This window comes from Argopecten irradians, chromosome 7 (assembly GCF_041381155.1).
Source record: "Argopecten irradians isolate NY chromosome 7, Ai_NY, whole genome shotgun sequence".
Lineage (NCBI taxonomy): Eukaryota > Metazoa > Mollusca > Bivalvia > Pectinida > Pectinidae > Argopecten > Argopecten irradians.
The window spans coordinates 44718079-44959772 of record NC_091140.1 but is presented as its reverse complement, the minus strand read 5'-3'; the positions used below and the strand labels follow the sequence as shown (position 1 = coordinate 44959772).

The window sequence follows — 241694 nt, the reverse complement described above, 5'->3', positions numbered from 1 at the left end:
TATATTATCTATATCCTTGGTACTTACATGAGCCCATCTCATCTATCACACTATATCTCCCCTATATTATCTATTCCTTGGTACTTACTGAAGTTTCTCCATTGGCCTGCCCATCTCATCTATCACACTATATCTCCTCCTATATTATCTATTTCCTTGGTACTTACATGAAGTTTCTCCATTGGCCTGCCCATCTCATCTATCACACTATATCTCCTCCTATATTATCTATTTCCTTGGTACTTACATGAAGTTTCTCCATTGGCCTGCCCATCTCATCTATCACACTATATATCTCCTCCTATATTATCTATTTCCTTGGTACTTACATGAAGTTTCTCCATTGGCCTGCCCATCTCATCTATCACACTATATCTCCCCTATATTATCTATTTCCTTGGTACTTACATGAAGTTTCTCCATTGGCCTGCCCATCTCATCTATCACACTATATCTCCTCCTATATTATCTATTTCCTTGGTACTTACATGAAGTTTCTCCATTGGCCTGCCCATCTCATCTATCACACTATATCTCCTGCCCTCTATATTATCTATATCCTTGGTACTTACATGAAGTTTCTCCATTGGCCTGCCCATCTCATCTATCACACTATATCTCCTCCTATATTATCTATATCCTTGGTACTTACATGAAGTTTCACCATTGGCCTGCCCATCTCATCTATCACACTATATCTCCTCCTATATTATCTATATCCTTGGTACTTACATGAAGTTTCTCCATTGGCCTGCCCATCTCATCTATCACACTATATCTCCTCCTATATTATCTATATCCTTGGTACTTACATGAAGTTTCTCCATTGGCCTGCCCATCTCATCTATCACACTATATCTCCTCCTATATTATCTATTTCCTTGGTACTTACATGAAGTTTCTCCATTGGCCTGCCCATCTCATCTATCACACTATATCTCCTCCTATATTATCCATTTCCTTGGTACTTACATGAAGTTTCTCCATTGGCCTGCCCATCTCATCTATCACACTATATCTCCTCCTATATTATCTATTTCCTTGGTACTTACATGAAGTTTCTCCATTGGCCTGCCCATCTCATCTATCACACTATATCTCCTCCTATATTATCTATTTCCTTGGTACTTACATGAAGTTTCTCCATTGGCCTGCCCATCTCATCTATCTCTATCACACTACCCCCTACTATATCTCCTCCTCCATATTATCTATTTCCCTTGGTACTTACATGAAGTTTCTCCATTGGCCTGCCCATCTCATCTATCACACTATATCTCCTCTATATTATCTATTTCCTTGGTACTTACATGAAGTTTCTCCATTGGCCTGCCCATCTCATCTATCACACTATATCTCCTCCTATATTATCTATTTCCTTGGTACTTACATGAAGTTTCTCCATTGGCCTGCCCATCTCATCTATCACACTATATCTCCCCCTATATTATCTATTTCCTTGGTACTTACACTTACATGATGTTTCTCCATTGGCCTGCCCATCTCATCTATCACACTATATCTCCTCCTATATTATCTATTTCCTTGGTACTTACATGAAGTTTCTCCATTGGCCTGCCCATCTCATCTATCACACTATATCTCCTCCTATATTATCTATTTCCTTGGTACTTACATGAAGTTTCTCCATTGGCCTGCCCATCTCATCTATCACACTATATCTCCTCCTATATTATCTATTTCCTTGGTACTTACATGAAGTTTCTCCATTGGCCTGCCCATCTCATCTATCACACTATATCTCCTCCTATATTATCTATTTCCTTGGTACTTACATGAAGTTTCTCCATTGGCCTGCCCATCTCATCTATCACACTATATCTCCTCCTATATTATCTATTTCCTTGGTACTTACATGAAGTTTCTCCATTGGCCTGCCCATCTCATCTATCACACTATATCTCCTCCTATATTATCTATTTCCTTGGTACTTACATGAAGTTTCTCCATTGGCCTGCCCATCTCATCTATCACACTATATCTCCTCCTATATTATCTATATTCCTTGGTACTTACATGAAGTTTCTCCATTGGCCTGCCCATCTCATCTATCACACTATATCTCCCCCTATATTATCTATTTCCTTGGTACTTACATGAAGTTTCTCCATTGGCCTGCCCATCTCATCTATCACACTATATCTCCTCCTATTATATTATCTATATCCTTGGTACTTACATGATGTTTCTCCATTGGCCTGCCCATCTCATCTATCACACTATATCTCCTCCTATATTATCTATTTCCTTGGTACTTACATGAAGTTTCTCCATTGGCCTGCCCATCTCATCTATCACACTATATCTCCTCCTATATTATCTATTTCCTTGGTACTTACATGAAGTTTCTCCATTGGCCTGCCCATCTCATCTATCACACTATATCTCCCCCTATATTATCTATATCCTTGGTACTTACATGAAGTTTCTCCATTGGCCTGCCCATCTCATCTATCACACTTATCTCCCCCTATATTATCTATTCCTTGGTACTTACATGAAGTTTCTCCATTGGCCTGCCCATCTCATCTATCACACTATATCTCCTCCTATATTATCTATATCCTTGGTACTTACATGAAGTTTCTCCATTGGCCTGCCCATCTCATCTATCACACACTATATCTCCTCCTATATTATCTATTTCCTTGGTACTTACATGAAGTTTCTCCATTGGCCTGCCCATCTCATCTATCACACTATATCTCCCCTATATTATCTATATCCTTGGTACTTACATGAAGTTTCTCCATTGGCCTGCCCATCTCATCTATCACACTATATCTCCTCCTATATTATCTATTTCCTTGGTACTTACATGAAGTTTCTCCATTGGCCTGCCCATCTCATCTATCACACTATATCTCCTCCTATATTATTTCTATATCCTTGGTACTTACATGAAGTTTCTCCCATTGGCCTGCCCATCTCATCTATCACACTATATCTCCCCCTATATTATCTATTTCCTTGGTACTTACATGAAGTTTCTCCATTGGCCTGCCCATCTCATCTATCACACTATATCTCCTCCTATATTATCCATTTCCTTGGTACTTACATGAAGTTTCTCCATTGGCCTGCCCATCTCATCTATCACACTATATCTCCCCTATATTATCTATTTCCTTGGTACTTACATGAAGTTTCTCCATTGGCCTGCCCATCTCATCTATCACACTATATCTCCCCCTATATTATCTATATCCTTGGTACTTACATGAAGTTTCTCCATTGGCCTGCCCATCTCATCTATCACACTATATCTCCCCCTATATTATCTATATCCTTGGTACTTACATGAAGTTTCTCCATTGGCCTGCCCATCTCATCTATCACACTATATCTCCCCTATATTATCTATTTCCTTGGTACTTACATGAAGTTTCTCCATTGGCCTGCCCATCTCATCTATCACACTATATCTCCTCCTATATTATCTATATCCTTGGTACTTACATGAAGTTTCTCCATTGGCCTGCCCATCTCATCTATCACACTATATCTCCCCTATATTATCTATATCCTTGGTACTTACATGAAGTTTCTCCATTGGCCTGCCCATCTCATCTATCACACTATATCTCCCCCTATATTATCTATTTCCTTGGTACTTACATGAAGTTTCTCCATTGGCCTGCCCATCTCATCTATCACACTATATCTCCCCCTATATTATCTATATCCTTGGTACTTACATGAAGTTTCTCCATTGGCCTGCCCATCTCATCTATCACACTATATCTCCTCCTATATTATCTATATCCTTGGTACTTACATGAAGTTTCTCCATTGGCCTGCCCATCTCATCTATCACACTATATCTCCCCTATATTATCTATATCCTTGGTACTTACACTTACATGAAGTTTCTCCATTGGCCTGCCCATCTCATCTAACACACTATATCTCCTCCTATATTATCTATTTCCTTGGTACTTACATGAAGTTTCTCCATTGGCCTGCCCATCTCATCTATCACACTATATCTCCTCCTATATTATCTATTTCCTTGGTACTTACATGAAGTTTCTCCATTGGCCTGCCCATCTCATCTATCACACTATATCTCCTCCTATATTATCTATTTCCTTGGTACTTACATGAAGTTTCTCCATTGGCCTGCCCAGTAGGTGAGTAGTATACTGGTACAAATTATCTGTGTAGGTCTGTTTGGCTTCTCTTCTGTCGTTTTCCAGACAAGGGATCTTTAAAGCGGACAAAACAGCTACAAGTAAAAATACATTAATCATGATTTCAAAATATTAATGAAAAAAATCCATTAATTACAATAAAAAAGCCAGTCTATTCCAACAAAAAAACCTTAGAATGATGGACAAATATAAGGTTTCAAACTTGCTATACAGAGATGTTATGCATATACGGTAAACCTCCGGTTAGTTCAAACAAAATTGAATAAATATCGATTGATCAGTTCGAACTATCCGAAACTATTGTCTGAAAAGATAATTCAGTGTTCGAACTTCGTATATCTTCATTCACTTGTCATAAATGCTATGTCAGCTGATCATTGCCAAATAGCCTAACCACAATGAATTTATAGCAGATTGTCTGTAAAGCTCTGGCATCTAAATAGACTACAGATTTCATAAAAAGATGCTTAAATAGATATGTATTTAACTTAGCATAAACAATAGAAATTTAACTCATACCCGTAAATTAACAAGGTTATAATTATCATAAACAGGTAGCATACTCCAATTATCGGTATGTGACATGTGCTTTAAAACATATTCACTCCTGAAGGAAGCTTTGGGCTCTTCAAAAGACTAGACAAGTCCATTATGAAATATCAGGGGTGAACTAGATAAATAAACATAATGTCTTTGACATGTCTGTGTCATAATGTTATAGTCAATACTTACAAAACATGTGATGGAAATTTTCTGAAAAAAAAGAAGACAATTAGTAATAATTTTACAAATATAGCAACTTATCGACCATTCACATCAGCAAATTCCTAAAAACAAAATTTTGAAATACTATTTAGTAATTATTCATTCAAATAATTATGATTTGCTTTAAAGGGAATAATTCAGGTCCATGATAATGATTTTTTTTTCTATTTCCTGAGAAAATAACCATAACTAAGCACATAATTCCATATTATCTCTCCTAGCCTGTTGTGGTTTACCTCCCCTGTACAGCAAGGAGTTATCTCCTTGTCTTAGTGATCCCCCCCCCTTGTTTGTAATGTACTTACCCATCATAACAACTTCCCTAGGAGTCTTGGGGTGCTCTGATGCAATTCTAGCGATTTGTTCAAATATTACCGCTACAAGTGTGACGTAAGACTTGTCCAGGTGGGCATGGCGGTTCTCAGTTCCACGGAAAATACTCTCAGCCTGGTTAGCAAAGTCCTGAACACAAGATTCAAACATCACATTATAGATACCAAATATACGAGACATTATTAACTCAACAAATCAGCTTTTCCTTGATTTGGTATTTATCATATCTTGAAAGCATAATTTATGTTTTTGATCTTAAAATGATGAAAAGTTATACTTTCATACCTCAAATGTATGTACAAAACTGATGATGCCACATTTGGTTTTCTTAGCCACGCGGCACTCCTGTATGGCTCGTATCTGGTTTTGCTGGAGGGTAAATATACAGGTATAAATAGATGAAATATGCCACCTGATAATAATAATTTAGAAGTAAAATCAATGGAAAAATGAATACAAGCACAAAACATTAGGCTGGTGAACAGTATATATTTAATGGAATTTATTATCTCATTCAATTCAATTCAAGCTCACAATCTGTAATACATATACAACTCTACAAACACCTATACATGTACTTCCATTATAGAAATTCTTGGATCAAACAAATTATTTTTTAATGAACAGAAAATTTAGCATTTGATTATTAAAAAAAATGTGCAATAAATAAACTCACAATAAATCTATCAAAGTTGCGTTTGATCTTGACAAGACAGCTGGCAAATGTAACACTGAGGAAAGAGCCTGTATTCTGGGCTTTGTTTACATGCTGGCTCATCCGTACCAACATGTACATGGAATTACTGAAGGAAAGAAAATATAAATCCTAGTATGCAAGGTTAAAACGTTATTGTTTTGTTCTTCTTTTTGAATAAAAATGTTAATTCTCCGTTTTTTGCCTTTCTAAAAGGTTTTAAAACATAAATTAATATTTATGATTAAATTAAATTGCACTGTAAGATGTTTAAAATGTGTTTTCAAAATGCAGCTGTGGCTGCCATCTTGGATTTCAAATTGACCTGAACAATAAGAAAACTTGGTCAGGACCATGTCAGGATCATATCAGGCAAGAATTAGCTTAATCCCAACTGTGGAATTTTTATTCTTAATCAAAATTAATTTGTTTAGCATCCTAGATGGTAACTAATTTAGAAATATTAATTAATACTTACAATCCATCAATTCTATCGGAGTATGAAAAGAAGTCATCAAGGTTGTTTTCCAAACATGGAAAAAGGTCTCTCATCATCCCTCTCACTTCTTCATTGATGTGACGCCTACAAGAGTTAGAGACATGTAAAGCTTCATTTACTCAAATTATCAATAGCATAATAAAATAACGTATCTATGATATACATGTACACAAATAATGAAAACAGTAAACCAACTTATATTCTTAGTGATTTATTTTCATAATTTAAATTTTGTGACGAATGGTCCTACTCAGTACAGATAATGGAGGGATGTTTTCATGGCAATCAATTTCTGTGATTACCTACTTATCTTTCATGATAATATGTAAAATTCCTCACACATGAACATATGTAGGTTTACCATATTTAATTCCAAGGGGTTATCAACCCATTCAACCCTAAGACTCATATGAGCATTTCTGATTCAAAGACTGGCACAGTTCATTATAAATTTCCAGGGGTGTGTGAGTGTATATAGGCACAAATATGGTACAGCACAAAAGACAATAAAAACTTTTTTGTACCATAGAATCTGATATTCTAAACAAAATGGACCTAAACTTTAGGCCATAATTTATATATTTTTAAGTAAAGTTACAAAAGTACATAACAAACCCTTTAAAAGGATTATCTGACACTAAACATGTCTGTTTTACACTTTAAGTTATCCTAATATATGTGCAATAATGCAAAGGTATACAATTTGCTGCATAGGAGAAGAATCAGGAGAGAATTATGAAAGGTTGATCGCATCAAAAAGTGAATAAAATAGTCATAAAACTATTAGAAAAATAAATCATTGAACTGATAATTAAAAAAATTACTGAATAGAAAGAAACTGTTTAACTTTTAAAGACATTTTTACTTCAATGTAGCACAACAAATTAAAATTTTCAAACATTGAAATCTATTGGATGTCATAGAAGATTTCACAAATTCAAACTGATGTTCATACATAAAAAACAGGTAAAAGATACAATTATCTTGGTAATGTTGTACTTGCACAGGTAATTGACCTGAAGTTAGAACACAAACATTTCAAAAATCACTGACAATATTTAACAATTATTCACGACGTTTTACTGTATTTATGGCAGTCATCAAAACAAAAAATAACATAACATTGGTACCCATGCAAACCCAACTATAAGATATAGATATGTATCAAATACTATTACCAGTCGATATACATACATGTGTTTTAATCTAATCCCTCAATATCTACACTCTAAGACTTTACCAGTAGATATATCATTATAGTATGTGCTTCTAATCCCTCAAATCCTACATTGCTGGTTTCTATACACGAGACAGTGTGATAGTTTCTTACTGGTCAGAACAAGTATATAACAAAACCAATATCATGATACAAAGAACTAAATATGCATGTAAACCTCATTGACAATAAATAAAATTTAATAAATTCTTGCATTCTGTATGTTGGACTCTTACAACCATATATTGGCTGATATTATAGCAATATCCACCTTTGTGTTAGTGATCAACAGCGACTAGTTGCTAGGTTTTAGATAATGGTCTTTTCTCTATAAGGAATTTCATTTTCCCTTAGTCATAAAACTTGGTGTTTCCCTTTATACATTTATATATATATATATAAATAATTTAATTTGTTGATGTGAGATAAATCAGAAAAAGTGGAACATAACTTAATTAACTGCAAATGATTTCTTCTTCTCTTCCTCAAATTAAAGCAGCACATTTTAAAAGTAACTGCATGCTTAACATGATTCTATAACTTGACCTTTGTGGAGATTTAGGGACACAAGAAAAAACATGGAAGTATGGCTTTGTTACAATCAACACTATTGTTACTGTAAGTATAATACTTATAAAATGTGTATAATACATGTAAGACTACAAAACCAGAACACGATTACAGTCAAATAAACACAGTAAAACAGCACATCAAATCTCACAAAACAATAACTAAAAATATTCACTCAACCATGACCACAAACTAAAAATGGACATTTTTACTTTTATACAAATAAATTAAGCATTAATTCATTAAATAATAAATCTTTGAAAAATATATAAGGATACGCGTTCATATATGTGTGGTATGTATATTTCACATCTAGCAAGGGGAGATGATTACATAAACTTCAGGGTTGGAACAGATTTACACAAGTAATTTCCGAAAAAAGACGTGCTTGATAATTTTAAAAATGTTTGATAAGGGGAGATAATTACTCAAGTATAGATCAATAACAACAATTTAAGGTAAGGGAAAGAATTATAATTATATAAAGGGAACTATATCAGTTACTAAACTTTTAAAAGGAGGGGAGTGCAGGAAATTATAAATGAGCATATCAAATTAATCTGGACAAGGTGATAAAACTAAACTAAAGTCATATACATGTACATAAGCATGGGACGACTTTGAGGGAATATAATTATCTACCCAAAATCTGAACAAATTTTGGTGGTAATGTGTATTGCAGGTATGGGGTGCGTTTCTTAATTAAGTTCAAGATTGTGTGGGCTGTACAGGTTTTATAGCCAATGTCGGTGTGGTGATCATGAGACATGTCAGATTTTGTCCATAACATAAATTAAATTTAGTTAAATAAGGTTAAAGACAGACTCAGTAGGTGGAGTGTCAGGGAATAAAAGGCTGCAAAATAATTCCATGTAAAAAAATAATCACATATGAATATTACACCTTCATTCAACCACTGACTATAAATATATATATATATACATTAGTGCAATGAACATGCACAATAATACAGTTATACATTTCAACCCTATAGCATTCATAACTTTAAATAACAGGACATGATATCGACAACAGAAAAAGGATCAGGTGGTACGAGGTATTGTGAGGATAGCAGGCAGAGACACAGTAACATAATTTGTAGAGTTGAATAGTGTGACAGATAATATTTACAGTAGATTTGAAGTGAAAGATTCAGAAATGTTTGCAGAGTAATAACTTTTCAGTGAAGATTGATATTAATATTAGAAAATAATGGTTAAACACATAAAAAGTATCTGTTCAATCTAATCTATAAAGAAATCTAGTAAAAAGCTAGAAAGCATGTTATCTTCAAAATATCACAGGTCTTTTTGTCCCCTATAAACATTAATGGACTTTCCCGACTTGTACTTTTTTATGAACAATTAGGGAAAGTTCATTACTATTGAAGGGGAGGAAAGGTGATAGAATTGAAAAGAGTTACCTTTTTTCCCCTTTAAACTTAAATGAACTTTCCTGACTTGTAAATCAATATGAACAATTAGGGAAAGTTCATTACTGTTAAAGGGGAAGAAAGGTGACAGAATTGAAAAGAAACATTTTTTTTAAATTTGTTTTACGGCCCATATGACTGCCTTTTTCTACAATATGTCTGACTCTACAGAGTGCTTTATTCTATAAGTGGCTCTGCCTGAAGGGTTTTGGCATATGAGTGTTTAAGATGCAGCGGCGATACCTGGTTGCAGTGCTTGCCAAAGCCTATCGTCTCACACAAAGAACACACTTACATTTGACTCGACACACGTCTTTGATAAAGACCCTCCCCTAAATTTTCCATATAGTAATTCCTAAAAGAAGTGAAAGCCATTCATATATGTTAAAAGAAAAAGATCATAGTAAAAACTGTATCTATTCAATATTAAGTATGTCATTTACATCAATGTGACAGTTAGACCAAATTTAGTCATTATATCAAACATGTAACAGACACAGATGTGGGAGCTAGATCAGATCCTAACTCGGTTTGCCTTCTTTTCCATCTAGAAGAAATCTTCCGAAAACTTGACTTTTAACTCAACCGCTTCTGGAAGCTCTTCTGTCTATGAGCTGAAAGATCTTATAGAAAGATTTCTCATAGAGAAGTGCAAATTGAGTTGGACTCTGATGAAGTCAATACACAAAGATCAATTTCGTAAAACATGTCAAAGACCCAGATATGGGCATTCAAACATGACAAACAGATCTAGATCTATGAGATTACATACTTTGTGACCAGCATGAAAGGTAAGATTTTCTTTAAATAGTATGCCTGAATAGTCCATATGAATTATTGTAAAATAAATTTATTATTTTTTGAACAACACAAAAATTCTCATCCATCATTATCTAACATTTGTTTGATACAGATGAGATTATTTTATTTATTAGTAAACAATGAAAGACTTTTTTTTAACCTTATCTTTAAATTGAAAGTTAGCATCTGAATGAACCAGATCTATGCATGCAGAAGTATAGTGTATCTCAAACAGTATGTCATGCGCTGATCATTTCATGGCATTGATTGTTTCAATTTTGTGTTTGAAGAAATATTCTGTGAAAGTTGAGAGCCTAAAAAACGAAGTATATATCACTTAAGTAAATACAATATGCAATACTACACATATCAGCTAGCTACAAAGTGAGATACAAGTAAAAATGTTTGTATTCATATTTATAAATGATTTCAATTCAAATTTTAAAAGACAGTGAGCATAGCAGCTAACTAAATCAGTGTAAAAAAATAAAACTACAAACATTCACTTGAAGAATTTTCTTTGCATTTACATGTTTCATGAAATTTTGCATTTTTAATTCATCAAGATTTAATAAAAGTTTGAAATGGGACTAATTCATGAACCACTTGAAACCCTATACATTAAATATTTGTGCAGTACTAGAATCTCCAGTGGTAATGGAACAAATTCTTTGCAATTTTATCCGCTGAAATGACATTAGCACATCATCTTTAAGAGTTTTTCCATCACCAATTGAAACAATAGTCCCACATAAACATTATCAGGTATCACATGGTACATGGATTTGTCCCATTAAAGAAACTATTCTATAATTTCCTCTATTTATTGATTAAAATAAACCTATGGTAACAAACACAAAAAAAATTATGTCTATAAATAAATATGATGTTATATTTTGTAACATTTAACATATCATAATTATATTTTGAGATTACTTCTTCTCAGTTCATAAACGAATTGAACAATGAAATATCAGCCATACACACCCAAAGACGGATATGCTCAGAAAAAATTACTGAACATTTTTTCTTTGTAAGCTAAAATATATTTTTGATATCCTTCCTTTAAACTTTAATTATACATCAGAAATTCATATTTAAAAGACTCTAAGAGTTTATTGACGACATGGAATAACATAATTAATTTTTTTTCTAGTTTATGGCAAAAAATGGATAATAATTGAAAATTAAATGTAATTTCAGATTATATGTCAGAATATATAATAGAGTTAATATCAGAATCAGTCGTATATGCCAGAATATATTGTAGAGTTAATATTGGTTATCATGAGAAAGTTTCTATACATATAGTGTGTGATTTTACCACAGTAGTTGTCCTATTTACTTACTCCACAGACTGTACAGGTTTACGAGGCTGCCAGATGTCGCCACCTTCACCATCTTCTTCCTGTATAAAAACAATACAATGTACAGCATTTCAACATATGCACAACCACAATATTATTTTAATCAAATTTTCTTCTTAACAAAATAAACATGATAAATTTTGTTTGGTTAATATTTATTGTGTTAGAAAAAAATATTCATCTCGTTAATTTTGTAAAACACAATTTGTGGCTGAAAACTCTGTAAAAAATCGATTGAATGTGTTCAAAAGATTTTTCTGTGAGCCATGTTGTTTTTGATAAAGACATATAAATGTGCACAACTACAGATAATTTGAAAGCGATATCTGAGTTCACGTATTGAGTGAAATCATTCTGAGAAATAAAATGAGATCGTGATGAATGATACAAAAGATTGAATGTATTTCCAGGACTCCAAAAATTGATCACTTTTTTTCTATATTAAGTAATTTTTTCGTCCAACATAACTTTTATGGAACTTAACCAGCCAGGTCTAGTGTTAAGTAAACATAGATTTTTGTTTTACTGAAAGTGTATGTATAATAATTCAACAATTTTTCAGTATTTTGCAGGTCAAATTTTCGCGATTGTAACCGCAAAATCGTGAAAATATCATCTGCAAAAATGACTGGAAATATGGATAAATGCTGCACTGACAAACACCTGAATAGAGATTTAGATTTTAAAGTGACACCTACCTCCTTTTCTCCCTTCTGAGAATCAGCCACAAGGTGAAAAAATCGGACACAGAAGTCTTGTTCAGCCAAGCAGAAAGGTTCAAGTTCACTGAACACTTTGTCAAGTACCTAACAGATTAAATAACTAAAGATTAAATAAAGATAAGATAAACTGATAACTTCATAATTATAGCTGTACACATGTTTTAAACACATTTACATCTATAATATGATAATTATAAATAACCATAGTTAATTATCAATAAAGTAAATATTAACCGTCTCTGTTTCAAATTTTCCGCTGCATAGCCTTCATCAAGGAAATGAACCATGGGCTACGGATCAAGTCACCATCTTGCTACCAATTTATTTTTGTCCTACTGTGGATGAAGTCATAGTATTAAGACATCATAGATAGTGAGTGTTTTTAAAAACAAAATGGTAGCAGGATGGTGACTTATTCAGTAGACTGCGGTTCATTTCCTTATATTTACATTCGGAGTGTTTCGTCACTATATGAATCGACCAACTGAAGAAAACAAACATTTGTAATGAAAACTATATTTCTTGTTTATCGTTTGTCATTTGCATTTGGTCGACAGCCGGAAGCTTTGAAAAATAGACATTGTGGAACAACTTTGTCATCCAGCTGTTAGATTAATCTCGTTTCTCGTCGTATATGGGTGTCACAATTTTAAATATCATTTAATAACCTTTCAATAATTTTTTTTGTCATAGATTATTCTATTGTTAATATATGGATTGAATGTATTTTTGTAATTTTCATAGTGGCTATGAATACCAGAAGCTATCTACATATCTTCCGAGGAGCGCTAACTTGCTCCACGGAATATGTAGATAGCTTCTGCTTTTCATAGCCGCTATGAAAATTGGAAAAATACATTCAATCCCTATGACGAAGGCTATGCAGCGGAAAATTTGGAGCAGAGACGGTTGATATTATAATTATTTTTCTTTGGAACACTTATGAAAAGTTACATTTTGAATTTATTTATCCATTTTTTTTTTTTTTTTTAAATTTTATTAACTCTTCATTCATTGCTAATTTTACCTGATCAAACAAATGCCTCATGGCAAGATCAGAGTCAGAGCCATGTGTTGACAAGGAGGCAGAATCCACGCTCTGCATGGAGCCAGAACGTCCACGGGCATCATGGATTTTCCCCTGGAGACTTGTAGAGGATCCAGACAACTTGGATGCACTCTGTCCACCCAATCCAACTCCTAACATCAAAAGAATCAAATAACGGTACATTGTGGTTGGTTGTATAGCTTTTAAGTTGGGCATCACTTTCGACATAATCTTGAAAGAAAGACTTTAAAGGTCTGGATCGGCCAGAGTTTTCTTCTGAAATACCTCCTCCAGTTTTACTATGACATAGTCCAAGGGTGGATATCATGACAGTGATAGTGACCCCTGGAGTATGGAGGATGTACCAAGGCTAATATCTTGAATGACAGTTGAGATATATCATGAGGACATGACATCCTCACATTTGATTACCAGAAAACTGTTGTAATTTCAATAATTTACTAGAAAAAATTCACCACCATCACAGGAATATTGTTATGTGTCCAAATCAATAGCATTATAGATAAATTACCAATCTTTCCCAGGGTGCATTGCGGTCCCTACAATTTCGCCTCAGTAAACAGCCAAGCGAAATTTCAAGATTCTTGAAAAAAGTATAACGGACACATACTTAATTCTTTAATACATATTGTAAGTTTCCTTTCGTATCACTTTCATTTTAACAGTTCTGACATAATAGAAATTGATCATTCAATATCAAACCAAACAATAATGGATTATTTTGTGAATACACTAGATGAATTTGTAAGTAAATAGTCACAATTTCCATACAACATCCGCCATTTCAAAAATAATCACTGTGACGTCATATATATAAAGGGGGCGCAATGTATTAAACAATCGTCATGATGTAATATTCTGTGACACAAGGTCAACAGACAGCCAGTTTGTGAGCTGTTAACAGAGGTGAATGTGGGAGCCACAATGAACCCTGGTAGAGATTGACAAATCACATCACATGTAATGATGATGATTTTTTGATGATGACCACTGGTGTGTTATCTTACAGGTACAGTACAAAATTTCTGTGGCATTATTTATCATTGAACTTAAGCTGTAGAGTAAGAAAAGAATTCCTTCTACAAAGGTATGAAGATAATTACCAAGCTTGTTTTTGTCTGTCTTTGCTCCTGTGCCCAGTCTCTGTTTAGCACACTCTATAAAGTCCTGTGTTTCCTTTGTATATAGTCGACTAAGACTTGTGGTGTACACCTTAAACATTAAAACATCTTTATTCAAATATTCAGAAAATTCAAATTCTGGAAAATAAATGATTCAAAACATTCTGAAAATCTGAGAAATATTATGAAAGCTTGACATGACTACTACTACTGCATGAAGTCTTGGAATATCCGGTGCTTTCAACATCTAAAACAAACATTTTATGATTATAAATATTTGAAAATTGTCAGTATAACTCTAACCTGTGATAGTTCCTTAAAACTCTTAGGATCGGCATTTTTCAGCCATAACATGAGGTCCGCATACGGTGTAACATCCCGGTGACTGGAATGATGTTGTGGTAACTTGAAGTCAACATTCAGTCTACTGAGGGTCTCACCCATCTCATTACCCTACAAGATAAACCTGGCAATATTAGGACTGTGTATCTCATTACCCTACAAATTAAACCTGGCAATATTAGGACTGTGTATCTCATTACCCTACAAATTAAACCTGGCAATATTAGGACTGTGTATCTCATTACCCTACAAATTAAACCTGGCAATATTAGGACTGTGTATCTCATTACCCTACAAAACAAGGCAATATTAGGACTGTGAATCTCATTACCCTATAACACTACAAATTAAACCTGGCAATATTAGGACTGTGTATCTCATTACCCTACAAATTAAACCTGGCAATATTAGGACTGTGTATCTCATTACCCTACAAATTAAACCTGGCAATATTAGGACTGTGTATCTCATTACCCTACAAAACCAGGCAATATTAGGACTGTGTATCTCATTACCCTACAAATTAAACCTGGCAATATTAGGACTGTGTATCTCATTACCCTACAAATTAAACCTGGCAATATTAGGACTGTGTATCTCATTACCCACAATTATTATGTGATCCATTACCCTAAATTAAACCAGGCAATATTAGGGACTGTGTATCTCATTACCCTACAAATTAAACCAGGCAATATTAGGACAATCTCATTACCCTACAAATTAAACCAGGCATATTAGGATGTGATCTCAATATTAGGACTGTGAATCTCATTACCCTACAAATTAAACCTGGCAATATTAGGACTGTGTATCTCATTACCCTACAAATTAAACCTGGCAATATTAGGACTGTGTATCTCATTACCCTACAAATTAAACCTGGCAATATTAGGACTGTGTATCTCATTACCCTACAAATTAAACCTGGCAATATTAGGACTGTGTATCTCATTACCCTACAAATTAAACCTGGCAATATTAGGACTGTGTATCTCATTACCCTACAAATTAAACCTGGCAATATTAGGACTGTGTATCTCATTACCCTACAAATTAAACCTGGCAATATTAGGACTGTGTATCTCATTACCCTACAAATTAAACCTGGCAATATTAGGACTGTGAATCTCATTACCCTACAAAACAAGGCAATATTACGATTGTGAATCTCATTACCCTACAAAACAAGGCAATATTACGATTGTGTATCTCATTACCCTACAAAACCAGGCATAATTACGTTTGTGTATCTCATTACCCTACAAATTAAACCTGGCAATATTAGGACTGTGAATCTCATTACCCTACAAATTAAACCTGGCAATATTAGGACTGTGAATCTCATTACCCTACAAATTAAACCTGGCAATATTACGACTGTGTATCTCATTACCCTACAAATTAAACCAGGCAATATTAGGACTGTGAATCTCATTACCCAACAAAACCAGGCAATATTACGTTTGTGTATCTCATTACCCTACAAATTAAACCTGGCAATATTAGGACTGTGAATCTCATTACCCTACAAAACCAGGCAATATTACGTTTGTGTATCTCATTACCCTACAAAACAAGGCAATATTACGATTGTGTATCTCATTACCCTACAAAACCAGGCATAATTACGTTTGTGTATCTCATTACCCTACAAATTAAACCTGGCAATATTAGGACTGTGAATCTCATTACCCTACAAATTAAACCTGGCAATATTAGGACTGTGAATCTCATTACCCTACAAAACCAGGCAATATTACGTTTGTGTATCTCATTACCCTACAAAACCAGGCAATATTACGATTGTGTATCTCATTACCCTACAAATTAAACCTGGCAATATTAGGACTGTGTATCTCATTACCCTACAAATTAAACCTGGCAATATTAGGACTGTGAATCTCATTACCCTACAAATTAAACCTGGCAATATTAGGACTGTGAATCTCATTACCCTACAAAACCAGGCAATATTACGTTTGTGTATCTCATTACCCTACAACAAAACCAGGCAATATTACGATTGTGTATCTCATTACCCTACAAAACCAGGCATAATTACGTTTGTGTATCTCATTACCCTACAAATTAAACCTGGCAATATTAGGACTGTGAATCTCATTACCCAACAAAACCAGGCAATATTACGTTTGTGTATCTCATTACCCTACAAAAACCAGGCATAATTACGTTTGTGTATCTCATTACCCTACAAATTAAACCTGGCAATATTAGGACTGTGAATCTCATTACCCTACAAAACAAGGCAATATTACGATTGTGAATCTCATTACCCTACAAAACAAGGCAATATTACGATTGTGTATCTCATTACCCTACAAAACCAGGCATAATTACGTTTGTGTATCTCATTACCCTACGAATTAAACCTGGCAATATTAGGACTGTGAATCTCATTACCTTACAAATTAAACCTGGCAATATTAGGACTGTGAATCTCATTACCCTACAAAACCAGGCAATATTACGTTTGTGTATCTCATTACCCTACAAAACCAGGCAATATTACGATTGTGTATCTCATTACCCTACAAATTAAACCTGGCAATATTAGGACTGTGAATCTCATTACCCTACAAAACCAGGCAATATTACGTTTGTGTATCTCATTACCCTACAAAACCAGGCAATATTACGATTGTGTATCTCATTACCCTACAAATTAAACCTGGCAATATTAGGACTGTGAATCTCATTACCCTACAAATTAAACCTGGCAATATTAGGACTGTGAATCTCATTACCCTACAAATTAATACCTACAAAACCAGGCAATATTACGTTTGTGTATCTCATTACCCTACAAATTAAACCTGGCAATATTACGATTGTGTATCTCATTACCCTACAAAACCAGGCAATATTACGATTGTGTATCTCATTATCCTACAAAACCAGGCAATATTACGATTGTGTATCTCATTATCCTACAAAACCAGGCAATATTACGATTGTGTATCTCATTACCCTACAAAACCAGGCAATATTACGATTGTGTATCTCATTATCCTACAAAACCAGGCAATATTACGATTGTGTATCTCATTATCCTACAAAACCAGGCAATATTACGATTGTGTATCTCATTATCCTACAAAACCAGGCAATATTACGATTGTGTATCTCATTACCCTACAAAACCAGGCAATATTACGATTGTGTATCTCATTATCCTACAAACAAAGCAATATTACATAGAATTATCCAAAGAATTATGGTCTTTGAGCAGAAAACAAACTGTGTTGTAAAACAAGACAGTTAAACCTCTCTATAAGATTACATGAGGTTCAAACAAAACTGGTCTATATGAGCTAACATTGGCCAGTTGGAGTCAAAAACAAAGTGGTCTTATTATGCAGATGATCCCTACACAGAGGTGATCACGAAGGCAGGTTCACTGGATAGCCTTACCTGATGAATAAACAAGTTATTCAGGTGATGTGCTAAACGTTTGGCAAAACTTGCTGAGAATTTACTGTAGCGCTTCTGTTGTTCTTCAACAGCTGACATCTTCTGTAAGGCTAGAAACAAAGGTATTAATTTTATAACCAGTTGCATAAAGCATACAAAAAATTGACACTCTTACTGTTCGTCAAGGGCATCCTAAAAACCGTTGTAACAGGGAATTTTGTTACGATAATTATACTTAGTTACAGGTATTAGCCATAAGTCTACCTGGATGTATCTGTACAGCCATACAGTTCTGGAGAGCATTGGCTGCGGCTGTACATTCGTAGATCCCCCCAGGAGTGGACAAGTCACCGTCACTCAGCGCCTTCAAGTGTCGTGTGTCCAGGTCAAGTTGACTCTATAATCAAAAATTAATTCTCTGGAATATTGAATATTTTAAACATCACTTTTTTTCTTCCAAGCATTTCTTTTCGAAACCACTTTTACATCACAATTTGATTCTGTATTTTTGTCTCGTATTGTTCTTCCATGCTTGTCCATACAGGGGACATATCACTGCCATTGATTTCTGTGATTTCTAATCATCCACTAAATACATGAAATTTAAACGAAATGTGAAAAACTGTGTTTGATTACAGTGTATGATATTGTTAATTAACTTTTTTTTTACATTAAAAGTGCAGCCACAACAGTTTATCTCCGCGAATTCATATCTTCCATAATTCTTGCACACTTACTTCAAGGGTATTTCAATTTAATTTTAAATCCGCGTAACTTAGTAACAAAATTTATTAGCCATGAAAGAAAGTAGGTTAACTTTATAGTATGTACTACTAACCACTAGACTGTCCAATTCCTCCAGCAGATGTTGGTGGTTTTTATTTCTTGTGTTGATCAGGGTGTCTTTATCTCTCATCATCTCCATCTGGTCTTTAACATTCTTTTCAGAAAAAATTACATGTACGTTACTATGGTTACAAGTTAGAAAACTAAAACTACAAACGAAATAAGGACCCTCAACATCCATAGTTGTTGCATTTTAATTCTAGCGAGAAAATGATAAATATGGTTCCACTGATCTGTGGCTGACACCTGGAGATTGTGATGATCTCTAATGAATATCATCTGACATCAGTCCAGAAACAGCTATACACCAAAGGAGTGGTGAATCTCTTGCTCTATTTTAATACAATAGAATGCTTTAATCATTAATTCACAAAACGGTAGAATTCATGTTTATTTCATGTGAAGAAATTCAGATTTTTAATTTTGTTTACGCACATAAAAATGTCACATTTTGCCTGTGCATATATAATATTATCCTTGCCTTCATTATACAAGATGACATACACATTTTATCAAAATCTTGTGACCAGTAGCATAGTCTTTGTTTTGACTATTCTGTATTTGCATATTACAAAGTAATCTGTCCTTGCGAGTAAGTATTGATTGTAACGTCATATGTTTGTGAGCGTCATGTCATACATTTCTGAGAAAACGACATGAATTTTGCTCATAAATATGATGATGTCACAATGGATACCTAACTGTAAGGGAGGCAACTCTGTTATATGCTAAGATTGAATAGATAACAATCCTTTGCAACACTCGGATACTCCATATTCCACATAAACTACTGACCCCCTGTTGTTCGAGCTAAAAGGGTTTTACTGTAGTTTAGACCTACTTACCTGTAGTATTTTATCATAAGAATCAAGGCGTTCCTCAATTTTCTCTGCCTGATTGATTCCATCATCTAACAAACGCATTAGATTCAGGACTTGGTCCTCAGATCCCATGATAGAATGAATATTAGCCTGAAAAAGAAAACATAGCACAAAGTTATTCAAATTCAACAATCAGACCAGGTTTTATTTATTTAGTTCCTTGAACAAATATTTTGATCTGAAAAATAATTTTAGAGTCAGTAAACTATGAAAGATTTGATGACCATTACACTTACTGCAAACTTACTACTTTGGAAGAAGTACCAGGTATTGAAAAAGAAATCCACAAAATTTGAGATACAGATTAATTATCAAAGTCTACATTGGTCTTAAACAGAATGGTACAGTTGTATATTTGCATCTAATACTATATACATAGTAAATGCCACAATCTGGTTTTTTTTAAATAAAGACCGTTGAAATGAGATTTTACTGTAACGGTTACAGTATATGTCTTAGGTTATTTGAGATACGTCCAAACACTTTTTTATAAACCACTTTACTCATTTTCTAACCAGTACAGTCTCTCTACATACCCCATCTAGAACTGACAACTACTTGGAAAGTTGTTCTCTACATACCCCATCTAGCTATAGGACTGACAACTGCTTGGAAAGTTGTTCTCTACATACCCCATCTAGGACTGACAACTGCTTGGAAAGTTGTTCTCTACATACCCCATCTAGGACTGACAACTGCTTGGAAAGTTGTTCTCTACATACCCCATCTAGGACTGACAACTGCTTGGAAAGCTGTTCTCTACATATCCCATCTAGGACTGAAAACTGCTTGGAAAGCTGTTCTCTACATACCCCATCTAGCACTGACAACTGCTTGGAAAGCTGTTCCCTACATACCCCATCTAGGACTGAAAACTGCTTGGAAAGCTGTTCTCTACATACCCCATCTAGCACTAACAACTGCTTGGAAAGTTGTTCTCTACACATACCCCATCTAGGACTGACAACTGCTTGGAAAGTTGTTCTCTACATACCCCATCTAGGACTGACAACTGCTTGGAAAGTTGTTCTCTACATACCCCATCTAGGACTGACAACTGCTTGGAAAGTTGTTCTCTACATACCCCATCTAGGACTGACAACTGCTTGGAAAGTTGTTCTCTACATACCCCATCTAGGACTGACAAATGCTTGGAAAGTTGTTCTCTACATACCCCATCTAGGACTGAAAACTGCTTGGAAAGCTGTTCTCTACATACCCCATCTAGGACTGACAACTGCTTGAAAGTTGTTCTCTACATACCCCATCTAGGACTGAAAACTGCTTGGAAAGCTGTTCTCTACATACCCCATCTAGCACTAACAACTGCTTGGAAAGCTGTTCTCTACATACCCCATCTAGGACTGACAACTGCTTGGAAAGTTGTTCTCTACATACCCCATTTAGGACTGACAATTGCTTGGAAAGCTGTTCTCTACATACCCCATCTAGGACTGACAATTGCTTGGAAAGCTGTTCAGCAAAGGATTCAGCATTACTGATAGCTGCCTGAGACTCAGACATCAGAAGAGCGAGGTCTGATTCCTCCTTCCCTGTCAGAGCCTGGTAGTCTTCTTCTAGTGCTGCCATATCGTCCCCGGTCTGGGGCGTGTGGCCCCCACCCTGGGGCTTACTCACCTCTGTAACACATAGCTTAGCAATAAGATTTCAACAACGTTAACAGTACGTAATGACTAAGAACAAGAAGATGGATAACCTGTGCTTAAATTATCTGATGTTAACATGGCAAAAGTGTAAATAAAATTCCTACCTTCCAATAACTGCTTAGGGACATTGATAAAGTCAGGCTTTTGTATTAGACATCTTTGGCTCAGCTGAAAAAAGATAGAAATATGATGGGTAAATAAATCTTGCACAATAAAACATGGTTTGACACCAATTCTCTGCACATCGGGACCAAAGAAATTATTGTTATAGGCATAGTTTAAATATTAGAAATAAACTATAAGAACCTTGACAGGAAATGAAAAATACAATTTACTAACCATGAATTTGTTGCCAGAGCTTTCGTTATAACTGTGGTTATTGTACTATTTTGGGTTACATGTAAAGATATACCAAGCCAAAAATAGGATCCTTTACAATGACATATTTTGCAGAAAGGAGTTAGCTTCATTTATCGATCCAGGTAAGCATGACTTAATTATGCAATATGTTTATGAGAGCAAGCTTGATCATAAATGTATGAGGTCTAGTACAAAAGATGCATTCTTAAATGTAATATTCATTAAGAATACATGAAATAATATTATCAAACTCTGCAGACTTAAACTCATAGGAAGAACTATTAACAGTCAATTAATGAAAATTTGAAGAAACTTATGAAAAGTTGTAACATTAGGAAAACGTATTTTTGTGAACAATTTATAACAAAGGCCGCCCTGACTTTAAGCCTCTGTGATAGAAATATATTCATTGTCTGTCATTAAATGATTTTACACTGTGAATGTTTGAGTGATAGCTCAAATCCAGCCAAGTGAATTCTTGGTATGGAAATGTATTTTATAGTCAAGTGCTTTCATAAAGCTCGAACCATGAAAACAATTGTGGTTTTGATTTTGTTGACAAAATTGTTTCAAAATGTTTGTAAACACATGTATTAAAGATGCTCCACCACTGACAAATGGTATTTTTTCACTATAAAAAACAGGAGCAGACGATTTAGTATTTTTCTCTAGTTAAAAAAGTTACTTACTTTACATCATTACCACCATTGAAAAGTTTGAGCTTATAATTTTACTTCAAGTTAAAAATATGAAAAATAATTAATTGCATCCCGAAAAAATTCTGTGACACTATATCCTATATGGAATGAAGTACTGATTGCGCATGTACCAAAGGCGAAATAAATTATTTTATATTATTTTTTGTGTTAATTAGGCATATATATACACGATTAAACACCAATTATTGTTCAAATGATTAACATCATTTATGCTCTGTCGGCGGTGGAGCATCTTTAAAGAATTAATGTTAACAGTTTATGATCATGGACAAACATTCTATTTAAAACCAGTGTAGATATCAAAATGACCATTACGTGTACTCACCTTCCACAGACAAGAAATAAAGGCTTCCTTGTCAGCCACACTACTAGCCACCCATTTGTAGATTTTCTCAAAATGGAGGTCAAATTCAGCGGTTTCCTGTGAAATATAAGGAAGCCACTTACGACAACAGTCTGCATGGCTGCACTAGCACTACCGAGTTGCCCTAAGTCAACTCTCTCCAATTAAACCACAATAATCTGACAAAACAAGTTTTATTGCATATTATATATATATATATAGAAAGTAACTCAAGTACTTAATGAAACACTTACAGTCTGTTTCAGATTTTTACTTCCTATTATGCTATGGCTCATTTCAACTTCCAAATAACCTTGAAAATGTAATTCCTATATTATAAACACTAGTGTCCTATTTGAACTAAGTACATTCTATACACTAAACTATTTTTGTTTTAACTCATACTTCCTATATATGTTACTGACCTTATTTGAACTTTTGCCATCAACGACCTTGAGTTCCCGTAGCAACCAGGTCATTTTTTTCTTGTAGGATTCGCCTTTGTCAGCTTTCTTCACCTGACACACTCTAGCCTGGACAGGACTTTCATGGTCATTATTCACTGTTGTAAAAAAAAAATCATCATCAATTTATAAAAAATGACCCAACGGTCTTAGAGGTCATCTGCCAACCTTGGCAACAGTCGTACAGGAAATTAAATATATATGGCACAAAAATAATAACCTTGGTTGGGACTATTTATATCTGAATCATTTCAAGCAAGTTGCAGCTAAATTACACAGGCAGAACTTAAGAACAAGTTCAAAAGGTGTTTTCAAGATGGTGGCTGTTGCATGCGACATCTTGGTTTTTGGATCAACCCGAAACATCATATAACAACACTTAGTCAGAATCATTCCAGGAAAGTTTCTTTCAGCTAATATAAATTACACCAGTTGAACTTGAGAAGTTCAAAATGTGTTTTCAAAATGGTCGGCTTTGACAGCCATTTTGAATTAATGGTTGATTACTTACATGCAGCACACAGAAAACTTGTTTTCTTCTTTCGTCCAACTTTGGTAACATGGACAAAGCCGATGAGACGTTCATCATGAGGCAAAAACACATCCCGATGGAGTGTGTGTTTAATGGCTGTCATCTTTGTTTATCTGTTTAGTGTTAAAATAAATGAAAGATTGCACATATCAAAAATATAATAAAAAGTTAATTAATGGAGAGAAAAAAAAAGAATAAACCCTGTTCATACTTTGTATACCCCATTACCAGCTGATGGTTTTAAAAAACTTTTGATACAAACATCGATGATGCCTAATGATTGAATATCCATTTAAAGCATAAAAATTACTCATCCTAGCTACCCAGTTCTCTAGGTGTTACTGATGTTATATCCAACCCAGGAATGTTCATAGCAAAATTAAAGGCAATTCATGAGAAAAACAATCACAGGCCTGCAGATCAGAGACTTCCTTTGAAAATTACAGAAATAGTGACACCCAAATTTAAAGCTTAAGCCACACAGTCAACAGTGTACCGTTATTCAATTCATTTGATGTACATCAAAGGACCAAACTATCTGTCTCATCGGTTATGGTACACAGAAACTTCAGTTTTATTATGGAACATTCCAGGGGTGGATATAATGACAGTCGGCCCTGGCATATTAAACTTAAACTTTGTTTATTTTACATTGATTGCAATATAAGTTAAATTACTTTCTATGCCTTGGATAAAAGTTGTGAGGAGTCTTAGAATGGGAGGAAACCAGAGTGCCCAATGAAACCCAAGAGATCGGGTAGGTGACCCCTGACCTTTCACCTCTGTGTCAGTAATCAAACCCCGGTCAACTAGATGACAGGTAAGGTGCTTTACCACTACGTATACACCACCCCTGTCATTATACCCACACCTAAACTGATCTCATATCAAAAATGAAGGCACTGAGCGTACCACAGCTTGTACATAAAATGAGGCATTGTAGTCTGGTTCTTTGATGTTCATCAAAAGAAATTGTTTGATCAAATTACTTTACACTAAGCTTTCAAATTGGGTGTTGACTTGTTCAAAAAGTCTCTATAGACCTGTGATTGATCATCAGGTTTCTTTTTCTCCTGAAACACCTTCAGTTATAAAACTTTTAATATTACTTATGTGTATATAATTAGTCTAGGGCTGGATATAATGAGAGTGACAACCAGTAAACTTCTTACAGTTGCGCGCTAGCTGTGTAGATTTTCCTAAAGTATTCTCCCATATTATTTCACAAATAAATTAAAAATAAAACAAGAGGCCCAAAGGGCCTTAACGGTCATCTGACTACCTTGGCAATAGTAAAATTAATTATATATGGTGTCACTTTGTCAGGACCATGTCAGGATCATTTTCAATTTCTTTCTACAAATTTTAATTCAAACAAGAGGCCAAAGGGCCTTAACATACAGGAAATTAATTAGATATAGTGTCATGGTAGCCATCTTAGATTTGGGATCAACCAGAGATGTAACACTTTGTCGGGACCATGTCAAGATAATTTTATGCAAGTTTCAGCCAAATCGCACCGGTAGAACTTGAGAAGAAGTTCAAAATGTGTTTTCAAGATGGTGGCTGTGGTGGCCATCTTGGATTTCGTATCGACCCGAAAAATAACAACACTTTGTCGGGACCATGTCAGGATCATTTCATGCAAGTTTCAGCCAAATTGCACCAGTAGAACTTGAGAAGAAGTTCAAAATGTGTTTTCAAGATGGCGGCTGTGGCGGCCATCGTGGATTTCGGATCGACCCGAAAAATAACAACACTTTGTCGGGACCATGTCAGGATCATTTCATGCAAGTTTCAGCCGAATTGCACCAGTATAACTTGAGAAGAAGTTCGAAATGTGTTTTCAAGATGGCGGCCATCTTGGATTTCAGATCGACCTGAAAAATAACAACACTTTGTCGGGACCATGTCAGGATCATTTCATGCAAGTTTCAGCCAAATCGCACCGGTAGAACTTGTCCAAAATGTGAAATGTTAACGCACAGCGGATGGCGCAAGGTGGAAGGCGCACGGCGGATGACGACGGACGAAACATGACGACTGTAGGTCATCCTGACCCTTTGGGTCAGATGAACTAAAAAGCAAATATACATAACCAATTAAATATTGGCTACACATGATGATACATGCGCAGATATACATAACGCATATACCATAAAGGTAGATATTGAATTTAACAAAATTTGATCCCGCTACATACAATTATTAGTAATTATTAACATATTCTAACAATAAATATATGCCATTTAACACAGGTGCCAGCTTCTAGTTTTGGAAAAAAATACACTTATGCCCCTACTCCCCATAGTAGGGGTAGGCTATAATATATTTTTCAAACCAGAAGCATGACCCCTGTGCATTTAGAGACTAATTTTTTTTTCCATCTATCGAAAGAAATCCTAAAATAATGAATTTGTTGACCACAACCACTTATCCAATAATATTAGATGCTCAATATTGAGAAACTTCTGATTGGCAATATCGAGTATAGAGGACAAATGTAAGCAAAAGTGACATATCTGGTCACAAAACCAGTGTGCACATTGGAAATTAAATGAAGAATCTTGCAAATCTGCAAATTGATATATTTTTGTCATCAAAGATAATTTCTGGTGATTTTTTAAATTGCATCCATTCCTCTAACGAAAAAGATATATAATTCAAAGTTTTTCATTTAAAATATGCCACACAATTTTTTGTTGGAGTAGAGGAAAATGTGACCAGACCTCACCTATTTGTTCACATTTGTCCACCATACGTGTATTCAGACTTGGCTTTATTTAGCGGTGCTACCGGACCTAACCTTGGTACGAAACATCCTACTTTGGGTCTTTGGGTACGTACATGCCTACAACAGCCCAACCTGTGCAACCCCCTCCCTCTGCGACCACTTTATATTGCAACGGGCATTTGCAATTGGAATGTGTAAAACGCTAGAATTTCTGAGAAAATAAACACAACTTCACATGTTTTTTTTTTGGAAAATGTGTTAGGCCTTGTCATTTAAAGTAGATCCGCACGCTTCCGCAGTAGGGATGATTCGGTCTCCATTCAGAGACAGCTGAGAGATGCAAAAACCAGTCGCAACAGTCAGACAGTTATTGTGACACTTGCCACACTGGCGTTTTGATGTTCATTGATCTTTACAGGCCATTTAACTAGAAACATACCTCTATGATCCGTATGTCAAATTGAGTTCGGCATCAAGACATTTTGCACTTAATTAAGGAGTAAAATTTAGAGCTATCTAATTCCATTGGATAGTCCTGTCACCGGAAGTTTACAACGCCTCGATTTGATAAAGAAGTGGCAGGTTCTCTTAACTTCCGGTACACGAAAAAAATCAAATGCATTAAAGATACGTAGGTGTTTAATTCCTCACTGTGCAGAACTAAGCTAGTATTGAATCAAAGGGACATGTACATTATACTTATGTTTCATGGGTCAGAACGATCGTTTGAACTGGATTTTTTTTTTGACAACCCGCTGAAATTCATCAAAATGTGCAATTTTGAAAATTTGAATTTAGACGTCCCTAAAATCTACCTAGGGCATTTTTGAAAATTGTATTAAGAAGATTATGTACTTTGCAAACAGATGCATACCTTTTGACAACCCCCCCCCCCCCTACAGCAATGATGTTGACAAAATATTCATTTGAAAAAAATGGTATAGACTATGACTTTAAAATAATGAGAAAATTGGTCCTATCCGTCATCATCATATAATGTTGAAGTAGTCCGGAATGCTTCCATTTGACCTCCTTTTTTATGCAACAACTCATTTTGTCGTCACCGAATACATGTAGGTGAGGAGTGGGCTGAAGATTACATTATTAGGATAACTATAGACCAATAAAATAATAGTGGCTAAAGGACGGTTCCTTGATAGTCTCCAGACTTGGACCGCCAATTACTACGTGTGTTTTCACAATATTTACTTCAGGTAATGAGCCAACTTTTTAGAAAATATTTTTGGTATACTCAAAATGGAAGTGGGTGAACCACCATTGTTAATAATTGACATGGCCGAAAATAACACCCAGAATTTCGATATTTTCTGTCTTTAAAATGTAGCCAAAATTTTATTTGTCACATTTTGCCTACATATTTGTGATCATATGTAATTATTTATATGACATAAAACATTATTTTGATACCATTTTGGATCAAAAATGGAACCCTGTCATACACCTCTACTGGGCAACATTAATTTGGCCATAGCACAGGCCCCTGGGACCTTTTGAATTTTTTAAACGTATTTCAAGGGTTTGCATTTATGTTGCTACATGTAACATTTAATTTCAGTAAAATTTGTTCGTGGGCAAATTTCCATTGTTCGTGAAAGAGGTCCTTTGTACTTTCCACATTTATATAAAAACCTAAATAGTAGACTTAGAACACCTACCTGGCAACTTAAATTTTGTAAACATATTCTTTATTTGGAAACAGCAACACCCAAATTCATGATAGTATACGGGGAACATGGTAGATTCCCATTAACTATCAGTATTAAAGTTCGCATGATTGGCTATTGGGCAAAGATGCTAGAATCATCACATAGCAAACTTATAATTACTAATGATTATAATACACAGTGGCTAAAATGTATTAAAAGTATTTTTGAAGAATGAAATCTTATTCTTATTTTCTAGAGTAGGGAATTCACTAGTTCACATTGGTTGAAAAAAAGTAATTTTCCATCCCCTCAAAAGTGATTTTATATAAAGTTGGAAAAATGATGTTTTTTCAACTCTCCGAAAGGTAGAATCTTCCAATTAGAGAATTTATAAGCACGATTTGATTTTTGAAAACTATTTGATTGTTCTTCCTCCACGTATATTAAGGCCTAATGCAAATTTAGAACAATGTCATGTAATGTAAAACTACCGATTGAACGTGGCAGATGAAATAATATACCAAGAGAACAACGATTTTGTAGTATGTGTAACTTAAACGAAATTTGAGATATTTCCATTATTTAATTAACTGTACTGATGATCTATTAGTATGCAATAGAAAAAAATTATATCTAGATACTATTATGAAAGACCAAATAATTTTAAATTTTAAACTTTTTTTTCCAATTATGTAGTCAACAACGAACTTATTATTATTTCACTTACAAATTTTTTAATTATTATACAAGACAGACTTAACTCAGTTCATTAATATAACCAGTATATCCTATGTATATTATAGAAGATGTGTAATGTGTATACTGCATTATTTCATTATTGAAACTGTTTATATATTCTCTTCACAACTTTTTGTTTCGGTTTACGGGAATAAAATCACTGTCATTGTTTGTAGACGGTCGCGCGATCGAAATATAGACTTTAATTCAGTACATTACGGATGGAAAGAGCAGGTAAGTTGTTAATTTTCTATACTTTAGAAATCACAAACGATTACAATAATGTCATTAAATGAAATATAACTATGATTCTTCATAAATGATAGTTATGCTTTTTAAAAAGAAACTTTTCATAATTATTTTATAACATGCCAAAAATCAGTTGGAATACTTGGTCGTTAAACCATGAGGGAAGAAGAAAGCTTTGTCGAATGTCTGAGAGACAACTATCTTTATTAGTATGTGAAAAAAAAATATACCAGAGCTATTATTTTTGACCGTTATCTAATACTGAAATAAAGCATATTGCGTGCGCGCGACCGTCTACTGACAACTGAGGAAAGGCCAGCTCCTTTTAACGACTGCAGTTATTTTTAAATGTACTTATTTAAATGACCTTTTTGAAATAAAATATATACATCTAATTAAAATTTCTCTTTATTTATAAAAAATGTTATTCGTTGCTTTTTGTATTTGAAATACAGTTTTTCTTAATACACAAAAGTAAAAGTTATTTCAACAAATTTTTGCCAACATTGTTGCTTAGCACAACAGATTCCTATTGCATTTTCTGTGCAATGAGAAATCCGAGTGTTGACTCGTATACACAAAATTAGGGGACATATTTTTAGTCAGTTCCGCCATCGGCGATGGTAAACATAGACCAAAAAAGCTCCTCAGATGCTCTCTAGCAAACGGTGCTAAATCTTGCCTTCTCGGACTTTGATGTATACATTTTCAGAAAGCTATTATAGAGGCACTTTTGTAGAGTTACAGGTCCCTCTGAGAAGTCAAAAATTCACGCATTAAACTTTGTTAATCATGTGTATAAATTGTAGAAATATGAGTTCATATCATAGAAGAAAATGGAAGAAAAAAACACGATGTCCGTGTGCTCGTTTCCACGATATATATTTGAGAAAATACCAATAAATGTTAAATAGCACTTTAATACTACTCTATGGTGGCATATTTCTGCCATCAAGTTATTTTAGGTCGAGTTATGTAACGTAACTTTGCCGAGATAATTATGTCGTCCTGTCGAGTTATATCATAACTTGTTGAGATAACGGAAAGTCGACTTACATCCTGGAAAATTGATTTACCTTATTACGACGAGATCCACGATAGTCAGTCGCGATAGTGTAACTCGACTTTCCAATGTGAATATGTGGATTTGTCGTGTTTAAACTCATCTTACCGGCATACATATCTCAACAGGTCATGTTTTATCTAACTCGACTGGTCGACATACATGTAATTATCACAACAAGTCATGTTATAACTCGACTTGCCGACATAACTATCTAGTCAAAGTTGAGTTACCATAAGTCGACCTAAACTAACTTGATGGCAGAAATATGCCACCATACTATGGATATCATACTTTTGAAAATCTACATATCAATGGGAAAAATTCAAGGCTGCTCTTTCTAAACCACACAGCAAGATGAGGGTTCCGTGTACATCAAGGATTTATAAAGTGACTGCAAATTCTTGGTGTACATTTATTTTGGGAGCATTTAATCTTCAAACAGCAGAAGTATATTTTTGACAAAATTTGCAGATCACAACTTGCTATGTAGATCTTGATAAATTGTATTTGAAATCTCAAAAACTTTTTTGTCTAAATCGACGCGAGACTATTATGACTTCAACGAGATCGAAAGTTAAGGATGTACTCCTCTGAGAAGTCAAAATTTTCTTGTATTAAACTTTTTTTCTCATGTGAATTTTTGGAAAGAGGAGTTCATACCATGAAAGAAAATGGAAGAAAAAACATATGTCCGTGTGCTCGTTTTTGAGTTATTGTCACTCAAAGATACCAAAATGACAAAATAGTGGATTTTATTGGAATTTCGCCGTTTTGACCACATACACTAGAATTTAAAGCCATAATTTCCTAATGAGGTGTTTGATATGTATGGATGTTTGTAGAATTTATTTTCCAGTAGTCTTCATTAAAAATATATCAGTTATGATAAATAAGAGTCATATTTTTTCTCAAAATAACAACATATGCTACCCCTACCCCTTAATTTTGAGCTCCAAAATGCACCATTTTCAGCCATTTTTGTCAAATTTAATACTTTATAGAAAAAGTTCTGGTATTAAACTTTTGTCAATAGTTTGCATATCAATAGGGAAAGGGTTGTTCTTTCTAAATCAGGCAGAAAAATGGGGTGTCCGTGTGCTTACTTTTTTGCCCCATTTAAATATATGTTATTTTTCAATATTTTTGACTAAAAAATAAAAGTGCTCAAATTACAAAATGTACCATTAAATGTAAAAATAAAGTGACAAAAGTGTATCATTTCACACATTAATGTTCAATATTTTAATTAACATGAACCCAGTGAAGATTAACAGCAAAAATTAACTCGATACAGCTGAAAATGCTGACGCGGTGATGATTTAAGTAAAAACAATTTAAGTAAAAAATGGGAAAACGATGGCTCTTTTCAAAGCCAAAAAAGACACAATTTCAAAATGGCCGCCAAATGGGCCATTTCTAAAAATCGCTGTGTAAAAAAATCTACTAAAAATAGAAATGTAATTTTTTGACAAAATTTGCTACAGACCACATGCTACAGATATTGATAAATCGTATTTGAAAATCTCATAACGTTTTTGATCTATGTCGAAACGAGACTTTAACGGGACTGAAACCACAGAAGAATACATCCTTAACTCATTCAGTTACAGCCCCCACACCCGTTTCGCACCACAAACGAAATCCCATTAAAATTCGTAAATTTAGAAATAATAATGGTATATTTCAGGTTGCTCCCGAAAAATGCAGTAATTTGCAGATCACAACTTGCTCTGTAGATCTTGATAAATCGCATTTAAAATCTCAAAAACTTTTTTTTCTAAATCGAAGTTACAGTACACCCGTTTCTTTTCGTTTCTTCTAAGACTTCACATATTAAAATTGTATTAACCATTGATTGGTGTCGTAAATACAACAGTAATAAATCCATATACTTCTTAACACATACATCTATTTTTTGCTATGATATATTGTGTAAGTATAATTAATACTGTTCTTCAATGAGACATTATATGAAAGAGATTACTCCCAATTTCGCTTTACGACAAATAGCTTCGACCCATTTCCGGTTACAAGTGACAAGTCACCGTGTAGCGGTTTTGGGAGAAGGTTGTTTACTTTGCATCGATAACCTTAACAACGTTCCACAGACAAAAGTACGATTCAATATGCAGGTCGGTGAAGTGAGAGTAGCAGAAGATGCTGATTTTAAAAGACTTAAGACTTTATGTGATGAAAAAGATGGCTGGAAACAAGAGTACAGCAAAAATAACACGTGTGTATGGACCAAGAATAATGACGTATCCGACTTCAAGATTATCAAGGTAACCTTGATTGTTGATTCTATAACGATAAATTGATAACGTATTTGTGTTTCATAGGAAATATAACTTCAGGACACATAGACCATATAAATATATTCGTTTTATACAAGGAAAAAGGAAGGTTATTCATAACCGGAACAATTGTAATGTATGACCATGGGCATGATACTGATAGTACCACAGGGACATGAGACTAAAGAAGACAGGTACATATAACTGTTTGTCTTATGGTGGATATATGTAGACTATTTGACTTACCGAAGTGCCTACAATAAGGAGGCTTAACCAATTCTAGACCCATTTACGTATGAATTGATAACGTCTATTGACACTTTGAGGTTTTATATACTGTCTCAAGTGTCTGTGAGCTGTTGTAAAAGAATTAATTTTCAGGTCCCTGTGGGAAGACCTGGGAAACCAACCTTGCACATTCCTGGCGATCATGAGTGAACCGAACTTTACTCCATGTGAAAGTTCTCCAAGTTTAATTATTCCCATAGTTTATATAGGAGTGAAGCTCTGCTGTTCACCGACTCAAGTCTCCAAAAAATCACAGAAATATAATTTGGACCAGTACTGGTACAGTCTGTTTAACATGAAATGTTTGTTGTGTAGAATTTTTTTGTCTTTTTTTTTTGTGTGGTTGTTGTTGAATCAAGAATATAAAAAAAAAACTAATTTTGTTTTATACCTTATTGAAGTGCTTTCTTGTAGACCAACCATGCATATTTCTATTTAAGAAATATTTTGAAAGCTTTAAAAACCATGAAAGAATTAGAATACCCACAAACCAAGGATTTGCAAGTCTCTTTGTCTCTGTACACACTACTAAACACCATACGAGATACCTATGAACCCAATTGTATATATCAAAGGAAAATCAGTTGTCGCCCAATGTCATGGTCAGTACACACATGCAAACACAAAAGTGCTCATGACATATTCGTCCAAAACCCTGAGTGCAGACATCGCAAAAATTGAAAAAAATGGCAGGACATTCGGACTGGCAAGGACTGTGAGTAAGCCAGACCGAAACAAGATTTTGCCGGGAGGTACTCAATAATTGCGGGACATTCGGTCCGGATTTTAAAATAGGTGCTCTGCATCAAATTTTTCTGGACATGTCCGTCGGTCCAACCAATTTCTCCATGTCTGTGAGCGAGTCTCGCCTATAAATCCTTGCCACGAACATTTCATGTTATGCAGTAATTCAAAAGCATACTTCTTCTGTATAAGTACATGTATGAGCGAAAAAATGCATGGCCACATCAGGTTTCGCAACCAGGACTATCATTTATTTTGCCTGATAAATACAATTTTACAATTTCACATTCAGCAATTTGTTGGAGATATTTGTCATCATCCTCCTTGGAACTTTTTTTACAATGATTCATACAGCTAGTGTGCTGCTTGATTGCCAATTAAGCCTTGATAGCCTATATTATTTTGATTTTGGCCATTTCCCAAATCAATAAATAACTTGGTTTTGATATTGAATAAGACCCATTTTCAGGCATTCACACTAGTACAAGATCCATTTTCATGCAGTTACTCTTGGAAATCTGTAAACATGTATGCCTGGAATACTTGTAAAGGAGGTTAAAGGATTTGGACTTCAACTTTAAGGGTTAACACGTGCACACCTTTACGCATAACATAACTTCAGTCACGGGTATGAGTAAAGAAAAAAAAGGACTTGAAAAAGGAGGTATAACTAGAGGCAGAGGAACTAGGTGTTACATAACGTTCAGGGTATCACCAAGCCTGTTATTCGTTGTCTGGCTCGCCAGGGTGGTGTGAATGTTTCTCTGCATGGGCTAATGTATAAAGAGACTTTTGGTGTCCTTGATGTTTTCCTTGAGAATGTCATCAGGGATTTCATCACTTATACTGACCATGTCAAGAGGATCAAAGCTGATCTATAGAGCTATCACAGTTATGGATGTTGTGTGCACTCTGAAGAGGCATTAGGAACCGTCATACATACTTGGTACAGAATGGTACCAATTACAATGAACCTGGTCTGTGCAATTAAAACAGCCTCAGGTCATAAAATACAATATATTTCTTCTGATCGGGACTTGAGGCTCCTTAAATTCATGATTTTTAATTGTATTTATATGTATAAATTGTACAGTTGTAAAATCTTTTTCAAATTTCATATGTAGTAATATGAAGTAAAAGTTTGAAAAGCAGAGAAAAGATCCCTCTTTCCATTATCAGACGTAGATCATAATTTTTCCCAAATCTTGGTTTTGTCGCACACTTTCCCAAATTAAAAGCCACGGGCCCCATTCCCAAAGGAGTGAGAAAAAGCTCTGCCTGTAGTCGTCACACATAGTAGCAGGAATTTCTGACTCATGTTCTGTAATTACAGCATGCACACAATACCTACGCTCAAGAATAGATAACTCTTGTCATATACATGTAGAAAAACAGAATGTGACAGCTGTATAGATGCACAGATATATACTGCATTGAGATTTCACAGAAGAAAAAAAATCAGACTGTCTTACAAAGACAGTTGTGCATTTCATATCTTGATGGATGAATATGTTTTTATACTATTGGGCAATTAATCTGGGAATACAAACATCTCAAATCAAGCATATAGCTGCATTAGGATTTCATCACTTACTAATGAATGTTAACTCAGAGAAATATGTTATTCTATTTAGAAAAAATACAAGTGTTAATTGTTTATGACTAGCTAATATGTGTAATGTACGTAGGTTTACTGACACAATTACATTGTAATTATACGTCATGCATGTTATATTAGAAATATATTGTGTCATCATTACTCTGTTAAATGTATGTGTATACATTCTAGATCAATATTAAGAGTAAATGATTGAGGAAACTTTAAATAAATAATAGTCTGAAATTTCACAAAAGAACTAGGAAGTCGTTAAAACTGCTGTAGGGTTTTATATAGCTGAATTATAATCATTTTGACAACAGATTGTATAATAATGCATTCCTCTCTGTGTTTGTGGCAAAACATATACACTGTACAGCGTATTGATAATGATCAGATATCTATACTTGTCATATTATAGATCATATAAAACACGGTAATTTTTTATATACCGTTTATGAAGTAGAAAGGCCATACATGTACATCTAATAATTATATTGAAAAATATGTATCATGTTTAAAGAACAGATGATATTGCCTAAATCGAAAAACAAATGTTACATACTAACTGTTATAATGATGCTCATAGCTTTGAAACTTAATTCCAAAGTCACTCCCTTTAGTAATGACTAGTAAAATGGTGTGGTATTTAATTTTAATGTCAATGTATTTATGAAAGATTAATATACCAATTTGTACAGCTTGGTCGAGACATATGTGACCTTTAATTTAAGGCCAGGCAATAACAAAGTTTGTTTTTCGGTGTCATGTTTCAAAAAAAAATGCAATTGTAGCAGCAGATAAGGTTATAAACTATAACTGATAGCATTACTAGCTAATTATAGACTAAGTGTGTTAGGGCTAGCAGTACCGTAATATTTCTGAGCTCCTTATAATTAACTATTGAATGATGTGTAAGATCAAAGTCAAGTTTTTTTTATAGGAAATACCGTAGGAAATGTTCCTTTGTGAGCCAAATTCTGCCAGGTCAATTGACTTTTGCAAAGTTTCCAGTTTCATATGCAATTTCTATGATATTTTACATGTATATGTTCTTATGAGCAAAAACACTAGAATATGATGCCTGCTTTCTACACATGGATGTTTTGATTTTCATGTTTCTTTAATTGTTTTACCCTTAAAAGATGTAGTTTATAGGTGCATTGTGGGTCTATGAGGAAATCCTTCAAATGCGGTGCTATATGTATAGAGTTAAGGTGGTATATGTATAGAGTTTATGTATAGAGTTAATGTGGTATATGTATAGAGTTTATGTATAGAGTTAATGTGGTATATGTATAGAGTTAAGGTGGTATATGTATAGAGTTAGGGTGGTATATGTATAGATTTAATGTGGTATATGTATACAGTTAAGGTGGTATGTGTATAGAGTTAATTTGGTGGTATATGTATAGAGTTAATGTGGTATATGTATAGAGTTAATGTGGTATATGTATAGAGTATAGTTATTGTATAGAGAGTTAAGGTGGGTATATGTAAGAGTTAAGTTAAGGTATATGTGTATAGAGTTAAGGTGGTATATGTATGTATAGTATAGAGTTAAGGTGGTATATGTATAGAGTTAAGGTGAGTATGTATAGTATAGAGTTAAGGTGGTGTATAGTGGTATATGTATAGAGTTAAGTGGTATATGTATAGAGTTAAGTGGTATGTGTATAGAGTTAAGGTGGTATATGTATAGAGTTAGGTGGTATATGTATAGAGTTAAGGTGGTATATGTATAGAGTTAAGGTGGTATATGTATAGAGTTAAGGTGGTATATGTATAGAGTGGTGGTATAGAGTTAAGGTGGTATATGTATAGAGTTAAGGTGGTATATGTATAGAGTTAAGGTGGTATATGTATAGAGTTAAGGTGGTATATGTATAGAAGGTGTAATGTGGTAATATGTATAGAGTTAAGTTGGTAATGTGGTATATGTATAGAGTTAATGTGGTATATGTATAGAGTTAAGGTGGTATATGTATAGAGTTAATGTGGTATATGTATAGAGTTAAGGTGGTATATGTATAGAGTTAATGTGGTATATGTATAGAGTTAAGGTGGTATATGTATAGAGTTAAGGTGGTATATGTATAGAGTTAATGTGGTATATGTATAGAGTTAAGGTGGTATATGTATAGAGTTAATTTGGTATATGTATAGAGTTAATTTGGTATATGTATAGAGTTAAGGTGGTATATGTATAGAGTTAAGGTGGTATATGTATAGAGTTAATTTGGTATATGTATAGAGTTAAGGTGGTATATGTATAGAGTTAAGGTGGTATATGTATAGAGTTAAGGTGGTATATGTATAGAGTTAGGGTGGTATATGTATAGAGTTAAGGTGGTATATGTATAGAGTTAAGGTGGTATATGTATAGAGTTAAGGTGGTATATGTATAGAGTTAAGGTGGTATATGTATAGAGTTAAGGTGGTATATGTATATGTATATAGAGTTAAGGGTGGTATATGTGTATATGTAGTTAAGGGGTATATGTATAGAGTTAAGGTGGTATATGTATAGAGTTAAGGTGGTATATGTATAGAGTTAATGTGGTATATGTATAGAGTTAAGGTGGTATATGTATAGAGTTAAGGTGGTATATGTATAGAGTTAATGTGGTATATGTATAGAGTTAAGGTGGTATATGTATAGAGTTAAGGTGGTATATGTATAGAGTTAAGGTGGTATATGTATAGAGTTAAGTGGTATATGTAAAGTTAAGGTGGTATATGTATAGAGTTAAGGTGGTATATGTATAGAGTTAAGGTGGTATATGTATAGAGTTAAGGTGGTATAGTAAGGTAGAGTTTAAGGTGGTATATGTATAGAGTTAAGGTGGTATATGTATAGAGTTAAGGTGGTATATGTATAGAGTTAAGGTGGTATATGTATAGAGTTAAGGTGGTATATGTATAGAGTTAAGGTGGTATATGTATAGAGTTAAGGTGGTATATGTATAGAGTTAATGTGGTATATGTATAGAGTTAAGGTGGTATATGTATAGAGTTATATATGTATAGAGGTGGTATATGTATAGGTTATGGTATATGTATAGAGTTAAGGTGGTATATGTTGTATAGAGTTAAGGTGGTATATGTATAGAGTTAAGGTGGTATATGTATAGAGTTAAGGTGGTATATGTATAGAGTTAAGGTATATGTAAGTTTAAGGTGGTATATGTATAGAGTTAAGGTGGTATATGTATAGAGTTAAGGTGGTATATGTATAGAGTTAGGTGGTATATGTATAGAGTTAAGGTGGTATATGTATAGAGTTAAGGTGGTATATGTATAGAGTTAAGGTGGTATATATGTATAGAGAGTTAAGGTGGTATATGTATAGAGTTAAGGTGGTATATGTATAGAGTTAAGGTGGTATATGTATAGAGTTAAGGTGGTATATGTATAGAGTTAAGTTAGAGTTAATGGTATATGTTATAGAGTTAATTGTATATGTATAGAGTTAAGGTGGTATATGTATAGAGTTAAGGTGGTATATGTATAGAGTTAAGGTGGTATATGTATAGAGTTAAGGTGGTATATGTATAGAGTTAAGGTGGTATATGTATAGAGTTAAGGTGGTATATAGATGTATAGAGTTATAGGTGGTATATGTATAGAGTTAAGGTGGTATATGTATAGAGTTAAAGGTGGTATATGTATAGAGTTAAGGTGGTATATATGTATAGAGTTAAGGTGGTATATGTATAGAGTTAAGGTGGTATATGTGTATAGAGTTAAGGTGGTATATGTATAGAGTTAAGGGTTGGTATATGTATAGAGTTAAGGTGGTATATGTTATAGAGTTGGGTAGGTTAGGTGTATATGTATAGTGTTAAGGTGGTATATGTATAGAGTTAAGGTGGTATATGTATAGAGTTATTGTATAGAGTTAATGGGTATATGTATAGAGTTAAGGTGGTATATGTATAGAGTTAAGGTGGTATATGTTATAGTGGTATAGATTTGTATAGTTAAGGTGGTATATGTATAGAGTTAAGGTGGTATATGTATAGAGTTAATTGGTATATGTATAGAGTTAAGGTGGTGTATAGAGTATGGTATATGTATAGAGTTAAGGTGGTATATTGTATAGAGTTAAGGTGGTATTTGTATAGAGTTAAGGTGGAGTTATAGATTATTTGGTATAGAGTTAAGGTGGTATATGTATAGGTGGTAAGGTATATGTATAGAGTTAAGGTGGTATATGTATAGAGTTAAGGTGGTAATGTATAGAGTAATATATATAGAGTTAATGTGGTATATGTATAGAGGGGTATATTTGGTATATGTATAGAGTTAATGTGGTATATGTATAGAGTTATATAAGGTGGTATATGTATAGAGTTAAGGTGGTATATGTATAGAGTTAAGGTGGTATATGTATAGAGTTAAGGTGGTATATGTATAGAGTTAAGTGTATATGTATAGAGTTAAGGTGGTATATGTATAGAGTTAAGGTGGTATATGTATAGAGTTAAGGTTGGTATATGTATAGAGTTAAGGTGGTATATGTATAGAGTTAAGGTGGTATATGTATAGAGTTAAGGTGGTATATGTATAGAGTTAAGGTGGTATATGTATAGTTATAGGTATTGTATAGAGTTAAGGTGGTATATGTATATTGAGTTAAGGTGGTATATGTATAGAGTTAAGGTGGTATATGTATAGAGTTAAGGTGGTATATGTGTATAGTTAAGGTGGTATATGTATAGAGTTAAGGTGTATATTGTATAGAGTTAATTGTGGTATATGTATAGAGTTAAGGTGGTATATGTATAGAGTTTAAGGGTGGTATATGTATAGAGTTAAGGTGGTATATTGTATAGAGTTAAGGTGGTATATGTATAGAGTTAAGGTGGTATATATGTATAGAGTTAAGGTGGTATATGTATAGAGTTAAGGTGGTATATGTATAGAGTTAAGGTTGGTATATGTATAGAGTTAAGGTGGTATATGTATAGAGTTAAGGTGGTATATGTATAGAGTTAAGGTGGTATATGTATAGAGTTAAGGTGGTATATGTATAGAGTTAAGGTGGTATATGTATAGAGTTAAGGTGGTATATGTATAGAGTTAATTTGGTATATGTATAGAGTTAAGGTGGTATATGTATAGAGTTAAGGTGGTATATGTATAGAGTTAATGTGGTATATGTATAGAGTTAAGGTGGTATATGTATAGAGTTAAGGTGGTATATGTATAGAGTTAAGGTGGTATATGTATAGAGTTAAGGTGGTATATGTATAGAGTTAAGGTGGTTGGTATATGTATAGAGTTAAGGTGGTATATGTATAGAGTTAAGGTGGTATATGTATAGAGTTAAGGTGGTATATGTATAGAGTTAAGGTGGTATATGTATATTGGTATATAGAGTTAAGGTGGTATATAGTAAGTGGTATAGAGTTAATTAGTGGTATATGTATAGAGTTAATGTGGTATATGTATAGAGTTAAGGTTAGGTATATGTATAGAGAGTATATAGAGTTAGGTGGTATATGTATAGAGGTTAAGGTGGTATATGTATAGAGTTAATTGGTATATGTATAGAGTTAAGGTGGTATATGTATAGAGTTAAGGTTGGTATATGTATAGAGTTAGGGTGGTATTTGTATAGAGTTAAGGTGGTATATGTATAGAGTTAATTTGGTATATGTATAAGAGTTAAGGTGGTATATATGTATATAGAGTTAAGGTGGTATATGTATAGAGTTAAGGTGGTATATTGGTATAGAGTTAAGGTGTATATGTATAGAGTTAAGGTGGTATATGTATAGAGTTAAGGTGGTATATGTATAGAGTTAAGTGGTATATGTATAGAGTTAAGGTGGTATATGTATAGAGTTAAGGTGGTATATGTATATGTTAATTTGAGTATAAGGTGGTATATGTATAGAGTTAAGGTGGTATATGTGTATAGAGTTAAGGTGGTATATGTATAGAGTTAAGGTGGTATATGTATAGAGTTAATGGTGGTATATGTATAGAGTTAAGGTGGTATATGTTTAGAGTTAATTTTGGGGTATATGTGTATAGAGTTAAGGTGGTATATGTATAGAGTTAAGGTGGTATATGTATAGAGTTAAGGTGGTATATGTATAGAGTTAAGTGGTATATGTATAGTTAGAGTTAGAGGTGGTATATGTATAGAGTTAAGGTGGTTATGGTATAGTATAGAGTTAAGGTGTATATGTATAGAGTTAAAGGTGGTATATGTATAGAGTTAAGGTGGTATATGTATAGAGTTAAGGTGGTATATGTATAGAGTTAAGGTGGTATATGTATAGAGTTAATGTGGTATATGTATAGAGTTAAGGTGGTATATGTATAGAGTTAAGGTGGTATATGTATAGAGTTAATGGTTGGTATATGTATAGAGTTAAAGGTGGTATATGTATAGAGTTAAGGGGTATATGTATAGGAGTTATGGGTATATGTATAGAGTTAAGGTGGTATATGTATAGAGTTAAGGTGGTATATGTGTATAGAGTTAAGGTGGTATATGTATAGAGTTAATTATGGTGGTATATGTATAGAGTTAAGGTGATATATGTATAGAGTTAGGTGGTATGGTGTATAGAGTTAAGGTGGTATATGTATAGAGTTAAGGTGGTATATGTGGGTATAGAGTTAAGGTTGGTATATGTATAGAGTTGAGGTGGTATATGTATAGAGTTTAAGGTGGATATATGTATAGAGTTAATTTGGTATAGAGTTAAGGTGTATATGTATAGAGTTAAGGTGGTATATGTATAGAGTTAAGTTGTATATGTATAGAGTTAAGGTGGTATATATGTATAGATTTAATGTGGTATATGTATAGAGTTAAGGTGGTATATGTATAGAGTTAATTTGGTATATGTATAAGAGTTAAGAGGTGTATATGTATAGAGTTAGGTGGTATATGTATAGAGTTATTTTGGTATATGTATAGAGGTTAATGTAAGAGTTAGGTATATGTATAGAGTTAGGTGGTATATGTATAGAGTTAAGGAGGTATATGTGTATAGAGTTAAGGTGGTATATGTATAGAGTTAAGGTGGTATATGTATAGAGTTAAGGAGGTATATGTATAGAGTTAAGGTGGTATATGTATAGAGTTAAGGAGGTTATATGTATAGAGTTAAGGTGGTATATGTATATAGAGTTAAGGTGGTATTATGTTAGTTAGGAGTGAGGTATATGTATAGAGTTAAGGTGGTATATGTATAGAGTTAAGGTGGTATATGTATAGAGTATAAGGTTGTTAAAGAGAGTTAAGGTGGTATATGTATAGAGTTAAGGTGGTATATGTATAGAGTTAAGTGGTATATGTATAGAGTTAAGGTGGTATATGTATGTATAGAGTTAAGGTGGTATATGTATAGAGTTAAGGTGGTATGTGTGTATAGAGTTTAAGGAGGTATATGTATAGAGTTGAGGTGGTATATGTATAGAGTTAAGGTGTATAGGTATAGAGTTAAGGTGGTATATGTATAGAGTTAAGGTGGTATATGTATAGAGTTAAGGAGGGGTGTATGTATAGATTAAGGTGGTATATGTATAGAGTTAAGGTGGTATATGTATAGAGTTAAGGTGGTATATGTATAGAGTTAAGGTGGTATATGTATAGAGTTAAGGTGGTATATGTATAGAGTTAAGGTGGTATATGTATAGAGTTAAGGTGGTATATGTATAGAGTTAAGGTGGTATATGTATAGAGTTAAATAAGTGGTATATGTATAGAGTTAATGTGGTATATGTATAGAGTTAAGGTGGTATATGTATAGAGTTAAGGTGGTATATGGTATAGAGTTAAGGTGGTATATGTATAGAGTTAAGGTGGTATATGTATAGAGTTAAGGAGGTATTTGTATAGAGTTAAGGTGGTATTTGTATAGAGTTAATTGGTGACGTATTCAATTTCGACGCATAACAACATTCCTTTGATCATGACGCAATGAAAATGCTGGAAAGTAACAGGTTTTTCATATTTTTTTAAAATATGTATGGAAGAAAAAGAATAAAACATGGTTTCAAGCCTGGGGTTGACCAGCTAAAAATCTTCCTCTTGGGTTGAGATATCCCTCTCCACTTGACAGACCAATGTAAGATTCTATTATTCATTCATGGTTTTCTCAGGATATTCCAATTTTATGATCCTTTAAATATTATAAAAACAACTCCTTACATCTACCGTATTAACCATAATTAGTGTTTCTGCCCTGTAAGTGCCCTTCCCGCTTCTGGGAACTATTACAAGAACTTTCACATGTTGATCACGACTCACTGTGCGCAGTTATAATGCTTCTCAAAAGAAATATATTTTTTCAAGTGCCTTAAGCTGTTATGACACAAGAAATTAAAAAACAAAGTATTAGTACTTTGATATGCATTTTATTGCCATCATAGCCATGAATAACCGTATATATATAGGGATTGGATTTCGTTTTTATGTTAACCATGCTTGTATGGAGCAATTCCTCTAAGAATATATTCTATGGGGCGCGTTAGCGCCCCATATTGAATATATTCTTAGAGGAATTGCTCCATACAAGCATGGTTAACATAAAAACGAAATCCAATCCCTATATTTACACTCACACGACTTTTTATTTATATTTTATGCAATAAAATCGTCATTTGAAAGTGACGTAATTATTCAATAAAAGTCGGTCAAAAGTGGGAGGAGCTTACTCAATTGAACAGCGAATGATGACGCTTCACGTAAGGTAGAATTATTCATCCGCGAAGACAAAAAAGTTCAATATTTTAGTGTAAAATAAACATGACAAACAAAGTAAATTTCAGAGATAATTTTATTTAATCAGATCAGAACTTTAAATATATATTCAATTTTGCTAAAAGTTAATATATAGCGTAATAACATAAAGAATTTGTACACGGCCACATGTGTGAACTCGGTGACCGTTATTGTGCAGCGAGGCGAAGCTGACGCACGCTTACACACTTGAGTTTGCCGAAGTTGGCAAAACACCGATTTTCAAGTAGCTCAATGTGTTTGAGATGTCGTCTGACTTGACGATATTACATCCTTGGGAGCCATGTGATTATATAATCTACGCTTAGATCCATATCGCCATCGATAGATGAAACAAATTCACTTGTGTTCGATGGATATGTACAATGTATTTGTGGTGACGCGTAACTGTCAACACGTGGATTATTAGCGGTGCATGTTTTATAATACACATGATTAAATTCTCAAAGAACAAAGACAAGAGGATATGTTTATAACTGACCTCTATCAGAGGGTCTCACGCCCGTCCATCCCAAAGACTCGATCGTAGGACGAACATAGGCACAGAGGTAATGTTTACATTTGACAACCATCATTTTTAACAAAAATGAAAGCACGTCGCCCCGGTCGGGATATTTTTCCGTTTCTTTATACAATTGTTAATTTAAAAATTGTTTGAATCATATATAAATATAAAACATGTATATATCGTTTACATTTTTCCAAAATTCTATGAAAAACAACAATATACACGTAATGTTGCGTCAAAATGTAAACAAAGCCATGTGTTTCTTTTAAAAAAGTAGTCCTTTTACGTTGCACAGAACATTTTCATACGCAAGTTCAAAGTTCAATGTTACCATGCAGTTATGGTAAACAAAATCAGGTAGTATATAGCGTATAGTGACCAAGCCTAGCAAGTGTAAATATATATATATATATATGTGTGTGAGTGTATGTTTGGAATGCTTATTCATTCACATATGTTTTGATATTTTTAGGTTCGGACATTATTCACAGATGTGAAAGCAGAAGTGTTGTACGATGTTTTACACGACCCTTACTACAGAAAAAAATGGGATATGTCAATGATGGAAGGCTATGAGATCTGTGCACTTAATCCAAACAATGATATAGGATACTATGCAAGTAAGTGATCAGACAATATTATAGTATATTACATTACATTACATTATATTACAGTATTCGACCCAATAAGCAACCTATCCCTATAGTATACAGCACCTCTCCCTCTCTTCGAGAATTCAACTTCACTTAATGTATCTTTAGGTGTTAAATTTTGCAGATGTAAAATTTCGCAATTTGCTGCTTTGAACTTCTTCGCGGGGGCTTGTACTTTCTTAAATTATATTTATAGCTTTTGAAATCATCATTCACATGACAAGTATATGTAAAACCATGATTTTGATAAATTTCACAAGACATTAGTTTTTGCGAATTTGGATGAACCCAAAAAATTTGCGAAATTAAAACACCCATGAATATTAGTAACTATACAGTATACCTCAAAATAAATCCAGATTGAAGTTACGAAAACTGTAGGTTTCTTAATTGATTAATTTTACAAATTGATCTATGGCTTACTATGTGCAATTGTTTTATATATAAAGGTGAGTCCAAGTTTGGTTCTAGTAATTTATAAGGGCAACCTTAGTTGTTTCAATTTTTTAAGCACCCTGAGTGCTTATTGGGACCAATACAGTATTTATATTGTACAAAATCTAAAATGGTTCAGACTAAGGAATGCTCCTTTAAATGAATAAATACCATGTCCATATTTGTAACTAAATAATTTGATATGATATTGTAAGCCTATATATAAGGATATTATGTAAATTTTAGTTTGAAGGTCGATGGTTCAAGCTGTAAGTAGATCATTGTGTTTGGTTTGAAACAAATAACAATCTGCCAGTAGCTTTTTAATTAAATTCTTCAACATAATTTAATATGCCTTAACCTCCCGGCGTTGAGACCCAAACCTCCTCCCGTATTTTAAAGCCTTTTATTGGTTCTCCGGCAGGAGCAGTCTAAATTCCCGATTTCTAATAAACCCCTTTCCGTTTTATTTCCGTTGCCAGCATTTGTGTACATGCTGAGGTTAATTTAGCCCACGAAGAAGTAACCTACACCCTGATCCCCATACAGACCAAAACACCAAGTGGCCCCCAAATTAAGCAGCCTTGGGGCTATTTCCACCTTGGCTTGTGGTTGTCACTTTACACTCACGTCTGTGTATTACGTAAACTGAAGTCCAGCAGGCTGCCGATCGCGATCGGCTGCCTAGAAAGAAATCAATCAGCTGGCCTTTCAATAAATTTTATGACTAAAGCTAGTGAGCATTACAACAAAACAAATACTGCTTACAACTGTGAATGATTTACTCACGTTTTTAAATGTTAAATAGGCTTATCTGTAATTTGATGGATGTCACAAACTTTGCAATCGTAATGGCCGCCATTTTGGGTAATTGTAATAGATGATCCGGATTTGATAGAATTTCCGGATTTCCTAATAACCACGTTTTTTAAAAATGGAAAAAGTATTTTTTTTTTTAGAATTTCTGTGTGAATTTATTTTTAGAAAAAAATATATTAATTATAAAAAATTATCAGTAGTAACTGAATTTAAATAAATAAAATTAAAAAGAATTTTTACTTGTTTTTCTCTCTCAGATTAAATTACATTTTGAATACTACTGTAACATTCGTTTTTTTTTTATTTAGTGCTTGTAAATGTAAGAACTTTATCTAAGTTAATTATCCGTTATTGTGAAAGATTATTAAAAAGCCCAGTCTAATATTTCGAACAATAAAACTGCTCCAGAACTGGGTGTATATAGGGATGCGACTACTTTTGCAAAACCACACATTCCTTTATTTCAGTAAAATTCAATATGAATGCAGAATTTCATCATAAATAAAGCAGATATTTAATTTATTCATAAATGTCATACCTCCCTCTTTTGAGACCAAAATCCCTCAAAATTGTTATCAATCTCCCTCACCACCCCTAGAAAAATATGGCATGTATGCAACATAATTTAATATAGTTAAAATTAGACTTGTAATTACATATTCTACATTATGCTTAAATACAATATCTAATTGTGCCCCGTTTGGGGTCACCTCAGCATGATCCCTATGGTTTGTCAATCAGCGTGTTGCCTACGGAATCTCCTGTGTGGTTGATTCATTGGGAATTGTAAATGGCTAAGAGTATGTCCTGAGATGTTCCGATTCTAGGCCAGAGGTCACATTGAGGTGACCTTGAACTTGGCACTGTTAGAGCTTGTATTGGAGCATATTGTAGAGTATTGTTGCGGAGCGGAATTGAAAATCTGATTTTAATTAGATTGCAGCATAATTTGGTGTTGCTCTTTTCATAACCATGTATATGGGTGCACTAATATGTGTGCACTTCCAACTGTTATTATCTAGAGCCGGTGTGATAAATGATTGCAATATTTGATTTTAAGTTAAAGTTGACAAAAACAATGTGCTAATCTTTATTCAGTTGTGATTTGATTATGTTAATCTTGCTTTGGTTCTGATGTGGGTATTGAGGTTAAAATTTTGATCCTGATCAAATGCTGTCTCCCCTAACACCTGAAGTTGATTTCTTCACTGATTAAAGTTTGGTTTGGTTTGATTGTTTAACGTTCTACTAACAGTCAGGGTCATGTAAAGATGTGCCAGGTTAGGTGTTGGAGGAAAACCAGAGTACTCAGGGAAAAAACCATCGACCACCAGTCATGATCAGTACCTGGGAACCGCCCGATATGGGATTCAAACTCACGACCCAAGGGTGGAAAGTTTGTGGTAATTTATCAGAATATGTTAATTTGTAACCACTTGGCTGTGACCGCAGCCCCCTACCTGGACTCACAATTGTTGATATGGATAAAGACATTGATGTTAGCGGAGATTAGCAGGATTTCATCACTTTTAAAAGGTCTAATGTACTAAAGTGTATTTGGTTAAGCTTCCACTTATAAAGGCTTCAAATTGAAAAGTTTTTGTAATGAATGACCCAATATATATATACATGTACCTGTACTACATGCTGCTATTGAAACGTGGGAGATTTTCAAACGGATATTGAGACTAATTTATGTTTCACAGTTGCTTCAATTCCAAAAATGGTTATATGTTTAATCCATTGTGTTGCTAGCCAATAATTAAACTACACAAAACTGATTTTACCAAATGATTTTTGTGCCATCTATAATGCAAAGGTAGGTAAAGGCATTACTATATATGGACATCATCTCCCGCAAGGTTCATTGCGGTCCCTCATTCACCTCTAGCTGTCAGCAGCTCATGGACTGGTCAACTGTTGACCTTATATCACAGAAGATTATGTCATGGTGATTGTTTATCTTGTAGATTATGTCATAATTGGATGATTTTCGAAACAGCGGACATTGTATACAAATCGTGACTATTTACTTTCAAGTTGTTTATAAGTAAATGATACAAATCAAAACACAAGATATATATGGAAGAATTTATTAATGCCTCTGAAACACATTTTCTGAAGCATTTCTTGTGGGTCGTTTTTAGAGGTGAAATGAGGGAACCACATAGGAGAGATTGATATCGATGTAACGGCATCACCTCTCACATATACTTGTTAGCTTTTTCTGCTATAACTTATATTTAACCCCATTGGATGGCTAAACAAATTTCATGTTCATCTTTCTTAGAGAAAGTGCTTGCTAAAAATCATTTGTTTTCAAGGTTCAAAGGTCAGAGATCAAGGCCATGGTCACTAAGATTAAAACTTTGTTTTGGTATGATAAATGTTGCTCTACAGACTGAGCGAAAGGGAAATAAATTCCCCTTAGCTTGATGTTAGAAAGTGAACATATTACTATGTACACTATATTATACAACTGAAACTGGCTATATATACACAAAACCTACATAGATACATATTGCGTATGAAAACAATGTGCTTGGGATAATGTTCAAAGTTCAATGGCTAAAAGTGAAGTTCAGTGTTACTCAAAATAGAAGTTTTATCTTGGTGCAATATATCTGAGTTCCCTTTAGTTGATCACATTCAAATTAAACTTACTGAACACCTTTTATAGGTAAAATGCATGCTTGGATTGTTTTCTAGAATGGAAGGTAATATATTAAGGTCACTATTACTTATACCGGTATGTAGAGATGTGTTTGGCATACTTTGGACAGTAACTGAAAATAATTGTTTTTTGTGATGTAGTATGCAGACGACACATCCACTTCCATATGACCACAGTCCAGGCCGAGTGGTACTTTAACTCATCCACCCCTGAAGACACATTTAGACTCTTCTAAATCAAAGACTAGACCAGTCCATTATGAATTTTTAGGGGTGAATAAGTTAAAGGTGTTCTGACATAATGCCACTAGAAAATAATTTACTGATCCAGTTAATTAAGTTTCTTTTCCAGACTCCATGCCTGGCCAAATTATGCGAGCGTTTAATTAGTTGCCGAAATGTAGATGAATCAATACTACAACTGTTGCGGTGTAAATTGTATATTTATTTCCCAGTCTTGTGTACAATCCATTAATCCTCCAATCAGTAAGCACACAAGTGATACATAGGTCTTTGATCTCATTTACCCCTGTATTTTCATAATGGACTGATCTCAGCAATGAAATCAGAAGAGTTCAAATGTGTCTGATAGTGGTGAATAAGGTTTATATACATGGACCAGAAACACTTTTCGATAAATTCCTTAATATGTATGAAGGTTGACAGAATCTGCAAATGTAATTGGATCACATGATTTGCATATTGATGGGTATACATTTGTAGCAAGGGTGGGGGGTTTTAGCGAATGGGTGAAGCCTACCGTTGTATATTGTGGGAAGGTAATATCGCGCTTGTGATTTTTGTTTATATCGGACTCAATCCACCACATTTCCTCAATGGTTCTCCCTCTGCAAGTGTTCTTTGAAGGATACCGGCGGGAACCAATGGAAAGTATAAAGAGAAGATGAACTAACTGTCCAAACGTTTTATTATTTAACACATTAAAGCTAAAAAGATACCAAAAGTCTAAAATGTATAAAAATTATAACCTGGAATCTAATCGGAATGGACAAAGTATTTGATTTCCTATCTATAAACAATTTCAGTAAATATAAATTAGCCCAAAATTAAAACTCTGGACTATTGGAATAGAATCATAAATCAAGGTCTCAATACAAAAGATTCTCAATTTTACTAAACCCCAAGATATCTGTTAACAATAAAATTCCCTAAAAAATAGAACTAAAAGGAACAAAGGGAGATAACCTCAACAAAAGTTAGCAACAAAGGGAGACAATTCCCATAACAAATAAAATACGGTATAGGTTAAACACTCGATAACGGTTTCATTTAACAAATAGCCCTGACTTATAGAATATGTGATAACCAAAATATGAATAATCAACAATTAGCCCTTCTTATTAACAATAACATAAATAATTCAAAAATAACTTTATATAACAATTTGTATAATAAGAATACTATTATTATATTTCCAAGAAAAAAATAATAATAAGAAATACCCCAGTTACTAAGATCCAATGAAATCTGATAATATATATATGATATTTATAGACCAATTGACTTAATCAATTGGTCTCCTGTGTGCGTAATAACCACCCCCATACAACGTTACTAATTACCGACCTAATGTCCCAACTATTGACCTTTAACCCCGAGTAACAGGACAGACTGACATCCTGACCTACACTACGCTGCCAGAGCACAGGTTTAATTTAGATATGGAATTTAATAACTTTGCACAACATTTACAGTGAAGTTAACTAGTGGAAGTTTCTGAGGGTTTAACCATTCTTTATCCCTAGCGCCTAGGGCCGACCTAAACCTACCTTGTCTCAACCCTAGCACGCACGATACCCACGTTCAGAGCCGAGGCGCTGTCAACGCACCCTCATCCCCCACCATTCCCGCGTACGACAAAATTATATATACGGCTTGCCCACTGTTCGAGACCCCAAATAGAATCAATGTGCTTCTCTTATAGTGTCTAGCTATCGTTATAATTATTTGTCCACTATTATACACATCACTAGTAAAATAGACGGTTAAAAACCTGTCTTTCTCCTAAGTAATGTAAACCCGAAATGTCTAATTCCCTATCCGTACTAGTTTCATTATAACTGACAAGTAGTAAATTACGCTATATATCCGGTCCGACATACGCAATATCACTTCAACATCCAGCTATACTGTTTTATATAGACTAGTTTACAAGTTGTTACACATTACCAACGGACGATTCCCGTATTATTTTATTCAATTTCATATGTAATATTCTATTTGAATTTGGAGGTAATAAAGGATGCATGGTGCACCATAGTTGCCTCCATTCCGGAGACTGCTGGCACTTACCAGTGAATGGGCTGGCTCAAAAACAGTCCTTGCAACCAATCGGCTGTAATCGCGTGCTTCGCACGAGTATTTTATACCATGCCGCGCGTGAGTAAAAACTGATGGCCCACATTGCATGTCGCTACTCACGATCGACCAATAACAGCGCTCGGCACATCGCTCCGAAGGTTTGTAGTTTTCCATCATGGCCGCCTGTAAGCGCCGGTTTCGAACAACTGAAATGTACCTTGGCTCTCTACAGCTCCCTAAGACCGTAATTACTCGTAAATTAGTAACGCTTTAAATAGGTAAGCTTTATATATATTAACTGTTTTTTTTTTTTTTTTTTTTTTTTTTTTTTTTTTTTTTTTTTTTTTTTTTTTTTTTTTTTTTTTTTTTTTTTTTTGTTTACTCTTATTTCACCCAGAGGAGATTTCTAATAGCTAGCAAATACATCATAGCCATTTCCCGCCAAAGCCTGCTCCGTTACATACCTCCCCCCAGTCCATGCTTTTTAAAACCTTAACGAATTGACTAGCTAACATCTATATATCCCAATATTACTCTGAAAGTTGTAGTTGTCAGCGTGAGTAGCTTCAAGATGTCTGCCTGTCTGATATATTTAACCATATAAAAAAAAAATTATTATTACTTATTTCATCTTAAAATAATCGATAATAGTTGATAAACCTGATAATAATAATACAAAAAAAAAAAAAAAAATATAAAAATAATCCTCTCTCACACCGTATCATACCTGGGGGCCAATCACTCTCACTCTTACCCCATTCACTCACACATACAAATACCTCTCAAAGTCGAATCGCGGGGCTTCGTATGGGGTACGGACCACAGTGCCCCGCACCCGACGATAGCCCCGGACTCGCCCCCCTACGTCCTCAGATCCAACAACCACATCCCGGGAGTTCAGGGCGGAGGGGTCTCTCCGGGGAAAGAAGACGGTCTGCCTCATGGCATGCCGGAGCCGGGCCGCCTCCTCCCTCCCCGGGGAGACTCCTCCTACTTGAACCCCCCTGTCCTTCTTCCGACTCTGCCCCGTTCCCTCCCTCTTTGGCGGATTCTGGCCGCAGCGTCCTCTGGGGTCCCTCCGCTGGGGTCGGCTTCACTGGTCGGCATGGCGGCAGCGGTGGGCGTGCCATCCTCGGGCTGATATACCTGTTATTGGCCACCTCCCTCCGGTGGATGAAGCTATCTAGTACCTGGACGGCATGGTCCCGCTGTATGTGGGCCCTGCACCTGGTGCGGCGACTAAACTGCCGCCTGCACCAGGTGCATTCCTGAAGTATCGACAGGCGCTGGTGTATGCGAGTCCAGTGCTCCATAAGGCCTCTGTTGTCCGCCTGGAACAGTCCCAATGGGGCACAGGCTGCTACGGACACGGCATTCCTTCCTCCTTCCACGGTTCTCTCCCATCCAACTCCTCTTCCCTCATGAATTCATTTACTTCATCTTCCTCGTACGTAATCTCCATCCTGCAACCCAAGCATAACGCCCATGATCCGCAATAGCCAAGGCTGTACAGCTCTATTATGTTTAATCCATATATATATATATATATTTTTTTTACACGGGACTGCCTCGCCCCTATCAATGTTTATTTACAATCTTATCATCCCTCCTATACTCTGTGTATATACCATCCTATATAACATGTATTTATATGCGACACTATCTATGGGAGAGGTTTAAATGCAACACCGCTCAGTTCATGGTAACCTTGTCTATGCCCAATATATATGTGAAGTTCTCCAAGTTTAATTATTCCCATAGTTTATATAGGAGTGAAGCTCTGCTGTTCACCGACTCAAGTCTCCAAAAAATCACAGAAATATAATTTGGACCAGTACTGGTACAGTCTGTTTAACATGAAATGTTTGTTGTGTAGAATTTTTTTGTCTTTTTTTTTTGTGTGGTTGTTGTTGAATCAAGAATATAAAAAAAAAACTAATTTTGTTTTATACCTTATTGAAGTGCTTTCTTGTAGACCAACCATGCATATTTCTATTTAAGAAATATTTTGAAAGCTTTAAAAACCATGAAAGAATTAGAATACCCACAAACCAAGGATTTGCAAGTCTCTTTGTCTCTGTACACTACTAAACACCATACGAGATACCTATGAACCCAATTGTATATATCAAAGGAAAATCAGTTGTCGCCCAATGTCATGGTCAGTACACACATGCAAACACAAAAGTGCTCATGACATATTCGTCCAAAACCCTGAGTGCAGACATCGCAAAAATTGAAAAAAATGGCAGGACATTCGGACTGGCAAGGACTGTGAGTAAGCCAGACCGAACAAGATTTTGCCGGGAGGTACTCAATAATTGCGGGACATTCGGTCCGGATTTTAAAATAGGTGCTCTGCATCAAATTTTTCTGGACATGTCCGTCGGTCCAACCAATTTCTCCATGTCTGTGAGCGAGTCTCGCCTATAAATCCTTGCCACGAACATTTCATGTTATGCAGTAATTCAAAAGCATACTTCTTCTGTATAAGTACATGTATGAGCGAAAAAATGCATGGCCACATCAGGTTTCGCAACCAGGACTATCATTTATTTTGCCTGATAAATACAATTTTACAATTTCACATTCAGCAATTTGTTGGAGATATTTGTCATCATCCTCCTTGGGACTTTTTTTACAATGATTCATACAGCTAGTGTGCTGCTTGATTGCCAATTAAGCCTTGATAGCTTATATTATTTTGATTTTGGCCATTTCCCAAATCAATAAATAACTTGGTTTTGATATTGAATAAGACCCATTTTCAGGCATTCACACTAGTACAAGATCCATTTTCATGCAGTTACTCTTGGAAATCTGTAAACATGTATGCCTGGAATACTTGTAAAGGAGGTTAAAGGATTTGGACTTCAACTTTAAGGGTTAACACGTGCACACCTTTACGCATAACATAACTTCAGTCACGGGTATGAGTAAAGAAAAAAAAGGACTTGAAAAAGGAGGTATAACTAGAGGCAGAGGAACTAGGTGTTACATAACGTTCAGGGTATCACCAAGCCTGTTATTCGTTGTCTGGCTCGCCAGGGTGGTGTGAATGTTTCTCTGCATGGGCTAATGTATAAAGAGACTTTTGGTGTCCTTGATGTTTTCCTTGAGAATGTCATCAGGGATTTCATCACTTATACTGACCATGTCAAGAGGATCAAAGCTGATCTATAGAGCTATCACAGTTATGGATGTTGTGTGCACTCTGAAGAGGCATTAGGAACCGTCATACATACTTGGTACAGAATGGTACCAATTACAATGAACCTGGTCTGTGCAATCAAAACAGCCTCAGGTCATAAAATACAATATATTTCTTCTGATCGGGACTTGAGGCTCCTTAAATTCATGATTTTTAATTGTATTTATATGTATAAATTGTACAGTTGTAAAATCTTTTTCAAATTTCATATGTAGTAATATGAAGTAAAAGTTTGAAAAGCAGAGAAAAGATCCCTCTTTCCATTATCAGACGTAGATCATAATTTTTCCCAAATCTTGGTTTTGTCGCACACTTTCCCAAATTAAAAGCCACGGGCCCCATTCCCAAAGGAGTGAGAAAAAGCTCTGCCTGTAGTCGTCACACATAGTAGCAGGAATTTCTGACTCATGTTCTGTAATTACAGCATGCACACAATACCTACGCTCAAGAATAGATAACTCTTGTCATATACATGTAGAAAAACAGAATGTGACAGCTGTATAGATGCACAGATATATACTGCATTGAGATTTCACAGAAGAAAAAAAATCAGACTGTCTTACAAAGACAGTTGTGCATTTCATATCTTGATGGATGAATATGTTTTTATACTATTGGGCAATTAATCTGGGAATACAAACATCTCAAATCAAGCATATAGCTGCATTAGGATTTCATCACTTACTAATGAATGTTAACTCAGAGAAATATGTTATTCTATTTAGAAAAAATACAAGTGTTAATTGTTTATGACTAGCTAATATGTGTAATGTACGTAGGTTTACTGACACAATTACATTGTAATTATACGTCATGCATGTTATATTAGAAATATATTGTGTCATCATTACTCTGTTAAATGTATGTGTATACATTCTAGATCAATATTAAGAGTAAATGATTGAGGAAACTTTAAATAAATAATAGTCTGAAATTTCACAAAAGAACTAGGAAGTCGTTAAAACTGCTGTAGGGTTTTATATAGCTGAATTATAATCATTTTGACAACAGATTGTATAATAATGCATTCCTCTCTGCGTTTGTGGCAAAACATATACAGCGTATTGATAATGATCAGATATCTATACTTGTCATATTATAGATCATATAAAACACGGTAATTTTTTATATACCGTTTATGAAGTAGAAAGGCCATACATGTACATCTAATAATTATATTGAAAAATATGTATCATGTTTAAAGAACAGATGATATTGCCTAAATCGAAAAACAAATGTTACATACTAACTGTTATAATGATGCTCGTAGCTTTGAAACTTAATTCCAAAGTCATTCCCTTTAGTAATGACTAGTAAAATGGTGTGGTATTTAATTTTAATGTCAATGTATTTATGAAAGATTAATATACCAATTTGTACAGCTTTGTCGAGACATATGTGACCTTTAATTTAAGGCCAGGCAATAACAAAGTTTGTTTTTCGGTGTCATGTTTTCAAATAAAAATGCAATTGTAGCAGAAGCATAAGGTTATAAACTATAATGATTAGCATTACTAGCTAATTATAGACTAACGTGTGTTAGGGGCTACAGAGTACCGTAATATTTCTGAGCTCCTTATAATTAACTATTGAATGATGTGTAAGATCAATGTCAAGTTTTTTTTATAGGAAATACCGTAGGAAATGTTCCTTTGTGAGCCAAATTCTGCCAGGTCAATTGACTTTTGCAAAGTTTCCAGTTTCTCATATGCAATTTACTATGATAATTTTACATGTATATGTTCTTATGAGCAAAAAACACTAGTAATATGATGCCTGCTTTCTACACATGGCTGTTTTGATTTTCATGTTTACTTTAATTGTTTTACCTTAAAAGATGTAGTTTATAGGTGCATTGTGGGTCTATGAGGAAATCCTTCAAATGTCGGTGCTATATGTATAGACGTTAAGGTGGTATATGTATAGAGTTTATGTATGAGTTAATGTGGTATATGTATAACTGAGTTGAATGTGTGTATATGTATAGAGTTAAGTTGTGGTATTTGTATAGAGTTAAGGTGGTATATGTATTGAGTTAGGTGGTATATGTATAGAGTTAAGGTGGTATATGTGTATATGCAGTTAATGTGGTATTATGTTGGTATAGTTAAGAGTTGGTATATGTGTATAGAGTTAAGGTGGTATATGTATATGTGTATAGAGTTAAGGTGGTATATGTAAGGGTGTATAGAGTTAAGGTGGTATATGTATAGAGTTAAGGTGGTATATGTATAGAGTTAAGGTGGTTATATGTATAGATTAAGGTGGTATATGTTTAGAGTTAAGGTGGTATTTGTGTATAGAGTTAAGGTGGTATATGTATAGAGTTAAGGTGGTATATGTATAGAGTTAAGGTGGTATATGTATAGAGTTAAGGTGGTATATGTATAGAGTTAAGGTGGTATATGTATAGAGTTAAGGTGGTATATGTATAGAGTTAAGGTGGTATATGTATAGAGTTAAGGTGGTATATGTATAGAGTTAAGGTGGTATATGTATAGAGTTAAGGTGGTATATGTATAGAGTTAAGGTGGTATATGTATAGAGTTAAGGTGGTATATGTATAGAGTTAAGGTGGTATATGTATAGAGTTAGGGTGGTATATGTATAGAGTTAAGGTGGTATATGTATAGAGTTAAGGTGGTATATAGAGTTAAGGTGGTATATGTATAGAGTTAAGGTGGTATATGTATAGAGTTAAGGTGGTATATGTATAGAGTTAAGGTGGTATATGTATAGAGTTAAGGTGGTATATGTATAGAGTTAATTTGGTATATGTATAGAGTTAAGGTGGTATATGTATAGAGTTAAGGTGGTATATGTATAGAGTTAAGGTGGTATATGTATAGAGTTAAGGTGGTATATAGTATAGAGTTAAGGAGTGGTATATGTATAGAGTTAAGGTGGTATTGTATAGAGTTAAGGTGGTATATGTATAGAGTTAAGGTGAGTATATATGTATAGAGTTAGGGTATGTGTTATAGAGTTAAGGTGGTATATGTATAGAGTTAAGGTGGTATATGTATATAGAGTTTAAGGTGGTATATGTATAGAGTTAAGGTGGTATATGTATAGAGTTAAGGTGGTATTATGTATAGAGTTAAGGTGGTATATGTATAGAGTTAATGTGGTATATGTATAGAGTTAAGGTGGTATATGTATAGAGTTAAGGTGGTATATGTATAGAGTTAAGGTGGTGTATAGTTGTATAGAGTTAAGGTGGGTATATGTATAGAGTTAAGGTGGGTTTTTGTTGTATATGGTATGTGTATAGAGTTAAGGTGGTATAGGTATAGAGTTAGGTGGGTATATGTATTAGAGTTAAGGTGGTATATGTATAGAGTTAAGGTGGGAAATGTATAGAGTTAAGGTGGTATATGTATAGAGTTAAGGTCGGTATATGTATAGAGTTATATGTATAGAGGTAGAGTTATATAAGGTGGTATATGTATAGTGTTATAGGTGGTATAGAGTATAGAGTTAATGTGGTATATGTATAGAATTAAGGTTGCGTATATGTATAGAGTTAAAGGTGGTATGGTATATGTGTATAGAGTTAATGTGGTATATGTATAGAGTTAAGGTGGTATATGTATATGTAAGAGGTGGTTAATATAGGTCATAAGAGTATAAGGTTGGGTATATGTATAGAGTTAATGTGGTATATGTATAGAGGTAAGGGTGGTATATGTATAGAGTTAAGGTGGAATGTGTATAGAGTTAAGGTGGTATATGTATAGAGTTAAGGTGGTATATGTATAGAGTTAAGGTGGTATATGTATAGAGTTAAGGTGGTATATGTATAGAGTTAAGGTGGTATATGTATAGAGTTAAGGTGGGTTGAGGTGGTATATGTATAAGGTGGTATATGTTAGAGTTAAGGTGGTATATGTAGAGTTAGGTGGAGTAGAGTTAGGTGGTTAAGGTGGTATATGTATAGAGTTAAGGTGGTATATGTATATAGTTAAGGTGGTATATGTATTGTTATATAGTAAGGTGGTATATGTATATATGGTATTATGTATAGAGTTAAGGTGGTATATGTATAGAGTTAAGGTGGTATATGTATAGGTATATGTTAAGGTGGTATATGTATAGAGAGTGGTATATGGTAGAGTATAAGGTGGTATATGTATAGAGTTAAGGTGGTATATGTATAGAGTTAAGGTGGTATATGTATAGAGTTAAGGTGGTATATGTATAGAGTTAAGGTGGTATATATGTATAGAGTTAATTGTGGTATATGTATATAGAGTTAAGGTGGTATATGTATAGAGTTAAGGTATGTAGAGTTAGGTGGTATATGTATAGAGTTAAGGTATATGTATAGGTATATGTGTATAGAGTTATAGTAGTATAGAGTTAAGGTGGTATATGTATAGAGAGTGGTATATGTATAGAGTTAAGGTGGTATATGTATAGAGTTAATATGTATAGAGTTATTTTGGTATGGTATATGTAGGTGGTATAATGTTAAGGTGGTATATGTATAGAGTTAAGGTGGGTATATGTATAGAGTTAAGGTGGTATATGTATAGAGTTAGGTGTATATAGAGTTAAGGTGGTATATGTATAGAGTTAAGGTGGTATATGTATAGAGTTAAGGTGGTATATGTATAGAGTTAAGGTGGTATATGTATAGAGTTAAGGTGGTATATGTATAGAGTTAAGGTGGTATATGTAGAGTTAATGGTATAGAGTTATAAAGGTGGTATATGTATAGAGTTTAGGTGAGTTAGGTATAGAGTTAGGTGGTATATAGAGTGTGGTATATGTATAGAGTTAAAGAGTTAAGGTGGTATATGTATAGAGTTAAGGTGGTATATGTATAGAGTTAAGGTGGTATATGTATAGAGTTAAGGTGGTATATGTATAGAGTTAAGGTGGTATATGTATAGAGTTAAGGTGGTATATGTATAGAGTTAAGGTGGTATATGTGTATAGAGTTAAGGTGGTATATGTATAGAGTTAAGGTGGTATATGTATAGAGTTAAGGTGGTATATGTATAGAGTTAAGGTGGTATATGTATAGAGTTAAGGTGGTATATGTATAGAGTTAAGGTGGTATATGTATAGAGTTAAGGTGGTATATGTATAGAGTTAAGGTGGTATATGTATAGAGTTAAGGTGGTATATGTATAGAGTTAAGGTGGTATATGTATAGAGTTAAGGTGGTATATGTATAGAGTTAAGGTGGTATATGTATAGAGTTAAGGTGGTATATGTATAGAGTTAAGGTGGTATATGTATAGAGTTAAGGTGGTATATGTGTATAGAGTTAAGGTGGTATATGTATAGAGTTAAGGTGGTATATGTATAGAGTTAAGGTGGTATATGTATAGAGTTAAGGTGTATATGTATAGAGTTAAGGTGGTATAGTAGAGTTGTGTATATGTATAAGTTAAGGTATATGTATATATGTTATGTGGTTATTATTAAGTTAAGTGGTATAGTATAGAGTGGTATAATATTAGAGTATAGAGTTAAGGTGGTATATGTATAGAGTTATAGAGTTAAGGGTGGTATATGTATAGAGTTAAGGTGGTATATGTATAGAGTTAAGGTGATGTAATATTGGTATATGTATAGAGTTAAGGTGGGTATAAGGTGGTATATGTATAGAGTAATATGTATATGTATAGTATAGGTGGTATTGTATAGAGTTAATTATATGTATAGAGTTAAGGTGGTATATGTAGTTAAGTATATGTATAGAGTTAAGGTGGTATATGTATAGAGTTAAGGAGGTATATGTGTATAGAGTTAAGGTGGTATATGTATAGAGTTAAGGTGGTATATGTATAGAGTTAAGGTGGTATATGTATAGAGTTAAGGTGGTATATGTATAGAGTTAAGGTGGTATATGTATAGAGTTAAGGTGGTATATGTATAGAGTTAAGGTGGTATATGTAGTTAGAGTTAAGGTGGTATATGTTGTAAGGTGAGTATATGTATAGAGTTAAGGTGGTATATGTATAGAGTTAAGGTGGTATATGTATAGAGTTAAAAGGTGGTATATGTATAGAGTTATAGAGTTAAGGTGGTATATGTATAAGAGGTGGTATATGTATAGAGTTAAGGTGTATATGTATAGAGTTGTGGTATATGTATAGAAGGTGGTATATGTATAGATGTATATGTATAGAGTTAAGGTGGTATATGTTATAGAGTTTAAGGTGGTATATGTATAGAGTTAAGGTGGTATATGTATAGAGTTAGGTATATGTATAGAGTTAAGGTGGTATATGTATAGAGTTAAGGTGGTATATGTATAGAGTTAAGGTGGTATATGTATAGAGTTAAGGTGGTATATGTATAGAGTTAAGGTGGTATATGTATAGAGTTAAGGTGGTATATGTATAGAGTTAAGGTGGTATATGTATAGAGTTAAGGTGGTATATATGTATAGAGTTAAGGTGGTATATGTATAGAGTTAAGGTGGTATATGTATAGAGTTAAGGTGGTATATGTATAGAGTTAAGGTGGTATATGTATAGAGTTAAGGTGGTATATTATAGAGATATGCTGGTATATGTTATCAGAGTTTAAGGTGAGGTATAATGTATAGAGTTAGGGTGATAAATGTATAGTAGAGTTTAATTATGGTATATGTATAGAGTAAGGTGGTAATATGTATAGGGTTACTGGTTATGGAGGTATATGTATAGACGTTTAGGTGGAATTATCGTATAGAGTAGGATGGTATATGTATAGAGTTAATTATGGTCATATGTATAGTGTTAAGGTGGTTTTATGTCATTGAAGTTAAGGAGGTATGGATCGTATCGAGTTAAGGAGCATGGTATTATGTATAAAGTTTAAGGTGGTATAGGTGTTGTAGAAAATTAAGGTGGTTTTATTGTATAGAGTTGAAGTGGTATATATATGTATAGAGTTAGGGAGGTATGTATGTTATAGAGATAAGGAGGGTAGATGTATAGAGTGAAGGTTGTATATGTATAGAGTCTAAGGTTGGTTACATGTATCAGAGTTTAGTGGTATATGTATATGAGTTAAGGTGGTTTATGTATAGAGTTAAGGTGACTATATGTATAGAGTTAGGGTCAGGGTTATGGTACATGTATAGAGTTTTATAGGTGGTATTTGTATTATAGTTAGGGTGGTATATGTATAGAGTTATAAGGAGGTAGATATGTTTTAGGAGTTTATGTGGTATATGTATTAGAGTTTAAGGTGGTATATGTTTAGAGTTAACGGTGTATATGTATAGAGTTAAGGGTGGTATATGTTTAGAGTTAGGGTTGGCTATATGTATATTGAGGTTAAGGTGGTATATGTATAGAGTTATGGAGGTATACTGTATAGAAGTTAGGTTGGTATATTGTTATAGAGTTAAAGGTTTATATGTATAGAGTAGGTTGGTTATGTATAGTAGTTAAGAGGTCGGTATATGTCATAGACGTTAAGGTTGGTATTTATGCTTAAGAGTGAAAGAGTGGTATAATGTATAGAGTTAATTTGTATATGTATAGAGTTTAAGGTGGTATATGTATAGAGTTAAGGTGGTAATGTATAGAGTAAGCGTAGTATATGTATAGAGTTAAGGTGGTATTATTGTTATAGAGTTAATGTAGGTATGTGTTAGTAGAGTTAGGGTGGTATATGTATTGGGTTAATGGTGGTATGTGTATGAGAAATTAAGGTGGTTACTATGTATAGAGTTAATTTGGTATATGTTATAGAGTTAAGGTGGGTATGTGTATAGAGTTAAGGTGGTATGTGTGTATAGATTAAAGGTGGTATATGTATAGGTGAGGATGGCTTATATGTAATAGAGTTAAGGTGGTCTTATATGTGCTTTTATGAATTAAGGTGGTATATGGTATAGAGTTAAGGTTGGTATATGTATGTGAGTTAGGTCTAAGGGTAATATGTATAGAGTTAAGGTGGTATATGTATATGAGTTAATGTGGTATATGTATAGAGGTTAAGGTGGTATATTGTATAGAGTTAAGGTAGGGTATATGTATAGAGTTAGGGTGGTTATCTGTATAAGAGTTATGTGGTATTATGTATAAGTTAGGGTGGTATTTGTAATAGATTTAATGTGGTCTATGTATTGAGTAAAAGGTTGGTATGGGTTATTAGAGTTATAGGTGTATGTGGATAGAGTTAAGGTTGTTATATCGTATAGAGTTAAGGTGGTATATGTATAGAGTTAAGGTGGTATATGTATAGAGTTAAGGTGGTATATGTATAGAGTTAAGGTGGTATATGTATAGAGTTAAGGTGGTATATGTATAGAGTTAAGGTGGTATATGTATAGAGTTAAGGTGGTATATATGTATATATGAGTTAATGGATGGTATATGTATAGAGTTAAGTTGGTATATGGTATAGAGTTAAGGGTGGTATATGTATAGAGTTAAGTTGGTATATGTATAGAGTTAAGGGTGGTATATGTGTATAGAGTTAAGGTGGTATATGTATAGAGTTAAGGTGGTATATGTATAGAGTTAAGGTGGTATATGTATAGAGTTAAGGTGGTATATGTATAGAGTTAAGGTGGTATATGTATAGAGTTAATGTGGTATATGTATAGAGTTAAGGTGGTATATGTATAGAGTTAAGGTGGTATATGTATAGAGTTAATGTGGTATATGTATAGAGTTAAGGTGGTATATGTATAGAGTTAAGGTGGTATATGTATAGAGTTAAGGTGGTATATGTGTATAGAGTTAAGGTGGTATATGTATAGAGTTAAGGTGGTATATGTATAGAGTTAAGGTGGTATATGTATAGAGTTAAGGTGGTATATGTATAGAGTTAAGGTGGTATATGTATAGAGTTAAGGTGGTATATGTATAGAGTTAAGGTGGTATATGTATAGAGTTAAGGAGGTATATGTATAGAGTTAAGGTGGTATATGTATAGAGTTAAGGTGGTATATGTATAGAGTTAAGTGTATATGTGTATATTAATTAGGTGGTGTATGGGTGTATAGAATTAAGGAGGGTATATGATATAGAGTTAATGGTGAGGTATATGTATAGAGTTAAGGTGGTATATGTAAAGAGTTAATAAGGTGGTATATGTATAGAGTTAAGGTAGGTATATGTATAGAGTTATAAGGTGGTATATGTATAGAGTTAATTTGGTATATGTATAGAGTTAATATTGGTATATGTATAAGTGTTTCTAGTAATGTATGGTGTAAAGTTGGTATGTGTATAGGTAAGGTAGGTCATTATAGGTGGTGTATATGTATATAGAGTTAAGGTGGTATATGTATAGAGTTAAGGTGGTATATGTATAGAGTTAAGGTGGTATATGTATAGAGTTAATGTGGTATATGTAAAAAAATAGAGTTAAGGTGGTATGTGTATAGAGTTAAGGTGGTATATGTATAGAGTTAAGGAAGTATGGTATATGTATAATATGAGTTAAGGTGGTACATGTGTATAGAGTTAAGGTGGTATAGGTATAGAGACGTTAAGGTGGTATATGTATAGAGTTAAGGTGGTATATGTATAGAGTTAAGGTGGTATATGTATAGAGTTAAGGTGGTATAAGTATAGAGTTTTAAGGTGGTTTATATAGAGTTATCTGTGGTATAGTATAGAGTTGGTATATGTCTATTGTATAGAGTTTAAGGTGGTATATGTATAGAGTTAAGGTGGTATATGTATAGAGTTAAGGTGGTATATGTATAGAGTTAAGGTGGTATATATGTATAGAGTTTAAGGTGGTATATGTCTAGAGTTAAGGTTGAGGATTTGTAATAGAGGTTAATTGTGGTATATGTATTAGAGTTATGGTGGTATAATGTATAGAGTTAAGGTGTGGTATATGTATAGAGTTAAGGTAGTCTATATGTATACAATTCTAATGGTGGCGGTATATGTATAGAGTTAAGGTGGTATATCTATAGAGTTAATGTGGTAATATGTATAGCAGTTAAATTGGTATATGTTATACGAGTTAAGGTGGTATATGTATAGAGGTAATGGTGGTAATGTTATTAGAAGTTAAGGTGGTATATGTATGAGTTATAGTGGTATATGTATAGAGTTAAGGTGGTATATGTATAGAGTTAAGGTGGTACTATGTTATATAGAGTTAAGTGGGTATTATGTATAAGAGTTAAAATTTGGTATATGTATAGAGTTAATGTGGGTATATGTATAGTGTTATAGGTGGTAACTATGTATAGAGTTAAGGTGGTATATGTATAGAGTTAAGGTGGTATATGTATAGAGTTAAGGTGGTATATGTATAGAGTTAAGGTGGTATATGTATAGAGTTAATTGGTATATGTATCGAGGTAAGGTGGTATATGATGTACATAGAGTTAAGGTGGTATATGTGTATAGAGTTAAATAAAGGTTTGGTATATGTATAGAGTGTTTGGTATACTGGTATACGAGTTAATTGTGGTATATGTTATAGAGTTAAGGTGGTATATGTATAGAGTTAATTTGGTATATGTATAGAGTTAAGGTGGTATTTGCTCTTGATGACTTGTGACGACCATCCTTATAAGGAAAACAGTAGTTGCAGATAATGTATTCTCCCATAAATCAAGAGGATATTCCGTGGTTGCTAGGGAAAAGATAACTCTATCTTACAAAGGGGATACGTTGTAAGACAGCTCGCACGCGCTAGAGAATAACCTGATGTCATCAATTGATACATTGCGGCATAGCCGCAGTGTGCATTGTTGATGACGTCATCAATTTCGACGCATAACAACATTCCTTTGATCATGACGCAATGAAAATGCTGGAAAGTAACAGGTTTTTCATATTTTTTTAAAATATGTATGGAAGAAAAAGAATAAAACATGGTTCAAGCCTCAGGTTGACCAGCTAAAATCTTGGGTTGAGATATCCCTCTCCACTTGACAGACCAATGTAAGATTCTATTATTCATTGGTTTTCTCAAGATATTCCAATTTTATGATCCTTTAAATATTATAAAAACAACTCCTTACATCTACCGTATTAACCATAATTAGTGTTTCTGCCCTGTAAGTGCCCTTCCCGCTTCTGGGAACTATTACAAGAACTTTCACATGTTGATCACGACTCACTGTGCGCAGTTATAATGCTTCTCAAAAGAAATATATTTTAACAAGTGCCTTAAGCTGTTATGACACAAGAAATTAAAAAACAAAGTATTAGTACTTTGATATGCATTTTATTGCCATCATAGCCATGAATAACCGTATATATATATATATATATATGTGTGTGTGTGTATGTTTGGAATGCTTATTCATTCACATATGTTTTGATATTTTTAGGTTCGGACATTATTCACAGATGTGAAAGCAGAAGTGTTGTACGATGTTTTACACGACCCTTACTACAGAAAAAAATGGGATATGTCAATGATGGAAGGCTATGAGATCTGTGCACTTAATCCAAACAATGATATAGGATACTATGCAAGTAAGTGATCAGACGATATTATAGTATATTACATTACATTACATTATATTACAGTATTCGACCCAATAAGCAACCTATCCCTATAGTATACAGCACCTCTCCCTCTCTTCGAGAATTCAACTTCACTTAATGTATCTTTAGGTGTTAAATTTTGCGGATGTACAATTTCGCAATTTGCTGCTTTGAACTTCATTGCGGGGGCATGTACTTAAATTATATTTATAGCTTTTGAAATCATCATTCACATGACAAGTATATGTAAAACCATGATTTTGATATATTTCACAAGACATTAGTTTTTGCGAATTTGGATGAACCCAAAAAATTTGCGAAATTAAAACACCCATGAATATTAGTAACTATACAGTATACCTCAAAATAAATCCAGATTGAAGTTACGAAAACTGTCTTAGGTTTCTTAATTAATTTATTTTACAAATTGATCTATGGCTTACTATGTGCAATTGTTTTATATATAAAGGTGAGTCCAAGTTTGGTTCTAGTAATTTTTAAGGGCAACCTTAGTTGTTTCAATTTTTTAAGCACCCTGAGTGCTTATTGGGACCAATACAGTATTTATATTGTGCATGTTTCATTTCAAAATCTAAAATGGTTCAGACTAAGGAATGCTCCTTTAAATGAATAAATACCATGTCCATATTTGTAACTAAATAATTTGATATGATATTGTAAGCCTATATATAAGGATATTATGTAAATTTTAGTTTGAAGGTCGATGGTTCAAGCTGTAAGTAGATCATTGTGTTTGGTTTGAAACAAATAACAATCTGCCAGTAGCTTTTTAATTAAATTCTTCAACATAATTTAATATAGTTAAAATTAGACTTGTAATTACATATTCTACATTATGCTTAAATACAATATCTAATTGTGCCCCGTTTGGGGTCACCTCAGCATGATCCCTATGGTTTGTCAATCAGCGTGTTGCCTACGGAATCTCCTGTGTGGTTGATTCATTGGGAATTGTAAATGGCTAAGAGTATGTCCTGAGATGTTCCGATTCTAGGCCAGAGGTCACATTGAGGTGACCTTGAACTTGGCACTGTTAGAGCTTGTATTGGAGTATATTGTAGAGTATTGTTGCGGAGCGGAATTGAAAGTCTGATTTTAATTAGATTGCAGCATAATTTGGTGTTGCTCTTTTCATAACCATGTATATGGGTGCACTAATATGTGTGCACTTCCAACTGTTATTGTCTAGAGCCGGTGTGATAAATGATTGCAATATATTGATTTTAAGTTAAAGTTGACAAAAACAATGTGCTAATCTTTATTCAGTTGTGATTTGATTATGTTTAATCTTGCTTTGGTTCTGATGTGGGTATTGAGGTTAAAATTTTGATCCTGATCAAATGCTGTCTCCCCTAACACCTGACGTTGATTTCTTCACTGATTAAAGTTTGGTTTGGTTTGATTGTTTAACGTTCTACTAACAGTCAGGGTCATGTAAAAATGTGCCAGGTTAGGTGTTGGAGGAAAACCAGAGTACTCAGGGAAAAAACCATCGACCACCAGTCATGATCAGTACCTGGGAACCGCCCGATATGGGATTCAAACTCACGACCCAAGGGTGGAAAGTTTGTGGTAATTTATCAGAATATGTTAATTTGTAACCACTTGGCTGTGACCGCAGCCCCCTACCTGGACTCACAATTGTTGATATGGATATAGACATTGATGTTAGCTGAGATTAGCAGGATTTCATCACTTTTAAAAGGTCTAATGTACTAAAGTGTATTTAGGTTAAGCTTTCACTTATAAAGGCTTCAAATTGAAAAGTTTTTGTAATGAATGACCCAATAAATATATATACATGTACCTGTACTACATGCTGCTATAGAAACGTGGGAGATTTTCAAAGGGATATTGAGACTAATTTATGTTTCACAGTTGCTTCAATTCCAAAAATGGTTATATGTTTAATCCATTGTGTTGCTAGCCAATAATTAAACTACACAAAACTGATTTTACCAAATGATTTTTGTGCCATCTATAATGCAAAGGTAGGTAAAGGCATTACTATATATGGACATCACTATCTCCCGCAAGGTTCATTGCGGTCCCTCATTCACCTCTAGCTGTCAGCAGCTCATGGACTGGTAAACTGTTGGACCTTATATCACAGAAGATTATGTCATGGTGATTGTTTATCTTGTAGATTATGTCATAATTGGATGATTTTCGAAACAGCGGACATTGTATACAAATCGTGACTATTTACTTTCAAGTTGTTTTATAAGTAAATGAACAAATCAAAACACAAGATATATATGGAAGAATTTATTAATGCCTCTGAAACACATTTTCTGAAGCATTTCTTGTGGGTCGTTTTTAGAGGTGAAATGAGGGAACCACATAGGAGAGATTGATATCGATGTAACGGCATCACCTCTCACATATACTTGTTAGCTTTTTCTGCTATAACTTATATTTAACCCCATTAGATGGCTAAACAAATTTCATGTTCATCTTTCTTAGAGAAAGTGCTTGCTAAAAATCATTTGTTTTCAAGGTTCAAAGGTCAGAGATCAAGGTCACGGTCACTAAGATTAAAACTTTGTTTTGGTATTATAAATCTGTTGCTCTACAGACTGAGCGAAAGGGAAATAAATTCCCCTTGGCTTGATGTTAGAAAGTGAACATATTACTATGTACACTATATTATACAACTGAAACTGGCTATATAACACAAAACCTACATAGATACATATTGCGTATGAAAACAATGTGCTTGGAATAATGTTCAAAGTTCAATGGCTAAAAGTGAAGTTCAGTGTTACTCAAAATAGAAGTTTTTATCTTGGTGCAATATATCTGAGTTCCCTTTAGTTGATCACATTCAAATTAAACTTACTGAACACCTTTTATAGGTAAAATGCATGCTTGGATTGTTTTCTAGAATGGAAGGTAATATATTAAGGTCACTATTACTTATACCGGTATGTAGAGATGTGTTTGGCATACTTTGGACAGTAACTGAAAATAATTGTTTTTTGTGATGTAGTATGCAGACGACACATCCACTTCCATATGACCACAGTCCAGGCCGAGTGGTACTTTAACTCATCCACCCCTGAAGACACATTTAGACTCTTCTAAATCAAAGACTAGACCAGTCCATTATGAATTTTTAGGGGTGAATAAGTTAAAGGTGTTCTGACATAATGCCACTAGAAAATAATTTACTGATCCAGTTAATTAAGTTTCTTTTCCAGACTCCATGCCTGGCCAAATTATGCGAGCGTTTAATTAGTTGCTGAAATGTAGATGAATCAATACTACAACTGTTGTGGTGTAAATTGTATTTTATTTCCCAGTCTTGTGTACAATCCATTAATCCTCCAATCAGTAAGCACACAAGTGATACATAGGTCTTTGATCTCATTTACCCCTGTATTTTCATAATGGACTGATCTAAGCAATGAAATCAGAAGAGTTCAAATGTGTCTGATAGGGGGGAATAAGTTTATATACATGACTAGAACACTTTCGATCCCTAACATGTATAGAGGTGACAGAATCTCAAATGTATTAGATAACATGATTGCATATTGATGGGTATACATGCACTCTATACATTGTATGTGTGGTTTGTGTTACCAAGTTACTAGCTGTGTTACTACATTCATAGGTATACATATACTTTTATGATTCTTAAAACCACATCTTCAACTGAAGTCCCATACTTTGAATTTAATTGTATACCGTTATGCATAACACAAAGTAGAAGGTACGTTAAGACTCGAATATGGCCCCAAAATTAATTCTCCAGTAAAGAACAACATATTTTGCCATATAACAGTTGAATACATTTGCTAACACATTACATCCCAACAATATCCCGCATGTGCCAATTATGTTCACAATGACGTCATCAACATGCAGTTTCCCGCCATTTTTTCACAAAAATTCTTGCCTTGCAAAATCATACTTTTTGAGTGGTTTTCTCTTAAAATGAATGTGGCCACCTTCGTGGAGCAGAAAGAGATTTTCACACGTTGTGCATCGTGTATTTACGCATATCCATGCAAAATATAAAATTGCTCCAAGGTGGCTGCCAAATCCATTTCAAGCCTTTTCTAACCTAAAGATGATGAATTTCTAGCAAAATTTGGCGAGTAGAGGAAAATCATCAATTTGATGACGTCATAGGTGGAGCACATCGTGTACATGGTTATAAAAAGTTATGTTTTGATGAAGAACGGCAAGTATGAGAGTATTTATTGATGTGAAATTGATGTGATCAGAGTTAATATTTTTCGGCCTGAAAAATTAAGGCCAAATACTGGTCCTATCATATCTATTCCCTTTTGTAGAAATATGAATGTAAAAAGTACAAGATCCTGTCTGTCATGGAAATGAGTTTTGGAGTCTAAATGAGCACACGCAATTAATTTTCATCTACTGAATGGACACACACAATTAAATTACCACTTGTACATCCTTTAACTAAATTTGACACAATTTCTGCAATTGTCATCATTGTTAAAAAGATGTAAAATTCAAATGTGAAAAAGTATGAACACCAACAAAGAGGTTAGTCAGCTTTCCCATTGATATGGTAATTAAGCACTGTGGCCACTAATTACGATGAATATGGTATATAACTTATTAAGCTAATTCATTGTTGGACATCCACATGATCTGTGAAGCCATCTGGCCCCAGGATCATGATGGGTTTTATAGACTTAAGTTTTAGCTAAGCCAATCGGATATGACATAATGTTTTGTATCGTCATATGTGATTGGCTAAGCCTCAATTTAAGATTATTTTAGACTTAGTCTGTTCCATGATCCTGGGGCCTGGTGTCAAATATAGTATCCTGGGGCCTGGTGTCAATAGTTTCCTTGTAAACAAATTTTTAAGACCAGGAAGTCTAGATAACATATATTGCACCAATAATATGCTTGGATATATATTAAGGCCTTTGATTTTAAATGAATTACACCATGACAACTTCATTCAATATCATGGTGGTCAAAATGGGTAAAATCTTTTAACAACTTCTAATATCAGTAACTTACAAGCAAGAGACCTGATATGGGATCTGTAGCATTCAATAACTTTTCATTTCAGAATATTTTACTGTGGGATGTTAAAGACAATCGGCATTGGGCAATTCTGTAATTTAAGTCTACCACATTTGTTTAAATGAATGGCCTTGACATTCAATAAAGCTACCTTCGTCAAATATGGAAAAATATTAAATTGACTTCCTGGGGTAAAATAACATCCTAACATTATAAGATGGCTTAGTACCAAATATCTTGTAAACAATGATAAGTCTATCAACAAATTCTTCTGATGAAGTATAGGTGGGGAAGGGGGGTCTTATTTTCAGACATCACCCTTTATTCTGGAAATTTGTCAAAAAGGTGATCGGTTGGGCTTATTTGTGGGAGGGGTCTTAATTGTGGTGAAATATGGTAACGCTTATAATTACAAACAGTATACAAAATGTTGTTCAGTGCTAAAGATTCATTTAGTTTTCAATAAAGTATTGGTTAGCTAATTTAATTTGCGGACCTCTAAGAGTCTTAATTACTCAAGGTATCAATTAGGCTACATCTAATTGCATTTTCTCACCAGATGGTCTAAATTTAAACATTCCATTCTGTTAGGAGGCCGTTAGAGTAGGCTTCACATGATGTATTATTAATACCAGTTTTAGTCATACTTCTCCTGTTCTGACTAACGTACATATCCATTTGCTACGACTGGTATTGGAAAATATATAGATTATTTGGTAACTGTACATGGATGGATTTGATATGCAAGCTTTAGGGCTTTTACTATCGACCACCTGAAATGGTAAAAATAATTGACTTTTTTTGTTCAAATAGCTTTTTCAATCATGATGTAATGACCCCATGGCTAGAACTGGAAGGTTGTGAGGAGATTAAAAATGTTTTTTGAAAAGCAGGAAATTTCAACAATATTTGACACCAAGTTCAGAATATTTGGAAGGCAACATTTGACAAGACAGGCCTTATGTTTGTTAACCTCCTGTACTTCAGGCTTATATGATCTTATGCCAGAGTTGTTTAAAAATTCAATTACTGTAAATAGGGAAATAAAAGCACCTGCTCATGTAAAGTTACCCGTTAGTAATCAAATAGACAGGAATGGATTAATTAAATTAACTAGTACCAAATTGTACAGGGTATACGGTAGTGGATCAATATGACAAATAATATGTTCCACAATAAATATTCCATCTTTGCATATTACAGAGTTAATAAGCTCCCTTTCGGGTAGGTATTGATTATTATGTCATTATTTTGTGAGCGCAATTTACGTCGCTTTCTCCGAAAAGTATGACGTTATGCCCGCAAACAAATGACGTCGCAATTAATACCTACGCACAAGGTCAGATAACTCTGTAATATGCAAATACAGAATACCTCCTTGTGCATTAATTAAATTATTTTCAATTGGCTGATCTGATTTAACACATCTAATATATGCCTTCTCCACCAATTACAAGCATTGATTTTACAAACATGATATTAGTACAGAAATAGTATTTGTTGGCAATATTAACTAAATAGGTTGTTTGTGGTTTATCAAAGACATACCACGGTATTCATGTATTGTTTTTTTTTTCAGTGAAATGTCCTTCTCCTCTGAAAAACCGAGATTTTGTAACTCAGCGTTCCTGGTTGGACCTGGGTTCAGAGTTCATTATCCTCAATCATTCCGTAAATCATGCAGTAAGTATGCCCTCCAAAAAGCCATTCTCTCGATGTCTTATGCCCAGGAATAAAACACAGCCACTGTATTGTAGTTGGGCTACTGACCCTTTCTTTGTATTTATAGGTAGCTAGGGATGTGTTCTACTACTGGTGGCTTGTCCATAGTATTAAATAGGTCTCAGTGTCACTCGATGATGGAAATCAGTAGCATTGATAGAGGTGTCCATTTATCACACCAGAGACACAGGTTCAATACCTGGTCAGAGCACTTGTATCGACCAGAATGTGTATTTTTCTCTGTTCCTTTTTACATATAAGAAAAGATAAACATCAAACCTGTCTATTAAAGATGCTCCACCGCCGACAGAGCATAAATGATATTCATCATTTGAACAATAATAGGTGTTTAATCGTGTATATATATGTCTAACTAACACAAAAAATAATATAAAATAGCTTTTTTTTGCTTTTGGTGCATGCGCAATCAGTCCTTCATTCCATATAGGATATAGTGCCAAGGAATTTTTTCGGGATGCAATTAATTATTTTTCATATTTTTAACTTAAAGTAAAATTAGAAGCTCAAACTTTTCAATGGTGGTAATGGTGTAAAGTAAGTAACTTTTGTAACTGAAGAAAAATACTAAATAGTCTGCTCCTGTTTTTGATAGTGAAAAAATACCATTTGTCAGCGGTGGAGCATCTTTAAGAACGCCCAAGAGATAAAGAAAAAAATGGTCTTTACAACCAAGTAGTCTTTATACACAGATCCTATTGTGTTGAAATTTACCATTTTGGGTCCAAAGAAAGTGGTCTTATAAAGCAGGCAGGTTTGACCATTATATGATACAATTTTCAAAAATGTTTGATTTTGTTTCAGAGTGTTCCTACAAGGAAAGGATTTATCAGAGGAGTGTCCTACATGACAGGTTTTCTGATCCGGAAACAGGACACCTACACCTGTCAATTTAACTATGTGTCACATTCTGACCCAAAAGGTTAGTATCCCTGACTGACCGACTGACCAATACTTTGTTTGTGATGGTGACCATATTTATCTAGGTTATGTATCTACTCACTTATTACTCTGTGTTTATCATAATTGTACCCTTTATAAGTGACATAGACCTCGGATCCTATCCGGTCATATCTTGTATCATTTAATAGATAAACTACTGGAAAACATGTAGCAACAGTATCAAAGTATTTAATATCTATCCATTATGTTTAGTTAACTCTTTCTGTACCATTGTTATGACTATAGTTGACAGAATTTTACACTCACTATTCCCTGTTGTTGACTATCGGTATATTTTGGAATGTATTATTAACAAAATGGAAATTTGCAGCAAATCCCAGAATGCAACTTATTAACTTGGAAAAAAAATTGATGAAAGTTTTAGTATAATTTATAAAAAATATTTCTTGGTATATCCACTAACCTTACACCCAATAATTTCACATTTTATTTGACATTTTCATGAAAATTTGCGAAGCAAGACTAATTATTATTTCTGTGACGGAATACGGTAGAAATACAAAGTATGGAAAGAGCAATTAAATAAGCTTACTGCTATTCTGTATCATTATTTTTTCTGTATAACAGGAAAACTACCAGTGTGGGCGGTAAATAAAGCTACCCAGATCTTGGCTCCAAAGGTATGTATACATGTACATTTGCACTTCACTTTCTTGTTAGTAATATTCTTCATTACCCCATATTACAGATCATATGTTGCCATTTTCAATCCTTTTATGCTGTTTATATGCCAATCTATCTCCTTGTACTACAATATTATATCACTTCTTTTGCTTTGATATTATCCTATTACATGTTTGCTTACTGCAAAGGAATGTACACATGTACTATCCATTGCGGCTTCAATATTTGCTTTAAAATCTGCATTTGACAAAATTATCTGGAACTTCATCAACTTGCTATTTGCGTCAGTCAGTTGATATATGTGACGGCGACTGACAAAATGGGCCCAGATGAGGAAAAATCACATTTTAAATGAGGCAACATGTTCATTCTTTAATGACAAAATAAGCGACGTCAAATCATCACGTCATGATCATTGACGTCATGTCACAAGCATTCCAATGATGTTATATAATTACATACACATGTGTATATGACTATGCTTTCGACTGGAATTTAATACTTTGTAATTAATTAACAAAGTTTAGCTTTAGCTCGATCAGTGTTACATGTACATTATGTAACTACATCAATTGATCTGTGACACGTACATGTAACAATCTAGTTCTACGATTTGAAGGAGTGACACACTGCGTGCTATGTGTAACAAAAATATCCTTGTGTACTCTAGTTTCGTGGTTTGAAACTTTCCAATGTTTTTCGTGTGTAGATATATTTATAGTTCGCCAATTATACCATATCAAATAAGTTGTCCATGATACATTAATTCAAAACATGCAAATAATGAGGGGGTAACTTATTTTACAAACTTAAATAATGATTGGAACATAGAAAATACTGCTTGTTTCTACATAAATTTGTATTTTGAATTCATATTTGTACATGTATGATAAACTAGTATCACGTCTTATATTGTAAAGGTTTGGTTTATTTTTGTTTTACGTCCTATAAAAAAACCAGGTTAATTGAATGATGTGGCAGGTTTAGGTGGTTGAAAAACCGAGTTTCCGCAGAAAAAACATTGACCTACGGCCAGTACCTTGCAACTTCCCTACATGAGATTCGCGACACAGAGATAGAGGGCTAGTGGCAGAACGCTATAGTATATATATATCCACTCTGCCACCGACGCGATCTCAAAGTTACGATTAAAGGAATGATTTAAGAAAACTTTACTGTCAAACTTGTAGACTGAACTTTAAATGATAATTAAGAATCACTAACATTAGATCTAGATAGCTCTGTTCACTCATTTTTCGCCGCTTTAGTCCATTTAGCCTGTTAGGTCACCCTAGGTGAAAGCCAGCCTAAAGCCAAAAATTAATGTACAATTTACAGTTATTATTAATAAATGGCATTAACTAATTTGCAAATTATTAGCAATGACCAGATTGTAAATCATGAAATGTTTACAAAATATCAATCCATCATGCTGTTATATACGAAATTATCAAAGTCATATAAACATTTTGGTACTAAAAAAGAGAATAATTATAAAATCGCTTTAACCATGTTACGTCACATTACGTCAGTCTTATTTTGTTACACTATACATCCGCACTGTGTCGATCATAATCACACTGTGGGGCTCAAAAGTATATATAAAAAATAGATATCTAAACCTAGCCTTCATTTGCTATTTAGTGATCTAACAAGATTTGGTTAATATATCTGGCTCAGTCAAGTTACAACGAATTTGAACGGCGTTAATATCACTTCATAATAATTTCGCGGAAATAAATAATTGTTACTTCACCCGCCCGCCGCCTGCATAGGTAGCTTTTAATAACATCCGACCGACTTTTATAAGAGCCACCGACCGTAAAATGAAACCTTTCAATTCAGAAACTGTCTGGTGACCTCATACATGTTCATAATTTATAATATACATGTTCGTACTCTTTCAGTTGAGGTTGGGACATACAGATTTCAAATAATAGTCCTTACATTTTCAAGAATGTTAAAAATTATAACATTTTGTACTCTTTGATTTTTTATGGTGTCGGCGTTCGTTCGTCCGTTGCGAGGTACGTCGGCAGTTCCATCATTTCCTTTTAAATACGCCACGTATAGTCATGCGAGAGTTCCTGCATGGATTGTAATCCAAACTTTGGCCACAAACATCCTTGGGGGATAGGGAACGAAGGGTCAACTTGTATAATGAGTTAAGTTTGGCTCTGACCCCTCCGGCGGCTAAGGGAGGGTGGGGCCTTCAATTTAGGGGGAAATAGAGGTATAATCCTATAGCTAACTCGCACGCTAGCTTGTCGGCTAGAGTTCTGGCATTGGATGTGCTAACCAAAATCCTTAGGCCACAAACATCCCTGTGGGGGAAGGAGGTAAGCGCGCGCCACCAGGTAGAACTTGTAAACGCTAGAAGTATTGTTCTGGACCCGCTACCCGGGGGGCAGGAGGGTCGATGGCCCAATAGGGGAATCAATAGAGGTAAATCCTAATGAAAGTCGCTTACTTGTCCTACGAGTATCTGGCATGGATTTGTAACCAAATTTGGCCACAAACCATCCTAAGGGGTATGGGGGGGGGGGGGGGGGGGATTAAAGAACTTGTAGTATAAGTTAGGCTTCTGGTACCCCATGGGGGGCTAATGAGGGGCCGGGCCGCAATAGGGGAACAATAGATGGTAAATCCTATAATAATCCAAGCTACTTGTCGCGTAAGATTGTTCTATCACTGCATGGTATGTAATCGCTTAATTTGGCGCACAAACATCCTATGGGAAGGGGAGACAGAACTTGTATATAAAGTTAGGCTCTGACGCGCCCAAGCCGGGGGCAGGGAAGGGCCAGCGGGCCCAATACGGGGAAATAGAGTGAGGTTATAACAGGGTCCATATAAACCGCTACTTGTCGCTAGCTAACGAGTTCTTGCATGGAGAAGTGTGACCGTGCATAAATTCTGGCCACTAAACAATCTGATTGGGAGAAGGGGAAAATGAACCATTGTATATAGTTTTCTTGGCTCTGACCCCCTCTCGGGGGCAGGAGTGGGCTATGGGGCCTCAATTAGCGGGAAATTAGTGGTTACAATCCTGTAAAATCAAGCTACTTGTCCTTAGAGTTCTGCATGGTTTGTAACCAAAATTATGGCCACCAAATCATCCATGGCTGGGTAGGGGAACAGAACTTGTATACAGATTTGGGTTATGACCGCCCCGCGGGGCATGGAGGGAGGGGGCCAATGAGGGGATAATGTAGAGGTAAATTCCTTATACAATCGGCTTGACTTGTTCCTAGTGGTTCATGCATGGATTGTGTCCAAGATTTGGACCAAGCAAACCATCCTGGGGGTAGGTGTAACAGGAACTTTGTATAAAGTTAAGGCTCTGACCCTCGCGCAGGGCATGAGGAGGCGGGCCCAAATAGTAGGGGTAAAAGTCAGAGGTAAAGTCCTATAAAATCGCTAACTTGTCCTAGTGAGTTCTCTGGCATGGATTGGTGACCAAATTTGGCCTACAAACATTCCTTGGGAGGAAGGGGAACAGCAACATTCTATAAAATGTTCGGCTCTGACCTAGAAGTAATACACTGGCGGGCAGGTTAGGGGTGAGAGCGCCAATGAGGGGTAAAATAAGAGGTAAATCCTATAAATCGCTACTTGTCCTAGAGTTCTGCATGGATTGTGACCAAAATTGCAGGCCACAAACATCCTTTGGGGATATGGGAACAGAACTTCTATATAAATAGTTGGCTCTGACCCCCCGGGGGTAGGATGGGTAGGGCCCAGTAGGTGAATTAGAGGTGAATATTCGAATTCCTTCAGAAAAGAAACAATGAACCTGTATTTAGAACATTACTTGGCATTACAAACCAGGTGAACGATACAGGCCCTCTGGGCCTCTTGTTTTCTAGATGTGTATTTGTGAAGTTAAAACATCTTTACAATGTTAATGTCAGTAAATTGATGCCTAGATAAATATGTAATGTTTAGTTTGACCGCCTTTACATTTCTCCATTTATTTGCTTCGTAACAAATTGATGAAAATGTACAAAGATTAATCTAGGCTATCGAAGATTGAGTCATTTGGAAAATGTTTGTTGATATCTAGTTTGTAGTGTTTGGTTACATAATGATAAATGTGTTCTCATGGGTTACTTTTCAACAGGGTAAATTTTCAACGGGTCTGTGTGAAAAGTGTGCTAATAGTTCAGTTTTCAATGGGATTTTGGGGTCATTTTTTCAACATTGAAAATGACCCACGGATCAGTTTTCATGCGGGGGTCAGTTTCGCAACGTTTTTACATCACGGCTAGAAGAGGCACTGACTTATCTAATGCCAATCGGCTCGATTATCATATGATGGACGGGCGATAACCGGCATGCCTAGTTCAGCCTAGCGGGACATCGTTCAAAAAAAATAGAAAAAAAATCAAAAAAAAAAAAAAAAAAAAAAGGATAGTATATCGCCTTTCAGAAGTATGCTTACGGACAACTGAAGGATAGTTGTACCAGCAGGCCCAGTCAGTCGAAATGTCGGAATTACGATGTGATTGAGCAGATCAAAAAAAAAATTAAGCTAAAAAATTTATAGCCGGGAAATTGTGTCCCGGGGAGTACATCTTAACGAACGTACATTTTAGGTAAGCACAGGGTGTCTGCTTCTGGTTTGATAAAAATAAAAAAAACTAGTAACCTACGATACCCCTTCTATATGAACCCAGGGTCGTTTTCGTTTATTCGGAACAAGCGGTTTCACCGTTGGTTAAAGTCATTATTTCGAGTATAAAACACTGACGGACCTGCAGTTTTTTAGCTCACACCTGGTCCGAAGGACCGAGGTGAGCTTTTGGGATACCGCAGCGTCCGTACGTCCGGGCCATAGTTCGTTCGTCAACAATTCGACTTCTTCTCCATAACCGCTGGTCGGATTTCAACACAAAATTTGACTGGTAGCATCCTTATGGGATACTAACTATAAATTTAGTACAAATGATGGGGCTGACCCCCCAGGGGCCTGAAGGGCAGGGCCAAAAGGGGTCAATTTGGCTATTTCCATATAAACGACTTCTTCTCTGAAACCAAGCATGGGATAGCACCCATAATGCAATGGTAGCATCCTTATAGGGTGGGGATTCCAAATTGTGCTAATGATTGGGCTGACCCCCCCCGGGGCCTGAGGGGCGGGGTAAAAAATGGTCAAATTTCCATATAAACGACTTCTTCTCTGCAACTAAGCATGGAAGAGCACTCATAATGCAAATGGTAGCATCCTTATAGGATTGGGATTTGAAATTGTACAAATGATAGGGCTGACCCCCCCCGGGCCTTAGACGGCAATAGATGCGGGGTCAAAAAGGTCAATTAGGTTTAATATTTTCATATAAATTACTTTGTCTCTGAACCAATGTATTGGATAGCATATTTGTATGGTATGGTATCAATAGCATCATTGTATGGTTGTGATTCAAAATTAAACTTTGGGAGTCAATTTTGCTTATTTTTCTAGTTGTCAAAGTCTTGTGATAATTACTAAAAAAAACCAGGTGAGCGATACAGGCCCTCTTAGCCTCTTGTTTATACTGCAGGCCTGTGAGGGCTTTGTCAAGGGTCGTCTGTAATATAAAATCACCAGGTCCGTCTTTAATCAATAATTGAACAACTAGGTCCAACCAGTCAAACCATATAATCGAAAACAGCCAAGTTGAGACACTCCGATACTTCAATTGTGGAACGGAAGTGGAACTCTTCAAGCGAGCAGTTGCAAAAAGCAATCTGATTGGCCAATTAATTTAATTAACCAATCAGATTAACTGCTTGTTTGAAAGATCAACTTCCGTTCCATAGTTGATGCATCATCCCCTATTTGGATACTTGGTGCCCTGTTTTATATAAAAAAAACTGTAACTTCGCGATAAAAACCTGGCATACATTGCAAAAAGAGGATTCTTAATTAAGGGACGTTGATTAAACGAGCGGACACTCAATATTTTCGTCAAATTTGGTTTAATTTCAAAGTGAATTGGAGCGTACCCTCAACTTCCGGTTCATGGAGTATCTTACCTTGTTCATATAATAGGAGTAGGATATTTTATTTTTCCAAAACCAGATGCAGACGCCTGTGATTTTAGCCTAACTAGAAAAGGTTGTGACCAAAGCATAAGGACTGAACTATACGGACGTCCTCTATAAATACCGTAATGCAGTCACATGATTCGCTTCTAAATGTTAACCGGGTGATGTATTCCTTGTTATCATCGTTGCATAGTTCTACAAGAAAACTTATTCTCGAACAAAATTAATGATTATCCACAGGTGTTCTATATATAGATATATATACAGTGGAACCTCCCGCAACCGATCATGGTCAGTGCATATAATTTCGGCCGGTTTAGAGAGGGTTCAGTTTGGAGAAGTGAACCGTATACTGATAATTACGATCTGGATTTAATCGATCGGAAGTCGTTTTTTACACTTGTGTACCGCATGTATGGCTAGGGTTCGTTAAAACCGACCGATATTGATTGTTAATGTGAATGTTATCACAAAAGAGAGAATCATACGTTTAAAAAGAATGGGTTACAACAATCTTGACTTTGTTACCGCTTATAAACGTAGTTTAGTTAGTTAGTTGCGTGAATGTTCTTGGGGATGTTCTCGTCTGCACTAACCTTCATACGGCCTATCACTTCCGGTTACGTCAAGAATCAAATTATATGGTCTAGGCCTAATTACACGATGATCAGTCGATGTCGGTCATTATATCACATAGTCATTTTCTAAAACAATACATGGCTTCGGCTTCTTCATACAGATCATTTACGTTATCCGACAACTACACATGTAAATAAAAAAATCCGTGTGATTTGAATACGAAAACTTTCTCTTTATTACTAGCTCTGCTTGTTTTCATACAGTAAACAAATAGCGTGCACGTGGTAGACCTTTGTTAAATATCTAAACAATGGACATGATTTAATAATTACACCACCATCTCGGGTATAATTATCGTGTACCTATAGCCTTCACATCTGTATACATGCCCCAGGACATGGCATTCGACAACTATGGTACAGGTACGTGTGTATTTCACGGTCAGTTGATCCGACCTCAATGCAATCTATCGGTGTCGCTCGGGTAAGGCCGGTTTTCAGAAGTTTATTTTAGCTACATTTGACTATTCCGATCTCAAAATCGGCCCGGTATTCGGAATTGGGAGGGATCGGTTTTGGGAAGTTTTATATACTATTAATAAAGAGGAATTCATTCCATACATGACTTCCATGTTCGGTTTCTAGAGGAGATCGGTTTTGAGAAGGTTCGGTTTTGGGAAGTTACACTGTATATATTTATCTCTCCTCTCTCTCTACTAGAATTGCATATGTATACATGTAAAGAGAAAAAAAATAAATTTATAGAGCCAAACGCCTGTTGTTCATCTACAGAATTCAATTATCGGCTGATGAAATCTGCATCCTTGTCCTCTAAGATTTCTGAAGAAATATTTCTTTAACACATTTTGTTGCCCTTTATTTTGTCTTTAAAACAACATCCTGTTTGTTTGCATTTTAAGTTTCCGCACTCTTGATATTTTTCGCTACATGCATATTAGTATGTATATCTAATTTGTATGCAGTATAATTTCTTGACTTTATACGGCTTTGATTTTCGATACAGCTCTGTATTTTTAACTTGTATAAATTTTGGCTCTGACCCCCCTGGGGCAGGAGGGGCGGGGCCCAATAGGGGAAATAGAGGTAAATTCTATAAATCGCTACTTGTCCTAGAGTTTTGCAGGATTGTAACCAAATTTGGCCAAAACATCCTTTGGGGGAGGGGCGATACAGGAACTTGTATAAATTTTGGCTCTGACCCTCTGGGGGCATATGAGGGGCGGGGCCGGGGCCCAGTAGGGGAAATAGAGGTAAATCCTTTTTAAATCGCTACTTATTTCTAGAGTTCTGCATGGATTAGTAACCAAATTTGGCCACAAACATCCTTTTTGGAAGGGGAAAAGAGAACTTGTATAAATTTTTGGCTTCTGACCCCCTTGGGGTAGGAGGGGTGGAGCCCAATTAGGGGATTTAGAGGTTAATTATTAATCATTCCTTCAGAAAAGAAACAATGAACCTGTATTCAGAACTTACTTGGCATTACAAACCAGGTGAGCGATACAGGCCCTCTGGGCCTCTTGTTATTTCAATGAAATATTTTAACGACATATTGCAATAATTATTATTAACTTTGCTAAAAAATAAAGCCTTCAAAATTTCTATAATTATCTGTGGAGAAACAATATTGCTAGATAAGATAATAAGCGTGAAACTGTATTAAATTTATTTATAAATATATTTGTATGGATCCCATGACATGTGGCATATTGGACTTTTGGTTGTATAATTGCATTAACCACTGTTTGAGATCAATCAGGATTTTTTCACTCTTATCTTTGATTGATTTCCATGAATCTAAATTGTCATCTCTACAAACGAAGAGAAAAACAATCCCAATATTTTTTCTAATGTGCTGAATATTTATTTTTTGCTAGACTGTACCTACATGTATATACTGATTACCCGACACTGACAAGTTTACCCTTATTGATAATGTACATGAATGTACAGAAGTTAAATTTATACATGAAATGCAGGCTTAATGAACCACAGTTTATTGAAAATTTCCGCAAACACACGTGGTGACGTCGGTAAAAAATGGGCGAAATTTTATAACGTCATTCATTTCTGACGTCATTATCGCCTCATCTGGGCCCATTTTGTCAGTTGCCGTCACATATGTCTAGGCTATAGTGGTCAATTAGTCAATGTGTCTGAAATTCTACCAGTACTTACCCCTAGTCTTCAGAGGTCGATTGGTCAAGATGTCTGACATTCTACCACTACTTACATCTACACTACAGTGGTCAATTGGTCAAGGTTTCTGGTTTTCTACCACTAACCATCTGTTTCTGAATAGTGGTGACTGAATGTTTAAGATTTCCCAATATTTCATCACTATAATTATAGCATTTCACCTCTGATCATTACTCCCAGCTTGGAGGTTTTAGGTAAAGAGCAGTTATGCTTTACTTTGGGATTTCCCCTAGATATACTATCCAATCACTGACCTGCTATTTTTGACTATGGGATTTCCCCTAGATAAACTATCCAATCACTGACCTGCTATTTATGACTATGGGATTTCCCCTAGATATACTATCCAATCACTGACCTGCTATTTTTGACTATTGAATTTACTCTAGATATACTATCCAATCACTGACCTGCTATTTATGACTATGGGATTTACTCTAGATATACTATCCAATCACTGACCTGCTATTTATGACAATGGGATTTCCCCTAAATATACTTTCCAATCACTAACCTGCTGTTTATGACTATGAGATTTCCCTGGTTAAACTATCCAATTACTGACCTGCTATTATTGACAATGGGATTTCCCCTAGATATACTATCCAATCACTGACCTGCTATTTATGACAATGGGATTTCCCCTAGATATACTATCCAATCACTGACCTGCTATTTATGACAATGGGATTTCCCCTAGATATACTTTCCAATCACTGACCTGCTATTTATGACAATGGGATTTACTCTAGATATACTATCCAATCACTGACTTGCTGTTTATGACTATGAGATTTCCCCTAGATATACTATCCAATCACTGACTTGCTGTTTATGACAATGGGATTTCCCCTAGATAAAACTATCCAATCACTGACTTGCTGTTTATGACAATGGGATTTCCCCTAGATATACTATCCAATCACTGACTTGCTGTTTATGACTATGGGATTTCCCCTAGATATACTATCCAATCACTGACCTGCTATTTATGACTATGGGATTTCCCCTAGATATACTATCCAATCACTGACCTGCTATTTATGACTATGGGATTTCCCCTAGATAAACTATCCAATCACTGACCTGCTATTTATGACTATGGGATTTCCCCTAGATATACTATCCAATCACTGACCTGCTATTTATGACAATCACTGACCTGCTATTTATGACTATGGGATTTCCCCTAGATATACTATCCAATCACTGACCTGCTATTTATGACAATGGGATTTCCCCTAGATATACTATCCAATCACTGACCTGCTATTTATGACAATGGGATTTCCCCTAGATATACTTTCCAATCACTGACCTGCTATTTATGACAATGGGATTTACTCTAGATATACTATCCAATCACTGACTTGCTGTTTATGACTATGAGATTTCCCCTAGATATACTATCCAATCACTGACTTGCTGTTTATGACAATGGGATTTCCCCTAGATAAACTATCCAATCACTGACTTGCTGTTTATGACAATGGGATTTCCCCTAGATATACTATCCAATCACTGACTTGCTGTTTATGACTATGAGATTTCCCCTAGATATACTATCCAATCACTGACTTGCTGTTTATGACAATGGGATTTCCCCTAGATATACTATCCAATCACTGACTTGCTGTTTATGACAATGGGATTTCCCCTAGATATACTATCCAATCACTGACCTGCTGTTTATGACTATGAGATTTCCTCTGGATAAACTATCCAATCACTGACCTGCTATTTATGACTATGGGATTACCCCTATATAATCTATCCAATCACTGACCTGCTATTTATGACAATGGGATTTCCCCTAGATATACTATCCAATCACTGACCTGCTATTTATGACAATGGGATTTCCCCTAGATATACTATCCAATCACTGACCTGCTATTTATGACTATGGGATTTCCCCTAGATAAACTATCCAATCACTGACCTGCTATTTATGACTATGGGATTTCCCCTAGATAAACTATCCAATCACTGACCTGCTATTAATGACTAACGTAAAGGTCTTCAATTGTTAGACTTAAATAAGTATAATTATTGACAATGCCAGACATTGTTGTCATGATTTTGATTTGTCCAGTGGTATTTCAAATGCATATATATGGTATAGATTTTTAACAATCTTACATCATGTCTGTGGAAAAGAGAAAGTAGAATAAAAGACATTATTAAAAAGATACAAATAAATAGCATATTATGAATATGAACTACTTAACAAAACACTGCATACTTGCCAACCCTTGGTAATTTGGAGGGAGGTTCTCGATTTTGAACCCCTATTTTAGGCCATTTTAACAAGTCCAAATTCCTAAATAATCAAAATGTAAAAAATCTTACTAAACCATAAGAAAGAATAGGTCTAAATGTGCAAAAATCAATCTTCAATTCTTCATAAGGGGTTACTTAGTAGACTTTTTTAAGGTTAAAAGTTTAGACACACACAATTACCCCCATGGGAATTTCAGAAAATTGGCAGGTATGTAACTGGTTAACTATTGTTTTAGTCTTATTATTATTGACTAAAATATCTCATTTATGTTTGACAAATGATACTTTGGCCTAAACAGACATCATTACATAGTTATCAGAATTATGCATACAAAATGATCATTTTACATGTGAGCGACTAAAATATCACAATCACAATACTGTATAATTATGTAAACACATTGATCATTTATCCAGAACAGGTTACATTATACAAGTACTATTAATGAGTCGTGATATTATAATCCAGGAATATTATCAGACTTCAGTGATCTATTACTGGTATCTACGTACACACGAGTGAGATCAATATAGACGACGTCAGTCTCCCTAGGTGTTTATACCACTGCTGTGTAACTATAGCCACACGGGAGATTTCTCTGAGAGTTGACACACCTGTTTCACAAACAGAATTATGTAAATCATTAATGCTCAGGCTGGAGACATGTCAGATCTAGATTCAAAAGATTGAGATGCATTAGATAAGTTGCCTACTGGCTACAGAATCTGCTACAACTTGTTTAATATGTCTGGGCTTGAATTTGAGGTCTGTTACCAGAAAGGTAGCTGCCAGACTAAATCTGTACTGCAAATTGGTTTGGTTTAATTAGTCGTTCTATTGATGACATCCTTGGTAATTTAAGGATGTACCAGGTTTGTGGGTGGAGGAAAGCTAGAGTACCTGGAGAAAAACCACCGACCAGCTGTCAGTACTTGGCAACTGCCTCACATGGAAGTTGGAGGGCTTGTCATAATATGCCAGGAACATTTCAAACACCCGTCCACCGCTGCCCCTGTATAGTATAAGCTGACACACTGACCACCTTTGTATAACAACCTAACAAGACAACTTTCAAATGGCCCATTTCTGGGTAAGCTCTGGCCAAACCTAGTGGTACTAGTCTACCTTGAAAAATCTGTTTATGATGTGGTAGCTGATTTGGCTGATTGTCCTGACATTTTACCGCCACTGTGTTGTGATTTAGATAAGGACTGCGGTGACAGAATGGTTCAGGTGTTTCGAGATAATGTATTACCACAAGCCGTCCACCTTTGGGTTTCATTTTGAATCCCATGTGGGGCGGTTCCCTCTTTTACCTACTTACCCTGCCAAATGCTAATTTGACCCTAGCTGTTAATTGGTTGTTAAGCATAAAATCCAACTTTGGACAGTTGCGCCTCCAAAACTTATCATACCATGTAACTATCAGGGATAGAAATTAATTTTTTAAGCCACTATCCATTTTCGGCAAGTTGGTAAAATTTCAACTTGGCAATCAGAAATTAGCTTGCGGTTTTGAAAGTAAAATTTTTAGTGTTACTATAGTGTAGTGTATTTATTTTCAGAATGTGACAATTTGTGTAAATGAAAACTAGTAACATACGATTAAAGTATCACTTGCTTTGGATTGATAGGCTTACTATAACGTATAAGTAGACTAGGTAAATAATGTGAAATAAGTCACTGTCTCAAGGCCCATATGGTACAATGTTTGGACGTCTGGTTCTCTGGCTATATTATTGAGAATAACAACTGATACACCTGCTTGCTAAAAATTGTATGTAAAATATTTTTCAACTCACCATTTCAAAAATCAACTTGCAATTGGCCAGTTGGGGAGTGTTGATTTCGAATTCTGACTAATTAACTTATGGGATATAGAACAAAAGATCAACCTTAACCAAAAAAAAATTTATTTTATTTGTTTTAACAGGTAATCAGTAGGATTTACAAAGCATGCAAAAAACTATGAAGCATGGAAGAAGAGCATGAATAATTCCTCGAATGAAGCCCTGGCTGTATCCCGAGCAAATGACCTTACCTCGACTTGACATGACCCAGATTAAGCCTGCTTCCGAATTCACCTCCATAGAGTCCATAGATGAAAGTAATATAAAAGAGGATGAGATCAACGAAGATGATGTATGAGAACTACGGGATGTTAGATGTATCTGTTGATAGTAGTTGTACATAGTTAAATCTCACATTCACTAGAGGTTGTCATGGAGTTATAAGGTTATTTGTTATAACATATGGTTGTCATGGTAACTATTTCATCATAGAAATGTAGAGTTGCCATGGTAACTTGTTTTTGACATGGTAACAGTAAGATGTCTTTACTGTACAATTCTGTGTTGGTACTGTTATTATTTTTCAGTAATTACAAAAAGTTGTCACGATATGCAACTATGGAATCAAAGTAACAAGGTTAGTAAGATAAGGTTACCATGGAAACAGATTGTTATAATACTGTCATGAAAATAAAAGGTTCAGTCATGTTGCTATGGTAACTTACGCAAGGTTGTTGTAGTAATTTAATGATATCATAGCAACATGGCATTGCCTTGGATATACATGGTTTCCATGGTAACTAATTGTTGTTATGGAAACATGGTAGCTCAAACTCATTGTAGATTCATATGGTTGTTGGGATTTGTTGTCATTGAGATTGGTAGCAAGGGTGATCATTTATATAGTTTGTGACTTACAAACATACCTTGTTCATTTTATCATGTTTATTAGTATATTTTAAATACTTCAACATGGACTGTTGTTTGAACATTTTACTTTGTGAACATTTAACTTTCTTTAAACTAACTTGGAGATTCTATTCATTGAAAGAATATCAAATCTAGAATAGTCATTCCTGTGTCCTAATTTGAAAGTTCTCTTACTTTTGACAATCTTAAGCAATACATTAGAGCAGAAATAAGGCATTCTTTGTAGCAATGATGTGATACCTTTGTAAATACAAGTTCTTTAGTCCAAAAAAGAATGCTGAAAATTTGTTCTTGAAAAATTTAATTCACTTAAACTTAGAAAATCACATTTGGGCATTAAAAACATATATATGATAGCTTGTCTCGGATATCTAATTATATAAGTTTAAATTAAATATTATAAGAGAGCTTGATATAATTTATATCTATTAATTCCTTAATTTTCAAGTTAGACAATTATTCAATTTATTCATTTCTATTTATTGTATTCACAATATTAGTGAAAAGTTTTTAGTCTTGAATAGACTCCCATGCCCTTGTACTTTTTTTCCTTAGAATTAAATCATAGTATACAAGTTTTCAAGCTTTCTGACCACCACCAAAGACTTTCACTTACTGGTCACTGTGGTCAAGTGGCTATTCATGCTATTGTGTTGCTAAGATATACATTATATAATATGAACAGTTTAATTTGAATTGCCTACTGACAGTACTTAAAGATAATTGTTTCAATCTGTCAAGACAATCACAAATGCAGCAGAAAAAAAAAATCTTTATTTTATTTAGAAAAAAAGTGTTTTTGATAATGAAAAACACCATCAATTTCGTTATTATGATGAATCATATTAATTTTTTTTTTCAAATTAATTATGAATCATTATATTTTGCAAGTCAATTTTGCACTGAGGAAGTTAGAAGAATGAACATCCAGTATCAAAAAAAGCAGAAAAAACATAAAATTAAATTCCAAATGTATTTGCATGCATCAAGTATTAAGAAATATAAAAAATAATACAGTATTAATAGTCAAAAATTCTAATTATTGTTCATAAGCCAATGGAATTTTTTAGACAGTTTACCAATAATTTTCTTCAGTTGATAAACAATAACAATTTACTCAATGACTTCAAAAATATTTGAAAGTAAATATACTGAATTAAGATTCAAATATTATTGTAAGTTTTTGAAAAAATTTGTTTAATAGTATTATTGTTTTTTTTTTTTAATTCTGTGTTTTTGTAAGACAAACTTTTTACAGGGAGTGACAAGACAATTTTGCAGAGGCCAAAGATGAATGTATCTGTGTGAGGAATTGGTATGTGTAATATAACCTTTTTGTGTATATGGTTGTAACAAATACAAGTAACAGTTAAACTGTATTTTTGTATATAAATAAGTAATTCTGTCGACATTTCCATGAAAAATATTAAAACTACCTAACTTGTGAAGATGACATTTTCTTTTATCATACTGTAAATTTTCCATTCATCTTTTATTCTCTGATTTTGGATTTTACAGTTCTTTGTTCAAATTCTCTCTTATTAGCATTGGTTTCTCAAAAAGTTTCAATTTGATAACTTATTATTAATATGTGCTTCCATTTTGTATTTGGTATATATGGAGGTGAGCTGAGGATTGTTTTGTAACATCTACTACACCTTATACCATTATATGTAGATAAACTGTTTTGAAGGAAGGACTACATCTTACTTTTGTCTCTGAATATTGTATATTGTGTTTGTATTTATATGAAGATATAATATATTTAATCCTAATTTTAATTCCATATTAAATATTATTTGTTTAATTACACTTTTTAAGCGATACAGGTAGGAAGGAAAGTGAGGTAGCCTCGTATGTAATTATTTTTTTATATTTTTTTGGGGGGAGGGGGGAGGGGTAAATGTCAGTATAAGGAAGGGGATATAATGTTATTTCTGTTAGTTAGGGAAGGGGAAATAACTTGGTCAATGCCAGTATAAGGAAGGGGAGGTAATCTGATCTTTATCAGTTAAATAAAGGGAAATAACTTTGTCAGTGTCAGTAAAAGGGAGAGGAGATCATCTTATTTCTATCATTTAGGGAAGTGGAGATAATTCTGTTTATATCAGTATAAAGTTAAAGAAGGGGGAATAACTATGTCAATATAAGAAAGGGAGGTAATCTTATTAACCAGTTAAAGAAGGACACAAGCTAATTGTAAGTAGAAAATACCAAATACTTTGAAGTTTGCAAGTTTCTCCACACCAGATATTAAACACCTCATCTGTTAATTTAAATTCTTATTAATAAGCTCAAATTGGGATGAATGGATTGCCCAAACACTCAACTGAACTACTTAATACCTGTTATACCAAAGTGTCTCATTTTTCTAATTTTAGTGATAAAAAATCATTGGTCTTTTCTTGTAATTGAATTGCATCATGTTCTTGAATTTTCTGCTGATTAAAAATTTATTGTTTATACTTTTAAGTATAAATTGTATTATTATTTGAATATACAGTGGAACTCGGTTAATATGAACTGGAAAGGACTGAGATAAAACTTCGAGTTATCCGAGTGTTTGAATTAAGCGAGTTCTCATGTCTACTGACGATCTCTTTACTTGGTATAAATAGACTAGTTCCATGTCGTAAAATGATGTGAACAAGACAGACGTCAAAAAAGCCGATGTTAGTTGCAAAATTATAACAAGAAAACCTAGACACATATTTTGAAATGCCGTTCTACGGCAGAAAAAGAAATCAGCATTTTCGGTGATTTCGTTATCGAAAATATCTCATTTTGAATTATAAGAAATATTTATGTATGATTTTTGTCATTCAGACCGAAAATTTAGTTCGTATTATCCAAGTTCTTTGAGTTTTCCGAATTCGAAGTATCCAAGTTATTTATGATATATATGAATTATATTAAAATATTATTGTATTTCTTTCGTAACAATGATTTGACATCATTTTTATTAGGTGTACAAGAAAATACTTTTTGATCAGATAAAGTCTATGATGAGAAATCCATTTATATTCTGTATTTCTATATTATACAAATGTTTATGTTGAAATCTTTATAAATAGTATAAATATTTGTTTCCATTATCTAATTTGAAAGTTTTCTGCTGTTGTGACAAAGTATTGACTTTATACATCATGTGTTTAGAACAGCAAAAACAACATGTTACTGGTATTTTTGCACATGCTATTGAGGTAATAATTAAGTCATTCACCCCTGAAAACTCATAATGAACTATTCCAGTCTTTGAGTCGGAAGACTTCAAATGTGTCTTCAGGGGTGTAGGAGTTAATGCATGTTGACAAGAGCAAATAACTCTAATTCATATAATGAAGTACAGAAAATTCATATATATTTACATAGTTGTTGAAATCCACTTTTTCCTTTATCTATTTGCAAATATTTTATACAAACATGGTACATCTATTTGTTGAAATCCACTTTTTCCACTATCAATTTGAAAGTATTTTATACAAAAATGGTACATTTATTTGTTGAAATCAACTATTCCCTCTATATCTATTTTAGAATATTTTTAACAATGATGCATCTGTTATTTTTTTCCTGCAATATATATCATATTTGTTTTGAGATTAAAATGGTCTACTTGTTCCATACTCAGTTACCAAGGATATGTTTCTGGGTTTCAGAGGAATTATTTTTCATGTGTTAATTATAATATATGGTATATCACTTGTAGTCAAGTCTTGGAAAAATAATTCCACTTTGTCATTAAAAAACTCAATTTACATCTATATAATTATAGTCACTGGTATAGAATTTTTATTTTAAATTTAATTAATTGATATCTTTGATCTTGTTTATTTAAAAAGATCAGATTTGATTTAAATAATACTAAGCTTGTTTGTCTTTTGTGAGCTTGTTGATACCTTAATGTCCTTCAAATAAATATTTTTTCAAAGACCAATTATTTAATTAAAATCAATTATTATACTGAATACTTCCAATTCAGTCTACAAAACTGTAAAATTCTTAAAAAATATTCATATTTTTTCTGTTTTCATTAACAATGTTTGTAGGTTTTTGCTCACTAGTACATTCCATGGTCCTGTTACTTTTATTCTCCTGTTAAATATTCATAAATTTATCATAGTTAATTGTTATACCTATATATAAATCCAACACGTCTATCTAAGTATAAGTAGTTTGTATATCATGCACAATAATTATTTATTCTTAGCACTTGTCTCTGATGCACACTGTTTACTGTAACCCCACGATAATCCGGACCTAATTAAAAGATCGACAGCTCACTTTGCCTATTTTATCTGTATGCTAAGATGTTTGCTCCGACATTGGAATAAGGTACAAGTGGATTTGCAAGCATGTGACATGGCTACATATTTTATGGTAATCGGTCATTTGTTCAGAAAATGTATAATCTAGACTGCCACTTATGACAGGGAACATTTGATTTATTGAAGTAGATGGAATTTCATTGGTAATACGGAAAATTGGCAATGTAGGTAGTTTGAGCTGGGGATGCAGTATCCGGTTTATCTTTGGCTCATTGTACAGTAATTTTCCACAGGAATGAAATTAAACCTCTAAAAACAAGCCTAATATATATGGCTCTTCTTGGTGCAACATCAGTGAATTGGAAATAATGTGAACTCTAGATGTTTGTCTTTCTGCTTCTTAACTTATTCACACGTGGAGATATATTTAGACTGTTCTAAATCAAAGACTAGATGATCAGTCCATTATGAAATTTCAGGGGTGAATGAGTTAATATACATGTACATTCTAATTGTCGAAGTTAAACTTTGTCATTGAGACGGCTTGATGATTTTTTGGGACCAAAAGATAAACACATTCTGACATAATGGATTGATTTTACAAACAATATACAATCTGTTAAACATGTGTTTTTATATAAAAAATTATATACTTACTAGTCCATTGAAAGTTTAATGTTAATTTTTAACAGAATATTTTGGAATATGTCAAAAGAATCCATTTGTTACTAGATAATAATTGTATGATGCATTAATACATAGATAACGAAGTGTACTGGCAATTATTTGTTTACAATTGTTCGTTGTATAATTATAAACATTTATCTAGTAGTGGATATCAGTCTTCATAATTACATTTATCTTTATACACATAAGGCAGTTTACATTAGAAACATAAATGGCTTTAATTATAGTTTTCAATATATAAAATATATTTTCAATCATGGTACATAGTTGTATACCGATACTAAAATGTTTACGTTATGATAGTCCTGGAGATATATATACATTGTGCAATATATGGTTGATATTTTATCGATTCTTAGATAAAGTACTTTATACTCAAACTGAGATTGTACAATAGTATAACTTCACCATAAATTTTGAAATCATAAAAGAGGTTCATGTTGGTTTGAATTTTAAGCTTGCCAGGAAAGAACATTTTACGTGATGTTAAATTACTATATGTTCATGATACTGATATACATTGATTTAGTTGATGTTTAATTTGTATACTGTAATGAAAATATTACAGTCATCTGAGTGGTATTCCCAATTGATACTTACATTTAGTTCATTCATGTGCCATGGGGACATTTCCAACCGATGGTATATGTATATACAGGTATATGTATTGATATGTACCATATTGGTTGCAATTCATGTCCCTGTATTATGTATTTAGACTACCGTATTCGACCCAATAAGCGCCCAGGGCATTTAAAATATTGAAAAAGTGAAAAGGTGTTTAATAAGACAAAATTATTGCAAACCTAAAGTTTTGTGTAGTCTTGGTCTTTATTTATACCTGGGCAATAGAAATTGAGGCCTCAAAAACGAGGAGGGGCGCTTATAGGGACATGGGCGCTTATTGGGTCGAATACAGTAAGTCTATATTGGTAAAAAAAGGAACAGTTGTACAGTTATGTTATGTCAATGTAAAGTTTTTATCTTATTTCCTCTACTTACATCTTGCAGAGTCCTAGATATCAGTTGTATTGAATACCCGAGTTAAAAATATAATTCTTAATTAAGTATTCATTGAAGTATTGGGGTATTAGACAATTAGTCTTTTTGTTGAAGTAACAAAATACTGTTAACGTGGATATTTTCATGTGAGTTTAATTTCGTGATTTTCATGCATAAAACTTTAACTGTGTTGTTATGTTTATGATAGATACACAACGTAGATGTACGAAATCGTACAGGATGGGGCTGGAGGAATTTTGGCGATCAAGCAACCTTTGCATAATTAGCGAAAATTTTCCCGCCATGTACATTTCCACGTTTACAGTAACTGATTTCAAAACATCAATATGTAGTTCCATCTCTCATAGTGGTATTTTGTCTTGAAAACATTTAGTTCAAGATAATGTTTTAAGAAAATAATGTTAAGATTATTTCAGCATTAATTAAAAAAAAATACATAAAAATTCTTAGTTAAACAGTTTGTTAGTTTTAAGTACTAATGGTAGGTGTCAATAGTAAACTAACACATTCAGGGCATGGTTCAGGTTGTAGATATGTACACTGTATGATTCAAGTTTCATTTAAAACTTCCCAAATAAATCAGTGACATTTTCATATTACCTGTCGTTTTTCTTTTTTGTTTGTGTATTATGTGTGAAAATCTCAAATACCAACAATATTTTGCAGCTACTAATTTAAAATGTTGCGATTTCCATTTCAATACAAGCTAGTAATGATTAACTTTCACAGATTTAAAAATTGAATGGAATTCATATCTGTGCAAGGGATGTTGATATAAATTTGTAGAAATTAACTTTTGTGAATTTACTTGGATTGCAAAATTTGCAAAATTAAATCGCACGCAAAAGAAAGTTGGTGTACAGCATTGCATGTAACAGGAAGGTCACGTTTGATTTGAAGTCAATAACGACAAGAAGTTGAAATATGTTCCAAATGGCTGCAATTTCTGCTTTTATTTTTGTTTCATCACGGCACAACATAAATATTCATGATAAAATTTACATATATTACGTCAACATTATCACATCCTCGGTATAATGCGCACCAGATCCAACACCCCAAACCCGACTTCATTGAAGCAGATTTGGGCCAACACGCATCCACTTGTATCGTTTTAGTTATTTAACAATACTCATACATTCAGGATTCTTAACGATTCACATGCACACACATTACCACATTCTAATATAACTGGAAAAGAGACTCAAAGTTGGGTGTACAGCTTATTAATTGTAGAACTAATTCTTTAGAAGAATAGAAGATCCCCTGGAGACACATTTAGACTCTTCTAAATCAAAAGACTAGACCAGTCCATTGTGAAATCTCAGGGGTGAATAGGTTATTACACCTAATGAAAATAATTAAGTGTCAATAACATACTGCATTGGGAAATGTTAAAAATTGATTGTTCATAAGAATACAAGACTACTTGATAATGATATACATCTTAAAAATGTAATTTTAGTGGAATTTTGATAATCTTCTGATTACCTTCCCTATAAACATAAATAAACTAGAGCGTCTCATGTTAGAAATGTTGCAACCATAGAACCGTAAAAACGGGTGCTATTACATAAAATCATCATTGAATGGTCTACTTAGTAAAATAAAAGTATCTTCCATTTCCTCTTTCACACATACAAAATTAAAAATCAACTAAGACATTTATATGATATTTTGACGCGAAACACAACCATAACTTACATGTACAGTAACACCTGTCAGTAAGTATAAAAGTGATACACAGTGTCTAACGATAGATGTGGCAGTGTTTCAAACAGACCTATAGTTTCATCCAAAGCCTAACTCGATTGACCATCTTCTATCTCTAGAATACAACATCCAATCACTTCATTTGTAGCTCTTTTGCTTCTGGAAGATCTTCCATCTTTGAGATGGAAGATCTTCTTACAAGACTTGTCTTATTAAAGTGAATAGTCGGGCAAAGAAAACCAGTCTAAATGCGTTCATTGGCCTTCCAAAAGTTCTCACTTATTAATACGACGGTCAAGTTATGCTTAGTTTCCCAGTTCTGACCATTAAAGTAAAGAAAAGTTGAAAGCATTGAAAACGAGGCTGCAAGGAAATGTAACCACGGACATAGTAAGCCGGGAGGACGTTTTAGAATTCCCATACTTTAAATTAATTTCTTCGTACGCAGACAGATTTTGGCGAGAGATTTTATTTTTCTATTTCATAAGAAATTATACTGGATAAATTCACACCATTTTTACCGACTTTAGCCATCCTTGCCCGACTGTTCACTTTAAAAGAGTGTAAATCGAGTTGGCCTCAAGACATCCACAATTAGAGCAGTGAAAGAAAATGGAATTCTTCATATTGAATTTAAATTAAAATGGAAATGTATCGGGAGAGGATTACATGTAACGGCCAGATTGGGATTTGAACCTGGGACCTCTGAACACTAGCCGGATGCGCTACTGAGTAAGCTACTTGGTCACCAATGATTGACCCAGTCCAATCCCACTAAACAAATATGGTTTGCCTGAATAAAACCCATTTTTAACATGTTGAGTATTTTAGCATGGAGAATTAACTCGTATATACATGTATATGTATTGTTCACCGTTTAGACTACTGTAAACCGATTCCAGAGAAAATGATGAAAGGTTTATAATTACATGTATCTGGTATACATCAACCTTAACTTCAATCATCCATACGTAAGTGCTAAACTTTCCATTCAGCTGTGGAAGTTTAAACCTACCAGAATGGTTATTGTGGAATATTGAGGACAGAATATGAAATCGTGATATTAAATTCAGATCTGATCAATAGTGACATAAGACTTATGAAACAGACAACAACTTGACCAACAACAAAAACTATGGAGGTTTAAGGAATGTTATAAAGCTTTAAGATAAACATCCACATGGTATGAGAAATGTGATATGGACAAGCCTAATTATTTAAGTGATATCTGTTTCATATTATTCTGGTATGTAGTACAATATGTACTCCCCTGATATCTATACCTAGTATTTCATTTCATAAAAGGGCGGCAGTGGTCAAGTGGTTAAGATGCCATGACATATATACCACAAATTCTCTTGCTAGTTTCAATGCCATGTGAGCAGTTGCCAGGTACTGATCATTGGTTGGTGGTTTTTCTCCAAGTACTCCGTCTTTCCTCCAACAAAAAACCTGGCACGTCCTTAAGTGACCTCAACTGTTAATAGGACATTATTAACTTAGATTATTAATAAAAATCCATCATTTCATAAATTTTGAAGATTTTCTTGTCTTGTGTTCCTATATTGCATTTGATTCTAAATGATATACATAATGTATACAAATGTGGCAGTTTAAAAGGTGTGAATGTGTTCATCTGTAGAGGTAATTATCTACCAATATCAATAATTAATACGGAGCTATTCATCAAATCTGATGTGATAGGGATTAACCAATAGAAATCTGACATCTGACATGGTAATTGACCAATGAAAACCTGACATGGTGATTGACCAATGAAAATCTGACATGGTGATTGACCAATGAAAACCTGACATGGTGATTGACCAATGAAAATCTGACATGGTGATTGACCAATGAAAATCTGATATCATGCTTGATGACTAATAAAATCATTTTAGTAATTGACCAATGAATTCTAACTAGGTCATAGCCATCTTATTAAATGAAATTAATCAAACTGTCACATTTGTATTGGTCAAGCAGCAACTCAATTCAAACATTTAAAATCTTTTTCAATACAATTTTGAGGGAAATCATTGTAATTGTAAGAAAAAAGATTTTTTTCCAGCTTCACAAATAACTCAAATAAGTTGTCATTCAGTCACACATTCCCAACGTCAAATAAATTGCAACTTGATCATCTAAAATTCAACTTATATACATGTTCTAACAACCAAAAATCTACAAGTAAACTTTAAATATATCACAGAAAGAAAACTTAATAGCTGTACCATTACGATACATAATCTTTCATTAAGTACAAAAATAAACAAATTCAGAAATAATGATCAAATTCATAGTAACATCCATCTTCAAAAGAAAGAAGAAAAACAAACTTCACTCTCGCTCTTTTCATAATATAAAACAATATCAAGTAATTTAGCCACCAACCCATTTCAAAAATTCTCTTTAATTCATAATTATTTAAAAAAAAATCTGGTAACAAACTTGAACTTTTTTCCTCTTAAGATATAGAGTTTTCTACATGAGTGAGCAGCCATCAATTTTTATAAGAAAATCGTAAAATTTTAGAAAATATTTTACATTTTCACACAAGCTACCGATGTGAAAGTAACGGTAGATAACTCACAAGCGTAGATAACTCATGAAGGTAGATAACTCTGTATGTTAAAAGGACTCCACAAAACATACAGTATTCAGTCAAAAAATTTCAGTTTAACATGGTTTTGTATGAACAGAATATTACAAAAACATAATTTTACCGGTTTAAACATGGTTTTGATTGAAAAAGTTGATCAGCACTGCACATTTCAAAATTACACGTAGTCTCTGAAGCACTATCACCTTTTGTAAGATATGCATGTACAATAGTTCTATAGAGAAATAAAATTTAAAGCTTAGGTTACACAAAATCATACCGGTAGAGAATCGAAGGGTTGTCAGGTAAAATAATGAAAACAAAATTAGGGCTTCATCTGATGCCTATGTTCCTGAATTTGTACATTTTACATAGCGTTACAAACAGTTATACAGTCATACAAACAGTTTGAGAATCCTTCAGCATATTCTACACGGAAGGGAAAAAAGTGGATGTTTTTATATATTATAATTAATTATATATATTTACATACATACTTTCTAATTACTTCCTCACTGGGAATATTCTATAACTATATTAGTATCCTAATATTATGCTGCACTTTTAGATAATATGTCAGTAACCTTTATTTTTAAAACCAGATGAACTAATTGAATATAATACACATGTAATTCAATTTTGCAAAACTACTAGCTATCAAAGATATAATATATATCTATTATATAATAATTAATATTTCTATAACTGAATTTACATCCACATATACATTTATATCTGTCTATATTTCTTTATAAGAAGTAAAATCAACTAATTAGAGCATGCAAACCCGTAACTGATTACACATATTTATATATAAATAATAGGTATACAATACAGGTATTCATTTCCTATGTCATCTTAGTGACAAATATTGTCATCTCTTTATGTACAACTTGCGCATATATGTGAAATCAAATTTACTTGAATTTCATGCTCTCTAAAATCAAAATTAATATCAATTGAAATTTACTGTAATCCCTTCAAAACTTGTTCAGGCAACAAAAATCACTTGACTTCAGCCAAGAACTAAACATTCAGTATAAACATAAATCATACTCATTAGCTCTTTGTAAAAGAATATACAATTATAGACTTTTGATAAGGTTGATAAAATGTTTTATTAACCAGAGAAAAAATTATTAACTGTTGAGAAAATTAGAGGAGAGTATTTTTGATCTGGTAAATTAAACCTTTAATAACTTTAATAAAAGGCTACATTTGCATATTTTGGCAGTAACAAAATGAAACTAAATAATGGTTATAAATTCGTAATTAAAGCACTTTATACTCATCTCCTAACACACACTATAATGGTCACTTGTCATCCATGCTTTCCATTTCTTTGCATTCGAATGCTGGTAAAACTGATACTGTAAGGACATTGACAATTTTGTGATTAAACTATATCCGAAAAAATAAACTAATCTACTCCTAAGTAATTATTCCCCAGTCTTTATTAATTCAAAAGAAAACTAATACAGATGACAGTAATATCTTAGATTCATAACTTATAGAAGTTAGTGTTCCACAAAATTTACTCCTGTATATGTTTCACGACAAAAACCGCAAAAATAACAACCTTACAGATTTGAAGTGTGACATAGTATATGCTATTTTAACTTGCTAATTCTAAAGTGACACTTTAAATGGCTAAAATGTTGGTCCTAATTTTACGATAAACAAGCATAAATTTATATTTTTTTTCTTTATAAATTGGGATAGTTTTTTTAATCTTGATATCATTTACCTTTTGGAAAAAAAAGATTATAAGAAAAATTAGTTTGCACACACTCAGTTAAAATGTTGCACGTAACAGTATCACTTTGATTTGTGGACAGTGGACACTGACTTCAGAACAAAATTTTGGCTTCAGGAGAAGTACAAAAGATATTCAAAGAAGCTGAAAGACATCACATTTATGAATTCTTTTCATTCAATTTTTAGGTACCAGTTCAATTTGATTATGATGAAATGACTGATGCAATCATATAAGTTTTAGATGGATTTTATAATAAAAAGACTGACAATGGAAATTGCAATTATTGATGAACCTATTGCATCATAAAAAAATTAGTTTAAATTCTTTCAGGTAAATTCTTTCATTCAACATGCATCTCTCACACTTTTTGACAACATAAAAACCACCAACACTTCAACTAGTCTTAAAAGCTATATTAACTTTATTTCAGTCTTCTCTTCAGAGAAAAATACCTTAAGCTTGATTGGGCAAGTAAAATGTAAACTGTCCTTGGTCTGTACATGGTTTTGATAAACCAGATCTCTTCACACCAATGGCCTGAGGAACCACAGGAACTTGGCACAAATTTCCAACCAACATTCAACATATACATGGTATGTATTATAAATGAAATACATGCCATGTCCCTGTGCAAGAAACCTATGAGAGTGATTCCTGGGATCCAAACCCCATACTAAAGGCAGTTAATCATGATCTAGCACAGGAACAAGTGAGCTGTGTCTTATTCTAACTTAAGTTTCCAATCACCATGCTAATAATGTACAGAAGATGTACCATGGACATTAAATTCTGATTCCCCAGGATATCATCAAAAGGAGCAGTTTCAGGAATTAAGCCTATATGCCTATTGGCTAATAGACTTAAACAACAACTTGTCAAAGATTGGTTGAAGTAAATATCCTTAGCACTTATAAGCCACTGTTTTCTGATCTGAACAAAGCAACAATTAAGTTTGAGGAAACAAGCTCTATCACAGGTCCATGAAGATCCTATCACCATTGTCTCAGTTGAGATGTGTATGTGAAGACATATAATTTCCGGTGAAGTTGCGAAAATGTATTTTCTAAATCAAAAGAAGTCTTCAGATCTGTTTCATTTCAGCTGATGTGTAGCATGTGTCCATTTCAACATTAGACGCCTATTTGACATTGTCATAAATCCTCTACTCAAATACATACAACAAACTTCTACAATACAACCCGTCTCTTGGCTCATATGGAGTTTTGTTTTGAGTAAACAACATTCATATCTAACATTAAATTTATTATCTCACAGATGATTGGCTAACAAAGGTTGTTATCTAACTGGTGATTGGCTAATGTGAATACATGTCACTGAGGAGCACTATGCTGATAGAGATCAGGGCGTGGATTTAGTTGAACAATATTGACTCAGGGTCCTGGTTCTGTAGTTGTGCCACATGGCGAAGAACATCTTTTTTCGTGATAATTCCTAAGAGGCGACTGTAAAATAAAATGATTCAAAAATCACAATTCAATAAAAAGATTTCTCATACATAAATATGACATATTATTATTTTCCTTCCAGTAAGTGAGAAGGTTGCACACAGCCATTCCTACAAAAAGATTTAGCTGATCTTTTTCTTTTTTTTCTTATATTATATGAAAAATAACATACAAGAGTATTCATGCTTTTACCGATTCTACATAGAGAAAATTATGTCTGTTTAATAGCTGACAGTATATACTGCAGAAATCTTAGTCAACAAGTATTCATCACTGCATGGGGATGAGAGTAATTTCAGTTTTATCAATTTATCATCATCATTATGTCCTCTCGTTTGCTTAAGTCTGAAGTTTGAGGTATGTTTCTTTAAAAAAAAGATCTGAAGTAACTGGTCAAAACCAACACAACCATAAGTATTAACCCCTTCTATTTTGAAATGAACTGTTCAAGCAGCCTAACATCAGAAGAGTTCAACTGTATCTAGTAATAGATGGGTGTGGCTATTTTTCAACTGTCATCTTTTTATACAGACATAAAAATCTCCAATCAAATTTGTCATATCAACATATGCAATACAATACAACTTTTCCTAATCATTTTAAGGCCACATGCATCAATCAAGGGAAGCTAACTCCAACATTTCCGCTGATTTATCTCCTTGTAAGCAGGTTGATAGACCTAGTTATTTCCCTTTAACTCTTTGATAGTAGTTATTTCCCTTCTTTCATAGTTGTTTTCCTTCTTTTCATTTGTGATTTAACATCAAGATTTTGAAATTTTGCAAGGCGTTCCATTAAGACATTAATAATTATAAATAAAACTAGATTTGATCGCGATCAAAACACGGGATTTCCACCTATGTAATGATATAAGTAATGTTAGCGAACACACGATTGTTTGAACGAACGGACGATCTCACTCAATATTAATCAGAAAGCGTTTCTTACGAAAGTAGTCTGGTTCAACCGAAAAACAGATTTAAGGGAATCCCCCTTTGGGCACAAGATTTCATAGAGAGGTGAATATATAGGAGCCTGCTGATTGGATATATTCAGGGTACACCAGTTAATGGTTTATGTGTGGGTCGGACAATACATGTAGATGTAAAATTTGTAACGACTTTTGATAACTTCATTTAACCTGAATAGTAGCAAACGTTAACACGGTCCTCTAGGGAATTTATTTGGTTCTGTGATCTCAAAACGGCCGGGTGGATTCTCAAAATAACACCGGTTGTGTTTGAACATCCGGTGTCACAGGTGACGGCTCTGCCACACACATAAAAGGTTTTTAAACCTGTCAGTTATTGTGTTTGTGCATTACTTTTATTGTTTGTTTGTTCAAATGTACGTCCTATTAACAGCTAGGGTCACGTAAGGACGGCCTCCCATGTATGCGGTGTAGTTACACATGTACGTGTATTTACGCAAACACGTGTACATTGTTCATATATACGTGTATATGTAGTGTGATAGAACGGGTTTCTATCATTGTTGCATTTATTTCTACAGTATGTATATTTGTTATTGCACTCTTCTAAGTCTTCACTTCAGTGATCTGTTTATGTATATTTGACCCAAATTCAGGGGAACACCGTGAGAACAGGTCTTATCTAGGGTGTGTTTGCTGTTTAGCAGTCACATTCATCAACCTAGTTGTCCTCATGATCACCCCGATGATGACCGCTGGCCGGAGTACACGTGTGGTACACTTGGGAGGTGTTTATCAGTCAGTTGAGTCTTGTCTGTTTTAAGCGGAAGTTATATTTAGTGTGTAGGTGGGTTGTTGTAGCAGCGGTTTCACCTAAATATGGTGCTCTGTCCGGACATCCGGACATTGACCAATCAGTGGTCACTTTGGGGTACTGGGTTGATGAGTTGTTATAAAAGGGGCTGCTTCTAAGGAAGCTTTGGTCTTGACTTAGGGAATAGGTAGGGAGCAGAGCTAGTTGGCTCCGTAGGGTGTTAGGCTTTGTTTAGGGAACGTGGTAATCACACAGGACTGAGCTAATTAGGCCTAAAGTTTGGCTATAGTTAATCTTGGATACATTGTAACTGCTTCGGCACTTATATCTCTTATTGTTATCTGTCTTAACGGGCACTATTGTGAATCTTCTATGTAATACTTAATCTACTTGTCTTTTATATAATAAATAGTTATTTGTACCTGTATTTACCTAGTTGACTTATTGGATTAGTGTCAGTGCTTCCGCTACATCCTAGAGATCGAACCTGTTGAGATACAGGCCTGTAACCTGTGGAGGAAACCGGATCCGTTGTATACTAAAAATACTATACGATCACGATTTGGGACTTATACATATAACGGGAGATACAGTCGGATCGCCCCTCCTGGTCTCTTGTGGAAAACCCTCCCTATTACAGTAGCACTTAAAACATCCCGAAAAGTATTGAAAACTAGATGTAAAAATACATTCGAAACGGCCCTTGTGTACCGAAGATTGAGCCCAGGACAGAATTTTAACCCAGCCGCTGATTGGCTGGCTAATTATGAATTTCAAAATTAAAAATGTTTTCTGACAGGTAATTATTCCTTGATAACCGTGATATAAATTCGGAAATTCCGATTGAGATTTAGGTTCAAAATATCAATTTTGATAATGAATAGGTAAACGCATTAGAATTTCAGGTTTTTTTAAAGTGCAAAAATTCTCCATTTCTTATAAAGATCTTGGACCAATGCGGAATAACACGTACGATTAGAGTTTTAGTATTAGATACCGATTATCTCCCTTTTGGCCACATGCCACATCATGTAATCACAACTCAAAATCGCTGAAAGTTCTATACCTCCGCCATTTTGAATCATATGACATTGAAATTGGTCATTTTATGTGTCTGAAAGCATGATCTTTCACATCCAATTCAAAACATTTCACCTTTGAATTTTCATGAATTACCCTAAAATTTACGTTAAAAAATGAACGAAACGCCATATTCGGAGGTCTATATTTCCGCCATTTTCAAATTCATGTCTTTGAAATTAAAAACCTGTACAGACAATAGGCTAAAGCTTATATTTACAAAAATTCAACACTCTACATGAGATGATAAAGGCCCTATGAGCTCACAAATAACGGAAAAAAATAAGAAAATGAAACAAATTGCCATATTTGGAGAGCTATATTTCCGCCATTTTTCTATATAACCCCTTAAAAATAAATAACTTTTGAAGACAAAAGTTCATACAACACAAGTATGAAAAATCAACACTGTACATACAGGTTTAAAGGCGCTGAAACGTCTCGTGCAAGGACAAATAAAAACTAAAATTTCGATTTTCGATGTCCTATATCTCCGCCATTTTGAATCTTATGACCTTGAACTTGGTCATTTTATGTGTCTGAAAGCATGATCTTTCACATCCAATTCAAAACATTTCACCTTTGAATTTTCATGAATTACCCTAAAATTTACGTTAAAAAATGAACGAAACGCCATATTCGGAGGTCTATATTTCCGCCATTTTCAAATTCATGTCTTTGAAATTAAAAACCTGTACAGACAATAGGCTAAAGCTAACATTTACAAAAAATCAACACCCTATATGAGACGATAAAGGCCCTACGAGCTCACAAATAACGGACAAAAATAAGAAAATGAAACAAATTGCCATATTTGGAGAGCTATATATTCGCCATTTTTCTATATAACCCCTTAAAAATAAATAACTTTTGAAGACAAAAGTTCATACAACACAGGTATGAAAAATCAACACTGTACATACAGGTTTAAAGGCGCTGAAACGTCTCGTGCAAGGACAAATAAAAACTAAAATTTCGATTTTCGATGTCCTATATCTCCGCCATTTTGAATCATATGACCTTGAACTTGGTCATTTTATGTGTCTGAAAGCATGATCTTTCACATCCGATTCAAAACATTTCACCTTTGAATTTTCATGAATTACCCTAAAATTTACGTTAAAAAATGAACGAAACGCCATATTCGGAGGTCTATATTTCCGCCATTTTCAAATTCATGTCTTTGAAATTAAAAACCTGTACAGACAATAGGCTAAAGCTTACATTTACAAAAAATCAACACTCTAAATGAGATGATAAAGGCCCTACGAGCTCACAAATAACGGACAAAAATAAGAAAAAGAAACAAATTGCCATATTTGGAGAGCTATATTTCCGCCATTTTTCTATATAACCCCTTAAAAATAAATAACTTGTGAAGACAAAAGTTAATACAACATAGGTATGAAAAATCAACACTGTACATACAGGTATTAAGGCGCTGAAACGTCTCGGGCAGGGGCAAATATAAACTAAAATTTCGATTTTTGATGTCCTATATCTCCGCCATTTTGGATCATATGACCTTGAATTTGGTCATTTTATGTGCCTGAGAACATGCCCTTTCATATGCGCCCTTCGAAACATTTCTATGGTAAAGTTCATTTTTGACCTTTGTTTTGACCTCATTTGACCCCCTAGTGAACTCGTGACCCTGACATAATTTCTGATAACATGTAATGAGAAAAAAACGTGACTTATCGTGATCTACATGGAGAATGAAACGTACATGTTGTGTAGCGTACGGTTATGAAATTATGAGCGTTTAAAGTTCGTTCGAAAAAAGCAGTTTTTTACGTCTGTGACCTTGACCTTGAACGTTATCCTCCAAAATCGAGAGTACGTTTTAAGAACTCATGTACGTACATAACGTCTCCAAATTTCAGCGCTCTACACCTCTTATTTATTACGAAGAAGTCGTTTAAAGATTTAAAGCTTTTTGAACCCTGTGACCTTGAATGAATGTCAAGGTCAATAAAACAGCATAAGTTCTGTAGACATTCGTCCATGCTATGTCTATACAAAAAATCAAGCATGTATGTTAAGTATTAAAGGCGCTGAAACCTTAAAAAATTTTGGCGGGAAAACGCCAAAATAGCCTTTTTTCAAAGGCCTATATCTCCGGCATTTTGGATCACATGACCTTAAAACTTGTCATTATATATTTCTGAGGGCATGCCCTTTCATATCCAACTTTCAAAACTTTTCTGTGGTGAAATTTCGTTTTTGACCTTTGTTTGACCCCGTAGCGAACTCTTGACCTTGACATAATCTCTGATAACATGGCATGGGAAAAGCACGCGCAATGTCAAGATCTATCTGAATAACAAAACGTGAACGATGTACACCGTACGGTAATGAAGTTATGAGCGCTTAAACTTCGTTCCAAAAAATTGTTTTTTACGTCTATGACCTTGACCTTGAACATTTTTGTAAAAAATCGAACGTACATTTCAAGATCTTATGTACATTCATAACGTGTCCAAAGTTGAGCGTCGTACCTTATTTCGTTCCTGAGATATCCTGCGAACAAGATTTGTGGAAATAAGAAAAAAAAAGAAAAATAAAGAATAATAATAATAAGAAGAAAAAACAGAACAATAACAATAGGGATTTCCATCCTCAATGGAAATCCCTAATAAACTGATCATTTATTTCTTATTACTATATATCTTCATTAAATTTTGAATCTGTATTATTTCAGACAGGAAATGTCTGCAAGGTAGAAAAAAAATCTGCATATAAAATGGAGACAGGGCAATGGAATGCAACAGACAAGAGAAACACAAAATGCCCAAAATTTCCTGCTTACAAGAGAAGATAATTCTACAAAAAAATCCTATCATTGATTACTACGAATGATTAGAATCACACAATGAAAAAAATATAGAAGAGATTTCATTGGTGAAAGAATTAGTCAGGAAAACAACATCACACTGTTAAAATTTCATCTCTGAAAGAAATTTGAAATATCTGATTAATCATAAGAAATTATTATTGCAATTAAAATGATTGATCTGTTAACAAGGTTGTTTCTTTTTCCAATGAAATGAAATTAATCAATGATTTCTTTATCATTAATAGACAAAGTTTTAATACATTCAACTTTACAAATTATTTTGAAATGGCCAAAATGGCATTAGCCAGTGGTTTAAAGGATTCTGGCATTCTAAGCTAACCCCCAAAATCTCTATAGACTATTAACGATTGACTTTAGGTTGATTTTTTCCCTCCAGATTTTTCATCCCTTTTACCCAGATTTTTCATCCCTTTACCCATACTTGACAATTTCTTTACCTGGGTAAATAACACAAATATTTATTGAGGCTGAATGACTATCTAACAAAACAAGTCTAGCTACAATGTAAAGTTTTCACCTTTCCCTAATTTTAACAACATTACTAGCTACACTTTGAACTGATCTAGCAAAACATTAACCTGTATTTTTTTTAATAAATCTAGCCAAACCATACACTAAGGTCAGAAACAAATTTGTATTCTTGCTTTTTACAAAATGAACGGCTAGACAAACCATATGCCTAGGTCAGAAATGTACACTCTAAAATTCAAAATTGTTCTGGGAAGGATTTTCCTTTTAACAATATGTTGCTGTCTTTTATTTATTGCTTGCAGCTTATTGTTTCTGAAGACTGTTTTTTAAGGCATTTTTGAATGTGAAGATACAATGTGGACGAGACTGCATGCATCGCTGACAATGAGAAATGATGAGATAGCATTGAAAAGAGTGTATAAAGGGAGATCATTCTAGCATAAAATAATGATTTAATGCGTACAATGAAAGGTAGCATATAGCCTTAATGTTAAGTCATTAAAAAAAATTCAATGATAATTTTAGATTCAAATCAAAAGTGATTTAAAATGTTATTTTTTTGGTCATTATTAATTTCAAACAAGCACACAATTTTAAATGCACACAATACATAATGAGAAGCAGTAATATGTTACCCGGGCAACTCATGCGTGGGTTCATCTGTATTCCTGTTGTTTCTCTTAACTTTTCTCAACTGTCTGATGAATAATATTAAACATACAACATACAGAATTGTTCATACCGCGACATACATAATCCTACAACGGGCCGGCCAGCAAATCAGGCGTGAAAATAGACATACAATACATACAATATCTACTTTCAATTATTTTTGCTTCTTGACAGTTTCATTTCTACATCTGCTGCAAGAGAAGACTTTATTTTGTTACCAAAATTATATCTCTGTGTTAATGTTGGACTTGAATGAGACCACATAGGTGATAATGGAAGAAGCTGTCTTGACCCCTGATTGTTATGTTTAAGATCAAAACAACAGATCAAAAATTTCCAGTGTTATTCAGGTATGCTTTAATTCATCACTATATCTAAATGATTCAAGATTTTTTCCTATTGAGCATTTTATCAAGTTATTTGGCATTTGATCTATTTCTCTTTTCTCAAACAAACCTGAGCTAAGACACAAGTTCATCTAAGGTCAATAAAGAGAGGTTTATTGACGGAAGGTTTGATGAAGGTCAGTAAAGACAGGTTTCTCTTTAAAGACGTTTTCTGTATGATACATACCCGTTATGTGTGACCAAAGTCTGTCGCAGACCGAGCTTGCGGAACATCTCTACAACCGTTTCCATTGGTGTCTGGTCGGTGATGGTAACCGGTGCCTGTTAGTGAAGATCAGAGGAAATACTTCTCAAACAAATATTAACCTTACGCCATTATACCATAACTATACTAACTGTAAACCAATTTTTTTTTCGCATGTAAATTTCATGATTCATCATTTATATTGATAAAACTAGAACTATTGCCAGAGTGGACAACTAATACCTCCGCTGCACAAATTTAGTAATAACTCCATTAACAGGGGACATTGCAGACCCTTATATAGTTTACTTAACTCCCTTTTATGTCAGGGTTCTGTGTACCATTTTATTAAACTCTGTCAAGTAGTTTAGGAGGAGTTTGTCAGACAAATTTGTGTCTACATAGAAATGACTACACTGTAATTCTATTTCAAGTTAAAAGAAGAAATATCTGGTAAATTAATTTGATTTTATATGACAGAAATATACATTAAAATATTCTCTTACCATGTCAAGAATTTTCCTCAGTTTGAGTGGGGCAGGATCATTTGGATTATTGGGTACATGACTAGTGAAATATACAATGGAGCTGGATACAATGCCTTCCTGGTTCTTCCTGGAATTCTCTGTAATCATACCAAGGGAGATAATCAAACAAATGAAGGGAGATAATTTAAAACAACAAGATAATTCCATCTCGTAATATAATATATCAAGATAATTACATCCTGGAATTTTCTATTATAAGATAGGTAACTTAATGCAAGAAAATTATGATCTTTTGTTAAATAAGATTTATTTGATTTTTAAAGATGCTCCACCGCCGACAGAGCATAAATGATACTCATTTGAACAATAATTGGTATTTATTTGTGTATATGTATGTTTAATTGACATAAAAAATAATATCAAATAATTTATTTTTGCATTTGGTGCATGCGCAATCAGTACTTCATTCCATATAGGATATAGTGCCACGGATTTTTTTCGGGATGCAATTAATTTTTTTTTTTTTATATTTTTACCTTGAAAGGGACAATTCACTCAGGCTAATTTTTTTACACAAGCAAGAAGCAAAATATGGCATAAATGTATTGTTCTACATTTCTTATGAAACATATAACATAAAATATTGACAAATTCCACGTTATTGTTTAGTATTTTAATTGATATTGTTGTAATTACAAATCGTTGATCAATACGATTAAGCAGGTACAATATGTACGCTGTACCCATACCCGAGCCAAAGTCACGCATGTTAAACAAATAAACTACATAACCACTGAGAAGGTGATAAAATGATTTTTAGGCAAGACAATTCACCTAATAAGGTAAACACACTACTCTCAGAGCGATTTGAGCAGTTCTAGACAAAAGTTGCATTACTCTACGAGCAAGGAACAGGGTTCGGCATACAAGAAGTTCAACCACAATGTGTAATGGCGGACAGCGAGCGAGTTTGAACATCTACACACATGTCACAACCATGGGCTTTTCAGGCATATTACAGTAAAACTGACTGATCTAATTTCCATTAGAACTGGATTTTTCACGATATATGTACAAATTTTAATTTTCTCTTAGACTGAATTGTCCCTTTGAAGTAAAATTAGAAGCTCAAACTTGTCAATGGTGGTGATGGTGAAAAGTATTTAACTTTTGTAACTGAAGATAAATACTGAATCGTCTGCTCCTGTTTTTGACTGTGAAAAAATACCATCTGTCAGCGGTGGAGCATCTTTAATAATTTCCACAATGGGATCACAGATAACAAAGATCACAAACCTATAGCCAGATTGACATCCCTGCGGAGGACAAACCCAACAAGATACTGAGATTCTCGAGACACCACCACAGGGAATCCATTGTGGTCAGAAGATTTCAGTGTAGATTCTGTTAAAAGATTTAACAAATATATTAGAAATGTTATTTTCATACTAAGTTGTACATTTCAGAATTTCATTTTTAAATTTTACAATTATAATAATAAAGACTGTCACTGAACTGCATAATATATAGTCATAACACATCTATGTATGTGTACAATCTGAATAAAATGCTGACTTACATTATTCACCCCTGAAATTCCATAATGGGCTGGTCTAGTCTTTGATTTAGAAGAGCCTAATGTGTCTTCAGGGGTAAATGAGTTTAATTGGGTTTTTTTACACACCAGGATGATTATTTTGCTATTCATTTTGCAAAATTCTAAATAATGACGGAATGCAAGATATTTCCAAATTGTTACCTAAAAGTATTTAATATGCTTGTAAAAATCCCAGCAGAGTATATACTGTCATCAAACTTTTGATATACTGTTAATATACTTATTTTAGTGGTAGATTTATTTTAGCGCTGTTTATATACAACACAAAATTTTGTTAAAGGGTATTTCCAGTATGAACAACTGAATTTCACTAATTTATATCCGCACTAATAAATCATAATTTACAGTTTTTCTAAATTGCGCTAAAATCTAACTGCCCTATTATAAGTACATTTACAGTATATCAACAGGGTTATACAAACCTAGCTCTTCTAGTGTCATTGAATCTTGTGTAATAACACAGAGAGGAGGGTCGTTCCGCCTACAACACAAAACAAGGTCTACAATAACACGATAACATTACTGGGTCAAAGAGAAGTAAACCACAGGTAATAAAGATACACATACTGTATAATAAGAATATCGTTATCATATTATAATTGTAAAATAGTTTATATTAATATTAATTGCTGTCCTAAGTGTCCTTCAAATCATTATTTAAAACTTGAATTTTTCTCCAAAATTTTCTTTTATATAACAAGGTATTTTTAAAATTTAGAAAAAAATCTTTTAAAATTTCTTATTTACAATCTCACCATGGAGTATGAAATGAAAGTACCATATTTGACCCAATAAGTACTCTCCCCCCTTTTTGAAGCCTCATTATTTCACTTACAATGACTTAAATACAAGTAGAAAGTATGAAAACCTTGCATGTTTGTCTATTTGATTTCGTTTTTGGCAATGATTAATGGCTTCCTACGAGTAATAATTTTGTGAAAGATTAGTCTAAGTAATGTCCTATTAAGCACCCCTTTACTTTTTAATTTAACCACTCTGGGCACTTATTGGGTTGGATATGGTAAGTAAAAATATATAAGTACATTTGTATTTCATATTCATTGTAATAGTTATTCCACTGAAATAAATAACAGATTATTTACTGATATACAAATTGGCTGCAGACTGACATGCTTGTGGAAACAAAACATTGACAAGTAAACAGGTTGCTGTTATGTTGAACTGAATAAATCAAAAACAAAAAATGTTAAAGCAACATTCAACAGTCGACAGTGATTGAGCAAAAGCACCAATAAATTTGTCTCAGTCTACAAACAAGTATATCCTAGCTTCTACTACTGTTGTTCCTTTTTTTCGAGATAATTACACTCGAGAGAAAAAAAGTTTGCTAGTTTTTTTTCACTCGTGTAAAAATCAATAAATCTCCAATGGCATTAATTTACTAAACAGGCTTTCTATTGAATCTCATATATGTTCCTTCATGTGCAGGGGTTACTAACGGAAATCAGCCATATTAATTTTTTCATATAAATTTTGTGTCTTCAATAAATTTGTGGATATATTTCGCAGTCATTGCTGGCTCTTACTAAAACTGGTAATTCTCCATTCATACATTTGTTTTCATGAAGAATTTGACTCTATGTTCAAGGTAGTGCGTTGAATTATTCAAAAATTTGTATCTCACAAAAATAACATGGTTTTACAGTATCTCTGTAGTTTATGCACTCCTGGATTATGTCATAGCAAAACTGAAGGCTCTGTGTGTGACAGTTTGTTGATATATTGAGGATAATTTGGTCCATTGATGGACATCAATAGGAATTGATCAACTGTATTGGTCTGTGTTTTCCCTCCTGAACTGCATTCAGATTTACTTATACGATATCACTTATAAAATGCTTCATGTTTCAAAAAGTGTGCTTTCAAATAAATGATGATTTCATTTCTTGTAAAATGAAAATTTTTCAAACATAACCCTGACCCCCAACAGATGAACAGTAAACTGGTACTAGGTTTTTATGGCCTCAAATTTAGTTTGAATGATGCTTGAATTGCAGTTAAATATATGGTAAAACCGTTTGGCATGCAAGTTAAACTTAGATAATTAATAAACAAATTTTATATAAAAAAAAAAGAAAATCAGTATGTATCGCTTGCATTTTGACCTTGATAATAACCTTGACCAGAGACAGATGATATGTCAAAGTATCTATAAAGGTTACAGTTTTGAAAATATAACAGAAACTGCATGCTGCTTACTCAGTATGTTTGATAATTTTCATATTTTAATATCAAGACTTATCATGCTAATGGAACATGCTTTGGGCACTACATAAATCTATGTAATTTCCACTCATGACTCAATAATCTCTTGTCTTATTTTCTTTAATTCCTATATTCTGATTATATGTTTCAAGACCTAATTGATACGCAATTAATAAAAACACTAACTAGAACACTTTAAGAAATCTGAATTCAGAAATTACAAAGATGTTTTAGTAAAATCTTAACGAAAAAGAAATGTCTGTAAAATAAATGCACCCTTCCCCTATGAGACAAATGAGGGTTCATCAACAGTATTAATATGAAAACTGAATTCTTTAAATTAGTATTAAGTACTTCTTGCGGGATGGTATTTTGTTAGATGTTAGTGGGAACTGGTAGCCTTATGTATACCTTGCATGATTTACTTTCTGTATGATATGTTTAACTCATTCAGCCCTGAAGATACATTTAGACTCTTCTAAATCAAAGACTAGACCAGTCCATCATGAAATTTCAGGGGTGATTGAGTTAATATTAATTTAAAATCATATAATGTACCTAAATTCAAATTTTAAAACCGACATTTGTACTACAATGCATTCTTAGTAGCAAAATTTTATAAGTGAATCTAGAACAAAACAGTACTGTAATGTAAAATGGTAAAAGCTGAATAGGTAAAACTTTAATACTGTACATCCCTCCCTTTTATAATTTCTAGGCTTTTTCAGTAGTATATCCGTGTCAATGTTTTGAAAGGCAATTAAAGCAAGCAATAGAAAGTAATATCATTACATAATATGATAGTCAATCCTGCCTTAGTGACCACCTCTGTATAGAGACCATCTGCATAATGGTCAATTTTAACATATTTTGACCCGTGTATAAAGACCACTTAGCTATAAAGACAATATTTCTTGGTCCTTTAGGCAGTCGCTAATGAAAGGTTTGACTGTAATAATATATATAATTAAATATTCCATTTATCTTTTTAATGTATCTTTTATATTTTACAAAATTAATTTGAATTAATAATATAATTTTTTCTTTTTTTTTGTATGTATCTGTTATATTTGCAGACTTAAATCCGTAAAAAACAAAACTGCATGGTATACAAAGCTGCACAGGCATGTATAAATAAATGGATGTGGCAGAGTAGGCGTGGCAGGCTGCCGATACCTGCTAGTAGCTTGTAGTGGATCACTGACAAGTCGAGTTTCCGAGTCACTCCGTTGAGATCTGGTATACCGGGGACGCTGGTCCCTTTACATGTAAACATGTATCAATTTATTAGGATAATGTCACAGGAGTGGGTATGTATATAGAGCATTTCAATGAATGTAATGATAACAAATTATGTCTTGGCTGAAATTGAAACTTGGACAATGTGAAGAAAATATGAATCGAAAATTAAGAAAAAAATCAGTTCTTTGCTTTTTTTATCCTATGAACAGCCAAACTCATCAGGAATCAATATCGTTACATACTGATAAAGCAACAGCTATTTTAGGTCATAAAATATTAATTAATAAGTTATTAGCTGATTATTTAGAGATCAATAGCTAGCTTGCTAAAATGGATCAACAACTAAACATGTACATTATGTATATCAAAACTATTTATAGCAAGGTATTAATAGATTAAGAGCTATTTATAAACACAGTTATTTATAATTCACTTGCTAGTTATTGATAGAATATGGTTATCTATTTATAGTTCAAAAGCTAGATGATCCTAGAATTTTGATAGATTATATGTGTTCTGTATTTATACATTGATACTTTAAAATCAGGTCACAACAATAGCATTTTTGACGACTAAAGCAACACAAAAACTGATGTATTTCTCTACTTCTACTGATGTTGTAATAGCTTAACTGAAAATTGGACTAAATCAAGTAAAATAGAAACTGATAATTAAAACACAGAAGCAATACTAAATTCATGTATCTATACTGTAATTACATTCTGAACTGAATTCCAAATCAGACTCACTGACTTAATATAATCGTCTTCAAGAGAAAGATTTGTAACTTTAGGTTGATATAACAATGGTGGACATTGTAATTTATACAACTGGCAGATGGAATGAATCGAACAAACACAACCATATATATTTTTTATAAATATTTTGATATTTTACTGTTAAAAACACCCTATCAAAAACTGAAATTGAGTGAGGTTTTTACAACACCTGAACAATTATTGATTATAACGTTTTGTGATTTAAGAAAAACAACATAGATAAACTGAAATTTAGTGGAATTTTTACAACAGCTATTGTTTGTAACATTTTCCAATTTGTGAAAAATAGAACTCAAACTAGACAAACAATGTGGCAAACAACATTTCCATTCATGGGAACAAAATCAGCCAACAAGTCAATGTGCATCACGGAAAATAAAAACACTAACGATAATTTTATAGAGTAGCGCATCACATTATTGATATAGTGAAACTTACACTCCTATCCCATATCGCCAGTATCTTTATTGAAAAAGAAATAAGAGGTTCATGAAAACATTTGTCAGAAAAATGAGACTACATTACCGGTATAGAAAACTTGTACCAAGTGACATTCCTTCTTTCATTCACAAGCTTAACATTGTCAATTGATGTAAGATTGTGAAGATTTTTATGGAAATAAAACAATGTTGATGTTTTATTTTTTTATTTAATTTATGTCTTATTTAATTTTATTGCAAATATTTATCAAATAAAAAAAACACTTTATATATACTAACATTGTTTTGTATAGACATAAAAAATGAAATATTTGTACTTTTAAAATAGGCTATTATTCTAATTAAAACACCTTTGTATAGTTTCCATATAATATCATGGTAGCTAGCAAATGTGGAATATGCTTTAGTTTTTTTTTATTACAGAATGTTATCATTTATCTACTTAAGGGGATTTTATCACAGAATGTTATCATTCTTTTATTGAGGGGTGATAACTATAAATTTGTTTTGATCTAAAGTGTAATCTGCTCTACTGAGCAGGTTTTAGCTGTAACAACATTGGTTTTGTGATATTTTGTGAGAAATAACATAATTGAGAAAAAGTAATGAACATCATATGCCTTATGTTTAGACAATTAAGAACCAATTGTTTTATGTCAAAGTTGAAATTTTAAGTTGATGTTTTATTGTATACGGGGAGTCTTTCTCCACTGTCTAAACTACCGCAGTAAGTATATTTACAAAATTGTGCATTGTATACATGTTTTGTATATATAAGCCTAAAGGCTTTTGGTTCATAAAAATTGATTGATTGATTGATAGATAAAAAATAACAAGATAGCCAGATGAAGGTCACAGTAATCTTAGGTTTTAGTGCATGTTTAAGTGATTGTTAAATGCATTATAAATATTATAAATACAATGTCAAATCATATCTCAACAGAAGTTGGAATCTCAATAACTGTGCCAGGCAAAAACAAGTCATTAATATCATAATAAAACAACTGCAATCAGTAAAACCTCAAACTGGACACAATGTTAACTCCAAACAATAATGAACCATGAACAACCTACCCAGAGTCTCCCAGGGATGTCTGGGCTCTAGAGAGACAATACAATCTGATATAAGGTTTATATCAACTTCATAGCCTGTATCTATCGGATGAAGGAGGCAATATCATTTAAATAGACTGATACACTAAGTAAATTGATTTATTTAAGAAGTGATGTCATTATTAATATTGGGAAATATTTATTACAAAATATGTAAATTGAAAATAAAATATGATAAAGAGTTATTGTAACAAGAATGATGAAACAATCTTTTATCATCAAGGGAGTTGTCTCCCCTTATCTATACATCAACCTATTTAACACATATGTATTATGTTTGATTTGTGTGTGTGTACCACCTGTAGGAGAGGACTAAGATAGGGCATGCCTATCATCTAGTCCTTCTGATATTTACTTAATATTCTGGTCAATAAAAAATTTAGAAATTCAATACAACAGAATTTCAAAAATTGTCAAACCGTAAACTTATTAATAGAAAGTAAATTTAACATGAATTGCTTCCAAATTGATCTAACAAATCTTCATCCTAAAATGTTTTAAGTATTTCAGATTTTTTCCTATGCATTCTTAATAGCTTTAATAGCTCCAGTCAATGAGAGATGGAAATGGAAATTATTAAACAGATCTGCTACAACCAGAACTCTTTCGATTTTTTTGGAGAGTTATCTCCCCTTGTAAACAATTAGTTATTTTTTGATCATGTAATTTTAGTTTAGTTGAAAAACTTTTTTCTCTCCTTTAACAAATTTGGGACATTACTCATAAAAGTTAGCAACATACTTGTACGAATAACATCATAAATTTGAGAGGAAATTATGTCATTTTTCACAAATTCACGAAATAACTATTAACACATGTATCTTCTAACAAGAACATATAACAAAAGGATTGGAATCTACAGATAAATGTGTAAGAGACCAACATGTGCTAGATACCAAGATACTGAATAACAGAGTGACGTAGAAAAAGAGGGCACATACCGAGGTCTCATTACGTCTGCGGCGATCGTCGTGTGGGTGAACTCCTCTTTGCTATCTAGGTACGGGTAACCATTTAGATGTATATGGGCATCGTAACTGTATGTAGCTAAGGAAAAGCAGCTCAGACAAAATACATGGATAGAAGTAAGAAACTCAGGTATATATATATAAATACATATGAATTATAACATTCATCATGAATCAATAACAGAAAGTATGGGTGTCTGTACTTTACTTCCAATCAATGGTCATTATGATGCTGCTCAAGAGAAAAACAATTGATTTAAAGTAGGTTGCTTAACAGCCACACAAGCACAATCTGAAGGTGTGGAGCTATAAAACATGTACAAGGGAATGTTTTGGTGCTGGTATCCCTCCTCATGTAAATCACCATGTTAACAGTAAGTAAAAATTACAAAATTAAACCAGTAACAAAAGATTGAAGACCTGTAAGGCATTTTCACTGTCCTTTTCCTTATAGCCATATTCACTATGTAGATGTATTAAACCCAACTCTAATCTCATGTAAGGGAAAAAACAAATTATTTAGAGATGAATTTGTTAAATAATTAACTTTAAGGATACATTCCTTCCCTGCCTAAGGAGTCTCCTACCCACTTGCTGGTGAGGACGGCGGCCATCAGTGGTACAATATACTGTAGGCCTCCAGTCAGCTCAAACATAATCACCACTAGCGATACTGAAACACACAAAACAGGTCAGTCGATCTTGTATCACCAGAAAAATCTTAAAATTAATGTAACTTATTTCACATAAAAATAGTACCATAATTAGCACAATTCTAATTTTGTGCTATGTTTATTAACTAAGCTAACAGTACGTACCAGTCATTCTTGTAACGCCACCAAGAACAGCTGCTGCCCCGACCATGGCATACAGCCCCGGGGTTATCGTACAGAAAAATTGTCAGACACACACATGTTATGGAAAAATGGATTGGAGTGATACCGTCTGAAAAAGAAAACATCATCATTACAGATACTTTAATTATTATAATATATTCCCTCTGTAGACATGGAATTTTGCATTTTGGAAATGTAAACATTACACAATGGAGTCATTATCACTATACATGTTATTAGCTTAAATTTTCACCTCACATAAATTTAAACATAATATGACTGATTTAATTATCATAACCTGTTAGTTATTCAAAAAGATACTTTTCATAGAAGTCAATAAGCTTAAGCAAACCTGCATTGTAAGATATTTGAAATATTCCTACAACTGATGTAAATATTTTGACCATTAATCTAACAATTAGCAACTCATTCACCCCTGATGACACATTTAGACTCTTCTAAATCAAAGACTAGACCAGTCCATTATGAAATTTCAGGGGTGAAGAGTTAAGAAGATAAGTCCAAGATAAATAGGTAAACATAGGGTAGATAACTCACACAACCAGCTGCTCCACTCCGATTCCAACAATTCGGCCTACGATAGCTCCGACTGCCATACTTGGAATGAACAAACCAGCCGGTATCTACAGTTAACAAAATATAATTTTGAACTATTTTCATAACGAGTATCATTGGTGCAGAATTGTTGTTCTCTTTAACAGGGTTCAAATTTTGGAAGATGTAATGAAAACTGTGGTCTACACTAAAATTTAGACTATTAAATCCTATCTTGTTTCTGTACTCATTGGAATATTTAATCATGCAACTTGCTATCTCTGCCCCATAATAGAGAGCGCAGGGAACTCTTGTGATAGAGGTGTCTCGGTAACGTTATTCTATGTAAATCATCCAATATATGAAGAGTTGGAAAGCTTTCTCGTAAACCGGAAACCGGATGTCAAAACAAGATTCAGCATTGCGCAAGACACTATCCAAAGTCACACTCTCGCGTGATTACAGACAAGTTGTACTTGGAAAACTTCAAAATGATAACATTAGTGAAAGATATTTAAACCTCCCAATTCATTCTTGTCTGAATCTAACAAATAAATTGTTATTAAATTGTAATATTTTGTCGCCGCAGTCATGTATTTATCCTGTGTTCAATATTATTTTTCTTTTTATAAACTCAATGCCAATAATTCAGCAAAGCTATGATTCTAATAATTAATAATTATATAAATGGTTTCTTGCAGTACAGTTAGTCAGCGCACACAATAAGCAATAAAACAAAACACAAGACTGATGGGTCAGGGGAGATTACTCTTTCGCTGTTGGAAATCCCATTTTTACCTGGCATATTTCTATTTAGTAACACAGTTAAAAAAACAACAAACGAAAGAATGGATTAGCTGCTGAGCTCTCAGATAGGCTTTGCCTAAAATTATATTATGTTATTAAACTTGTTATTCAGAAAAAGACAACAGGAATAGTAACTCCTGATCTTAATGAACTCATGGTAAAACTAATTTTGTTATGAAATTGCACAAATGTGTTCAAAGTTTGTTTTGTTTTACACTACCACAGCCCCTTTCATTAATATTCTAGCACTTTACTGACCTTGATCCCGAATGTAAATCACTTTACTGACCTTGATCCCGAATGTAAATCACTCTACTGACCTTGATCCCAAATGTAAATCACTCTACTGACCTTGATCCCGAATGTAAATCACTCTACTGACCTTGATCCCGAATGTAAATCACTCAATTGACCTTGATCCCGAATGTAAATCACTTTACTGACCTTGATCCCGAATGTAAATCACTTTACTGACCTTGATCCCGAATGTAAATCACTCTACTGACCTTGATCCCGAATGTAAATCACTCTACTGACCTTGATCCCGAATGTAAATCACTCTACTGACCTTGATCCCGAATGTAAATCACTCTACTGACCTTGATCCCGAATGTAAATCACTCTACTGACCTTGATCCCGAATGTAAATCACTCTACTGACCTTGATCCCGAATGTAAATCACTTTACTGACCTTGATACCAAAAGTAAAGATGGTGATGATTCCCTTGAATATAAGTGCTATTGATAACATCCATAAAGCCTTGTAAACTCCGTCTCCAGCCTCCGTACTCGACGAGTAAAATGTCGGGGAAGCAGCATTCAGTGACGAGTAATTTCTTCTGTAATCACTGTTAAAAAAGTGTTAAGTTCAGATTGAAATTTATAACTTGAATGTAGAATGAATAATAAAATAAAAAGATTTTTCCAAAGTTCCAATCTAGCTGTTGAATCTAAAATGAACTGTGGAGTAAATTTTAAGAGAACACAACACTAATATACAAAACAATATTTTTTATCGCTACCTTTTTTTCAGTTTACAGTTTAGTATTTGTTTATCCTTTGAAATGTGTCCTATATAGCTCTTTCCCTTACTTACCATAACTCTGTGTTGTCCTCCGGACCACACCGGCTGAACAACTGCCGGATCAGCTCACTAGTGTTTTTTCTAAAGAAACAAATATGGGAATGTAAAAATTGCAATGAAGCTGAGGAATTTATCAATTTTTAAAAAACTTTACATTCTTAAGTTTTCATAACTTAATAAATACTTTATATGAGTAATTAGAATACCTCAAAATGACAAATATATACATCATGGTGGCGAGGTTAGGAGCAACTTTACATACAAAGTATAGAGGGAATTATATAAGAATATCACAACAGAGTAACAAGATACTGAATTTAATATAATTGTAACATTAGTAGGGGAACTATCAATAGAGAGGTAGGGGAGATAACTATACTAACAATAGGGGAGATAATATAACAATTACAGAGATAACAGGGAGTTTAATTGTAATATCGGCAAGGGAGATACATAACCAGGAGAAATAATTGTGTAATACAATTAAGGGAGATAACCAATATATTCAAGGAATAGATAATTATTTTGTTGAGGTTATGAGGGTATATTGATAATGGAGCATGAGTAAATTATGTAACCCCAGCGAATACACTGATAATGATAATACTAGAAAGCATGATTGTTAAGTCCATGTCAGTGCAAACTGTAACAAGAGGCCCAGAGGGCCTGTATCGCTCACCTGGTTTGAAATGCCAAGTAATGTTTTGAATACAGGTTCATTGTTTCTTTTCTGAAGGAATTTTAATATCAACCTCTAAATCCCCTATTGGGCCCCACCCCTCCTGCCCCCAGAAGGTCAGAGCCAAAATTTATACAAGTTCTGTTCCCCTTCCCCCAAGGATGTTTATGGCCAAATGTGGTCACAATCCAAGCAAAACTCTAGGACAAGTAGCGATTTATAGGATTTACCTCCATTTCCTCTATTGGGCCCCACCCGTTCTGCCCCCAAGGGGCCAGAGCCAAAATTTATACAAACTCAGTTCTTATTCTCCCAAGGATATTTCTGGCCAAATTTGGTTACATTCCATACAGAACTCTATGACTAGTAGCTATTTAGAGGATTTACCTCTATTTCCCCTATTGGGCCCCACCCCTCCACCCCCCGAGGGGGCCAGAGCCAAAATTTATACAAGTTCTGTTCCCCTTCCCCCAAGGATGTTTGTGGACAAATTTGGTTACAATCCATTCAGAACTCTAGGACAAGTAGCAATTTAAAGGATTTATCTCTATTTCCCCTATTGGGCCCCGCCCTCTTGCCCCTGGGGGATCAGAGCCAAAATGTATACAAGTTCTGTTCCCTTTCCCCAAGGATGTTTGTGGCTAATTTTGTTACAATCCATGCAGAACTCTAGGACAAGTAGCGATTTATAGGATTTACCTCTATTTCCCCTATTGGGCCCCACCCCTCCTGCCCCCGGGGGGGTCAGAGCCAAAATTTATACAAGTTCTGTTCAGCCTCCCCCAAGGATGCTTGTGGCCAAATTTGGTTACAATCCATGCAGAACTCTATGACTAGTAGCGATTTAAAGGAAATGTTGACGGACGGACGGACGGACGGACGGACGACGGACGCCGCGCCATGACATAAGCTCACCGGCCCTTTGGGCCAGGTGAGCTAAATATAGGTAGATAAGATCACTTTAATCTAAGTAGGGGAGATAACTGTAAAATCAGCTTGAGGAAAGGGGAGATAACTGTAATAAGAGTAGGATATAACTTTACTTACCTAGTATACTCATTTGGATAACTGAGTAAAGCTGTGATAAAAGCAACCCCAAGAACCTGCAGAAAAAAAGTTAGATTGAAGAAGACACAAAGGTTTTCTTTCCTGAGATTGAAGTACAAATATAACATATATGTTTCAAATGCATTAATGTGATTCTGCTATTATACAGCATAGGCAGGCACAACATTATCTGAGTTTAAGAATGTAGTTTCATGGTAAGGGAAACAAGTCATGATATTTTTATGCGGACACATGAATTATAACAGTCCCTCAAGCTTTTCAAGCATTTGAATGACCATGATTTAATTTAATAGTGTTACACTTTTCGGAACATTTTTCAGTATTGTTGATATAACACTTACCTCAACAATGGGATATTTTCCTAATATTGATGACTTTCTAAATTTACACCATTTTATATTCAACTTAATGAAAAAGCTCCCAAATACACCCTGAAAGAGAAAGCAAATAGCTATGCTTCAAATATGACACAGTGAGTGAGGCATATGAGCTTTATTTATCACTGAATTTGCCCTTATCATCAATGTCAACTAGCTATATAACATACTCCTTCTGTCTCCGGGAAAACGAAACTCATTCCCTGTATAATATTAGGTTACCCATCCCTATGCTGTCCCAGAACAACTCATGATCTGTTTAGCACAGACTTACTTAATCCTACTGCCCCCAGAAAGATAAAGGGAAACAACTCTTGTCGTTAACCACACAGAGATACCTACCCCTACTGAAAACAACTCTTGTCCTTAACCACACAGAGTTACCTACCCCTACTGCCCCCAGGAAGATAAAGGGAAACAACTCTTGTCCTTAACCACACAGAGTTACCTACCCCTACTGCCCCCAGGAAGATAAAGGGAAACAACTCTTGTCCTTAACCACACAGAGATACCTACCCCTACTGCCCCCAGAAAGATAAAGGAAAACAACTCTTGTCCTTAACCACACAGAGTTACCTACCCCTACTGCCCCCAGGAAGATGAAGGGAAACAACTCTTGTCCTTAAGCACACAGAGATACCTACCCCTACTGCCCCAGAAAGATAAAGGAAACAACTCTTGTCCTTAACACACAGAGTTACCTACCCTATGCCCTAGGAAGATGAAGGGAAACAACTCTTGTCCTTAACACACAGAGATACCTACCCCTACTGCCCCCAGAAAGATAAAGGGAAACAACTCTTGTCCTTAACCACACAGAGTTACCTACCCCTACTGCCCCCAGGAAGATAAAGGGAAACAACTCTTGTCCTTAACCACACAGAGTTACCTACCCCTACTGCCCCGAGGAAGATGAAGGGAAAACAACTCTTGTCCTTAAGCACACAGAGTTACCTACCCCTACTGCCCCCAGGAAGATAAAGGGAAACAACTCTTGTCCTTAACCACACAGAGTTACCTACCCCTACTGCCCCCAGGAAGATAAAGGGAAACAACTCTTGTCCTTAACCACACAGAGGTACCTACCCCTACTGCCCCCAGGAAGATAAGGGAAACAACTCTTGTCCTTAACCACACAGAGAGTTACCTACCCCTACTGCCCCGGAAGATGAAGGGAAACAACTCTTGTCCTTAACCACACAGAGTTACCTACCCCTACTGCCCCCCAGGAAGATAAAGGGAAACAACTCTTGTCCTTAACCACACAGAGTTACCTAACCACATAGAGGTACCTACCCCTACTGCCCCCAGGAAGATAAAGGGAAACAACTCTTGTCCTTAACCACACAGAGTTACCTACCCCTACTGCCCCCAGGAAGATAAAGGGAAACAACTCTTGTCCTTAACCACACAGAGTTACCTACCCCTACTGCCCCTAGGAAGATGAAGGGAAACAACTCTTGTCCTTAAGCACACAGAGTTACCTACCCCTACTGCCCCCCAGGAAGATAAAGGGAAACAACTCTTGTCCTTAACCACACAGAGGTACCTACCCCTACTGCCCCCCAGGAAGATAAAGGAAAACAACTCTTGTCCTTAACCACACAGAGGTACCTATCCCTACTGCCCCCCAGGAAGATAAAGGAAAACAACTCTTGTCCTTAAGCACACAGAGATACCTACCCCTACTGCCCCCAGAAAGATAAAGGAAAACAACTCTTGTCCTTAACCACACAGAGTTACCTACCCCCAACTTACCTACCCCTACTGCCCCCAGGAAGATAAAGGAAAACAACTCTTGTCCTTAACCACACAGAGTTACCTACCCCAACTGCCCCTAGGAAGATGAAGGGTATCAGCTCCTGCAGATACCATGGTTCATTATACTCCACATAAAACATGACCAGGTGGTCATTTCCGAACGGATTGATGGAACGAAGAACAAACGCTGCAGCTAGAGCACAGAAAAACGAACGCCACAAGGTTTTCAGGGGAAAGTAGTAGCTCACCTGACAAAAGAACAGTTTCATATGGAAGAATTAATCATTCAAAGGATTAAAAAAGCAGCAGCATATATTCTGCAGAGTGAGTTAAAAACATCACTGAAGAGATAATCCGTGCTGATGTAGTTAAAAATACTGTTATCAGGCCTAGACTAACATCCTTCTAGCCTCACATTTAACATCAACATTTTAACATCAATGTGGAATTTAGAAATATTGAGACTGCAAAAATTTTTAATTATCATAATTATGTAATAATGTAAATGGATAACTTATTTCTCACCTCCTCCAAACTAAAAAGAACTCCACCTATAGGCGCACCAAAAGCGACACTCACTCCAGCTGCTGATGCTGCCGACAGTATCTAAACAACAAACGTATAACAGTTAACAAGAATAGCTCTTTCAAAGGAAGATAAGGGATAGATAATGGATAGGATTTTATATATGTAGGTTAATAATTTGTGTTTAACCCTTTTTTGCCAATATACTGCATAGCCAGTTGTTTTTGCTATTTCACGAGTTATCGACATCCAAGCTTTTACCCCTGAAATGATTCACCAGGTATATATTCCCTTGAAGCCAAATTGAAAAATATTGATTCATAAAAATATTGAGTTTTCCTAGTTTTTGACCCACAAATATAACCAGTGGTAAAGTCTTTGCGATATGTTTTTTTTCTGATAAATGGCCAAAACGAGTTTTAAAGTAAATGTGTTCCAACTTTTAAATAAAAATCTCACCTCTCTTTTTTTCGCCTCGTTGCTGCCATATTTTGGAAACAAGTAGGAGAATATGTTGCCACAACAGCAAGCCACATGGACAAAAGGTCCCTCCTTTCCGAGACTCAGACCCGCTGATACACCTAACATCATACCAATGGACTTGGTGAGTAATGTCCACTTGCCAAGATACCCACGGATGATGAAACCACTCAAGATGGTTTTAATCTGATTCAGATAAAATTGTAGATTATTATTAGTACAACAGTTGATCTGAATTTATCTATTTAATATAATTATCAATGTTTTGCAGAAAGGAAATCTCCATTATAATGATTCATAAATTTTTGGACATCCTGAACATCATTTATGACCAAATACATTAATGTCAAGAATATAAAGAACAATACTTCATTGAACATTTTCAGCCAAAATTTGTCTAAACTGTCTAAACAATTGGTTATTTTTACATCAATATTTCTGAGGTGACAAACTTTTAACTCACTTCGGGGATACCGGATCCACAGGCGTAGGGCGCAAACATGCGAACAAACATCGCGGCAAGAAAGGCAAACAGAAGGGCCCACAGGATATAGACAATATACGCCACAATGTAATACCCCCCACTGTTTACATCCTTCCCTGCTCCCAATAACTGAGACCAGGAATACCACTGAAAAAGAGAAACAGAATATCATACTAGTTAGCTGCAATAATGTAGCTCAAAAGACTTTTAGACAGAAAATGGTGTCGTCTTTAGAGCTACAATTGGTGCCTATTACTGCTAATGGAGCAATGTAATGATTATGCAAATCATTATTACAACATTTGTATACATTTTATCATGCTTGTTTGATATCGCTGACCTACTAGGCTATAAAACTAAACCGTATAAAACATTAATTTCACCGCAATACGTTATTTCTTTACATATACATATCAAGGTCTTTTCGAAAGACAAGCCTACGAATTGTGAACTTGGCATCTTGTGAGCGGTATGACAGATATTTAGAATAGTTGTTATGTTTGTTCTAGGCAAAACTAATATATAAATGCATGTATACATATAAAATAATTGGAAACCTACAGAAAAGTATAGAAAAGTGTGCCCGAGTGATTTTCGGAGGCAGTGCTCCACTAGCACACATAGGGACCATTTCGTACCCGGCCGAAAGGTATAGTAGGCCGGGTACGTATATTCGTTCTACATACTAGTAAGCTCCTAATATCATACCTCTGAAGAGAAAACAAGATACCTAGCGGACCTGTATCTGTATAAGCCTGTATCCTTCAACTGCTTTGTTATGCAAAGAAATGTTCTAAATACAGGTTTAGCATTTTCACAAAGATTTACTTCTAATTTCCCTGTTTGGGCCCTTAGTCCCCCTTGCCCCAGGATGGTCAGAGCCCCATTCCCCTTCCCCCAAGGATATTTCTGGCCAAATTTGATTACAATCCATGGATTACTCCATGACTAGTAGTGATTTTAAGGCCTAACCACTGTTCACCATTAAACTAGAAATAGTAAAATTTGTATCTGTGTTGAGAAGTTAAATCATGGTCCAGGTACTGTAAAACTAATTATAAATCTCGTGATAAGAACATAGACTATTATTTACAGACTATAGCAAAAGATTGCCTTATTCAATTCCTACACTGTAAGAGATGTCATTACATGTATTTTCATTTTGCCTATTCTATTACTATACCATAAGGAAATTTATTACATATACATATTTTTTTCATGTTATAAGCAAATATCTCCTGAAGGACTCGTTTTATTTACATATTCAGTACCTGTGAACAGCCACTGTTATTAAAGAAGGAGTTATTTGCAGACCAGCAACACTGTTCCTTAGGGAGCCAGAAGGCATCGCGACACACACCCTCTTTTAAGTCAGACATCCAAGTGGCCCCGATGTCAATCACGCCAGCACAAGCACCTGCCAGACAAATAGATCACAGTCGTTACTGCCAGCAATGGCGTCCACAACAGTAAACTCGTAATTGGTAGCTTAGCGGACATCAATGTGGTGAATATAATTATAGAACTTTCCATTTATTTATATTAGCAAGTCAAGAGATATTGCTCTTATTGAACTGCATGCATTATATTAATGTAGTTCAACTTAGTACAGACATAATATAATCGAAATATATAACATATATTATAACAATCAAATTGTCATCTAATCTAATCTGGTTTTACAACATTCTGTGACCCTCAGATAGAATATCAAAATCTTTTGGCTTCAGATCCACATATGAAAAAGTTTTGTAATATTATATATATAAGGCCAAAAAAAAAAAATATATATATATCTGTTTAGGGTTACATTGGCAAAAAAAATAGGGTCGGTCGGTCGGGAGGATTTTAAAAAAAAATTTAATTTAATGTCTTTCACTCTAAAATGATAGCTGGAAACAAAGTCCGAGTTCGAAATCCTGACTTTTTAATTAATTTTTTTTGTAGAAAATTTCATTTTGACCATGACCTACCTGCAGCCACTCCCACAAGTAAAACACAGACCCAGCCTGACCAGGCATCGTGAGCGCTCTTCAATTTTTCTAAGCATCCTTCCTGCTTCTTCTTCATGATATGGCGGTGCCGCATGCGGTCCCTAGCAATGTCCCGTAGCCAGTCAATGGTGTGGAAATCATCATACTGGCCGATACCCGGAGGTAGATCTTCCAATGTGTCCATAAGGTTAGAGGAACCTAAAAAACACATATGTACAGCATTCTAAAACCCAAACATATTGCTTCAATGAAATCCGATGAATATCTAGTATACTGAAAACTTGAGAATCTAATTCTTAATCCATGCAAGTGAAATAACCAGTAAATGGTGGAAAATAGTCAGCATCATAAATATATAAATAACTGAAAATTCTGTCATTGAAAAATCAAGTATATATGATGGCATAGAAATGAATTCTTAAAGATATGGAAATCAGAATGAACTCTTTATAATACATATTTGGTTATTATTGGCAATTTAAAGAAGCAATTCTGGTAAACTTTATGTAATTATCTCCCCTGATTATTACCTCCCTTGATGTATCATTATCTCCCCTTATTTTTTTTATTTATTTATTTTTTTTTTTTTTTTGAGGGGGTGGGGATTGTGTTTTATAATCATAATATTACAAAACAAACTGATTATAAACAGAATTTTACTATGTTAAGCAACACACATACTTGTTTTGGGTAATAGATTGTTGTATTTATGACATATCTTACTCTGCTATATAGAGGAGAAACATATTGATTTATTCATGAGATTTTCTGACAGTCTGGACTATAATTAGGCACTCATTAGAGAATCAGCAACTTTTACACAACACTTACAACATCAGTGATTTTTGTTCATCATTTTTATAGTTATAATCTAATTATAGTAAAACCTGACTCAGCGACTACCTCTGTATAAAGACCAACTGCAACACAAGGTCTCAAATGGCCATTTATAAAACACTTTGATCTGTGCATAAAGACCACTTGACCTCTTTTCTCTTGGGGGTTCTTTGTAAACAGGTTAAACTTTATAATACTGGAGATTAAAACAGATACTTCACTCACTAAACACGATAATGAATTCAGATTTTCTGATGGTCTGGACAATTAAAAATCATCACTGAAACAGAAAATTTTACACAACACCAACAAGTATGATTTTTATCTTTATCAGTGGTAAGGTTGACTAGACTTAAATAGGAAGATAAAGATCTGCTGGTGGCCGAGTTTATGTGACAGTACCAGTCCTGTACAGATTCTCCTCCTGTTTTAACAACCCTATCCAATCTATCTGGCCTTATCGGTCGACCATATCTTTAGGTCTTTTCCAGCATCTCTGCTTTGATGCAATTGTCTGTGCGACAATCAAGCAATTGCAGTTTGTTTTAGAAATTTGCATGGCAATTATTTTCTGTTCTTTTGCATTTGATTTCCATCAAAAATCATGATCAAATCAAAGTCTTTCATTTTTTTTTTTACTTATTCTTATATCCATTTAAATACATGATTTTTTTTTTTGCATTATTTTTTAAACTTCTCTTCATTTCCATTACATGTATTTTTTTAAATCTAATTTTAATTCCATGAATTTTTAAACTTGATTTTTATATTCTATGAAGCAAACCAGACAAATGTGCCAAAAAATGAAGTACTGACGAGAAAACCCCTACAGTTCTCCAGTTTTCCATTCATGTCAATGGGTTTACTAGTAGTTTATAATATAGGATTTTTTTTTCTTTAGAAAGAAAATGTGAAAAATTGTATATTTTGCCAGTTTAGACAGATTACAGTGAATAAGGAAAAACTATTTTAACAACCACCTGTAATGGTCACCTGTTTAATTCTACCTCTTTCATGGGCCCAAATAGCCAGTTTCAGACTATTTGGTATGTGTATTCTGTATTTGCATATAACAGTTATCTGCCCTTGTGGGTAGGTATTGATGGTGACATCAGGTGTTTGGGACTTTAATGTCATGTTTTTTCTAGGAAAATGACGTTAGTTTCACTCATAAAATAATGATGTCACAATGGATATCTACCCACAAGGGAGCTAACTCTGTAGTATGCAAAGATGGAATAAAGACCACTTTTTTTTGTCCCTTAGGTGGAGTTCATAGACAGGTTTGACTGTACTTAAGTTTCCATAATCATTATAAAATAATGTTTTACATTTATCATAGAGATCAATAAGATCTATCAATTAATACAGGTAAAGTCTTAGGCCTTTTGACAGGTCTATTTCATTGTATTGAACATATAGTAACATGGTAGAATGAGTTATAGCCCAATACCAGAAATATTTCGCTCCATTTCACAGCCTTTACACATATCTTACAGAATGTGGACATTATAATGCATTTATTTTATCAAGTTGTGAGTCGTACAAGCAGTCACTCTTATAGCTATTTCCTCCAACACCACAAATCCACTTAACAGGTCTCGTAAATCCATTGATTTATTCGTTATAAATACCTACAATCGATAGATTGTACATTGCCACCTGTCTCAAAGAACTTAAACATTTCTTCTTTTATTCAGGAGTGTTGATAAATGCTAAATAATCATTCATATTAAAATGACCGTCCAGACAACTTGCACTTACATATACACCTTCCTGATCATTAGTGTTTCAGCAAGATGTTGGGCGTACTTTGTCATCTTGTTCCAAGACATATAAAGTTTACAATTGTTCTGTTCATCTTAACCATTCAAATGTGTATTGTGACTTCACAGTTATCTTTACTTTAGGAAGTGACAAATGTGTATTGTGACTTATATAGTCACAGTTATCTTTACTTTAGGAAGTGACAAATGTGTATTGTGACTTATATAGTCACAGTTATCTTTACTTTAGGAAGTGACAATTTATGTTTTGGAGGAGGGAGGCCTGGAAAATGTGACCTCCAAAGACACATTTGGACTCTTCCAAACCAATGACCAAAAGTCAAAAGGTGGAATACCAATGATGTATAAATTAGGATAAATGTCTGCATTATACCTTGATCACTTGATTGCCAAGACTGTTATTAATTGAAATGTTTAAAGGATGTCAAACACCACCTTGACCATACTGATAAAGACATCAAAATTCTTCTGAATAGAGAACTAGTAGTAGGATAATCTATTGCCTGTGATCATTGCCATCGATAATGGTCTTCAAACGTAAAGACACTTTCTTGACAATTTGGTATCCTAAAGCTTTACAGGTTAGGGGCCACGCACAGTGACAGAGTGTTTAAGATGTCTCAACATATTCCACATATGGGTCGCCAGTTTGAATCCCATGAGAGGCAGTTGCAAGATACTGACCACTGGTCAGTGGTTTTTCTCCTGGTACTCTGGCTTTCCTCCACCAACAAACCTGGTACGTCCTTACATGACCCTGACTGTTAATAGGACCTTAAACTAATAAAACTCAAGCAACCCAAACCTGTTTAAAAGGTAGAAGACTAGTGGTAAACCTATAGTATCTTTGAAATTTTCTTGATTATTTGGCCACCAAAACCAAGAGGTGGATGGCTATAGTGAACTTTCTTGATGATTGACAACCTAGAATCACAGGTTCATCGTGGGCTATAAATAGTGTATAGGCAATTATTTCTGAGAGTTGTTGCTATGATCACGAAAAGTTGATACACAAAATGTAGATCGAGCTATAGCTAACTCATATAAATCCTGAAATCTTGAGGGGACTCATGTGATCGGACTGGTGACCCTTGACCTTTTGATGTCCTTGCAGGGAATCGAACCTTAGTCTGCTAGGTGAAAGACAACAGGCTTTACCACAACATAGTGACCAATCACCAACAAGAGCAAAGTCTATGTTCAATGTGACCCAATAACGTTGCTATGAGATTGGACCAGAAAATTCCTACAGAGAGACTATCGATCAACCTGATAATGTGAATAGGATTTGTACTAGCTATAAAATTGTACAATAATCTAAAGATTTAAATGATGTGATAGCGATAACGAGACTTGGAAACCAACATTCCTCAGGCACCAATTACATAGTAAATAGTTCATTGATTATTGAATTTGTCCATAAGCAGAAACAAACAATAACTTCAAATGGCCTTAATATAAAGTAGTACCCATACTAAGGTTATTTTATCACATATTGTGCCAATTTGAATAGATATATCCATAATTTTATTTAACACTGTGAAGTTTAATATCAAGAGTTTATAGAATTATAAAATGAGTTAGTAATACGTAAAAATCATTTCTACATCAGGTGCTGAAGTAACAAACTGATGCAAACCTACATTTTTCCTGACACAACTGATTTCCACATGAAAGTAAGGAGGAAAAAGGGTATACAGATAATGAGGATGAGAAGGAGGATAGAAGATGATGAAGGAGGAGATGGTGAAAATTGAGGAGGAGGAAGAAGAGGAGGGGGAGTACAGGGGAGAGGAGGAGCAGGTACAGGTGGTAAAGGAGGAGGAGGTGAGGTAGGTTTTTTTTTTGTCACATCCTTTTTTAAATTGTAGGAAAGAGCAGCAGGAGGAGAGAGTGCTGGAGGAGTGAGAGGGAGAGCGAGAAGGGAGGAGAGGAGAAGGAGAACGAGTAGATGAAGGTGGAAGAGTGAGGAGGAGGAGGAAGAGGAGGACTGATTCTGAGGAGTGAGAGTAGGTGCAGGTGGAGGAGAGTAGTAGGTGGAAGAGGAGGGCATGTGAAGGAGAGAGGAGAGTGAGAGAAGCAGGAGGAGTACAGATAAGGTATGTAAGAGGAGAGGCGTGGAGATTGGAGAGATTGGAGAGGGGGACGGGAGCAATAGTAGGTGGGTAAGAGGAGCAGGTTGAGATTGGGGAGATTGGAGAGGGGGATGGGAGCAGGAGTAGGTGGAAGAGGAGAGGGTGGAGATTGGGGAGATTGGAGAGGGGGATGGGAGCAGGAGTAGGTGTAAGAGGAGAGACTGGAGATTGGGGAGATTGGAGAGGGGGATGGGAGCAGGAGTAGGTGTAAGAGGAGAGGGTTGAGATTGGGGAGATTGGAGAGGGGGATGGGAGCAGGAGTAGGTGTAAGAGGAGAGGGTTGAGATTGGGGAGATCGGAGAGGGGGATGGGAGCAGGAGTAGGTGGAAGAGGAGAGGGTGGAGATTGGGGAGATTGGAGAGGTGGATGGGAGTAGGAGTAGGTGGAAGTGGAGAGGGTTGAGATTGGGGAGATTGGAGAGGGGGATGGGAGCAGGAGTAGTTGGAAGAGGAGAGGGTGGAGATTGGGGAGATTGGAGAGGGGGATGGGAGCAGGGGTAGGTGTAAGAGGAGAGGGTTGAGATTGGGGAGATCGGAGAGGGGGATGGGAGCAGGAGTAGGTGGAAGAGGAGAGGGTGGAGATTGGGGAGATTGGAGAGGGGGATGGGAGCAGGAGTAGGTGGAAGTGGAGAGGGTTGAGATTGGGGAGATTGGAGAGGGGGATGGGAGCAGGAGTAGTTGGAAGAGGAGAGGGTGGAGATTGGGGAGATTGGAGAGGGGGATGGGAGCAGGAGTAGGTGTAAGAGGAGAGTAGAGATTTGGGAGATTGGAGACAGGAAGGGAGCAGGGGTAGGTGTAAGAGGAGAGGGTGAAATTTGGGGAGATTGGAGAGAGGGATGGGATCAGGAGAAGGTGGAAGAGGAGAGGGTTGAGATTGGGGAGATTGGAGAGGGGGATGGGAGCAGGAGTAGGTGTAAGAGGAGAGGGTTGAGATTGGGGAGATTGGAGAGGGGGATGGGAGCAGGAGTAAGTGGAAGAGGAGAAGGTTGAGATTGAGGAGATTGGAGAGGGGGATGGGAGCAGGAGTAGGTGTAAGAGGAGAGGATGGAGATTTGTGAGATTAGAGAGGGGGACGAGAGCAGGAGTAGGTGGATGAGGAGAGGGTTGAGATTGGGGAGATTGGAGAGGGGGATGGGAGCAGGAGTAGATGGAAGAGGAGAGGGTGAGATTGGGGAGATTAAAGAGGGGGATGGGAGCAGGAGTAGGTGGAAGTGAAGAGGGTTGAGATTGGTGAGATTGGAGAGGGGGATGGGAGCAGGAGTAGGTGTAAGAGGAGAGGGTGGAGATTGGTGAGATTGGAGAGGGGGATGGGAGCAGGAGTAGGTGGAAGAGGAGATGGTGGAGATTGGTGAGATTGGAGAGGGGGATGGGAGCAGGAGTAGGTGGAAGTGGAGAGGGTGGAGATTGGGGAGATTGGAGAGGGGGATGGGAGCAGGAGTAGGTGTAAGAGGAGAGGGTGGAGATTGGGGAGATTGGAGAGGGGGATGGGAGCAGGAGTAGGTGGAAGAGGAGAGGGTGGCGATTGGTGAGATTGGAGAGGGGGATGGGAGCAGGAGTAGGTGTAAGAGGAGAGGGTGGAGATTGGTGAGATTGGAGAGGGGGATGGGAGCAGGAGTAGGTGTAAGAGGAGAGGGTGGAGATTGGGGAGATTGGAGAGGGGGATGGGAGCAGGAGTAGGTGGAAGAGGAGATGGTGGAGATTGGGGAGATTGGAGAGGGGGATGGGAGCAGGAGTAGGTGGAAGAGGAGAGACTGGAGATTGGGGAGATTGGAGAGGGGGATGGGAGCAGGAGTAGGTGGAAGAGGAGAGACTGGAGATTGGGGAGATTGGAGGGGGATGGGAGCAGGAGTAGGTGTAAGAGGAGAGGGTGGAGATTGGGGAGATTGGAGAGGGGGATGGGAGCAGGAGTAGGTGGAAGAGGAGAGGGTTGAGATTGGGGAGATTGGAGAGGGGGATGGGAGCAGGAGTAGGTGGAAGAGGAGAGGGTGGAGATTGGGGAGATAGGAGAGGGGGATGGGAGCAGGAGTAGGTGTAAGAGGAGAGGGTGGAGATTGGGGAGATTGGAGAGGGGGATGGGAGCAGGAGTAGGTGTAAGAGGAGAGGGTGGAGATTGGGGAGATTGGAGAGGGGGATGGGAGCAGGAGTAGGTGTAAGAGGAGAGGGTGGAGATTGGGGAGATTGGAGAGGGGGATGGGAGCAGGAGTAGGTGTAAGAGGAGAGGGTGGAGATTGGGGAGATTGGAGAGGGGGATGGGAGCAGGAGTAGGTGGAAGAGGAGAGGGTGGAGATTGGGGAGATTGGAGAGGGGGATGGGAGCAGGAGTAGGTGTAAGAGGAGAGGGTGGAGATTGGGGAGATTGGAGAGGGGGATGGGAGCAGGAGTAGGTGGAAGAGGAGAGAGACTGGAGATTGGGGAGATTGGAGAGGGGGATGGGAGCAGGAGTAGGTGTAAGAGGAGAGGGTGGAGATTGGTGAGATTGGAGAGGGGGATGGGAGCAGGAGTAGGTGTAAGAGGAGAGGGTGGAGATTGGGGAGATTGGAGAGGGGGATGGGAGCAGGAGTAGGTGGAAGAGGAGAGGGTGGAAATGGGGAGATTGGAGAGGGGGATGGGAGCAGGAAGTAGGTGTAAGAGGAGAAGGGTGGAGATTGGGGAGATTGGAGAGGGGATGGGAGCAGGAGTAGGTGTAAGAGGAGAGTGGAGATTGGGGAGATTGGAGAGGGGGATGGGAGCAGGAGTAGGTGGAAGAGGAGAGGGTGGAGATTGGGGAGATCGGAGAGGGGGATGGGAGCAGGAGTAGGTGTAAGAGGAGAGGGTGGAGATTGGGGAGATAGGAGAGGGGGATGGGAGCAGGAGTAGGTGTAAAAGGAGAGGGTTGAGATTGGGGAGATTGGAGAGGGGGATGGGAGCAGGAATAGGTGTAAGAGGAGAGGGTGGAGATTGGGGAGATTGGAGAGGGGGATGGGAGCAGGAGTAGGTGGAAGAGGAGAGGGTGGAGATTGGGGAGATTGGAGAGGGAAATGGGAGCAGGAGTAGGTGTAAGATGAGAGGGTTGAGATTAGGGAGATTGGAGAGGGGGATGGGAGCAGGAGTAGGTGTAAGAGGAGAGGGTTGAGATTGGGGAGATTGGGAGGGGGATGGGAGCAGGAGTAGGTGTAACTGGAGAGGGTGGAGATTGGGGAGATTGGAGATGGAGATGGGAGCAGGAGTAGGTGTAAGAGGAGAGGGTTGAGATTGGGGAGATAGGAGAGGGGGATGGGGGCAGGAGTAGGTGGAAGAGGAGAGGGTGGAGATTGGGGAGATTGGAGAGGGGGATGGGAGCAGGAGTAGGTGGAGAGGAGAGGGTGGAGATTGGGGAGATTGGAGAGGGGGATGGGAGCAGGAGTAGGTGTAAGAGGAGAGGGTGGAGATTGGGGAGATTGGAGAGGGGGATGGGAGCAGGAGTAGGTGTAAGAGGAGAGGGTGGAGATTGGGGAGATTGGAGAGGGGGATGGGAGCAGGAGTAGGTGTAAGTGGAGAGGGTGGAGATTGGGGAGATTGGAGAGGGGGATGGGAGCAGGAGTAGGTGGAAGAGGAGAGGGTGGAGATTGGGGAGGATTAGGAGGAGGAAAAGCAGCAGGATGAGAACGTGGAAGAGGAGGAGATTTCGGTGAGTAACTGGAGGAGGAAAGGTTGAATGATGGAGGAGTAGTTACATTATTGTCTGATATCTAATATAATAAAACAGAGGCCTCATTTAGAGGAGTTAAATCACACAATCATATAACATTGAGAGTAGATGTACATTATGCTAGCTCAGGTACAATGATACACACATCATAAATGATTACTCAACCCATTTCCCAGTATACCATAGGCACACAAAGTTAATACAAGTTACTGATAACAGTAAAATTACTGCTTGTTAATGCTACACCAATTAGCCTTGTACCAGTCATGAACAGCTGACAGCCTACTGTAACTACAGCCCTTAATCTATTGACCAATCAATAACTGATCCCTGTAATCACATATAATAAGGGCCTAATAGGGGCTGTTATATCAGCCTCATTGGTCATTTCAATATCTACATATTCTGCTGTACATATATAACGAAAGAATAGGCAGTAATGTGAGATAGGGAAATCTGATAATGTTCAAGTTCTGACATATTATCATTTAGCAATTGAACTTTCCAACACATTTTACGATAATATAAAATTGCCGTCCACTGTTAATTGCACCTTGCTAATAATGATATTTTATTATTGACAGCAGAATTCATAAGTAAAATGGTACAACCATTTATTCCTATTTATAGAATATATATCCAAACATATTTTAGATCTAAAGAACGAATAAAGAAGGTTTAATTATGTTATATGGTATCTGTGATCACTTGGCGTGTTATTTAGATGTTCATGTACAGCTGCATGCGTACAAGATTTTCAATTTTACTTTTTAAGTCATACATATATGCAACTTGTGTACACAAATTTAGAATTATAATGTTTTCATGTCACTCCAAAAAAAAACTTAAGCTTTGAAGCCTTTCAGATAAATGTTGAGGCCTCAAAATCAGAGTTTTCAGAAAAAAATCAGAGAAAAAACAGTTTTCATGCAAACTTCTGATATGAATGCCATTGCATTCAGAATTCAAAATTGCAAAGTTTATGCAAGTTTAGGTCATTGACATTAATTTTGATTTAGATACAAAAGCCCACTGTGGCATATATATATAATTTGTTTTAAAATCATTACTGTACCTTCACCATTTAAGTCCTCATAATTATCCACACACTTATGGTACATTTCCTGGAGAGCAAACATTGGTCCGTGGGATTTTTCCATCTTTGACAATCCAAACCGTGTATTTTAACAATGAGCACTATAACCGTCTAACACATTAGCTTCAGAATCTAATATCCTGTATACTCAGAATTATACTTTGTAGGATCAGCTCCAGATTCAAATATGCTGGATCGAACGTATATATTGTTCGACAGCTGACTCCATATTAAATTTTCCTGGTTTTGGAAGTTAATTTTGTTTGTCAAACACTCAGACCATTATGAAATCACATATGGGATTCTCAAAATAAAAACGTTGTAATTTCTGACTGCAAAAAACCAGAATCACTAGATTTTTTAATTTCCTTTATCTGAATAAATGCACATGTGATTCCAACTTAAAATTCATCACAATCAATATGTTGATATCCTTCAGAATCAAGAGGATGAACATTCACAATTTTTATTTCAAATAGTTATCTTTTCACTTGGTAGTAAATATTGAAACATAAAATTTATTTTCTGACATATTCCTGTTGAATTGCGACATTTTTAATCCAAACATTGTTAAAACCTAACTGATTTGTAATAATGACAGTCCTCTGCAATATTGTGAAGCACTTTTCACCAAATCAAGTCCAATATAGATAAACAAGACCAATCATTATTTTCACATTAATGATTTTGATAAATTCAAAAATATTCATCAAAATAATTAATTCATTTATCTCCACAAAAGTGAAATAAACAGTTTTTGTGATGAAATTAACATCCTATAAAGAAATTTCTCATTTCACAAGTGGTTGTAGCGAAGGCTGATCTGAGCAACATAGCTTCCTCCATTTCACAAGGATGTGCTGCCGAATGGCCGCAGTCATGAGGAAACCGATCACCGCAATCTATGGCCAATCAATATTAGGTACTTCTGTCAATGTTCTAACGTTGGGGACGTCGCTGTGACAGAAATTAGGGCCAGCACATCACAGCGTCGGAGGTGTACACTATCTTACATGTGGTTCAATGTGACAAGGACACAGTATGTATGTCCTTACTACAAACAATTATCAAATCATTATCGTGGGAAGGTCCCATATTGGAACGGTACCATATATATGAATTCCAAATTTATACCATCTGCATAATTTTATGGTTGTTCTTGTAATGAGTACAGTCATATGCAAATATTTATAGTAGTTTAGATACAGCAATAAATCCAGTCACATAAATAAAATCTTGGGACTTTTTTTTCTTTTTCAATTTCATTGGGGTATATACAATTTTTGTGTGTGAATCGATCTGCACAGCTGATTTTCACAAATTTTTGTGACCTGTGATGAATCAATGACCTTGGTACCTGATCACAACGGGCATACAATGTGTCCTTAATTCAAGTTATAAGCCTATTGTCCTACACTGTGAGTATTAACTTTATCTTTCATATGCAAATGAAACTAACAATTAAAACCTACCTTTAATAGGACAGTACATATAATGAAAAACTTTTATTCAATATGAGTAATTAAACTACAACTTTGGTGGTTTTATATAAGGTCACAGTTGAAATTCATGGAAGTGTTATTTTTAATACAATCAATGTACCATATTTGATTCAATAAGCCCTAGGTGCTTAAAAAATAGAAAAAATAAAGGGGTGTTTAAAATCACAAACTTGGTTTAGCTTTTCATGAAATTATTGGAAAAAGTAACTGCCATAAATCAGTTTACAGAAAAAAATAAAATAAAGAACATAACGATTTTCCTTTATTCAGTCTTCATTTCATTTAAGTCCTAGAATTTGAGACCTCGATAAGAGTGAGGGCTGCTGATAGGGATGGAGGCATTTATTTGGTGGAGTGCAGTATTATACATTTAATGGAAAACCTGAATAATAATAAGCTTGTAACTGAAAATTTAATATTGTATTTATCTGCAACACTTTTTTATCATTCCACAGACAACAAAGCAAATTCCTTAAATCTTCCGAAACATTATCACTAGGCTTAAGGTCAAAACCCACACAGTTACCAGGATCTGACCATTCCTTGGTGTTCAGAAATGTTCCCTGTGTATTCTGATATTCCTCCGCTTCGATTTCTTATACCTGTGCATACTTATAAATAAATGACCTTGGCTGACAATAGGACATACCATTCAAATCAAACAGTTATATTTTCTCATGCTCTTAGTGCCAACTGCTGTTTACAACTTCTCTCCTAAAACATCTTTTATATTAGTAATGACATATTCCAGATGTTATGCTCTGGCTTACTATTGCAGATTGACATCAACTTGAGGTCTCTATCATGCAGTCATTACATGTTCGTTGTTTTCTGCCTCAGACTGTCATTTTAGAAATTCCCAAGCTGTCTCAAAAATAAACTATTCAATATTTAAATGGGAAAACATAGAAATGAGTGTAAATAGAATATGTGTTGGGAAGCTATATAGAAATATTCATACATGTTGTGCTTCCGTAAAATGGCAAATACACCCATTTGTTCCTGAAGTATTCTGGTGACAATTATTCTCAAAAAGGAATCCTTATGAAACCAGTGCGAGGAGATTGTAGCAATATGTATGTAAATATTGCCAGACAGCTTCGGTGGGGCCCCACTTCAGTCTCCCCGCTACTACAAGTCAGCCATCTTCTTCAGCCTACGTTCTGGTATAAGCTTTTCACCATGAAAATTCAAGAGGTATAATGAGATTGATCAACAAAGCTATTAGTCATTCATGATCAACAAGAAGCTTGGAATTGCAAGATGAGATGTGCCTAAGTCGCATCAGATGTACTGTTTTATTATGACCGATCGCAAAGTGGACAGTATAGGTCATTACAGGATGGTTATCATTTTTAGCTATACGTCCAGCAGTAACGGATAGATCATTTCGCCAATAAACCATCTATATGTAAAACGTGTATCCCAACTTTACTGAAGACTATAATGCATTTGTATATATAGATATAATAGCTTTTTCAAAATGTGTATTGTATAATGATATTTAGAAAATCATCATTTATTTCATATTCAATAAATGTATAAAGCTTATCCATTCTTCATCAAAATCTTAAAAAGAAACAATACTTTAAAAAAAATTCAAAAAAACAAGTGCATCTATTTAAAATATCATCTTGAGCATTTTCTTATCCCATTAGATTTTGTGTGTTTGAATTTAGTTAATAATTAATTAATCATATTTTGTTTTCTAAAATCACTTCTTCAACAATAATTGTGAAACTATGAAACAATATAGATTATATATTCTATATATTTATTAAGAGTTTTTCTTTATCATGCATGTGGAGCTAAACAAGTGAGTGTCCAAAGTGTATTTTTTGTTCTAGCTTTCTTTTTTTCTTTTTTCTTTCTCAAACTGAAGAACATCTTATTACATGTATATCAATACACTTAGCTAAGCACAATATCTTGCAGCAGTTTTAACGCCATTTCACTCTAATTCTACAGCAAACAGCTATGGCCATCAATGGCCTATAAATAGAACTAAAAACAGCATTCATCAGGAGCGAAAGGACAGAGTCTGAAGTAAAGAAGTTGATGATGCAATGAAACTTCCGCATGAAATGTTTTCTGCATTCATAGTGATTTGGTTTTCATTAAGGTTTCTATGGGTCTGCAAATGCGGGAGAAAGCTGCGCTCAGCTAGAATACGTCGCTGATGGCTAGATGGAGGCTATAAGGATCACTTAATGTTCGATGAACCGCTAACATTCACGACGTTCTTCTGGACCTGTCATGTTCTGGTAAATGCCATTACAGTCTGTGATGATAACTCATTCACCCCTGATGACACATTTAGACTCTTCAAGATCAAACACTAGATTAGTCCATTATGAAATTTCAGGGGTTAATGAATTAATTCCAACAATAAAATATACCAGCCACATAACTTTACTATATGTATCTTATCAAAATCATCTTTTAACTTTAGATTTATCTAAAGAATTTTTCTTACATATTGATCCATATTTATTATTTAAAACCCAAGATGCTTGTATGGTAATGGGAGACCAGAGCCATGATTTATATGAGTTCTGTTCCCCTTCCCCCAAGGATGTTTGTGGCCAAATTTGGTTACATTCCATTCAGAACTCTATGACTATTAGCGATTTAAAGAATTTACCTCTGTTTCCCTTATTGGGCCCCACCCTACTGCCCCCGGCGGACCAGAGCCAAAATTTATACAAGTTCTGTTCCCCTTCCTCCAAGGATGTTTGTGGCTAATTTTGGTTACAATCCATGCTGAACTCTAGGACAAGTAGTGATTTAAAGGATTTACCTCTATTATCCCTATTGGGTCCCGCCCCTCCTGCCCCCAGGGGTCAGAGCCAAAATTTATACTAGTTCTGTTCCCCTTCCCCCAAGGATGTTAGTGGCTAAATTTGGTTACAATCCATGTAGAACTCTATGACTAGTAGCGATTTATAGGATTTACCTCTATTTCCCCTATTGGGCCCCGCCCCTCCTGCCCCCAGGGGGTCAGAGCCAAAATTTTACTAGTTCTGTTCCCCTTCTCCCAAGGATGTTAGTGGCTAAATTTGGTTACAATCCATGTAGAACTCTAGGACAAGTAGCGATTTATAGGATTTACCTCTATTTCCCCTATTGGGCCCCGCCCCTCCTGCCCCCGGGGGGTCAGAGCCAAAATTTATACAAGTTCTGTTCCTCATCCCACAAGGATGTTTGTGGCCAAATTTGGTCACAATCCATGCGGAACTCTATGACTAGTAGCGATTTAAATTAAATGTTGAAGGACGGACGGACGACGAACAGACGGACAGACGACGGACGCCGTGCCATGACATAAGCTCACCGGCCCTCCTAATTAGAAGAGCCTAAATGTGTCTTCAGGGATGAATGAGTTATATAGATATCTTAATAATGAAAATGATCATCAAAATGAGTCCAAAGCCAATAATCTTGGTGACAAAAGTGGAAACGTAGATATAGAAAAATTATTATTATTATTTATATTTATTTCAACAAAGATACAAAATTGATAAAAAAATGTTGATATTTACCTAGAGCTTGGTAAGACATGATGTAAATATTGTGCAATCTGTTGCCAACACAAACATTCTATTCCAGTTTAACATAGGATGACTGCTTCATATATGAATATATATATATATAGACCATGCTAAAATATCACTCAGACATATATCGTGCACATAGGCCTATAATCTTGGTTATGATAACAAAACATATCCACAAAGACAGATAATGATCTACAATAATATTTTGTTAAATTCACAATCTTTAGTTTAAATAAACTGAGAGTAAGGATATGTAGTACTCTATCTTATATATCTACATTGTAAATCAAATCTAAATCAAATGGCTTTTTCTCTATAAATTAGTTATCGTATTCCACCCAAAAAGCGCCCAGGGCAGTTAAAAAGAAACTGAAGGGACACTTAATAGGACCAGATTTGAGCACAAAATAATTGCACCAGGAATAATGTAAGCTTTAATCAATTTATAAAAGAAATTAAATAGAGAAACTTTCACAGTTTTTAAATCAACACAAGTAAAATTGAGGTCTCAAAAAACAGAGAGAGGTGTAGATACGGACGGGGGCACTTATTGGATCAAACATGGTATATAGTGTAAGATATTTAAATGTTAAGGTGAAATGCTTTAGGTCAGTAAGATTTTGATCTTCAGAAACCAGTTTGAATGACAGAACACTGACTTTAGTCAGTGAGACAGAGCCTAGAAATAGGTCGAGTCATGTAGGCCATGTTTTAATGAAGGTTACTAATTACTAACTACTTATTATTATTGTAATTATATGACTAATCACATTTCAGCAATAAGGTTATTTTGAGTAAATTTGGAAAAAAAATGTAGATCTATTTATTTGATTATAATGTCGCACTTATATGATATACCGTATTCGACCCAATAAGCCCTCTGGGACGTTTAAGAAATTAAACAAGAGGCCCATGGGCCTTAACGGTCACCTGAGTTAGAATATATAATGAAACAAATTAAAGACATATAAACACTATATGCTGGGCCTTGAAGTTGGTCAGTGATTTATAAATTTGACTTTTTAGACTATGAAGAGTATTTGCTTCCATCAAACCTGTGAACTTAGAGGTATCTTTTGAAATTTTAATCATTTTCACCCTGTTTGGTCCTGCCCCTCTGGTCCCCCAGGGGGTCATCGAGGACGGATATGGATGTTAAAATGCTATATCTTAGGCTAATAATTCTTATCAAGTTGACTAATTTCCTACGAAAATTGGGCAAATAATGTTCACAAAAATGTTTTTCCTATATAAACTAAAGTAAACTTGACCCCTCCCCAGGGGGAAACGTGAGAACCCAAGGTCTTATAATTCACAATTTTTATAAAACACCTTAAGACCTTTCCATCTATTATTATTTGATTCTACGATATCCAGAATTTTAGAAGATTTTTGTAGTTTTAGCCTATTTGCCCCTTTTTTAGCCCCGCCCCTCTGCCCCAGGGGGTCGGCCAGGACCAATGTGGATATGATATTAAAATGCTATCTCAGGCTGATAATTCTAACCAAGTTTGACTCATTTCCTATGAAAATTGAGCAAAAAATGCTCATAAATGTGTATTCCCTATATAAACTATAGTAAACTTGACCCCCTCCCCAGGGGGGAAACGTGAGACCCCAGGGTCATATAATTCACAATTTTTGTAAAGGACCTTAAGACCTTTCTATTTATGAAAAGTATTTGATTCTACCATTTCCAGAATTTCAGAAGAAGATTTTTGAAGTTTTATCCTATTTGACCCCTTTTTTAGCCCCGCCCCTCTGCCCCCAGGGGGTCGGCCAGGACCAATGTGGATATGACATTAAAATGCTATCTCAGGCTAATAATTCTAACCAAGTTTGACTCGTTTCCAATGAAAATTGAGCAAAACATGCTCATTAATGTGTTTTCCCTATATAAACTACAGTAAACTTGACCCCTTCCCCAGGGGGAAACTTGAAACCCCATGGTCATATAATTTTTGTAAAGGACCTTAAGACCTTTCTATTTATGAAAAGTATTTGATTCTACCATTTCCAGAATTTCAGAAGAAGATTTTTGAAATTTTAGCCTATTTGACCCCTTTTGACCCCGCCCCTAAGGCCCCTGGGGATCAGTCATAGAAAATTTGTTAATAGGATTAAATGGCCATCTCAAACTGATAATTCTGACAACATTTGACTCATTTCCTATTATAAATGACCAAATAATGCGCAAAAATGTGTTTTCCCAATATAAACTATAGTAAACTTAACCCCCTCCCCAGGGGGAAACTAGAGACCCCAGGGTAATATAATTCACAATTTTTATAAAGGACCTTAAGATCTTTCTATCTATGAAGAGTATTTGATTCTACCATATCTGTGAGTTAAGAAGAAGATTTTTGAAATTTTACTCAATTTTACCCCTTTTGGCCCCTTACACAGCCCCCTGGGGGGGTGGGGACCATATAATTCACAATTTTGATTTGCCTTATGCCTTAGAAGGTTTGTGCAAAATTTCATTGAAATTGCTTCAGCAGTTTTGGAGAAGTCGAAAATGTAAATTGTTTACGGACATATATACAACGCACGACGACGGACAAAAGGCGATTAGAATAGGTCACTTGAGACTTCGTCTCAGGTGACCTAAAAACTGAAAAGGTGCTTAATAAGACAAAATGATTGTAAAAATATACGTTTTTGTGTAGTTTTGGTCTTTATTTATGCCTGGGCAATTGAAATTGAGGCCTCAAAAAGGAGGAGGGGTGCTTATAGGGACATGGGCTCTTATATATTATATGCATTATTTTCAAAGTAAAATATTTGGAAACAAAGCTTATTGATTCTTCAATTTTGGTAATCTTTGTTATTTTAATACTGGCCATTCATTTTAATTTAAGAATGAAAAGTCATGTTAATGTATTAAAGCTAAATTTATAAAGGAGATACAAGGCATTTTACAACTTAAAGAAAATTAAGACAAATATTTCCTTCTTGTGGACCTTGCACAACCATCCTAAACAAAAGTTACAACTCATGATCAGATCCAAGGCAAATGCCAAATGCTAATCAAAATAGATGAGATGAACTTGCGTTTGATTCTGAAATGTCCTGGTGAAAATTTGTTATCGATTGAACAGCCATGAAACTTTACCAGTCTTGACATCAAAGGTTCTGATCCTATTGCCGACAGAATGGAAGGACAATTTCAATGTCATTCCCCACTGTAACAATTGAAATGGGACATTGGCCGATGTATTTTCTATACCTTTCAATATCCGGTGGGGGATGCAACATATGCATATGTAAGCATGTACTACACAGCTCTACATGTCCTTGATTTAAATATAAACACTTTGTCTAAAAAGCAACAAGGGAACCTGAAGAAACATTTTTAACATATTCATCCCTGAAGACACATTTAGACTCTCCTAAATCAAGGATTAAAATATTCCATTATGAATTTTAAGGGGTGATTGCAGGTTTAACCATCGATTTTGACATTCAAGTACATTAAAGACCACTATTTTATTGCTATACAAATCATAGAATCATTTAATTCAAACCAACTTTTTTTCACAGCTACTAATTAATGTTAATTTCATGATTTCTATTTCGCATACAACATTAACATTTGCAGATTTAAAAATTGAATGGAAACTTATATCAGTTGAATGGATGTAGATATTTATTTTATTAATATTTTTTTTATTTATTTATTAATTAGATAGTAATTCAGCAATTTGTGGAGATAAACTTTCGTGATTTTACACACACAACAAAATTTGGGAAAGTAAATTGCATGTTAAAGAAGGTTCGGTTTACACTGTGGGTCATAAGAATCCAGTACCTTTGGACATGTGCATGTAGGTTTTCAGATAGGATGCAATGGGTGTGTGCTCATCCAGCATGTTATACTGGGCCGCACACCCATTACCGTGGGATATCCAGTGCCTGTTGTCATTCTTGATGTCCACCATGATTTCAATAAAGTCACAATATCAAACCAAACTTTTCTATGACAAATCACATCACATACTCCAAGGGCAGTGGGTTGGAGTATCAAATCCACAATATCTCAGGAATTACTAGGGTTCTTCAGTCTATAAATCCAAGCAACAAATTTTTGGTCATTGAGATTGGTTCTTCGGTCTTTAATAATCCAAGCAACAAAATCTTTTTCAATATGACATGCAACCTTAAAGTTGTGTTGTCAAAACCTTGTCTTCAGAAACAAATATAGCTAGTACATTGTTTCTGCACTATATGTACAAAATTTGTGTTGTCATAAATACCACTTGAATACATTTCCTGTATAAAATGATTTCATTTTTCACTTCCTTGTTTCCTTATATTTTTTTGTCCTTTATGTCTTTGTTTTTGTAATGTATTCCCCCCTTTTTTTCTGTATATTAAATATCTCAATAGTGGCATTGAATTCAGAATAGTTCCAAAGGTTTTCCAAATACTACATCATCGTATCTCTTATGATGCTAAAACACATCATACTTCAGTCAATTATCAACCTCTGATACATAAAAAGATTTCCACCTTTAGCAAATGAAAATTATTTTACTGTTGCTGTTAAAACCTCCAGCTGCTCATCCAGAAATTCTCCAAATTTAGTTGTATTAATTTTGATGTATTCTATAAGATTTTTTCTGATGTTTGATTCATCTACCATGTCTATTCAGATCCAACCATTTTGTAATGCCTTTGTAAAATTCCTCCATTATCTATTGATAATGCACATCTAAAATCACTGGCCTTTTTTTTCACAAGGATGTTCCGTCATCCACACACAAAAAAGGCAATTTCATCCCACCTTTGTTTCACTATCAAAATAACACATCACCTGCCTCTAGAGGAAGTCAATCCTAATTATTAATTGTTTAGTCTTGCTGTTGAACCTTCACTCAGATAACAAAATTTGTCATTAATATATGAATTAACCCTCATATAAATTATATATCAGTTCTCAAAGTTCTCCATCGACAATATAATGCATTCAATCCCAGTTATCAAAGTTCTCTACAAACAATTATTATTCCACTTAAACTCCAAAACACAACATAGATATATGCATTCAATCGTCCATCTCAATAATACTGTTAACATTTGATGTGGGTATATGTGACTTTGATGTCCGTTGCATATTTGGATAACAATTCTAGTACTAGTGTTACATTGTTATATCAAAGTCGCAGCTGTCCATCCAGCCTTAGGCTTAATGGTCAGCAGATCAGACTTAACAAGTACAGGTTTTAGCCATAATATTAATATACAGTGTATGAATTCCCCTACCATATTAATTTGTATTGTACATAAACAGGTATTATGAATGCACTTGTTCCAGAAACAGCTGTTACCATAGAGGTATAAGTGTATATATACCTGAGTTTTAGTTATATAAGGTCCTCTGAAATTTGACCTATCAGATTTCACAATGTCAGTTTACAACCAGTAGATAAGAATATTGAAAATATTGTTGATGAAAGCTTTAAGACTTTATTATCATGAACAATCTCATTTTTTGCATCATCTGATTTTTTTAATTGCTTTTTTTTTTTTTTTTTTTTTTTTTAAATTGATTAACCTTTGGGAATTCATATTGATGATATGTATATCACTGTACCCCATACACACTTATCATATAACAGTTTCTCAATTTTAACCAAAAAAGTTATGTGAGACACTGCTATCATTGTTTAAATCAATTTATTCCTTTAAAATAAAATATATTTATTGGTGAATTGCAAAAAAGAATAGAAAAAAAGTCATGTGAGACACTGCTATAATTGTTTAAATCAATTTATTACTTTAAAATAAAATATATTTATTGGTGAATTGCAAAAAAGAATAGAAAAACAAGAGGCCCAGAGGGCCTGTATCGCTCACCTGGTTTGTAATGCTATGTAATGTTCTGAATATAAGTTCATTGTTTCTTTTCTAAAGGAATTTGAATATTTACCTCTAATTCCCCTATTGGGCCCCACTCTTTCTGCTCCAGGGGGTCAAAGCCAAAATTTATACGGATTCTGTTAACCTCAAGGATGTTTCTGGCCAAATTTGGTTACAATCCATGCAGAACTCTAGGACAAGTAGCGATTTTTAGGATTTACCTCTATTTCCCCTATTGGGCCCCGATACCTCTATTTCCCCTATTGGGCCCCGCCCCTCCTGCCCCCAGGGGGGTCAGAGCCAAAATTTATACAAGTTTTGTTTCCCTTCCCCAAAGGATGTTTGTGGCCAAATTTGGTTAAAATCAATGCAGAACTCTAGGACAAGTAGCGATTTAAAGGAAATGTTGACGGACGGACGACGGACGGACGGACGGACGATGGACGGACAACGGACGACGGACGCCGCGCCATGGCAATAGCTCACCGGCCCTTCGGGCCAGGTGAGCTAAAAAGTCATGTCAGACACTGCTATAATTGTTTAAATCAATTTACTCCTTTAAAATAAAATATATTTATTGGTGAATTGCAAAAAAGACAAAAAAAAAAATAGTTATGTGAAGACACTGCTATAATTGTTTAAATCAATTTATTCCTTTAAAATAAAATATATTTATTGGTGAATTGCAAAATTGCAAAAAAAGATAATGATATTCCTTTTTGCTTCCCAAAACTAACCTCATTTATATTTATAAATGAAAATTATTGAAATGATCTGTAATGTATTGGTGCTTAATATTAAGTTGAAGTAAATTGTTTAAGTCTAGAAAAATGTTATCCAAATATATGATGACACTTTTAATGATAAATACGCTGAAACCTGGAATACAAGACTTCAATATATAATCCAGATGGTCAGACAAAAGATAGATTAGAAATTCACACCAGCATAATTAATCAATATCATCTAATTAATACATCTTGTTAATACAGTACATGTGCTATTTTGTCAGACCATCTGGTTAATAGATAAAGGCAGCCGATTCGTCAAGGTTTACATCATCATTAAGCCAGTCTATATACCACTGGCCATGGGTTGCAGGTTTGCAAACCAGATGTACAGAAGCAGCTATATAAGTGGCCTGCAAGTTTCGACCTTTGGTCTGTGATCTTTCCCCAGGTACTCTGGCTTTCCTGGATGTTACAAGGCATTATAAACACATCTGCAACTTTAATTCTAAATTGTAATAAATGATTCTTTTTCTGTGATTTCCATAAAAATAATTGCATGTATTTGCTTCAAAAATATCAAAGTCACATGTGACTTTATCTTGGAGTACTAAAATGACTGCTCCATAATATGATCAACATCTTGAAAGTTCAGAACTAATCTATTATAATCTTCTTATACCAATAATACCTGATGATCTGATCATTATGCCTTTGTGAACAACTTGTGTCACCAAAGGTTTTGTGTTAAGTACAATTTAATAGTAAAGTAAGGATAATGAGGAACAGCTGTTAGACGAAATTTTACAGTAAACACATTTAAACGACAATATTTCTTGTTCTCATGTAGATTCCTTATTCCAATGGATCAGAGTAACTCCCCTTTGCTTAGCTTTATTAAATTATTGCAAATTGACTATTCCTTCCTTGCATACAACAGATTTAGCACTCTTTCGGTAGATGTCTATTGTGACGTCATTATTTTGTGAGCACAATTCTCTACGAAAAGTCTTACCTTAAGCTCCAAAAACACATGATGTCATCACAATTTATACCTACAGGCAAGGGCAGCTAACTCTAGATCTGTAATATGCATGTCTATTAGGTGTGTATTATCAATTAAGAATTTAGAATGGAGTCTGCTTACCAAGTACATTAAGCGTAAATATTGAATATCCTTTATTCCATAAGCTACTCACATATTTTTTATAAAATGATTTTGACTTCCTTCTTCTAGACATTATGTAGATTTCCTCACCAAACCCTCACTCTCTACACTCTTGTACATATACCATGCACCTACATATGGCCATCATCCTACCATTGTCAAGTACATGCTTCAGATATTGCATGATTGCCTCCCTTTCTATAAGCCCTTCATTTGAACCTAAACAAGGATACCATAAAGGGCAGATTTTGTCACTATATATAACCTTAACTGTCTAAGGGCAGGATGTAGCTTTTTGTACCTTGCAAAAAGTTTGATGCGTAACGTATGTTTTTGATATATGAAGACAAAAACAGCGGTTCGACAAAATGGTATATACAATGAAGGCGAAATGATGATATATGCACTTTGCAAGGCAACAGGAGTTACTTCCCCTGGTAAAAATATCAACAAAAACTGTTACATTCAAGATCCTGTTTCATTTTTTTATATTTCCCATGCTATGGAGATATGCAATCTACAACGCAAGAAGAGTTACTTCCCTTGAAAGCAATATTAACATAGATAATCAATTCTAGTTGCTGTGACTTTTTATAAAAGATTTTTAAAATAGAAATAATCAAATTTAAGACAGAAGCTTTGATATAATTCTAAGATTCTTCTGTTTAAGTGTCAACTTTTTTTTAGTACATCTGTACTTCAATATTACATCTGAGTGAGATAAATTAAATGTTCACATGATTTGGGATATACAACACACATAGAGCACTAGGATGGATAGAAATAACACTTCATCCCTCCTCTCTTTTTGTGTCATGGACAATAATAATTTATAATTTGTCTGTAAAACTTAAAATCTTCCCCGGCTATTATCAATATGAAATTGAAATATAAATGTAACATCCTTTTGAAGAATATCTTAAAACTTCTTTTACTTTATTCATAGAATTAGAAAAATCATTCTAAGGCTAAAGGTCGTCTCCATTTTGGATTGAGATACTTAAGAGTAAGTGATCGGAGATCATAACTACATAATGTACGATGTAAATTTAAAAGAAAAGGACTAAATGTTTTATCTCTCACTGGATTAGACACTATAGAGACATATAATACCCATGGGTTCATTTCATTTCATCAAATTTTATTGACATATTGGTGTTGTATTGTCAATAGGATTGAACAACAGGCTTAGCCTATACACATTCTCTCCTAAGGTGTACCGATGTTTATGGACACAATATATATATATATATATATAAATTAATTGAAATGAATTTTTATAACAGACATATAAGGGGTTTGTAAATAAAGGGGAATAACTCTTATAAACTCTCTCATACTTCTTTCACACATATACACAAAATAAGGTATAATTTACACATGTACTTAATTTATAATATATTATAGTTTGATTTATATTTATAATCTGGAGATTGGTAGTCTAGACCTGAAAGTCCATGTGCAAAGTTGCACAGGTCACTGCTACCAACTCTGTTATTTGAGATATATTTAGATTATAACATTATTTACAGATCGTGATAGTGTTATTAGATAGGTACATGATAAAATACAATTTGTACAATCTTGAAGTCATGCCTAAGCAGGATATAGTGTTTTATATGATTCGGCTAATCTCCATGATTTTCTCAATATTCCGTCATAGTCATGGCATACATTTATACTAATAAGACTATATCTTCAATCTATAACATATACAAGTTAAATCGATGGGATTTACCAATAAAGTTATGTACCTGATTTAATATTTGTCTATTTGTATGTCCATCACAGTCAGGGCAGCCTTGGAGAAATACATTTACATTAATATGATTATGTCTTCCATAGGAATTAAGAGAATTAAAGAGGAGTATTCTTGAATTGTTAAATAAAGGACATTCCAGAAAGTAATGTGAGACTGTTTCATGTTCAGTAGAGCAGTTACAAATTGGACTGTCAATAAGATGATCATGATATAAGTCAAAGTTTAGATTACTACAGGAGTTCCTTAGTTGACAGAGGACAATATTGGCTCTCCTGTCACCTTCTGTTTTGAAAATTTGTGTAGATTCACGGTCAGATAGAATATCTTTATTTAAATATATTTTGAACGCTTTAATAGAGGGTATATCAATTAGATCAGGATTAGATATGTTAACTGTGCGACACATAAAAGGGATAAAACTGTCAAAGTAATTATTTGTTCTACATAGTGGTGAGTTAAAAATTCTTTGCTGTCTTAGTGCATAGGGATTTTCATTATTAGTAAATGGTATTAGAATGTCTTGAAGATATTGTGGTGAGTGTCCATGTAGTATCTTGTATATCATAATGTGTTTGTGTTTATTTCTTCTTTCAGATAATGTTTCCCATCGTAATTCATTATATAGTTTTTGGTGTGATGTCCCTGATCTTAAACCTGTAATTATTCTAGCAGCTTCTAATTGTACTGATTCTAGTAAATCCTTTGCTTGCTGTGAGCAATTATCCCATATGATGTCTGCATATTCTAATATTGGTCGAATGAAACCTGTGTATATTTTGATTAAAGATTTTCTATGTATTTTATTTTTAACAAATCGTAGAATATTCAATCTATTATATGCTTTTTTGTATATATTTTGTATGTGTTCATTCCAAGTGGCATCATCCTGAAGTGTAAGTCCTAGGTGTTGGTGAGATGTTGTGTCTGTGACTTGTTTACCTTGGAAATATAATGGAGGGTGATGAGTGTCCTGTTTTCTTGAGAATAATACTGATTTAGTCTTGTTTGGATTGAAATTGATATCCCAGGTAGTAGCCCAATGTGAAATATTAGTTAAGTCAACATTAAGAATTTGTGCAGCTTGTGCAGGGTTGTTATCAATTATGATATAAAGGGAAGTGTCATCAGCAAAGAGTTTTATATTAGTGTCTACTGTAGAAGTTATGTCATTAATGAAAAGTAGAAATAGTAGTGGCCCAAGGACCGATCCCTGGGGTACTCCTGCTTTAACATTTCTAAATTGTGAAAAATAACCTTCAGTGTTTACTCTTTGCATTCTGTCAGAGAGATAATTTTCAAACCAAAGAAGAAGATTTCGGTTGATACTATATGATTTTAGTTTAAATAGAAGACCTTTATGCCAAACCCGGTCAAAAGCTTTGCTTATATCACAAAATACAAATCTGAGTTCTTTTCCTTTATCCATATTACTGACAATTTCATGATAAATAAACAAAAGTTGGTTAACTGTAGAATCACCAGGTGTAAAGCCAGACTGGTTCTTTGTAATTACTTCATTTTGGACCAGAAAGTTATATAAATATTTAAATATAATTTTCTCTATGAGTTTACTGAAGCACGAGGTGATAGAGATTGGTCTATAGTTTGTTACTTCGTTAGTAGAACCATTCCCCTTATATATAGCATTAACATTTGTTCTTTTCCAGTTAGTGGGTATTATTCCAGATTGTAGGGTCTTATTAAATAGCAGTGTGAGTGGTAGTGTTAGAGACGTTTGGAGTTTTTTCACAATTCTAGGGATTATACCATCAGGACTAGGAGGTTTATTGGAATTAAGGATTTTAAGTTGGTCAGCAACATCTTGCTGAGTGATGTGGATATCAGACAGTGAGTTAGGAGGATTAGGTTGTGGAGTTTGCGGAAGCTCTATGTCAGGAGTTGAGGTGGCAATGTTAGTGAAATGTTTATTAAGAAGTTCAGCTTTATCAACAGGGTGATGGATTAATTGGTTATCTGATTTTAGTGGAGGAATGGAAGAGGATTTATTAGATATTTTTGTGATAGACCTTGCTATCTTCCACCATTTGTCCGGAGAAATATTATTATCATCCAGGGATTTTTCAAGATTTTCAATATATTTCAACTTTGCATCACGAATAAGGTCAATAGTTTCATTTCTTATAACTCGAAACCGTTCCCAGTAGTGAGGATTATTTGTTGTTTTTGCTTTACGGTGAATTCTCTGTCGTTGTCTCTTTTTAATCGAATTGTGTTATTCATCCATGGTTTATCATTTGGTCTTATAGTAATTGTTTTGGAAGGAATGAATCTATTGACCTGCTCATTAATTGCATCAATTATGGACTCATTATAAGTATTAGAATCTTGGATTAATGATAGGTTTAACCAATCTATATTACACAATGCATTATTAATTCCATCAAAATTAGCTTCATCATAATTTAGTATATTTTTTTTATAACTTACTTTTTTATAAACAGAGTAGGAAATTGATGCATGAACTGAAGAGTGATCACTACAAAATGGTGGAGACACAAAAGTATCTTTAATAATGCTTTGATTATTAGTAAATATAAAGTCAATGGATGTGGCACTTTCAAGTGTTATTCTTGTTGGTTCATTAATAAGGCTAACTAAATTATGCTTAGTAAGAAGTCTTGATAAATGGTCATTTAAGGGTACATTTAACATATCAATATTAATATCACCTGTCAGTACCACAATCCATTGATGTATCAGTAGCTTTAGTCAAAGTATCGTCTAAACGATTCCAGTACTCAACATTACTCTCTGGTCTGTATAGGCAGCCTAGAAGAAAAACATGGTTATCAACTAAAACTTCAGACCAAATAAGTTCTATATCATCTCTTTCTAAATCCAATCTTCTATTCAAAACAACATTATTTTTACTATAAATTATAACACCACCTCCAGGTCCTGTAGTTCTGTCTTTCCTGAGAGGAGAAGAGTCAAAACAATGCATCTGAATATCTAAATTAGTTATAGATGTGTTTAAATGAGATTCTGTGATGCATATAATATCGCTATCCTCAAATTCTGTTTCTACCAAGGCTGTCTTGTTTCTAAGGGACCTGACATTTATATGAACTAAATTTATATTCTGTAATGGCCCTGGGTTACTTTCTATATCGCAACACAGAATAAGCAAGAAAAAATGAATTACAACGAGATATATTTAAGCATTGATGTCACTATTTTTTAATTTTATCGGGGTATGAAAAAAAAATTGTTTGCAAACTGTGTGAATCCGCGTAGCGGATTCTCACAAAAGTTTGCAAACAATTTTTTTTTCATAACCCGATAAAATAAAAAAATAGTGACATCAATACTTATAATTAATTTTATACTCTATTTGATAAAATGAAGTATGTTTAAATGTAACATTATAGTGGTTTTTCAAGGGATTCTTTTTTCCGAATCAATACGCAACGTCAATGTCTCTATTGTGACGTCACGATAACGTCGGGGTTTCGCGCCATTCTCGGATTTTTTTTTCATAGTGGTATGCAAAAAAAATATTGGCCAATCAGAAAGCCAGATTTGGTATGAAAACAAAGAAAAATTAATTATTAAATTATGAAAACATAAACATACTAGTAGTAATTTAATAGAGATAAATGCATGGTGATCAGCTAGACGATGAAATCTAGATAACGTTGGAGTCGGGAGATCAACAGTCAAAAGAAGATTTGCAAGAATATATCTAATATTACCCATCATTGAGGAATGCATAGTAGAAACTACCGATCACCCAGCTCCACATGGGTTTAGTATGTAGATTAGCTTCTTCATACATAGGATAAGCTCTCCTAAGTCATAGTACAGTCAATATCTTCATTGTCTGTTCCATTTAATAATATTTTAATACTGAGTACACAATTCCCATTATGTCACAATGAATAGTATGAATATGACCTCATCAGTGAAGGTGCCTGTAAGGTCATGACCTCAGCAGATCATGTACATACAATTAACAAATTCACCCCTGAAAGTTCATAATGAACTGTTCCAACTTTTGAATGAGAATAGTTCAAATGTGTGTCAAGGGTGTAAATGAGTCAATCTGTTTACAGATGGGAAGGGGGTGGAAAGACAACAGATGAATTTTTTTAATATATAATATACATAAATTATATGATGCCTTCATATTTTAATATTGGGTGGCAGTGCAGCACTTGTGAAAGTTAATACATAAATATTTGGGGAAATAGAAAGCAGAAACATGTTCTGGTTTTAATGATGAGAAGGTTTTTAGGAACTCTTGGGGATGTGGGTGGGCAGAAGTGACAGAAGATTTAGGAAGGTTGGGATGGTATTGATTAAGGTAGAAGTCGGGGAAGGGGAAGTGTTTGGGGTAATCAGGTGGTTATAAGGTCACATTTATGTTTCAGAGGACACACTTACTGTTCAGAAATGGATCATTTTCACCATCACCTTCGTCACTACCACTGTCCATAAGATAATCACCAGTATCACTAAAATAATCTCTCACTTCCATTTTTACACTTTCTATGGAAGTTGACGATAACAGTCTTTGTACTTTCGCCATTTTGATAAAATATGGCACCTAAAGCACTAATTCTCCTGAAATTTGATATCCTTCCTGAAGTGGGACGTTAAAATCCACAACATGCACCAAGAGAATTTAAATTGAAATCATGGCTATATTATATCTTTAAGAAAGTTGAACATTTGAAACTGTATATTCATGTCTCCAAAATCCTCACGACAAAAAACATAATTGCACCAATTTAAAAATCCTGTTAATGATGAAATCCAGTTAATGTTTCGTATAATTGCACATGTATATATTTGAACATGTAAGGAATGGTACGTATGTTGTACTGATATCTTACACATATATACACTATGACATTGACTGGGCAGGTAGAATGTGTAGGCACAGTAGAACAAAAGACTGCCATTGAATAGATTCAAATTAAATAGCCCTTTGTATGTCTGCATAGACTCTGTATACATTTTGCAAGATTAAAACTTCAATACACAGGTCAGAACGTTTCGGAAGGGTTTTTAAAAGATAAGCTTCTTGTGGATTGTGGGCTTTAGAAATCACAGAGCAGTATGGGTCACCAAAATCCCCCACAGAAATTCTGACAGGAACTTTGGTATAAACTTGTGTATAGATAAAGTTGTCCACAAACGTATTTAAAATCTTTGCAGTCGGGAATAAGGCATGGAAATACTAAATTCTCTGGACTAAACACACCACAAGAAGTCAGCCTAGATGTTACATACTAAATTCTCTGGACTAAACACACCACAGGAAGTCAGCCTAGATATTACATACTAAATTCTCTGGACTAACACACCACAGGAAGTCAGCTAGATATTACAGGTAAGTACATTGGTTCTAACAATCATTTTAGTCTAAAATTACATTTGTATACCAAATAGTTATAATAGTTATATAGAAATAGATGTTATGAACAGTGATCTGTATTTCATAAAAGTTTGAGTTATTCATGATTATTTATTTATTATCTTTTAGTCTGTTTTTAAATCACACGGCAGGTCTATCTTTTTTTATATTAATAATCGTTAATACACAGGATTTTAGGTTGTAAATAAAAGCCAATTATAACAAAAATTTCTAAATCTTATATGGAAATCATGTTGTCCATGTCACTAATGTCAAACCTGTCTATAACGACAATCCAGGGGACACAGAAAAACAGCCTATATAGTCAAATGGTCTTTATACACAGGTCAAAATGCATTAGGTCTGGTCATTTGGCACCCTAAGGAATTGGTCCTTTTAGGCAGGTGGACCTTATTCAGAGGTGGCATATGGTCCATATGGTCTGTAAAGGCATGTTTTCTTGTACACATGTAATGAAATCTTGATCCAGACTTTGACGAAAAAAAAAAATTCTGGTATAATTTCAGATTTGAGGACAATTGTGCTAAATTAAGTATTCATATCCTTTGTCCCAATATACAACAATGATGGAATGAGGTTGGGGTTAAACTTCCAAAGATGCACACATACTGCTTTCAATGGAGTGTTCAACCATGTAATATCCCATACACAAAAAGCTAAAATGTAACAGAACACATACACTCAGCTTCTATTTGTCTGATAATAGTAGTTCACATGAAGTTTAATTTCCTGATCAATAGTTTGCCCCCTCCCTGTGAAAAACAAAATTTATACGTGTAAAATACAGTGTTTCATGTCTGTAATGATTATACAGTACAGGTCTATATAACACAATGTTGACTTACTTGTCTGATACTTTCCCTCCTCCTCTTCATCGTAGTCGGCATTCATGTAGCCGAGTGTCTCGTACCGATCAGATCCCAAACGGTCTTGTCCGTATCGGTCAGTGCGGATGTCTAGAAGTTCGTCGTCCGTACTACTCACACTGCGTTGACCATGGTCCTGTCTTCCATCTCTTCGTGAGTCTGTAGTACCGTTAGCTCCACCCCCTAGGAACTTCGCTCCGACATCCATGTGATTTTCTAAAAGGAGGAGATCATTCTCAGTAAATGAGTCTACATCCATTTCCTGTTACTTGTTATCTCCCCTTAGTCACCATCATACGTTTCCAGGATATTAAGGTTTTACCAGTTCGAACATAGAGATATATCTGAAAAGTAAAAAGAAAATAATTTACGTTAATACACCATGCTATAGAACATACGTTTCTTACACAAGGCTTAATGTTTACATTTATTGTTTATAAAACTTCTGCAAAATCCCAAATAGATTGAAATCGTTACCGTTGTATACATGTACAAAATTATGAATATGTATTATAGACTGAATTGTACAATGAATCTTCTTCAAAACATTGCAATATTTATCCTCAACAATATCTTAATACAGGCAGATACTAAAAGATACAATTATAGAAGCAGATTCAAAAATTTTGGACAATATCGATATCACATTGTGAAATTTTCAGAGAATAAATATCAAGATATAGATTAACATGTGCATCTTGTCTATAAATGTTTAAACAAATGTACACCAGCTGATTATTTTGGTGCAATTTTATTGACCACTTAAAATAAGATACTCAACCTAATATTTCTAGGTTTGTGAAATTGTCTCACCATATCATGCATCACAGTTGATCATGAGTGATCAAAAATATTATTGTATTTTGTTCTTGGAATTTTTAACTTATCCACCCCTGACATATTTGGTCTAGATCTATTCTTTTTCAAAGACTGAGTCAGAAGTCCATTTTAAAGTTTCAGGGTGAATGAGTTAATATATAATTTCATAATATCAAATGCATACATACATGCTACAAAAGCAATATCCAGGCATTTGATTTTGAAACAAATGGCGAATATCAGAGACAAAAATAAAATAAAATAAAAAACAAAAATGATTGACACAAAAACAACAGAAATAAGAGAATATAATCAACAAGGTTCATACTCAAAAAGCAAAATATTATGCAAAACTTTATAACTTCAAACTTAGATTTTTATAGGCAAAACGAAAACAATGATTAAGGACTGAAACTATAGAATATAAATTGCAACACTACATACATTATTAATATGGCTGGTTTGCAAAATATTATAAGAATATAAAAACATTTCTGAATGATAAATTTCAAAAGCTTCAGCTAAAACGTCAGTAAATACCATATACATAATCTATAAAATTATCTATAAAAATTAAGGAAGTAAATCTGAAAAAGAAATCAATTTCCTCAATAATTTGTTCTAATATTTGAACAACATTTCATCCTGCAGGATGCATGTACACTGTTATATAGGTACATATACAATAAGTTGGAAAATACAAAATTCATTTTTGGTTAAAAGTTTTCATCTATACTGAAGATGAATTATAGTATTATACAAAAGAAATAAGAGATCATGTGATGTTGATTGCATGAACTTTACTTATGCTGTCACAGGTTCCTGGCTCGTTTTTTTTTTTAATTAAATATTGTAATACATCATATATGAGATTATGTATTACAACATGTATTTTTTTTAAACGAGCCAGGTACCTATGTGCAATGTAACATAATGTCTAATAACAAGAGCAGATAACTCTGTATAAAAGAAAACACTCCCGATTATTACAAGGGAATTAAATATAATTATAGGAGAATACAAACGATGCAGAATTGTTTATTATATGGATGGTGTTTACATAATGAAACTAAACAACAACAACATATATATGTGTGCTAGGGAACAAAAGATCAATCAATGATCTGGGTAGATTTGGGAAACAAAATGCCAGCTGCTGCAGTGTTGACCATGATATATATGTATGTATAGGAATGAAATTAGAAACATACTTATGACAGTTAGTTGATTTGCACTTATGATGACATATATATGATCTTAATCATCAATATTATTTTGGTGCAATATCCAAGGTGAAAATATCAGAAGTTTTTTGTCTGCAGACCTACCGGTATGTGTTTTATATCTTAAAATATAGCAGTTTCAGGATCCCATAATGATGTGGGAAAAGAACAATTTAATTTACTGTCAATTAGCTATAGTCCCACCTTCCAGGGATGGGTGTTGTCATTTTTTGATGTGATATTTATGATACCTTATGCACTGAAAGATTGGAATAATTGATAGTAAATCTTAAATACCTGCGACCATTATTTGGAAACTTCCTTATTAAACTGAACCATCAACAAATCCAATATGAATTGTATATATAATGAATGATGTGATTCTTCATGACATGTACATATATGTACAGTACATGTATTTTTCTGTTTTTATTTACAGGTGGATATCTAATGATTGATTCAAGCTGTTGGCAGTCCATGGTCTGGTCAACTGAATTGGTATATAATGAAATAAATTCTACAAAGTTTTCCATATTGACTGTTAAAAAACAATTACCAGGTAGCATATATCACAGAATGAAAAAAAAATAAAAAAAATTAATACCTGGTAATTAACATAAGATATTATAGACCTTATGATTTGATATGGTTGAATTAAAGAAGATGACACTTAAGAATTTTGAAGAGCTAAAAAATGTAAAGAAAAAAACAAATAAATACAAGGTTATACTAGCTCAACTACAATTACAAGGCATCAACAACATTCATAATTCATAATGCATAAAACAGCTGATGCGACAAAACAGGGATACTTATAATAGTCTTACCTGATATGTAATAGGGGGATATATTCTCTCGTCCATTGCGTTCAGATAAAAAAAAAAACATGCTTAACTCGATAATAAAATGTGTGAATTTGGCACTTATTCAAAAGAATTTGATATGATTATATGATACAGCATAATGATATATTATAGCATTAACAATAAAAACACATGAATTACTAGTTAATATTGAAAGTTAATTGATTAGAGTTTGCAGAATAAAAGTATCTATAAATAAAAAATGTCATAGGAAACATTGATAAAGCGTGAAAAGACTTAAATTGTCAGTGCTTATGGGGCGAACTGTCTGAGTGGTAACCGACTGCGGTTAAAGGTTTAGAGGTTAACTGACTTTATGACTAAACATACCGGAGTTAGCCAACTTTAGGGCTAAACATAAAAGGGTTAGCCAACTTTAGGGCTAAACATCAGGGGTTTAGCCAACTTAAGGGCTAGACATCTGGAGGTTAGCAAACTTGAGGGCTAAACACCTTGGCCACTGGTTTCCTGACTTTGGGGCTAACATCCGGGGGTTGGTCAACTTTAGGGCTTAACATCCGGAGGTTAGCCAACTCTAGGGCTAAACGTCTGGGGGTTAGCCAACTTAAGGGCTAAACGTCTGGTGGTTAGCCAATTTTAGGGCTAAACATCTGGGCCACTGGTTACCTGACTTTGGGGCTAACATCCAGGGGTTAGTCAATTTTAGGGCTTAACATCAGGAGGTTAGCCAACTTTAGGGCTAAACGTCGGGGGTTACATATATAATTAGCCAACTTCAGGGCTAAACATCCCAGGGTTAGCCAACTTTAGGGCTAAACATCCAGGGTTGGCCAACTTTAGGGCTAAACATCTGGGGGTTAGCCAACTCTAGGGCTAAACATCCAGGGGTTAGCCAACTTTAGGGCTAAACATCTGGGCCAGGGGTTTACTGACTTTGGGACTAAACATCCGGAGGTAAACAGATTTTGATGCACACAGTTGGTCTGGATACCTCCTTAGCTACCTAGCAACCTGCAGGTACATAATGTGGTATATGGTACAGCACTCTGCTTCACTACATAATGTAGATGCATACATGGTTCCAGGTTCAAATCCCAGTCTGGTAGTGTGTTTTTTGCTTCTGGCAATGTCACTTAGAGATTAGATGGATGGTCAGTGTATTGAGTGACTAGACAGGGCAGATAATCAGTGAACATCCTGGATAATAGGTAGCTATATATAGACATCCTGCACCCATGCAGCAGACCAATTACCATGCATGCAACTATAGTGTTCATAGCCGTCATGGATTCGAGCCCTCAGTTGTATTTTGGTCCTGTTATGTATAAGTGACATCTGCCATTGCTTCGTTCAATATGAACAGATGGATGCACCGTCATGACATTATTGTGGATCCATGCTAGCTACAAAACACTACCAGACTGCTGTATATGTAAATGAAAATTTTATGTGACTAATTAATAATTGTATCTTCATTTGCCCCATACTGGTCCCAATGTCTCTAAACTTTAGTTAAGCATAATAATGGATGGCAAATTACCTTACTGTAAGCATCTACAAACTATAAATTACACTGCGTCAGCCACCGTTTTGTGACATATCGTCAATATTTATTTTGTCAACATTGGACCATCCACCACTCTCTTGCACTTTTGCACTACAATATCGAAATCTGAAGCACCCTGTATTTGGTTCTCACAATAAGCTTACCTCCAAAATCTGCTATAAGTATTATCGATTTTCTAAATCCCACTAATTCAGCTTTTTACAAGAAAATAAGATGCAAGTCATGTGAACAAGACGGCCATTGATGTAAATACTTCCGGAAGTAGATTTACACCCTCTGGTGGACAGTACGAGTTACCTCCCCTCAAACATTGATTTATGATACATAGCCCGAGATACTCTGGCTCTGACACCAGACTTAGACATTATGACAGATCACCTAATTTTCAGCGAAAAATCGTGATATTTACTATAAAACAGAGATAATAAATATCCCGATTTTTTTAATAACTTTTCAAATCTCGTATTTTTTGAAAAAAAAATCACATGACTGTCCAGAAACACTGTCATATATACCCATCAGTCCATCCACCAAATACAAAAAATGTATGACAACATCCATTTTCATTGAGTTGGCCCCCTGTGAGTTTCTCTACTGGTTTGAATTTTGACACCATTTTCTAAAGATAACCATCACTGATTATCTTAGCTGCAATATTGTAGCTCAAAAGACGTTTAGACAGATAACGGTGTCCTCTATAGAGCTACAATTAGTGTCTATTACTGAAAATGGAGCAAAATAATTATTACGCGAACCATTATAAAACGTTTCTTTGTATTTTATCGTACTTATTTGATATCGCTTACCTACTAGGGGATAAAATTGAACTACATGAAATATCAAATTCTCATCGAGGCATTTTTTTACATAATACATATGAAGGTCTTTCGGAAGGGAATTTATATTTTAAAAAAATACGGCAAGTCCACAAATTGTGAATTTGACGTCTTGTGAGCGGTACGGTAGATATTAAGAATGATAGTTATTTTTGTTTTGGACTAAAATAATATGTAAATGCATGTATACACATAAATAATTGGAAACCTACAAAAAAAGTATAGAAAACTGTGTCCGAGTGATTTTCGTAGGGGCTCCACTACGACACATAGGGACCAATTCGTACCCGGCCGAAAGGTATAGTAGGCCGGGTACGTATATTCGTTCTATGATTATACTTGTCGGTCGAATTACGACGACCTTATCATAAACTTACCGTCACTAGATAGTATAGTCTATTTCATCGCGTTCATGTCTTAAATTATAGCGCGTTCATGTCTTAAATTATAGCCAGGTCTAAAAAAATAGTTTGTGGTCGATAACTAATTTGTCATGACTTACATGTACGTATTCATAAGCCCGGTTTGTACATATAGTGTATCGTCTCTAATGTATACGTAGCTATACTTCCAAGAATTCATGTTTACAACAAGAACTTAATCGGTTTCTCAATATGAGTTTAATGAAGACGACCTTTACAAGCCTCATCCGCAGCCTACACTCTTCAGCCCTCCCGCTGTGATAGACAGATTTGCCTGTGCCCTGTCGGCTAACTGGTCATCTGAAGCAAGGACGAATAAATCCTTGTCGGAAGATTATCCAGAAGCCGTCAGTAAAATTCTTGCAAAATTCCGGACGAATTTTACGTAGCTATGTCGCCACGTGCCGTAAAATGTACAAATATACCCATTCAATTCATTTTATACATATACGTACAAACACACATATAGGGATTGGATTTCGTTTTTATGTTAACCATGCTTGTATGGAGCAATTCCTCTAAGAATATATTCTATGGGGCGCGTTAGCGCCCCATTAACGCGCCCCATATTGAATATATTCTTAGAGGAATTGCTCCATACAAGCATGGTTAACATAAAAACGAAATCCAATCCCTATATTTACACTCACATGAATTTTTATTTATATTTTATGCAATAAAATCGTCATTTGAAAGTGACGTAATTATTCAATAAAAGTCGGTCAAAAGTGGGAGGAGCATACTCAATTGAACAGCGAATGATGACGCTTCACGTAAGGTAGAATTATTCATCCGCGACGACAAAAAAGTTCAATATTTTAGTGTAAAATAAACATGACAATCAAAGTAAATTTCAGAGATAATTTTATTTAATCAGATCAGAACTTTAAATATATATTAAATTTTGCTAAAAGTTAATATATAGCGTAATTACATAAAGAATTTGTACTCGGCACATGTGTGAACTCGGTGACCGTTTTTGTGCAGCGAGGCGAAGCTGACGCACGCTTACACACTTGAGTTTCCGAAGTTGTCAAAACACTGATTTTCAAGTAGCTCAATGTGTTTGAGATGTCGTCTGACTTGACGATATTACATCCTTGGGAGCCATGTGATTATATAATCTACGCTTAGATCCATATCGCCATCGATAGATGAAACAAATTCACTTGTGTTCGATGGATACAACGTATTTGTGGTGACGCATAAGTGTCAACACGTGGATTATTAGCGGTGCATGTTTTATAATACACATGATTAAATTCGCAAAGAACAAAGACAAGAGGATATGTTTATAACTGACCTCTATCAGAGGGTCTCACGCCCGTCCACCCCAAAGGCTCGATCGTAGGACGAACATAGGCACAGAGGTAATGTTTACATTTGACACCCATCATTTTAAACAAAAATGAAAGCACGTCGCCCCGGTCGGGATATTTTTTCGTTTCTTTATACAATTGTTAATTTAAAAAATGTTTTGAATCATATATTAATATAAAACATGTATATATTGTTTACATTTTTCCAAAATTCTATGAAAAACAACAATATACACGTAATGTTGCGTCAAAATGTAAACAAAGCCATGTGTTGCTTTTAAAAAAAGTAGTCCTTTTACGTTGCACAGAACATTTTCATACGCAAGTTCAAAGTTCAATGTTACCATGCAGTTATGGTAAACAAAATCGGCTAGTATTAGCGTATAGTGACCAAGCCTAGCAAGTGTAAATATACATGTATATATAGGGATTGGATTTCGTTTTTATGTTCTATTTACACTCACACGACTTTTTATTTATATTTTATGCAATAAAATCGTCATTTGAAAGTGACGTAATTATTCAATAAATGTCGGTCAAAAGTGGGAGGAGCTTACTCATTTGAACAGCGAATGGTGACGCTTCACATAAGGTAGAATTATTCATCCGCGACGACAAAAAAGTTCAATATTTTAGTGTAAAATAAACATGACAAACAAATTAAATTTCAGAGATAATTTTATTTAATCAGATCAGAACTTTAAATATATATTCAATTTTGCTAAAAGTTAATATATAGCGTAATAACATAAAAGAATTTGTACACGGCCACATGTGTGAACTCGGTGACCGTTATTGTGCAGCGAGGCGAAGCTGACGCACGCTTACACACTTTAGTTTGCCGAAGTTGGCAAAACACCGATTTTCAAGTAGCTCAATGTGTTTAAGATGTCGTCTGACTTGACGGTATTACATCCTTGGGAGCCATGTGATTATGTAATCTACGCTTAGATCCATATCGCCATCGATAGATGAAACAAATTCACTTGTGTTCGATGGATACAATGTATTTGTGGTGACGCGGAACTGTCAACACGTGGATTATTAGCGGTGCATGTTTTATAATACACATGATTAAATACTCAAAGAACAAAGACAAGAGGATATGTTTATAACTGACCTCTATCAGAGGGTCTCACACCCGTCCACCCCAAAGGCTCGATCGTAAGACGAACATAGGCACAGAGGTAATGTTTACATTTGACATCCATCATTTTTAACAAAAATGAAGCCACGTCGCCCCGGTCGGGATATTTTTTCCGTTTCTTTATACAATTGTAAATTTAAAAATTGTTTGAATCATATATAAATATAAAACATGTATATATTGTTTACATTTTTCCAAAATTCTATGAAAAACAACAATATACACGTAATGTTGCGTCAAAATGTAAACAAAGCCATGTGTTTCTTTTTAAAAAATGTAGTCCTTTTACGTTGCACAGAACATTTCCTTACGCAAGTTCAAAGTTCAATGTTACCATGCAGTTATGGTAAACAAACTCGGCTAGTATTAGGTATGTAATGTTTTCCGTGTTGATACACGTTAATACCTAACTGGTACCAGAAACAATGCTAACTCCAATATAAACTTCTGGATGTATCATTTATTAATACATAAGTAGAACTATTCCACACGTTTAATATACACTGAGTCTACATATACGTTCATACAAAGCACATTTGTCAAGGATACATAAATCTTACAGATAGGACAATGACCATATATAATTACAAAAATATGTGACGCTCAGTAGCCCTACTCTACAAAAATCCTATCATTCTACAATTATAACTTTATCCCAACCCGAACATATATGCAATAACGCTTAGTTACAATAAAGTCCTTACTATGTCGTTTATTTTCCCGGCCATCTCATTCAAGACATGCACAGGTTATAAAAATATGTTTAAACGAACCCTAACCAACTTCTAGTTTCCCCGATATTGCATTCCGCAACACACAAGGGTTATAATAATATTTTATAAATACTAAACAATTGTCAACAGTTATTTTCCAAGTATTTGCATTACGCAAATATCTTGGTTATACAAAATAACTTTATAAATCAGTCTATATTTTCCACGTTATTTTCTCTAATATTACATTCCGTAATATTAAAGTTATAAAAAATATTTACTTCGTTTCCTAACTTACACAATTATTTTCCAACTAATACTGCATTTCGCAATATCAGAGGTTATACAAAACTCCCCTATTTAAACCCAACCCAAAACAAGAGTTACCTCGCTTGTCCCGTATTCAGCTGACTGTTTGCGTCCCGGCTGCCAAGTATTTTAAAATACCGGAAACTCCACCTTTTATACGACGGAACTTGTTATTCACGCGCTCCGTTGGTAACAACATAGATACAATATTATCTTTATTACAACTATAGAAGTTATATATATCATTATTTACCATTTACAATATAAACGTCACACTCAATGTTTCAACTCTAAACACTCACTGTTTCTAAAAAATAGCCTCCGAGAACATACCGGAAGTTGACGTTACTATATCCACAGATACAACTGACAGATTTTGCCGGGAAACAGATACACATCTTTTCCCTACTATCCGACAATGTCTACTAGCTCAAGGTAATACAAACATGTAATTGATTATCACCTTTATACAATTAACTATCGATAACTACGTTTACACAAGTATTACTGTGATGAAACACAGTTTCATAACACTTTCCCCCTTTTGGACAACATTTCGTCCCCGAAATATACAAAAAGAAGCAAAATAACAATGTACATCTTATGTACAATATTCACAATAACAACAATATAAACATCATATTTCATCAACCTCTATCAAACTATTGCGATAGATTTATTTTTTTTTTTTTTTACATAACACGGTGTGTCCTTAACAATACACACATATAATTATCAAATGTTTATCTTCGACATATATAAAAAAAACTTTGCATTATCCTACCCCCAATATCTACTTCCTAACTACACTCACAACACTTTTCATTCTTTTAACAGATTCATTCTCACTTTCCCACATCTCCTCAAACCCATACAATCCAAAACTTCCGCTCTTCCTCTTTCTCGTTTCCAGTTTATTCTCTAATCTTACAATATAATCACCCAATCTCACATTCTCTTCTCTCAATTTCATCACTTCTTCTTCATCATCACATAACTCCAACACATCTTTCATCAATTCCTCGGTCTCTTGCATCATTTCTTCCTTCCTCTTCTTTGTTGTCTCCCCTGTCTCTTTCCTCTCCAATGGCTCAATCTTCGTTTCCTGTTTCCTCACATCATTCTTCTCTCTCACGTTCTCACCGTCCATTGTCTCCTCTCTGTCCTCTGTCTTTTCCTCCGTCTTCACTCTACTTGTATTCTTATAAAAAATGTCAGTACCTACTTTAACATGATACGGGGAATCGCTGTGCCTGAAAAATTCATCATCCTTTAGAGATAATCCCTCACTTCTTCGTTTATGGATGAGATAACCCTTCGTGTGCCCCAATAACTGTTTGGCAGTCAATCCGACGTATTTGCAGAGCTCGCAATAAAATGGAATATTTTCTGGACTGACGTGATTAGCCAGGAAGTGTACAGTTGCCGCTTTTTTCGATTGGCCTTCAAATTCACACTTATTGCATCCAAACATCTTGGTTTTCTGAAAATTTAAAGAGATTTCATTTTACTTTCTACCCATTTTGGTTTTGTAGTAAGGCTACAGCGCTTTAACTTGTTGAAATGTATACTTTCTCTATGTCGTTTGCCTTCTATTTGATAGACTACTGGACTCAATACTTTCGTAATTAGATATGGTCCTGCCCAGGGTGACTCTAGTTTCTTGTGCTTTGGCTTCAGTTTATAAACTAAATCCCCTATTTCATACATTTTGTCTTTAATTCTGGAATCAGTATTTCTATTCTGGTTTTGAGCACTTTTCCCCAACTTCTCCCTTGCCGTATGGTACATTGTCTCCAATTGTTCGCGCAAATGTTCCACATATTCGTTTGTAGTTTGCTCTTTGGTCGCTGAAGGAAAGAGTATGTTAATTGGAGTGTTGACTTCGCGTCCAAACATCATAGCGTTTGGGCTGTATCCAGTTGCTGGGTGTCGGGTGCTCCTGTATGCTGCCATAAGAATCTCTATATGATTGTCCCATTCCTTAGGATTTTCTTGCAAGAAACTTTTTATCATTGTTCCAAGTGTCCTGTTAAAACGTTCGACTAATCCGTTGGATTCTGGTCTATACGGTGTAGAACGAGTTTTGGTTTATCTCTAAAAGATGGCATACCTCCTTAAATAAATCACTTTGAAAATTTGATCCCATATCGGTGTGTAATTCTAAAGGCGTTCCGAACCTTGCTACGAATTCCTTTACTAATTTATCAGCAACTTTCTCGGCTGTCTGATTAGGTATTGGAAACGCTTCCATCCATCGTGTGAAATAATCTCCAATTACAAGTATATACTGGTTTTGTCTTTTGGTTCGGGGTAGAGGTCCGATAACGTCCACTCCAACTCGGTCTAACGGATATCCAACTCTGTATTCACTCAATGGCGCCTTCGTTTTTGGAGAATTTGACTTCCATCGGCTGCAACTTTCACATTTTTGTATATGACACTTCACGTCTTCAATCATTTTATACCAATAAAATCTGTCTCGTATTTTATCCATTGTCCTTTGTACCCCTGAATGACCCGCATAATATGAATCATGATTCATCATTATTATTTGTTGACGTAGTACCCTTGGAACTAACAACTGCAATTTGTCTTTTTCAGGTGAAGTGGTTTTCCAGTTCTGGTAGAGTACACCCTCCTTGTAGACTACATTATCCCAGTTTAACCATAATTTCCCCACAGCAGGACTATATTTTGCGATATCATCCCTTGAAGGTGTTGTCCCTTTCTGTATCCAGTCATGAAGATAACGAAGATCTGCATCCTCTTTTTGAAATGTGGATACCTCTTTAGATGTATACCCATCCATCCAATTACTACTTGTGGTGTTCGTCTCTTGAATTGTTCTTAAGATCTTTGTTTTAGTTGTCTTGCCTAGGGAAGTTACATTATCGACTTCCTCCTTAAACTCCTTCCATTCAGATTTCAACTGTTGACAAATTGAACAATTTTCGTCAAAAATTTCATCTCTCTGATGAGTGCACAGTTCTCCAACGTCGCATCTGGATAGAGCATCTGCATTTTGATGTGATTTTCCTTCCCTATGTTGAATTTCAAAATCGTATTCGCCAAGGCATTCCAACCATCTGGCTATTTGTCCCTGTGGGTCTTTAAATCCAAACAACCATTTTAAAGATCCATGGTCGGTACGCAACAAAAATTTCCTTCCTAAAAGGTAATGTTTGAACTGGTTGATAAAGGTTACTACAGCTAATAATTCCCTTCTGGTTACACTGTATCTTTGTTGATATTTGTCAAGTTTCTTAGATGCGTATGCAACTGGTCTTTCAACATCATTTGACAGTTGAGACAAAACTCCCCCTATCCCAAAATTTGAAGCGTCTGTGTCTAAGATCATAAGATCCTCATTATTTGGTATCGCTAGAACAGTTGAATTGCAGAGTTTGGTCTTCAACAACTGAAATGTTTCCTCGCACCTTTTAGTCCAGATAAATTCTACATCCTTCTTCGTTAATTCCGTCAGTGGTGCAGCGATCTCACTAAAATTCTCCACAAAACGCCGATAGTAATTGCATAATCCCAGAAACTGTTGAACTTCTTTAGCTGACTTTGGTTCCTTCCAATTTTTTACTGACTCAATGATCTTTGGATTAGGTTTAATCCCATCTGATCCAACAATGTGTCCCAAGTACAAGACTTCCTCTCTCAGGAATTCGCATTTAGAAGGCTTTAATTTCAATCCTGCCTCCTTGAATCGTTTAAGTACTTCCTCAAGCTTTTCCAGGTGTTCGTCCATATTTGACGAATATAATATGACATCATCCAAATAAATGAGTATGGTCTTCCATTGCATTCCACGAAAGATTAGTTCCATGCAACGTTGAAAAGTACTTGGCGCGTTACAAAGTCCGAAAGGCATCTTTGTGTATTCGTACAAGCCATATTTTGTTATAAATGCAGTTTTTGGTCGATCCTCCTCTGACATCTTAATCTGCCAATATCCACTTTGTAGATCCATAGTAGAAAATATAGATGCTGATGATAGACAATCAAGACAAGTGTCAATTCTGGGTAATGGATATGCATCCTTAATTGTAGCATCATTAAGTTTCCTGTAATCACAACACCATCTTACGGTTCCATCTTTCTTCCGAATTAAAACAATATTGGATGCCCAACTTGATTTTACTTTCTCGAATAGTGCCGTTTTCAATCTGATCCTTTAAATACTTTTCTTCCTCCGCCTCGAAACCACGAGGTGTCCTACGCAAAGGTTGACGCACAGGCGGTGCTGTACCCGTCGCTATTTTATGTTCAATTAAAGAAAAGTTCCCAAGTTCAAGTTTATTCTTTGCAAAGCAATCCTGGTTCCTGACAAGTATATCTGCAAGGGTAGCTTTATGTCTTTCATCTTGAATATTCTCACAGCTTTTCTCATATAATTCCTTTATATGGTCTGGTATCTTTGATATAACCGATGAAGTATTAGTCTCTTCAGACTTCCTCCAATCTTCAGGAATTTGAGGTCCTGAGATTTTTGTGTCTAAAACTGTTATTGGAACATTCCTCACTTGATTAGCATCCCTGGTGCATTTCGCTCTCTGTATGTATATGTCCCAAGGATCCCGAGTTTCTTCAAACATCTCTTCGAAGCTCTGTACCTCATGTAATTCTCCTAGGTTATAGCCTTTCTTAAGTTTGATTGGCGACTTGCCAGTGTTTACTATCCGCACTGGTATTATTTTGTTGTAAGGATCTACTAACGCCCTTGCTACGATGAACTCCCTGTCATCCTCAGTTGTAGGTTCAATAGAAGAATATCTAGTGTTTAATAATTCCTCTTGCTTCGATTCCCCAGCTATAATTATTTCTGACATCGCCGGTATTGTGGTTGTTTCCATAGCTACTAATCTTGGCGTGTCGTCATGTTTTTCTCCGAATCTCGCACTCTAACCATTTGCCATCCACTTCGAGTCCTCGTCTCGTATTCACTGTAATATCAAACTCATCAATGATATCACAACCCAGAAGAAAATCATCTCTGATTGGCGCAACGTAAATATCCCAGGTAAACTCTTTCCCTCCCAGGTTTATTTCCACAGCAGCAACTCCACAGGTTGTCAAATTCTTTCCTGCCTCTGCAACTAGCAAACTGACATCTGCCTTTCGTATCTTTGGCCTGATATTCACCGGAATTTGTCCAAACTTCTGTTCACTTATAACTGTGATCTCCGCTCCAGTATCCACTACCGCCTGACATTCCACGTTTCCCACTAGTAAAGACGCCTTAATCGTGACAGCCCGAACCCTATCAATAACTAGTTCTCTCAACTTTATTTCCTTGGTCGCGTCCTCCGATTGCTTTACAGGATTTCCTGTGACCTCAATGTCCTTTGTCGGTTTAGACTCCATAGTGGTACTCGAAGAATTTTCCATAAACAAATCTTGAATACCTTCCAACAGATCTAATTGTTGCTCCGCTGAATTACCAATCTCCTTTCTTTCCTCATTACGACTGACTCTCTCCAATATAGGCTTTCCGACCTTTTTCATCTCCAAATCATCTCCACGATGGACTGTACCTTGGTCGACAGACACAGTCCGACCTAGTTTGACGAACTACGTACAACATTACGTTCCTGTGTTTCTTTGTTGTGTTTCTTGGGATCAACTCCATCCTTCAATAATGGACAATTCTTCCGGAAATGACCTTTCTTTTCACAATGAAAGCATGATCTTTCCTGATAAGTATTATTGCTGTTTCTTTTCCCCTCAGCTTGTTTCGTCTGAAGCATATCTTTTATGTCCTTCGTTATTTGGGTTGACAAGTCTCTTCCAAACTGTTGCAATCGTTCTTCTGTTACGAAGCGTCCTTGACCTGCTCGTCGTACTTCATGATCCTCTGCGACGGATATCTCCCTTATGTTACTTTTCTGTTGTTTTACAGTGTTTTTACATGTTTGATGCCAGGTGAAAAGGTCCATAGCTTCTTCCATTGTTTGGGGTCTCTTTGTCAACACGTCATACGCTATGCTTTGATCGTGTATTCCATTAAGCAGATATTTCTACACAGAGATTGTTGTATAGAACACTACCAATGCCTGGATATGCTTTACGAACCATTTGTTCCACCCTAGAGGAGTAAGTCTGCATAGATTCCTCACTGTGCATCTTAATATTTGCCAAACGTCGTCTATACGTCTCTGGTAAAGAATTATCTCCAAACCGACGCTGCATGTCCGTGCAAAGTTGGTAATAATCAAGTCTATTATAAGCTGGCAATCTGGTTGCAAATGACAATGCATCCTCTCTTAGACAAAACATCAGTTCCTCACACTGCCTTCCTTCCTCCCATCCAAAACCTATTCGATATCATGTTGAATGTGGTTATGAATGCCTGCCAGTCTCCACGTCCATTAAATGTTGGTAGTCTGGTCTCTGGTTCTCTGCCTGTCCGACTAGACGAATATGATGGAGGTTCCATATATGGCATGCAGTTCTGGTTGTAATATCCTGATCTCCTTGAATTGATTGGTTCCATACATTGATCATTGATTCTGTTATGATACTGACCATTTCCATTCCGGAAATTTACGTCTACAGAATGGTTATTTCCATTACGGAAATTTCCGATATTTCCATTTCGGAAATTTGAGTCAACATTTTGGATATTACCATTTCGGTAATTGTCCGTATTTCCATTTCGGAAATATGTGTTGTTGTTTTGGATATTTCCATTGCAGAAATTATCCATATTACCATTTCGGTAATTGTCCGTATTTCCATTTCGGAAATATGTGTTATTGTTTTGGATATTTCCATTGCAGAATATTATCCATATTACCATTTCGGAAATTTGTTTCTACATTTTGGATATTTCCATTACGGAAATTTCCGATATTTCCATTTCGGAAATTTGGTTCTGTGTTTTGGATATTTCCATTTCGGAAATTATCCATATTCCCATGATGAAAATTTACTTCTGTATGAGGAATATTTCCATTCCGGAAATTATCCCTGTTGCCGTCCCAGCGATTATTGTCGACGCTGTCTGATGTATTTTGTTGAATATGGCTATCCAACGTTCCATTGCAGTGTCTCTCCAACACTGTTTCGTTATCTCGAACTGGACTTTCGGCTACTTCTGATCCTTGGCTATGCGCCCTATCTACTGGATCGTTGACTCCCATAACGCTCGGAATTGGCGACGTACCACGGCATGACGGAGAATTGGAGTCAAGTGCTCTATGTGGCCTATCAACATTTTCCCTCCCTCTTAAAGTGGGAGATTGTAACTTCCTATTCCTAAGATACATCCTCTAAGTATGCACTATAACAATTACGCTAATTCTGATACCAAAAAAAAAATCTACCAATGGACGTTACCAAATATTCAAAAATTTATCTGCAATATATCTATCTGTATTCTATAAATATCAAAAAAGTTTCCGCTGCCACCAATGTAATGTTTTCCGTGTTGATACACGTTAATACCTAACTGGTACCAGAAACAATGCTAACTCCAATATAAACTTCTGGATGTATCATTTATTAATACATAAGTAGAACTATTCCACACGTTTAATATACACTGAGTCTACATATACGTTCATACAAAGCACATTTGTCAAAGATACATAAATCTTACAGATAGGACAATGACCATATATAATTACAAAAATATGTGACGCTCAGTAGCCCTACTCTACAAAAATCCTATCATTCTACAATTATAACTTTATCCCAACCCGAACATATATGCAATAACGCTTAGTTATAATAAAGTCCTTACTATGTCGTTTATTTTCCCGGCCATCTCATTCAAGACATGCACAGGTTATAAAAATATGTTTAAACGAACCCTAACCAACTTCTAGTTTCCCCGATATTGCATTCCGCAACACACAAGGGTTATAATAATATTTTATAAATACTAAACAATTGTCAACAGTTATTTTCCAAGTATTTGCATTACGCAAATATCTTGGTTATACAAAATAACTTTATAAATCAGTCTATATTTTCCACGTTATTTTCTCTAATATTACATTCCGTAATATTAAAGTTATAAAAATATTTACTTCGTTTCCTAACTTACACAATTATTTTCCAACTAATACTGCATTTCGCAATATCAGAGGTTATACAAAACTCCCCTATTTAAACCCAACCCAAAACAAGAGTTACCTCGCTTGTCCCGTATTCAGCTGACTGTTTGCGTCCCGGCTGCCAAGTATTTGAAAATACCGGAAACTCCACCTTTTATACGACGGAACTTGTTATTCACGCGCTCCGTTGGTAACAACATAGATACAATATTATCTTTATTACAACTATAGAAGTTATATATATCATTATTTACCATTTACAATATAAACGTCACACTCAATGTTTCAACTCTAAACACTCACTGTTTCTAAAAATAGCCTCCGAGAACATACCGGAAGTTGACGTTACTATATCCACAGATACAACTGACAAATTTTGCCGGGAAACAGATACACATCTTTTCCCTACTATCCGACAATGTCTACTAGCTCAAGGTAATACAAACATGTAATTGATTATCACCTTTATACAATTAACTATCGATAACTACGTTTACACAAGTATTACTGTGATGAAACACAGTTTCATAACAGCGTATAGTGACCAAGCCTAGCAAGTGTAAATATATAAGTATGAAATCAGTATAAACACACGTACATATACGTACAAACACACATACATGTATATAAGTATGAAATAAGTATAAACACGTACATATACGTACAAACACACATACATGTATATAAGTATGAAATAAGTATAAACACGTACATATACGTACAAACACACATACAAACCCTATATATAAGTATGAAATAAGTATAAACACGTACATATACGTACAAACACACATACATGTATATAAGTATGAAATAAGTATAAACACACGTACATATACGTACAAACACACATACACGAATATAAGTATGAAATAAGTATAAACACACGTACATATACGTACAAACACACATACATGTATATAAGTTTGAAATAAGTATAAACACACGTACATATACGTACAAACACACATACATGTATATAAGTATGAAATAAGAATAAACACGTACATATACGTACAAACACACATACATGTATATAAGTATGAAATAAGTATAAACACGTACATATACGTACAAACACACATACATGTATATTTACATTTTCACTTCGCTCCGCCTCAATGTGAAACTAGTAAACTCCGATCACTTCATTTCCCAATGAAGATGCTTGGTCACGCGCTGACCTCTGACCGGCGTGAGAATACATTTTGACATTGTTTACATTTTAACCTAGTTTTACGCCGCTTTCAGTTTTGAATGAACTTTCTGGGATGTGGCCTATCGCTGTACATTTAGAAACACAGACAGAAATGTTTGATAAAGTGATATTAGAAATTGTTGGTAATATGATATTACAGATATTTTACACGTATTTTGAAGAAACGATGACTTAAGCTCAAGCCCCGGAAAATGCTGAACATAGGCTACTGAGCGCAGCGATGTTCATCACTCATCGAAGTAGGCATAATCGAACGCAAATAGTTAGGATAATATGTACAATATATAGATCTATATGTGAAACGGTGACATACATGTAAGCTTAGAAACGATAGATTCCATAAAAATACGCTCTCAAATACCAAACAGGCTGATTTCAGTGACATAAGCCTAACGAAACGATTCTGCGAGTGTCAAAACCCACGGCATTCGAGGGTCGTTGGAAACCACCAACATTTCAAATAAATGTTTCTCTACTTACTTTATACAGAATTTTAATCCTAAAACTCCAGTTGACAGAGAAGTTATCACATTTCAAGAATAACACACAAGTCTTCCAGTGATCTGCGACTAAATCCCACATTTTAACACGTTTTATTGAGCCCCTGAAGCATGGTTCTTGGACCGCATCGCATACCATAGACACAGGGGTTGGATTTCACAACAGGTTTAGTTAATAAACATTTAACTGCCAGCTACAAACAATTACCAGACGGAAATACAACATTCAGGTACATTCCATAACAATCGCAATTGATTTTTAAAAGATTTGATTATGTTTAGATACCAACTATTCAGCATTTTCACCACAATCGTAATTTTCTTCAAAACCGGACCCCTGCTAAATCGAGCAACCGGATTACACGTTGACTGCACTGCTAGTACTGCGCAGTATTTTTTTATTTGAAGCTACATGATCATGTTTTTATGATACAATTTAAGCCATTAAATCCTGTACATAAAAACAATATTTCAAAATCGCCGTTTTTTAATTGTAACAACGCGCAAAGAATGAAGTTATTTTCGGAACTACATTTTATGTTGCCTTGGTGACGAAAAGAACTGACTGGCGGCTGTTCCGTAGCTGTACATACATGTACGATAACTGATACAATGTTGCAAATTGTATAATAATCTTATACCGAATACATATAATTTGACTTTTTTCAAAAGCGGGATATTTAAATTGGTTAACGTAAATATAAGGATTGATTATCAATTTTGTTGCTTGCATTGACTGATGAAGAAAGTTAATCTCGTGCAAATGTTACATGAACTGCTTCGCAGTTCACTTCATTTGCACGAGATTAACTTTCTTCATCAGTCAATGCAAGCAACAAAATTGACAATCAATCCTTAAATATAAGTATGAAATAAGAATAAACACGTACATATACGTACAAACACACATACATGTATATAAGTATGAAATAAGAATAAACACGTACATATACGTACAAACACACATACATGTATATAAGTATGAAATAAGAATAAACACGTACATATACGTACAAACACACATACATGTATATAAGTATGAAATAAGAATAAACACGTACATATACGTACAAACACACATACATGTATATAAGTATGAAATAAGTATAAACACGTACATATACGTACAAACTCACATACATGTATATAAGTATGAAATAAGTATAAACACACGTACATATACGTACAAACTCACATACATGTATATAAGTATCAAATAAGAATAAACACGTACATATACGTACAAACACACATACATGTATATAAGAATGAAATAAGTATAAACACACGTACATATACGTACAAACACACATACATGTATATAAGTATGAAATAAGAATAAAACACGTACATATACGTACAAACACACATACATATGTATATAAGTATGAAATAAGTATAAACACACGTACATATACGTACAAACACACATACATGTATATAAGTATGAAATAAGAATAAACAGTACATATACGTACAAACACACATACATGTATATAAGTATGAAATAAGTATAAACACGTACACATTCGTACAAACACACATACATGTATATAAGTATGAAATAAGTATAAACACGTACATATACGTACAAACACACATACATGTATATAAGTTATGAAATAACAAATAAGTATAAACACACGTACATATACGTACAAACACACATACATGTATATAAGTATGAAATAAGTATAAACACACGTACATATACGTACAAACACACATACATGTATATAAGTATGAAATAAGTATAAACACACGTACATATACGTACAAACACACATACATGTATATAAGTATGAAATAACAAATAAGTATAAACACGTACACATTCGTACAAACACACATACATGTATATAAGTATGAAATAAGTATAAACACACGTACATATACGTACAAACACACATACATGTATATAAGTATGAAATAAGTATAAACACGTACATATACGTACAAACACACATACATGTATATAAGTACGAAATAAGTATAAACACGTACACATTCGCACAAACACACATACATGTATATAAGTATGAAATAAGTATAAACACGTACATATACGTACAAACACACATACATGGATATATACCCGTACATATATCCATACCAAAACACATAAAAGTAAGAAATATATAGAAAAAAATAAGTATACATCATTAGGAGACTATTAGGGTTTCCAATTTAGATATGAATTTGACAAGTTTTTTCAGAAGTGCAACATTACATATTGAAAACATACCTTTCATTTTGGATTCACTTGGGCAGTTGTAATCAGGGGCGTAGCTTGCTCTATAAAAAAAAAAACCGGGCTTGCACATAAAAAATCCTAGTATGAGTTATTCATGGTCTTGTAAAGTTAAAACATCTATGTCGATCCGTCAAAGTCTTGAATGTAAAATCAAAGTAAAAAATAACCTAAACGTATATGATTTATCTAAAATTAATGATACTGAAATATACCCGTGCAGTTTTGGAGGTCCGGAAATGGAAACCTGAAGTCGTATCCGTTTATTACGATCAACCTTTCGGGTTCTGGGTGTTTAGTGCTTGTGTTGTTTGGTGCGTTAATATGAAGAAGACACAATTAACGACAAGATGGCTTTTTCAAGCTTAAACCGAAAGACACACAAAGTCAAAAGACGACACAGATAAAATATCGGAAAGTGACACTTCGTAAATTATAGCGACACTGTGTAGGTTCTACTTGGATAGTCCGCTAAAACCTGCCTATATTATTAGGCTGTTTTCCCCTAATATAAAGTCTATATATTAGGCAAATAAAAAAAAAATCCCTGATAATATAGGCAGGTTTAGCGGACTAGATTCTATTCAGTCATTAAATAGGAAAAGACCAATTCATCTAGATATGGAATTAATGTTCCAAAATCTTAACCCAGAGTAAATGCACAATCTACTGACACATTTGTTGGAACGATATAGAGAAATAAAACTTCCTGTCGAGGTAGACTTTATGAAGACAAAATTTCGTATACTGTATTTATCTATCAGTTCGACTTTCATGCCTTATAATATGAGGCGCTGTTTTTATATTCATTCACTTTTTTCACATATATGTATAATTCAATTTTTACACTTGAAAACATTCCGTAACGTAAGAAAGTTCCGTCCATCTATCATCAAATCCCTAAAGTACTTGCAAATGGAACAGAAGCGAGTAAAACATTAACGCATAATAATCAGGTACAGGTAGAAAACAGACCTATTCGTTTGATTTCAATAACTCTACTTAAGCAATACGAAGCATTATCAAACATCATTTTCGGAGCTAAACATTTCCTTAAAACCATTTTCCGTCGGGGGGCTTCGCCCCCTGAACCCCCCAACCAGGGCGCTGCCCTGGACCCGGTATCGAATTTCCTTTACTAAATCATTTTCACATTTGTATAAATAATGGAACTCATCACCAATGTCTATATAACATAATGTACAAATCCTATTTTCTCTATACTCACACCCGCCCACCGACCTTTTTCAATTAAGTTTTTCGTTCTTCTGGATACAACTTTTTGAGATAAATTTCTAGTTCCCACTTACTTTTAAAGATTGAATATAAGTTCTAGTTCCCACTTACTTTTAAAGATTGAATAAGTTTTACCAAGAAGTAGTAATATCGTTATTCCAATGTTGAATAAATTGGTCAATTAATCTTTGTTTAATACATAATTTCAACTTATCTTTAATAATAGTGCATGTGTTTTGGAAATTCCATATATTACTGAAACCAGTATTTTCAAAAATGGATTGAACAAAAGCCAGCCATTTGTACTCAATTTGACCTTGCGAAGGAAGTTTATTAACAAGAGTATATAATACACTAGATAGTTTTCCACCCCCTGTGATGAGCTTGTGCCAGAAAGTCACAGTTCTTGTTTTAATTTCAATTTCTAATGGATATCGTCCCAATTCGCCATATACCATAAAACGTGGTGTATTTAAGGATTAACTTGAATAGATTTTTTATGTTATGGAGATTTAACACAAAAATCTGATTGTACTCAAAATAAACCGCGAAGCGGTTTATGATGAGAGTACACTCAGATTTTTGTGTTATATCTCCATAACATAAAAAATCTATTCAAATTAATCCTTATAATTCAATTTACTAAAGATAATCTCTTCAACATTTAAAATTCATTTTGGGACTCTTTTGTCTATGAAATTAATGCGCCGTCATCTCAGCCAATCAGAAGCAACGTTACAAACGGCGACGCCATTTTTTCCTTTATGGGCTGATAAAGTAAATTTTTAAGCCAATGAAAATGCTCGTAACAAGCAAAAATGAATTATTATTTCTTCATTCTAAAATATTTTTACAAAATTGCATGTGGATTTTTTCAGTAATTTGAGTATTTTCATATCCCCATATTTCGCAACCATATAAGATAGGAGCCACAAGTGAATCAAATAATTTAAGTTGGATATCAATCGGAAGTGAAGCATTTCGGATTTTCCTGTTTAGAGCATAAAGTGCTTTATTCGCTTGTTCTATTAACTTATTTTTAGCTTTGCAAAATTTTCCATTATAATTGAATATGATACCAAGATATGAGTAGGAATCTTCAATTATTAGCCTATCATTATTAAAAGTAAATGTATGTGTTCTTCTATTTTTCTTGTTTTCAAAAATCACTACTTTTGTTTTATTTACATTTACAGTAAGTTTCCATGTTTCGCAATATCTATGGAAACAATCAAGTGCTTTTCGGAGACCATCTCTTGATTCCGACATCAGAACAGTATCGTCGGCATACAAGATAATAAAAAGTTTCAGATACAATCCAATGTGTGTAACGTAAACATGCAGTTTCAATTTCTTCCAATGAATTTACATTATTTTCACTTAAAAAAACTTTCTAAATCATTTAAATACAAGGAAAATAAAATCGGAGATAAATTTTCACCTGGTTTTACTCCGACATTACACATGAAAAAAATCTGACATTTCGCTTCCAATTTTAACACAAGACTAAAGTGTTCAAATATAAATTGTAAATGACTCGGAAAACTTTTCCACTTATATTTTGAGCAATTAACTTTTTCCATAGACCTACACGCCATATAGTATCGAACGCTTTCTTAAAATCAATAAAGGAACAATATAATTATTTCTTTTGTGAAAGATATATAGAGATTAACGAGTGTAGGATAAAAATGTTTTCCGTGGTTGAATATTTTTTCCTAAACCCAGCTTGCGCATTAGAAATAAGGTTAACGTCTTCTGCGTAGTGATTCAGCCTTTCATTGATAATTGCAGTGAATAATTTTCCAAAACATGACACTAAAGTTATTGCCCTATAGTTGTCCGGGTCTCTATTATCGCCTTTGTTTTTTATCAATTGGTTTAATAACGACAACTATCCAGGATTCCGGAACTTTACCCGTTTCTAAAATTATGTTAAATAGTTTTACTTAAACGGGTAATAAAGAGTTACTTATTTTTTTAATGTACTCATTTATAATTCCATCAAAACGACCAGCTTTATTATTTTCCAACTTTTTGATCGCCTATATTATTTCTTCTTCCGATATCGGTTCGTTAAATGTCATATTATTTTGATCATCTAATATATTTGTCATATCAAACTCATCTTCATCATTAAGGGTACTACCACTAAGGTTTTTAGAATAATCGTATAATTCATTGATAGATAAATTAACGTCACGTGATTTACCAGGTCCATCAAGTTTGTTAAGTATATTCCAAAGATTTTGGGGATTTTTCTTGAATGATTCTCTTATTTCTTTTTCTTTGTTAAATTGATATGTTTTATAACATTTGTTTATCTCTTTCCTGTATTCCTTGCTATTATGTTTAAAAAAGATAAATTTTATTCACATTATTTTTACTTCTATTACATTTATGTTTTGCTTTATGAAATTCCTTCCTAAGTTTAGCACATTTACGATTGAACCATGGTTTATTATTGTTATTGTTATGTTTTCTCTTATAACATTTTACTTCGAATGCTTTTGAAGCGCTTGATTTAAATAGTTGCCTATGTCGTCAGTTATAACATTTATATCAGAGCTAGTTATATCAGTTATTTCCTGACTTAGTAAATTATCTAGTATTTGATTAATGTCGTTTAGGATACCTTCATTATCATTTTCAACATATAATGTATAGTGATTATTTTGGTGTTTGGGGGGTCCGGAGCCTCCCCCGGGAAAAATATTACGATTTAGAATAGCTTAAATGAGTTTTGATGAATTTGCGAGCGCCCGAAAGCGCGAGATTTTGGTGTTTGGGGGGTTCGGTGGTCTCCCCCGGAAAAAAAATACGTTTTAGAATGGCTTAGATGAGTTTTACGATGCATTTTGATGAATTTGCGTGCGCCCAAAGGCGCGAGAAATTGGTGTTAGGGGGGGGGGGGAGGGTGTCCGGGGGTTTCCACGGGAAAAAACTACGATTTAGAATGGCTGAGATGAGTTTTACGATGCATTTTGATGAATTTGCTAACGCCCAAAGGCACGAGAATTTGGTGTTAGGGGGGTTCCGGGGGTCTCCCCCGGAAAAAAAATTACGACGATTTAGAATGGCTGAGATGAGTTTTACGATGAATTTTAATGATTATAAAGCGTTCTTAACATGGTAATTTTTCGATTTAAAGCTGCCTGCATTTAGAAATGATAATTGTGTCGTCATAAAATTATGCAACCCTACTCGATCTGAATATACCGGCTTCACACCATCGGCACATTGTTGTGTAACATAAACAAAAATGAATTAATTGTCTCGCTAAGACATATAAACAAATTGATCTTTTAAGAGACATTTTTTAAATAGTACATAGAATCCCTTGATGGACATTTTAAGTCTAGTTCGTGTGTATTGAATATTTACTATTTAAGGTTTGACATTATGTGCTTGAACGTTTTAGGAAATGCGCCGCACAGCGGAAAAATGTGCAGGAAGACACTTTTTTCTTTCAAATAAGCATTTTTAGAAAATTTCAGTCGGCGAAAATGGGGGGGGGGCGGCAAAAAGACATGGGGGCGGGGCAGTTGCCCCCCTCCCCCTTCCCCCCCGCTTCCTACGCCCCTGTGTTGGCTATAGACATTGCATGTGACGTAACTGCAATGTATATTGTAACGTAAGTTTATCAAGTCAGGATTTTATGTTTGAATTGCCTCCCTTGATACTCTCTTAAATATCAAACACCAAAAATAACTCTTAATGAAATACATGTTATAAGAATGTCACAACAAAATAAAAAATAAAAAAATCAATAAAAGCCTTTGGAAATAAGATAAAACAAAGCTACATTGTTGTTACTATTATATAACTTATATACAGGGCTGATTTGACCCTGGGCCGATTTAACGCTGGGTCGATTTAACCAAATACCGTATAGTGATGTTGGTGCCGGAATTCTTAATTTAAAGTCCTAGCTATTAGGGCATAACAATACAGAAATTTAATCAATGTATACTATGGTAATATTTGTTCTGTACATGTATGTTAATTTGAAAAGGTGTTGAGTGAATATTACATATATACATTGTACACTTGTATATACAGAAATGGCATATAGGCCCAATAAACGACATTTCCCCCGGTTTCACCACAAGCCTACTCGCACACATCTGCACAACTAAATGAAACGTTATTACCTTAATCTTGCTTTATATGTAGGTAGGCTGTTCAAAAGGAAGTCTTTCCGATTTAAAACAAACATGTAATTACAGAATGTACATACTATATAGAGTGTTAGTTGTTCTTCATCAAGACCCAAATGTATTATACCATGTAGAAGAGACATTCTTTATGAATATTTATAGCTGTATTGTTGTGTAACAACTTGAAACCTGATATTTACCAGATCGTGTTAAGATTTCCACGTCTATTTAAGCATTATTTTCAATATCTTTTGGGATTATGAAGTCATAGACAAAAACGGGAAGGACAATCTTCATAGACGCTTCGCGAGATAATTCAATCAGGTACTAGTTAGGCATAAAATTCCTTAGTTTTACTTACTTTTACAATAAAACAAATTGAGTTGTGGCGCATTGATATCTTATCCAATAATTCAGTTTGGCCAATGACTGTGCCGCTTTAAGATCCCCCGCGAAAACGTAATGTATTTATGACGCCAAAATACGTGACGTACAATTCTTTCGGTCTATGGAAAAATAACCTGATTCAAAGATCTAATTAATTATTAAATAGAAATGGGTGTAACATATAAAATTAAAGTACAATGTATTTAAATTGATCCGAGAGAAACATAACAAGAAAGATAACTTGTCCTTTTCTGAAGAACTCGGCGCAACTGCGTCGCAACTACATTTGCACGAATCGGAAACTGTGCAAACACGTTTGGTCAATTGATATCATCCTACATGTAATTCTTGGTTCAATCAGTATACAATAATAAAAAATGCCAAATGTGTATAAAAAAATCAGGATACAGCCGATGAAAGGAAATGTAGAGGACAATCCGGTATGCATACTGCCATATGTTCCCTCGAACAATTATTTCACCCCTTTCGTCCAAATTGCGCTATACAGTATGATATGTGCCGAATCATATGTGGTCACTATCTATATGCAATGTACAATAACACTATATACAATACATATCACGTATGAAAGAGTCTTGTAGTATATTGTGATAATGTGTAAAATATCGCGTACAAATTTTATTCCTATCATATTTTTGTTATACTGTGGATTTTTGTTATTGTATTGTGATTTTATGATCAGTGACACTTTAACAAAAATCTCTGAAATATACCAATTGAGTTACCAGGGTCCGAGACCACGAAAAGTCCTTAAAGGTGGAGATATTTTTATGCTTTAAGTTAATTCTTTGGTTTATCAAAAGCCAAATTTAATTAATAATGCCATTTCATTTGTGTTATGTTGTAAATGTTTGCACTCGTGTATAATTATTTCTTATGGGGAAATTTAAGCTAAAGGGTCTTTTCAGATTAGGGATGTTCGGTGTGAAACTGGGGATTTGTCACAGAAACAACTCAGTGTTTCCATTTTTAGAAACACGAGTTAATATTCTTGCGCCTGTGAACTTCAATGTCCAAACGTTGACTTCTTCAGGGTGTCGTCCTATGGGCACTGTTGTTCTAGTAATTAACATGCACATCAGATAATCTTTTTGACAGTTAACAAAGAAACTACATATTAGATACAAAAATTAGCGACCCTTCATTAGGCCTTCGTGTATATTTTGATATAACTTCATGGTCGAATCTAAAATAATGACTCCGGGCTACGCCTTCGATCATCATTCATTCCACCAGGGTGGTACAAGACCATATGGGCCTGGACAAAGGTCCATAATTAATGAATATATTCAGACTGCACATATTCATGGAACCACATGTTTCAGTTTTGAACCGGACACCGGAATCCACACCGGAAACCTTAATTAAAACCATTAAAAGGTCCAAAGAAAGTAAAAGTCCACAAGAAAAGACTCGAGTATACATAAAATAGAATAATGATTGGAGCAGACGGATTTGGTTTTATTCTGACAACAATATTAGCATCTCAATATTATTCACTGGAATTTCATTTGATATTGTAACTAAACTCGGATATGACCTCAATTTATTTAACAGACCCATATCGTCGATGGCACGAGATGCATATCCTTTAGGAACACCTGGTTCAGTCGGATCTCTCTTTTTCTTTTAATCCCCTGTTTACATCGCGATTTCCTTTATTTAAATGGGGTTGATCTATGAAAATCTCAATTTATATCGGCATTCCTATATGTATTTTGTTTTGGACATTTTATGAATAGTATTTCCCTAGTCATCATGTTGCTACCTTTTTTTTGAGTATATGACTATAATGATAGTATACTAGATTCGTTTGTTGCGTACTGTCGACAAAATACAGACCGCGTATTCCCCTAAAACATCCAATTTAATACATTTTGATTAAAATAATATCCATATGTATGACCAATCGAAACTATACTAATGATTGTAGGATTGAAGCCTACAGTAAGTTATCCTTACCTGGCAATGTTAGCTGCATGATATGCAATAAAATTGATAACTCGATATAATTTGAAGAACACACTTTATTCCATAAGTTTGCCGATATTGGTTCCCTGTTGAAAATAAAACAGTAAAACAGGTGAGGTATGAAGTTTCATACAGAAACAGATGGAAGATAATAAATAATGTACATCTTCATTTGTATTCACGAATACCATCAAATACAATTTTTGCTTCAAATACAATTTTTGCTTGAGAACAAATTACTTTGCTAGTTTTCTATCATACAATGTGTTTCTCAGGCACTCTACTTTCCTACCGATTGCATATATATAATGAGGAATGAGGGGGGGGGGGGGGGGGAGAGTCGTGTCATGTCGGACGAATTGCTACATTTGGTGTTAGAGTATATATGAACAGAATAAAAATATTATAGAAAGAAATTATATTGTTCTAATATTCGGATACACTCCAGGGTTCCATTCTTGGTCCTCATTTATTCTTACTTCGTAACCCATGCTAATGATAACTAATACCAAAGAGATCTTAAATTCTTACAATTGTTTGAAGACAGTTTGCAGATCATGCTTCTTATTTCATATTATTAGTGTTATGAACTGTTTTAGAGCTGACGCAGAAATTGGAGGAAAAATGTAACTATAATGTAGAACCTGTCCGTTTAGCTTCTGCCTGGCATTTGTTGCTGATAAATCCATATAGCACATCTGTGATTGCTATCTTTTCCCCCTCTCCAACAAGTACAACACGACCGTCAAATCAAATATCATGCATAGATATTATATTTCAACTTTTCAAAATATCATTCGTAATCCGGCTCTATATCATTTGTGATAGAAAAAGATAAACATTATTTGTACATGCTCATTAAAGTATCTATGCTAGTACTGTACATTATACGATATCAGTTATGAAAAAAACTGTACATCAAAACTGCGTTGTAACTTTTGAAACATGTTCTCTAGTCAAGGGTTACGACCGGACTTCAATTGTATTTATCAAACAATAGTTATTTTGATAGGATAATACTGTTCTTATCTATGTACCCTAAAGCAAACTGAAATTTAATTGATTTAGTGATTGTGAATTGACCTACATGTATTTCGAAAATGATTAGTCAACGGTAGCAGCAAGTAGAATGCTGGGGCATTAATGAAACAGGACCCTCTAATACTTCTGTTAATACTTATGTAACTATGGTTTCTGTTTTAACATTCAAAGTAAAGTATTAAGCCGTAGATTAAGATAAAGTGTAGTTATTCACAATTATTCACTTTTCATTCATGTTCTCTAGTACTGCAAATGTCGGTATATTCTCGATTTCGAGTTTTGCAAGTATAATGTCATTATTTCATGTACCTGGTAACCTTTTGCAACATATTTTACAAGTATTCATTATTGCGCGTGGAGGATTTTTACACCACAAAACTCTTTCGCGTAATTAGCGTTAATTTACAGCATATCATTATATAGCTTGATAAAAATTGTTGACGTTTCGTTGAGTCAATTATACAAAAACGCTTACAGTAATATACACTGTATTACATATATTCACATCAATACATATTGATCATGGAAGAAATAAAATCAAATAAGTGCCATTTATTTGCTTGCTTGGTGCAGCTATTGGTTTTACTACTTTGCGCCATTTTTCACCTCTGTGCACCGGGACATCATACACGTCGAAATTCCAGCGCTATGTGATACCAATACAGATACGCATGCATAAACAAATTGAAGCCTCATCACTGAATGTGCATTAGCATATCTCGATGATAATTTGGAAATGATACGGTGAAAATCTGCCATCAAACACGATGTATCTTTGTGTTTACAATTCTAGGTATCCACACACAACGTAGGTCACGGTGAGTTAAAAGCATGTTTCCTTTTTCATGATACAATATGTTACTGATTGCCTGGACAATAACATACTTACACGAGCGTATACTTCTGTATGTGTTGTTCGATTTCGTAAGACTTGACATAACATTACGTGTACTACGAAACGAAATGTCATTTGCAAAATATCCTGTATATACTGTAAACCAATTTTCTTTCGCGGCTTTTAAACACAATTTCCAAATCAAAACTAATATGCCCCGATTATCATTCGCGGAATTGCTAATTTGTATACAGATCTAACAATATGAATGAGGTCATATACATTCACAGAAATAAACTCTTTGCTGTTATATCTTGATTGTGAAAATCGCGATAGTAAATCGCACGAGAAAGAAAGCTTGTTTACAGTAAATCTTCTCATTCAATCAGACATCGAATTTCCTTATTTCACTCAAAGAGGTATCATCTTCTTGATACGTCTAGATTCGGCTTACTGCAAGCTCTGTGGGTTTGGCACTAATTGTCTGTTAATCGAAACACACAGTTACCTTGGTGCTCTTGAGGAGTAACCGTGACACTGGGGTCTGGCCCCGTTGAGCACTGCAATTCAGTAGAAGCCAATGGGGTTCTTGACAATTGATTACTTTAGCATATATTCCTCATAGAAAATGGTTGTAGTTAGGGCAGAAATATCACCCAATATGCTAAATTTAAGATTATGAAGACGATTGGAAACATTAATCGAGATATTTTATCCACTTGACTAACACTGTTTGGTTCCGGTGCGGACTTCCTGGCATGGCGGCGGAACCGTAGACTTGACAACCAGACACCAAACCGGCTGTCACCTGCACGGGACACAAATATTCGTGATGACGTCGTTGATGTTCCATTCTGTCGCCGGAACCGTACCCTACCAATGGCAGGTTTCCTCTGTAGGGTCTGTAAAATATTATTGTTATGGAGTTAATGTTGTGGCCAAATTTAAGATTAATGATCATACTATATAGTGAATTGTTTTTAAAGACCGAGTTATCTCTCTTTTGCTTCAGCATAGTATTTAAAAATGAAACCGTAATGAATCTGAATACCAACGTTATATTCTGATTTAACCAATCAATTCAGATAAAAGAAAAGATCCAATTAAAGAAAATTAATTTTATTCTAAAATGGAATTTCACCGAGGTAACGGAATATGAAAGTAATCATCGCTTCCGAAGAGCAACTTCACGGTTTTGGCGCCCTTCAACGAACCGAAAAATAAAAAAAAAAATAAACAAAAATCAACTAAATACAAAAGGTAATTTGGAAGTTTACACACTGAACACACATAACACACATAAATGTTCAACTACAGCTGACATATTATTTGCGTTTCCAATTTTAAACCACTTTACAAGTAGTTCTATAGACGCAATATTCAGTCGGCCACCTAGTTTTCGACAACTTCTTTTGAATATCATACTTCATTATCCTTTTCATTGGATTAAAATATTACCTTATTTGGTTCGTGTTTATGACCGGAATGATCTAAATCCCCATGACCTCGTTTTGTAAAATGGTGGACTACAGCAAACTGAACAATGGTAGAAAGTACAAAGAGAAAGCACATGGCGACGTATACATCCAAGGCAGTAGCGTAGGATACTCGCGGGAGGTCATTTCTGTTCTCCAAAGCGAGAAACGTCATGGTCAGTACTGTTGTTGTTCCTATAATCGATAGTAACATTTATTATCATACAATGTGTTGATATATTTGAACAAAATGAATTCACTTAAATAGGCTATCTGGTACCCATGTGATCCTTTAAATAATGCAGAAATGTTATGGTTAAATATCAAAATATTACAAAAAATTATCAAAACAGGTTATGGTGATTTTATATCAAATATCTAAAACTAAAAGACGATATATTAATAGAAAAACTCGTTTAGTAGATGCTTTGAAAAAATATCTAGATAATTCCTTTCATTTAGCCATGAAATAAATGAAGATATTATGCTTTCAACATTAGATTATAGATACTATGAACAAGAAATGAACTAGACAAGTATTTATTTCTAGACTGACATTTTCTCATTATAGTCTATGATACATAAAATGTTTCCTAGAATGCGTATGCTGATTTTACACATGCGTATTACAATCATTATCATTTGTATTACCTAGAGCAATGCGATCGGCCGTGGCTTCCCTGTTGATCCAGAAACTGACCCAGGAGAGAATGACTAGTAGGATACACGGCACCACGACATGGATAAGGAAGTATCCGGAGTGACGCTTCAGGCCAAAGTGGACGGATAACATGGACAGTTCCACTGGAGAATTTGAAAACAAAAGTATGGTAAAAACCTGTTGGTTACCAATGCAGAACGTTATTTTAATATTAATTATGGGCCTTTGGTGTGTTATACCACCCTGGTAGAATGATAAATTGTCCAAGGGCTTAGCTGGTTTGTAAAACCAATATGGACCGAATCAAAGGTCCATATGTGTTTTTTTTACCATATATGTATTATTTTATACAACCGTATCGAACATTACCACTCCTTAACGTGCCCAGTTAAGTATTTGCTACAATTGGTATTTGTTCCCAATAATTGTCTTCCCAATGTCTGTCGTTATTTCCTACATAATGATTTCTTAAGTTACAAATTATGACGACTATAAAAGACATCGGCCAGACATTGTTGAAACCTACTTCCTTTTCTGAAGGTCGTTGAGTAGGACGCCGAGTGGTTGGTGAGGTCAAACTGTGATAAGGTCATATCCGCCGCAAGCTCGACCGAGGATGCTGCACCGTACCTCCAGTTGTATATCACGTCTTTCGTGGAGTAGGCAACTAAGGTAAAAAAACCCATTAATAATGTATGCCGAATTGGCTTATAACAGAGTTAGCGTCCTTGCGGGTAGTTAGCGTCCTTGCGGGTAGATATCCATTGTAATGTCATCATTTGGTGGGCGCAATTCACGTCGTTTTCTCAGAAAATTACGACGTTACGCTCACAAACACATAACGTAACAATCAATACCAACTTACAAGTGCAGACAACTCTGTAATATGTAAATACATGTAATGAAGTATTTGAATATGTACCAACGTATTTGTTATTAGCTTTCAAGCCAGTAGTTAATATAAATGGAATTAGAAAACGTGATTTTTTCTATAATAATACTAGAAACATAATTTAAAAAAAATGAATGGATGGTTTTTAATTACTTTTGAAATAGATTAATAGACTGTCGGTCTGTTCACTAAATTTGGCTTGATACAATGCATATATAGTGACATGGCATTTCATTTCACAACATGAGTCATCAGAACAAAAACCGATTGCCATATTACAAAAAACATTTTATTTTTATCTTCTCATTGTGTGTGGGTTTTTTTTTTTTTTTTTTTTTTTCATTTTGTAATCAATAAAAAAAATCAGGAAGAAATATGCATATATAGCACTGCAGGCTACGAAATCGGTGTAACATACTGTTCTCTGAAGTTTTAGTATGCATGCATTTGTATTGTATTTGTTTTATCTTTACATTACCTTGTGTAACGATACCCATGAGAGAGCGAAGTGGAAAGGTTGGTGTGAGATAGCAGTGTAGCAATAAAATAAGGGATTAACGATACAAATCTCTACAGATGTACGTTACTGGTCTATCCTAACGGCGCTATCACAGAGAAACATAAATAAAATAATTAAATACTAAAGTTGACGTCTCGTACTCCTACCTTCTGTGTTATAAGACTCCGTCTTATACACAAGAGGACCTTTCCCGATTCAAATATATGTTTTTGCGTCTAGGTCTCTCTTTAAACAAGATCAATAATTCAGACTTAGATCATGACGGCAGTTTGTGTGTAATTAAGTTAGACTTATACTCTCCCTGATGTCTAAATATATGTAGATACGCACTCCGTTATCAAAGCTAACTACCACCTCTATGTATGTTAAGTATGTCTTTTATGTTGGTTTCTATCTGCTTAAATGCACAGCAATTGAGTTTTGCTTTTGATATGTTCTAGAAAATTTACACTGATGGAATTACAAGCCCTGAGTATCAGATAAAGGCGATTTATATTTTGAACAACACCGGTTTAACATGTTTCTGAAATATCCTCTTGTGACTTGAAATGCAAGGGATGGCAATATGGCGTCTGATAATACCTTCGTATAACTATTTATTAGGTTTGGAGATGTTTAGGACTTTAACAAAACAGATCAGTAAATTTTATATACCACACTACATAGGATAAAGTGCACTTCCTCTCAACAAACATAGCGATACACACCAACCTCGTATGGCGTGTTGAGATATGCCATTCTGAAAACGCCCTGGAATGGGCATTACCATGAGATGAATGCAATAAACACTAATTCATAATAACAGATGACTAAATATCATGCTATAGTTCATAAAGTTTAATCATTATGGTTCCATTCCTTATCTAGATAAACCTTTTTACTTTATATTTTACCCAGCTGTGTACAATGAGGAATAATACTAGCTTTACTTAATTGAAACATTTGTAAACTGCTTGGTCAAAGTTTACAAAATGATTTTTGAATAATTTGAATGTTTTTCACCTAAACTAACTGTGATTTAAAAACAATATATAGTCATACAGGTTGTGATTAGCCAAACTCTGATGGTTATTTCGCGTTTTATGATGTAATTTGTACAAATGTAATAGCATGTAATATAGACAAAAACATCTATCACGACAAAGGTATTATCTCCCAGAAATTCTACATGTATCATCAAAACATTTTTTTTCCAAAAGTCACATGATTCGTTTGTATTTTTCTTTTGCTGCGAAACCTTTGATTATAACTTACCTAAAGTTGACAATTTAATAAAATATATGTTTTGTCAAGCATACTTAAAAATAATGTGATATTATTGATTTGAACATTAAACAGCTACTGGCCTTGTGGACAGCAGAGATGCTTAGATGTAATTGTACTGTAAAATGCTTCACTTTCATCCACTTACTCACTGCTTCTCATCATAGGAATCGTGTCATCGTGAGGTCATTATAACCTCTTAATATTTATAAAAGTCTTATATGTCACTATTTTAACAACTTCTGGCATTTCCTAGGTATCTTAAGTAAATTGAAATTATACATGAGCTGTAATACAGTAACCATGTGAAATACACATTAAACCCATTTACAACGTGTTGATTTACGTCATATGATAAGATTATTACTGAAATTGTAATTAGGACATTTTGTTGGGTAGCGAAATGTTTTGTCCAGCGGGAACGTATTAAGGTGCACATGTTGTGATGAAGTGCAACATTGCTTTATTCAGTCCATGCAGAAGCTATTGATTATAATCGGATAATAATCATATCTTACATTAACGTTCAGGATGCTTCATGTAATTACTTGAATTGATATAAAATACGGAAATGTGATAAGATGAATAGGAAGTACACAAAAGTACAGAAGCATGATCTCGTGCCAACAAGTACAAACATTTGTCAAACGCAATCTGTGGCTGTGCTGTATAATGCAAAGACTAATTATGATATCAGCTTCCATTACTCATACAATGTCGATATTTATAACGAAGAAAACCTAATCATTCGATAGCTCTGATAGCTATGTGAAACCTTAAGAATGAACCAAACTTGCAATTGCCATTTTGGATTCTACATAAAGTTGTCAGTAATGCGAATACGAACGAATTCTGTTACAACTGCATGATGTAATGATACTGTTAATCAACTTATTCTCGCGGTGACTTTTCACCTTTTCATGCCCAAAGAAATACGGGTAAATACATCACACTTAAAAAATAACTGATTTATAGTAAGCAAATGACGAAAGATAGGCTGAACTTAAACAAATGTATATAATCGTCGTTGTATATTGACAACAAACATCATTAATAGGTAATGTACATTGTATTTCACAAATTCAATACTGCTGATTTGATGTAATGAACGTCTTCTTAATTGATATCTGTGATTATCTAAAATAAAAAAGTACAATAATGATAGAACCAAATTGCCTGAAATATTGAGCGCTCTCTACTTCACCTACAGTACCCTTTAATGCTCAGTTATATGTACTGTACCAACTTCAGTGTTTTATTAATAACTCTTCTAAAATGAATACCCACTTTGATTTTTTAAATCTTATACGATAGACTATGCTATCAGTGTATTTAGATCTATAATGATTTTCATGAGCTGATAACCCAGACGGCAAAACATACAATATATAAATTGAATAAGTCGACATAATTCTTAATATGATACACCTAAACTGTAATAAAAAACCACGGTATACACATCAATCTAAGACGCTCAGGCACCACCGCAACCACCATGGTAAAATACAAAAAAAATATGATTCTTTTTCTAACAATAAATCTTGTCGTTACGTAATAAATTGACAACGTAATTTGTTCTTGTTTCTCAAGATGATTCATTGGAATATATTGCATGACCTTAATAGCCAATTGCAAGCAGAAAATAAGCATAACTAAGTTCATAACATCGGAAATTGCATGTTTTTGAATAATTCAAGGACGATTTGCAGATACCAGAGCATGGTTTTCTCAACATGGAATTTGATTTGTATTCCTGGGCTTGTTTTCTTTGCACATTGACCTTGAATAATTCACGAATTGATTCCTTTGACTTTGGACCTATTTCGTATAGTGGTTCGTTTAAAATTTCAATACGCATCAAAAGTTGTTTGTGTCGTAATTGCCAGTATTAATATAATAAGATTATGCATATCATATAAGCAATATGTCAATTACAATTAAATACCACGTAGATGCCAGTCTTCAAATAAATTGATATTGTTTTCAATAATTTGAATGAATATGGCGTTTATTATACAGACATTTTGTTTTATATCGTTAAACAATAATAATACTCAATTATGGGAAGGGAACCATGTTTAATGTCTTATGTGAAATACTTTAATAACGTTTTTTAGAGGTACTTGCTGAGTATTTGTGACTAATGAAAAAAAAAAGTTCAGACAAAAAATATAAAAAAAATCTTTCAAAAAATCCACTCCGTTGTCTTAAATTGTAATTACTTTGTATTTTCAAGATAAAATAGATCCAAATAACATATTTTCATTGTTATTACGCTTTGCTCTAAAGAAACTGTTAAACTAGGATGACTTCATTTCTCAATGAAGATTTTAGATCACGCTTGATAATACATTCGGACATTCTTTTGTTTACACTTGTGGCCCTTTTATGCCGTTTCAGTTGTAAATAACCGTTCAGTGAGTGGATCTGTTTCCCTATTATTGTTATAGGCATACACATATACACACTGACAGAAATGCATTATAAAGTGTGGCTTAAAATTTTCATTATCACCCAGACAGTTTAAACAGGTATATGTACATATACCATCATAATCTCACTCTCGAGAAACAATGTTATCCAATGCACTGAAGTTCAACATGTCCCAAAGAAACATGTGGTGATTCGGCGATAATAAATAACATATATACCGGGACATAGTAATGACATTTTGTAAAAACATCAAACCCAAAGAAACGGAAAAAACTTGAATACTTTCATAAAACCTGACGTCTATTATCAATGGAACGGTTTCATATGAATCAAAACTCAATGGTAATGGGTTGGTTACCGCCAATATTTAAAATCGATGTTTCTCTATTGATTCTATTCTGAATCTAAATCCCAAAACACCAGCCACCAAATGACCACATTTAAAAAATATCAAAGTTATCCTCTAATGACCAGCGAAGAAATCCTATCAAGCCAATATATAACACATTTTCCTGAGCTTTGACAGCATTATGTTATTTACATGTGTATGTACCAATGTCAATATATTAGACAGAAGAACTAGGTTTTTGAAAAGATATTTTGATAACAAATTACAAATAATGACCAAACAGAATATACGACATTCAGTTACGTTCTACAGCCATTGGACCCGATTTAAAAGACTTTGCAATGTATAAGGTTATTACAACAATTGAGACGCTCTAGTTATCAGGCACCAAGCCCTTATGAGTTAAGAACGACCGCATCACGCACTCGTTTTACTGCCAGTAATAGGCATGGAAGTTTCATACGCCAATATTAAACGTGGCAATAACCAAAGAATGAGACAGTTTTCGGAACTGGAACTTTATTTTGTGTGGCGATGAAAACGTATGATTGGTGGCTATTTGTAGGAGGGCCCACATGCATGTACGATAACGGGTGTAATGTTAAAAATACGTACAATATATAGGCCATGGGCTAGGAGGGTCCCACATAAAAATACGTAATGTTAAAAATACGTACAATGATAAGGTTATTCCGAAATCACAAAATGTGAATTATATCGGCGGTAATTTTAAAATTATTTAACGTGAATATAAGAATGGATTATTAATTTTGTTGATTGCATTGACTTATGAAGAGAAGTAAATTGCGTGCGCACACTTCATTTGGATGGGGATTAACTTCCCTTCGTCAGTCAATGCAAGCAACAAAATTGATAATCAACCGTCTCAAGGAATTTGTACAAGTTGTAAATGATTTATCGGACATAGCTCATACTAGTTCACTATATAAATAATTAAATACGACCGTTAGTTATTATGACAATTACACAGCGTACACTTTCTCATATCGTGTGCCGTTTCCTAACCAAAGTGCCAATGATACGGACTAAGCTGTAATTAGTAGCGATAATTGTTTCTAGGTACAGGTATTAGTGTTGCGTGCTCAGACGAAGCCCCCACATAAGACGTGCGTGCTCGTCTTGAGTCAAGTGTGATACATGGCACAGCAAACCATTCCTAACCAATACACCACTAACACGCAGAAAACAAAGCTTTTAACATTCTAGCCCAAAATGCATTATGGTAAAGCTGTTTATATTATTAACCTAAGTGTTGTCTTGGGATTGAGTTTAATGTTTTGCATTAGGGTCATCGTCTGCGGAACTGCTGTACTTTCAACACTTTTTTGTCTCGTGCATGTCATGGCGCACACAAGCACGTGAGCATATCAATTGGTGGAAGAAAGTTGGTGCTGCAGAGGAAATACCTACAACCAATAAGCGAAACTGACTCCACTCAGAGCACGTGCATCAAATGCTAGTGGTCAGATGTAAAATGTAAGACTCAGGATTAGTGGCCAAACGTTGCAGTGCGCCGTCAATTGCCAAATACTGACCGTGGGGTGGTGTTTTTTCTCCGAATATTCCAGTTTTTTTTTTTTTTTTTTTGTTCTCTTTTAAACATAACACGTCCATGGATGGTAACTGTTGTAAGACAAAAACATGGGGGTTGCTTTATTCTAAACCATATTTTAAAGCACAATCACTTATGGCAGGCTACATGTATCTAGCACTTTGCAACTTGCTTATTTGCGACCAATAATTGAAGGATCGCCATCTGTCAATTAAACTGCACGTGACTTTGCATTTTGCATTGTGTGTGCTACGATGTCCGATTGAATGGAAACACGTGCGTTTTCGAGCACGAGGCGTGGCTATTGTACACCTGGCGGTAGGTCAATTTGAAGGATATATTGCCAAACACATGATCATTCGGTCAATGACACCAATTACTGCAGCACCATATCGCTGTACTTTCTTTAAAGAAACAGTAAATGATGTAACGTGTATTGTACAGGTGTATTCGTATACAGGTATAAACATACTCTATGTATTAATTCATGGCTGTTTTTGTAAACTTTGGTTATCGAAATAAACATTGCTTAAAGGATCTTTTCCATTATAGACATCAGGAGGCAGCGATGTTTTATGGGGCCTTGACATAAACCATTTACGTTCAAACTGACAGAATTTGACATGTTGAAATTTATAAATCCATACACTTTTATAGTTAAAGCGTCTTGGCGTGCCTTTTCTGGCTTCTATAAAATTTACCCCGATAATCAATTTTATTTTACGAGAGATAGTTATACATTAGGATTGGAATTTTCTTCAAAACATAAAATTTCAAATACAATTTCCATCTCGGGTTGTAACGATAAACACTGATCATAAAGCGGAGAAGTACCATAAAATGTTAGTCCTGTGTGAAAACCCTACTTAAAGTCAGCCAAAAGGTGCAATCTTAACGGCCTAGTCAAATCTTTATGACAAAAATGGTTCCAGAATAGTAGTTATTGCCATTCTAGGAATATAACTGCAAATGAACACACATTAACCTTTTCCAAAGGAATTCAGATTTATTTTACTACTTTATTTCGAAACAAAAGTAAATTTAAATTCTGCAAGTGTAGGTATATATTTTAATGGTCCGCTAGTCATTTTTCTCTGATGTATTTACGATGTTGTTATTTTACAGTAGAAAATAGTTTCAAATTCAATTCGAAAAAAATAGTATGTATTACTGGAAATATTTACTGCTTTAATGCAAAATCTAATAAAAACATAAGCTTTTTTTCATATATAATGCTTGATTTCAGTATGTATGTGGATCTCTACATTTGGCATTTGGTTCAATACAACTTCATCGGTTACTCCAAGAGACAGTGCAAGTTAATCTATATGTCTGTTTCTTATTATTGTGGAATTATGGATGCGGGGAACTCCAGATACAATAATCAGATTTACCAAGTGTGACGTTTTTGTGTTTTGCAAAAAGTTTAATACGATTTTAGCCACGGTTTTCACTTACCAAGGACATGGTGCTCAAAAGCACGATGCTTGCTACTGATTGATATTGTTTTGCAGTTATGCTTAAGATTTCTTAAAAAAAACCGTTTTTGGAATCATTTTAATTGCTATTCGATGTTGATAGAGTATCAAAACATAAAAATTAATAATTTCATACTATTAACTAATTTTCTTTTGCGAGCGATTTACTTTCGCGAATTCGCGAACAAAGGAAATGTGTTTGTATCCGCTAATTCTCAACTAAATCATTGATTTGTATTGTCATTCAACTTTTAAATCCGTCTGAATCTATTTGAAATGGAAATCAAAAAATTTGGTAGCTGCGAAAGAGAGTTGATTCACAGTATTACAGATATGTTATAATATGCAATGTAACAAACCTTTGATACTTACAACTTCCTATGTGTAGAGGGCAAACCTGGAAATCCAAGGGGTAGTTCTGTAACTTCATCTGGCATATCGCCCGTACTGTCAGTCTGCACATTAGAATGTTCACATATGTTACGTGCTGGATTGGAATCTTTTCATATCTTAGGTTATTTAGTAGCAATTCTCTTTGCACAAGGCATTGTATTCAACAAAAAGCGAGATTGAATTTTGTATAGAAAAAAACCCAAAGATTTTTTTTAAATCGCTTCAAGACTATAAAATTTATAGATTAAAAATTATTTAATTATTAAATTTACTTTATGTTGTTTTGCCTTGTGTATTTTACTGGGGACGTTAAGTAAACTCCATAGTTTTACTGTTTTTGAACGTGTAACACCTTTTAGACATTGTGTTGGTCTCCAATGGAAGTGTTGTTGCCATGTGTAACAAGACATCGACTTGTTATAATCGGCACGTGTTACTACATTTGTGAATTGCATTTAGTGACTTCCATTTGTTTCTTTTTGACAGTTGCTTTGTATTTATTAGACAATACAATTTAAAACAGTCGTGTTGAGAGTTTTTTTTTTAATTATTTGCAGACGAACTCTATCTATCGACTCCGGTCGCTAAGGAAACGAACAGCTATTTTTCTTTTCTTTTTTAAGACTATTAGTTACCAATATATGAGGCTTTAGTAGTCCTGTCAAACATTGATTTAATCAAAGGATTTAAAAGTTTTAAATTTAAATTGCCATCTTTAATGTTTCTCACCTCTGTGAAAGATACATCGACCCATTGTTGCCTATGCGAATGAACCTGTTCGGAGTAGGGACGAGATGGAGAGAAGACCTCCTGCCGTTAAAGAACACTGTGTCCGGATACCATATCTTGTCCAGAAGTTTAATACTGACCGATATGTTTTCTATTGACATATTAGTGGCCAGGCGTTCATCCATCCATCTCTGTCGAAAGTAGATATCCATCGTGTATACCTAAAACACATTAGTACAGTGAAGTAGGTGGTGATATCAGTTTTAAGTTGTTCACTAATGAGAAATAAATCGCATATGCGTATGTATTGATTAAAATGACTTATTGATTTATCTACCAATATCTACTTTCTGAACTAACATTTAGCTTGTATATTTTAGAGTTCTTATCAAGTCTGCAATCCCTTGCGCTTTCGCAGCTATCGCTGCTCTTCAGGGGGATGTTTGATGATATAAGAGGACTTATATTTATACGGGATCTGAAATTGTCGCGAGACTATGAAATTAACATAGATTTGAGATGCTTTTTTACATAACTAAAACCTACATTTCGAAGAAACTCATCATCAAAATATTAAAAATGCTAAATGTTTATGACACTAGTCACATGTGCATAAATATTACATAGGAGATGTCTGAGGACATTTGGCGGATTATGGGACAAAATAGACTTTGAATTTTCCGAAAGAATAATAAGTCGATCCAAAAACTTGGAAAGATATGCATGTTATTTAGGTCATCTGACCCGAAGGGTCAGGATAACCTTTAGTCATCGTGCACCTTCCGTCGTCGTGCGTAAACTTTTCATTCAAACGACTTCATCCCAATAACCATAAGGCCTAAAGTACTCATATTTTGCCTGTAGCATGCTGGCATACAGAGCTACCAAAGTTGTGAAAATGAATGACCTTGACTTACTTTCAAGGTCACAGGGGTAAAATAGGCTAAAATCTTTGAACGACTTCTTCTCAATAACAGTAATGCCCAGAGTACTCATATTTGGCCTGTAGCATGCTAGGATTAAGGGCTACCAAAGTTGTGAAAATGTATGACCTTGCACAACATCCAAGGTCACAGGGGTCAAAAAGGCTAAAATCTTTGAGCGACTTCTTCTCAATAACCGTAAGGCCCAGAGTACTCATATTTGGCCTGAAGTATGCGGCAATGAAGAGCTACCAAAGTTGTGGTCAAATAGGCAGAAATCTTTGAACGACTTCTTCTTAATAACTGTGAGGCTCAAAGAACTTATATTTGGCCTGTAGCATGCTGGGATAAAGGACTTCCAAAGTTGTGAAAATGAATTACCTTGACCAACTTTTATGTCACAGGGGTCAAATAGAATAAAATCTTTGAACGACTTCTTCTCAATAACCTTTAAGCTCAGATTACTCATATTTGGGCTGTAGCATGTTGGATGAAGGACTACCAAAGTTGTGAAAATGAATGACCTTGACCAACTTTTTATGTCACAGGGGTCAAATAAGCTATAATCTTTGAATGGCTTCTTCTCAATAACCGTTAAGCTCATAGTACCCATATTTGGCCTGTGGCATGCTGGGATAAAGGGCTACCAAGGTTGTGAAAATGATTGACCTTGACCAACTTTTTATGTCACAGGGGTCAAATAGGCTAAAATTTTAAATGGCTTCTTCTCAATAACCGTTAGCCCAAAGTACTCATATTTGGCCTGTAAGTATGCTAGGCAATAAGGGCTACCAAAGGTGTGAAATAGAATGACTTGACCTTCTTTTAAGTAACACAGCGAGGCTCAAATATATTTGGCTTTAATGCTGGATAAAGGACTTCCAAAGTTGAAAATGATTGACCTTCTACTCTCAAATAGGCTAAAATTTTAAACCTATATGGCCGAGAAAGTATCATATTTGCCTGTGGCATGCTAGTATGAAGGGCTCCCAAAGGTGTGAAAATGAATGACCTTGACCTACTTTTGAGGTTTCAGGGGTCAAATAGGCTTTTAAAATCTTTGAACGATTTTCTCTCAATGACCGTAAGGCCGAGAGTATCATATTTGGCCTGTGGCATGCTGGGATGAAGGGCTACCAAGGTTGTGAAAATGATTGACCTTGACCTACTTTTAAGGTCACATGGGTCAAATAGGCTAAAATTTTAAACAACTTCCTCTCAATAACCGTTATGCCCAAAGTACTCATATTTGGCCTGTTGCATGCTGGGATTAAGGGCTCCCAAAGGTGTGAAAATGAATGACCTTGACCTTTTTTCAAGGTCACAGCGGTCAAATAGGCTTTAATATTTGAATGACTTCTTCTCAATAACTATATGGCTGAAAGTATTCATATTTAGCCTGTGGCATGCTAGTACAAAGGGCTACCAAAGGTGTGAAAATGATTGACCTTGACCAATTTTTGAGGATTCAGGGGTCAAATAGGCTAAAATCTTCGAACGATTTTCTCTCAACGACCGTTTGATCCAAAAACCAAGATGGCCTCCATAGCCGCCATCTTGAAACCATGCAGTTTGGCTGAAATTTGCATGAAATGATCCTTACATGGTCCCGACCAAGTGTTTTTATTTTTTAACCTCGACACCATATCTAATTAATTTCCTATACGGCTATTGCCAAGGTAGTCTGATGACCGTTAAGGCCCTTGGGCCTCTTGTTTCTCAAACATTCACTAACAACACAATGCACATATACTGATTTCCCAACTGACTTGTGAGTTTGGGACCTTGGATGGCTCTTGCATACACTAACATGTCTCCGTAAAACGTATCCGGTATATCATAAATAGACCGTTGATACTGAGAAGGATGTTCCATAGACGTACCATTAATTGTGTTTAATCAAATTCTTCGAACGTTATTGGCTTCGAAGATAGTATATTGCTTGCCTTGTAAAGGAGGAAAAAGAAGTATATTTGAAATTGTGAAATTCAAACCATAGACATACGGCATGTAGTAAACACTTGCTTCATATGACTGAAAGAGCGAATAAAAGAGTGTAACACACTGTACAGTATATAGTTGCTAATATTCGCGGGCCTTTAATCTCGCAGAATCATCCTAATTCGCTAAATTTAATACATCGTGAAATGAACATAATCCTGGTCGCATATTATTGTCTATCATTAGAATGACGTTTTAAAATACCACAAAGATAATAAAGAAAGTAAACTCCCGCAAATAAACTCCAAACAGAAAACCCCGAAATTTTACACCCACAAAATTTATATGTATTAAAATACAGTACATATCATATTATACATTTGCTAAAGCTTAAGTATATCTTATGCATTAAACTTCTTATACTGATTTTAAGCGTAATTTTGTTTTATTGGATTGATGTTATGACAGTGTATTGATTCGGTATGATAGCATATACAGGTGTTCAGTAAATAGGTGAATAGTACCGTTCGTGTAAGACTAAAATTCTGTCCAAATCCGTACCGTGACTTCATGTCACAAAGTCAATTAAGGACACACAGCGTGATGGATTAAACCTAATACCAGACGATATACTTCAGCCATTTTGTTTGAGATCGACCTCACACGTAATAGATGGTCACGCAAGACAAAAAGGGACATGTAACTGACGTCCAGACTATCAGGTCAGGGCATTACGTCATCTGTCGTATTTGAATGAAATGGCAAACTCTAGGGAATATGATAACTTAGCCAATTATAATAAAGAAAAATCCCAAAAGACCTCACTAGACGATTTTGTTATCCGCAAATAAAGCCGTTTTCTTATCTTTATGCATCATTTCTTACATTAACACCAAAAGCGGCATTTGCGAGAGCAGTATATGTAGCGCGAGTCAGCTTGTTTCAAAATATACAAAGAGAGAGTTTTGCGCCGATATATTCATGAATAGAAGTAAGTGTGTATGTATGGCGAGCCAATTGACGGATTTATCACGGCCTGTGTGAGTATACCTCTTCTGACCCTAGACACAATTAATCAAATGAAATATGCAGTCAGAAGGAAAATACGCAACTAAAACGCTAGCTTCTTACTGTGTCCTTTGTTCCAAAAATGGATTCGCAGTACGCTCCTATTACTAGTCGAATGATGGCTTTCACTCAACGAATCCAAGTCCAATGCTATTTCTGCCTGCTGCCACTATTCACCACTAGAACCAATATCATTTCGCACTTGGCTACATTTTCAATAAATTATTTCAGCGTGTTAAATGTAGCACTAAGAATGCGTCAACATTCTTCAAGACAAACGTTATGGTTTATGTTCAGAAACCTGACGCAGTCGTCATTGTGTTTGTTTGTATTGATTTATTAGCTTTGAGTTGGTAAGGAGCTTTTAGAATAACTAAATTAAATGTGATTGTTCAAGTTCGAGGACGAACTGAAATATCTGACCGTTTAAACAATGTATATTGTAATTCTTTCTGGTAGTCAACCATCAAGTTTTCTGCGTTTTAAAACCTGCTGACCAATATCATCAGTGTGCTTTTGCAACACAGATACATTAATTATAATGTATTTCTTTTACTATGAATCATTTTAGTACAAAGCTTTTACTCCCCATTTCCCCGAGTTTGAAACATGATATAAGATATATCGAGTTACTTTTAGATATTTGTCCTTCCCACTGTAAAGAACTTAACAAATCCGTTAGTCTGTAATTTACATACATACCATATCCCTTTCAGATATAGGACCCATAGACCTCAGTAAAATGTCTATCTGAACTTCCAACGGATCGCCTGTCCAAATAAAATCAAACAGTTATTATATTCTACAAAATTTTAAATAGTTTCCATGGCATTTGAAGATGTTTTCAGTGAAGAAATATTGAATTTGAAAACGCAAAACTTAGATACACAGGGTTAATAATTTGAGTAGAATTTAGCTATTTTCAACTCAAAGAAAATGGATAATTCAGTAGGTGGTCAATTTACAGAGGTATTTTTTATGGCAGGTTTTACTTTACCTCCAAATCCAGGTCTCAGTTTCTTGTCGTAGTTGACGAGAAGGTCGTCTAGAACCGCGGAGATATTATCAGTTCCGATGGAAGCGTTGTCGACTGTCTCTATCATAAATACACACCTGCATAAAGAAAACAGACACAACAACAGACACTTTAGTGAGTGAAATAGTGGAGTTACATTTTGTTTTAATTGATTAGCCTTATAACATGAAATGTCTTGAATTTGTAGATGACGTAAGATGAGAAAACGCTTTCATTTATGAAACGTCTGGGTCTGTAATGGCGGCACGATCACGGATTCGCAAAGAAATTTATATTTTGCAACCTTAATATTTCTTTACATTTAATAGGTAAGTATTCATATGTCTATAATTCGTAAAAATAAATCATCGTAGCCCCAACCCTTAAAACAATACAAAAAACATTCTGCAAATAAGTGAAACTGAACATTCAAACGCTATACGAAAAAGATATAAGGAAGGAAATAAGAATTAGCTATCATGGAAATATTGCTTACAGTTAATAATTTTTAACACTCAAATATACTTACATTTTACATGAAACATATGAACCGTAGGATTTAATTTAAGTGGAACACCAACTCAACTGACGGTCACAGAATATTGAATGAATTGTTCCCTTAACATCTTAAAAATGATTAATTCTTAAGATTACAGGTTACAAGTTTTAATAATTCAACTTTCAAGCATAACAAATATCTTTTTCAATTATTAACATTCGTGAACGATTGATCAAGCTACCAGTGCGAAAGGTTAACCTTTTCTCGTTCATCAGGAAACCCATCGCTTTCTTTTGTATTGATATCAGCTGACATTTTCTGACACTTAAGAAAACAATGAATTGTCACCCACGTCAGTCATGCTAAAGTGAACGCGGAAACGAAGATTTAATGGAAGCGCAACTCGTTATTCTCGGTATCTATTTAACTTTGTCAATGGAATTTTGTTTCAATAAAGTTTGGCGCAGTGAAAATGTGACACAAACCGCGAGCATTGTGGAGTAATTGTGTACTTAAAGATACTGCCGTGGATAGCTTTATTTTGATAGACGTCCCTTCATCGATCTTCCATCCGTTTTACCACCAGACTTTAATGCAGTTTATAGGCCGTTATGGCGATGCTTTTTGAGACATTGAGTCAACGCCACAAACTAAAATGACTTTACTGATCAGATACATTTTGTCATACGTTCAACACGTGGCAGAAATTGGCAAATTGCTAGAAACTTTTTAGAAACGATGCTTAAAAGTCTAGGTTAAGAAACTTAACCTTCGTGTAATTTCCGGTTAGTGCGTAAAATTTTATAATTTTTTTTTCAGCTTTTTATCAATAGCTGTGATAACTTAAGAACAAAGAATGAAAATGAACGGAAGCTGACATACCCATAAACAACGTATTTCGCAAATTTTGGAGATGGCTAAAACAGGCTTTTGCTGTTGTCAAATCCATTTGGTTTTTGTAATAGAATCAGTAGAAATAAAAAATACATGAGAATTTAAACTGTAATACTAGTATCATAGTGCAAAAATGTCATGTTCTTGTAAAATATAGCACCGAATCTGCCTAAGTCGACAACAACATGCTATAATTGTGCCAAAAATCGTATTAACGAAATGACTGCAGCAGACAGATTGATGGTTGAGGACTTGTAATGTTGCTTGAGAGTAATAGAACCATTTGTTACAGACTCTCCTTAGACGATATGCTTTAAGGATATACTACTTAATCACGAACGTCTGCAGTGCTTTGGTGGGGACAAGGAGTATAAACTAATCCGTACGTGTACAGATATAATATTATTAGTATTACCAACAATAGGGCGGCAGCGGATATACCACACGTTAGGGCGGCAGCGGATATACCACGCGTTAGGGCCATGTAAGAGGTCTAGAGCTCGTTATAACATAAATATCTAAAATATAAATGAAGTGATCATTGTATTAGAATTGTTGTCATTATATATGCCAACATTATGACAGCATTTTGTAAAAAGAAATAACTTCATTTTGAAATATACAAAACAGTTTGATATAGTCTGAAACTGCTTTTTATATCCCTTTAATACTTCGATTGAAATTCAAATATTTCCATCATGTATTATTTGCCTTTTCAATTAAACTTTACCGAATTCAACTGTAACATGTAAATGTTAAGAGATTAATTTGTGTAATGTTACATTCAGAGCTAGGATGGTTTTAAAAACTTGTCATCATGTACCCGAAAAAAACTATCGACCTAGGAGTCATTCCTTAACAATTTCCCCATCTGATCTTTGTTCTTGGATGTGCAGGGTTAATGGTTACATGGCGGAACGTCTTCGCCAGCTAAATTTGGCGTTATCATCAGTAGTAGGAATACATGCTGTTATTTCTTGTCACCAACACAAAGCTGCATAACATTGCGGATACCGTCTTAAGTATTAAGCCACATTTTTTACAATATACTGTTCATATACCTTTTTGGCATCATTAAATTTTAGTGTAAATGCCATTTTGTACAGCAATGGTGAAATCGCCGCTAACTCACCACCATAGTTTTATGAATAATATACATTAATACAGTTAGCCCATATTTTATCTTAACGCATCAATGCGTGGTTTTATTAGTTTAACGTCCTATTAACAACCAGGGTCATGTAAGGACGTGCCAGGTTTGATGGTGGAGGAAAGCCGGAGTACCCGGAGAAAACCACCGGCCAGCGGTCAGTACCTGGCAACTGCCCCACATGGGATCCGAACCCGCATCCCAGAGGTTAAGGGCTTGTGGTTATATGTCGAGACATCTTAACCACTCGGCCACCGCGGCCCCTGCATCAATGCAATTGTGAATACTATCAAATCAGAACAATATATACGTGTATACTAATGACATCAGACAGACATAATAACTTTTATCGCCAATGTTAGTATTTGCACAAAATTACTGCGTAGAACTCTGGATGTCAATCCCGTTTCGATCAGAATTCCCGTTTAGGTGTAGGAAAAAAACCAAATTTGCCCTTTCCGCGTTCAATTTAAGCCACATAACAGAGGAAATAGAAGGTTATGTAATCCACAGGCCTGTCAATGTATCCGAGTTAACTGCTATGATAAACACATTGGGAGAAAACCCAGCCTTCTATTAGCCACGAATTGGTTTGTTGACACAACCCACGTGACCCTTTGATCCGCAACAATTGTGTAACTCAAACGTCAGAGAGTAATGAATTGGCGATATCGGAAGAGTGGTAGCAACCTTCGAATGTAACAGCATAAAGTCACGTGGTCGCACTAACCTGGGTCTTTAATGACAGGCCTGCGGATAATCAAGACAATATATCAATGTTAACATTCTATTTTAGGTTACGATACGACCAATTATTTATTTGGTAAGTGAAGTTCTTGAGTCTGCAATCCTATTGCAATCGTGGATATACAAAAATATCAATAAAATGTACTGGAGGACGTGGTGATATGGAAACTCCAAGATATTCAATAAGATGTCTGGTCTAGTCTGGTAGGTCTATACTAAAACCTGAAATATTTATTGAAATTTATTGATATTAAATGTGATACATTTAGATATATGTGTATGGGGCAAAGGAGTAAAATCAACTGTTGTATTCCAGATACATTGTAACACTGGCTCCTTCTTAACATTTATCTGTAGGATACTAATTTCAACTAATTACTTGAAATAATAAACAAGACAAAGATGTAATATCAAACATTGTCGGAATTACATTTAACTGGCGATATCAGATTGTCCACATAATCAAATAGCATATATAGAACGAATTTACTTAGATAAACTACAAGAAACTGCCTGAAACTATAAGAGTAATGAGAATAAACGTATTTTTGCGTAAGGTTTTAACGTTTTTATGTCCACTACACTTTTCAGGACGATTTAACTCCGCGATTTGAACTCAGGCGGGTTTATTGTACATATATGTTTTTATAGAATTTGTAAGGCTTCCGGAACTATTTGCAGCGCTTTTGCCGGAAGTACGCTTGAACTAGATTTTTAACACACATCCCAAGCTGCGTTTTGAAGGAATAGGCATTCCTTAGTGTTATTTGTGCATATAAAACAGAACATAGTTTAGAATAATAGTGTAACTTTATGTTGAAACATTATATTATTAAAAAGTCACCTCGGCAAAGAGCAAAATAAACAGTAACCAAGAGTTATCTACTTATTGAAAAGTCAACTTGATATGGTAGCACAGTGGTGACAAGGAATTATTTCTATCCTTGAAGAAAAACATGAAAGATTTCTGATCAAGAGGCCAGGGGTCGATACCTACAACCGACGACATTAATGTATATTTAGTTTTTAATTTTTATTTAGTCTTTTAAATATATCATGCAAACATGCATAATGTTTTCAATTCATGACCAGTGGACAGAATTAGTTTGAGTGTTGTGAAATAGTGCAGGAAATACACATACATACGGGTATCTTGTCCCATTACTGCCCATTACCATTATAAGGGTTTTAGTGGCGAAACCTGACCATGTAATGCTATACTACTGAGTTTACCTACAACTCCAATTCTCAAGGGGTCATTATCACTGACGTTATATCCAACCTTTACAATTGTAAGGAATCTTTGCATTATTATGTCGGATGTAATTGTAATGATATTCGAATTATTGTTTTATAATATCCCTTCTACTTTGTTATATTTAGTATTTGTGTTTTTAGAAGTTGAAAAAAATCATTTTATGTCTTGGCTCAAAGGAAAGCATATATAATGTTTTTGACTAATGGTAGGAAACAGTTAGGTACTCAGTAGATGTGTGGCTTCTTTACCTGTGCAGATTACGGTCGGACTATGTCACATTTGAGTGAATCCTTTAATTGACGTGGGGTGTTCTACCAATAAGTGTCACTGACCCTAGCTAATACACACTTAATGAAGGGCTGGGCATCACATAATACACACATGTACAAGCTTGATGAGCAGTGGTGGTAAAAATGTGAAGCTTCAGATTGATGCACGGCATGCAAAGATCAATGACCCGAGGTATAGGGTTAATGGATGCCCTGAAATACAAATACAATGAATTGATTCATTACGTTCACTTTTCCAAGCATTATATGCGAAGACTATATATATATATATATATGCATCATAAAGATGTGCAATAATCATTGAGCCCTGCAGATAGGGCGTTAGATTTGTACATGCTGCCCCTATTGCACGATCGTAAAAGGCGACTAAATTTAGGATCTTATTTTTTCTCTTCTTCCTAACTGACTTTATCTTTCCTTATGCCTCCCTTGGCACCGCCTCACTTTTTCCCTTGAGTTGAGAGTTGAGAGTTCGCCCCTGTGAGAAAGGCTTTGGGTTCTGTCACCTGGCCGAGACACACCAAAGTCTATAAAAGTGGTAGTTTCTGCTCCTGCTTGGCGCTCAGCGTACAGGGAGTGGGACGACTGGTGCGTCCGTTGTCAGTATAATGTGACCGGGTGGGGTGTGTTGATTGGTGTCTTCGGTGGCATGCTTTAGTGATATAGCACTATAAAAAGGGCAACAGTTCCACTATACAAGAAGACACAACATGAATATACCACAGTCTCCCAAAACACGCACAACATACACGCAGTACACCACATACATGGGAGACCGTCCTTACATGACCATAGCTGTTAATAGGACGAGAATTAATCAAACAAACAAACAAATAAACAATAAAAAAACCTTTGACGTGTCAGTTATATTGTTATAACTTCTCATAAGTGTTCTAAAGGGAACATTTCGCGTACGGATAAACCAATAAACCAGCATTTCCGGAACCACAAAGGAACTGATGTAAAGATTGCGGTTATGAAGACGTTGTCTAAGAATATGAAAGAATACCGGCTTTTACACGAAGAACAATGGATAAGGTTGTTGGACACAAAAACTCCAAAAGGATGTAATGTAAAAGCAATGTGATGCAACAAAGGCTTAGTACGGGAAAATTCATTACGTCATTTTGACGTATTATAATGGATGACGTCATATAGGGATTGAATGTATTTTTTCAAATTTTCATAGCCGCTATGAAAATTTGAAAAATACATTCAATCCATATATTCACATTAGAATAATTTATGAAAATAAGAATAATTGAAAGGTTATCATATAATATTTAAAATTATGATACCCATATACGACGAGAAACGAAATTAATGGAACAGCTGGATGACAAAGTCGTTCCACAATGTGGCGTTTTCAAGCTTCCGGCTTCCTGTCGACCAAATGCAAATGACAAACGCTAAACAAGATATATAGTTAAAATAAGATTAACTTGACTTATTACAGTAACCTTAGTTGATTCTATGTCAAGAGACAGCACAATAAAGATTATACATTATAAAATATTGTGGGGAACTATTTTTTATTGATATGAAACTGTCGTGATGTTTGAAATCAGCTGATCGATGCACGACAATCGTTGTATTCATAGTGTATTCATAGTGCATTCATAGGCAAATGTTTTTTCCGTCAGTTGCTTGATTCATATAGTGACGAAACACTCAGAATGTAAATATAGTGTTGTGACGTCATGGATTGTGAGAAGTTTTAAAATCAAGATGGTAGCAAGATGGTGACACGGTCAGTAGACTGCGATTCATTTCTAAGACGAAGGCTACATAGATGAAAATCTGAAACAGAGACAGTTTATAATATGTACTTTTTTTACCGCGAATGACGTTATGGGTTCTGATGACGTCAGAGGTACTTATGACGTCACAAGAAGAGGCTAATGTGCGTTATTCAATTTGTCTGCAATCCTGGGAGAGTTATAAGACCATTGATCCCCCATGAAGGCAATTTAATGCTTAAAAACGTTTTGATATAGTGACAAAAGTGTCATTATATTACTCAAACCATTTATTTCTATACCAAATTACTTTGTAGTTTATTAATTTATTATACAAATACTATATGCATTGAAGTAATACAATTCCAATCAGATTCAAATACAGATACTTATTATCACTACGTATAAGAAGATCCTATTAGGGGTCACGTCCAGATGACCTCTGGAAATTGTCAATCAAATTGGCACTGCCAGAATCTAATTGCTGTCCGAATTATTTTCGTGTACGGAGTCAAAGCCCAAAGAGCACACCAAAGCTAAATGTGTATGTATACTGGAACGAAATGACGTTATCAATTGACGTAGCAATGTGTAGAAAATGTATGTTATCTGAAGTACACGTGGGAAAAAGGTCATCTGGACGTGACCCCATATGGGATATTGTCAGATCCTCTACTAACGGAGTGGTTATAAGGATCTGTGTTTTAATCAGATTGATACAATTACATTTTGCCTACACATTTGTGATCATAATATGTAATTATTTATACTCCTAAAAATAATATAGTTTGACAGAATAAAACATTGGATCAAAAAAGGAACCCTGTCTTACACCCTTACCCTGTCTTGCAACTTTAACTTGCCCACAGCACAGGCTCCTAGCTTGGACCGTTTGATTCTTTTAAAGCATTTCAATGGTTTGAATTAATGTTGTTACATATAATACTTTGTTGATAAAATTGGTTCATGGGCAAATTTTCTTTGTTCGTGAAAGAGGTTCTCGTAATGATTTCTACCATCCTCGAAATCTTATCGCGCGAGAAACAGGTTCGTCTATTTGGTCTCCTTTGACAGAAACACATTACACAATATAATCAGAATCACTATTGCATCACTTATTCATTTATTGATCCGATTTTCATAGTTATGTGCAATAGGAAGAAGAACTTTGAATAATTATTTGATATTGAAAAAAAACGAAAAAAAAAAAAAAAAAAAAAAAAAAAAAAAAAAACAGCACGTTTAAAAATCACTTTGTCTTCACCAGGGACACCCTTCTTTGCTTATCATTTTCTTGTGATCGTGGTACATTCATCTAAAATATCTAAAATCATATACTTATAGAATCGTAACGTGACTTATTACTGTACTATATAATATGTAAGGCATATTTGAATACTATTGACTATTGCCTTCTTAACCACAATACTGTAATCGAATGGCAGTCGAATAACATTGCATGCCCAGCAAATGTTTCAAAATGTACGGTAATGTTCCCTTTGTGTGCTTAGATTTCAATTTTCCTTTAATTTTGTAGAAAATAAACGCACGTGTAATGTATTAAATGCTAGTGCGTCTGCACTTTAAAAACAATAGGCTTGGCGTGTCGTCCTCCCGCCCCTTTTGTCTGATTGTATAAGAATCCTTAGGCATAGAACTTTCTCAAGTTACAAGTGAAGAATTTACACCAAAGTCACAATAAATGGAGCCCAATGTCTCAACAAGACAGAAAAGCATTATTCGATGTCGATTTGTAAAAAAGACATTCCCATTTCTGAACGATTTCATGTCCCGTTTAGCAAAACCAATTTGGAAAGGGAACATGAAAAGAGATTCAATTTAATAAAAACCAACTTCAAGGCGACAGTGGTTTCCAATGATTTTCTGTCACCGAAAGTGATTTCGGAGAAGAAAAAGAAAAGGAAGCATTTAATGATTTTGTAGAGTTCAAACTAAAGGCATGTTGATCCCCGTATTTGTAATGGTGGATGTCGATTGAGTGAAGTCACACTTTATGTTTGTCTTTTTTTTCTGCTCATTTTCTCTCGCAAAGCTAACCCTTCAATTCAGGCATCATCATATCGATTACCATAAAAAACGATCTCCGTGAAGACATTTATAGAAATTTGTTTTATTTGTTGAACTGACATTGATAAACTTTCCTTTTAATTCGTGTGGTAATAATGCGAGGGAAGCGTTGTTATAAAGCGGAAGAACCAGTATCCAGAAATCCATCATTTGCTGTGCTAACTTAGGCTATACTCAATGCCAGCGCGCCTTGTCAATGGGAAGGAGCCTTTCCCGATGTTGATCAACTCCAGACAATTTGTCTTTCAATAAGACAACAAAAACGTTATCCCCAAAAACCATCGATAATAATATTTATGTGCACAAATGCTATATTTTTGCATATTTGACCAATGTCTCTTTTCCGCACAACGGCCGTCACATGAAGGAACTATATCACTTTTCTTGTAAAAGATTCTGCTCCACATTCAAACATTTTCTGGTGATTTTATGAATGAAGATACTTTCGACGAAAACCGATAAGTAAGCTGTTATCCTGAATAAGACTCGAATGATCGATCTCAGTACACAGCAGATGAACTCGTTGTTTGATTCGATGAATGGGGAAATGTTTTGATGAAAACGATCATGCAGTCAGATGGTATGCTGAATAGATTCTAAGAATGATCTATCGAAAACAGTAGCTGAGAAAGTGAAAATTATTCCTTTAATCTCTCTCTCACAACATCGCGTTTAAAGTACATGTGCTTGTTGTAAGGTACATATTGTTCATGGGAGCTAAATATTTTAAAGATGCTCCACCGTCGACAGAGCATAAATAGCGTTCATCATTAGAACAATAATTGGTGTTCAATCGTGTATATATATGTCTAATTAACACAAAGATTAATGTAAAATAATTTATTTTGCCCTTAGTGCATGCACAATCAGTACTTCATTCCATATAGGTTATAATCCACAGATTTTTTTTCGGGATGCAATTCATTATTTTTGTATATTTTGAACTTGAAGTAAAATTAGTAGCTCAAACTTTTCAACGGTGGTAATGGTGTAAAGTAAGTAACTTTTGTAACTGAAGAAAATTACTTAATTGTCTGCTCCTGTTTTTGATAATGAAAAAATACCATTTGTCAGCGGTTGAGCATCTTTAATGTTTCTAAACAATATTAATTTTAAATTATAAATTGCCGTCAGGATATTGTCCATTGATCAACTTTCCCCTTTTGAATTCAACGCAAATGTCCATTTATATCAATGTTTTGTTTAATTGACCATTTTATATCAAATATTGGCAAAAATATTCATTTAAAGTCACTGCGTTTGATCATGTTTCAAATCTTTGAAATAATTATATCAAGTAAAATATAAGATTGATATAATAATACATCTCTTCGAAAGTACCATTTATTTTCAATTAATTGGTACTCTAAATTCCACTTTTAACCTTTCTTTACACGAGACAACATATTTTAAAATCCATTCTGCACCATAGATTAATAGAAATAATTAAAATAAGCTATGAATATAATTTAAACTTTTTTTTTATTATAGACATGATTTTTCTATCTTAGTTCGGGAACATTTTGGTTGATTCAGAGTTGAAGAATAGTAATAGTATTTTCGAGATTTTAAAACTTAAGTGATGAACTTAAGTTTAACTAAAATTAGTTCTTTAGAAATAAAATGCAATGCAAAGAGAGCGAGTTATGTAAATAATATAATTTAAGTCCTCTTTCGTAAGATTAATACTAACTGTTCCGTCAAGTTCTTTTGATATAGATTTTACCATCGACCTAATTCCAAACACCTTCAACAAGACAACCAGATTTATGTTTCTTGTTTATGATGCGACTGCAAGATGTTTAACTGTGATTAAAGTACACCGATAGCGGCTTATGACGTTTTTAAATGCGAAAGCCATTTATGCGTTTTGATAACAAAAGGATCTAGAAAAGTCATGACAGAAGATTGCTATCGGCAATGTCTAGAACGCAACGGTTGTCGACTTACTCCATGCGTCTGGTTCCAAGTATTTCGTACACAGCTACAGAAATACACAACAGACAATCGATTTCTGTGTTATTTACATTCAAAATTAAGCGCCTCATTACAATATAAACAATCTTAATTTGCTGGAGAAATCAAGCGGGGAAAGTCCAATTTGTTAGGAAATCCCTAGATAACAGATTGACGATTTCTTTGCCGTATTGCCAATTGAGAGGAATTGGTGAGTAATTTATATGCGACATGTAGAAGCTACTGGACCTTTCTGTGAAATGTAATTAATTAGTCTCAGCTGCAGACCACTTAACTTTTACATTTTTGACGATGAACTTGATCGTTTTATGCAGTTCGAACTTTTTAAATCATCATAGTATAATGTGATCAAAGAAGCAATAAACACTGTTTTAGAACAACGTTTTCCCTTGCAAATATATGCAAATATAATTTTGTTCACGAAATGGGAACATACATCTAATAGATCTACATACAAAATGTCATTAAGCTTGGTGCATATTTACTCACATTACCTTGTTCACAAGGTTCTATAATTATTATTGCAAAGGGCAATTGCTCCGTAAATATGTTAAAGTCGAATCGAGCTGATTTTCAAACTTGCTCGAGATATTTCCAATGTTAGTCTATATACAAAGTTTAATTAAGCTCCAATCATATTTACTCAAGTTATCATGCTCACAAGATTCAATAATTGTAATTGCAAAGGGCATTAACTCCATAAGTGATAATTGAATCCAGCTGATATTCTATTTTTATAAGTCAACCCCGATCGTCCGAGATCTTTCCAATGTTAGTCTACATACAAAGTTTCAAGAAGATGACCTATGGCCAGATGGCCTAAAAATGTCAATAATGTTCAATACGCAAATATATTTGTGTACATAGACTACATAGTCCGTCATAATATATAAAATTTCGGCTATTTTTTAAGGCTTCGATCTCTCGTACTGACCCTAAAATTTATTTCGTGATTCTCAGGTGCCTGGTTTTAATCATAGATGGAAGACTTTCTCGAAAATAAATATACAGTGATCCCTCGATAATCCGTACACTTTCGTCCAAAACGCAAATACGTTTCCGTCCACATTCTGAATTTTCCGGACTATCAGCGTCCGGATTATCGCAGGTACACTATATCAGTGACACTTCACTAAAATACCATTGTTGCCCATACTGCAACTTAGCGGATCGACTTTGTTTATATAAATTCGTCTTTAAATTGCATTTGCTCCCTTCGCTCACCCCGTCCCTCCCAATGAAATAATTAGATTTACAGTAACCTCCAAAGTACATTGCTTCCATCTTCAAACGTTATATAGCAACTTATGTAATCTAATTAAGCTTGTCTATTACAGTTATGGTTAACGATTTATCGTTCAAATATGGTAGACATAACATCTAGGCGCAATATTAAGGCGTTTGTCAAAGAGCTGTATAAAGATGAAGCAAGTATTATGACCTTGATAAGAAGGTCGTCTGGAGTGTTTTCATCAGAACCACCAGACACGATACGTCACAACAGTAGAGACCAATGGTAGCTTTAAAATGTATATCAACGACATGGCTTATTAAGTGAATGCCATCGGTTAATGGTAAGTGGTAATTTGTCAGTGTCAAAGTCTTACCAGTGTTTGAGAAATAGAAGTTGGGGTGGCAGTGTGGTAAGTTTGCAGACCAATACGGTGGGTTTGATTTATTAAGGAAGAATAACTGAGCGTCTAGAAGAGACGAGAAAGGACAAAAGGACAGACAAACTGACTGTTTGATGGATGACAGGACAGTTATAAGATAGACGGGTTTTCATTTCAATTTACTTGAAATAGATTTTTTTTAAACTACAAGTTTACAATCAAACAAATCTGCAAGCATGCATGTGATACATTGACGAGAGATCAACGTTATTTCTAGCTGACAAACTACATTAATAAAATGTCACTTTTTATTTCAGGTTTTGTAAACATGTTTCAAATATTCCAATTAAACGCCTTAATCGCAAACTACTCCATCTTTCTTTTTTAAGTCAACCGTTCGCATTTTGCTGATTTTTGAAACCAGAACTTCAGCCTCTTGGAATTAAAGTCAAATGAATGAGTTTCCTTCCTTAATACACGCACGTCAGCTAAGAGGATGCGCTTGCAAATCAAAACTAAAATGTGATTAAGACATCAAACATTTTCTATTGATATTGAATCCAGAGGTTAATGAGGTATCTCATTTTGCATCCGCGTGACTTCATGTACTTTGGAGTACACGCAATCTCCTGACTTGATCAAAAGGAAAAATAACTTAGTTTTTGTTTGTTTGATTAATTAACTTACCATTAACAGTCAGGATCATGTAAGGACGGCCTCCAATGTAAGCGTTGTTTAGCGTGTATGTAGAGTGAGGTGCATGGTTTGGGTATATTTGTGTTGTGGCTTCTTGTATAGTGGAACTCGTGTCCTTTTTATAGTGCCATATCACTGAAGCATGCCGCCAAAGACACCAAGCAACATCCCTAACCCCATCACATTGTACTGACAACGGGTGAACCAGTCGTCCCACTCCTCTTGTGCTAAACAGGAGCAGCCCTACCTACCACTTTTAAAGACACTAGAGTGCTTCGGCCAAGGAACAAAACCCATAGCCATCCTAACAGAGGCAATGCTCAACCAAAGGCCAAAAAGGAGATGGTGTCAAGGGAGACGTAAGGAAGGAGAAAGAAAAGATAATATCCTAAATTTAGTCGCCTTTGTCATTACGACCATACAGTAGGGACAATTGGTACAATTCTAACAACCCACTTGCAGGGGAAAATAACTAAATACGATTACGTATAAGGCAAAACTTGTATTCAGAAAACCTCGGTTCGTCTACATGAAGGATTAATGTTGATAGATTCTAATTAGGGCACGATAATATATATAAGGTAGCATCTTATTTTTTGGATACATAACATTGAACAGTTTAGAACACTATTCAATCAACAATCTTGCTTGTCTGTTGTTCCTTTTATGGTGAACGTTAAGCACATAGTTAAATCGTTCCCATATTTTGAGAGAACAAATTTTGACAATTCAAATATAAAAAAAATCTTATTCTTATAAATCTTATAAAGTTATTTGTAAATTCATCGTGTCTTTATGTAATCTTTTCGTCGAGAAACTGAATAGAAACTGAAACTGATATCTTTCCAATATCCAATTCAGTTTAAGACATGAATTCTCTGTCGATGACGATTGAGTTCATCTCATCTTTTAACCTATAACTTTATCGATGTAAGTATTTCGGATAGTGAATCGTCGCTATCTCATTTCTGTCTGTCTAGGTCATGTTATCTCTCCTCCTCTTTGTACTTTTGTAGGTCGACTTTCTCGTTTATGGTCCGAGAGTGCATGTGTTGCTCCTATATCAGAAACGTAGTCTTTTTACATTGTTTTTCAATACTGATATGTCTACTTAACGTTTACAACATACACTATGTACTTTCAATAAAGCTTTCGATTAACCGAATTCCTGTCTTTAGAGTCAATAAGTAAATAGATTTCTCATGAAAAGAACATACACACGACGGCCCTACCAATTTCAATAAAACGCCGTTGTCATGGAAACATCTATACTACAACATTGCAAAGTTCAAAGAAATGGATTAGAAATAATTAAAGAGAAGTTAACCATACAAACAAATAATTATATCAAACACCAATCTGGCAAAACCAGATATGTCAGCATACCATCATAATTATTTAAGTAATGCAAATGAAACAACCTTTTACCTATAAGTAAACCTAATCATCCAGCAAAACATATAGCATCCAAAGTTTGTTTTTTGTTATGTGAAATAGTGGTGCAAGTGTTATACATGCGAATGTAAATTAAAATACTGCACACTACAATGTATGAGAGAGACATCTTACTAGATATCAAACCCATGGTCTCCATCAGGTCAAAAGAGTTTTCCAAACTAAACGGTAAAGATGAAAATGAAAATCAAAGTTTTTAAACAAACTTATTATATATGTACAAGTTTCTTTATTCAAATGTGTTACTGTATGGAGACACCCCCTTTTCCTTTATCTTTTTCATCTAACCTTGTAAAATTCTGTAAAACTGCTGTAAGGCTATAAATAATATCATTTACCTGGTGTTATGAGACAAAAAGCACATCCTCCTCCGCCAGCTCCAGTCAACTTGGAGTGGAGACCAGAGCAGGCAGTGACCTCACATACTCGGTCCAGTCTCGGATGGCCAACCCCTAATGTGTTTAGGAGGCCTTGGTTCATATCTATAAGTGCCTGAAACGGGAAAAAGTTAATAATACTATCTAGTTTTTTTTTATTTAATGACGCCAGTGATTATATGGTCATTATTGCTTTTGGTGAAACTTAATTAATATTAATCTTTTCATTGGAATATTGCAAAAGTATATATACATTGTATTACGTGTCCGATATAAGTCAACAACATGACTGTTGTAAGTCTTTCTTTGATATATAACCTTTCATATGTTTGCTTAAACGGATGATTTTTTTAGGGGGGGGGGGGGATTACAGATTCGAAATTTCTCTCATTAGATTGGACATGATACATGCAGATGTTTGAAACCATCAGTGCCCAGTTTATCGAACACTCATTAACACTAAGGAATTCATTTCTTCACTTAAAATTCGCTGCCTTATAAAAGAATTTTAGAGTTTAAGAAAGGCTCCTTATCCTAACTTCTGTAATGTTTCCTATGGGGAATTATAAAATTAAAAGTTAAATATGCTCCACCGCTGACAAATGGTATTTTTTTCACTATCAAAAACAGGAGCAGACGATTTAGTATTTTTCTTCAGTTACAAAGGTTACTTACTTTACACCATTACCACCGTTGAAAATTTTGAGCTTCTAATTTTACTTCAAGTTAAAAATATGAAAAATACTTAATTGCATCCCAAAAAAATTCCGTGACACTATATCCTTTATAGAATGATGCATTGATTGCATATGCACCAAAGGAAAATAAATTATTTTTTATTATTTTTTGTGTTAATTAGACATATATCTACACGATTAAACACCAATTATTGTTCAAATGATGACTATCATTTATGCTCTGTCGGCGGTGGAGCATCTTTAAAGAATTCCTTAAAGTTAAAGAATGTTTGTGAAACTGGATCCAGATAGCTTATTTTAACTGATACAGATCCTAACACCTACCTCTAGGTCTTTGTATTGTGACGACGATGACTGTCCATTATCCCGAAGTGTACAGAAAGTGTTAATGCTCCTGGTGGTCACAGCTTCTATTGTATCCAATATGGGTCCTATAATGTCTTCAAACTACAAATAGTTTAAAATAGATATATATTATTAGATTTTTTATTTTTCAAAGATTTTCAGAACATAAATGATATTTAGACATAACATTTACAATCACACACATATTCATACAAAACTAACATTTTTTTTCAAATCCTTATTTCTCATGTGCAATCAAAGTTAACTTTGATACAATCTGTTGAAGGAAAAAAAGAAAAGAAAAGAGAGAAATACAGCGAGTTAGGGGTTGAGAGTTAAGGGAAGCGGGTAAACACGTTAATAATTTTGTAAACCTTTAAAACATAATTCTGAAAATGTGACATAAAAGTACAACATGTTAAAGCAGAAAACGTTTACTCTAATATGCATGTATGAATAAAGTTAATGAAAACTGAATTCAATTGAACTGAATTGAAATAACAATTGTACTTTACCCCTGTCGTTTTTTGTATTGATCCCCTATATTTTATATTAATATAGTTACCTTATCATATTTGGTTTTTACACGTGACACTAAGGTTCTCGTACTTCTGGGGACCTTTGTATTGATCAAAAGAATCTTTGTCTCTGGCATTCTGAAACATAACATATACACTTCATAGAATATACAGACTATCAATTACATATACATAACTACATGTATTGTAATGGGAGATTACAAGAAACTTGAGGGGACTCTATCTGATGAAGAATACAGCAAAGAGATAATAATACTTTGACCTTGCTGAAACTCCTTTTGTGTGAAATATTTGAGATTTATAAAATTAGTGAACATTGCTACTGCTCCAGGATCAATCGCTTATGGTATGACCAAAAAAATTATATGCATGTTTCAGGTTACATGATTGAAAAATATAGGGTAGGTCGGTCGGGATTTAAAAAAAAAATATTTTATTTTTTAGGAGAGGTGGGGGAGGAGTTGAGTTGCTTTATTACTACATTACAAAGTAATTTGTCATTCAGGCTTTAGGCTGGCTAGAAGTATTTTATTTCTCATTACCATATTCGAAATTGAACTTTATCTGGATAAACTTAAAGCATGCGTAAAAATCTAAGTTGACAACTTCACACACAGCATTTTTGTTTTGAAAAAAGTGTGATAAAATAGCTAGGGTCGGAAGTAAAAACTAGGGTAGGTAGCGGTACCTGAAACATACATATTTTTTTAGGCCTAAGAGGGTATGAAGATGTTCATATCAGAATGATACAAAAAGGGATAAATGTTCGCAGATTTATGATTTAATTAACCAAAATGCTGTAGTTAATATTAACATCATTTTACAATACAATCATGTAAATATTATTATGGTACTTACTCAGATAAATTTTGAATATTTCCTTTTTTGAATTCTATAGCTCCCCCTGTAAATGGTAAATGATATTATCCTAAACCAAGCAGACCAAATCTGCACCTTTCACGAAGTAATAAATAAGTAATTCACACTTCCATTTGCAAAAGAAGTAAAACAGAGAAACTATAATATGCCATTAAGATCTTTCAGTATCCATTTGATAAAGATTGAAACGAAATGAACCCATGACTTTTGGGAGGGACATTAATTGGATGATTAGATTCATTTGCGAAAATGCCAAGGAAAGATCTTCATTTCTTTTTTCACTTTGACGCACATTTTGTAGATAAAAATCGCACTTACCAAAAGATGCCACAGAAACATCTACTCCTGATGACGTTCCATGCATAATGTTTTCACTAACATGTGCCCATTTATTTATGAGTTTGGTTTCATCATTGGTCCAGGAAGTCTGGTCTGAATGATCTGTAACCCTATTTGAGCTTGATTCTGATTGGTTAATGTGGTTTCCTAGCTGTAGAAGTGCAGCAGCTACACAGACAGAATAACTAGCTGAAGATCCTAGGCCAGCTCCAATGGGAAGCTCTGACTTTACCTCAATATCTATAGCAGGAAGCGGATTTCTGAGGAAAAAACCAAATGAAATGTATACACAAAAAATATATTTATTTAAGATGTTACTAGTAGTAATAGACACTATGGTTAGCACTAAGGAGTATTCAATCACAAGCTGAATAACTAAGTATGAATTTCAAAACAATTAAATATTTTGATTTTTTTTTTAAAACCTGAATGCAATTAAAAACATTAAACCATAACAGATTTAATGGTGTCATGTATATGTTTTCCTGTCATACAGCTTTACACAGATTAATTATATTTTCCTTTGATATCCTATCATGAACACAAGAATATATGTATAGGAGAAACACCGAAAACTGTAGATTAGTCAAGATAATGGACAATGCGAGGCCCGAAGGGCCGAGCATTGTTCATTATCTTGACTAATCTACAGTTTTCGGTGTTTCTCTTACTTAAAACATGGCACTCTAATATACGTACTATAATTCTACAGTGTCCTTCCATTGTTTAACTAATCTACAGTCACAGGTGAAAACAACTACCCCTGATAACCAGTCATGCATGAATGGTGTTCCTATTCAACTGTGATATGGCTATTATTGAACTAATCTACGGCTACAGGTAAGGTTTGGTTACATAAGAGTATGTCCATGCATAGCATGAAATTTCCAAGACAATGCATAAAATAATCCTTTGAACAAATAGATTGGTATGTTTTCACCACAGTGTGAGTTTGGTATCAGAACTGCCAACATGTCGGATAGTTGTGGCGAGGACATATTCATCACTCAAAACCCTATGGTGCAGAGCAATCAAAACTTCAATACATGTATAAAAAAACCGATTTATTTTCGGATATATCCAGTGCTAACGAAAGTGATGACGATCTTGTAAAAGCAAGAGGCCGAAAAGGATGAAAAGGAAAACCAAACCCTGACAAGGTTCAACACAATGACACACAATGATATAGAAAAATTAATGTCAGATTCATCGAAAAATACCATGGCAAAAGCTAAGTGGGCTGTGAGATTATTCATTTACTGGCAGGAAGACAGAAAAAAAGAAATCAGAAACTTTACAAGATGTTGACCAGTAAATGGATCGTTGTTATTTATGTCTGACACTGACCTTGACTTGAACTTGAAAAGATTTATCTTGGAAATTCGTAAGAAAGATGGTGCGGAATACAGAGGAAATACTTTATATGAGATTATTTCCAGCATACAATATTACCCGAGGGATAAAAATAGAATCGTTAACTTTTTTGACAGCGAACATTTTCAGTCTCTCTGGAAAGTCCTTGACGCCAAGATGAAAGTGTTGGCTAAACAAGGAATTGGAATCACGAGAAGACAAGCCACAGCGATCACAGTAGGACAGGAAATAAAGATGTGGAATGATAAGATATTAGGCACAGATACACCACAGAAACTACTGGACACATTACTGTATAGTCTTGGACTTAGTCTAGCTCTACGAGCTGGACAGGAACACAGAGCTCTAAGAGTAGGAGTTAATTCTCACAATATATCTATAAAAACCAACACTGGATTATGGGCGCCGAATGACAACAAGAGTATATCGCCAGACTACACTGAGGATGTTTCCAAAACCAACACTGGTGGGATTAACCATAGAAAATTAGAGCCGAAGACAACAAGAGTCTATGAAACGCCAGAAGTACCAGAAAAAATGTCCCGTTCGAATCTTGGAAAAGTACCTTAGCTTAAGGTAAGTTGAAATATCAAGATGTTCTTCTTCTAGCGTACTTTCATACATTTGCATTTACACCATATAAACTTTAGAAAACCGGTGAAAAAGGTTAAAAATATCAAATGAAAATTATTTGAAGTTATATCATACCTAGCTAAATTATATCAAACAATTACTGTTTCAGACCAAAGGATGGAAAATGTAGCGCTTTGTACCTTCGACCGCTAAAATACACCGCAGATAACTGTTGGTATGCAGACGCGCCAGTTGGAATCCATTCTATCACCAAAACCATTGCGAGATTGTGTCGTAACGCTGGATTTCAAGGCTTTTACAGCAACCACTCTCTACGTGCTACTGCTGCCACAAGATTGTTTGAAGCGGGCATAGACGAACAACTCATTGCTGAAAAAACTGGGCACAGGTCTTCCGCAGTGAGAGGATATAAGAGAGTGAACGATGAACAGTTGCAGAATGTGAGTGATCTCTTACAACCATAAGTGATGAAAGAAAGAAACAGTATCAATACGGATGATTCGCAAACCTCCACATCAAAAAGAGAAATTTGCATTCATTCTGGTGACCTGGATATTTCGGTGAAATTCTAAATTGCAATGCATTTGCAGGAATATTAAGCTGTTCGTGAAATTGAAATCGGATCTAATAACATTCGTGAAAATTTTTTTCTGGATGGATTATATGTAAATAGTTTATCAGCTATTTTTCTAATTCAATTTAGATTTATTCATTGAATTAAATTGATAATAAATCTACAATGTGACCTTGTATTTTTTATCATCTCACATTTCACAGAGAGGATATGTCCTCCAATTTCACTGTAGATTAGTTCATAGAGTCTGTAGATTAGTCAGAACTAATCTACGGCTACAGGTTAACTAATCTACAGCACCAGGTAAAGGTACCTCGTGGCCGTATACAATAGTCGAACTAAGGAACTGGCAACAACAAAAGATGACATCACAGCCATGTTTTAAGTCGAATTTGATTACATCTACTTGTTATTTATCTGTCCAATTTTACAATGCTGCATGTAGTGTCACTCTCTACCTGTCATTGTACATTAGTTTACCTGGAACTGTAGATTAGTTGAAACTAATCTACAGCTACAGGTAAACTAATGTACAGTGAAAGGTCTACTAATCTACAGACAGAACAAGTACTTGAACAATAGTCTAAATAAAATACATAGGACAACAAAAGTTGACATCATAGCCATGTTTTAAAATGACATAAAGAATGGATAGATGAAATAGAGGACAGGAAGTACATTTTACCATCTAGATTTGTCAAACTGATAATGAACTTGATACATGAACGTTAGCACCACAGGGCCTCGTTACTAATGATGATATATATAAGATAGGTCACGTCTGTTTACATACATTACACGTGTAATGTATGTAAACAGACGTGACCTATCTTATATATATCATCATTAGTAACGAGGCCCTGTGATCAGACTGAGACTTGACTTTTACCTGAGACAGCGTGACGCCGGAATGTTCAACACAAAAAAGGAAATATTGGTATATTATAGAAGGAAGGGACGCAAAATGTATTTGATTCAAGCGTGTTTGATTCATCCGTGCTTTATTTACTTTTATAAAGAAGAAGGAAAAAAATCGGGACCTTTTGAAACATTTTACTCATATTATGTATTTGATTCAACTGTGTTTGACACGAGTGAGTTTTACTGTATAGGACTTCTCCTTAAAAATATATATATTTATATCACTAGTTCAAAGAATAAATTTGTGCCATTTGAACTACGGTTTTTATCTTATTAACAACAGCTACATTAAAACTTAGAAAATTTATAAAAGGCTCCTGTCTCTGCATGTCCACTTACTTGCTAGCCTTTGATATCCCTGAGTAAACATACAGAAATGATACTACTGCTAAGGTCTGTGATGATGAAGCAGATTTGTCTAAACCAGACACCTCCTTAAGTGTTTCTATAACTTTGTCTGAGGCAGGAATGGGACTGGATACATCTCCTGTAACAATTAAGTCTGATACGGTAATTATCAAAGAATTTTCTTTGAATGACAGCACTTGTGACTTTCATTATGATTTTTGTATTGTGTATGCTACGCCTATTGCTTTGACATAGAATATGTACACTTTCTGTTTCTTGTATGTATAGGTATGTGTATATGAGTATAAGGCTGTATAATGTCTGGTGATTGGTCAATTGAATCCATACATGCTTGCATTTAGAGAGCTGATGATTGTACAATAATTATAAACTATTTCTATGCATCTGCTAGAACAGATCAAATCTTTGATCTATGGTTCAGTAGTTTGATTATTATCTAAATTGATCTTATCTCAGCATGTATTGTACATGTGTGAATAGAATTTTTAATTTACCAAGGCTATGCTAAGATGATAAATATTGTAGGCACATTTAGCAAACATGCATGCATTTAAATATTGTTTACATGTAGTTTGCTACATGCTATTGATATATTATTTAGATGCTGAAAATAATATTATGTAGGTGATCTCAAAAGCAAAGGAAAAATAATAAAAAGGTTACATTTTGATTTCATTTATCAAAATGCGTTCAAACAATTACTGAATATCCAAAATAAAGCTTACCATTTTTAGAATTGTTTTCAGATGTGTTGATTTCCCATGGTAAGGACAATTTCAGGTCGATATCAGGAAAATGAAGATTAATTTGTTTATCATCTTTTCTGGTTAAAGTCAAGTAGGTTCGGAGATTTAAGCTGGCTGCCAATGCCTTCTGGAAAATTCAATTACATAATGAGCAATTGAGCAGATGTTTGTTATGAGACTCTGTATATATAAATATAAATAAAGTAATCTCGTCTGTTATTACATGAATTGCTTGATTTCCGTTACAAATATACAAATCCTCAGAAACTATTGACCAATCAATGGTTTGAGTGTGACTGGCGAGGAACATATGTTTTATCAGTCAACAGTCCAAAATAGTACTCTTTCCCGTCAGTGTTGGGACAACCTGATAAACTGTTTCCCTAAGCCTCTGGTCCCAATAACTCGGGGAAAAAAGTTTTGACTGATGACTGATAAGTCATGAAACAACTGTAAACATGAGAAATCTTAATTTGGATTACATATTATATTAACTGCATACGCATACCATACACATGCAGTCTATATGTCGATCAGTCGATATGTACTGACAGCCACAAATTAAAACCTACATTATATAGTACATTATAAATAAAACACCTACCTTGACAATGGGTCAAGGGTCTAATGGAAATACGTAGTAATCTAAATAATCACATCCGTCTGGTCGTAAGTCAAATCCTCTTTTTCCTTTCCCCGCCAAAACCAGACAAAGACAATAACAATGACCACAAAACAGAAACGAGACAATACAAGGACACAACAATTGACTATGTCACACAGGTAAACTTAGAACGAATATACGTACCCGGCCTACTATACTTTTCGGCCGGGTACGAATTGGTCCCTATGTGTCGTAGTGAAGCGCTGCCTCCGAAAATCACTCGGGCACAGTTTTCTATACTTTTTTGTAGGTTTCCAATTATTTTATGCGTATACATGCATTTACATATTATTTTTGTCCAAAACAAACATAACTACCATTCTTAATATCTACCGTACCGCTCACACGACGTCATATTCACAATTTCTGGACTTGCGGTAAAAAATCCCCTTCAGAAAGATGTTTATATGTATTACGTAAAAAATAATGCCTTGGTGGCAATTTGATAATCTATGTGGTTCAGTTTTATTGCCTAGTAAGTAAGCGATATCGAACAAGTAAGATGAAATGTAAATAAACGTTTTATAATGGTTTGCATAATCATTACTTTGCTCCATTAGTAGTAATAGGCACCAATTGTAGCTCTAAAGACGACATCATTTACTGTCTTAAAGTCTTTTGAGCTACAATATTGCAGCTAAGGTAAACTGGACACACATACACAGGTATACACAACTAGTGACCAATGAAACGAATTAGTGAAAACCACCCTGTTATACAGGTGTACATTAGACATTATAAATAATCCATAAACCAACATACATGTATTCTTATAATTAGTGCATATTACATGTACATGTATCAATGTATGGTTTACCACTTTTTCTTTGCTTTCTAAAATATCAATTGTGTCCCCAAATATAATGATGATGATGATAATGATGATGATTATATAGATGATGATGATAATGAAAATGATGATATGATGATGATGATGATGACGATGACGATACATGTAGCTAAATGTAGGCCAAATTAAGCCAACAGAAAATGCACGATGCAGTACAAAATTAAAAGTTAATGACAAATGATCAAATCTAAGTCTAATTATATAAACCTTTAAATAGATACCTTTCCGTAAGCAACAGCGTGTTTCCCCGTGTAGTAGAATTACCTTCCCGGAGCTGATACGGTTATTCTGTCCATATTCGTCAACGCGTGACTTACGATAAAGTGAAAGTACGTACGTACTGTAGCTCTTCAACGTGGAGTGTACTAAAAAGCGTTTCCGGTTACTTTCGTTTTGGTAACCTACACATGTCATCATGGTCACAGATCAGTACAGTCATTCGACAGACAACTAGAGGGCTAAGCCACATACTCTAAACTGCTAGCGTGAGTATATATCTGATGCATTGATCAGGTTTAATATGATAAGTGATGTTTTATTTGTAGGTGTAAATGGAATGGAGGTGGGCGGTGTGGTTTTGTACTGGAACAATTCTACAATGTAAGCCTAGTACAAAGTACCTGTGTACATTAATTTGACAGCTGATTGTAAGTGATAAAATATGACTACTAAATGACAACTGTTAGGATAATAGACATAGAGTGTACACAACAATTAGTAAATACGCAATAAATATAATTCATGTTCTTTCAGTAGATGAAAATAAAGCCTCTGTAAAACAGGAGAGGAGAAAATGTAGTGGCCAGAACGGTAAATGGTACCTCGGGACCTCCGAACACTAGCCAAATGCTCTACCGCTGAGCTACCAGGTCACCGATGATCAACCCTGTTCAATCCGGCTACACTCCTCCCTTCTTTTTTCAAAGTCTTCGCTCTCGAAGACCTACCAGACCGGCTTCCAAACACCAACAGACCACCACCATAGGTTATTTAGTTGGCGCGCAATTCTGCAGCAGGAGAGGAGAAAATGTAGTGATCAGACCGCGATTCGAACCTTAGAGAAGGGAAAGAATTCTCCAGGGAAACTTTCAGCAGGGGGTAAAGAATTGGCTATTACACCGGGACCCCCGAACACTAGCCGACAGCTCTACCACTGAGCTACACTGTTTACCTGGTCACCGATGATCGACCTAGTCCAATCCCGCTATACCTCTACCAACTTTTTATGAAGATTTTAATTAAAAGATCAAGTACAATGTATGTGTTCAATGATAAAATTTTGTAAATGACTTAAATAATTTATTTAAAAAATCTCCTTAGGAAAACAATACAGAATTCAAGAAAAATGTGTTAAGTTAAGGACAATTTTCATTACTTCTGTAATGCTTTCCTAAGATGTGGAGAATTTTGAATAAAGGCATACATGCCATACCTCCCGGCGTGAGACAAAACCTCCGGTATTTTAAAGCCTTTTATTGTCTCCCCCGGGAGGAGAGTCTAAATTCCCATATATATATTCTGTAAACCCCCTCCGTTTTAATTTTTGTCGCCACATTTGTGTACATGCTAGGTTAATTTTGGCACAAGAGTAACCACTCCCCTGACCCCCTGACCAACACCCCAGTGACCCTAATTAGCAGCCTTGCGCTATTTCCATCTTGGCCTGGCGAATTCCCCGAACACCAACTCTGGTAAAGACAAAGGGAGGTGTTTATGTAGGGAACCCTTTGAAGTTTAGTTATAGTCTGTTTCAAAATCTAACAACAACCAACTCAGGTAACTTTTCAACCAGGTAATTTTTATACTCATACCTATGATAAGATAATAATAATAATAATGCATAATAATGTCACACAATTTTTACACAACATTTACAATTAAAAAAAATTTCTTCATTAGTAAAAATGCCCAGCCATTAATTGGCTTACGAGACACGAATGTACTAAAATTATGAACAACATATGTGAAATAAAACAACATTATCAGTTAAAGTTATAATAAGTCAAAATTACTATTATAGAGATCGCCTTCTCCTCATCGCTGAAAAGATATATTTAGCAAAACTAACTTGTAAAACATCACAATTCATTAAAAAGATAAGTTGATTATCAGAAGACATACTTTCAAAATATTCACATAAAACAGTTACTCTATCAAATACGCTAAGTTAAAAATAAAATGAACATAAATGCATCCCAATTCTCCTGTAAGATATTGTTCCAGTAAGGTTTATATAACGAATTGCGTTTGTAACTATTATACGAGTTCTGTGTACGTAAAAGTACACGGTATGATAAGATAACATCATAAATTATATTACAGTTTTGTTAATGTTTAATTTGTATAAAATGTTGTACACTATGTGGAAGAGGGAAAGGGTTGATATAGGCACTGCCTGTTACCCAATCCTATTTTGTATAATTTATATAAAATAAAATATTTTTAATTGAATTGATATGCAAAATAGTTCCTGCCAATTTAAGCAAGGTGCAGCAGCTGTGATGCTGATCATGAGTCGGCTTATGTCATCAAGTCAATGGTTCCGTTCTGGTATCCCAAATAATGTCTGTATTTTCTAAAATTGGTCTGATATAGGAGAGATACAAAGTTCTTGGTGACTCTATCTAGTTTATGTTTCAATGTTCGTAATAAGTTCTGTCTTGATGAAACTTTTTCAAAAATATTAAAGATGTGATCCGACCATGATCTTTTTTTTTATCAGCCCATGAAGAAATTGACGATAGATCATCATCCAAGAACTCTGCATGTATTACTGTCAGTAAAAGGTCATCATCATTATCAATACAGAGATGTGTCATCAGCAAATATTTTTATGTAAGATATAGATATTACATTATCTGTTAAGTCATTTATAAACAATAAGAAAAGAAAAGACCAAGTACTGAACCTTGCGGTACTCAAGCATTTATTGGTTTTTCATCACCGGGTAATTGATATTCGTTTATGAATACGAGTTGTTTTTCTGTCAGATAAGTAGGCTTCAAACCAATCATACAGTTTACCTTTAATTCCATATTTTTTTCAACTTATACATTAAGTTTTAATGCCTTACTCGATCAAAAGCTTATAACACAGAAAATAGATGAAAATAGTGATCGATCCTATCAACAAAGGGAGGAAACATCTTCACTGATAAGATAAATCCCTCCACTAAGTGTTTAAAAGGGTCAATTTATGATATTTTAGATCATATCTGACATTATTTGTTTCTCCTAAATATTGCCCAATCAGAAGAAATCCTCTGAATTAAAGAGGAAGATTCTCATCCTTGAAAACTGAAAAATAACATGCAGTCAAGTATAGATCAATAATAAACTGTAAATTCGACAATTCTAGTACAGATGTTTTTACAAAGTGTATTTTAATCTAAATCTGAAAACTAAAATAAGTCGGAAAGTATAAGAAAATGATGAAATTGAGAATGATCTAGAATAGTTAACGTTCTATAATCAAATATCATGGCAAGTATGATTTTTTCTTAAGTATGCCTCTGTTTTATACACCATTCTGCAGCATCTTGACAATAACAGTTACTGATTTGCTGATCACCTACCAAGGTGAGTTGATTTACCTGAGATTTACCAGTGATCTTGCACTGAGAACAATTCTGAGATAGACTATAACTCCCTATCAACACACCTTAACCCCTATGAAAACACCCCCACCCTACCCAGAGTTGGTGTTCGGGGAAGACCCCCTTGGCCTGTGGTGTCACTTTCACTCACGTCTGTGTATTACGTAAACTGAAGTCAAGCAGCCGATCGGCCGCCTAGAAAACAAACAGCTGGCCTTTCAATAAATTTTAAGACTACAGCTAGTGAGCATTACTACAAAACAAATACTGCTTACAACTGTAAATGATTTACTCACGTTTTTAATATTAAATAGGTCTATCTAGATCTGTTGGATGTCACACAAACTTTGCAATCGTAATGACCGCCATTTTGGGCAATTGTAATAGGTGATCCTGATTTTATAGAATTTCCTGAATTCCTAATAACCACGTTTTTAAAAATGGAAAAGATATTATTTTTTTTAGAATTTCTGTGCGAATTTATTTTTAGAAAAAAATATATAAATAATAAAAATTATCATTAGTAACTGAATTTAAATAAATCAAATTAAAAAGAAATTTACTTTTTTTTTCTCTCTAAGATTAAATCATGATTTGAATACAACTGTAACAATTCTGTTTTTTTTTTTTTTTTTTTTTTTTATTTACATAGTGGTTGTAAATTTAAGAACTTTATCAATCTTTAATTATCCATTATTGTGAAAGATATATTAAAAAGCCCTGTCTAATATTTTGAACAAGCAAAACTTGCTCCAGGCACTGGGTGTAAATACCACACCATTCTAAATATTTCAGTAAATTTTAATATGAATGCAGGACTTGTTTCAGCTACACTGACTAATGCTGTATACCAATAAAGCAAAGAAAGCAAAATGCAATGTGAAAAATGATACCTAAATGAAGCAAAAATTGTTATAGAACATGAAATTATGTGTTTGTGTTTATTTTGCAAAGAATTACATCATTAAAAAAGCAGATATATTAATTTATTCATATATGTCGCATGTATACCCCCCCATATTTGAGACCAAAATCCCTTAAAATGGCTATCAATCTCCCTTACCACCTCTAGAAAAGTTATGGCATGTATGTAAAGGAATTCCACAAAAAGAACATGCGTATGATGAAACTGGTTCATGCACAGCTATGATTATAATTCTCGCTAACGTTGTATGATGCCAATTGGGTTTTTTTATTGGAGTACTATTCAGTCAGTAATTGACAATTATATTTTGTTTAGTGTTTTCGATTAATGGAATATGTGTACACAGGTGACCATATGCAGTTTTCTTTCAATAAAAATATTTCTACATGTAATGATGAATATTCATATTAATTTGGTGTATTTCTCAGAGCTCAGAAAAGTGAAGGACAAAAATTTCCAAAGATTTACACAAAAACAGGAGATAAAGGTAATATGAATTTCTGATAGACAATTAGGGGCATTTAACGCCATCCTTGATATTCCAGAGTTACAATAATGTTCAGTAACTTACAGCAGTTTACCTGGAATGGAAATGTCACCATAACTCCTGGATTATATCAAGTTTTATGTAGAACTTGAGTTATATGTGTAATAACCTGGCAAACATTTTGACATGATTTTTGTTGTTCTTGTGATATCAGTAATCTATTGAAATCCGTCAGGTTTGATGAATAAAGCTGTTGAAATCATTTAAAAGGACAGACAAACATGTATGATGCGCCCTATAAAACATTAGTTACAACACAGATAGCATGCACTGTAAAATTCTCGGTTATTATGCCTGATGCACATGTACATGTATGCATGTTTTTGAATATACCTAAAGAAATCATTTTACAATTTACAAATAAAAACTGAAAATGTGAATCGTTATTATAGACCACAACATGGGCTACATGAGATGCGTGATATTATTTTTTTATTACAATTAACTCATTTGTTTAATTTTTCTTTATAATTGTTTTCTAAGGTTCATCATCGACCTACACAGGGGAACGACGACCAAAAAGTGATATAATATTTGAAGCCTTAGGGTCCACAGATGAGCTTTCTTGTGCCATTGGGTAAGCATAGGTCCCCATGCTCTCAATTACTCTAAACTTTCTTTTGCAGCTGCTAAATTTATTTTGTGAATCCTATTTCAAAACAAGTTTGTGAATAGTAATATTGGCAAATTTAAAATTTGAATAAAATCCTGATTAATATACTATACTATATACATGTAGTAGATGTTAAAAGCACAGAGATAGACTTTCGTGAATTTGCATAGATCACAAAATCTTTGAAAGTAAATTGCATGAAAAGAAAGTTGATTTGCAGTAAAGGAAATTAATCAAAAGGAACCTACCGGACTTATTCCAAATATTTAACTACCAAAAATGTAATTATATTACTTGAATATTTTATGTGAACGATATGTCATTTTTACATTTTAATTTTGATCAATTTCATTTTTTGGGACCAAGTTTTTAAATTATTACAAATTTACACCCTTAAATTGGATATTGTTGGTTTAGAATCAGAAAGTTAAGATTCTAACACTTTTATAACAAATGTCAAAGAAGGGGTACACAGCTATTGTTTATGAATTTAATTTCAGATTGGCTGCTGCTGAGTTCTGTAAAGAGGCTAATTTACCCATATTGTCAGAGTTAGAACAAAGTAAGTGAAATATTTATTTCTGTATATACTAATTGTTTATATAAGTACCATGATTAGCCTTTATGATTGGAGCTTTAGAAATTGAATTCTAGGAAACACACAATCATAATGGTTTTTTACTCCTTATTTTCTAGAAAACCTTCGCTATAATATCCTTTCTAATAAACCTCTGTAGCATACTTCAAATGGAAATTTGAATTACCTTCCTTTCACTTTGAGCCACCAGTCACACACACTAATGTTTTTTCTGTAATTGACTTGTACACGATCCAGTGTGTGCTCCAGGATGTTGGATCATGTGTTGCCACACCTCTATCATCTGCCAGAGACTCACATTTTAAGTATGTACATGTACATGTCAAATTTTGAGGCATTTTAAATGCTAATACATAGCATCAATCCATAATCGTCCTATGAGACAACACTGACAATTGGTAATATCTTGTAGGTGATAAACCAATTTTCAATGAAAAACTATCCCGGTAACTTTACTTAGTGGACCTTAAATACTGCATATACTTAACGTAGACCGTCCTTCTGTGACGTCATACGTTTGTAACATCGCTATCCAGATCCCGGCAAACGTATTTTATTTCTCTCCGTACCCATCTATAACAACTCGCTTCTGAAATCGGCATTCGAGCAAGTATTTGGTCTAGAACCTTTTTGAGTGTTTACCATTGAAGTGCATCAATCTAAAGTTGTGACAATTGGTAAATATAGTATAATTTTGAAGATTCATGCATGAATTAAAATTCAGGCATTACTATAGTCGCTAAACAATCAGATGGAATAGGCCTACACATGGATTTACGGGGACCCAAAATGAAAAACTTCACGTCAGTAGTAACAAATGAATATCATTAGAATTGTATACCTATCTTTTTGCATAATAGAAATAATCTACACAGTATATGGATGCTGAAGGAAGTTAGTGGTGTTTTGAATGGAAACATTTGAGTATCTAGCTTCAATAGGCACTCTTCATAAGATACTGGTATACTAACTTTCGTCCGGACAAATACGGAAATAAAATTGCTGGAAAATATTTTCATTTTATTTTTTGTTAAAATCTTTACTTATAGGTTTTAAAAAAGCTATAACGAGAAATAATCCATTTTAATACAGTATCACACAGAGCAAATTATTTGTCTCAGAAAAAGCTCATATATTTCCTGCTGAATTAGACTCTTTTTGAAAGTTTGAGGTCAGGCTTAGATGTAGCTTGCAAACTGGTTTGTTATATTTTATATAACAAATAAATGAAATCATCAAGATATGTAATTATTGTGTTATCTGGTATGCTCCAATAATATAATAAATATAGAAAACTAACAAGGGTAAATGAATAACATAAAACATTGAAAAGTGCTGCGGTTTGCCTATTTTTTAACATTTTCAGGCCAAAATTTAAGGGGTATTAGGAAGGAAATCGGTCATATTTTGAAACATAATGCGGTGAGGTATACTTTTTATTGGCTTTTCTGATTGCAAATAAGCTGATCTTCATGGAAATTCTAAAAAATCGCTTTTTCTTGAGATCATTTTTTAGGAAAAATAAAACATGACTATTTTGATGCAATTTTTCACTAAAATTGGGTCCGGATTTAATTTTAAAATAACAATATTTTGTTTTATTGTGCAAAACCCAGCTTATTGGATATAGTTATGAATTATATATCACCTACTGAAAGTATGAACATGTTTAAGGCATATTATTTATATGTTTAAGGGATGTTACAGGGAGGAATATTATTTGTTAAAAAATCCTTAAAATCCGGAATATTAAGTCATTAGTGCATATACATGTTATTTAAGCAACCATGGAAGAAAAATTAACCCAGTGACATATGATTTTTATGCAGTTTTTGTGATCAGGGTATACCCTAAAATCAAAATATCAATAAAATGAACAAAATCCTTGAGAGGAAACAGAAGGGATGGTCCATCGTAAAAACCTAAAATTGCAAAATTTCTTTCTAATACTCCCAGCAACTTTAACTTTATCAATTATGTCCTATGAAATTATCTTATTCACTTATTATTTTTATTGCAAATGTATGCTAAATATGTATGTTGTTACGTGAAAACCTATCATTATAATTTATTTTTTATTTTTCAGAAGATGACACATTTTAGTTAACAAGCATGTGACAGATCTGGAAAGGTTGATTGATGATTACACAGCAGAGTTACCTCCCTTAGAAAATTTTATCATCCCTGTAAGTAATTAAACTTATTAAAAAAAAAAATTTTTTTTTTTTTTTCTGAAAGTGTAATTTAACAGATATCTGTAATGTGAATATACTTTACAAATTATCAGCAAAAGAAAACACAACACTCTTAGTAAAGGTTTTCTTCAGTGAATTTCCAAAATAGACAGATTATACACATACACTGTATTGTATAATTTTGCAAACATATTAATTAAGGTCAAGTAAGTAATAGTATAAAACCAATTATATTGAAGTTAAGGTTAAAAAAAAAACCTCAAATGTTTTTGTATAAATGTGAAAATATATTATATGTGTTAATTACAGTCTGGGGGCAAGTCTTCAGCTTCTCTCCATCTGGCAAGGACCATTTGTCGCAGAGCAGAAAGACAGTAAGCTATATATAGACATGAGATTAATTTTCGATCTTTTTTAAAGATCATTGTCAACAATTCCCAATCAAAAATACTGACAATAATATGTAATATACAAAACTAATTTATTTTACAATCATTGTGCAATACATTTGTAAGTAATTTTAACTGCTGCTAATTATATACTTTAAATTTAAAGGGACAAAATTTGTGAGACTTTCTGTTACAATCACCATCAGCAAAATATTGCATGAATATTGTTTGCTGCATTCCTTATGAAGCAAATAGCAAAAAATACTGACAAATTCCATGACATTGATAAGTATTTTTTGTTGATACCTTTGGTATTCCAAATAGGATAGCAATACGATTAAATACGATTAAACAGGTACAATATGTAAATGTACACCGGACCAATACCCGAGCCTATATCATGTAAGTTAAACAATGCAATACATACCCATTGAGGAGTTGATGGAATTGTTTTTTAGACAAGAGCATGCGCCTTATAAGGTAAACACACTACTGTAAGAGTGATTTGAGTATATACATAGTTCTAGACAAAAGGCTGATCATGTAAATTATAATGATATATTGAATCACATTCAATTTTAGAAAAGCCTGTTACATTGTACATGCATTGTATTTAATGACTTTTGCATTGAATTGTAATTTGCTCCCTTTAATTATTGGAATATAACTGTTATTATAGAGTGACCCCTCTTGTACGGAGTGGTGAAATAAGTGGTGAACCCCTTCAATACCTAAACAGGTAAGTTTGAATAGAATATATATACGCTAAAATTCAATGAGATATGAATATGAATAGAATTCATTCAAATGTTATGAAAATTTAGAATATACACATGTATATTTACACTTGCTAGGCTTGGTCACTATACTCTAATACTAGCCGATTTTGTTTACCATAACTGCATGGTAACATTGAACTTTGAACTTGCGTATGAAAATGTTCTGTGCAACGTAAAAGGACTACTTTAAAAAAAAAACAAAAAAACACATGGCTTTGTTTACATTTTGACGCAACATTACGTGTATATTGTTGTTTTTCATAGAATTTTGGAAAATCTAAACAATATATACATGTTTTATATTTATATATGATTCAAACAATTTTTAAATTAACAATTGTATTAGGAAAAGGAAAAATATCCCGACCGGGCCAACGTGCTTTCATTTTTGTTAAAAATGATGGGTGTCAAATGTAAACATTACCCATGTGCCTATGTTCGTCCTACGATCGAGTCTTTGGGGTGGACGGGCGTGAGACCCTCTGATAGAGCTGAGGTCAGTTATAAACATATCCTCTTGTCTTTGTTCTTTGAGAATTTAATTATGTGTATTATAAAACAAGCACCGCTAGTAATCCACGTGTTGACAGTTACGCGTCACCACAAATACATACAAGTGAAGTTGTTCCATAGATGGCGATGGATCTAAGCGTAGATTATATAATCACATTGCTCCGAAGGATGTAATATCGTCAAGTCAGACGACAATCTCAAACAAATTTAGCTACTTGAACACTGGTGTTTTGACAACTTCGGAAAACTCCAGTGTGTAAGCGTGCGTCAGCCTCGCCTAGCTGCACAATAACGGTCACCGAGTTCACACATGTGGCCGTGAACAAATACTTTATGTTATTACACTATATATGAACTTTAAGCAAAATTGAATACCTATTTAAAGTTCTGACCTGATTAAATAAAATTATCTCTGAAATTTACTTTGTTTGTCATGTTTATTTTACACTAAAATCAAGGATTTATAAGTGAGAAGGATTCGTGACTGTCTCTTTACATTACTAAACACCACGCGAGACGCCTATGAACCGGGAATAAAAACCGTTTTTCTCAACAAATACTTGTCTTATCGAGTCAAACGAAACACCATTGTAAAGTTTATTAAATTTCACGACGTATATTACTTGCTTTAAAGACGGAATATTTAGAGGATATGTCTTAAATTTTCGTTAAAAATAATCGACAGCTCATGAAATGACGGCCCCGC

The 241694-nt window shown here is 34.5% G+C and overlaps 6 protein-coding genes and 1 pseudogene across 7 annotated transcripts; 3 read left to right on the top strand and 4 right to left on the bottom strand.

Moving 5' to 3' along the window:
• Positions 1-4064: 4064 nt before the first annotated feature.
• Positions 4065-27671, bottom strand: LOC138328587 (exocyst complex component 1-like). Of its 2 annotated transcripts, XM_069275463.1 has the most exons (22): positions 27527-27671; positions 24333-24466; positions 23783-23919; positions 23340-23435; positions 22040-22103; positions 21712-21908; positions 20233-20358; positions 19380-19481; positions 18806-18938; positions 18542-18651; positions 15068-15217; positions 14747-14855; positions 13602-13774; positions 12551-12658; positions 11835-11893; positions 9980-10039; positions 6446-6550; positions 5950-6076; positions 5559-5642; positions 5246-5402; positions 4908-4928; positions 4065-4249 (listed from the first exon to the last, which is right to left on the bottom strand). In XM_069275463.1, the coding sequence occupies exons 2-22, from the start codon at positions 24454-24456 to the stop codon at positions 4080-4082; spliced, it is 2412 nt and encodes an 803-aa protein (XP_069131564.1). In that variant the 5' UTR covers positions 24457-24466; positions 27527-27671; the 3' UTR covers positions 4065-4079. The 2 variants fall into 2 exon arrangements, with proteins under 2 accessions (XP_069131564.1, XP_069131565.1); XM_069275464.1 differs by lacking the exon at positions 9980-10039.
• Positions 27672-66369: 38698 nt separating this feature from the next.
• Positions 66370-95320, top strand: LOC138328586 (START domain-containing protein 10-like). Its single transcript, XM_069275462.1, has 5 exons — positions 66370-66535; positions 73167-73270; positions 74132-74249; positions 74858-74910; positions 87957-95320. Exons 1-5 carry the CDS (start codon positions 66469-66471, stop codon positions 87993-87995), a joined length of 381 nt encoding a protein of 126 aa, XP_069131563.1. The 5' UTR covers positions 66370-66468; the 3' UTR covers positions 87996-95320.
• Positions 95321-95644: 324 nt separating this feature from the next.
• Positions 95645-164270, bottom strand: LOC138328585 (H(+)/Cl(-) exchange transporter 4-like). Its single transcript, XM_069275461.1, is given in 25 exon segments — positions 95645-102258; positions 109053-109115; positions 109663-109757; positions 110187-110305; positions 111465-111572; positions 112209-112267; positions 115189-115272; positions 116472-116495; positions 118528-118623; positions 119113-119227; positions 119373-119448; positions 119451-119499; positions 119949-120034; positions 121445-121601; positions 121850-121918; positions 123564-123619; positions 123926-124015; positions 125788-125970; positions 126248-126328; positions 126707-126913; positions 127191-127358; positions 128483-128628; positions 129185-129403; positions 159554-159918; positions 164151-164270. Coding segments are annotated over 24 exon segments (2721 nt in total). The 5' UTR covers positions 159834-159918; positions 164151-164270; the 3' UTR covers positions 95645-102167.
• A 24377-nt stretch (positions 164271-188647) lies between these two features.
• LOC138327260 (gamma-aminobutyric acid receptor alpha-like) lies at positions 188648-207973 on the bottom strand. Its single transcript, XM_069273238.1, has 9 exons — positions 207900-207973; positions 207142-207257; positions 206847-206914; positions 202213-202433; positions 201463-201545; positions 193109-193249; positions 192573-192725; positions 191905-192116; positions 188648-191348 (listed from the first exon to the last, which is right to left on the bottom strand). The coding sequence occupies exons 1-9, from the start codon at positions 207971-207973 to the stop codon at positions 191085-191087; spliced, it is 1332 nt and encodes a 443-aa protein (XP_069129339.1). The 3' UTR covers positions 188648-191084.
• Positions 207974-221880: 13907 nt separating this feature from the next.
• LOC138328583 (mevalonate kinase-like) lies at positions 221881-231130 on the bottom strand. The gene is given in 8 exon segments (XM_069275459.1): positions 221881-222057; positions 222965-223087; positions 223551-223641; positions 224383-224428; positions 224722-225002; positions 228545-228692; positions 229300-229447; positions 231056-231130. Coding segments are annotated over 8 exon segments (1074 nt in total). The 3' UTR covers positions 221881-221895.
• Positions 225300-227384, top strand: LOC138328584 (uncharacterized protein KIAA1958 homolog; annotated as a pseudogene).
• A 166-nt stretch (positions 231131-231296) lies between the features above and the next one.
• LOC138327259 (corrinoid adenosyltransferase MMAB-like) lies at positions 231297-240439 on the top strand (the record flags this gene model as incomplete). The annotated part of the gene is made up of 9 exons (XM_069273237.1): positions 231297-231319; positions 235783-235841; positions 236385-236478; positions 237015-237074; positions 237343-237417; positions 238942-238955; positions 239216-239298; positions 239617-239681; positions 240376-240439. Coding segments are annotated over 9 exons (537 nt in total), but the record flags the coding sequence as incomplete, so codon positions are not given.
• Positions 240440-241694: the final 1255 nt, after the last annotated feature.

Bases quoted from the DNA above. Each gene is read 5' to 3' on its own strand.
- LOC138328586 (XM_069275462.1), top strand. From the start codon at position 66,469: ATGTCAATGATGGAAGGCTATGAGATCTGTGCACTTAATCCAAACAAT. The intron at 73,271-74,131 runs GTAAGTATGCCC...ATTTTGTTTCAG, and splicing joins ATCATTCCGTAAATCATGCA to AGTGTTCCTACAAGGAAAGG. The intron at 74,911-87,956 runs GTATGTATACAT...TTGTTTTAACAG, and splicing joins CCCAGATCTTGGCTCCAAAG to GTAATCAGTAGGATTTACAA.
- LOC138327260 (XM_069273238.1), bottom strand. From the start codon at position 207,973: ATGTCAGCTGATATCAATACAAAAGAAAGCGATGGGTTTCCTGATGAA. The intron at 206,915-207,141 runs GTAAAGTAAAAC...TTATTTGGACAG, and splicing joins ACTGAGACCTGGATTTGGAG to GCGATCCGTTGGAAGTTCAG. The intron at 192,726-193,108 runs GTAGGTTTCAAC...CAAATTCTCCAG, and splicing joins AACGACCTTCAGAAAAGGAA to TGGAACTGTCCATGTTATCC.
- LOC138328587 (XM_069275463.1), bottom strand. From the start codon at position 24,456: ATGACAGCCATTAAACACACACTCCATCGGGATGTGTTTTTGCCTCAT. The intron at 21,909-22,039 runs GTAGGAATTTTA...TATGTGTTACAG, and splicing joins CCCTAAGCAGTTATTGGAAG to AGGTGAGTAAGCCCCAGGGT. The intron at 19,482-20,232 runs GTAAGTAGGTCT...TTTTCTGAAAAG, and splicing joins CTTATGATAAAATACTACAG to AATGTTAAAGACCAGATGGA.